Raw genomic sequence first — 288,358 nt, forward strand, 5'->3', positions numbered from 1 at the left:
CATTTGCATAAAGTGGCATTCATTACAGTGCTATTGATGAAAAAAGTTGTTTCATAGTTGATGTCACTGACCTTGCTGAAACTTTGGTGAGAAACTAAGGATCTTACAGTCATTTGAATTACAGAGCTCCATATCCCTGCATAGACAGTTTTCTAGCTAATCTCTGAATTCAGTACCTCAATGAAATTCAGCTCAGTGCCAGCACAAAGGAAACAGCAGTAATGGATTTGTGCAATTATGCACTGGAGCTGATAGTGCAATTAGAAAGAACTACGTAAAATTCCTGGGAAAATGCAGGATACATTTATGTGGAATACAGAGCCCACGCTCTGGCAATGACATTAGCTGCAAATATACTGCTTTTTATTTTCCTTTTGCATAATTGTTCCCAGGCCCTGAGTCCCATTTTCTAAATTATGCCATTTACTCGAGACGACGTTTGCGCTTGAGCTGCTGCAATGTTCAGTTTCTCTTACTGTAATACATAGATGACGAACTCACAAACGGCGAATTTTGAAACAAAGTTGCCATTAACTTCCTAAACACCGATCATTAATTACAATATTCCACGTGTATATGTTACAGTAAAGGTAATGTAACAATGCAGCACCTCACAACGAAAACAAAGAAAAAACTGCATAATACATAAAAAAACTCACTTAAAAATTGGAATCAGATCGCGGAAAGCGACATATAAAATTTATTAAAATGAAATCTTAACTGGCAGCAGAAAAAAAGTTATTTTCTAAGGCGCATATTTTTGCCAGCCAATTCTAACATAAAATTATTATTACCTCCTCCAACGAATTACAATAGCCTGAAATCAGGCAATCCTCCGAAATTCTGAAATCTTTCACAGCGTCACGAAAGATGTTTTCATACACCTGAGACATTTTGCTCGATAGCGAAAACACAACCACTCAAGATACACCGTCAGTATGACAATGCAGAACAAAGCATACGCTTTTCCCGCTAACTCGATTCGACCACAGATCTCGATCAGTCGACAAGTGTGCAGCGCGTTTGCGTATACGTCATTTTGACGTCACTTCCGAGTGGTTTTGGACCACAATGATGTGTCTGTTAGGCTTCCCGTCTGTTAGGCTTCCCTGAGATAACACACACACTGAACCCTAGTGCCACCAAAGATGACCAAAGTCAGAGCTATCGATAATGAGACTACAAACTCGCAGGTGAGGTAGCATTGACTCTGTCCTTCTGTTTTTTTGACAAGGGAGAAAGCCGGATTCCAGACATAGTTTAAACAAAAACCACCATCCCCGTTAACGAGGTTGCTCGCTAATTTATTGAGATTAAATTAGCGAGCAACCTAGTTAACAGGGGAAAAAAGTTGTTATTTTCACCAGCAACTATAACATGAAATGTGCCATTAGACCTAAGTACAGTGGAAAATCTTAGCAAGAGCATCTGCAGAAAGGACCTGGGACAGCTACGATCATCATTTCAATCTTTCGATAGGGTACCGAATAAGTACTGTAAACCTGGAGCTATTTCACCAGAAAAAACTTGCAGATCTTCACTCAATTCTTCTGTATATTTCCGTTAATCGTCATGCATAGTTCACAAGAATACTTACTGATCAAGAAAACACGTATCACACACCAGAGAGACAAGAAGAGGTAGCAGTGGATGATAACACTCCACATTAGTGTTATTCTCTTGGTTCCTCACAGCAAGACCCAACCTCGACCAGCACTTAGTCGTCTTCAGTGCACTACACTTTATACTTTATGGTTACGTATTTCTTTATATTCATTAGTTTATTCATTGTGTGTTCCTCATATTTTGTATTAGTGATTAATATTAGATCAATCGTTTCAAAATGTTAACATTATAGGAGAACAGTTTCCGCTATCTCACACATGAATGCATATCTTATGTAAATGACATTATCCCTGAAATTAGTGTTCAGGAACCTTGAACATCTGTCAAATAACATTTTGCAATCATATTTTACGGGAGGTTGGGGTAAACTTAACATGTCGGTTAACTGGAAAATCGATTAATTAACAATTGAAGAGGAAAAACTATTTTTGTCAAACAACAAAGTTGTTTCCTTAGGTTGGAAATACTATGTGATCTTATATGACTGCTGTATGTTAGCTAAATTCGCAGATATTGGGTACCCCTATTTTTATTACATGTTCATATATTATGTAAATAAATATGAATGATTTGGAGCATTTATTTCGCTTTGTGATGGACATTGCTGTAATTATTTCACAAATGTAGCAATGCACCCAATAGCACTGTATGCAAATCATTATTTAAATTAGTTATGATAATATGCTTGTCCACTCATAATAATTACGCAGAAGACATAATCTTGTTAAAATGGAACGTTTAACAATCGCAGAAAAGGTAGATTGGTGTTTATTTATGGCTATTGTGATCAAAATCCCCAGCAAGCTTGTGGTATGTATGTTGGTCGTTATCCTGACAGACAGCATCCTAGTGTCCAGACCTTTTGTCGGTTAGTTAAAGTATTTAAGGAAAGTGGAGGTGTTCAGACAAAGAAGAAGATGCAACCAAGAACTGCAACAAATGACGATGCCCAAATCAGTGTTTTAGCTGCAGTTGAGGCTAATCCGCACATCAGTAGCAGACAAATTGCGCAAGAGGCGGGAATTTAAAAAATGTCGATTTTGAGAATTCTATATCATCATACATTACCCCTAGCACATTTCTGTGCAACATGAATTGCACGGCGATGATTATGAATGTCGTTTACATTTTTGTTACTGCGCACGAAATAAATTACGAGACGATCACAGGTTTTTTTTCAAGAGTTCTATTAAGTGATGAAGTGTCATTCACAAACAGAGCTAACATAAACTGGCATAATATGCACTATAGGAGAACAGAAAATCCACAATGGCTGCGACAGCTGGAACATCAGTGACCCTGGCTGGTGAATGTAGAGTATGGAATGATGGGAGGACATCTAATTAGCCCTTATTTCATCGATGGCACTCTAAATAGTGCAATGTATGCCGATTTCTTAATAAATGTTTTACCTATTCTACTACAAGATGTTTCTCTTCATGACAGAATGGCAATGTAATTTCAACATGATGGATGTCTGGCACATAGCACGAATGCAGTTGAAGCAGTATTAAATAGAATATTTAATGACAGGTGGATTGGTCTTAGAAACACTATACCATGGCATGCACTTTCACCTGACCTTACATCTCCGGACTTCTTTCTTTGGGGAAAACTGAAAGATATTTGTTATCGTGATCCACCGACAACACCTGCGTCAGCGCATTTTCAATGCATGTGCGACAAATACTGAAGCCGATCTACTGGCTATTGAGAGGAATTTTGTTAATCATATTGCCAAATGCATTGAAGTTGAAGGACATCATTTTGAGCAGTTACTACATTAATGAGGTTATTATGGTTGCTCATGCATCATGCTCATGCATCCCCATAATTTATGATAAAGTCACGAAAGTAAATCTATCACGTTGGAACAACAGAAACAAAGTATAATTGTAACTACATTTTGTGATTTAATTTTAAAAATCGCATTGTTAACAACTTTTGATCTAAATGGGTGATGCATATTTTAAGTGTTGGAATATTACAACACCTTCCATCACAAAGTGAAACAAATGTTCCAGTTCAAACATCCATATTTATTTACTTAATATACGAATATGAAATAAAAAATGAGGTAACTACTTTTTAAAAATGCAGTTTCTATCAATTTGACCTATAGCAGTGCCATCTAATGGGCCATCCATAGCACTATGTGTTTTTTCCCATCACACTCGAACAGATTCGTTCGTCTTATTTTCTTGTTTGATAATAATTTTGTGAGCTATTTGGCCAGTCACTATCAATGGACCACCCTATATATATATATATATATATATATATATATATATATATATATATATATATACACATATACACACACACATGTATATATATATATATATATATATATATATATATATATATATATATATATATATATATATATATATATATATCACGAAATAAGCATCAGACGAAAAAACTACAAAGAACGAAACTCGTCTAGCTTGAAGGCGGAAACCAGATGGCGCTATGGTTGGCCTGCTAGATGGCACTGCCATAGGTCAAACGAATATCAACTGCGTTTCTTTGAAATGGGAACCCTCATTTTTTATTACATATTCGTGTAGTATGTAAAGAAATATGAATGTTTTAGTTGGACCACTTTTTTTGCTTTCTGATTGATGGGGCTGTATAATCACAAACGTAGGAGTACATGATATCACGTAACATTCCGCCAGTGCAGACGGTATTTGCTTCGTGATACATTACCCGTGTTAAAATGGACCATTTACCAATTGCAGAAAAGGTCGATGTCGTGTTGATGTATGGCTATTGCCCAACGGGCGTGTGCTATGTATGTTGCTCAGTATCCTGGACGACATCACCAAGTGTCCGGACCGTTCTCCGGATAGTTACGTTATTTAAGGAAACAGGAAGTGTTCAGCCACATGTGAAAAGTCAACCACGACCTTCAACAAATGATGATGCCCAAGTAGGTATTTTAGCTGCTGTCGCGGCTAATCCGCACATCAGTAGCAGACAAATTGCGCGAGTTACGGGAATCTCAAAAACGTCGGTGTTGAGAAAGCTACATCAACGTCGATTGCACCCGTACCATATTTCTATGCAGCAGGAATTGCATGGCGACGATTTTGAACGTCGTGTGCAGCTCTGCCACTGGGCACAAGAGAAATTACTGGACGATGACAGATTTTTTGCACGCGTTCTATTTAGCGACGAAGCGTCATTCACCAACAGCGGTAACGTAAACCGGCATAATATGCACTATTGGGCAACGGAAACTCCAACATGGCTGCGACAAGTGGAACATCAGCGACCTTGGCGGGTTAATGTGTGGTGCAGCATTATGGGAGGAAGGATAATTGGCCCCCATTTTATCGATGGCAATCTAAATGGTGCAATGTATGCTGATTTCCTATGTAATGTTCTACCGATGTTAATACAAGATATTTCACTGTATGACAGAATTGCGATTTACTTCCAACATGATGGATGTCCGGCACATAGCTCGCGTGCGGTTGAAGCGGTATTGAATAGCATATTTCATGAGAGGTGGATTGGTCGTCGAAGCACCATACCATGGCCCGCACATTAACCAGATCTGATGTCCCCAGATTTCTTTCTGTAGGGAAAGTTGAAGGATATTTGCTATTGTGATCCACCGACAATGCCTGACAACATGCGTCAGCTCATTGTCAATGCATGTGCGAACGTTAAAGAAGGCGAACTACTCGCTGTTGAGAGGAATGTCTTTACACATATTGCCAAATGCATTGAGGTTGACGGACATCACTTAGAGCATTTATTGCATGAATGTGGTATTTACAGGTTATCACGCTGTAACAGCATGAGTTCTCAGAAATGATAAGTTCACAAAGGTACATGTATTACATTGGAACAACCGAAATAAAATGTTCAAACGTACCTATGTTCTGTATTTTAATTTAAAAAACCTACCTGTTACCAATTGTTCGTCTAAAATTGTGAGCCATATGCTTGTGACTATTACAGCGCCATCTATCACAAAGTGAAAAAAGTGGTCCAACTAAAACAGTCATATTTCTTTACGTTCTACTCGAATATGTAATAAAAAATGGGGGTTCCTATTTAAAAAAACACAGTTGATATCCGTTTGACCTATGGTAGCGCCATCTAGTGGGCCAACCATAGCGTCATCTGGTTTGCCCCTTCAAGCTAGACAGGTTTCGTTCTTTGCAGTTTTTTCGTTTGACGCTTATTTCGTGAGATATTTGGCCTGGTCCCATCAGTGGGCCACCCTGTAACCTATATGTGTGTGTGTGTGTGTCTGTGTGTGTGTTTGTGTGTGTGTGAAATCCAGTGGTAAGCGTAATTTTTTCTTGGATCTGACAAATTCTCCTAAATATTTAATTATCAGTAGTACACAATTTTGTTTCTGTGAGTTCATTTCAGAGTTTATGGATTTGGATACTCATGAAAAACAAGCTGTGCATGGAACCATTTTCCCACTATTTTCAAGATTTTTGATAAAGTAAAGGTGGGATAAACTGGGCCAATGAGGTTTGGAGTTAGATGTACCTGTCCCGTTAGTCAGAGAAAGTAGCTAATGAATGAATATAATGAGTAAAATCGTAGGAACATGTACTAGCGGTTCCAGAATTACCAAATGAGACATTGCAGTTTTGTAGGGGCAGCATATCCTTTGGCATTAACTATCTCCAACATCTTGAAAGGCTTTAGTTCAGTGGTATTGAAACTTTCAGTTCAAACATATTTGTTAATCAAAATTTTTTGTCATCAATTGCAATGGACACACCTCTACCAATTCAGCAACAAGCAGCAAATTACTCAATATCAGAAGACACTAGCAAACCTTCAGATGACAGTATGGAGAATACTGGACATCATACTAGAAGAGAAAACGGAAATTACACATCCTGTCCAAGTCCGGTCATATTCTAAGATTGGTGCAAAGAAAACAACAAGAGGTAGAATGAAACGAAAATCAACTATTCTTACCAGTGCATCACTTAAACAAAAATTAGATGCAGCAGCAAAGGACAGAAGAGCAAAGCAGTTGCCAAATAAACTTACATTCAACAAAGCAAAGCCTTCAGTCAAACGCCAAATATTGGAAGAGATCATCATCAATGCTCTAGATGCTCTTAATGTCCAGTACATTGATCGCTATGATACTGATTTATACAGAGGGTATGATGAAAATGTGGAAACAATGAAAAAGGCGACTTCATTGTAGTCAAAGTAGAAGGGAAAAAGTGCCACAAGTGTTATTATTATGTTACTCAAATCTTTAAAATTAAACGATGCACAATGCAGTGACTATGCTGTCGTTTATTTAAGTGTGCTTTCTTTAAGGAGTACAAATTCCTACATATTTCATTTTATTCTGGAAAACATTTAGCTGTATTAGCTCCTGGCAGTGTAGCTTTATACAGCTGTGTTTTTATGTAAAATAAAGACATCAGAATATTGCGTTGTGTCCGGTTGCGGCTGCAGAATTAATCCGATCTACAAGTTTAAATTTCAGAATGAAATCCATTTCTCATTGGCCCGTTCTGTTTCTGGCCGTAACGGATTTAACGTATTGCCAACATTGTTTCCGCTTGTCGTGCGTTACTTTTTAAAAGCGAGTTCGATGACGTTTTGTATTTTCACAGACTTCACGGGTTTGATAATAATAAGTTTACTTGCTACGGTATCAAAAATAGCCCGTAAATCCCTTACAATGCTGTTTAGTTCTGTTTTGAAAAAATGTTTTCTTTGCATACGTCAACCAACACTTGGTATCTCTTTTAAAATCCTTTGGTAATTGCGTTTGTCAGATTGTAGTACGTGGGAGGAGCCGTGATTGGCTGTAAATGTCCATGTGACTTTTGAAATACATTCAAAACAAACATGGCAGTTGTTTAGTAAGTGTTACAAATGTGTAGCAGCGTATGTTGTAACTATGAGTGCTGTAATTGTGACGGAAAAGTGCAGAATGTATATGAGCTGCACACAAATTTTTGAACGTGCTAATGTAAATGTTACTATATAAGGTGCTCGAGGTGGTTTTACAGACGATTGTGACACAGTGGTGAAGATGCGACGGTGTTTATTCCCGGCTTTTTTCGGCATTTGTTCACAAAATATGAAAGTAAAAGAAATTAAGCGATCCATTGGAGTGTTACAGTCACAGACGTGGGTGCTGTAAATGTATATTATGCATAGTGCTAAGAGGCAGGCTAAATATATTGCGAAGTATTTGCTGTGGAAACATTTTAGTCTAAAGCTTTTGACACGTTGTATGGCATAAATGAGTGCCATTACGTCGGAAAACACTAAAAAAACATTGTGGAACTTTTTTTTCCATCCAGTGACTGTGTGTTTTTAATTGACGAGTTCTCATCCCACGCACAGGTGTGAGAAGTAAAGGTAATTGTTTACGGTGTGATTATATTATTTGTGCCCGTTGTTTAAAGTGAAGTGACCCTTTTTTTGTGTAGGATCAAAGTTTCAGATGTCGTATATGAAAATGTAAATGTTTGTGTACTCTGTGTACACAACGCGCACTAACATCGACAATGCCAGTCATGCTTTAGAGACGTTTGTTTTTTGTTAAAGAATCATTAAAGTGTTGCGAATTATTTTACGGTTTGAGTGATCATAAACATAGCTGACTGTTAGGATAAGTGATACTTTTTATTTTGAAGAAGGGGGGAAAATTCTACTTGTTGAGATGATTTACCCATAATAAGTTATTCAGATTAAAGTCAGATCTTTTTTCTAGTACTTAACTGATTGTAATAACGGTGGACTTTTATGTTATTGTCAAACGTCTTCAGAGAGTCGTCAGTTTCGATCAAATAATTCGATATAAATTTGAAAGCAGAACTCATCATTGTAGACTTCAGAAGGGGCATTAAAATTTCTTTTTGATTTGTGGCCTAGAATTCTTTATTGCCTTCTAGCTTTGCTACAGATTGTTGATCGGAGCTTGGTGTGGGTGTAAGGAAGGACTTTTTTTGTTGGAGATAAGTTTACTACTCAAGAATTCCTTTAGGGTATAGAATTAGCTGTTAAGGAGAAAGTTCTTTAATCTGCATTTGAAAACATTTATGCTATCTGTCAGGAATTTTTGTCCGTGGGTAGATTGTCATAGGCTAGTTTTATAGCAGCCTGTTGCACCTATTTCTGTGTTAAACTTAGATTCATTAAAGGATAATGCAGAAAATTTTTCCTCCTAGTGCTATTTCTGAATATCCCTTCTACTCTCGAACTTATATGAATTGTTGATAGCAAATTTCGTAAGCGAATATTATCCCATAAGACATCAGTCAATGAAAATATGCAGTATGTGTTAACTTCCTGTGTCCATATCTGTAAAGTTACCAATTATCCTTATATAGCAAAAGTAGCTGAATCTAAAATTTTTAGGAAATCTGCTATGATTTTTCCAGTTCAAGTTTTTATCAGGATGTGCACCCAAGAACTTACAATTTTCTACCACATTTATTATTTGCTGTTGGTATACTAATTTAGGAGTTCTTCAACCAGCTTCACAACAATGCTTGTATCATCTTCAAGTAGGACTATGTCTACCTCCTGATTCAAATAAAATAGCAGATCATTAATGTAGAGCAAGAACAGTAGTGGGCCAGTGATCGAACACTTTGGCACTCCCACTGTAATTTGTCAGCGTGCAGGTGATACGGCATGGCAGTATTACGTGTTACTTTTTTTGATTGGTTCAGCTATGTCTAATTTCTGTTTGTTTGTGTTGTAACCAAGATTTGCACTGCGTGTAGTGTATTTCTCTTTATGAGTGACCGAAACTTTAAAGTAAATTCAGAAATGCTGTATTAAGTTGCATAATTGAGTAGTGTCAGATTATAGATGACGTATGTACATCATTTGCTCTGCATCAGTTACGAAGCATGAAAGAGAAGTTGGCGCTACATAATTTAATGCTGTTTTGTTACAAGGTGAGGAAATAGTTTTCAGGATATCTGAGTATCACTTGCGAACTGAACTAGCGCCCTGCCCCCCACCAGCCTGACTGACAGTAACAGTTTCGTTTCACTGACAGTTTGAAGAAAGGTAGGGTAATTCCATGTTAGTTCAATGCAGAAAAGGAACATTTTCTACTTGATCATGTCAGGTTTCTTTCAGATTTAGTACATCTAATGATTCAGATAAGACATGGAAAACTACCAGTATGCAGAGGTATATGAAAAAGTTAGTCTGCAAAGTTTGGAAATTGTGTGAAATTTACATGTATCTGTCTCAACATAAAAGAATGTAATTTTCGTTATAATCCAGATACAGCAGTGAAACTTGCAAAATTGAAAAGCTGATAAGTAGAGCTCTACACTGATATGCAATATCAGAATTGAGAATTTTCACATTCAAGGTCATTGCCCTTAATTTTTGACCTTGAATAACTCATAAATAATGTTGTATAAAAATGTGGTTTATCTACAGCTATGCAAATCGCATGTAAGTGCCTGGGAGAGGGTTCTTCAAACTACCATCACAATAATTCTCCATTATTTCAGTCTCAAACAGCACATGGAAAAATCGAAAACCTATATCTTTCCATGTGAGCTCTGATTTCCCTTATTTTATTATAATGACCATTTCTCCCTATGTAGGTCGACATCAACAAAATATTTTTGCATCCGGAGGAAAAGTTGATGATTGAAATTTCGTCAGAGGATTCCGCTGCAACGAAAAACGCCTTCATTTTAATGATGTCCCCCCCCCCCCCTCCCCCAAATTCTATACTATGTCAGTGACAGTCTCTCCTTTATTTCGCAGTTATACAAATTGTGCTGATCTTCTTTGATATACTCCATTAATCCTATCCGGTAAATATCCCAGACCGCGTAGCAGTACTCCAAAACAGGATGGACCAGCATAGTGTAGGTAATCTCTTTACTTGATCTGTTATATTATTGTAGTGGTGTTATGAACCATTTACAGTGAAGCTGTAATGAAAAGGCAATAAAAATTGGTTGCATCTTATTTCACAAGTCTCCAATTAAATTCTTTATGTTCAGTAGATCTGATGCAGGGAGAGTGTATGTCTGATAATGCAAGTGTCAGGTATGACAGAAAGCACAAATGATGGAGACGATCCTTGAGGACGCAAGAAGCTGGTGTGTTCTTCATCTGTTTCTCCAAAAGTTTGTCAGACACAACCACCCAACCAGTGATTGTCATACATACAGGCAATATTTTCATATACACTCCTGGAAATGGAAAAAAGAACACATTGACACCGGTGTGTCAGACCCACCATACTTGCTCCGGATACTGCGAGAGGGCTGTACAAGCAATGATCACACGCACGGCACAGCGGACACACCAGGAACCGCGGTGTTGGCCGTCGAATGGCGCTAGCTGCGCAGCATTTGTGCACCGCCGCCGTCAGTGTCAGCCAGTTTGCCGTGGCATACGGAGCTCCATCGCAGTCTTTAACACTGGTAGCATGCCGCGATAGCGTGGACGTGAACCGTATGTGCAGTTGACGGACTTTGAGCGAGGCCATATAGTGGGCATGCGGGAGGCCGGGTGGACGTACCGCCGAATTGCTCAACACGTGGGGCGTGAGGACTCCACAGTACATCGATGTTGTCGCCAGTGGTCGGCGGAAGGTGCACGTGCCCGTCGACCTGGGACCGGACCGCAGCGACGCACGGATGCACGCCAAGACCGTAGGATCCTACGCAGTGCCGTAGGGGACCGCACCGCCACTTCCCAGCAAATTAGGGACACTGTTGCTCCTGGGGTATCGGCGAGGACCATTCGCAACCGTCTCCATGAAGCTGGGCTACGGTCCCGCACACCGTTAGGCCGTCTTCCGCTCACGCCCCAACATCGTGCAGCCCGCCTCCAGTGGTGTCGCGACAGGCGTGAATGGAGGGACGAATGGAGACGTGTCGTCTTCAGCGATGAGAGTTGCTCCTGCCTTGGTGCCAATGATGGTCGTATGCGTGTTTGGCGCCGTGCAGGTGAGCGCCACAATCAGGACTGCATACGACCAAGGCACACAGGGCCAACACCCGGCATCATGGTGTGGGGAGCGATCTCCTACACTGGCCGTACACCACTGGTGATCGTCGAGCGGACACTGAATAGTGCACGGTTCATCCAAGCTGTCATCGAACCCATCGTTCTACCATTCTTAGACCGGCAAGGGAACTTGCTGTTCCAACAGGACAATGCACGTCCGCATGTATCCCGTGCCACCCAACGTGCTCTAGAAGGTGTAAGTCAACTACCCTGGCCAGCAAGATCTCCGGATCTGTCCCCCATTGAGCATGTTTGGGACTGGATGAAGCGTCGTCTCACGCGGTCTGCACGTCCAGCACGAACGCTGGTCCAACTGAGGCGCCAGGTGGAAATGGCATGGCAAGCCGTTCCACAGGACTACATCCAGCATCTCTATGATCGTCTCCATGGGAGAATAGCAGCCTGCATTGCTGCGAAAGGTGGATATACACTGTACTAGTGCCGACATTGTGCATGCTCTGTTGCCTGTGTCTATGTGCCTGTGGTTCTGTCAGTGTGATCATGTGATGTATCTGACCCCAGGAATGTGTCAATAAAGTTTCCCCTTCCTGGGACAATGAATTCACGGTGTTCTTATTTCAATTTCCAGGAGTGTATGTCTTTTAACATCATTTATTTCCACATAGCAATAGAGTCAGCTTTTCTGTACACTGAAGAAGGAGAATAAGTCTTTGTTTCTACTAAACCTTTGTCGTTATGTATTACACAGTGAAGCTTATGGGTAGCCTACCTGGAATTGTATTCTTGGAATGTTACTTCCTTGCAAACATCTTAATCATGATGGGAAATTGATGTGTAATTGAAGACACATGGAGGAATATTTTCTTTGCACCATTGAAACAACTGTCGTGATGTCAAAATACAGTTTTTGTGAGGTTACTTGTGGCTGGCAGATGTGGCTAATCTCGTTACAGCCCCTACAACCTCATCATGAGGTCCTTTACCATGTGCTGCAGCACATCCATCTGAAAAGTAGTAAATGTGCTTTGGAGCTGGAAAGAGATATTTTAAGAAATTCATGAGATTGTGCTGGAAAGAATACATACACACTGTATCATGCTGTAGGCACTGATATATTTCTGCATATGACATGTGGTATACTTTATAAGCATTTGTGCCTGGTAGTGAGTTACAAATGGGTGAATTGTTACTTGTGAATTATTCCAGTGAAATCCCTGTACTTCATCCTGGATGGTCAAGGAGTAATTCTCTACAAAAATCACAAACAGCAAGCTATTCATTTACTTTCATTTCTTCTTTAGTTTTATTAAAGATGTGTAACTGCTGCTGGGTGGTAAATGAGTGTGGTAGGGGTTGTTATAAACTCAATGCAAACACCTCAGTGACATTGACCTTTTTTTTATGTAGAAATTTCTGCCTGTGGTTAATGAATATGTGTACATAATTTTGTCATTGCAGTTTGTACCAAACAGTACAAACAGGTTATATGTCACTCTTGTCAATTTTGGGCAGTAGGGACATGCACCTAAAAAAACATGCTGAAAATGTAGAATTGCGTGTAACAAATGCTACACATTGATTTATTGATGGCAGTACATGTTCTTCATACTTTGTTAGTGCTTTCAGTTTACACTCTTCAACCATTAACTTAAAATTCTGATATGGTACATAAAAAGCCAGCATGGGTCCCACTGGCATAGGCAAGAGCACAGTGCTTTGGCTACAACTCACTAAATTTTTAGAATAAAATATTTACATCTGCATATGTATCTTTGAAATATGCATACAATTGCTAAAAATTGTGCAACCCTAGCTGCTGCTGCTGCTGCTGCTGCTGCTTATGTACCCTACTTCCATTTTCTTTCACAGGCAAATAATTATTTTTCCCTGGTGTCGCACAGCTCACATTATAATCACAGTAAGAATCAAGTACATGTTGAATGGCGTTTTCACAACATGTCTTACCTGGCTTTGTAATATACGATGTTCTGTTACGGACTGTTTTGCTCATTGTATCATATCAAAATTTGTCACACATACATTCTGTGTTGTGAAACTTACCTTTCAGCTGGGCTACAATGTCTCTTTTTCCCTTTTTTCTTTTTTCATGTTCTTTTTTTTTTCAGGTGTACCACATAATTATGCTTCAACACTGAGGCTACCTTTTTCAATTTTTGCTTTCCATAATTTTTCTAACACTGGAGTCTCTTTTTCTTCATGGGAGATTTGTCTAGAAACTGAAGGCTAGTATTTAATCAATCCATGCCAGATCCACTGCAATTTCATCTTCACTTAAGGTCTTCTCTGGAAGTAGCTAGCACAGCTGAGGCAACACCTGCTACGGTTAATGTGTTTTGTGATATTTGCTTTCTACATTTTCTGCAAGTGTTTCCACCTGGCAATACTCTAGAACGCTCCTGAATGTTCCTCAAGTTCTTCTGTTCTCTTCCATGACCTTCTGCTTTAAATAGATTGCAACAGTACAATTTTGACTAAAATCCAATTTTTTTTTTCCACAAACTCCTACTAAATACTACTCGCAGAATATAAACACTGCAGTTTGAGTAAACAAGCCACACCCATGAAACAAGGCAATGATTAATTGAAATAAAAGTATCTGTGATTGGCTATTCAAAGGCCAAATAAATAAATGTTCACCAATTTGTCAGAATAGCAGTGACTGCTGTTGTCTGCTGTTCTGGAAAAAACCTGGATACATAACTGCTCACTGCATTTTGCTAGTGCAGTGATGTAGACAAAATAAATTTTTGGCCATGATGCCTTTGGTGTGCCATCTTGATATTTTACCATGTGTATAGTAGCATATTGGGGCACTGCAATATATTAAAAAAAAAAAAAAAATTGAAGGTGAGGTGTTTTGAGGTAATTAAGGACACAGGTTAAGGTCAGTGACATCATGTATGTGAAAATTCGTAGAAACCCACCATGTTGCATATCAGTGTAAAGCTCTAGTCATTAGTCATTCATTGCTGTATCTGGATTAGAATGAGAATTCTAGGCGTTTGTGATAGAGGCAGATGCATGCAAGTTTCACAGAGTTTCCAAACTTTGCAGTCCTGTAATTTTCTTCACATTTGTCATATACCTCTGCAAATTGGTAGTTTTCCATCTGGATCACTGAATGTACCTACGCTGAAAGAAATCTAAGTGGATTGAGATGAGTGCTGCATTGAATTGACATGGAATTATCCCTAGAACATGTAATAGATGCTGATTAGTGGCAAATGTATTCAGAGCAATTTATCATGAAGTCTCAAAGATATTTTTCCAAGCAGTGCAAAGTTTTAAAGTTGTTGTTTTTATCATTTTGTAATACCTAACATTAAAACTATGACAACAGCTGCCCTTGGCTGCCAGGACCTGTGTCTTATGAAATAGAAACTTCTGGTTTTCTGACCGCACAGCGTGTTCATCTGCAGGTGATTTATTCATGTACTCTTTTGCCACTTGCCTTTATGTTCTTGTATTTGTTACTCTGCTCATGCGTGTGTAGCACCTATGTACACCTATCAGTTATTTGGTATATTATATGTTCTTAATTTTGCCAACAGTTGATGAGCATCCTTGTCCAACTCTGTATATTTTTATTTTCTGGGCTTTCCTATGCATTCTGTAAAATCTTTAGTAAAGAGGGGAAAAAACCTTGCATTTTGCAGACATATAATAGTCACAGACATCACTGTGATCATTGTAACACTTTCTTATGCGGACAGAGATGGAGTGTATCAACATGTTAATGAGCTACTACATTTCTTCTCAAAGCAATTCCTTTTCCAAATTCTCCTCTAATATGGACTTTTAAATTTCGTGTGAACAGTTATACTTGATTAGACTCCATCACACTTCGGCGGTATTCTGGTGTAGACCATTCATGTGTTTGGTAAGCTGTGTACCATTAAAATTCTCATTGGAAAACATACAGAGGTGAATCTGTTGTAGTCATATGCTGGTCTTATTCCTAAGAGAGATGCTGCTACTGGTCTCTTCTATAAAGTCCGCAGCTCGTTGTCTAGTGGCTAGCGTTGCTGTCTCTGGATCACGGGGTCCCGGGTTCGATTACATGGCTGGTTAGGGATTTTTGCTGCCCAGGGACTGGGTGTTTGTGTTGCCCTCATCATTTCATCATCATCATCATCATCATCATCATCATCATCATCATCATTCATGACAGTGGCTAGATTGGACTGTGTAAAAAATTTGATTGTGAAACAATTGGGATTTTGTACGGGTGCTGATGGCCGCACAGTTTAGCGCCCCACAAAGCAACCATCATCTCTGGTCTCTTCTGTCAGGCACCATGCCGTAAAAGAATCCTGTGTACTATCACTAAAGGGTGTGAATGTTTTTGAGGGCTGATATTGTAGAGGGCTGATTCCATTTTTTGTGTGACTGGAGAATGTCGTAATCTCTGGTTACGTGAAGATTCTCAAACCAAATGCAGTTCTGGGTTACAATACTGCAGTTTCTTGAGTTTGTAGAAAGTGGATTCTCACTCATGGGCAGGATGGGGTGATGACTAGACTGCATGGAAGTTTGTTTGTAAATAAAAGTCTGTGGTGTTATGTGACAAAAAAGTGGGTGGACGGTTATGTGCTCTGGTGGTGTCACAGTTCATGAATTTACTACACCTAGCTATCTATAGGGATGAGAGAATTTGTACTGTGCGTGTCCTTGTATGGGTTATAGCAGAGTGTACATAGTAGGCTCAACCCAAGTTTGCAGTTACACCTGTCTACTTTGACTTGTGACTTAACTGTATTGTGTTGTGCGACATCATGGTGGCCAGATGTATTTGAAATGTTTGCAGTGAAGCTCCCTAGTGTGGGATTTTATGTCTCTAAATTGTTGGTGAGTGATTTTAATGATTCATTGGACTCCGTGAGTGCTGTTAGTGAGAGTAATATTGAAAGAGTTTATGGTAATTTGTTCATGAGTCATTTTGATGTTGGCAGGTATGGGAAGGTTTCAGGACTGGAATTATTATCTCTCTCTCTCTCTCTCTCTCTCTCTCTCTCTCTCTGTGTGTGTGTGTGTGTGTGTGTGTGTGTGTGTGTGTGTGTGTGTGTGTGTGTGTGTGTTTTGAGTAAGTCCCTACATGTCTCAGTGGAGGACAACATGTTGACCACAATGAAATTTCTACAGTTATTGGATTTAAATGCCAAGTATGTGGTGCGTTGTGTTTGTGTAGGAGGTATGGGATTGACCAAATTTGCTGCACCTGGAACCAGGGACCAATATATGTATGTGGTGTCATCGGAGGAACAATGTATTGCGTTGTATCTGGAGGGGTTTGTGGTTTGAGAAATGTAGGCTGGACACAGGATAGATTTTATTGATGATATATTATTTCTGCTCCCACTAGATTGCTAGATTTGTGTGTCAGCTGGCTTTGGTTGGTGAGTATGTTTTATGGTTTATATTTATGTTTGTTATAGTATGTGTGTTTCTTGTATATTGAAGTTGGTGTTAATATAATATTTTGTTAATTTTTGGGTTATGTTGTTAGTTGATGGTAACTGGATTGTGATTGATAGGTATTGTGAAGTTTCTTTTATCTACATTGGTGAGGTTAGGCTTTTGATATTAAATATATGGATGTGTTTGTGGTCCCATGAACTTTGTTTTAGCTATATAGTTCAAGGGAAGTGTTAAATTTTGAATTTGTTGTGTTGTGTGTGTTTTTGTAGTACCATAGATTTAGTTTGAGCTATTTAATTTATTTATTCATTCTCAGACCATTAAGTACAATAGCATCTGTCATGTCAGAAAAATTACAGAAATAATGTATACAGAGATAAAATATTAACAAAGTGGAGTAAGATTAGATTGGGATAAGTCAGGAAGTAGGCGATGGCCTAACTGAAGGAAACATCCCCCATTCACCTTGGCAGTTGGGGGAAACCATGGAAAAACTAAGTCAGGGTGGCTGGGCAAGGAATAAACCCTGGTCCTTTTATTTATTTAGCCATCTGATGTATTTCAGATGACACTGTGGCAATAACAGTTTCCTACAACTTCATGTATAGCACAGATTACACCATGATCCATTTATGACTATTTCTCTTAGATTTAAATTTACATATATTTAGGCTATTATTTTTTTTTTCAGAATGAATGATGATTACTTCTGTTTCTGAGTTTTCCTTGCAATAGTCAGTAAATTCATTTACAGAATCAAATGGATGTTTCTCCAGTATTTCTCTAACTGTGTGCTTAAAGGTATTAATGTTCTTTATTTTGCTGATACTGTTTGGAAGGCAATTGAATAGGTACATCCCCATGTGTGTTATGTGTCTCTCATAGTGACTCGTCCTGTGTTGGCTTGCTTTTAGTTTCCAACAGTTTCTTGTTTTATGTTGATAAACATCTTCATTTTTCTTAAAAGTACTAATGTTTTTCTTAGTGTGTAATAGTATTTTATGTATATAAATATTTGCTACTGTTAAAGTGTGTTGCAGTTTCAATTTTGATCTGCAGCTTGTTCTTTGTCTCTCTTTAGTCATTATGTGTATAGCCCTTTTCTGTACATTGAGTATCTTCCTCATGTGTACTGAGCTTCCCAGTAGTTCCATTCCAAATGACGTTATTGATTCAAAATGCACAAAGTAATTTGAAGACTTTAATACTCTCAGTTTTGGCTAACTTCCATAGTGCATAGCAGCCTGAATTTAATTTACTGTTTATAGTGTTGTTGCGCTCTTTCCATGGTAATTTATCATTAAGGTGAAGATCCAGAAATTGTATTCGTACTTGTTCAAGTTTGTATTCCTCGATTTTTTAATACTAACTCATTGCCTTTTGGTTGATTGTTTTTAAAGCTCATGATCTTGTAATTTAACATCAGTTTATTATTTCTAAACAAATTTTCTATTCTGCATAATATCCTTCCACCTCCATGCATAGTTTCTAGATCCATTCCATTTATTAAAATGTTTGTGTCATCCATAAATAGTACTGACCTTTGTTGAATATCCCTGATAGGTCCTTAATATATGTCAAGAACGGCAGTGACCCAAGGACACTTCCATGTGGCACACCATTCTGGATCATCCCCATGTGTGAGTAGTATTTATTTCTCTCCTTGTCTGTTATTTTTACTTTTTGTTATCAGTTCATTAAGTAGGATTTAATAGATTCAATGCATTGCCTCTCACAACATAGAATTTTACTTTTTCAGGGAGAATGTTGTAATTAACTTGGTCTAAAGCTTTTGATAGATTACATAATACTCCAATTATTGATTCCTCACTGTGAAGTGTTTGTTTTGCTGAGGTAGTAGACTTTTTTTGAAATCCTTGTTGGCTTCTGTCGGTGATGCACTGTGATGTGAAAAAGCTTAGTAATCTATTATACAGAATGCGTTCAAAGATTTTAGATATTACTGGTGTAATACTAACAGGTCTGTAGTTTACAGATTCTGTAATGTCACCTTTTTCGTACTGTGGTAGCACCCCAGCAGTTTTTAAACTATCTTTATACAGTCCTTCTGTGAGTGCTTCCTTAATCATTTGCTCAAGTGTCTGATGATGAATTTGGATGAAAATTCAGTAATCTTATTTGAGGTACTGCAGATGTCCTGAGTCTTTGCTATACAGAGTTTCATAGTGGATGTCTTTTCTCTATTAAAGAATTCAGAACACTTGTTGTTGTTTGAGGTTGATGTATCCTGTGCTGGGTTTTTGCACACATTTATGTAGTAGTCATAAAATGCTTTGGCTATAGTTTCTAGGTTTCTCTGTAGTTAATTTTCCCATCTGATTGCCTTGGGGCTATGATTTTTATATGTTGCTTTTCCTGTTTCTGAATTTATGATCATCTACACTGTTTTTGTGCTGTTGTCAGAGTTTGTAATGTCCTGTTCAACATCAATTTTCTTTGCATATTTTGTTACTTTGTTAGATTTTTTTACATTCTTTATAGTACCATTTTAGATTTAAGTCGTTAGTTTATATTTAATTGTTCTGTGAAGTGCTTTAAGCCTTCTGCTTGAAACAATGATACCCTTTGTAATCCATTTGCTCTTTCTGTATTATGCATCCATTTTTGATAGGAAATTCCTATTTAATATGTTCGCAATATTTGGTTATGAAGAACCCAAAACTGTATGCACTCCCATTGTCACCTTGAATTTCATTCCAGAGTTCTTTAGCCAGATTATGACTGAAGGTACTTGTATTGTTCCCTCTCTAATTAAAGACCACTACATTAAGACTGGAGTAGCCACCTCACTCAGTGGTGTACAGGTCAAGTAAAATTTTCAGTACCGGGTTTTGGAACTACGTGTGGGTGCATGGTATCATGGACTTTGTTTGAGCTATGATTATGAAGGATATTGTTTCCTTTGTTTTTGCATTATTATTTGTTTTGGTAACCCTACATTATTAGAATTGTCATACGTATAGTTTGCCCCACTCAAAACCCCATAATTTCTGTGGTTGTCACATTAGTTTCATTGTATTTCTGCAATTAAATATTTTTTTGTATTGTTTGTGCCTGTAATAAGTGAAATCATGGTACATTAATCCAAATTGATGAGAGTTCTCGACCATCGACCAGTACTCAAAAGCAGTCAAATGAGTATTTTGTTAGCAGCCTTTTTCATGTATGAATTACAATTCCTTGTAAAGCTTAGTTTGGTACTAGGCTTCCCCACTGCTAGATTGACTTGATTGTTCCACTTTCAATTTCCCAGGACAGATACTCATAGAGTCTTGACAGTTGTGACTGATTCCAGTGTCCAACTGCCAATTTCGTAGTAAAGTGATGTGGGATATTTTTGTCTATTTATGTGCAGTTCATTACATTTATGTATGTTGATGGTTGTCTGGAAATCTTTGCATAATATGCTAATTACCTGTAAGTCTTTATGAATTTATAGTAATTTACAGATTCAGGCAATGAAAGTGTGTGGTGCCACCCATGTGCTGTAACCCTTGATGTAACTGTGTTGTGTTGTATGATGTCATGGTAGTGTGGCATATTTGAAATGGATCACATTTTCAGAGGGCTTGTTGGTGTATGCAGTGGCACTCTATAGTGTGCGATGTTTATGTTTCTAAATTGTTTGTGAGTCCTGGTAGTGATTCATTGTACATCTTGAGTACTGTTTGTGAGAATAGTATTGGAAGAGTTGGTGGTGGTTTATTAGTGAACTGTTTTGATGCTGGTACTTAACAGGTGATAGATTCATTTGAGAGTGTTTAAGTTATTAGCACAGTGTGTTGTTTATGGTTGGAGATTTAATTTTGTATTTCAGTTTTTGTTGGCTTTAGTTTTTTTTTTAAATTGTGTTTTTGTTGATATTTGAGGATGTTGTTGGCCTTATATTTGCATTAATATCTGCTTTGATATATCTTCATTATTAGGATAGTTGTATATTAAGTTTGTCCCTGCCCTAAACCCAGTAATTGTCATGGTTGTCCCATTAGTTTCATGTTATTTCTTTGGTTAAATATGTTCTATATTGTTCATGTGTTTTCACATGTGTAGTGAATGACATGATTGCCATATTGTATAAACTTGAAACAGGGAAGTTTACCATCCTGATGATGTCATGGGTCAAAGCTAACAGGTGGTACTACAATCTTTGCATCTCCCTGTAAACAAATGTATTGTCTGCAAATAGCCCCGTACACTTATAGATGTTATTGATGAGGTCATTTACATACATTGTGAACAGTATTGTTTCTATGAAACCTCATTGAATTTTGCTCTACAGTGCTTTCACTTATAACAGTTTTCTTCCATCTCAAGTAATTGTTTTGGAAGTATGTTTACATTTCAGTGCCATAATGAGCAAGTAGTGCCTGGATAGACAACGTTGATCAGTTACCTTCCATCTCTTAAAGCTATCTAGCATATGACTTACAATCCACTTGGGTTTTCATTATAAATCCTTTACAGTGTCATTTTCCTCAGGGCTGAATGTTTTTAATCATATTGTTATTGCACAATTAAGCAGAAGTATCTTTCTATGTTTCTTAAAATTTTATTCAAAGCAGGTTAACTGGTGCTATAATACAGTGTTTTCCAAAGTGAGGCCTGCAACACCTAAAAATTGAAATGTTTTGTAATAAAATGGAACTCGCAGATGTTATGCAAGAAGTATCTTCTCAGTTACTAAAAAGAATGCAGTTAGAAATTATATCTATGTTTGTAAATTTATCTGTTTTCCTACTTTACTAAGTTTCTGCCCTGAAGCTGGTCAACCATTATAGAGGACTACTTCAACTGTGTGTGTGTGTGTGTGTGTGTGTGTGTGTGTGTGTGTGTGTAAGAGAGAGAGAGAGAGAGAGAGAGAGATTCCTTCTTTGTAACTGCACTTTTTCAAAAGCAGTGGTACATTAACTGCACACCACCTCAGAATTTCATGGATATCATCTTCAAGTGGTGGAAAGCTCCCACCAATTTTTTAAAATGTTAGTTATTCCTTTGTAGGCCTTCCCCCACTCCCAGTTTCTTAAAAAGTAAGAAACCTGTCTCAAAATATGTCTCTAGACCTGTCACTGTGAGTAACTCTGGACTCAAATTTTGTGTGGTTAGTGTAAAACTGTCTTGGAAGATAGATTCCAACAGAGAAATAAGTGTTGCATTGATTTAATCAGTTCTTGAAAAAAATTAAAAATAGAAAAATGATACACACACAACATTGATTTTTAACCGCTTCCTTTCAGCAAAGGTAAGAACGACTCTGAAGTAATAATATTGCTCTGCAGTCTTATTATTGTCGAAGCAAAAAATTTCTAGGTCTTTAATTTTCCGCCGGCCAGAGTGGCCGAGCGGCTCTAGGCGCTTCAGTCTGGAACCGCGCGACTGCTACGGTCGCAGGTTCGAATCCTACCTCGGGCATGGATGTGTGTGATGTCCTTAGGTTAGTTAGGTTGAAGTAGTTCTAAGGGACTGATGACCTCAGATGTTAAGTCCCATAGTGCTCAGAGCCATTTTTTTTATAAATTTTCCATTAGTGCTCAGTTAAAAATAAAAATAAAGTAAAATAAAATACAATAAAATTTGGGACTTACTTTATTGTTCAGCAATGAAGAGAAACTACACTCAATGTTCTTTTTTCCTCAGCAACAAAATCATGTGATTAGATGAGTAAACCCTGGTTTAACTGCTCCTCAGCTTCAAGTTTTCATTGCCACTATACGTATTATCATGCACATTTTCTTTGTCAATTTTTTAAGTTGAGTGGGATTTAAGTATGACTGATCACACACACCTCCAGCCTCAACAAATGGTGTTAGGCATGTTTTTCCCCTTCGTGGAAAAATGTTTTCAAAGAAATTGAAGTTTGTAGCTCTTGGTTGCGTTTGCCCTGTGAGTATGAAGAGTTGTCTAAAAAGGCATTGCAACATTTGATGCCTTTCCCTACCACTTATATGAACAGAACTTTTTCTTCCTTGTAGTGTTAAAACTTCAAAACTAAACTTCCTTAATGTGGAACTGGACCTAAAATGGATGTTTTCAGTGGAATTTGGAAAAACACAAAGAATTTCATTCCTCACATTAGTGACCCCACATTTGGGAACATTGTTTATCAAGTGAATTTCCTTAAAAGAAAGACATTGATTTTCAGTTACTATATTTACTGTACTGTATTATTCCATTGAAATTTCGTTCGCTATGCAACACTCGTGTGCCTTTAGAATAAATTACTTGTTGCATTAATTTTCATGATTATTTGGTCATTCTAATTATTACATGTTTTTATACCACGAAACATTTAATATAGTATTGCAAGGGGGTCTGCAGATCACTTTCCAAATAAACAGGGGGTCCGTGTTACCGGAAAGTGTGAGAACCACTGCTATAGTAGCATTGCAGTCTCTGAATCCTGTCACTATCTTTAATAAATTAAGTGCTTTGAATGTTTTTGTTGCCTGCAACTGTAATATGTCGACAGCTTAGTAACAGTTTTTTAAAAAAAAATACCTGTAGTTCAATTTCGTAGTGCTGTGTGTCCTTATCTTTGTCTCCCATTCATGTATGCATATGTCAGTCCATAGGCAATATTTGAAATTTCCCTCTATTATATTATACCAGATTCTGTAATTGTTTCGAATTTGTCAGTGAAACATAGTCCAATAATTTTAAGTCTTAGTCGTGAGTCTGACATTTCGCAACAAATGTCATAGTCATATTTTCAGATTCAGGACCCTTATTACACATCTGTTATCTTTACAAAGTATGTTATGAATAAAACTCAGTGACAGTTAACAAAATCTTTATTTCTTAAAAAAAAATAATTGTGGTGGTCATAATAGTTCCATTTCTCTCTGTGTACACATTACGGAAAATATGCTGGTATTGCTGAGATTGTACTAAAATATATTTTCAGGTTCTGGACCCTTCTTATATACCTATTTAAAAAGGATGCTGTTAATAAAAGTTAACAACAGTTAATGAAATTTGTTTATTTTTAGTTTTTTTGTGTGGTGGGCATAAATTACACCCCCACCCCCCACCTTCTCCCCTTGGTAGTATGCATTACAGAAAATGCGGTGGTATTGCTAGGGTTAAAATGAGTCGGTCATATGAATATCCGGTAATCATTTTTAGCCCACCTTTGACTCTTTATCTTCATCCAGATTATCTTTATTTGAGTAACTGTTACTGAGTCTTTAATTGCAATACATGTGTTTTATTGATGGTGGCAATCAAAGCAAAAATAATGTTGTTGACCAGAGGCTTTTGTTTTGACCGTAATGGAGGTGCAGACCTCACCAAGGTGCATCTCAGCATCTTGGAGAGTGGCTTGGAATTTGGAGGAGGAGCATGTGAATTTCTACATTTACATATATACTGTGCAGTTCAATATTGGTATGTAGCAGAAGGTGTTCTTCATTGTACCAAATATTAAGGTTTTTTCATGTTTCATTATCAGATAGAACAAGATAGGACATGGGAAAAGAAGATTACTTGAATGTATCTGTGTGAGCTGCTATTACTTGAATATTTATCTCCATTATCTGTTCAGAATACACTCCTGGAAATGGAAAAAAGAACACATTGACACCGGTGTGTCAGACCCACCATACTTGCTCCGGACACTGCGAGAGGGCTGTACAAGCAATGATCACACGCACGGCACAGCGGACACACCAGGAACCGCGGTGTTGGCCGTCGAATGGCGCTAGCTGCGCAGCATTTGTGCACCGCCGCCGTCAGTGTCAGCCAGTTTGCCGTGGCATACGGAGCTCCATCGCAGTCTTTAACACTGGTAGCATGCCGCGACAGCGTGGACGTGAACCGTATGTGCAGTTGACGGACTTTGAGCGAGGGCGTATAGTGGGCATGCGGGAGGCCGGGTGGACGTACCGCCGAATTGCTCAACACGTGGGGCGTGAGGTCTCCACAGTACATCGATGTTGTCGCCAGTGGTCGGCGGAAGGTGCACGTGCCCGTCGACCTGGGACCGGACCGCAGCGACGCACGGATGCACGCCAAGACCGTAGGATCCTACGCAGTGCCGTAGGGGACCGCACCGCCACTTCCCAGCAAATTAGGGACACTGTTGCTCCTGGGGTATCGGCGAGGACCATTCGCAACCGTCTCCATGAAGCTGGGCTACGGTCCCGCACACCGTTAGGCCGTCTTCCGCTCACGCCCCAACATCGTGCAGCCCGCCTCCAGTGGTGTCGCGACAGGCGTGAATGGAGGGACGAATGGAGACGTGTCGTCTTCAGCGATGAGAGTCGCTTCTGCCTTGGTGCCAATGATGGTCGTATGCGTGTTTGGCGCCGTGCAGGTGAGCGCCACAATCAGGACTGCATACGACCGAGGCACACAGGGCCAACACCCGGCATCATGGTGTGGGGAGCGATCTCCTACACTGGCCGTACACCACTGGTGATCGTCGAGGGGACACTGAATAGAGCACGGTACATCCAAACCGTCATCGAACCCATCGTTCTACCATTCCTAGACCGGCAAGGGAACTTGCTGTTCCAACAGGACAATGCACGTGCGCATGTATCCCGTGCCACCCAACGTGCTCTAGAAGGTGTAAGTCAACTACCCTGGCCAGCAAGATCTCCGGATCTGTCCCCCATTGAGCATGTTTGGGACTGGATGAAGCGTCGTCTCACGCGGTCTGCACGTCCAGCACGAACGCTGGTCCAACTGAGGCGCCAGGTGGAAATGGCATGGCAAGCCGTTCCACAGGACTACATCCAGCATCTCTACGATCGTCTCCATGGGAGAATAGCAGCCTGCATTGCTGCGAAAGGTGGATATACACTGTACTAGTGCCGACATTGTGCATGCTCTGTTGCCTGTGTCTATGTGCCTGTGGTTCTGTCAGTGTGATCATGTGATGTATCTGACCCCAGGAATGTGTCAATAAAGTTTCCCCTTCCTGGGACAATGAATTCACGGTGTTCTTATTTCAATTTCCAGGAGTGTATAAAAAGCTGAAGAACATTCATAGTTTCCAGTCAGAAAGGTGGTTCTAGAATTTGTTTGGGCAGGTGACTGTGAGGCATGTTGTGTCTTTCTTAAAGAGCCTGTAATGATTTTCAGCATTTTTATTACACTCTGCCTCCAGTGAAAAAAGTGTGAGCTAATTACTTTCCTCATTGTGATAGCATTGAGTCTACACTTGCATATTTATTGGAGGTGAAATTTATTCTTTCCACAGCTACCATGTTCAAATCCCTTCTCATGGAATGATTGTGGAATTGAAAAAAGAAGTCCATCAGTTGAAGGAAGTGGTGAAAATTCTGATTTTGCATATCATAAAGATTCTATCATAGATTCTGTACCAGGATGTGCAGCTTCCAAGAGTTAAGAATATCATCTTCCATTTGGCCCATTAATGGTTGCAGGGGAATTGGCCTTCTAGCTACCTTCAGACTTGAGTTGTTAGAAGTAAATTGTGTGGCATTGGGAGGGGGGGGGGATATGCCTTGGGAGTCTTTATTTGGGAGGGGGGGGAGGGGAGTGATGCACTTGTGACTGTCCGATTGAGCACTAACACCAACAGCAGCTGTCTAGTTACAAGATGATGTAAAATTGAAAGTAATTAGGGTAGAGACAAAACATAATGTAAAGTGTGCAATGCAGTACAATATAAAGTGAATATAAAGACCTTCGAATCAAATAGAAATAAACACATTTTGCACTGGAAAGACGTACATATTAAATCACTTAAGTTTACAGGAAAAAAAAAAATCAATGATGTTGCATAAGACAAATTATGTTTTCAGTACCACAATTTGGCAAATCAGAATTGATTTATACAGACATTATTTGTGAACGAATTGCTCATGCACTTGTTTTCATACCTAGAAACCTTTAATGACCACCGAGCGAGGTGGCGCAGTGGTTAGCACACTGGACTTGCATTCAGGAGGACGACGGTTCAGTCCCACGTCCGCCATCTGTGATTTCCCTAAATCGCTCTAGGCAAATGCCCCGGGATGGTTCCATTGAAAGGGCATGGCTGACTTCCTTCGCCGTCCTTCTCTAATCTGATGAGACCAATGACCTGTCAATTTGCCCCCCCCCCCCCCCCCCCCCCGCCAAACAGCCCAACCCTTTAAGGACCAAGAAACGTGTTTGAGTCATAAAAGTAGCAGCAGATTCAGATCTGAGGGAACCATTATAATCTTCAAAATTCCACGGCTTCTTTTGCTTCTCTTCCTTCTGTGAATTAATAACTTCTGTCTTTGTTACATGAACTAAAGTAGCTTTACCTGTTAAGTAAAAGAAGGAATTGGTTGATGGGACCTATACCAAGGCAGCAAGCAGTCAGCTTGGCAATGATCTGGGTAGGGGAGAACTTAATGCTGCGAGGTGTGCTGCATGCAGTGTGGAGTAGTGATTAGTGTTGCTGACTGGTGTGCTGAAGGAGAAGTTACTTGAAGTTCCCTATGTTTGTAATGTTTGCATATTCTGGAATATTTGATATCTGTATAAATAGCAGCTCCCTCCATCCAAGAGGCAGTTCTGTAGTCTGTACATTGGTATCTGTGATAAATGTGCTTTCAGTGCTTAATGTTGTAATTCATTGATGACCGTGCTTTCAGATTTTGACTTGATTGTGGTTACGACTTGACAATGTTTGGTGGAGTAACCGTGTACTTCAAAACATCTACATCACTGTGGCTCCAATTAAGCACCATAAGAGCTATCATTTACTCGAATACAGGCTGTACATCAATCCTAACGTCTGTGTATTCAGGAGATAAATAGATTCTGAAACAGCAGGTGGTCAGCTACACTTCAGGCATCCATAATTATTGTCAGTAGAGGTCAGTCAGAACTCAATGAAATGGCTCAAAGGATTTGATGGAGTCACCAGATACAACAGGTGTGATGACATAAAGTGTTTCGCAATTGTGTGCTCTTACTTGCATGGCACAGCTCAGCAGTGATCTGAGAACAATGAAGAGAAACTCGATAAATACCAGGCCAAACTAAAGAAAACATTTGGTGACAATTGAGATCAAGTCCACTTTGTGGAAGAATGAGTGAAGAGCAGAGCAGAGCGAGGAAATGGGCCGGGCGGACTAGCTGCATTGTTCGAGGTGCCATGTCACGGATTGTGCGGCCCCTCCCACCATCGGTTTGAGTCCTCCCTTGGGCATGGGTGTGTGACTTGTTCTTAGCATACGTTATTTTAAGTAGTGTGTAAGTCTAGGGACTGATGAGCTTAGCAGTTTGGTCCCTGAGGAATTCACACACATTTGTGAGAAAATGGCACAGTCATATGTGGTCTGTTCAAAAAATTCTGGAACATTCATTATTTCGTGCGATTTGTGTGTTGGGGTGAAATGTGGTTAACATCCCTGCACACACCTGTGTTTAATATGTAACTGTCAGAAGTTTCAGTGTTGTGTATCTGTTAGTTATTGTTCAGTGCTGTATTGAGTAGAATGTTGTGTTGCACAGTTTGCAATTTTCAAGAGGGCAGAGTTAGAAGAGCAACATGTTTGCATTCAACTGTGTGTGAAACTCAAGAAAATTTTTACAGAGAGACACCAGATGATGCAGAAAGCCTACGGTGATCAGTGTTTAAACCGTACTTGGTGCTACAAATGGTTCAGATAGTTTAAAAGTGGTCAGACGGAAGTTAAAGATGATCCTCATTCAGGGCACCCTTTGATGTCTACCGATGACTCTCCTGTCAGGAATGTTAATCAGATTGTACCTGCCAATCAGAGACTGACTGTCCGAGAGATTACGTAAGAATGTAACATTTCAGTTGGATCATGTCATGAAATTGTGACGCAGCATCTTGGAATGCTTTGTATTGCTGCAAGTTCATCCCATGGCTCATGAGTGAAGATCAGAAAGACCTTCGCCTCATAATCTGTGAAGAGCTTTTGGACCAAACAAATGAGAATGAGATGTTTCTTAAGAGAATCATAGCTTGTGATGAAACGTGGGTCTGTTTTTATGATGTTGAGACCAAGGTTCAATCTTCACAATGGATTGGGAATGGTTCTCAAATACCAAAGAAAGCTTGTCAGGTCAGGTCAGCTGTCAGAGCCATGCTGATAGTTTTCTGTGACTTTGAAGGATTAATTCATCATGAATTCGTACCACAGGGACAAACTGTTAATGGATGGTGCTATCGGGACGTGTTGCGATGCATGCAGGAAAATGTGATAAGAAAATGGCTGAAATGTGAAGAGACAATGCATGGCTCTTGCATCGTGATAACACATGCGCACATTCATCCCTGTTGGTGTGTGACTATTGGGGGGGGGGGGGGGATGGCACTGTGCTACCTCATGTTTTGTACACTCTGGATCTGGCCCTTGCAGACCTCCTTTTTTTATTTCCAAAGTTGAAAATCCTGTTGAAAGGATGAAGATTTGCAATGGTAGATGAGATAAAAGAAAACTTGCAGACAGTGCTTCACGTGATCAAGCAAGAGGTGTACCAAGACTGCTTCTGGAAGTGGAAACTGCATTGGGAGCAGTGTATCAATTGTGGAGGAGAGTATTTTGAAGGAGACCATGCATAATAGGTAAAAAGTAACAACAGAGGAGTTCAAGTGGTGCCAGCACCTTGAGGCAACGCAACAGAAAAGAGTTGTATGAAAGAGGTATGACTGACTGCCAAATGTGGTTTCTGTGGCAATTATGGAAGACCATCAGTGACCTTGCCTCTCTCAGATGCCAGGCAGTAACAGCAGAGGTACAGCAGTTTGTGACAGCCAGAAATGTTGAACCAAGTACATCTACATCTCTATCCATATTCTGCAAGCCACTGTATGGTGCATGGCAGAGGGTGTCATGTACCACTACTGGTTATTTTCTTTCACGTACCATTTGCAAATAGGCAAATTGAGTGAGGAAAAAAATGGCTATCTATAATCCTCCATACAAGCTCTAATTTCTGGTATCTTATCTTTGTGGTTCTTACGCAAATGTATGTTGGTGGCAGTAGAATTGTTCTGCAGTTGGCCTAAATTTCCACATTAGTGCTTTGCTAAAATAGCATTGTCTTCTCTCCAGGGATTCCCATCTGGGTTTGCAAACCACCTCAGTAATACTTGCATGCTACCAGTAATAAGTTTAGCTGAATTGTCTTCCTTTAATCCAACCTAGTGGGAATCCTAAACACTCAAACAGCACTACGGAATGGGTCACACTAGTGTTCTATACACCATCTCCTTTATGAATTAGCTACACTTTCCCAAAAATTCTCCCAATATAATGAAGTTGAGCATATGCCTTCCCATCTACCAACCTGATGTGCTTGTTCCATTTCATATTGCTTTGCTATGTTACACCTAGATATTTAATCCATGTGACTGTCAGGTAGCACCCTATTATTGCTATATCTGAACATTACAGGATTGTTTTTCCTACTCATCTGCATTAACTTATATTTTTCTACATTTAGTGCAATCTGCCATTCACACACATGAGATAGCAGCTATGAATGGTGGCCTCATCCATCAGGAGGTAATAGAGAATGTCGAACAACAGGTGTATCAATCTTTAGCATGAATCTTCACCACTAGTCAGATGTGCCATGAAGAATAAACTTGACTGACACGGAGTTATGCAGCAGCTGGCAAGTGATAACGCAGCATCCAACCAATGCAGGTACAACCAACTCCTCCACCAAATGTAATGCCCTGCAAGTGAACAGACATTTGGAGGGCAGAGTACAACATGCTGGTATGTTTATACTGAGAGTGCCCAGGATCTGTTGTATGGTGCTGCAGATAAAGAAGACACATGCTCAATGGCTATTACCCTACCAGACGACCGTCACAACAGTTCCATTCAAGCCAGTCAACAGCAGGCAGTTATACTTGATGTGTCTGAAGATGCCCATCGCTGTAACCTGGACAAGGTCACTCTTCAACATGTCGTATCTGTTTCCTGTCACTGTACAGAGGTACCAGCCTTCCTTCTAGCTGCTAAATTCAGGAAAACTAAGCAAGTTGGCCACCAATGGAGGTGATGCTGCCATAGATGCAAATCCTCTGAGGACAATAGTTAGCAAGATGTCAGTAAATCTATTAACGTTGTTATTGACGACCAACCTGTCAGAGTGCAAGAAGCTTCCTTTTCTACAATATCAAATGCTTATTGTCAATAACTAAAGTATACATGTTCTGGGATATGGAAACGATTGTGCTGAAAATCGCAAATGGGATGTACATTCAGCAGACAGGAAGATGTATTGCAAGAGTAACGATCAATGACAGAACGCAGCCCTTAGAATTTGTCATTTTACAGGAATGTAATCATAATGTTATTCTTGGGTGGGACCTCTTACTGGAAAACCAGAGCTCCATTGACAAAGTTATTGAACTAACACATGTAACAAAGATTGCTCTTTGTGGTAGCTGTTGAAGACATTATTGTCCTGCCGACATCAATGAGACAAGTTCTACTCATTAACGTAGTTTAGCTATCAAGCTTTTGAAACTTCCTGGCAGACTAAAGCTGTGCGAGACTGAGACTCGAACATAAGACTTTTGCCTTTTGCAGGCAAGTGCTCTATTAACTGAGCTTCTGAAGCCATTATCACTACTTTACTCTGCTGGTACATCATCTCTTACATTCCAGACTTCACAGAATTCCTTCTGCATAACTTGCAGGACTAGCACTCCAAATTATACACAAGAACTTCTGTGAAGTTTGGAATGTACAAGATGAGGCACTGGTGGAAGGGAAACGAACAGTGATGATGAGTTGCGAGTTGTACTCGTGTAGTTCAGATGGTAGAGCACTAGGTTCCAAATTCGAGTCTGTGTCTGGCACGCAGTTGTAATCTGCCAGTAAGTTTCGCATTAGCTCTCACTCTGATGCAGAGTGAAAAATTCATTCTGTGTATTTTCACTAATTGTAAAAAGCTACTTGGGCTCAAAAAATAATTCTACATAGCAGCAATGATCTTTAACATTACATTCAAGGAGAACTTTGGATCACTGATTGTCACAAGCAGCCACAACTCATCCTTAGAAGAATGTGTAGCAACAGACAAACCAATCTGTAATTGGCAAATCAGTGCCATCGTCAGAGACTCACGCTCTGCTGCTGCTACTACTACAGACAATGCAGTGGAGGATGCTGCTACCAGACTGCCAATAGGATCTGGCCTAACTGAGAAACAATATTGCCACATGTTAGCTGTTCTGCACCAATTGTCGGGTGCCTTCATATTAGGAGTGAAGAAGAGACAGATCGAACGGCCCTTGGTAAAACATGGTACAACACTGGAGAACGTATACCAATTAGCCAGTGAATGTAGATGGTGTCCCCAGCTGAATAGCTCTTACTTCAGGAGGAAGAGGAGAAGATTCTGCAAGATGACATTGAATCATCACAGTCTTTAGTCCTCTCCTGTGGTCCTTGTGGTGAAAGACAATGGCATGTTATGTTACTACGTCAACTGTACAAAATCACAAAAAAAAGATGTCTACCCATTGCTGCACATAGAGTGATTAGAGGCTTGAAAGTTGCTAAAATGTTGATAAGTTTATCTTAGGGTTTCTTTTCTATGCTGTTTCTGTGAACCTACGATGATCCATAATCCCCCAACTTACTGTTATTACAAACATGAAATAATCTTACTGAGGTGTATCATGACATGCAGTCAAAACTATCTTGTTCCCATAGCAAAACAGATTTAAAATTCATCATAAAGTTTCTCTCTTGCAATGCAAGTGTCCTTAAAGTTGAATGGACAACATACATTCAGAAATACTGTACCACTCGCTAATTTGATTCTAAGGTAATGGAGGCTCCTGAGAGTGTATTGAGCATATTAATAGGAGAAACGTTCTGTCTGTGTTACGCAGCTGGAATGAATGAGAACACTGGGTTTGTGTAACATCTGATTAATTTTTGAAGTTTGTATGTTAATAAAATACTATTGCCTAATACATAAAACAGCGACAGATATCATAAAGGTAAATTTGTCTTTTTTTTCAGTCATTTGGTCAAATTTCACAAAATGAATAATGTTGATGGAGTAAAAAAAGCCTAGAGTATTTACGGTATTTGTTATTCAGTAAATTGTTTATTTTGGCTGAGATTCCAAAAAAACAAGCTGCCACAATGGATGAATCGAATGATATTTTGGTTTGTGCATCTGAGTACATTAAAGGTGAGTTCAACATTATTTCTTTTGAGTGCCCATTGCTTAATTTATGCTTGACAATCTGCTGTTTTAGAAGGATCACAGAAAATGTTCTATTAAAAATTAACATCACATATTGAAATGTATTATTGACTGACATTTGGATTTTCTGATTTAAAGAAAAGTCAGTGCGAACTGCATAAAACCTCTGCAATACATGTGATTGGTCAAATTATTCTATACACTGGTCAGCCAGAAATCATGACCACCTACCAAATAGCCAGTATGTCCCTCTATGGCACAGATAACAGTGGCAAGGCATCGTGACATGGAAACAGTTAGGCCTTGGTAGGTCACTGGAGGGAGTTGGCACCACATCTGCAAACACAAGTTACCTAATTCTTGTAAATTTTGGGGAGGAGGGCAATGAGCTCTGACGCCACATGCAGTCGCATCCCAGATGTGTTTTATCAGGTTCAGATCTGGTGTTCTGGGGGGCCAGCACATCTATTGGAACTCGTCACTTTGTTCCTCAAACCTGTCCCATCACACTCATGGCCTTGTGACATGGCACATTATCTTGTTGAAAATACCATTGCCGTTGGGAAACATGATCGTCGTGAAGGAGTGTACGTATTCTGGAACCAGTGTATGATGCTTCTTGGCCATCATGGTGCCTTGCTTAAGCTTTGCTGGACTCATGGATGCCCATGCGAATGTTTCTCAGAGCATAATGGAGCCACCGTCAGTTTCTCTCTGTCCCGCAGTACAGGTGTCAAGGAGCCGTACCCCTGCAAGACGATGGATTCGTGCCCTCCCATCGACATGATGAAGAAGGTATTAGGATTCATCAGACCTTGCAACCCTCTACCACTACGCCAACACCCTGTGCCAATGGTCATGTAACCATTTGAGGCATAGTTGCCGATGTGGTGTTAACATTGGCACATGCGTGGGTTGTGGCTGAGGAGGGCCATTGTTGGGAGTGCTCGGTGCACTTTGTGTTCAGACGTGCTTGTATTTTGCTCAGCATTAAAGTCTGATGTTAGTTCTACCACAGTTCGCCACCTGTCCAGTTTTTCCAGTCTGCACAGCCTCAACATCTGTAATGAGGGGTGGCCGCCCAGAGCGCTCGTGTGTGTGTGTGTGTGTGTGAGAGAGAGAGAGAGAGAGAGAGAGAGAGAGAGAGAGCGTGTGTGTGTGTGTGTGTGTGTGTGTGTGTGTGTGTGTGTGTGTGTGTGTGTGTGTGTGGGCCAGTTGATGCTGCTATTGCCTGGACGGGTTTATATCGATAGCAGGTTGGTGGTCATAATGTTTTGGCTGATCAATGTACATTAAGTAAATGTGAAAACAAGGATACAACAGACTACTAATTGGCCTGTACTATTGTAAAGCTTGATAAGGTAGGTACTTTCTATGTGAGAACTGACAGTGTAATATTGTGAATTGTAAGATACTCCTTATGTGGTTCAAATGTGGCAATACCTACATCCAAAGGTGTGGTATGCCAAAAAGTGATTCACACTGTGAAAGTTGAGATTTTGCACTGAGGTGATAGGTTTTATAAGATTCCACAGTTGGGTTGTTTCTGGGAGTTATTGACAATTTTAAAATGTTTTCATTCTACTTAGTCGTTTTGTGACATTAGAAATACACACCAAGTAGTTTATTAAAAATTTTGGTTAATAGGGTGTCTTGTAATATTTCTAAAAGTTATTAAGAAGTTTTCTGATCATGGCTGTAACTATAGTGCGATACACGTCATTAATAAATGGTAAATACACTACATTAGAGAATACGAATGAAGAATGTTTTTTTAAAGAGTATGTACAGTTAGACCTGGGGAAAGGGTTTTATCTGGTAGACACTTTAGATGTATTCAATTCCTTAGATATATTTTACACCATGAAATTTTTATGTGGATTCACTGTGTCAAGTTTCATGTAGAGAAGGCAAGCTGTAATAGGAAATCAAAACTAGACTAAAACATTGCAATAAGATCCCGAGCTGTTGTCAAGAATGAAATATGCATGTGATGCCAAAATTATAAAAAACTCATTACACTAAAGCTGAATATATTTGCAGTATCTTTAAATGACAAAGATATTGGCATTAGTGCAGCACTAGCTATAGTGCTGTAAAAATAGAAGACAGTTGTTATGTAAGGTGTTTGAGAAATTTTTCTTAACTGTAGCAGAAAGCATGGAGGGGGGCCCCAAAAATGAAAAATTAAATCAAATATATTGTCAGAAATTCCGTAATTGGAACTGGAGGTGTCCACATGTGGCAAATGAGAAAGTGTTGATGGAAATGGACTATTAAAGACTTACAGAATTTCTTCATAATTCACTTGCTAATAATTCAGTGATTCAACAGTTCTTGAATTAAGTGGATTTTTATTCTCACTGTTAGGGAAATGCAATTTGACAGTGACAAGTAAACACAGACTTGAGTAGAAAATTCAGCTAGGTCTTGAAGTGAGATACAGCAGGCCACGATTTGCATGAAGTTCAAAATTCCTTACGGTAACAATTAAATAATGGAAACTGGGGATGGAATAATGACAATATTATGAAAATGATAGATTACTACTCACCTTATATGACCACTGGCTCTGGCTGCTGAGGCTTTGTGTGTGTGTGTGTGTGTGTGTGTGTGTGTGTGTGTGTGTGTTTTTTGAAAGCTTACTTGTTTGACAGTGTTTTTGTTGTGCTTATGTGAGTCAACATCTTTGCTATATGGTGAGTAGTAATCTATCATTTTCATAATATTGCCAGTCCCTTAAAAATTTTTTGCTAGTTATTTCTTCTGTGCACAACTGGCCACTAGCCCTCATGTCTTGTTTCTTCTGGTTTACTTTCCCACTTAAAAAACTTTCTAAAACTCACCCACTGCTTTTAGTGCCTCATTTACTCATGTAATTCCCTCAACTTCACCTGATTTACTGTGACTGTGTTCCATTACCCTTGTTGAGCTTTTCATGATGGTTGTCTTGTAAATTATAATGCCGCTGGCAAATATCCAAGTTTTTTCTTCTTCTTCCCCATGATCTTCAGTTCCCTTTCCAAATTTCCCCTTGATTTCCTTTATTGCTTGTTCATTGTACATATTGAATAAAGGAGGGAATAGGCTGTAATTGCTGTCTCATTTCTGTACAAGCTGTTAGTAACCTTTCGACTTTGCTATCTTCAAAAGATTGAAGAGTGTAACCTGTCAATATTGCCAAAAGCTTTTTCTAAATCTACAAATCATGTAAATGTGTTTGCCTTTCTTCAACTGATCTTCTAAGAGACATCATAGGGTCAGTATTGCCTCATGGAACCCGAACCGATCTTCCTCAGGGTTGGCTTCTACCCCTTTTTCCATTCTTCTATAAATAATTCTTGTTAGTAATTTGCAACCATTAATTACTAAACTGATGGTTTGGTAATATTTACATCCATCAGCACCTGCCTTCCTTCAGATTCGAATTTTTACGTTCTTCTTGAAGTTTGAGAATATTTCACCTTTTTCATAAGTCTTGCATACTATGTGGAACTGTTTTATCTGGTACAGTCTCTCAAGGATCTTAATAATTCAGAGAAAATGTTGTCTACTCTACGTTCTTTGTATCAACTATGGTTTTTTAGTGCTCTTTCAAATTCTCCTTGTAGTATCAGATCCCCATCCCATCTTCATCTACTTCCTCTTCTCTTTCTATAATATTGTATTCATTTCCCTTATACAGCCCTGCTGCAACTTCCTTCCACCTTCCAGCTTTCTCTTCATTGCTTACTACTGGCTTGCCATCTGAGCTGCAATTATTTACACAGCTGTTTCTCTTTCCTTGAAAGATGTATTTAATTTTCCTATAGGTGGCATTTATCTTGTCTGTACTCCTTTCATCAGTTAAATTTAGTATCCAAAGAATTCTATGTATCCTTGTGTTCTTGCTCATTCAACCTTCTGCTGCTTTAACTACTGTTATGTCCCCTCTAAAAGCTACCTATTTGTCTTATGCTGTACAGATTTCGCTTGTTGAAATCTGTAATTGCCTACTGCCAGCTTTGAAACTTCAAAAACCTCTTGATTCTTTCAGTTTATCGAAGTCCAGTCTCCTAAATTTTCTACCACTCTACAAATTCTGCAGTTTTTATCTGCACTTCATAATCAGTAAATTGTGCTCAAAGTCCTTGGAAATGTTTTTTAGCTTAAAATCTGGCTTGAAAATATGTCTTACCGTTATATAATCTGTTTGAAACATTCCAGTGTCTCCAGGTATCTCCAACATATACAAGCTTCTCTCATGATACTTAAAACAAATGTTAGCAATTATTAATTAGTGCTGAGTGTGAAATTCTACTAGGTGCCTTTCCCTAGCATTTGTCTCTCCCAGTTCTTTTCCTATTGTCCATTTCCAGTCCCTCTTCACAATGAAATTTTAGTCTCTCTTAACTACCTGAATAGTTTCTTTTATTTCATCATACATTCTTTCAAGCTTTTCATTGTCTTGGAGGTAATAGACATATACACTACCATGGTGGGTGTTGACTTCATGTCTGTCTTGGATACTACAATGTTTTCACTGTGCCTTTTGTAGTAGCAACTGCAGCCTTCCTATTTTGTTATTAATTATTATGCCTAATCTTGCATTTGATTTTGTATTGACAACTCTGTATTGATCTGGCCAGCAGTCTTCTTTCAGTCACTGTGCGTCATTAATTCCCACTATGTCTAACTTTGACCTACCTTTTTCCCTTTTTATATTCTTTACTCTCTCTGCCTGATTAATGAATCTTGAAATTCCTCCCTTTCAGCTGTGTCTTCATGAGTAGTCCACACCAGATCTGAATGGGAACTGTGTTACCTTTGGAGTGTTTTACCCAACAGGATGCCGTCATCATTAAGCAATACAGTAAAACTGCAGGCCCTTGGAAAATATAATGACTTTTGTTCCACATGTTTTCAGCCGTTCAGAGTATGAACATAGCAAAACCATTCTGGCTAATTTTACAAGGCCTTATCAGTCAATCATCCAGACTACCTCTTTCCACAGATAGCTCCCCATTGTGGTTGCAACTGCGGTATGGCAGTCTCTATTGTTGAGGCACACAAACCATCCCACCTTGTCTAGATCCATGATTCACAGGAGTGCTACATACTAAGAACACTTTAAAGTAGCGGATAAAAAGAAAACCAGATAAATGGAGACAAGTTAGGTGTTAGGAAGATGTCACATACTAGAAAAGTCTGTGAAACGTGAGCATCTTCCAGCATGTTGAAGGTTGAAATAACTTCTATGAGAATGCAGCTGGATGACATCCTCAATAATAGTGGTTGTTGAGGACATTATCTGGCTGCATTGTCATAAGTTATTTGTACAATAAAAGTTTCTTTAGGTAACTACCAGAAGGAGTTTTAAGATTTTTTTTACCTGAGATATGTTTTCATTATAGGGGATCACAGTCATTCTCCCCCTTTTGTCAGTCACAATTTTTTGCTCTCTGCATAGCTAATGAAAATGTTTATGTTTAGTTGTGATTATATTTGTTCACAGATCGGTTATATTTTGTTACACTGCGTACTAATGTGAAGCCGAGGTCAACTGCGAACACTCATTATTTCAGTATAGATGAGGAGCTTGTATATGAAAACTTTTATGCTGATTTTGGGCCTCTGAATTTGGCTATGCTGTATAGATACTGCCAGAAAGTCAACAAGAAACTGAAAGTAAGTAGCCTGCAGCGGTACTAATTAAACATTTTATTTATATTTATTGAACTGAAGTTCAGTATACCCATCTCAAAATGTACTGTGTGTCGTCATGTGTTTTGATATTATGTAACAGTGTGCAATTTGGAATTACTTTTGAGAATGTAACCGTTACAGACATATTCACATTAACCCCATGAAAGTCTTTGAGGAATGAGGGAACAGTCACTGTAAAGAGACAGGGACAGAATTTGTAAACATTCCATTAATGTTCAATCAGAAACGAGTTCTCCACAAACCCATGCTCTGTATTTCAGATACACAGAGGCCTTATTCACAGTCTTGGTCATTATGTGACAAGTTAGTGGTAAAAGACTGTTTTGTGACAGTTTCTTTGGTGACACCAAAGGTTGAAATTTCTCTCATTTAGATACTGTGTCTAATGGTGTGTGTGTGTGTGTGTGTGTGTGTGTGTGTGTGTGTGTGTGTGTGTGTGTGTGCGCGCGTGTGTGCGCGTGCGCGTGCGCGATAATACCACTCATCAGAATTCAATGAGCTTGCGAGACTGAAGCTAATTCCAATTGACAAGACAGTTCTGCCCTACCTAATTAGCTACTTGCATGTACCATTACAATCACTTTGCTGCTCTGTCACATGGAGGCTTAACACAAATTGCCAGAATAGTTTTGGAACTCTTGGCAATAAGTCGCACGATTTCTCCAAGACACAAAATATACTAACCGCATGTTGCTACCAGACAGCCATGAGCGACAGTCTGTAACAACACTGAGCTAGTACACAACTTGATAATCAGCATCGTCCAGCTTGATGACATTTGGTTGAATGACAATATGTGATGTCCCATGAGTTTAGTGCCATCAAACTATCTGTCTTAAGTCTGCATATATTGTCACCAGCAAAAATATATTCCGAAGCACCAGTTAAAAGCACTACCTTTACGACTATACATATTCAGTCATAAGCAGTGTCAAATGAAACAATACAAAGTGTATGGTGTAATCAAGGTAAGTTGCCATCTGACAAAAGTCCTACCTCAGCCAAGCCCTGACAAGTTTTCTTACACATAATGATCTGTCACTCCTAATTATGAACAGGGGGACCTGAGTGACACCAGACAAGCCACCTTACCAATAATTTTCCTATCAAAATTTTAGTATCCTACATTGGTTCTTCCAGTGAAAAATCTTCTGAAACACTATCTGAAATAATTCTCCCGTAACTCTTATTGTTATAGGATGTGTTTTTTGGATGGACTATTTTCTTTCCTTGGTTGTCCATTCCTTGCACTCGTCTACCTGCATGTTGCCAAGGGGTGTCTGCTCTCGGAAATTGCATCTAAATTTTAGTTTGTGCCTTTCATATTCTTAGGCCAACTTCCTGAAAACTTTTTCTTGCCACACTGGAAAAACTATCGTGATGATGTGGCGCCAGTGGGTCCTCTGTCACCCCAACGTGTAACAGTGGATGCCTCCAGCCCCTGCATGCTACCACAAATTATGATTCCTAAACTGGATTAAAATTGAAATAGCTTGTGATCCATAACTCCTGTCATCTCGGAGTTTCTCTTAAATAAATGAGCACATCCATACACCTTTTGTTCCAACCTCTTTTTACTGTTACTCAATTCTTATGCATACCTAAACAAGTAGATCGAGTTCCAAACTTACTACAGAAGAACATGAAGAGAAACATTGTTATATGTGAAGGCTATAATTTTGACAAGTGAAAAGAAATAAAAACAAGACAAGATTTGGAAGAATTGTTGATTCAGCATAACATGGAGGTGAACATGTCTGGGCTTACAAGAATGACATCGCAAAGTTGGTTATGGTGTGTGTGTGTGTGTGTGTGTGTGTGTGTGTGTGTGTGTGTGTGTGTTAGTAGAGCTGATTGTGTGTCACATGTAGTTCCAAAAGAAATCTCTTACGTGACATCAGGACTGAAGCACACAACCAAAAAAGTCAGGTTCCTCAGTGAGCAAAGTATAAATGTCTTTAGAACAATATTAAGTAGGGAGCTATTGACTGAAATTCTGTAGGCTCAAGAACAGTGGATTACAACTGAAATATTGGATTACTTTAAGAAACTACAATAACTGAGATGGATTGGCAAAGCTGAAAATTATAAAAAAAATTACATGAAAACTAGAGGGAAAATAATGAGGGGGGGCAAAGGCAAGCACAGTTACCACCACCAACAACAACAACAACAACATCAACAACAACAACAGCAACCAAAAAGTAAGATACTGGCTACTTGGAATGTAATCCATGCTGAAATAAAGGAAAAAAGTTGGATGAAACAGAGATCAGGTCAGTGAATGTAAACAACACAATGGTTATAAGTGGTAGAAAATAGCAGCAAACTCAATGATAATTACGTAAATCTGATTTAACTTAAAACAGGATGTAAACAGTCCAAACAAGGATGGTCTAAAGATATCAATAAAATCACACAGCACCATGTTTTTGAAACCAAGCACAAAAAGAAACTGAGAAAAACTATATGAAAACTAAAGACCAAGAAACCACTTGGTGCTGAAATTTTGAGTAACATAATACTGGTAGTTAGTGAGTGTAGAATGACACCATTGCTGGACATAACAAACAGCTATTTCAGAGATGAAATTTTTCCAGAAAAAATGAAGTTAATCAGTGTGCTACAAGTGTACGAGAAAAGGAACAAAGATAAACAAAGATGATCACACAGCTGCAGATCAGTTTCACTGATAACAGATTCCTCAGAAATCCTAGGAATTCTTAGATATAATAGAATACTTGTTTATCTAAACAGACACAATCTTGTTCTGCCACAGCATGGTTTCAGAAAGGGTAACTTTACAGAACCAGCAATTACTGCTCTGATAACATAATATGCAACTGTGCGATAAAAAAAGGTCATATATCCAATGTTTATAGCTCTTTTGAAAGCCTTTCCTATCTTTGTCTGTGAAAAACCAATATGAAAGGTGAAAACTACGGTATTTATAGGGAAGCAGGAGCATGGGTGCAGTCACACTTAAGCAACAGGAAAAGTATGTTTTAGCTGAGAACACACATCAATCAGAAACCAGGGACTTCAAATCTGGAGTGCTGCATTGTTTAGTAGTGGGACCGTTGCTGTTAATCTGTTTATAAGTGATCAAGGTGTAAGGGGGGGGAGAGAGAGAGAGAGAGAGAGAGAGAGAGAGAGAGAGAGAGAGAGAAATCTCCCGTCAGAGGACATGAAAATGTTGAATGAAGACAGAAATGAGGAATAGCTTCAGAGAAGTGCATATATCTCTGCACATGTCACAGGGCAGTTGCTTATGGAATCCACCTGGTTATAAACTTCAGAAAGACTATGTACACAGTGTTTATTAATAGATAAGTCTGAGCGTATTTAGAGGTGGATGAAACAATCTGGAAGGACATAGAATCTACAAGATTGTTAACTGTTACTTTGAATAATAAGCTGAAACACAATATTTATACTGTCTGTGAGAAACTCCGCCGTTCATTATGAAGCTTCTAGCACAGTATGCAGACAAACAGCTTCTGTGCAATTTATAGCAGAAACCCTTTGAACTATATATGTGGTATGGAGTGACAGTGTGGGGAAACTCAATTCAGAATGGATAACAGGTGCAAGTGGCCAAGCCCCCAATACATGGAAGAAGAACCTAATACAAAGCATACCCTAGCAACTGAGAATCTTTGAAAACTGGCCTTAGTGTTCATGTATCAAGTTAATAAGAAGTCTATCCGAGATCCCACAGGATGGTGTACATGACAATAACTTTCCAAGTACACTCAAAAACAATCTAGCGGAAAAGGAATACTACATTGTTACAAGATTACCTATTAAATTTGTAAATATTGATCTTTGTAATTAGTGTTAGAAAGTCTAATAAAATTGTTGCGTTTTGGGAAATATGTGATACTGGTTAATTCTGCATGCATGGAAACCCCCCCCCCCCCTCCACACACACACACACACACACACACACACACACACACACACACTCTCTTGCCTATCTGTATGCTATCTGTGTTCTGTGAATAATGAAATTTCTTTTTATTCTTCAGTAGTTCAGCAGCGTTGCTTAATAACTCGCTGTGAGATAGTACCTAGTGTTTATCGGTGTGATGTTTATGGTACAGGCAGACACTTGTTAGCACAACCAGTGTCACTACATTGTGACAAACATTCATGCTCCGGTGATAAAATCCTGATTTGGTGTATATTCTTAGAGACAGCAATGTAATTAGATTGCTCTTCTCTCGTCGATTATGGCCTGGGGGACCTCGGCTGGTACATATTTCTGGATTCAAAAAACTTTACCAACAGCCATATGTTTTGGTTTATTTTATTTTATATCTCAAATGCTACCAGTTTCGGCAACTCAATATTTCCATCTTCAGGCCCCATGTACTATTATCATATTAACAATCTTATTGAATGGTGCCATAAAACTGGAATTGTAAATCCTGTCATTATGCAACAGTTGAGGACTGTATGTAAGCTCAGTCAGTGTCACCCGTTCACAGGAATCAGTTGCATAATGATCGGGTTTACGATTCCAGTTTTATGGCACCATTCAATAAGATTGTTAATATGATGATAGTACATGGGGCCTGAAGATGGAAATATTGAGTTGCCGAAACTGGTAGCATTTAAGATATAAAATAAAATAAACCAAAACATACGGCTGTCGGTAAAATTTTTTGAATCAAGAAATTTTATGTATCCTTGTTGTTTGAAAGTAGTAGTAGTAGTAGTAGTAGTAGTAGTCGTCAGCATTTCGTGTTCATTCTGTTGACTTTCTACTATATTATAACATCAGACTAAATTTACAGCTTTTAGAGGTGAAAATTTCTTCACAGAGTAATCATACCTGTGTGTGTGTGTGTGTGTGTGTGTGTGTGTATGTGTGTGTGTGTGTGTGTGTTTTGGGAGGGGGGGAGGGGGGGGGTCGAGGGGCATGTGGTGTGTACCACTCTCCAGGCCGTTTCCAGTTTTCGTGACCGGTGTTGCTACTTCTCAGTCAAGTAGCTCTTCAATTGGCCTCACAAGGGCTGAGTGCATCCCACTCGGCACTTGGCAGACATGGTTGGTGATCCATCCAAATGCTAGCCAAGCCCGATAATGCTTTGGTGATCTGATGGGAATCAGTTTTACCACTGTGGCAAGGCCGTTGGCCACTTGGGGCACCCAGCCATATGGAAATCCTTTGCACTTAGCAAAATAGTCCATTCTTCTATCTTGTAGTACACCTACTTGGGATTGTGATGTTTCAGTGGCCATCCAGCTGTATGGAAATCCTGTGCACTCAGCAAAATAATCCATTCTTCTATCTTGTACTACATCTACTTGGGATTGTGAGAGTTCTAGATTGCAGAGTGTTTCGAAAAAATAGCATTTTTGGTGTGGGTTGGGTAAGGCATGAGCCACTTATGTGTGAGGGTAGTTTCTACGTTGTAATTGGCACAGTGGGAAGAGTACAGTCACAGGGTAAGTTACCTCTGCAGTTCCTTTTTACTTCTTTATTTTCACTTTGTGTTATTAAACACTGCAATTGATCATAAATAATGCTCAATATATTGTATTTATTAATATTGTCATAAATTTTTGATTGCCAGTAAATTTCCAAGAAAGAATTCTACTTAAAGTGATTTTGTGTGTGTGTGTGTGTGTGTGTGTGTGTGTGTGGGTGGGTGGGTGGGTGGGTGGGTGGGTGTGTGTGTGTGTGTGGGTGTGTGGGTGGGTGGGTGGGTGGGTGTGTGCGCGCGCGCGTGCATGTCGTGACATGCGTGTTTGTGTTTTTCTAAGAGAGGAAGACAGATATTAAACACAGTTGAGTATACATCGATAAGCCAAAACATTATGACCACTGCCCTCCCTGACATTGGATGCCACCTTGTGGTGTTGTGGGCACGTGACACAGTAAAAAAAGGTTGTAAGCATAACAGACACAGTATCACTGTGATTAGTGACTTTGACAAAAGGCAGATTATTATTACACAGAGCTTATGAATGAGTATCTCGAAAACAGTGAAGCTGGTCGAACGTTCACACCTACTCTTGTGACCACTACAGAAAGGGGTATAAAGGCAGTGAAACTACCAACAGGCACTAAATGATCGAGCATACATGACTCTTCCTGGAATGTGGGGTTTGGACACTTGTCTGCTCTGTAAAGTAGATAGAGGGTGATTTGTGGCATCTCCATCAAAAGAGCACAATGCTGATGCGCGCACAAGTGTTTCGGAGCACACTGTTCATTGTAAATTTTTGAACATAGAGTTTCTCAGCAGACCGCCTCTCTGTGTTCTTATGTCGACCCAACAACATCATCAGTAAAGATAATAGTGGACCAGGGACCATCGTGATTTGACTGTTGATCAATGGCAACATGTCGACTCTTTGGGTGAATTACATTTTTGCTACACTAGGTCGCTGGTCGTCTCCACAAATGCTGTCGTTGAGGTGAACCATTCAAAACGTGCAGCGTGTCATGGATGCAGGCTGGTGAGAGCAGTATTGTGCTATGGAAGGCATTCTCTTGTGTTTGCATGGGACTTGTGGTAGTAGTCGAAGACACACTAATAGCTAGAAACTGCCTGCACCCCTTCATGCTTGACATCTTCCTCAATGTGACGTCACATTGTCCATGTCTTGGAACCAGAACCATGCTACAGTGGTTTGAAGAGAATTGCAGTCAACTTAGGTTTCATCTGGTGTAAATGATGTAAATCGTATGGAACCCATCTGGGTCACTATCGGGTGCCATCACTGCGTACACAAGTCAACGTCTCCTTATTTATGTGAATTACATAACCTGTGAGTAGACATCTAATGCCACATTTTTCCACAAACCTACCAACAAACTGTCGGAATCTTATATGCAGAATCAGTGATGTATTTTGTTCCAAAGGTGGACAAACTAGCTATTAAGTAGGTGGTCATAATGTAATGGCTGATCATTATAAGCCCCAGTAGCAAAGCACACAATTCCCATTCTTTGTAGCCAAAATGTTGAGCAGTGTTATTTATTGTTTTTTTCCTGAATAGTGATTGTTTATCATGTGAGTAGAGGCAGCCATGGCTATTGTCAGTTCAGATTAGTCTTCTGGGTGTGGGAGTGTCATGCTATGACATTCTGACATTTAAGGCACCATGTCAAAGCTGACCTATGTACAATGTGAATGGGCACAGAATGTTGGTTAAAACTCAATCCATATAAAGTCCAAGTAGTACTGGTTTGTCATTCTAGGCTCATTCGTGTGATGTTTTGTGAATCCCACTCATCTAATGTGTAAATGAGATGAAGATATATTTCACTCCTTTGATAAAGAATCTAGATGTAATATAAGAAAAAAATCTAAACTGGAATGAAGACATAGAAAGTTAGAACTTGGAGGAAGACAGTGTCCTCATTGAATTAAAGGAATGTAGAAAGCTCTTCAATCTGCTCCTGAAAAGCAAACTTGTATAAAACTTCCAGTTTTTTACTGCAGTTATGTTACTTTCAAAGACTTTTTAAGAATGTCTTGGGTCTGCAGCCATAGGTGGCAGATATAAGGTAGGTATTGTGATGTTGTAACCACAATGGAGTCCAAATCCAGAAGAAGGGTCATCAGTGAAGTACAACACTTAGAACTGAAATGATGTTTATTTTAAACACCAATGTACAGCCAGAACAGAACTGAATACATAGTGTGCTGTTATTTATATAAATAATGAATATTCCATAATATACAACCATTAGGAACATAAGAAATTTCGAGACCCATCTAGAAGTGATAAATACTAAATAACCAGTAATTGCTGTTGGTTGGTTTTGAACTGGTGACCTGCAGCACACCAGCTAGCAACATTAATCGCTACGTCACACTTACGCAGCACAGCTTGTGCCGTTGTTCCCTCTCCTGACCAGTGACCTGCTGTTTCAGAAATTCTCATTGGAGCTGACAACAGCACCAAGGCTCTATATCTTGTCAGTTGTTCTCTGTATGATGGTGCTGGTGGATCCTCACATTCCGGTCATGTTGTCACATCCTGTTGACTATGATGATGAACTTTGAAGGCAGCCCCTCGCATTGAAGCTTCATGATCGTTGAGTGGATCTTCAGTTTACTAGAAAGAGAAGCCTGCCCTCTTCGATCTGTGTCACAGGACTGTATTAGAGCTTTGAATGGAGGACATGGGTGGTTTCTCTGTGCTTTTGTCTTTCTGTTACATACAACAAGCGATGAAGGATGTGATAGGGCCCCAAGTAGCACTGTGCTGTTACCTCTGATACCAGTCTTTTAGTGAGTTAGTTAGTTACATGTTTGGTGGATCATTTTTACGATAGATTTTAATGAAGTGTATTGAGTCATTTTACATTCACATCACAAATTAATTTGTACATATGGCCACATTCTAAACATTTCTAAGGTGATTTTCTTCCAAAAGGAAAAACAGATACACAGATGTGAGGTAGTAAGGTCCTACCTTTCATCTCTTACTCATTACCATAATACAAATTATTCTACAGAATAGGAGGAGTTGTTAAGGAGAAACTTTCTCAGCCTCACCTAGAAAATGTTTTCGTGATCAGAGATCATCACATGGGATGCTACATGCTTCAAAATGATGTCTTCTGCAAGGAACCATGCGAATTCCGGAGCTTCAGCAGTTGGCACAGCTTCAGTAGTTGGCACAACTTTCATGATAGTGCTGTGAGTAAAGTAGTCAGACCAGAGTATTGTTCACCCATTCCCATTTTTTGACTTTGGAAAATTCTCCAAGAGGTTCATTCAAGTCCTGCTGAATGCTGCAGCTGCTGGTGGAGTTGCTGCCATATGGATTGGAAGTAGTTGTGACATGTGCTTCTGTTGCTGGCATTTCTTACAATGGCTCACATAGTGTCTAATGGATTGGAGCAGACCTGGTCAGTGATACCTGTATCTTATTCAGGTTAGAGGTGACCAGATGTTAGGGTGTTGTGGGAAAACTTGAAGATAGGTGGCTGTAGATGATGGAGGATGAAGTCATGGGGAAGATAATAGGATATTTGCTGAAAGCATAAATGATGATTCGCCATCATGTGTTTCGAAAGGGTTCAGCAAAGTCCATATGAAGGTATTGACAACAACTATCGTGTAGTGTCCAAGTGAATAATTATTGGCACTTTGCTGCCTGGGTTTTCGTGCAAGCATGGCAGTGAGAAGTCATCAGTTTGATTTGTTTTTCTATCACTCGCCAATTGCAATGTTGTTGCACTGGCTGTTTTGTTTTGTCAAGACTCCAGTTTCTTCTACATAAAAGATGTAAAATATTATATTCTAATGCTGTGGAAACCAGCAATTTAATTTGTTCTTTTGGCTTATGTAATAAAACTTACATCATTTTTGGTAGAAAAACTGTTACATTTTGCGTGGTATTGTTGAACTAATGAATCTGAGATTCTTGTTATAGGGCCAACCTGTCTGAATGTAATTTTTGAGCAAACATAGTGAATGATCATTTTCTTACGGTTGAGAAGTTTACTGTTGATCAATAGGAAAACTTGTAGAGATTCCGATTCAGACTGGTCTGTTTGAAGACAAAATGCTTCTGAGGCATGAAATTCTGAATCATTGCCATATGGTAAGCAAAACAGGGTGTCTGTGCACTGAGGTGACAAAAGTCATTGGATACCTCCTTTTGCCTGGTGTAGGGCAGCAACTAGACATCGTATGGACTCTACAAGTCGTTGGAAGTCCACTGCAGAAATATTGTATTGTACTGCCCCTATTAGCCATCAAAACTGTGAAAATATTGCCAGTGCAGGATTTTGTCCACGAACTGATCTCTCGATTTTGTCCCATAAATGTCCAGTGGGATTCATGTCGAGTGGTCTGGGCGGCCAAATCATTCGCTCAAATTGTCCAGAATTTTCATCAAACTAGTCTTGAACAGTTATTGCTCGATGACCTGGGGAATTGTCACCCATAAGAGTTCTGTTGTTGAATGACTGCAGATGGTCTCCAAATAGCTGAGCATAACCATTTCCTTTCGGTGATCGGTTCAGTTGGACCAGAAGACCCAGTCCATTCCATGTAAACACAACCCAAATCATTATGGAGCAACTACCAGCCTGCACAGTGTTTTGTTCACAACCTAGTTCCATGGTTTCATGTGGTCTGCACCACATTCAAACCCTACCATCAGCTCTTATTAACTGAAATTGGGATTCATCTGGCCATACCACAGTTTTCTAGTTATCTAGGGTCCAGTCAATGTGATGATGAGCCCAGGAGAGGTGCTGTAGGCGATGTTGTACTATTAGCAAAAGCACTCACGTTAGTCATCTGCTGTCATAGCCCATTAATGCCAAGTTTTGCTGCACTGTCCTAATGGATACATTCGTTGTATGTCCGACATTAATTTCTTTGAGTATTTCATGCAGTGTTGCTTGTCTGTTAGCACTGACAGCTCTTCATGAATGCCACTGCTCTTAGTCGTCAAGTGAAGGTCATCGGCCACTGCATTGTCGGTGGTGAGAGGCAATGCCTGAAATTTGGTATTCTTGGCATGGTCTTGACACTGTGGATTTCTGAAGTGGAATGTCCCATCCATCTAGCTCCAACGACCATTCCCTGTTCAGAGTCTGTAAATTCCTGTCGTGCAGCCATAATTACACTGGAAACCTTTTCGCATGAATCACTTCAGTAGAGATAACAGCTCTGCCAGTATACTGCCTTTTGGGTATACGATTCTACTGCCATCTGTGAATATGCATATCATTGTCGCATTACTTTTGTCACCTTGGTGTATTTGCATACTTTGAAGTGAGGAAAGAGAGGACCAGGCTCCACTGACTGTGTGTCTTTGTAAACATTTGTCTAGTGGTGGCACTGTCAGTGAGCACAGCAGGTGCTCTGGTCACCTTCTTACCGGTGGCACAATGTACAAATTCTGTGGTCGTGGCAACGGTGTATGTGGGCGTGCTGCCACATCACTTCCCTCCTATGAGGAGCAAGTGCCACAGGTGTCACTGGACAAGGGTGGAGGGCCAACTGCTTGGGAGACTGCTGGAGACGGGCTGGCTTGGCCAAGGAGGTTACGAGGTCCATCCAAGTGACCCAATAGTGGCGGCGTGACGGCAGCTGTTGGAAGATGACATTTGCCTCCATCACCTTGTCCGCATCCGAAGAGATGTCACTGTTGCAGGACTGACCATCAGCTGTCTCTGACCAGGAGGGGTACACAGCTTTACATACGACATCAGGCCGGCCGTGGTGGCCGAGCGGTTCTAGGCGCTACAGTCTGGAACCGCGCGACCGCTACGGTCGCAGGTTCGAATCCTGCCTCGGGCATGAATGTGTGTGATGTCCTTAGGTTAGTTAGGTTTAAGTAGTTCTAAGTTCTAAGGGACTGATGACCTTAGAAGTTAAGTCCCATAGTGCTCAGAGCCATTTGAACCATTTTTTAACATACGACATCATCTTATGCCGCCGCTACAACAGTTCTGGCACCATCAGCTGTACCAACCCCAGTCACCTCTCGGAGCTGGAAGGATGATGGGAGGCACTTCCCTCCCTGTTGCTCTCGCACCACCTACTTCGGGAGCAACCCCCCCTCCCCCCCCAACCATCGGGGACGTCCATCCCAACTTCTAAGCAAGAGAAGCATAAGTCTTCTTCAGCATCTCTCGCTAGGAAGGGGTCCCTTGGGTCACTCCCTTCCCAGGTTTCTGCTAGTGGGAACTTCACACTCATCCACAGTCCCAGAGACTGAGCCAGTGAAGTCCTCCCAGCCAGGGAAACCCAAGGAGCAGCGAGAGAAATCCAAAAGAAGGCCCCTAAGACCAAGGAAATTGCGGTGGCACCCACACCACCGCTACCTACAAGCTCTGTGTCTGATGATGGGGTGGAGATTCTGGCGTCCGCTGAGGACTTAGATCTCGCCAGACCCTCAGACACAATGGATATAGGCTGCTCAGGCAAAAAGTCGGTGGCAACAGGTGACGCTGAGGCATAAATTACCTCATTGAATGTTCCATGCCTTCCCAGTCTCATGATGATGTCATCCTCCAGTGGAATTGTGGCAGTTTTTTCCACCGTCTGGCTGAGCTATGGCAACTGTTAAGCTGTACATCTGCTATCTGCATTGCCCTCCAGGAAACCTGGTTCCCGGCAATGCAGATCCCTGCCCTCCATGGCTATAAGGGATATTACAAGAACCATAGTTACTAAATCGAGTGTCAGGTGGAGTTTGCGTTTATGTCCTAAACTCAGTCTGTAGTGACACTGTGCCCCTTCAAACCCCTCATGAAACTGTGGCTGTCAGAATAAGGATGACACAGGAAATAACTCTGCAATGTGTATCTTCCTTCAGATGGTGCTGTACCCCTGAATGTATTAGCTGCACTGATTGATCAACTCCCTAAACCTTTCCTACTTTTGGGAGATTTTAACGCACATAACCCCTTGTGGGGTGGCATCGTTCTTATTGGCCGAGGCAGAGATGTCGAAACTTTACTGTCTCAGTTTGACCTCTGCCTCTAAAATACGGGGGCTGCCACACATTTCAGTGCTGCTTATGGTAGTTCCTCGGCCATTGATTTATCAGTTTGCAGCCCAGGACTTCTCCCATCTATCCACTGGAGAGCACATGACGATCTGTTTGGTAGTGACCACTTCCCCATCTTCCCGTCACTGCCCCAGCATCAGGCCCATGGACGCCTGCCCAGATGGGCTTTAAACAAGGCGGACTGGGAAACTTTCACCTCTGCTGTCACCGTTGAATCTCCTCCACACAGTAACATCTGTGTGATGGTTGAGCAGGTGACTACAACAATTGCTTCTGCGGCAGAAAATGCGATCCCTCACTCTTTAGGGTGCCCCAGGCATAAGGCAATCCCTTGGTGGTTGCTGGAAGTCTCTGGAGCAATTAAGGAGTGTCAGCGAGCTCTACAGCGGCATAAGTGGCACCCTTCCCTGGCGCACCTCAGAGCCTTTAAATGGCTCTGTGCCTGCATTCGCCAACTTATCAGACGACAGAAGCAGCAGTGTTGGGAGAGATACGTCTTGTCCATTGGATGCCATACATCACCTTCCCAAGTCTGGGCAAAGATCAAACGTATTTTTGGGTACCAGACCCCAGCAGGTGTTCCTGGTGTTACCATAAGTGGCGTGTTATCTACCGACGCAAACGCGATTGCCGAGCACTTTGCTGAGAACTTTGCTCGAGCCTCTGCGTCAGAAAATTACCCCCCAGTCTTTTGTGCTCTCAAATGGCGACTGGAAGGGAAAGTCCTCTCATTCACAACACACCACAGTGAATCCTATAACGCCCCATTTTCAGAGTGAGAGGTCCTCGGTGCCCTTGCACATTGTCCCAACACAGTTCGTGGGCATGATCGGAGCCACAGCCAGATGATTAAACATCTCTCATCTGACTGCAAGTGACATATCCTCATCATCTTCAACCGGATCTGGTGCAATGGCGTCTTTCCTTTGCAATGGCGGGAGAGCACCATCATTCCGGTGCTCAAACCCGGTAAAAACCAGCTTGATGTGGATAGCTATTGGCCCATCAGCCTCACCAATGTTTTTTGTAAGCTGCTGGAACACATGGTGTGTCTGCAGTTGGGTTGGGTCCTAGTCACGTGGCCTACTGGCTCCATGTCAGGGCAGCTTCCTCCTGGATCGCTCTACCACTGATAATCTTGTGTCCCTAGAGTCTGCTATCTGAACAGCCTTTTCCAGATGCCAACACCTGGTTGCCATCTTTTTTAACTTACGTAAAGCATCTGACACGATCTGGCAACATCATATCCTTGCCACATTGTATGAGTGGGGTCTCCAGGGCCCACTCCCGATTGTTATCCGAAAGTTCCTGTCGCTTCATACTTTCGATGTCCAAGTTCATGCCTCCCATAGTTCCATCCATATCCAGGAGAATGGAGACCGCAGGGCTCTGTATTGAGTGTGTGTCTATTTTTTGTGGCCATTAATGGTCTATCAGCAGCTGTTGGGCCCTCTGTCTCACCTTCTCTGTATGCAGATGACGTCTGCATTTCGTACAGCTGCTCCAGTACTGGTGTTGCTGAGCGTCGCCTACAGGGAGCCATCCACAAGGCGCAATTGTGGGCTCTAGCCCATGGCTTCCAGTTTTCCACCATGAAGACGTGTGTCATGCATTTCTGTCAGCATTGTACCGTTCATCCCGAACTGGCACTTAACGTTAATGACGATCCACTCACTGTGGTGGAGACATATTGATTCTTAGGTCTGGTTTTGGACACTAGTTTGACTTGGCTTCCTCACCTTTGTCAGCTTAAATGGAAGTGTAGGCAGCATCTGAAAGCCCTCCACTGCCTGAGCAACACCAACTGGGGTGCAGATTGCTCCACGCTGCTGCAGCTCTACAGAGTCCTTGTTCAGTCCGCCTTGACTATGGGAGTGTTATTTATGGTTGGGCGGCGCCCTCAGCATTGCGTTTGCTCAACCCATTGCACCATTGCAGAGTTCGACTAGTGACAGCTTTTAAGACGAGTCCGGTGACAAGCGTACTGGTGGAGGATGGAGTCCCTCCATTGAAGATCAGACGTGCACAACTGCTTGCCAGTTACACTGCACACATTTATAGCTCTCCTGAACATTGTAATTATCGTCTTCTTTTCCCAACCATGGCGGTTCACCTCCCGCATAAGTGGCCCAGGTCAGGACCAACAATTGCGGTTCTCGTGCGATCGCTTCTTTCTGAACTGGAATCCTTGCCTTCACCACCTCCCCTCGAGGTCCATTCATGTACACCTTCGTGGTGTAGCTATAGGCCAAAGCTTCGCCTGGACCTTTTGCATGGCCCTAAGGACTCCATTAACCCTGCGGCTCTCCGCTATCACTTCCTCTCGATTCTTGAAGTGTTCTGGGGCTCCGAAGTGGTTCACACCGACGGCTTGGTGGCTGATGGTAATGTTGGCTATGCCTTTGACCACAGAGGCCATATTGAACAACATTCCTTGCCTGATGGCTGAGTGTATACACGGCAGAGCTGGTGGTCATATCGCGTGCATTTCAGTATATCTGTTCATGCCCCGAGGATTCGTTTCTTCTGTGTACTGACTCCTTGAGCAGCATCCAAGCTATTAACCAGTGCTATCCTTGCCATCCTTTGATGGCGTCCATCCAGGAGTCCATCTATGCCCTGGACCGGTCCCGTCAGTCAGTGGTGTTTGTGTGGACCCCAGCACACGTCGGCATCCCAGGCAACGAACTTGCCGACAGGCTGGCCAAACAGGCTACGCGGAAACCACTTCTGGAGATGGGCATCTCTGTACCTGACATGTGTTCTCACTTATGCTGCAGGGTTTTTCGGATTTGGGAGATGGAATGTCATAACAGTACGCACAACAACCTGCGTGTCATTAAGGAGACTATGAATGTGTGGAAGTCTTCCACGCGGGCCTCTTGCAGGGAATCAGTTGTCCTCTGCCGGCTCCGCATTGGCCACGCTTGGGCGACCCACTGTTACCTCCTGCGCCGTGAAGACCCACCTCAGTGTCGGTGCGGGGCCTGGTTGTCAGTGGCCTATATTCTGGTGCACTGACCCACTTAGACTGCCCAGCAATGAAATCTTGGGTTACCGGACTCGTTGCCGCTCATTTTATCTGACAACGCCTCATTGGCTGATTTAGTTTTACATTTTATTCGTGAGAGTGGGTTTTATCATTTGATCGAAGTTTTAGCACATGTCCTTTGTCCTTCTGTGTCCTCTACCCTAGTGCTTTTAGGGTATAGGTTTCAGTGTGTTGCAGAGTTGTTGGCTTTTCCTTTTTATTCTTGTGGTCGGCCAGCCACTGTTATCTGCTTTCTTGTTTCACTCTCTTCTGTTTCTAGTGTGTCTGTGTTGTTTTCTTGTCCTCTTTTGTTCTGTTTAATGTTCATTCTGTTTAATTCTCACACTTGTGGCATTGTTTTATTAGGAACAAGGGACCGATGACCTCGTAGTTTGGTCTCTTCTTCCCTCTTCTAAACCAACCAACCAACCATCGTCAGGGTCATCCCTTCAATTGCAGAAACCTGGGCGAGAGTCCACACAATAACTTGTGTAGTGGTGGAGTGCATGCAGATGATACATGGATAATTGGGCAATGCATCGACCACCACCAACCACACAGAATTATGGAAGGGACCCAAAAAGTCAATGTGAATGCAGTCCCACAGATAATTTGACGTGGATTATGGAGCGGAAGTTCATGGTGCAGTCGCCTGTTGCTTTGCAAACTGTTGACGCTTGCGATCTTCTCAGTAGCTGAATCACTGTTGGGCAAGTAGACAAAACACCATACTGGGACTTTCAAGCAGGCTATACCCCAGTGACCATGGTGTAAGAGTGCAAAGATGTAAGCCCACAGGACCGGAAGGATGATGACGCAGGGATCATGAAAGACAGTGCTGAGGAGTGAGGCACCATTGACTACTGCCAGCCGATGACAGAAGGAGTAAATATTTATGGGGCAGACTAGACTCTTTATTGAGCAGCTGCTCTGGCCAACCATTGCACACTAAATGAACTTCCCGGGTGGCCTTCGCCATGCAATAGGCTGTTATCATAAATCCATCTACTACAAGCTGCAGGTGGTCATTGGACTGGAAACGGACAACTTTGGCTTTGTTGAAGACCAGTTCAGTTCCCATGGGCAAGTGGGACAAAGCATCCACATTAGCTTGCTGTGTGGGTGATCTGTAATGAATCTCATAGTGATATCCGTGCCGTCCTGTTGAGAAGCTGTGACCAGAGGCCAGAAAGTGCCACAAATGGCTTATGGTTGATGATGAGATGGAATGTGTTGCCTTAGAGGAAAACATGAAACTAATGGACAGTGTACGTGGTGGCCAAGGTTTCCTTTTCTGTCTGAGAATAATTGCGTTGAGCAGCTGTCAACATCTTGGAGGCATATGTGATAGGCTGTTCAGAGCTATCAGCATTTCTTTAACACGAAAAAGCCCCAGCCCTTTATTGGGAGGCATCTGTGGCCAAAACAAACTGTTTACCTGTTGTGAAGGTACCAAGGCACATTGATAACTTGAGCAGCAACTTGATGTGAGTGAACACACTGTCACAATCCACTGGCCAAACGAAAGTAACACCTTTTTCGTGTAAGTTGTGTAATGGGGTGAATGATACTCGCTGTGTTTGGGAGAAACTTTACCAAGAAACAATTGACTTTCCTTCAGGTTCTGCAATTTAAGTAGGTTGTCAGTAGCAGCTACTTGGTGCTACATGGATTTGATGCTGTCCTTTGCAACAAAGTGGCTGAAATATTCTATTGCCGTCTGAAAAAAATTTGACTTCTGAAAATTGTACTTAAAGTCTATCTCTTGCAATTCAGTGAACAGAATCCGAGATGCAATTCAGTGAACAGAATCCGAGAGTTAACAAGATGTTCCTGCTGTGTTGAACCTGTGATGATATCATTGATATAATTTGCACAGCACAGAGCACTTTGTGTTAACTGTACTATAAATCTGTGGAAAATGGCAGGAGCACTTGATGTTGAAACAGCAGGCTTGTATAATGGTACAACCTGAAGATAGTGTTGATGACCATAGTGTACTGGTAAGTGAAATCCAGGTAAAGCTGCAGGTACGCTTCTGCTAAATTGATGTTGCTGAATTTGCTGCATAACATGGAATGTTCTGGGAATGCTGACCTCATGGATGTGCAGAGATTTAACACTAGGAATCTCTGTAAACTCTATGTCCACGACAGGGGATTGGTTGTGTGGGCACCCGTGGCAAACATTTGCCACATGACCATGTTCATGGCAAGCCACGCAGTGTGCGTACCAGTGCGGACAGTGACAATGGGCGTGAACATGGCAACAGTCAGGGCACAAGGGAAACCTGCGTCAAATGGGGACAAATACAACAACACAATGTCCAAGATTTTCTCAAACTTCAGATGCAGCGTGTGACACTTCGAATGCCTGAGCGATATCCTGTACCATTGTGACTGTAGGATCTTCTAGATGCAAAGCATCATGACGTACCTCTCTGTCTGGAGCAGAATGTATAATGTCGTTGCATTTCAGAGTGTCGACATAGGACTGTTTGCAGTAATCACAAATAAGTTGGCACTTCTTACTTAAACCTCAGAGGTTGGCTACCCATGCTTGATAGGACTGGCCTGTTTCTTTTGATGAAACTCCATACAGAAGCCACAATGTGGGTTGCTTAAGATAATAAGCACTGAGCAACTCTTACATTTCAGAAAATGACAGTACTGCTGGATCCTTGAACGGAACAAGCTTTCAAAGCAAATAAAATACTTTGGGCTCAGTCCAAGACAGTAAATAAGATTTTTGCAAAGACAGAGTTTCTACTTGAAATTCTGCAAAATATTGCTGCAAACACTGCACGTACAAGTCCCAGTCTTCCATTGCTTCTTGGAACAGAGGAAAAGCAGGGTGTGTGGTTGGGCGAACACTGGGTAGTTGCGGACATCTTGTGGTACTTTGCAAATATGTAACCAACTGATGAAGCAAAATTTAACTGCTGTTGAAATAACTCAACTAATGCTGTATCTGCTGCACTTTTTGAACACGTGTAGAAACAAACAACCTCATCATCAAAAACTGTGGTATCTACAGTTCCTTATTGTAACAATCAATACACAAAATACAACAATGGTGAGCAGAGCACCAGAATCGCACAAGCGCATGAAATCATTAACAGAAGAATTGCAGACCAGGCTGAGTTTGTAACATGCATTATTCATCATTGAATATCACAGAACTGTCGTAGTCTGTGAATTGAACATTCTGTAAGCATGGCAAGGCCGCACTGGTGGCGTGACACTTGGGCCACTTAGCCAGCAGTGGCCTGTCAGCAAGTGAAGCAGGTGCTCTTGGTTCGCCTTCTTGCCAACGGTGCTAAATGCTAATTCTGCAGTCATGACAGCAGAGTACGTGGCTGCACTGCCATATCATTTCTGACTGACTGTAATTCACTTGAGCTTTGTTCAAAATTTTTGCCATAATCTTGTGTGATGCTGGGTGTTGCCAACTTTGTTTGATGAATCTTCTCCAATGCCATATGAGGAAGTGTCGACTGCCAGTACTATGGGTTTCTTCAGATTGAACTGTATAAGAGAATTTTGACTAAGCAAAGGCATCCTTTAACAGCTGAAAAGATTGTTTGCATTTAAGAAGAATATTTTTAGACCTGAGGCAATGCACTCTTGCCACAATTTGAGCTGGGTACAGGATAAATCTTACCTAGTAATTAATTTTCCTAATAACTGCTTGTAATTCCAGAATATTTTCTTAAGAGAAGGTTATCTTCGGATGGCCTCTAAATATTCAGAAGTGCGGCATGAGCCCTGAGCATCAGTAATATGCCCCAAATATTCAGTTTCTGTGTTAAAGAAAGAGCATTTTGGCAGATTACATTTCAACCCTGCACCTGTGAAAAAGGCATTCAAAATTACCAAGATGTCCTTCTGGTGTTTTTCCGAACACTATTATATTTTCCTAATAATTATAACACGGTGAGACCTTGTCAGTTGTTTTAAAAATGTTGAAACAGAGTAGGAGCTGAGGCTATTCTAAAGGGAAGGCACTGATACTAAAACAACTCTTCTTGCGTATTAATTACCATAAATTTCTTTGTTTTATTCTTAAGAGAAAGTTGCAGGTAAGCATCTGCTAAACCTGTTTTTGAGAAAAATCTTCCTCCTGCTAATCTGTCCATTAATTCATTGGTACATGGTAGTGGGAATGAATCTATCACTGTTTAAGCATTTACAGGGCTTTGAAATTTGCACAGAGTCCAGTTTCGTGTTTACTGTCCTTGTGATTACTACAGGAGATGCCCATTTTCTTGCTGAAATGCTTTCAAGGCACCAGTTTCTTCCAGTCATTTCAGTTCAGTGGGTGCCTCATTTCAAATAGTGCAGGGTACTGCTTGTACTCTGTAAAATTTAGGTTTTCCATTACTTTTAAACATAATATACACTTTGAAATCCTTTGCGTACCCCAGTGTACTGTCATGCGAAAACTGAGTACTGACTGCATATACATTATCTAGAATATGCAGACTGAACATATTGAATCCTTTGATTCCAAATAAATTTGGACTAGGGCTCAATTGCACTATAATGAATATCACTGCATTGGCTATATTTTTGTTTTTTTCTTATAGTGTACATGTCCCGAGAACAGAAATTCTTTTGCCATTGTAAGTCATGAAATGGGCATCCTAACTGTTCATAAGTTTGCTGATTGAGTAAAGTAACTGAAGCCACAGTATCTAGCCAAAATTTCACATTTTGGTTGAGTATTTGTAATGTAAAGAACAATTTGCGGCTGTTCCTTTGAATCTGAAGGGCTGTATTCTGCCCTGAGATGTTTACACTTTGAATCTTGATGGAGGCTGTCTAGGGAAAGCTGATGTGACCTTTCAGCAACGAGGTTTTGCTGTGTGCTTTTAAGCTTGCGCTTCATGTGATTTCACTTAGGTTTGGAGTGAGCCCTGCTAGAAGGAGCACCTTTGAATTCCATTTGTGAAACAGTATTAATTCCCGTTTTCTGCTGGTGAGGTCTGTGTGGAATGGAATACGCTTTACAGTTTTCCTGTAAGCACATTCGCTGTGTGTGTCTCATTTTATGTCAGTGTCAGCATTCAGCTTGGCAGAAAAAGCTATGTTCAAATGTTTACTGCTGTATGTGATGAGGTGCTGTGCACATGACTTTGGATTGTGAGGGTGGTTGTGCTGGCTCAGTCATGCTGTGAATTACTTATACTTGCTGCACTGGGCAACTTGAACAGTTCGTGACTTGCAATCCCATATAGAATGCTTGGCGTTCACAGCTGGAACTATGGGTACATGAAGATCTAACTCTACGAAGTCTTGTACTTCCAGAGTTTGTCACTTGAAGGACGTCGCTCAGACAGGGATTTTGACAATTTAAGATTTCCACTTGAATTCTATTGTGTGCTATATTCTGGGCACTATCATTATGAATATTTCACCCAGAAATGAAGCTCCACAAATATTGTAATTACTTCATGTACACTGTTCAGGTGTTTGATTATTTCCCTCTCTGAAGTTATGAGAGATGTTTACGAAATAGCTTGTTTTACCAATTAACCTCCAGATGGTGGTATTGTCTTGAAGTTGCCGTGGCCCACGATTCGCATGATGTTTCAGTTTTGTGTTGACTGTAGCAGAGGACACATGGCAGCCCCTTGTGACTTGCACCTCTGTTGCATTTTATTTTAATTCCGACTATCTGACACTGTCAGGTATGACCGCAGCTTTCATATTTTTTGGTACGTTATGCTGTAACAATTAGTTTTAATTTTGTCCGAAGAAGGTGTCCCTCGTGACACCGAAACCTAGGTCACAAATTAATTGTGTTCGCGACTGAGGGCTGTGTTTTTCAAATTTTGTATTATACAACAGTCGCTGATTGACAGCCATGTTAAAAACCTCCACAAATACAGTTAAATTTGCAATTTCTTGTCATGCCAGTAAGTTCTGCTATCCATTCTCTGTAGGACTGGTTAGATTGTTCACCCTTTCTGAAACATGTATCTGAAATTCACAAGATTCATTTAATTTTCTCACTAGAGTGTCTGAGTGGGCTACTACTTGAGGAAACAGTTTTCTGCATAGTCTAAAGATTCCTACACTGGCCCAAATAAGAAAAATGAACAGCGAGATTTGGCGTGAGTGTTATGTACTGAGAATTGCTGCTCAAGCTGCTTCTAATATTTGGACCATTTTCCCACTTTGGCATTGAATGGATGAAATAGTGGAGGCAGCACTGAATCTTTGTAATTCTGAGCTTCATTTGTTGTTTTCTGAGCTGCATGCTGATTTTGTTGTTCTTGTAACAAATGTTTACTCTTTCAAATATGATGCTCCATTCTGAAAGGAAAAGGATAAGAAAAACCTTTTTCCTCCTCCTGAAAGAGAAGAAAATTGACAGTTTCTGTGAGTAATTTCTGATAAAAAAATCTGTATTAGTGCAGGCCTTGTGTTCTGTTAAGCCAGCTTGTAGTAATTTAGTTACCTCCAGGTATCTCTCAACCCCAATGATGTCTCAATCCAATCTTCATCACCAGAGATATCTGTTGTGTTTGCATTTGTAGGTGGCAGATGAGGTAGATATTTCAGTGTTTGCGGTGCTGCCATCGATGGCAGTCCTCCGAGGCTTGACGTGTCTTCTCTGTGACTTCTGCCAGATCTCTGCATTCGCCAACTCATAAAGGGGCACAGAAGGATACAATATGCTCTATTGTGAGTGTGGCCATTTATGGTGACATTTGTCTTCATATGTAATGCTGTCCATTGGTCTTGTGGCAAGTGATGGAGAATATGGAGCGTGCAGTGTGAAGTACGGTCAGTGTGAATGCTGCAAAGCTCACACTGCTTGGTGCTGACACTGAATGCTCGTGTTCTATATATCCATGATGTTAATCATTTATGCACACTTACCCTAGCTAAACACAGACTAGTACTGAGACTTTCATACACTCTTGTCTGCTTTACCATCGGAACAACATGTGCAATCCCTTCTCTCTTACAGTAACACTTTAGTCTGAACAACACAGCAGAAACAAGTGTTACCGTTGGAGCAAAAGCCTTTCTGTCTTACTCAATCACACAACCACATTTTATAATTATTTTTCATAACTTTAGAGAGGTAGTACAGTGGTATGACGAGGTAGTACAGCGGTATGACACTGGTCTATTATTCAGGAGAACAGTAGTTCTAACGCCTGTTCGGCCATCCAGTTCTAGGTGTAGAATAATTTCCTTAAATGCCGGGATGGATCATTTGAAAGGGCAGAACTGATATCCTTCCCAATCTGATGATGTGTATCACCCCTAAAGGCCTCATTGCCAACTGGATGTACTCCGTAATTTCCTTTTTTTCTGTTTCATAATGAGGACCCAACTTTGGAATGATTTCATTCACAATACCAGAGAACTAAGTCACATCTTTCGCTTTATGAGGCAGTAAATGACTTGTCTCCTAAAACAACAATAATGTCTGCCCCTGCTTTTGCGTGCACACTGTATGCTATTGTAAGTGATAGCCCTCCTTTCAGTATAGGTCCTTCTCATACCTCAAAGTCCCTAACTGGGAGAGCCTAACTTCATTTCTGTTTCATACAACTGACCATGTCATAATGTCTTACTTTTATACCTATACTCATGTTTGTATTAACATTTATGACTACTGTTATTATTATTATTATTATTATTGTTATTATTATTATTATTATTATTCACAACGGAGATTACATTGTTGGGCACAGTCAAATCCATTCCAGGTTACTTCCAGCTTCCTCAGGAGTTGACCTGGTCACTTGAGTGACTGTACAGTTCTTTACTTAAAATTCGGTTGGACACAAAAAGTACTCTCTCTTTTTTTTCCGCTTTGTTAACTATGCCCTGGGATTCCTGATAGAATGTGCTTAAGGTTAGATGGTGTTGATCCTAGGGCAACAATGATAACTGACATGACATCAGTTTTTACGTTGCCAACCTTGTTGCTCAGATTCTTCTATTTCAATTTTTTCTGAGCAACCTTGTCATTAATGTTGCTATCACATGAGACTGATACTTCGAATAAGAGTCCTAATCTTTTATCTGCCTGACATACAACGATGTCAAGTGTGTTAGCTGTAACTGGTTGGTTGGTATGTATTGGTCATACCGGACAGTGTTACATACAGCTGTCGTGTCTGTGTTTGGTGTGTGGTCATACTACTTATTGGAGAGACGTGCTACTCCTAGACTTCTGCATATTTTCTGCTGAGGCTATGGGCATACCTTTTTCCTGTTCTTAGGGTTTTCATTCTTCTCCGATATAGGACTGTCTGATATTAAGTGGTGATATTATTATTATTATTATTATTATTATGTAAGTGTATTGTTGTACCAAACATCATAAATTATTTTGTTGGCAGTGAAAGTTCTTGAATTGTTTCTGCCTTTGATATAAGCATAACATTATCCAGTTAAACACAAATGCAAAAAGAGTACTGTATGTGTAAAAATTTGGCCCAATTTAAGAGCATGCCTGAAGAGCCTAATTTGAACAGGTTAACCGTCTCAGCGCCAAGCCCGTAGATTCTATGGCTCGCGCTTCTTTCCAAAAGCACCAAGCCCATAGGTTCTATGGGCCAGCATCTTTTGTTGATTAAAAATCACTGCGTTTCTTTTTTTTTCCACCTCTGACTATCGATATACAATGTTTATATAGTTTTTTTATTTGTTGCACTGATAGATTGCGTGAATATGTGTCTTGATTTCGTTGGTTACAAGTCATTGTTGTCACCTGTGTTTTGAGCACATTATTGGTATTCTGTGAAAGAGAAGTGGCATGCCATGATTTATCTGATGAAGAAATTGCCGATTTGCTGAATTTTGGAAACGTTTCAATGCTGTAGGTAGCGAAGATAATTCGGATTACACAGGTTGAAGGCGACCGCAGTACGATGAGTTCAGGCACAGAACTGTAAAATGGTGGCAGAAACTTCCTCCCCCCCCTCCTCCCTTCTCTGGGAGTACTGAATGCATTTTGGTTACACACTTCATTTCAGACCAAGATAATGGCAATAACCGATTTCATTACCAGTCGTGCCATCTGCTCCAAATAAACAAAACAGATTTGTAGGCTGACTTACACAGACTTTTCCTTCCACATTTACCACCCACAAGCAAAAAATATTCCTCCCACATGTTATGTTTGTTCTTCAGAATCAAAGAAAGGAAGTGGGAAAGCATCTTGCAAGGAGACATGTTATCCATGCGAACAGTGCTGTGTGGCGTTCTGTATAGAAAGCTGTTTTCAAATATTTCATACGAAAATGCAGTATAGATCTATGTAGAAAGTGCTATTGTATTTAAATACAATATTAAACACTGAACATAATTTATTCATGAACTCATTGACTCTACCTACATGAATGATGACTCTTTTAATTTTACAAAAACAATGTCGTGCATAATAATATAATGTGCCAATGTTAACCATGCAGGATTCTGTTCATCATTGCATATTAAAGAAGACCAACTGAGCTGAAAAGTGTGTTAATTTTGTATTTGTAGGTTTGATATTTTCCAAGATATAAATTTTTGAACACAGCTAACACTGCCTGGATTCTGCTGACATGCACAAGTATTGGGTCAGTACTGAGAATGTTAAGTAAATGTAGTAGTGGGAAGTGTTCAGTCACAATGTTGTCCTGAAAGAGACCACTTGCCATAGTATTAAAAATATATGAATTTTTTTATAACACATTGGTACACCCAGGGAACTGTTTTTGGGACTCTCCTTGTATCAGTGTTATATAATATACAAAAGGGCCACTCGGCTGTTATGTCTACCTGTTATGAATTGTGTTTTCATGTTAAGTTCATCTTATTGATTGTACAGATCTAAATACCACTATAAATGTTTTAGAAAATGTATGTAAGCCTCAAGCTTCCTGTAATTTGGCATATAGAGGGATGTGTTCATTATCATAATTATTTTCAAGATAAATTTTCATTGTAAAACATGTTTCCAGAGGAAAACTGTTTTTTGTATTCCAACAATAGCTTGTGAAAACTGAATCATGTTTTGATAGTAATATGTACTATGTTTGGTTGTATAAAAAATGTGTTGATCCTTTACCTGTGTCACTGAAACACTGATACTAATGGAAACTCATAAAACTCTTAATACAGTTGATAATTTTAATTTTTTTTCCCTCAGTCATTTTCTCTGGCAAAGAAGAAGATTGTTCATTACACAACAATGGATGTCCAAAAGCGTGTCAATGCTGCCTTCTTAATTGCATCATATGCGGTATGTATAATGTCTTCCATACTTTCACATTTCCTGACAATAAAAGTAAAAAATTATGATAGTTTAAAATTGAATTTTCTCTAATAATGAGTGAGACAAAAATAAGTCTCTGCTTCAGTTGTGTGTTAACTGACCAGCTGTTGGCATCAATTTTACAAAAATTTGTAACTAAATATGCCATGCTTGTATAATATATTATGGTATTATTGGCTCTTCTCTTGTCCTTTGATTTTTTCTAAATGTAAGACAATAGTTGTTGCAGACAGCAGCATAATTGTGGTGGTTCTGTAATGTTTGTTAGTGAACATGTTACTTAAAAGAAATCTCTTATTTAATTAACTGTACATCAGAGAAGGAACAATTGAAATGGTGGTTTGTTGTGCTCCATGGTAATGGAAAAAAATGAGACAAATAACACACAATTATTAACCTGAAATCTAAATATCACAAACATTAACAAAACACTGCTTTAAGATGAGTGTACCTTTTTATATTATTAAAATTTCCCTAAAATAAATTGCTGTGCTGCAACACAAACAACAGACCACATCAAGCATGGCTGACTTAGAAGTCGTATCCCATGCTGACAGTAGCTTCTGTTATCTGGCAATGTCTTGAACAACGATGCAGAGATTGTTTGTTACTCATTCTCCTAATATTTTTTTATGTTTCTTGCTCACCAGAGTAACTAATGACCGATTTTGCAAGTCGGCAAAAAATATTAAGAATTACGTCCATTATAGTAACTTAGATTTTCATTATGCTGAACACTTTCGGCATTTGTTGAGGTTTTATGATTGTTACTGCTCTGCCACAAAAATTCAGATGTCTTTAAAAGATTGCCACTAATAATGCTAGACAAACTTCCAGTCTGATTAGGGTTAGAGAGAGTTGACATGATCTGAAACTCCTTTATAAAGCAACACTAGAGTTTTCAAGGAAAATACTGCCAAGTTAACGACACATTTAACACACAAACTATAGATTTTAGGAATCAAGTTAACAGAAAATCGTAGAGTGGTCTGACATTGTTTTAAACATCTTTGGAAAACTGACTAGTATCGTAAAGTTGCTGGTAGATGAAGAATGGACCATTAAGCACTAGTCATGAAGGTAAAATATAGATGTATGGAAACTGCAGAGTCACAGTGTATGTCCTATAATGAGTGGTCTCTCAGATCATAATGTTCAAATGCTGATGTTAAATATCATAGTGCTTGACATTGAATGGCCGCTGGACCTGATGGGATACCAGTTCGATTTTACACAGAGTATGCGAAGGAACTTGCCCCCCTTCTTGCAGCGGTGTACGGTAGGTCTCTAGAAGAGCGTAGCGTTCCAAAGGATTGGAAAAGGGCACAGGTCATCCCCGTTTTCAAGAAGGGACATCGAACAGATGTGCAGAACTATAGACCTATATCTCTCACGTCGATCAGTTGTAGAATTTTGGAACACGTATTATGTTCAATGACTTTTCTGGAGACTAGAAATCTACTCTGTAGAAATCAGCATGGGTTTCGAAAAAGACGGTCGTGTGAAACCCAGCTCGCGCTATTCGTCCACGAGACTCAGAGGGCCATAGACACAGGTTCACAGGTAGATGCCGTGTTTCTTGACTTCTGCAAGGCGTTCGATACAGTTCCCCACAGTCGTTTAATGAAAAAAGTAAGAGCATATGGCCTATCAGACCAATTGTTTGATTGGATTGAAGAGTTCCTAGATAACAGAACGCAACATGTCATTCTCAATGGAGAGAAGTCTTCCGAAGTAAGAGTGATTTCAGGTGTGCCGCAGGGGAGTGTCATAGGACCGTTGCTGTTCACAATATACATAAATGACCTTGTGGATGACATCGGAAGTTCACTGAGGCTTTTTGCAGATGATGCTGTGGTGTATCGAGAGGTTGTAACAATGGAAAATTGTGCTGAAATGCAGGAGGATCTGCACCGAATTGACGCATGGTGCAGGGAATGGCAATTGAATCTCAATGTAGACAAGTGTAATGTGCTGCGAATACATAGAAAGATAGTTCCCTTATCATTTAGCTACAAAATAGCAGGTCAGCAACTGGAAGCAGTTAATTCCATAAATTATCTGGGAGTACGCATTAGGAGTGATTTAAAATGGAATGATCATATAAAGTTGATCGTCGGTAAAGCAGATGCCAGACTGAGATTCATTGGAAGAATCCTAAGGAAATGCAATCCGAAAACAAAGGAAGTAGGTTACAGTACACTTGTTCGCCCACTGCTTGAATACTGCTCAGCAGTGTGGGATCCGTACCAGATAGGGTTAATAGAAGAGATAGAGAAGGTCCAACGGAGAGCAGCGCACTTCGTTACAGGATCATTTAGTAATCGCGAAAGTGATAGATAAACTCCAGTTGAAGACTCTGCAGGAGAGACGCTCGGTAGCTCGGTACGGGCTTTTGTTGAAGTTTCGAGAACATGCCTTCACCGAGGAGTCAAGCAGTATATTGCTCCCTCCTACGTATATCTCGCGAAGAGACCATGAGGATAAAATCAGAGAGATTAGAGCCCACACAGAAGCATACCGACAATCCTTTTTTCCACGAACAACACAAGACTGGAATAGAAGGGAGAACCGATAGAGGTACTCAGGGTACCCTCCGCCACACGCCGTCAGGTGGCTTGCTGAGTATGGATGTAGATGTAGAATGGAAAACTACAATGGTAATAAATGAAAAATGAATTGAGGAATTCAAGAAGTATTGTGGAGATGACTTGGGAACTGAAATGGGAATCCCTGGAGGGAAGGTGACATTCTTTTCGAGGAACACTATTGAGTAAATTTAGAGATCCAGAATTTGAAGCTGATTTTAGAATGATTGTACTGCCACCAACATTTGTTTTTTGTAAGGACCATGAAAATGATATGAGAAATTAGGGCTCATAACACACACACACACACACACACACACACACACACACACACACACAGTCTCTGGTTGCCAAGGGCAAGTCTGGCATTGACAGCCAGAGACTGTGTGTGTGTGTGTGTGTGTGTGTGTGTGTGTGTGTGTGTGTGTGTGTGTACATTATCCAAATCTGATGAAGGCCTGTTTGGCCGAAAGCTTTGTTTGACGGTCTTTTTGTTGTGCCTGCCTGCAACTCAGCATCTGTGCTATATGGTGAGTAGCAATTGTTCTTGTCGTAATAGTGTCATTATAATTTATCCTGTATCATAGTCAGAGGCTGCATGGAAAAAACGTTGTCCTACCCAATTAACCTGTGAAATAATAAAAATCATTTGACTCAGAACTAACTGATAGCTCCAAAACTACAGATTCGTTAAATAACTTTTCTCTGCAGATTCTTTTGGTCTGAGCATTTATCATAATATGACACTGAAGTTTAACGATATAAATGATAACAAAGCTGCACTGAAGCGCGAAAGAAACTGGTATGGGCACGCATATTCAAATACAGTGATATGTAAACGGACAGAATACAGCGCTGCTCGGCAATCCCTATATAAGACAACAAGTGTCTGGCGCAGTTGTCAGATCAGTTGCTGCTGCTGCTGCAATGGCAGGTTATCAAGATTTAAGTGAGTTTGAACATGGTGCTATAGTTGATGCACAAGCGATGGGATGCAGCATCTCAGAGGTAGCGATGAAGTGGGGATTTTCCCATATGACCATTTCACGAGTGTACTGTGAATATCAGGAATCCGGTAAAATGTCAAATCTCTGACATTGATGCAGCTAGAAAAAGATTCCAGCGATGACTGAAGAGAATCACTCAATGCGACAGAAGTGCAACCCTTCCACAAATTGCTGCAGATTTCAATGCTGGGCCATCAACAAGTGTCAGCGTGCAAACCATTCAACAAAGCATCATCGATATTAACTTTCAGAGCTGAAGGCCCACTCGTGTACCCTTGCTGACTCGACAACACGAAGCTTTACTCCTCACCTGGGCCCTTCAACCCCGACATTGGTCTTTTGATGACTGCAAACATGTTGCCTGCTTGGACGAGTCTCATTTGAAATTGTATCGAGCAGACGGACATGTACAGGTATGGAGACAACCTCATGAATCCATGGACCCTGCATGTCAGCAGGGGAAGTTGGTGGCGGCTCTGTAATGGTGTGGAGCGTGTTGTCGCGTCCCAAGCATGGGTATTGCAAGGGATTGAGCAACATGGTTTGTGAAAGGGATTTAGCCAGTTGACCTTAGTGAGAGGGAGACTTTTTGATCTGGCTAAGATGTGTAAATCCCCAGTGTGAAGGTACAAGGCTAGGAAGCGGGTAGAATTAAAGTCTTGCTAACTTTAACAAATTGCAGTTTATTCCGAATAATTACAGCTCACCCTAACTGCATGGTGATTGCATTCTCAGGAAGGCCAAGTCTAATACAGAGCTTCGTTTGTATCTGTTGGCTGTTTGCTTTCTTATCAAGTGCCGCTGCCCAACAGTTTGACTTCCGCCTTGGCTGACCCTTCGGCCATGCCAGGCATCCAGCGCTACAGTTTTCACTCCTTCCTACATACTATTCTCGGTGTACTGCCTGAAAACGACTGTAATTAGACTTGGATTGTTTCTACGGTTACAACACCTCCCCCGACAGGGAAATTGCCGTTACTCCTCGGAGTAGCGTCAATTGTGACACTCGCGTTTTATTTGTGTCACTTGCTTACATTTTCTTTGTTACATCAACACTTGAGATGTTATTTTCTTTCATATACATTCAGTACACTTAATTCCATTAAGTTCTTTGTTAGGCACAATTATTTTATAACATTTATCAAACATACATTTATCAAGGTACTTTTTTTTTTTTTTTTACAAAGCATTGATACAAACTACTATTTATCAAACATACATTTGTCAAGGTACTTTTCTAAAAGCATTGATACAAAATACCATTTTCATTCAACGTTAGTAATTACAATTACATAGTAGGTACAGTTTCATAAAACATGGACAAAACACTAAACGTTGATTTCACCTTTTTTTAAGACACTTTTAATATATTTTATCTTTTGATTTTACCTAACGCCTGTTTCTGAACAGAACTGACTCTTCTTGGTTTTGCCCACATCTTTCATATATTACCACATCTTCAGTTTCTTTATTAGCTAGTCTCTGGGTACTGATTTACAATGGTGTTTCTTATACATACTTTACCACAACAGTCACTATCGTCATAGTATTTCCATACGCTTTTGAAGCATTCTTTACATCATCTACAGTTTTTACAGCAATATGTTATTATAATAAAAATGACTATTGCTATAGCTACATATGTAGTTACTGAGTAATGTGTAAAATATCTGGAATATTTGAGTTCTTCTTCCTGCCTTTCTGCCATTCGCTGGACATCATCCAGTCTTTTCCCAGCGACTTTCAAATCGTCTAATTGTGTTACTACCTGATCCAATGGTAATTTTAATGTTAGCATTGAGACATTTTTCTTTTCTTCGTTTACAACACAACAGTCAAATTCTAAATTAATCTGAGGTATTACATCTTTCTTCGTTACGTTCCTATGAATTACTATATCTGTTTGTATGAACACTCTCGTTCCATACCCCTTACATTTACTATAAAAACTTATTTTTCCTACCCCTTTCATTAATAAGTCCTTTGGGGTTCCTTTCCACATAAAACTGTTAGTCCTTATTCCTTAGGAGCTGCATATAGCCATTCGTTACTGTTTAGATAGGTCCAAAGGCTCTGGTTCAGTGCGACTATTTTTCGCACACAATCTTCCGGAATTTCTCTTACCGGTTGTGTAACAATTTGGCTTCGCACTCCTCATGGTCGAATGTCGATAGCAATGCGAATGACTGTCTCCACAGTCGCCTATTCTTACTCAGTTCTTTACATTTTAGCTCATCCGCAGAAAGTTTTGCGTATTGCCTTTTGGATTCATCTATCAGTAGAAATTCTTTCTCTGGCTGTATGTATACGTATCTTCCCTTCATATCTGGGATCTCTTTTGGTAATGGGAGAACTCTGTACAGATTAAAATTGTTACTATCTATTAAAGGAATGTTAATTATGTACCCTAGTATGCTACCGGAGATGAAAACATCTAAATCAATTATTCTTAACAAGAGGTAGCCTGAAGAATCCGCGAGAGGAACAGGAAAATTCACGTCTTTTAGTTCGTCCCGTATTAAACTTAGATATTTCACAATTTGGACTGGGTTAATGATGTGAGGCTGCAGTATTCCCTTTTGAGCATTTAGAATGGCATTTATCATCTGCTCGTATTCCTCTTCGATTTGGCCAAACACTGCCGCTAGTTGTAATACTTGTTCCGTTACCATGGCAAAAGATGCTACTCTTTTAAAACCCATATCTGTTTCCTTCATGTATTCCTTCATGAACCTTTCTAATCTTTGCATGCCTGTCTTTAGAATGTGTTCATTTGAATCTAGTGTATATACTGTCCTGTTTACTCCTGCCAATGTGGCCCTTACCACTGCCACCTGTTCCTTAGTTAACCTCAGCAACCCTTCAGAGTTCCTCTGCATAGCGTCTATCCTTTCTTTACAGTATGCTGCGTCCGCTTCATCCAACATTCCGTACAGTATCTTACTTACCTGTCCGACAAAGTTGAATACTCCTCTCTTTCTTTTGGTTTCGTGTTTTGTGAGTTGTTGTACTAGTTGCTGCAGACCTGTTTTCTTTTCCACGCGATGTGTAACTTGCTGATCTAGTACTCTACATTCTATTAATCTTACGTTTAGTTGCTTCAGTATTTCTCGGCACCTCTGTACCACTGCCTTACCGTATCTCTCTGGTTTCGGAAATCTTTCTGTTATTACATCTAGATTTACATATATGACTATTCTCCATGTGGTACTGTATATTTCTACTTGTCCTATGTTATCGTAATATAGTCCTGATGAGCTTGGAATTGGGGTCACTTTGAAATCGTTTGTTTCATACCCTGATGCAGCGAAGCTCTATGTTGTTACCACTACGATGAGTTGCACAACTTGCCACTTAAGAGCCATACCGCTTCTCCTGTGGTGCACCGTCTGTTCTGTTGATCCGCGTTGTCCCGCGCTGTCTCTGTGCCTGCGCTGTTCCACGCTGCTGCGATGCGTCGGCCGCCGCTCTGCTGGGCTGTGCCGACCCCGTCGCTCTCCTTGGCTGCCGCTGCTACAGTTGCTGCTGCTTCTGCTGCTGCTCGGCCCGGACGCTCGGTCTCGAACGCTGGCTACTTAGGCACCTCTGTGCCTCGTCGCTCCGCGTCGCGCTGCCGCTGTCCTGCATTGCCCTGCACCTGCGAGGACTACCTTTCTGGAATCTGCCATAGTGGGGCTACTAATGCTGAGAGTTGCGAGTCGCCACAACTTCCTGCCAATTGCCACAGTCGCTGTAGCAAAAGCTACTGGCTCCTACCTCCTATTTGCCTATGCGCCTTTGTGGTACCCCACACCTGGCACCAAATGTTTTATTTATGTTGCGTCCCAAGCGTGGGTATTGCGAGGGATTGAGGGACACGGTTCGTGAAAGGGATTTAGCCGGTTGACCTTAGTGAGAGGGAGACATTTTGATCTGGCTAAGATGTGTAAATCCCCAGTGTGAAGGTACTAGGCTAGGAAGCGGGTAGAATTAAAGTCTTGCCAACTTTAACAAATTGCAGTTTATTCCGAATAATTACAGCTCACCCTAACTGCGTGGTGATTGCATTCCCAGGAAGGCCAAGTCTAATACAGAGACGGTGACTGATTCCACCGTTCCGACTGCCTACTAGAAGCTCTGCAATATTTCCTAGCACCCTACATCAGAGTCCCGCGGCTACGCCCTAACCCTCTTCGGTGGCTATCTCCGGCTGCCTGCCTACAGCCTGTTCCTCAGCCCAAGTCGGCTGCTGCTATCATGCTGACTACCGTCGCTACGTAGAGCCTGACATCGAGAGACCAAGAACTACCCAACAAGAAGAAGGCAGAGCGGCGTGCTCTCGAGTTTTGTTAGCGTTCCCCCTTCGACCCCGCCAGCGCTTGGCATGACGTAGCGTCGAAGGCAACTTGTCCTTATTTGGCATCGTTAAAGTATTATTGTTGTTATTGTTCTTCAGAGGCTGGGTGGAGGGATAGAGGCGCCTCTCCCTATATGGTCACGCACTGTGTCCTGAGCCCTTCATTGGTTCCTCATGACATAGTGCTGTCCCCACCAAGGGCCCTCTTTCTTTCTCTCTGCACTCCCAGACCTCTCTCTCTAGCCAGGAATGCTTTCTGTTGATACTCTTAATTGATTGCTTATCATGAGTCCTTACACAGAGCTTCGTTTGTATCTGTTGGCTGTTTGCTTTCTTATCAAGTGCCGCTGCCCAACAGTTTGACTTCCGCCTCAGCTGACCCTTCGGCCATGCCAGGCGTCCAGCACTACAATTTTAACTCCTTCCTACATACTATTCTTGGGGTACTTCTTGAAAACGACTGTAATTAGACTTGGCTTGTTCCTGCGGTTACAGCAGTGTGCAATTGGAGTGATACGGGACCCCCTGATATGTCTAGATAGGACTCTGACAGGTGACACGTACATAAGCCTCCTGTCGATCACCGGCATCCATTCATGTCCATTCTGACGGACTTGGGCAATTCCAGTAGGACAATGTGACACCCCACACATCCAGAATTGCTACAGAGTGTTTCCATGAACACTCTTCTGAGTGTTTGCAACGTGCTGTTCAGGAGAGATATCCACCCCCGCATACTCTTGCAGATTTATGGACAGTCCTACACGATTCGTGGTGTCAGTCCCCTCCAGCACTACTTTAGACATTGGTAGAGCCCATGCCTCATCGTGTTGTGTCACTTCTGCATGACTGCGGTGTCCCTATGAGATGTTAGTCAGGTGTACCAGTTTCCAGAATGATATTTTCACTCTGCAGCGGAGTGTGTGCTGATATGAAACTTCCTGGCAGATTAAAACTGTGTGCCCGACCGAGACTCGAACTCGGGACCCTTGCCTTTCGCGGGCAAGTGCTCTACCAACTGAGCTACCGAAGCACGACTCACGACCGGTCCTCACAGCTTTACTTCTGCCAGTACCTCGTCTCCTACCTTCCAAACTTTACAGAAGCTCTCCTGTGAACCTTGCAGAACTAGCACTCCTGAAAGAAAGGATATTGCGGAGACATGGCTTAGCTCAGTCGTTTTGAAAGATGCAATCGCCATCCTCGAATTGCTCTTTAACAGTGGGAAGCAAGAAGGTGCTTAAAACATCAATGTAGGCCTGTGCTGTGACAGTGCCATGCAAAACAACGGGTGCAAGTCCCCTCCATGAAAAACACGACCACACCATAACACCACCACCTCCGAATTTTACTGTTGGCACTACACATGCTGGCAAATGACATTCACCGGGCATTCGCCATACCACACCCTGCCATCGGATCTCCACATTGTCTACTGTGATTTGTCACTCCACACGTTTTTCCACTGTTCAATCATCCAATGTTTACACACCTTACACCAAACGTGGTGTCGTTTGGCGTTTACCGGCATAATGTGTGGCTATGAGCAGCCACTTGACCATGAAATCCAAATTTTCTCACCCCCACCTAACTGTCATAGTACTTTCAGTGGATCCTGATGCAGTTTGGAATTCCTGTGTGATGGACTAGGTAGATGTCTGCCTATTACACATAATGACCCTCTTCAACTGTTGGTGGTCTCTGTCAGTCATCAGATGAGGTTGGCTTTTAAGCTTTTGTGCTGTACATGTCCCTTCACGTTTCCAGTTCACTATCACATCAGAAACAGTGGACCTAGGGATGTTTACGAGTGTGGAAATCTTGCGTACAGACGTATGAAACAAGTGACACCCAATCACCTGACCACATTCGAAGTCCACGAGTTCCGCAGAGCTCCCCTTTCTGCTCTCTCACAATGTCTAATGACTACTGAGGTTACTGATATGGAGTAGGTGGCAGCCCAATGCACCTAATATGAAAAATGCATGTTTTTGGGATCTCTGGGATACTTTATATCACATGGTGTAGGTGCACACTGCTGTGGCAACAGAGTGAGCACGTGCACGTGTCGACTGTCCGCTTCTCTATGTCATGGTGGAAACAGAGGAATGGGGGGTTGAAAAGGAGTGCAAAGTTGTTTAGTTTGTTTCCTGACAGCGGAAGATGTCAGGGGAATGGAAATTTCTCACATAATGTTACAAGTGTATGGGAAGTACTGCAAGTCCATTGCAAGGGTCAGGGCGTGACAAAAGTGATTTGAGAAAGGATCTGGAATGCCACACTGCATCACCAGTATCATTATCCAACAAGTGGATGCCCCCATTATTGAAGACTGGGGAGTTATGGTGGCAGCTATTGTCCCAGAGGTTGGATTGGGTGTCAGAATTGTGATGGACAGTGAGTTCCCTCTGTATATTGTTGTCATTCTGTGACAATTTTCTGTTTCCCACACTCGTCTCACTTTCCACTGTAAGAAAATGCATTATGCCCCATTGCTCTTCTTTTGAAGCCTCTATTACTGTGTTTTCAGCACGAATGAGTGCTGTGGGTGGTCAACGTGTGGACCTGCTCGCTCTGTCATCATGTGGATATGCAGCCATGACCTGTAGTGGCAAGTTTGGGACCTCAGTGGTTGTATATAATTTTATGTTATCAATATTACTATTACCAAAGAAATAGTAACAACCTCTACAAAGTGTTATCAGGCTTCACATTCGCCCAGACAGGAGTGAGATACATGGGTTTACATTTCTCCATTAGTCTGTCTGAATGTATTAAACGTCTTATGGGTAATGTAGTGGAGTTTAACACTGAGTTAAAGAACTTTCTGTTGGACAGGTCCACCCACTTTACAATAAAGTACCTTTGCAGGAAATTTTGAAATTAATGTTTTGTGTTGTATAATAAGTAATATTAATTCTGTAAAACAACAGTGTGTGCTGGTGGCTCAGTAGTGAAGTGTCAGACTACACATCCAAAGCTTTGAGATTTGGTTTGTTGTCAGGCATAATTTTTATCTTTCAGTGAATGTTATATGTGAAAAATTCCAATTTGCACACTGGTTTAGGATCCATGTGAACAGAGGGCACCCCTAAAACTGGGTGAATAAGCCAATTCAAGCGTCATAGGACAAGGGCATAGCACACCGCATTGTTCAAACCAGGCCTGGCCAACATTTGCACTCCTATAGTGCACTCAAGTTCAGTGAGTGCAGTTGAGTTGCTGAGTGCTCTGGCTTTGTCCACCACTGCGCCAGTCTGAGCAGGTGTGTGAGTAAGAAGGCTGTATGCTGAAGGCTACACACACAGGAAACATAGGAAGAAGTGTTTGCAACACTGTGCAGCTACTTTGAAGAGTTGGATATTGTAGCTTACTATTATAAGCAGCAACTTATCATGTGTGTCTATTTTCAATTTTTTATTTTTCTGCCAAAGCAATTACTTTCATTACAGAATTAAATAAATACATTACCTAGTGCTAATACGATGATCAGAACTGCAGTAAGCATTACATATAGGTATTTAACATTGTGTTGTCATGTTTAGAAACGTACACACATTTCAATTTTAGAATGTGCAATAAGTCTGGCACTATGGTTTGTGATACCGTCAACATATGGAGTTACACAGATTATGATCTGTTAAACTGGTACGTTGGTGATCAAAAGAGAAGAAAAAATGTTCGCACACATTGTCGGACCAGAAAGTGAAATAACTTCAGCGGCGTGTCTCTGCAGTCAAGGATGTAGCTTTTGGGGTAACATTTTATAAAAGTCTGCTAAATTTCTGGATTGGACACACTGACCATTGAACTGGGTGCTCCAGTCAGTGCTCTGTCAGCCTTAGTCAGAAGTAATGAGGTACATTAGCAGCAATAAGCAAAAACGCTCTGACAAATAAATCAAAATCCATCTTCAGTTGTGCAATGTCTTGCAATTTCTTTGAGAACTCGTGATGAAATATTTCAATTTATGAAATGTATCCAGTCATGTCTGGTCCACAAATGACTGCCGTGAGCTGAGGGAAATGTTTCGTGTTACGAACTCAAAGCTGATTTTTCCACAGGATCAGTGAAGTATTGTGACTCATTCAACTTAGTCTCCTAGTACCTAAGTTGAACGAGTCTCGATACTTCGAGCGGCATTTTTCTTTAGCATCTTACACAACATGAAAAAGTCGTATTATTTTTTTGATTTTGCGTGGATGATGGTTGCGGACCGAAACTGACGAGAACAAATGTGTAAAATTTAATACAGAAAAGTTAACATGCATTTTCCAAAATATATTCTTTCCATACTTTCAAAAACTACTTCTTCATCCCACACAGGTTTTCATTCTTTGTTGATGATTTTTAAGTCCCCCCCCCCCTCCCCTCCATTACCTGATATGCAATATAAAGTCCTCTTGTCATCCTTAAAATTCTCTTCTATTTCTTTTGTGAATTTTTCTCAAGAAATCGTCTTAGCCAATGCTATCATTTTTCTTACTGCTCTGATTAGTCATTTCTATTTGTCTCTGTTATGTTCTGTTCTGTTTTTGAATCATCCTCACCATGTGTCATTCTTCTTCTGGTCAGCTTTTGCAGTTCTTCCATTCCACCATGGAGTTTCTTCATGTGTGACTTTTGTTGATTCCCTACATGTTTCTCCCGCTGCCTTGACTAAAGCTTGTTTTAACCTTCTCCATTCTTCTTCTACATCTTTCCTTTCATCTTTTGGAAACTGTCTTAATCTTCTCCCTGTATATCTCTTGGGTTTCTCAATCTTTTATCTTCCAGCACTTGATTTTAGCCTGTCTTTTTTCCTCCTATGTGCCTTTTCTGAATTTCTTCACTGTCCTTACCAATAACCTATGGTTTCCATCAAGAACAGTACTTGGCGTCACCTTCACTTCTGTCACGCATCTTCTAATTTCTTCAGTTATTATTATATAGTCTGTTTTGACTTCTGTTCCAAATTCCAACTGTATATGGTAAACTTGTAATTCTCTTTTCTTATACCGTCCATTACCAGTTATCCATTTGTTTTTTAGACGTGGCCTAGTAATACTCACATTCTTCATTTCTGTGATGATCTCTGTGACTTTCCATTACTGTTTCATATCCACTTCTATCATTCCAATCTCTTAGCATTAGTCGCCTATAAGCGCAGTATTATTAGATGTTACAGCATCTTCCAGTTCAGTGATAAACTCTTCTTTCTTGTCTGTTTACTATCCTGTTTGCGGAGCATAAACCTGGATTACATCAAGAATATTTCCTTTCGTCATTATCTTAATTCTGTCTCTAACATTTTCCACATTCAGTGCTTTGTTCACCAGTTCTTTAGCCACTGTCACTGTGTCACCATTTCTTCTTTTGTCTCTTCCTGACCACAAAACCTACATCCTTTTTCCAGCACCTTACCACCAGTCCCTTCCTTTCTCACCTCGCTTGGTCCCATTATTGGTTTGTTTCTTTCTGTCATTATCCATGTGGTTCCTGGTGTCTTAAATCATTGTTTTAAATGATACAACATTAATAGTACCAATTCTTATATATTTCTTCAGACAAATCTGTCTTTTGTTGGGGCCATGTTGGAAGAAATGTGTGGTGGATCTGCTCAAAGGCTTTGTCACTGTCGGTATTGGTTTCGATCCAAGGCTCATTTGATTGTTGAAAACAAATGGGTTACCCCCTACTGGCTAGCTGGACCTATTGTAGCTTCACCAGAGTCCTGTTGACCACCAGTTTTCAGAGTTACAGTAGTGCCTTCACAGCTCCCATAATGGCTGCAGGGCCTACACAGTCCCCACTGTACTTCATCCCAACAGGCAATCCCCTAGCTCATGCATTTGATTTAAGTAGGGACAAAGAAGATACTGTCAAGTATTTACGCCCCACTAACACTTCACAGCACAACTGCCTATGACCTGCTCTGTGCAAAGTCTTGTCCTTTCCTGTAACAACAATATTCTCTTAAAGTGTATGTCCTCTGCAGCAGATGGTTTAAAGTGTATTTCCCTGACTGGAAACATATGGTGTCAATAGGAAAGAGTGTTTTACAGAGTTGTCAGTCATCATCCAACTGGAAACTAATTACATGTTGTATCACACAATGTTCCATCTTAGGCCCATTACTTTTTCACTTTTTCATGTCCATATTAATGACCTTTAATCAGTAGTAACATTACCAAATGACCAATATACCAGGTGATTCCAATTGTTTATTACAGACGAACTATAAAAGATAGAAACACATTGCGCCTATCACTGGCTAGAGGAAGGTCCAAAATTTTGTTGAAGCTGCACTGTCGATGATGATGATGATGATGATGATTATTATTATTATTATTATTATTATTATTATTATTATTGGTTTGTGGGGCACTCAACTGCACAGTTATCAATGCCCATACAAATGCCCAATCTTTACTCACTCCCATCTCGCCACTTTCATGAATGATGATGAAATGATGAGGACAACACAAATACCCAGTCACTGGGCAGAAGAAATCCCCAACACGGAATCGAACCCGGGAGCCCGTGATCCAGAGGCAGCAATGCTGGCCACTAGACTACAAGCTGCGGACAGGCTGCACTGTTGTTTGCTTGTAGGAAGATGGCAACTACACCACACAAGAAATCATTTTGTGTATTGAAATTTGTGTGAAGTTAATCCACTGTTCAAATGCAACATGCATTCTGCTGCCAATTGAGCAAGAAGCTGCCCCTGCACAAGCAGATTTACAACTGTCATACAAAATTCTTGGAAGCTGGTTGTATATGCAAAGGGAAGAGCACTTGTCAGCTATGCACGTTTAATCAAAATGTCGAGCATATCCGAGATGTAATCACACTTCCTCAAACAATGACCCATGTTGAGTGTCTGTGCGAACATAAAACTTCGAACCCTCCTGTATCCAGTGACATGCTCAATGTGTCTTTCATGGTTTGTCTGAAATAAACAACTGGAATCTGTTCTTTCTTTTTGAATCGTCCTGTATAGCAAATCAAGTATGTTTTAAGAATTTTGAATACCATATTTTATGGACTATAAGTCACACCTTAATTTTTAAGCTGTTTTTAAAAATACGTTTTTACCATTTTTGTTATTAGACTGTAAAATGATCGGAATAAATATGTAAAATTCAACACACAAGAGTTAACATGCATTTTCTAAAATATATTCTTGCTGTAGACTGTCATCAAAAAATTTGTGGAAAGAATACTACCAAAATTATATGAAGGACAGGATGAAACAAATAACGTGAGGGATAGAGGGAGTTGAAAGAAATATTACCATCACAGAGGAGATAGAAAGAGATCATCTGCAGGTGTTGGATTTAGAGAAAGCTGTATCAGAAATGAAAAATGGCAAAGCTCCTGGAGTAGATGACATCACAGTGGAAATGATTATAGTCACGGGACCTATCGAAATTCAGTGGCTGTGTGGAATAATAATAATAATACTAATAATAATAGTATGGATGTATGGAAAGATACCTGATGATTGGATAAAGGCAGTTATTGTAACTGTCTTTAAGAAGGATAACAAGGCACTCTGTGAGAATTACTGAGGAATAGCACTACTGTCCCACTGCATGAAAATTTATAAAAAGACAATTTTACAGAAAATCAGAAATAAGATAGAATCACAATTAAGAGAACAACAAGAAGTATTTCAGCATGGAAGATCAATATAGATGCCATATTTACAGCCAGACAGTTTGTAGAAAAGAAACTGGGATTTGGGGAAGACATTGTAGTCACATTAATAGATAAAAGGCTTATGACACTTAGAAGCGAAGAAATATGGCAAGGTCTGAATAGAGTGAAGTTGTCAAAAGAAATGCTACTGCGAATCAGAAACATGTACAAAAAATGCCTGAATTGTGCTGCAATGAACGGCAAAACATCAAAACGATTTATAATCAGGGTGTATACGACCCGGGACAGCCGGGAGATCCGGGAAAAACCCGGGATTTTTTTTAGAATTCTGGGAATTTTTCATTGTTTTAGTTTTCAGTTAATTTTTTGTAATTTTGACTGGTAAGAACCGATACTCTAACAATGTCTATTTCTGTATCCCGCTACTGCAGAATAATACTGCAGCAACGAAACATGAATGAGAGAATAAAACTTAATTTGCAAAGGAAGTGCTCCACATAAATACACATAGAGCTCGTATAAGCGTCTACCAACAGCAGAATGTGTGAAAGGCTTTAGGAAGACTATGTGATGCTCTTTAACAACAAATTACCTGTGATGAGTGTGACATCACAATTGTTTACATTAGATTCATTTAAGCAGTTACGAGTGAGCTTATGTGCATGTACAGTTGAGTCGTGTATGAGTAGTACTTTCTCCCGCTTCTGGCCACAGAAATGTCACTGTTGGCTGTGTAAGCAGCAAACCGGGGTATCTGAACCACCAACAATTTTTGGGGGGTGGAGGTCAAATTCATATTCTAGAGAGGAAAAAAAAACCTTGTTTCATGAAGCGCCTAGCTTCTAGCACACGTTGGTCTATCGATTATTTAGATGATTTCGAAACGCTTCCCTATTGGGTTTTGAACACATTCCAGGTTGATTTCTAAATGAATTATAAGTTGATATTTGAATGCGTGCATAGTGTACGTGGTGATTCTGAGGGGAATCCATCTAGAAATAAAAACTATCCTGCAGACAAAAGGGGACAGGGCTATACGAGCTGAGCGGCATAAAGCCGAACGGGTGAATGGCAACTGCTGTTTGTTTATGTGATTGATTGGGTATGCGAATGACCAGAATTGTTATAATTACTAGCGAAGTGCATAGATTCAGACTACCATCTAGTATTGCCCCAGTTCGAAATATCGTAGATCAGGGGCTGTTGCGCAGAGCAGTCTGAGTTACAGCGGTGGGGTGGGGGGGGAGGGAGTGAGTGAGTTGGGGGTAGTCTCCACGTGATCCATGTTTATATTTAGTGACTTTGCTATTTCCTCTTCGTTTACTGCTCTCATGTCAAATGAAAAAAAAAGCTATTTCTGTGACTGGGAGCTATCAAGTGAATTAAAATACATTCACGTAATTACGCAGGGCTAAAATATGTTATTAGTTTCAGATTTTACTTTTTCTGCCTTTCTGACAGTCAAGCATTAATTGTCTTGCAGAACAATGAAGTTATTTTTGTCGCTTTGCTAAAGAAATTCGACTTTTATGTATCTTTTTCGCTGAGGCAGCCAATTTATTTGAAATGAAGTGTTTAATTCCACACTATTGGCTAATTTCAACTGTTCGCTGCATTTCAAGTGCATGTTTTCATCTTCTAGCACGTACAGCATTGTGCCATAATAAAGAACCAAACATGAGTTAATACAGTACTGGTACACCAAGAAAATTTACATTCCGAAAACCACATTGAAAAGCTTAATATCAGGTCGAGGCCTACTTCGTTAGGAATCTGGATATATGAAAGTGCACTTTAAGGCGAATTATTCATTTCAGTAAGGTTCACGAAATTCCGACGCTCTTGGAGTATCCTCTGATGTCTTGTTTCTTTTATGACATAATTTTAGATCTTTTAATGTTTGCACATAGGAACATACGGACTTCCTACGTCATCGTAGCTGCGCAAGCGCGGTGAGACCTCTTATCTTGGACTCTCTGGCAACTGCTGGAACAAACTATGTGCGAGAATGTACGGTGAATCACAGCCGTGTTTGACTCTCATTTAAAAATCAACTCTTTGATGAGAAGTCATTCAGAAGAATTTCGAGCCCAGAAGATCGGAGATTTATGTCGGAATTAAACATTTTCTGGCACATTTATGTGATGTTTCTTAAAGTGTAAAACACACAAAAAAGATCAACATCATGTGTGAAATCTTAGCTTCTCTTGTAGCTTATTAATCTTAGAGACAGATATTATATATGAAATCTTTGCTTTTCGTGTAGCAACACTATGTACATTAATTTAAACCGTTAGCTTTTCCTGTTTATGTGTTTGCGCTACTTAACAGTGATGTTGCTATTGACTGACTACATCACGTGTCTTATGCTCTGGATATCCGCTGTTATCGGCTGGTGAGATCACATAACATGAGCTATGACTGGCTTACAAAAGCACATCGCAATCTTGATTTCATATTTATACTTTCGTAATATGAAAATATGCAGCGTACATGTTGCTGCACTTCAAAGAACATTCCAAAACAAGTTTTTTCCCCTGTGTTTCGTTTTCTAAAGTGCCGGGAAATTATAAACCGCTGTACAAAACCATAACCATTCTAATGATTGACAAATTTTGCAGTTCCAAGGAAAAGTATACTGTCACTTAACACGGAAAAAATGTATTTTCACCCAGGAGAAAGTGTATTTTTAACTGGGAGATCCGGGAAAAATCTGGGAATTTCTTTTCCTTGTCCACGTATACACCCTGATAATGGGCGGAAGGTTTGGCAAAGAAGAGTACTATCACAGTACTTTTTAGTGCAGTAATGGACAACATCATAAGGAAAATGGGAGATGCTAAATGGTAGTTTGTGGGAGAAAAGAGAAGATGGGGAGTGGTTCTGTGAATGACCTGCATAAGCAGAAGCATTTCAGGAAGAAGAAGACTGAATTTTTTCTAAATCTATGAATTGAAGAAAATAAGTGAAGTGATTTACACAGTTCCAACAGCAGGGCAAATATAAATTCTCTTGAGAAAGTAAATTGATTAAAAAGTAGCAGATCATACCCCATATGTCAGTCATTTTATGTGGTTTAGTTACCAGGCAAACTCATTACAATATACAAGACTTGCTTTTTAAAATATGATTATTGTAATTCTATTATTTGATGTTTGAAAACTCAATAAAAGATGAATAAAATATCAGTGACTAATTAAATTAGACATGCGTACAAAAGAGCTTGTAGCACCATCTTGCTCCCTAATTACAATGATAACTTCATAAGACACCAAGGGCTTTGGTGTGCCATAATATCACTTTAGCACACACAGCTCATTTCAGGACAAGTGACCAGGGAGGTGAGACAAGTTACTTCATGGCTGTGGAGTATTTGTAGAACCATTCTGAGGCAGTCAGGCATGATGATGAACTGCAATGTGAATGAATGTGCAGCTCTCAGGGAAGATGGTGCATGTGAACACTTGATCATGAACAGTTGATCGTACAGTAGTTTCCTGTATAATCTGCTGGTGAGAGATGTTGCCTTAGGCCTGTAAAAGTAACAACTTAAACTGTATGTATTTGGTACTGTCGAGCAATCCACCAGCTACAAAATATCCATCAACTGCTATTTTCATTACTAATCACACCTTTACTGGTGTGATGATTGGCTGATGGATAACAGAGTGAGATTTCATATTTGATCATTTTTATTTTAAAGCTTGTTTCAACAACAAAAAAAGCTATTTGTAGCACTGACACAGTCGAGACCCATCAATGACAAATCATTTTTATATGATTAGTTATAATAAAGTAACATTACATAAAATATATATCATTATGGTAAGATATTATGCACTATACTATGGGTACAGTTGAAATGCTCTACCCTTCCACTGCTGAGTGCACGTCCATGTGTGATCAGACTGCTCTACATGGCAGTTCCTGCCATGCTGGACATGATATGGCACTGAGCCCTGCAGTGCATGCCGCACCAAGTTCTTACCACATACAAGCGGAGGCCATGACATTGGGATCACAGACTTACTTCAAACTTTGTACATCTTTAGTAGGTCATTACAAATACATAATGTGCAAGTAGTAAGGTGCACTATGGCAGTTCCGAGAAAATCGCAAGAGAAGTTTTACATGTCTGTGCATAGATGCCGGACGTTTGAGTTCATGGTGGTCAAGTTATTAGCGTTTAAGCTTCGTAAGACGAATGTGTATGAGGTGACAGTTTGACTCCCTCTCAGACTTAATATTTATCTACATTTTTTCATGACTGGTCATATTATTTAATTTATATAACATTTGAGAGGTAATATAATAAAAAAAACATGTATTTGTGTGAAGTTTCAATTTATGTTTTCCATGTCTGTATAACAAATCCATCCTGCAACGTGTGATATCGAGAGGACATCTGACAAGTAATTGTAAATTACTCTCGTGGTCTGGCACATTATGACCTACTATATTGCTGATTGTGAATAACATCATTCACATAATTATTTATTGAGGTTTGACTGGGGCTTTCCAAGTCTGCCCCCACCCGTGTGTGTGTGTGTGTGTGTGTGTGTGTGTGTGTGTGTGTGTGTGTGTGTGCGCGCGCGCGCATGCGCGCGCACTTGGTAATTCTCAGTCAGAACTTTCCATATATTATTATACATGGAGAAATAGTTTTAGCACTATTAAGTTTAGCACCCACTCTCCAGCCAAAGAAATTTTTCAGAAATGGAACTGTTTTAAAATCTCACCTCAAAGTTGACAGTCATATTCAAGTGTTTTTCTCCATTGTGGTTTGAACAAGCCTAAATGAATTAACTATCATATCACCTCAATTACTTGTTTTGTATGGTATTCCACTGTGGCGCATCACTTTTTGAAAGTTAACTGCAGCAGAAAAAGATATTGCTACACACCATGTATGAAAACCATTAACATTTGGAACATTAGCAACTGAAGTTACTGGAAAGCTGAATTCACAGTATAGTTCAACATATATTACTGCCATTTATTAATATTTGCAGGAGTAACTATATTAATATATTGAATCCAGAAGGATGACCCACCCAAACGCCTGTGTGTGTAAGCATGCCACTTCCAGGATTCTCAAAGGTGCACCAACCCCATATTGAATCCACCTGGCAGATTAACAACGAAGGCCGATGTTTCGTCCAGTCTGGATGTGGTTTCTAAGTGATATCCCACATCTGACTACATGAATACCAGGCTGGTACTCACATCTGCATCTGTTACGTGATTCACAAACATTTTGAGAAAATGTACTCATACTTGAACATGGGTAAGACTAAACACAAAGAGATGGGATTAATATTTTCTGTCCTGGGAGGGATGGAGTGGTGACAGGAAGCATATCTGCCCACCCAGTACCATCAATCTTGCAAAATCCAGATTAACATGCAGACTCTGTGAAGAGGCTGGATAAGTTAGGAGACCAACAACTTCTTGCCAAGATCACAAAAAAAAAAAAAAAAAAAACCAGCTCTATTGTAGATAACTGGTTTCGGTAAAACTACATTACCACCTTCAGATCTCCATAAAGATTATTACAAACATCTTGTGTCATCTACACACAAAGTCTTTCCATTGAATTTCCATGTACATAAAACATGAAATCAGCAATGTGTTGGCACATTAAAATTAAAATTACTATGTAAATCAGAATTCACCAAAACATCATTCCCACAGCATAAGACGTCATGCTTACTACGGTGCAATAAGACCAACAAGAGGAGGCCATGACATTGGGATCATGGATTTACTCTAAACTCTGTACACCTTTATTAGGCCATTAAAACAACATAGGAAGGTGCTCTACTCTGGCAATTCCAGACTTTTGCGCATCTGTTATGTCACTGATGTATCTGTGCAAAGGTGCCGGCTGTAAGAACTCATTGTGATCAAGGGGTTAGTGTTTGCACTGTGTAAGAAGGTTAGGGACAAGGCGATTGTTTGAATCCCGCCTACACTTATTTTTTAATCTCAATTTTTTTCATCACTGGTCACATTATTTAATTTATGACATTTGAGAGATAATATACCAAAAAAAAGTGCATTTTCATGAAGATATAGTGAATTTCGTATGTTATTTTACTGTTTACTGTTTGTAAATAAATTTTCAAGGACGAGAGACAGGCTTGAAATTCCAAGTCAAATCTCGATAAATATTTATGCAAATGATGTTATTCACAATCAGTAATATAGTAAGTCACAGTGTGCCAGATCGCGAGAGTAATGTACATTTACTTGTCGGATGTGCTCCTGACATTGCACGCTGCAGGATGGTAGTTGTCGTACAGACGTGAAAAACATAAATTGAAACTTCGTGCAAATATTTCATGCAAATACACGTGTTTTTTTTTCATTATATTACATCTCAAATGTCATATAAATTAAATAATATGATCACTGATAAAAAAAAAAAAATTAAGTCTGAGAGGGAGTCGAACTGTTGCCTCATCCACATTCGTCTTACAAATCTTAAGCGCTATCACTTGACCACCATGAACTCAAACATCCGGCATCTACACACAGATGCATAAGCATCATAATAGATGTACAAAACTTCTCTTGTGATTTTCTCGGAATTGCCACAGTAGTGCACCTTACTACTTGCACATTATGTTGTTTCAATTGTCTGCTAAAGATATACAAAGTTTGAAATAAATCTGTCACCTCCCCTCTCTACCTGCACCCCCAACTAGCTCACAGACGGCTCTCCACTCGCCCACAAGCTGCTAGGCGCTTCTCCCAACACCCTCCCTGCCTCCCACCTGTCTCTGCACCCCACCCCACCCTACACTACCCTGCACCCCCCTCTCACCCCTATACACTCACTGTTGGCCAGGAAAGAGCTGGCAGTCAACTGTGCACAATTTAGGGAGACAGGCATTTGTGTGTGTGTGTGTGTGTGTGTGTGTGTGTGTGTGTGTGTGTGTGTGTGTGTAAGCTTGGAAAAGGAAGTTCATTCTGAAAGCTAGCAAAACTCTGTAACTTTTGTTTGTGTACCTATTGATGTCATGGTGCTTCTGCCTTCCTCTCTGTATTCCTGAATAATTCGTATTTCTCCATGTATTACATTTTTCAATGTCTTCAAATTATTTCTTGCCATCGGAGGTCTGGTGATTTCTTGTCACTGGTCCAAATCTACGCGTTGAATTTTTTTCCTTTTTTTTCCCCTTAAGATGCAAAGATCAGCTCGTAAACTAGTATTGTTAAGGAAGCACACAAGTGACACCGAACAAATTTGATTTTTGTATTCATTGCATAAATGTCTATCACTTCCATCCAAGATATGTATGCTGCATATGTTATTTGTTGAATCAAACAAGTACCTCAAGTTCCATAAAAATATTATGAACACTGTGTCAGTACTCTGTTTGTGAGAACAAAAAAAAAAATAAATGAGGCTAGTCACTTCTTTGCCATATCAAATGCTCATGCTAACTTACATTATGCCCCCTGTTTGTGGTGCCGCCAATAGCAATTCACAAGAGGAAAGAAACACATCAAGCGTAGCAAAATGGAATAAGTATTGGTTACTCCAAGTTGCTACAAATTCGGCTTGAACAGTGTGCTTGCCATATCATTACCTGTTATAATGAACCTGGTGTAACAAGAAATGTGATTAATGTGACCACGTGACACTTTTGCATTATTTAGTGGTTCAGTCTGTATGAGCCTATGCCTACCGCTGTTGTAATTGACAGTGCCTTGTGTTCAACAATGTGCAGTGACTGATGTGGTCCAAAACACTTATTGCCTGCACCAGCATTGTACTCCATTGTCAGATCTGGCACAGATTGCCACCTGTCCTGCATTACTTAGCAGACATGCCTCCGACCTCCAGGTCCTGTGTTTATACACAAACATCCAACACCTTGCCAGCTACATGTGGTTACACCACCCTTCATCCACTTTCCATAAATGTTCACAACAGTAGCACATGAACAGCCATCCAGCTTCACTGTTTCAGAGATTCTCTGGGCCCAGATGCACCGGGCTATAATACTCTGTCTTTAGATACAGTCGCTTATGTCAGTGGATTTCCACTTCTATGGCCTGTATCGTTACTAGAATGATTCCCAATTGGCCTATGGTCCACTTTATACGAGGTGTGGCTAGAAAAAAACCGGACTAGTACTGGTGAAACAATAAAACGAATGCAATAAGGCTGAAAGTCGCGTGGCCTGTCACGTGACTCTCGCTCCGCCTACTGCTCGAGTTTCATCTGCCTCCTGCACTCAGTCTGCCCGTGGCGTCTGTTTTAAGTAGTTGACGTTTTGTCTGTGCGTCGGAAAATGTTGAGTGTACAGAAAGAACAGCGTGTTAACATCAAATTTTGTTTCAAACTAGGAAAATCTGCAAGTGAAACGTTTGTAATGTTACAACAAGTGTACGGCGATGATTGTTTATCGCGAACACAAGTGTTTGAGTGGTTTAAACGATTTAAAGATGGCCGCGAAGACACCAGTGATGACACTCGCACTGGCAGACCATTGTCAGCAAAAACTGATGCAAACATTGAAAAAATCGGTAAACTTGTTCGACAAGATCGCCGTTTAACAATCAGAGCAGTGTCTGAGTTAACAGGAGTTGACAAGGAAAGTGTTAGGCAGATTCTTCATGAAAGTTTCAACATGAACAAAGTGTGTTCAAAAATGGTTCCAAAGTGTCTCACAATTGAACAGAAGGAACGCCGAAGAATGATTTGTTCTGACATCCTGGAAAACATTGAAAGTGATCCCATCTTCTTACAAAATGTTATTACTTGCGATGAATCGTGGTTTTTTACTTACGATCCCAAAACTAAACGCCAATCGATGCATTGGAAAACTCCTGGTTCTCCACGACAAAAAAAAGCACGAATGTCAAAATCGAAATTCAAGGCAATGATGATTGTTTTTTTTGACATCAAAGGGATTGTGCACATTGATTGGGTACCAGAGGGACAAACAGTGAATCAGCATTACTACATTAGCGTCCTGGCTACCCTACGTGAGCGAGTACGGAGAAAACGGAACAATTTGTGGAGAAAAAAGTCATGGATTCTACACCAAGACAATGCCCCAGCTCACAGTGCGTTGTCAGTGAAGACGTTTTTGGCAAAACACAACATTCCCATCTTAGATCATCCACCCTACTCACGTGATTTGGCCCCCTGTGACTTTTTTCTTTTCCCTAAAGTCAAGTCAGCTTTGAAAGGAACTAGATTTGAGACTGTTGAAGCAGTAAAAGAAAAAGCGACGGAAATAATGTATGGACTTACTGAAAATGATCTGCAGCATTGCTATGAACAGTGGAAAATTCGTATGGAGCGGTGTAGAGACTGAGGAGGAGAGTACATTGAAGGAGATAACATGAAATTGTAAATAATTGAAAATAAATGTTTTTTCCAGCATCAGTCCGGTTTTTTTCTAGCCGCACCTCGTATACTTAGCGTACCACATCATGTAACTGCAATGCCACAAGGTGGCTTTCAAATTTGAGATGGATAGTGGTCCTAAAGTTTTGGCTCATCAGTGTATATTTTCTCTATACAGCAGTACTTGATTGGAGATGTGTGGGAAGACTTGCAGGATGAAGATTTCATCCTTAGCTCAAAAGTACAAGCAGTCCTTGCATACCTTAAAATCTACTACATGGCCATATTGTTTACAAGAAGCTACATGTATAACTTAAGCGTTTGGTGTCTCCTTAAGCTGCAGTTTCTTCAAATGGGATCAGCAAAATGATTGTAACCATCAGTACCCCCTTATTTTATTTCTTGAGTTTATGTCTCCACAATTTAAGTTCCAGTTTCCAATTTAACTGGGACTGTTGGCTGCTTCGTGATCACCCAATGTATGTTGATGCTTTTAATTTTATATGTATTATTCTTCATGTTCATTATAATTACAAATTGTGTCCATGTATGTTACTAATGTTTTTTGTTACAGATAATTTATTTGAAGAAGAAGCCTGACGAGGCCTATCGACCATTGGTTGGTGGGAATAATCCTCCATTCTTACCTTTCAGGTATGATACATGTTGACTATAATCTTTACTGAAGTTTCAAACAGACATATTTTGTTATTCCTTTTTCACTTGCAGTAATTATAACACTGATGGTACAAATACAAGAATAGTATTATCGGAGGGTTAAGGGGGGAAGGGGGTGGGTACCTCCTTCAGATTCTTGCTTTTACTACTACTACTACTGCTACTGTGAAGAAGAATGACGACGATGATGATGATTATGATGATAAAATCAGGATCAATGACAACAGCTACAGTTCATGACAAAACATGTGACTTCCGAATGAAACATAAAATATGTATGCCTAATCACCAGCTACCAGAAGGAGAACAGCTAGGGGCAGGGCTGATTCACAAATCTGTAGCTTTTGGAATGTTTCATAATTTCTTCATCTGGATAAAGATAAGAACAGGTAAGGGGAAGTGTGTGTCCTCAGAATGCTCAAGGAAAAGAAAAATCGCTACAAGCCGATAGAAGGAGATTAAAAGAAGCAACAGCAGATCAAATACTTAGTTTTTTGAGTACTCATAATCATTAACCATCAATGGCCATTAAGTCAAATGTCAGGACTCAGTTTGCGCAAAGTGGGAAAAATAAGGCAAACCTTATTAGTAGCTTGGGATTAGCCTTACAGTGAATATTGGAGTGAGCAGAGAAAATTTGTTTGCACAAAATTTATGCAATTTTTGTAGTTTAATAAAGCTTTGTTCTAAATAGTTGATGATGCCAGTGACATAGGTAGTTACAATGCTTATAACATCAACAGAGAGACTGATGAGTGAGTGATGAATACCGGAGAAGCTGGAAAAGCTAGTTAGTACAGTGGTGTTTAGTGAGGGTAAAAAAATTATTCAGTCATTGACTCAAGAGTTGATTGGCCACCGTAGTGCCTTATTAGGCATGGTTCCAATGGAGGTTCTTGTTTCTGTCCATCCTGTGTACAACCTGTCTAGTTAATTTAATACACAATCCAAAATAGAGTAGGATAACACAGTGTGTTGGTGAGTTGAAAGTTACATTAAATTCCTGGAATAATCTTGGGGAGAGCTTGGAACTGAACACTGAATATTTGAATCTGAATCTGTAATTTACTATCTGGGCTGCGAGCTTGCACTAATTATTGAATTTGTGAGTCACTGTCTGGCCATCCTGATTTAAGTTTGCCACTATTTCCTTAAGCCAGTTGTAGCGAATTTTGGGATGATTTTTTAGACAATGGCATGGTTGATTTTGTGTCCCCATCCTTTTCCAGTTTGAACTTGTGCTATATGTCTGATAATCTCGACATTTCTGAGAAGTTATTGTCTAACCTCCATCCTTTACATTTGTTATTATGAGGTGAAATAGAAGTAACAGGTTTTATGTAAAACCAATTTAGATCAGTTAATTGTCTTGAAAGAAAGAAAAAATGCAAAAATGATGGATAAAGAAGTAAATTTGTTTTTGCAAAAGAAAAGTTTTTATGAACAAAAGTTAAGTAAGTCAACGGCAAGTAACTTATGGAAGGAGAGACATGATGCCAAGTAGAGTGGAATTCAGGTATCTGTCCCAAAGCAGAATAAGTAAAATGCCTGCAATAAATAGTTCATTGATGGAGATAAATGTGTTACTATACAGCAATTTCTGCAATATAATGAACAATACAAGTGAGTGCTGTGTTTGCATAAAATTCACAGCTTTTGTCACACAGAAATGGACTTCAAGGCTAACAAAGAAACTTTGAGAAAAACTGTTCCATGATTTTAAAAGGTGTGAGAAAGAAATTTAGACGAACTGTGGATTCATACACAGTACACTGTGAATAAATGTTGCAAAATGACTGTACAAAAAATATTGTTCAACAGCAGTACCAGGCAATGTTTCATTGCGGAAGATGTAGAGATTCATTTCGTGTTCCGTTCTCCTCTGTTGCTGTAACAGGAAAATTTTGAACTACCATGTAGGAAGGGACAGAATAAAAATAAAAAATAAGTAGGTACAAGGAAAGCTGAACTTCAGTTATGGAATACCAATTTTCTCCAGTTTATTCCATTGACAAAATTTTGCACGAAAATGGTTCTCCTCCTACTCTCACCATATCATCTGGACCTAAATTTTATAGAACTGGCCTGAAATCACGCAGAGAATAAGATCTGTAATTGTACAAGTAGTTTGTCAAGTATATGGCTCAGTAACCTGTAAAGTTAACAGCTGGTGCTTTTGCTAATAAAACCTGGTGTCATGTAGCCTGGTGCAAGCCTTTCAGTGTTACGCTACTTCAGTGTTTGTGTAAACTTGGTGTCAGTTTTGCTGCTTTTATATTCAAGCAACTTTTCAGTTGACCTCACAAGTCTGAGGGGAACTGCTATCGGACCTTTCCAGCAGAGAAAAGTTTGAGATGGTCACCAGAGATATGGAACCTTGGTGTTACTAGCGAAAACTCTAACTGCTACAGCATGCAGTCAGTTTGGTTTTGCTGCTGTAAAATTAACTTTTACCATTCTGACATTAGGAAACTGGAAAGATTGTGTATCACGCAAAGTGCATGATGAGTGCTGGACGAGAGATAATGTGACAGGTGGAGGAAAATCCATTAACATGAAGTCAGTCAACATTGTGATTGAAACAGCAGATGAATAATCAACACACAGTTAAGGAAAACTGCAACGTAATCAAGAAAGGTAGTTTTATGGATATTGTCAGCAAACCATTGCAAGGAGCCAAGATCAGATATACTGTACATACTGTTACTGCTGGTCTAAATAGACACTACATTTAGTGTCAGGTACAGGTATGTAGCATGTGACAGTGGCCCACTTATAGGAGTACTGAAGTGTGCACTATTACTACCTTCCATCTCTGCTTCTCAGGTGTAAACACATGGTGCTGCCGTCCCTGGCCAGGAACCAGTTTGCTTTGCCTGATAATATAATGTGGTCTGTTTGTATTTTGTACTGCTGTGTCGTCCGAACAAGACACAGTCATGGCAAAAGCACCACAGGTGCAAAGATGCAAGCTGGTGCCAGAGCCTCAGAGACTCGGCACTTGTGCGAGTTCCACCAGCACCATGGGAAGCGCTGAGGATGAGGATAAGGATATCGACTACGCCTTGGCCAATTGTTGGCCAAGTTCAATCCGCTGATGACTGGAAGACAACGGACAGAAGCCTGCTTGGAAGATAGAAGTGTAGCTCTCGTGCACTTGGTTCTAGATCATCGTCCAGGACTGACTTAGATCGGAAACATTGTATAGTGAACGCTTAGAAGTGAACAGACATTAGTTGTGAATTGCATTTGCTATGTACTGTGAAGTTTACCTATGATTATTTGTACTTAGCCAAATCATTTTTGTGACTTTGTCACTAATTTGTTGGAGTGTTGTAGAACCTTCATTCTTCTGTCCTGTTACATGACCGTGAGGCATAGCTGTGTAATTGAGGCAGTGAGAAATATTCTTAGTAGTCTACTGCAACAGAAGCTGTTTCACAAACTCGGCCTACCGTAGCAGCAGTGGCAACTTGGTCTCCACAGCAGTAGCAACGAGACCTTTGCAAAACTGGTGACGAGGGTTTACAAAATGAACTAAAACCAAAACTTTTATGTTATACATATTTGCCCTGCCCTTACATATTTATGTAATGGTAACAGCAGTAGTGACTAATTATTGTTGCTGTGGATGAAAACTGAAATATATGGAAAGAGGTAAGGACCACAGTGTTGTATCTTGGCGTGTACTGCTCAGTAGAATGTATCTTTTAATTTTTTATTTTATTTTTTTGCCAGACTAGTACTGGACACATACCCATCTTTAGTGGCATTTTAGGTAAAATGTTATTTAGCACATGCCCAAGACATTAGCTTATAACATCCATGTAATTTCTCAGTTATATGACCATAGTAATCAGAATATGAACTTTTGAAGTTCACTTGGTAGGGGAAGAATAGGTTATTGACAGTGGCTTCTAAAATGGCTTGAGCTCCATCCTAGTAGTTGCTTGAAACCTTCTTGTTTTTTAGCACATTCAAAGACCGTCGGCCTTCTCTCAATTTTCTTATTCACATTTTCACAGTTAGATCTGTGGTGCTAATTGATTCTGCTACATGAGTGATTATACAGGGTGGAGCAGAGGAAATGCATGTTTTTCCGCTATTGAATGACTGGGACATGGTTTGATAAAAATAATAAAAACAAGCGTTAAGTGATAGATTTTTAATGCAGTTTTGAAATATACATACTTTAATTAGGTTAAAAAAATAATGTCTTGGAGATGACATCCTTCTTGCTGGATATAAATTTGGATCCTCTCCCGAAAGTTATGCATGGCTCTCTCCAACATTTCGTTCAGCATGGCTTCAATTTCCTGACGAGTGGAATTCTTCAGTTCATGATTGTGCAAGGTTTGTTCATGTAGACTTTTGATTTTTAATGTCCCCACAAAAATACGCCACATATCGACAAATTGGGTGAGTGAGGGAGCGAGTAAACATCACCATATCTCAAAATAACATGTCCTGGGAACATTTGTTGAACTACTTCCATGGATGCTCTCACTGTGTGAGCTGTAGCACCGTCCTACTGAAACCATATTTCTCTCATGTTCACTTGACGCCTTTCAAGTTCTGGATGAAGAAAGTTGTTTAACATTTTAATGTAGCATGCTGATGTCACAGTAACTGCAGTTCCTTACTCTTCAAAAGAATAGGGTCCAACAATCCTTATCTTTGAAATTCGGCACCGCACTGTTACTTTTAAACTGTGGAGAGGTCTTTGGTGTAATTCATGTGAGTTCTCCGGCACCTAATACTGACGATTGACGTAACCATCTACATGAAAATGTGTTTCATCACTCGTGAAGACTGTGGCATCTGCATCTTCCATAAAAATTTCATCCATTACGCAACAAAACTCTCTGCCCTTCACAGAATCCCCTTCACTAAGGTTTCGGATAGCAAGAACTACCGTTCTCACTCGGTCTACTTTTTCCAGACTATGAACTGAACGGGGAAGACCAGGTGGTTTCTTTTTCATCACAGATCCACTGCAACACATTGGAATACAGTATTTTGATCAGGCACTGCACCTCGACATCCAACTCTCAAATTTTGACTGAAAAGACATTGCACTGTGACTACGTAATCATTGTTTCTAAAGTACTGCTTGACAACGAACACATGATGCTCTACGCTCCAACGTTCCATAGCGACTGAAATTGCATTGTATGGGCACTCTGCCAACATTAATTCAAGGTCATACCTGTTGTGACTTGGCAAGACAGCCAAGTCACTATGAGAGGAAGCCGAAAGGCACGCGCTTAAGCTCACGCAGGCTGGCGCGAGGTCTGGAACATTACAAGGGAATTAATAGTAGCAAATAAAGTACGTAGTTGATATAATACTTAACTTTAATCCACAGTTGGTGTACATCTCTCGTTACAGTACATGCTTCACAATATTAATTATCAAATGCTATGGCGCCTTGCTAGGTCGTAGCAAATGACGTAGCTGAAGGCTATGCTAACTATCGTCTCGGCAAATGAGAGCGTAATTGTCAGTAATCCATCTCTGGCAAAGTCGGCTGTACAACTGGGGTGAGTGCCAGGACGTCTCTCTAGACCTGCCGTGTGGTGGCGCTCGGTCTGCAATCCTGACAGTGGCGACACGCGGGTCCGACGTATACTAATGGACCGCGGCCGATTTAAAGGCTACCACCTAGCAAGTGTGGTGTCTGGCGGTGACACCACAATACCCCCCCTCATCACCGCGTACTAGCTGTTCAAAAAATATGCATTTTCTCAGTTCCACCTGTACCAGAAACAGTATAACAAAGTGATGGATGCTGTAGCACAGTTTAGCATGGAAGGAGATGGTGCTGATTTGCCAGTACGTGTGCACATGGTATGTGCTGTGCCGTACTGATTATCTTCTCATAATCACTGTTAATGTGCAGTACTGAGTTTGCTTTACAGGATCGCAATATCCTTTTTGCTTAACGAATGCACTTCTGCATATAAAATGATACACTTTTCCTATCATGTGTACGTCTTGACAAAAGAAATAGGACATGCACTGTCTTTTATAATAATCATTTATGACTCACGTTGAGTTTGCGTATTTGATGCAAAAGGGGTGCTCAAATGTATCCGGACCCTTCATATGGTTGCAATAACAAATAACATTAAAGTAATATAAGCTGCCTAAATACTTACCAATCACTGTAGTATGTATGTGGTATGTCACACCATGTCCACAAACACTAAAGAAAGATGAGTTATGGCAAAGGATAAATGCCACTTAGCTCAGAGTCACTCCCTTCCCCAACAGTGTCATTATCTATGCTACAGTCTGTGGAAGAATTGCCAGAATGTTCTAAGGATATTATTATATTTTCTGTATTACTCTTTACACTCATGTGACTTCCAGACTGTTTTTAAAGAGCCTTTTCTGTGTAATGTGTGACATTGTTTCACATCGCTGGCATTATTTCTGTCAATGCTTCCTCTGAAAGTTTCTGTATTTCTGCCATGATGAAGCTTTTATGATTTGTTGCTATGTAATGTTTGATCTGCACCAAAATCATTATGATGGCATAAAAGCAGCAGTGTTATGGTGGAAGCATAAGAACCCTGTAAATGTGTTGTTTAGCCACCTTTTCACAACATACTGTTGAAACTGTGGCTTATTTTGTTTCACTAGTTCCATGAGCGCCATCTTATACAAATCATCCTGAACTTGCACATGGTTACAGTTTAATCATTCAGCAATGTTGGCTTCTTTTGTTGTCATTGTTGGAGCTGTATCTTTAATAACTGAATAGGTTGGGGCATTGTTCATTACAATGACCGACTGCCAATTCAAGGTTTCCAGTAGCTGCCCCCCTTTAACCACTACAGATTAATGTTGTGATTAATCTTGTCATTGTTGTTGCCAGTTTTCCTCAATTTTGAAACCAGTTGACAGTTCGGTATGAAACCAGGTAATGTTCTAGCATGCAAGACAATAATTCTTGTGCCCTTTCCCATGGCAACAAGTGATACTTCCACATACACTGCCATCCAGTCTATTCTGACAGAACAACTGGTGTTTATCAATATTTCATTTAGCCTTCATTCTTACCAAATGAACCTGTAATGAAATGTGCTGTTCTTTTTTGGATCTTTTCTATTACTTCTATCAATCCTACCTGGGGTGAATCCCAAACTGACAAGCAGTATATTAAAGTATTGGTGAAACAAGGGTTTTGTAAGGTACCTCCTTTGTTGGTGGACTACATTTCCTGAGGATTATTCCAGTGAATCTCAGTCCGGCATCTGTCTTACCTGTGATTAGTTGTATGGTGTCATTACACTTCAGTTTGCTATGTACATATACTTCTAGATATTTAAGGGATGTCAATGTTTCCAGTGATTTTTCTGCAATCATGTAACCCTACAACAATGGGTCTTTCACTCTATTTATGAGCAGTATGTTACCTTTGTTTATGTTGAGTGTCAGTTGCCACTCCCTGCACCAATTGTCAATCCTGTGCAGGTCTTCCTGCTTTTTGCCACAATTTTCTAGCATTGAAACTTTTCTGTATACAACAGCATCGTCCACAAAAAGCCTCATGGAGTTTCTGATGTTATTCACTGGGTAATTTATATATTTTATGAAAAGTAATGGTCCAGTAACACTGCCTTGGTGATATGCCTGAAGTTACTTTTAAGTCTGAAGATTTCTCTGTGTTGAGAAAGACACATGTTCTGTTTGCTAGAAACTCTTCAATCCAGTCACACAGCTGGTCTGATATTCCGTACACTCATATTTACTTCACTAGACAGTAATGCGGAACTGTATCGAATGCCTTCTGGAAGTCAAGGAACATGGCGTCAACCTGAGCAACAGTATGTACTGCTTTCTGGGTTTCGTGGATGATATGAATACACTGGTTTCACATGATTGTTGTTTTCAGAACCCATTTCATTTCCTACAGAGATTTTTCAGTGTTCAGAATTATCATAATATGCAAGCATAAAACATGATCCAAAAGTCTATAACAGACTGACGTCAGGGATGGGTGCATGTAGTTTTGTGTGCCTGTTCAATGATCCTTGTTGAAAATTGAAATGACGTGCACTTTTTTCCAACCATTATGAATGTTTTGCTCTTTCAGTACACTGCTGTTAGAAGAGGAGCAAGTTCGTTTGCACACTATGTACAGAATCGTGTTGTTATCCCATCAGGTTCAGTAGCCTTTCGTCTGTTGAGCAAGTTCAGTTCCTTTTCTATTCCATGGTCACTTATTTAGTATCTGTCATTTTGACATTGGTATGACTATTTAAAAGAGGAACTACAATGTGATCTTTCTCAGTGAAACAGTTTTCAAAAAGACAGCTAGTATTTTTTCCTTCTCTTTGTCAACCTCTGTTTCGAAGCCATTATGGTCACAGAGTGCCCGAACATGTGGCTTCAATCAGTTTGTGATTGGTTGGATTGGATGTAATCTAGTAGACAAACCAACAGTGGTCCTAGGATCCTGGTCGCATGGAGTAGCTGCGTGGTGTGAGGCGCCTTGTCGCGGTCCATGTGGCTCCCCCTGTCAGAGGTTCGATGCCTCCCTCAGGCATGGATGTGTGTGTGTGTTGTCCTTAGTGTAAGTTAGATTAAGTAGTGCGTAAGCTTAGGGACCGATGACCTCAGCAGTTTGATCCCATAAGACCTTACCACAAAGTTCCAAAGTTCTTAGGCTCCTGTAGCTCACACTGACACTATGTTTATTGTGCGGTATTTCTCCCAGTCGTTCTAGTAAAGCCAGCCAGTACCCTTGAAGAGTGGTAGGAGACCCTTTATTAGGTCTTTGTTAGACACAATCTCTTCATAAATTGGTGACCCAAATATTTTGTGTACTTTTCAAACTGTTTATAAATTTGACGTAAGACTAAATCACAGGATTTTCTGTCAAGTCAGTTGATAAAATTTTACTTTAAAGTGCATTGAACACTTCATGTGTGGGTCTCTGTATGCTAATTTTGTTTGTCTGTGAGGCTTTTGCTACATTTGAATTTGCTGTGAAGCTATCTTTGCTTTTGTAACGGCTTTCAGATACAGCTGGTGAACTATGACCAGTCTGTCCCATCTCTTAGCTCATATCTGTATAAAGTGTATTGCACAATAATCTTGAACCTTTTCCATTGATGCTCAACATTGTCAGTGCCGGAGATGGAATTTTTATGTTGATCGTTCCGGTAATCTGAAATCCGTTTCTTGTTGCTCTTCAGGATTATCTTCCTGTGTTTCTTTATACAAGGACATGCTTGGAAAACTAATGCCTCTGAATTTTTTATGGGAAAAGCTTTTTCCATAAAACAAATGCTATTAACATTCTACATCTTTATTCTTCATGTCTACATATTTGCAATGCACTGCCTCTAGAGGGCTATTAGTTGTAGCTTGTAGTATGGCAGTGTGTAATGTAACTGTGTTAGTGTGTGAGAAAGAGCCTGCTGTAATCGAGTTTCAAATTGGAAGAGTACATCCAGACAGGGAGCACCTGCTCCTTCAGCATGGCAATGCCAGACCACACAAGAACGCTGTGACATTTGCAATAATCTGATGGCTTGGGTTCATTGTCATCAGTCATCTTCCATGCAGTCCTGACTTGGCCCCATCTGGTTTTATTCTGTTTCCAAAACTTGAAGAAAACTTTCAAGGACTTAACCGTAATCAGTACTGGGAACAGTGCTGCAAAATGCCAGCTCTCTTCCACACTGCGAGTGAGGCTAGCTTTCTTTGCCAAAGCAGCCAGCTGCTTGTTGTTGGAACTGAGGATGGCCTCTGAAGCCAAGTGGCAGGCGTCATTTGTGCCAAAATTAGCCACAATTTGCAGATGAGTTCATCAGTGTGCTCAGTCACTGCCGCAGTTTCCTCCACATCTCAGCCATGGTTCCCCTGGGAAGCAAACAGAGATGATGCAGGTCGTCTTTCCTGACCTGCACACTATTTCCCTAAGGGGCTAAATATGCGCTTAAATTTGAAGCTCCTAATGTCAAGCAATTGCACCCTCTGCTCTTGCTTGGATCTTTCTGGAAGATCGTCCCCAGTTCCAACATCAAGACATTCTATGCTGGCTCAGGTGTACTTTCAGCAGTGGACAGTACCTCAAATGTAATTTTAAGCTGTTGGGGGAACAGCCGTGTGGCCAATACCCACTTTTGCCTTCCATTCAGAGGTATGTGACTCTTTCACTGTTCATCACTGTTACCATCAGGGATGCATTAACTGATCAGAACATGTAAAACAGAAGGTGGTAAAACATCAGGGATTGTCCGAGGTGACGCTATAGGCTCCAGTGGTACAAAATCATTTGTTTCTGACACCCCACTGCCACCACAGCATGGGGCAGCAACCTGTAGCCTGTCGACTGTGGCAAATGTGGCTTCCATCTGTCTAGGGACAGTGGCCAAATACCTCTGCATTTGTTCACAACAGGCGTATTCTCTGACCATCTCTAATTATTGTTAGTCTTTACCACAAGGAATATAATACTAACCCAAGGAGTTGCTGGGTGCAATCTAAGTTCTGCTACTACGCTATGCGCTAAAATTTATGCAAAAACTTATAATTAGTTAGTATAAACTACTCAGGTGAGTAAAATACACAGATTCAGTTCACTTCTTCACAGAAGCCTGTGAGACAAAAATACTAGACTAAATCTTGCGTATAATCAGAAACTACTGCTTCTGGTATGTACGCTCATCTGCAGCTGTGGCTAAAATTAATTGTGACGACAGGGTCTTCAACTGTTTGGTGGTGGTGAATACACATTTGCACTGCTTGTTTTGCTCCTTTATCTCAGGATTGCAGTGCCACACCCAGCTTACATCCATGGCTGTTTGGTGGCTGGAAAAGTAAACTTGGTTGGCTTGACATACACTACTGGTCAAAGGTTTTCGGTCACCCATGTTAAAAACTATGTCCTTCATTTCAATGTACAGTTGCATTGTATAAACTAAATAGGTAACAAAATAAATATTTAAACTATCATTAAATGCAGTGCAATATGGTTTACATTTTAGACTCTTCAAAGTATCCACCCTTTGCCCTCAGAGCAGCTGCACAAACTCCTGGCATTCTGGAGGTAATATTTTGTAATGTTTTTGTATCTATTGCAGTCCAATACGTCTTTAAATTATTTCATAAATCAACAAACTTAGATGACCTCAGTTTTATGACCTCCCTGTCAAGTTTACCTCATAAATGCTCAATGGTATTTAAGTCAGGTGACTGATGTGGCCATATGATATTCTTCAGTTCCCCTTATTTCTCTTTTGTATCGAAATAATCTCTGCACAATGTAGGAGCATATTTCAGGTTATCGTTCTACTGCGGAACAAACCCACGACTAATAATTCTTTTGCCAGATGGAACTGATGTTCATCAGTATCCAGTGATATCCTTCCGTCTTTAATATTCCATTAATTCTCATTAGATCACTGAAGTTATCACCCACAAACCGTCCTCACACCATGACCGGCCCTCCACCATACTTCACTATTGGAGTCACACACTGACTCTTTGTATGTTCTCCACAAAGTCAAGAAACTGACATTCGACGGTGGCTTCCAAATACTTCAAACTTAGGTTTGTCTGTGAATAACACCTTGGACCAATGCTACATGCTCCAGTTTTATGTTGCCGTACCCTTTGCAATCATTTCACTATATTTTATTCATTTAATGAAAGGTTTGTTGGTTGCTATGCACCCAGTTAAACCTTGTTCACAGAGACTGTTGAGACAGATTGTATCTGCTCGCATACTAATTACTTCCTCACAAATTTTAGGTGCAATATGTGTCCTCTGTACACATATGAACTAATCTTACCTGTATGATGTTACTAGAGCTCTTCCAAGAAATATTGCACCGATTATTCCGTGACTGGACTTTGCACAGTCACCGGTTGAGGATGAAGAGACTTCTCGATTGTGAAATGTGGATTCTCAGTCCCAAAAATGCGCCAGTTTTACCTATTGGCGAATCCATCAGTATGAAAGTGGGCTTTGTCGCTAAAACATACATGTGAATACTTATACCCATCATGCCCTGTGGCCAACTGTGCAGTTTGAACATCCTCACATAGACTGTTCAGAAGTTATGACGACTTTATTTCATATAGTTCAATAATTGTCATTCTGTATCTAAATTAGACCAAATGTTAACCACCAGGAAGTTTGATGAATAAGTTAGTTTTTCAATATGGACATGGTGAGCAATACAAGCTAGAGATAGAATACCATATGTGGTACTGGATCCATGAGAACTTCTGTTACACTGATTGGCAGATTATGATCAGAAGTTTCAGAGAGAACAGCATGGTGCTGTGAAATAATCCAAAATGCAAATGTGGAAAATATTAAGAAACACAAAACTAATGGACGAGTACTCATATGCCAGTATCACGAATAAAGTGAAACAGGGGGACTAAATTGAACAGGACATGTAGTGATGTCAGAAGGCAGAATGGCACTAGATGCATCCCGAAGAGCTGTGAATGGCAGCAGGTGACTAGGCAGGCATGATGAAATTGTTGGAGATACTGAAGAGTAGTACTGGGGGGGGGGGGGGGGGGGGTTAAATAGACTGAAGTGATGAATGAGTAAGTCGGTTAGTTTGTCACTGTGAAAATGGTGTACAATATAAGGTGGAAATACACCGTATGTTGCTGGGTCAGTGAGAAAGTTGGTTGTAGAGTGGGTGATTCACTTTCTGAGAGTTTTCACTATCAGGATGGTGTCCTTCAGTGATGAGAGTATTGCGTCATTTACTGTGTCCATAGTAAGGAGACCATGAAAACTGGTTATTTGTGGATGATGTTTCCATATACTGCAGCTGGTCATCAAATGTACATGACAGTTAACATCTTGAAGAGCCAGAGCGTATTGTTTACCTCGCTGCCTGAAGTACTCGGTTATTTCCATGTAAGCTATAAGGAACACCACTTTCACAGAAAGATGTCGTGCTTTAACCAAAGCATTTAAATGATTCCTGAACATGGGAGTTCTGATAACAAATCCATAGGTGGCTCTACATATATAATGTAAGTGGACTTCCTTTATGTATCCCTTCCTCCCCAAATTGTGCTAACAATCTCATATGATGTTGTTCATTGCACTCTTCCAATTAACCCTGTTCTGCAATTTACACTGCAATGGATAACCTTTAATGTCACTTCTTTTATGTTTTAACCAGTCCTGAGGGTACAAACGCACTCAGGGCACAGCATCATTAGAGCATTCCACCGGAGTGGACTGCAGATATTTGCAGCCTCAGGACTGATTAAAAACAGCAAAGAAGTTACCTTAACTGCCGTCCACTGCAGTGAAAAACTACATCACAGGGTTAGTAATGGCTCGTAATGCAATCCCGTGTGCAGCCAGTATTGCATCATTGTGCTGTTTCGTGCATATAAGGAGAAATTACTACAGGTAATCATCTCCACCCATATGTGACTCTGCTATTGATTAGATCCAGCAATCGTGTACTACAGATAAATCCACAGAGTTGTCACATACTGTCAGAAGTGGGAAATTGTGGAGGCTAATGTGTAGTGTTGTTACAAGAAAATAATAAATCGGTAGTAATAAAAGTGAAGGTCATTGTAAATCCTGAACCATCGTTAAATAATGACCATTTTGATTCTGCTCTGAAAATATAGCCAGCAACAGAAACAGTATTGAGAATGCAATGGAAATAGTTTCCACATCTGTTGCACAGACTTGCTTCTGCCCACTAGTCATTTCCAGTGGGTGTATTGCTCAATACTGCTCTCACTCTGTCTCACCACTCCTCAGCCAAGAGTTTTATGCTCATCTTCCATCATGGATGTTTACTATATTTAGCTGAAGTGTGCATAAGCTTTGATACACTCCGTATGACTTCATTTGTTGTGTAGAGTGACAGTTTTTTATATGATGAGGCGGTTTCCGTATTGGCATGCCACTCAATGCTCATATCATCTTATCTTCTGCCATTGCACTGATTTTTGTGGCCCTTAGGTCTTGGTCTGACAATGTGTACATCTCTTAAGACCTTGCCACCAAGGTGCACAATACTAACCGTATGCAGAGGCACCTATATTGATTGACATACTGTTGCCCATACTATCATCTGCCTTTTGATCCGTAGCTCATACAGATGAAGAAGTTGATGAGAATATTGCTAGAGCAGTGTATGCAAAAGGTGTACCACTGTTGAATCTAAATACTGACAAAATACCTTCCAGGAGATACAAGCTAATTATGACCCACGTACATGCCATGTGCTTGGAAGTGGTCCTCTATATTCATTGCTTTTATAAGGAGGCAGTGCTTGAAATATGCAGGGTGGAGGCAACATTTTACATAAACAATTTCCACATATTGTAGGCATAGATTGCATAACACACAGCATCAGGCTACATATAAAAGGCATTATGGTTCTAGAATTAGTTCATGAACTTACCTGTGTAGCCCAAAAGATAATTAAAGCTGTGAAGTAAAGCTATGCATTTATCCATTGCAGTACTGCAGGAAAGAGAAATACAGTAAATCATGTGTCACACTCAAACTGCCATCTTAAATATGCAGCCATATGTTTTGATTGCTTATTAAAGAACAGGGAAGCTATACTGCAATCAGTTGTTTGTCTCAATGTGCAATTCGGGAAGACCATGAACACTGCTGTGCTACAGGGTGAGACATAGCGTAAGCTGGAAGAGGCTTTGTGGTTACTGAAACCTACGCACAATGCTATAAAATAAGATAGTAGCAGACAGTACTGTTTTCTTGGAAGTATAAGAGGATTTTGCTGCCGTTGTAGCTAACATGGAGGCAGTGCTGAAGGAGAGTAAAATATTTTCTGGTAAAGACCAATCAATTGTAAAAGCTGCCATGAAATGTAGGAAAGAGTTTTATGTGCAAAACAATCCATCCAGTAGCAAACCTTCTGGATCCACGGTGTAAGGGATGAGCTCTTACTGCAAATGAGGAGAGTTGCCAAGGGACTATGTTGCAAATAATTCCTTTAGTTAGATTCCGGAATTGTTATGGCAAATCTGGTGGGATTTTGAGTTGGTGCTGCTTTCTTTTTGAAAGTTTGTCGAACTCCATTGAGCTTGTGGCGAGGACTGTGCACTGAACAACTATGGTACACTTTGACATCCAGGATTTTAAATATACCACAACCACCAGGTGTGACTGAATGCAACTGTCAGCTGCAGTTACATCTTCTAATGCAAGTGTAAAACTGTTGTGTGAAATAAAGGAAACAAACCATTTAAATAAAACTTTTGGATTCAAAATAGTTACTTTACACAATAACTGCTAATTCAGTGCCTGAAATATAGAATATAAACTCCAAAGACATTTTTTTCTTATTATGTTACACTTTCTTCAGTTCATCCAATTGTAACATTTAAACCCACTGTTAAATTGTATTAAACCAGTGTTTTGTTTTCAAAACATCTTACTGAACCGTTTTAAACCAGCTGGTTGGATACCAGTGCCTCACAGTCTCCATATTCTGTAAGGTTTTGTTTTGTGTTTGTCAATTTATGTACCAGAGACTGAACATTCTGGTTGCAGTTTTTCAGTAATATTATATCCTTAATTATATCAAAAGAGAAGTTCTCTCAAGAAAATGATAAAATTATGAGACAGAGTAATAGGCTAGTAGTTTGGTTACGGAAAAAATTCAGTACTTCTGATACACACAAATAAAAGTATATGCACTATCCTAGCTTTTGAGGCAGAGGGTTCGTTCCTCTGAGCATAGAGAGGGATGAATTGGGGAAGAATAAAAGAGACAATAAAGTCACTCAAACCTCAGGATGAGAGGAACCCTCCTGATGGTCATGTATGTACTTTTGTGTGTGTCAGTTGGCAGTACTGACATTTCTCCTGAATTTAGGAATGGACCAGCCATTCTATCTCACAATTTTATATTATAACCTTATATTCTTAGTTTTGCAACTATAGTAAAGCAATTTGTTTGGTACAGAGTGTGTGTCCAACATAGACTTCCACTATGAAGAAGAAGAAGAATCAGAATCAGCTTTCTGATAATAGGTTTCATCCATTAATTACTATAGTCAAGATGAAACTTCAGTAAAGCCAATTTTGGGAATTATCCTTCTGACCTTTAGCATCATGGTTTGCAATTCATGCATCAGATAAATGTGCTTGCTGTGGTGAACAAGGTGACTGGTCTCTGCTCAAGACCAGTTGTACTCCTAATTTCAGTTTACTCTCTATGCCCTTAAGATGCTACTTAATGCCTCAGATGATTTTTCTTATCATGGAAAGAGAAGACTCCTTTTGGAAAATTGTCACCATCTGAGGAAATTCGCAGGTAGATACAGCAGCCAAGGTTGCTTGCAGGTAACAATTACTTTCATTTTATGTGGTCACCCTTGCTTGTGTCTTATGTGTGCATTGGACACTGTTCTTTTACACACACATTAATATTGTGAATGTGGCAGTTCCACTAGTTGAGTGGTGCTAGTAATAATAATAATGTCGTCTGACGAGGGCCTCCTGTCGGGTAGGCCGTTCGCCTGGTGCAAGTCTTTCAACTTGACGCTACTTCGGCGATTTGCGCATCGATGGGGATGAAATGATGATGATTAGGACAACACAACACCCAGTCCCTGAGCGGGGAAAATCTCCGACCCAGCCGGGAATCTAACACGGGCCCTTAGGATTGACAGTCCGTCGCGCTGAGCACTCAGCTACCGGAGGCAGACAGTGGTGCTAGTGATGTATAATTTTTTATATTTTAAAAATGGGTATTGTATTCTGAGAAAAGGAACAGCTGTCAGTTTGTATTGGCAGTTGTACTTTATTTTAAATATGGTGAGATGTTTCAGTTACATGCCTTTCAAATTGTGTTTGGTTTCCAGGTACCAACATAATGTCTCAGATTTGTCAAATATTAGCTGGCTGATTCAAAGCAACATGAAATGTTTCTTTTGTGGATTCATTTTAATAAAACTTTTAATAAGACATCTCCCCAAGCAGCCATGAGACATGTTATTTAATCGAGGGGGGGGGGGGGGAAGAGAGAGAGAGAGAGAGAGAGAGAGAGAGAGAGAGAGAGAGAGAGAGTCTAATTACAAGCTAGGGTGGTATTAAAAAATATCCAGGATGCACATAATTTTCAAAATTCTATAGTAAGTGAACCACTGCTTAGGATGACATCACATTTGAACAGCATGTTATTGACACGGGGGGAAATGTCATGGAAGAAAAATTAACAAAAATTTGACCAGCACGTGTAGCTTTTTCTCAGTTTGTATCTGAGACACCCAATGTGGCTGTATCCGTGGATTGCCCAGTGCTGGTAAAGCTCTTTTAAAATAATGGTGACTGTTAACAGGATTCCAAACATGCAAGGTTATGAAGAAGGGCATTGGTCTGATGCCTGTGAAGGACCTGGAGAAAATGATTACAAAATGAGGAAAGACAGATTCTTTTGAATTGCAATGTGGCAGAGGAAGGAAAACCGTTGATCCAGCACTTGTCAAAGATGGGGCCACAGCATTGCAGGAGGAGTCGAGAGGTTGTGTGCAAACATGCAGTGCATGGGGAATTGCCTGAACATTGGCTGCGAGCATGATGCATCAAATCCTACATAACATCCTGCATTGCTTTTCATACAAAATCACCCATGTTCATAAGCTCATGAATTCGTACTGACCTGCCAGCAAGGCAAGCGCTCAGTCTGGAATTTCTTGCTCTCAGGAGCTGGGCTATGAATGGCTATGGAACATTTTGTGGACAGGCAAAGCCCATTTCCATCTCAAAAGGACATACAAATATGCAGAATTGCAGAATTTAGGCAATGGAAAATCCGCATGCACATCAACCTGTACCAGTTCATTCTGCAAAGGCAGCTGTATGGTGTGGGTTGATGGCACCGTTTGTCATAGGACTGTAATTTTTTTTTTCCTCCAGGGGAAGAGTACTGCGGGTTCTGTTACCTGTACTGTCACTGGTGAACACAGTGAGATTTCTTCTGTGCACCAACGTCGTTCCAGCCCTTCAGCAGTGCTGATGTGTGTTATCATTTTTGTGCAAGATGGTGCTCCTCACCACATTGCACAGTCAGTGAAGCATTTGCTGCAGAGGTATTTCGAAAATGTTAGAATTATCAGCTGTCACTTCCCTACAACCTGGCCATCTGGGGCACCTGATCTTAATCTGTGTGACTTCTGGCTGTGGCATTATCTAAAAGATGTTGTGTTCAGTGCTCCAGTTACAAGCGTAGCTGAATTGAAGGCGTGCATTGTACAGCACGCTCTGAATGTGATCCCTGAGACACTCTGATCTGTTGTGAAAAATGCTGTTTCTCGATTTCAACTTGTGACAGGAAACAGTGAGCAGCAAAGTGAACATGTCTTGCTCCATTCTCATGACAATTAGAAACTGATGTCATTTTGCTTTTTATGCAGTTTTTGTCTCAAGCCAATTAAAAACTGGTGTCATTTTGCCTTTTACACATTTATTTGCCCTAGGGCAATTAAAAACCTATTTATCCTACCCAACGTGGTATGGTCTTGAAATTGTGGATGGGCTTACCTAACTAACAGTGCCACAACTGTTGGCTGTCAAACTTGTACAGTCATGCACATTGAACAGTATGTGTGGCTTAATGTGCTACTTGAAACCATAGTCATCGCATTGTGATTCATCTGTCATTTGTAGTTGATCCCATTTACATTTAGATGCTTACAATGTCTGTTAATTTTTTTTTTGTTCCATTAAGTTTCCAACTGTCAATAATATGCTGTTCAAATTTGACATCTTTCTGAGCATTGGTTCTCTCTCTATACTGTTTTGAAATTGGAACTTTAATTATGGGCATCACATACTTGTCTTTTTGAGTCAATAAAGCTGTATAGTTTCCAACTTTTAACATTAGTGGTCATGTGTTGTATGTGTTTTTTTCCCCTGACTGTTGCCATGGATTATTACTTTTGTGTGTGGTATCTGTTGTATTGACTTCCAAAATCATCTGTTTACATTTGATATTTCAACTCACTGTTCAATAAATGAATTCAATCTTTGTTTCAGGGATGCTTCATTCGGGATAGCAGTGTATAATATCAGCCTTATTGAGTGCTTGTGGGCAGTGTACAAAGCTTTTAGCATGGGATTTTTCAATTTCGAAGATTTTAATGTGGATGAATATGAGTACTATGAGGTTAGTAGCACACATCTGAAATATTTATTTGTAACTGAATATGGGAATTGCTTAATTTGTGTGTGTTTTTTCATTACATGTTGTGTGCCTGTTTGTATATTTACAAGCCAGTATTTAGTTATTAACTTCAACTGATGGTGATATAGGGCAAGTTAACAGTCTCTACCATAAGAGATGAACTGCACATAAATGACTATTGACTTCAGGTTTCTACTGGTGCATTATCAGCATGTGAACTGGACAGATTGAGCCCAAGCTGCAAGAGTCAGAAGAACTTTGGTGTGGGCTGAGACAGCTTTGAGTATAGCTTTGCCAATGCTTATCACTCTTTGCACTTCTCCTAAAACTATTGTGGCTGTGACAGGCTAGTTTACCGTAGCTGGGATGTGAATGCTCTTCTGGCATGTGTAACATCCCTGGAAGTTTGTATTTTGGCCTGGGTGTGATGATATTGGTTGCAGTGGATTGCGAATAAATCAGCCAGTGGCTTCAGGCCATGGAGCATGCTCATTTACCTCCATGCCTGCATCTTACTACACAAGTTTGTTTAACAAAGCAATAAAATAGGCCTTACAAACAAAATGTTCAATTTAGAAACAGTAAGTACCAGAACTTTAGGATTAAATTTTGGTGAAAAGTTGAGTGTAAATACTTCTGGATCAAAGGAGACCGACCACCCACTGAAATGCAGAAACATTGAGTTGTCGATAGGCACACATGTAAGAAAGAAAACTTGCTAGCTTTCAGAGTTAGCCTTTGATGAGCTATAGTAAAACTAACTATCTCTCTCTCTTTCTCGCACGCACGCCTGTGCCTACGGTTCCGGTTGGATTAACAGTGCCAATGCTGTATTTCGGCAGGGGGACTTGTTGTGGTGGGGGTAGTGTCGGGTGGGATGGATGGGTAGCACGAGAGGGAGGCGGGGAGGGAGACTGGGGTTGGGTGACTAGGAGCTCAGAGGTAGGCGTAAGTTTCTTGGCTGGAAATGCGGGATGGAGTGGTGACAGCTATATGGGCTAGGTATGTGATGCATGATTGTTGGTGCCAGTTGGGACTGGTGCACGCTGAAGGTGATGTGGGGCTGTGATTTGGGAGGGGGTGACAAGACGGAGGAAGGGGAACTGTGGGTTTGAGGGTGTGGGACAGTGGGTTAGTAAGGCTAACTCCCGTCTGCTTGGTTTGGAGAAGATGGTGATGGAGGGAAGGACCCAGATGGCTCGGATTGTGAAGCAGCCATTGAAATTGAGCATGTGGTGTTCATCTGCATGTTGAGCCACCAGGTGGTCAACTTTATTCCTGGCAACAGTTTGACAGTGGTCTTTCATTTTTGGTAGTCCAAAAGATGTAAAAACCTGCAGCAGAATTGGTATAGGATGTGGCTGCTTTCGCAGGGAGCCTGGCCTCTGATGGGGTAGGTTAAGCCTTTGATAGGACTAGAGTAGGAGGTGCTGCAGGGGTGGATTGGGAAGATCTCACCCATGATCTGCCACAGGACATGGTCCCTGTGGCAAGGGATTGAGAGTCGGAGTAGCAGAAGGATGAAATCGGTTTTTTTGTAGGTTGGTTGGGTGATGGAACACCCGTTGAGCAGGTGGGGAAGATCTTGGATAAGATGTATCTCATTTCAGGGCAGGATGAGAGATATTCAAAGCCCGGGCAAACAGTATGTTTCAGTTGTTCCAATCCAGGGTGATATTGGGTGACGAGAGGGGTGCTGCTGTGTAGCTGATTCTTGAGGATGTTGGGAGAATTGGGGGTGTGAGGATATAGCACAGGGGTTCTGTTTGTGAATTAGGTTTAGGGGGTATAACTTGTCTGTGAAGACCTTCGTGAGGCATTCAACATACTGTGCAGTGGAGTGCTTGTTAATGCAGATATGTCATCCAAGGGTGGCTAGACTGAATGGGAGGGATTTTCTGGTGTGGAAACGATAGCAGCTGTCGAAATGCTGGTACTGTTGATGGGAGTTATCCACACAACACATCCTCTGCTCCTGTAGTCATCTTGGTCTGAATCTCAGGTAACCCACTGTCCTCACTCTCTCGTACATTACATGCTTGTCACATATAACTGCCACTCCCCACCCGCTCCAGTATTCCGCTGGGAAACTGACTATCTTCTTTTGAGCCATTAGCAGCCCCTCTTCCTGATTCCCTCTCCCACTGTGTGTGTGTGTGTGTGTGTGTGTGTGTGTGTGTGTGTGTGTGTGTGTGTGTGTTACTTTAGCTCTTCAAAGGATTAATCTGCAATCTAGCAAGCTTTCTTTCTTTTGTGTACCTATGAACAACTCAATGCTTCAGCTTTTCAGTGAGTGGTCTCATTTAATCCAAGAGTGAGAACTTTAGGATTTGAGGGTAGATTGGTGGAGTTGGAAGAGGAATTAAATAATTAAAAACTGAATCACAGTATTGATATTCCAAAATAATGTTTATTTTGCAGTTCACATTGAACAAGATTTCAGCTGTTCAAGCTATTCTCAGACAATTTAACACCAAACAGGTACTCCACACAACATCAATGCCAGTTTCTAGCTCTCTTATTACTACATATCTATATGGAAAACACCAGCATAATGAAATGCATAAAGAAGCTACGAACAAAGTAACTTGATATTACAGTATGCTCAAAGATTAAAACCATAAGATTGCGCAGGCCAAAACAGTACACAATGAGTACTGGCACACATTGTTACATGGACAAAGTACTGGTGAATGTGATGAACAATCAAAAGGGAAGGGGGGGGGGGGGAGCAAAGGGGAGAAAAGAGTCAACAGAATGTGTGTGGGGAAGAGCTACACTATTTACCACAAGCATTTTATTTTATGATGAGAAAAATGTTAATTGACTGCTGCTACTGTTTTAGCAAGGTTGAACAATGGAACTTTTTTGATCATTAAGGATTAAGTCAGAGTTCTGTGATTGTTGTTTATTGATAGACAGAATTTCAAGTAGTTTGCTGCGTGAAATATGTCAAGTGAAATTTAGTGGGTTTATCAGAAGTGCAGCAACAAATTCTGACCAAATGGAATTAATCAGATCATATGTTTTACTACATAGGAAAAGAATAGGGAGGAAATTCAGGAGTTTATTGTAAACAAGATAATTAAATAAAATATTACGGAAACTGAAGAAATATCAGTCAAAATAGTAAGATTTATTTTAAAAAGAAAGATATTCCAGGATAAACTTTTAAGCCTACGCTCCAATGTGGTCACATTCCCATGAGGATGTAAGAGACTTACACGACAGTTTACAGAAGCTGATAAGTGACAACAAATCCAACTATAGGATAATGTGAGTGTGTCTTTATGTAAGACAAAACTAAAGAACAATTCTTCAGCGTGGAATTTTGGATATGATACCAAAAAAGACGTAGGTCATATGTTAGTAGAATTTTTAATTTCAAAGGTCACAGAGTACTCATATGCAGAGTAAAATTAGGTACAAAAACAGAAGGAAACACTCATGAAGTATGAAATTGTAAACATAGAGTATGAGAATTTGTTTAAGAATAGGTGAGTGTGCTAGATGAAACTAAGTAACAAATTCAGCATCGTGGAATATGACGATTACACAGACATAGAAAAGGCAGTTATTTCACAAAGTACTTGCACAAACAACAAAAGGTGTTGCAGGTATGAAAAAAGCAAACGGCAATAAAATCTCATGTACGAGGGGTGTTGTAAAGTAATGCCACCAAATTTTAAATGTGAAAATTCATAAAGCTCTTCTATGTTATTAACATTCTACATCTGTACACATGAGTGTACATATTTGTGGCCCTCTGCTGCCAGAGGGCTCTGAATTTTAGTGTATATCATGGTGGTGTATGATGTAAGTGTGTCAGTGCATAAGAAACAGTGTGCTATAATTGAGTTTTGAATTCCTCACATGGAGCACCCTCTCCTTCAGCGTAGCAGTGCCAGACCACACATGAGAGCTGCAACATATGCAACAATTCAGTACCTTGGGTTCATCTTCTGTAAGTCCTGACTTGGCCCCATCTGATTTTAATTTGCTTACATGCTGCAGGTCTATCCTCTTGCTATTTTTTTACCCTCCCTTGGGGAACTAGTCTGGGATGTTTTTGGGAATGTGTTATACATTTTCAGTAGCGTGACATTAGAAAACTCTCTCCACTGTTTTTCCGTTCCTTTTCTTCTTTCTTCGTTCCCCTTGTCCTATCCTTCCTCTGCTTTGGCGTTTGAGGTTCCTCGTGTTCTTCTTCCTCCCTGTGTGCTCGCAAACCCTGGCTCACACATCTGATTTGTAACAGGTGACTGGGTAACGCGTGATTCCCAGCTCTGGGTCGAAAAGTAGGGTTCGCACATACCTCCTGGTACAGGCCAGGGCCAGGGAAGGGTAATTGCCTGAGCTGTTACCCAAATTGCCAATTGGTCTCTCTGTCACATGTTCGGGAGGTGTGACCTGAGGTGCAGACAATCACCTAAGTCAGGAGAGCCCCCCACTGGGGGTGGGGGCAGCAGGTAGAAGGAGCGTGTTGTCTGAGACACTGGCAATTGTGGGCTATTTTCTCACAATCACACAATCATCATCTTCACAGTCTGCGTCTGTGTCTACTAAATGTAAACAGAATGAGGCTAATGATTCAAAGCTGCACCATGGTTCCTCATGGTTTCACGTACTGAAGACTATCAGTCCTTGGCTACAGTAAATCCGTTTATTATTCAGAAAGGTGTTGATGCAGTTGCCAGTCCTGTGAATTCCTGCTCTTGTTTATGAATGACAATTTGCTTTTGGAGACTACTTTTGATTCTCAAGTGCAACAACTACTTGCAGCTTCACTCCTCCATGGCTACCCTGTTGTTGAGGCCCATCAAATACTGAATTCTTTGTGTGGTTTTATTTACACTAGGCTGCTCCATGGTCTGACCGAGGCAGAAATCCAAACTTACCTCTCTTATCAGGGCATCATTGCAGTCCATCGGGTGATGAAAAATGTAGATGCATACTTAGTGCCCACACATGCCCTTTTTCTTATGTTTTGATAGAGTAGTGCTTCTATCAAAGATCAAAGTAGACTATAAAGTTATCACAGTTCGACTGCACATTCTGAACCAGTGTCATCTTTACAACCACACTCGAATGTGTAACCTTTGGTAGGGATGCTCGCAAGGGCGATTGTCCGCCTCCTTCACCCCGCTGTATCAATTGCAGTGGTGACCTTGCAGTCTCCTCCCAAGATTGCTCTGTGTATCTCGATAAGCAGGCCGTCCAGGAGATCTGGGTGAAGAAAAAAGTGCCTTACCATGTAGCTCACAACTTGTTGGGTAGTCGGAAACTCTGTGTTTTACCATCCGGCACTTAACAGTGCTGGTTTTGCTACATCTAGTGCTGGAAAGAACTGGCCACGCAGACATGCAACCTGAAATTCAGCACTACGGCTGTAAAATCACCCACTGTCACAGTAGCATCCTTGTCTCCGTCTCCTCCTCCTCCTCCTCCAGCTCTGCAACAAGGCACCAGACTTTCACCTCATGGGGCGAAGTCACCTGTTACATAAACGGCAGGCCGAAAAGGACAGAAGGAATACTCCCGCAAAGACTTTTTACGATCCTCCAGCCAACAAATATTGAATCGTCATATGCCAACTGCAAAGGCTCCAAGAAATCAAATAAAGGCAAACAGTCTTCTCCTTTGCTGACTTGGAGCTCCTCTTTAATGGTGTCACCATGTGATAGCTTCCTTGGCTGACCCCTGTGTCAGTGGTGCACTCCACCAACTGTTTTTCGGCAAGTGATGTCACTTTGTCACTACCACTGGTCTTCCCTTCGTGGGAGCAAGTTCCAGGGAATTGAACCTCTCCCAGCGGCTTGGCTGACCTCCTCTCGGCATCCCGCTGCAAGGAGCTCACTTTAGCTAGGTCGTGTATTGGGCACTGTCTTTTTGGCCATTGCCATCTATCAAATGGTAATTCCCCACCACTTTATGCTCATTGTCCCCAACCTTTGACAGTTTGCCATTTCCTGACGGTTTGCCATTTCCTGATGGAATGACATTTTTTTAGCCACTTACGTTGTCATTTATGTTTGCTATCTGGGTTATCAGCTGTTTTAGCAAACAATGTGTCGTCTGTTGACCCCATTTTACTTTTTATCTGCCATAACAGTGTGACAAAGGACATTTAATCTTTAGTTCAGGACCTCCATTGTCTCTGTGGCATACTTTATGGACATTTCTCCAAGTCCCTGTTTTTAGCTGTTGTTCCTTCCACTGATTAAGCGTAACGTGTAGTCACATTTAACCCCTTTTTCATCTTCGTGTTGTGTGATTCTGACATGGGTGCGTATGATCTTAGTTGTGTTTGCACCCTAAAATAAAATGAACAAACCATCTTGACTGACACGATTTGTCTTATTACTTTTATTCTGATATAGTTTGGAGTCAGGGTTTCATAGAGACACATTTTGTTAAATTCTATTGCGAGGATGGTAGAACATAAAACACCAGATGCCATTAAGTATCTTGACTTAAAAATCTCCAATAATAATCAAAAGCAGAAATTTCAGCTTAATAACTAACCATCCCACTGTGAGGGAAAAAAACGCTCTTGAACATATCATGTTAGTTGCAAATCTGTATCTACCATAAGCCAATAATTCCAGAAAATGTTAACATGCGAATAGAAACAAGCCAGCAACTGACTTTAGAATTTTTAATTTAATATAATGTAACTGAAAGTCTCTGTAACTATTGTAACGTTATCTTTCAGCATTCCTGTTTAACATTGCTTTAGATCAAAGTAGTTGCCCACACATCAATTGCGTTATACGCACACAAAACTGAGTAATTGACTGTGAGTGAAGTATGCCATATCTTTGAGTGAAGATCTTTCGCTGAGGAGTCGGTCACCTTTCTCACCTTTGACTGCATTCCTCGTCTTCGGCCATGTTTCGCACCTTCATCCACATTCTGCACCTTTGACCACCTTTTTAAACATTTTGGTCACCTTTTTAAACATTTTGGTCACCTTTTTAAACATTTTGGTCACCTTTTTAAACATTTTGGTCACCTTTTTAAACATTTTGGTCACCTTTTTTAAACATTTTGGTCCCCTTTTTTTAAACATTTTGGTCCCCTTTTTTTAAACATTTTGGTCCCCTTTTTTTAAACATTTTGGTCCCCTTTTTTAAAACATTTTGGTCCCCTTTTTTAAAACATTTTGGTCCCCTTTTTTAAAACATTTTGGTCCCCTTTTTTTAAACATTTTGGTCACCTTTTTTTAAACATTTTGGTCACCTTTTTTTAAACATTTTGGTCACCTTTTTTTAAACATTTTGGTCACCTTTTTTTAAACATTTTGACCACCTTTTTTTAAACATTTTGGCCACCTTTTATTAAACATTTTGGCCACCTTTTTTTTAAACATTTTGGCCACCTTTTTTTAAACATTTTGGTCACCTTTTTTTTAAACATTTTGGTCACCTTGTTTTTAAACATTTTGGTCACCTTGTTTTTAAACATTTTGGTCACCTTTTTTTAAACATTTTGGTCACCTTTTTTTTAAACATTTTGGTCACCTTGTTTTTAAACATTTTGGTCACCTTGTTTTTAAACATTTTGGTCACCTTGTTTTTAAACATTTTGGTCACCTTGTTTTTAAACATTTTGGTCACCTTGTTTTTAAACATTTTGGTCACCTTGTTTTTAAACATTTTGGTCACCTTGTTTTTAAACATTTTGGTCACCTTTTTTTTAAACATTTTGGTCACCTTTTTTTTAAAACATTTTGGCCACCTTTTTTTAAACATTTTGGCCACCTTTTTTTTAAACATTTTGGCCACCTTTTTTTTAAACATTTTGGTCACCTTTTTTTTAAACATTTTGGTCACCTTTTTTTTAAACATTTTGGTCACCTTTTTTTTAAACATTTTGGTCACCTTTTTTTTAAACATTTTGGTCACCTTTTTTTAAACATTTTGGTCACCTTTTTTTAAACATTTTGGTCGGTCACCTTTTTTTAAACATTTTGGTCACCTTTTTTTAACATTTTGGTCACTTTTTAACATTTTTGTCACCTTTTTTTTTAACATTTTTCTCACCTTTTTTAACATTTTTGTCACCTTTTTTAACATTTTTGTCACCTTTTTTAACATTTTTGTCACCTTTTTTAACATTTTTGTCACCTTTTTTAACATTTTTGTCACCTTTTAGGAAGAAAATAAGTTATTTTCTTTTGTTTCCAAGTTTCTATATTCTTGTTCATTCATTTAACTATTTGGAATATTCCAGTGATGAAATTAATAAAATATAACCTGAGGGGCTTCTGAAAATTACGAAAGATTATTTCTTTTTGATTTTTTGAGTGGTTTTTATGTTTCACGGGACTGTTAGTAGTGTCAAATATTCCTCTATTAAAACTGCTTCTATTTTGCTCCAGTACCTAATTTTGCTGTATAGTAACAAAATTGTTGCAGCTGTGATACTGTGTTCAATTTTGAAAATAAACTTTTCGAGAGGGGAAAATGCAAATTCCATAGTGACTATCTTGAAAAGACCGTTCGAAAAGTAAAATCTCTGCATAGGGAAAAAGTTGGTGAAAGTGAACTGTTTTACATGGGGGTTCTTGCTCTGTTAATTTTAAGACAAAAGGTTTTTAGACAGTTTTAACCACTCACTTTCAACAAAGCGTAAGGGCAAATTTGAAACTAAATGTGGAGCACATAATTTACATTTAGAACTTTAAGATCAGACACTATCTTCGAGTTTGGTACGTGCATCAACAATACAGATGTTATGTTTGTTGTTTTTTTGGGGAAGGAGACCAGACAGCGAGGTCATCGGTCTCATCGGATTAGGGAAGGACGGGGAAGGAAGTCGGCCGTGCCCTTTGAAAGGAACCATCCCGGTATTTGCCTGGAGCGATTTAGGGAAATCACGGAAAACCTAAATCAGGATGGCCGGACGCGGGATTGAACCGTCGTCCTCCCGAATGCGAGTCCAGTGTCTAACCACTGCGCCACCTCGTTCGGTACAGATGTTATGTACCAAGGATAGTTCCATTACTGCTGATTTGATTTAGACAGTGAAATCAGTGATTTCCAATTACTCTGTGGATTTGTCAAACAATATTTGTAACGTTTTTTAGATGATGTTCCCTGGTAGTGTTTCCAAACATTTTTCACTTTTGGCTAATAAAATGTGATACCTAGTAACTGATGGACGGGCACCACATTTCCAAGGACATAAGTTAAAAGAAGCATGTTCATCATATTACACATTGAGTTTTGATGAAACTACCAATCTTGAACATAAATAAGATTGACAAACAACCATTATATTTTGGTCAGACAGTAAGTTTTGCATAACAAAGCGTCACCTAAGAACTTTCTTTACTGCCAAATCAGATGGGGACACATTCAATCAGAAATTACGTGAAGCACTATCTGAAGCCAACTTGTCTTTTGCTGGGATCAGACAGACCTATCCCCCGTAAAAGAGTGTTTGGTGTTTTGTATAGTTATGTCCAGGAGACCTGAGGCAGACAACTTACAAACACTGAAACTTGTAACAATCATACAATTTGTGGTGTCACCGCCAGACACCACACTTCCTAGGTGGTAGCCTTTAAATCGGCCGCGGTCCATTAGTATATGTCGGACCCGCGTGTCGCCACTGTCAGTAATTGCAGACCGAGCGCCACCACACGGCAGGTATAGAGAGACGTCCTGGCACTCGCCCCAGTTGTACAGCCGACTTTGCTAGCGAAGCTACACTGACCAATACACTCTCATTTGCCGAGACGATAGTTAGCATAGCCTTCAGCTAAGTCATTGGCTACGACCTAGCAAGGCGCCATTACCAGTGTATAGTGAAATGGAGATTATATCTGTACAAGAGCGATGTACAACGATTATGGATTAAAGTTAAGTATTCCAGAAGCTATGTACTATTTTTGGCTACTATAATTCCCGTCATTGTTCCAGACCTCAGACCGGTCTGCGTGTATTTAAACGCGTGCATTTCGGCCTCCTCTAACAACACAGTGTTGGCTCTTCTGCCAACACTACACAATTTATAATGGCTAGAGATTTAGAACTACTGCAGTCCGCTGTAGGCTATGATAAGTAAGCATATACTACGATAGTGTTCCTAGTAGCCTTGGTCAGTTTAGATTGTAATGGCGTTACATGCACATTAGATACATTGCATACTTATCAGACATTATCTCATTTCAACCCATTTGTTTGTGCTTGCGACCAGGGTCTTGTTAGACTTCCCTAGAAACCAGAAGTGGTGAACTGCATAGAAACTGAGTGAGGTTCTATAAAGGGCCACATAACCTACGGAATATTTTTATTCTAGGTAGTTATCCTCCTGTCTGTTATTTTAAAAGTAAACAGAATTTGTAGCAAAATTGAAACTGTCAATGTTTAGTTCAGGTTTTATTAGAAAATTGTTGATTCGTAACCTGAAACAAAGGAATTTTTTTTTTAAGTACAAAGTCATAATATAGCGTTAGAAAATGCAGTTTCCTCAAAACCCATGAGTAAAACACCACTTCACTGCTTTGTTGAGTTTATATAAAACATGTAGAAGTTATTGCTGAACAACTTATGCATTTATCAATTATAACAGGAAACTCTCATTCTGTTGAGTACAAAATAACAACAGTAATTATGCTTGCATGAAAAGCAATTGTTTTGGTTAAATAAAAGTCCACAGTTTATGCGAGCAGCTAATTTTTATTTCTTATAAAATGTGATTTACATTTTGTAAGAATATAAAATACACAATGGACAGACACACAACAATGTGTGGTTCTAATTATGTCCAAAACAAACAAACAGACAAAAAACAAAGAGAAGTCGTCAGCTCCCAGCTTCTCTCACGAATTCATTTATGTTTCTTTCCTTACCAATCCTACTGGTAATCCTAACATTTACTACCTCATTATGTACTGTACCAAAACTGTCGAATCCTGGGATTGATTGAGCTCAATTCTAATAATGGTGTGGTTCAGTGAAGAAGCATCCAAATTTCTTGTCAATATTTACCATTATTTTGATGCTTGTCCTATTTATTGAGAACAATTTGTTGGACTTCATACTAAGTTTAACATTCCACATCACAAGTTCTTTAGCCATATGACCACAAGGTGGCTTGATTTAGAACCTTCGGCCAACAGGATTTTGGAACAGTGGGATTACATTCAGTAATACTTTTCTAAGCATGTACCTCATTCTGCAATTTTTCAGTCCAGATCATACAATGTAATTGTTAAAGCTTTAAAAAAATCTTCAGTGAAAGCAAACTTAGTTCATAATTTCATCTGCAGAACTATTCAATAAGTTCACACAACATTTTCAAAGACAGACACGTGTGATTGACAAATTGCATATAGAAACAGAAAATATACTTCAAACCTTTTTGGCTTGTGTTTTGAAGATTTATGCTTTGAGAAAAATTCAGACTATTTCTGAAGTTCTTCATAATGAACCTTTACATTGGGTAATCTGCTTTCTCACTAAGAACCTACCATGCGATGCGGCACAGAGGTTAGGATACTGGACTCACATTCAGGAGGACAGCAGTTCAGATCAGCGTATGGCCCTCCAGGTTTAGGTTTTCCATTACTTCCCTAAATCACTCCAGGCAAATATTGAGACGGTTTCTTTGCAAGTGTACAGCTGATTTCCTTCCCCATCCTTGAAACAATCTGAGCTTGTGCTTCATTTCTTGTGACCTCGATGTCGATGGGACATGAAACCCCTAATCTTCCTTCCATTGTTCTTTAACAACTAGTAGTTAGTGGACAAATAACCAAGTAAACTGGAAGACTATGAGATGATGTGGTTTCTAAAGAATGCCCAAAAGCATTGCATTGCAGCTTGGATGTAATGGAAAAGACTTGCTTATCGAGTGCACCATTGAAAGTTTTTGGTTTTTAGACTCAAAGAAAGAATAAAGAGTAGAAGCTGTAGTGACATGTTAAAGTCTGCAAAAATGGTGCTGTTCAATATCTGGCAGGATTATTTATTAGATGAGCGGAAGGTTCTACAGTTTGAAAAGGATGACCTAGCTTTAGATAAAGGTATTGACAATTGCTGGCGAAGCAGCAGATCTCAAAAAGATACTCATCATCAGTAGAGCTAAAGTATCCAAATGTTCCAAAGCTTGTTAAATCTTTTGCCGGTCGAAGTGGCCGTGCGGTTAAAGGCGCTGCAGTCTGGAACCGCAAGACCGCTACGGTCGCAGGTTCGAATCCTGCCTCGGGCATGGATGTTTGTGATGTCCTTAGGTTAGTTAGGTTTAACTAGTTCTAAGTTCTAGGGGACTAATGACCTCAGCAGTTGAGTCCCATAGTGCTCAGAGCCATTTTTTTGTTAAATCTTTTCTTGTATTGTCCCATGGAAATGTGGACGTAGAGGAAGATATTCCATTTTGAAACACACATTAGAACAACACAAGGCAACAATGACTAAAAGATTTTCAAACAGTGTTTTGACTGTAAGAGATGCTTTTGGACAATACCCTCATTTTCTTTCTGTGTCCATTGAGTCGCAGCTCATTAGGTATGGACAGCAAGCACAAACATATTATTCTGTATGTAAGGAAGAATGTGAAAGGAAAAGAAAAATTAGAAGAAAACCAAAAAGAAGCACAAAACCAGAGGCCTGCTGAAGAGGAGATTAGAAAGATGAATCACATGAAAAATTAATTGACTATGAAACAGCTTCTCTGAAAGGAAAGAAAAAAGAATACCAAGTATTAGAATTTAAGAGACGTGTGAAGAACTCTCAAATTTCAGCTAAACTGAAGAAAGCACTTATATCTTATTTTGCAAAAATTCTTAAGAAGCAGTACTGCAAAAATATTTCAGTGAACTTTTCCTCCAATATTGAAGTATAGAACATCATTGTATTAACACGATTCACGCTGTCCATCGCACTTCACATAGTGTAGACCAGGAACTCTGCTAGGCATGCCCGATGTGAGAACTGACTGGACACAGCCCGTGCTGCCTGAGTTGTTGTTCCGTCGGCAGAGGGCGTGGCCGAATTCTCACGTGCCATCTGGTGGACGGGACTTTACTTGCGGCAACTACTGTCCATGACGGGCCGTGCCGATGTGCGCCTCTCGCGATCTTTCTGGTGGCTACTGCAATCATTAGTTGTAAAAATGTGATGTAGATTTTGTTTGAGAATTACAGTTACCAATACACCTGCATATGTCACTGAATTTGTATGAAGGGGAAAAAATGTCCATACTCCATCCAGAATCATATTAGAAAAATTTATATTGGTCTTAACTGGCCTTTTTTGGTGTGGTATTATCAAAAATGAAAACAATTCATTTGTGCCATATCTGTTTGTTGAAATAATTTATCTCCTTTTTAAAATGATTTATTACCTCATAATTATCTTTTTTCAAATATTTTGTAACCTTTTGTACATTCTTAAAGTGTCACTATGGCTTCTCACCCTGAGATCTTTGTATAGAACATGCTGTATGCTGGCAGATATATTGTGACAGTTGGTACATATTTATATTCATAGTGAAAAGTGAGTTATCTGTGGCCAGTTGTCAATCACAGTGGAGGCTGCCTGGTGGATGCCAATTATGAAGTTGCCCTTATTGTCGCAGGAAGTAACAGAATTCATTTTTTGATACAACTTGCTGTAAAAACATTAATTGAGGTAATACATTAAAGTCCTTTTATCTATCTACTTTTTACAGAACCAGTACCCAGCATTACACTATTGAAATAAACATAAAACATCAGAAAATGCGCCTGAAAAGGTTTAAAGACTAGTTAATGGAATAACTGAATATTCAAAAAAGTGACTGGTAGGAGTTTTGTGTGTTTATATTCAATAGACATTTCTAAAATATCTGTAATGGATAAGCTTAATAGCAGATGATAGTTTAAAGAAAACAATTGGAGCAGCTTTATAGAAAATTCTGAACTGAATAGCACTATTTGAAGAAAAGCAGTCAAGGCTTTCCTTGCATATTTGTATAGTACAAGTGATTAATTAGAAACAGATTAGCTGTAGAAATCCATTGGAGCTATGGACAAAGAAAGGCACTAGAAGATGATGTTGGAAATTACTAAACCAGGAGGAAAAGTTTTATAAAGAAATTCACAAAAGTATTTACAAAATGTGTACAAGGAAAGAAAATTCTGTCAAAACTGGAACGATGCTGTCATTTTTCACAGTAAAGGAGAAAATGAAGACATAAAACACTGTAAACCAATGAGTGTTCGCTCTGTAATGTAAAAGATACAAAAATTATCACCAACTTTATAGAAAAATATTTTATCAGGGAATGTGGTGGTGGTGGTAAGGTTTTGGGGGCACATAACAGAAAGGTCTTTAGTGCATGTTACCAGGTAAAAGAGCAATTTTGATTTGGAAGTGGATATAGCACAGTGAACAATTTACATGTTGTGAATGAAAAAATGCAACTGTTCAGTGAGTGTGAATTACCACTTGGCCAGGGTTTCATGGATTTTGAGAAAGCATTGGCTGGGTTTTAACAAAATCTATGCTAATAGGCCATGGGAAACAAGGCACCAAAATCAAAACACATTTATGTTCACATCACATTGAAGGGTGGCCCAAGTTTTGAATTGTTCTGTATAATTACTTCTACCAATGGCTTCCACTCAATGAGATTTAGTCTTGTTTTGGACTCCTTACCTTGAGTAACATTGGAATCACTCTCTATACCTCTGTGGGGCATATTCTGATGTAATGCGAATTATAATATATTGGAAAATACACATCAATATTACAGCTTTCATAAGACTTTTTAATGATAGTCAGAAATTTAGACTGGGAACGGGAGCCAGGAAAGTAGATACCATATCACCACAACTATTCTCAGCAGTTGTAAAGGAAGTTTTCGGGCCCTTCAGCTGAGAAACAAAAAATGTATGTATGTTAATTGATCTTATCTAAACAACCTTTGTTTTGAAATTTCCTGGTGGGTCAAACCTGTATGTCAGATTGAGACTTGAACCTGGACCTTTGCCTTCGATAAGCAATTAATTGACTGACTAAGCTATCCAAGCATGATTCATAACCTGATCTAACAGCTTTACCTCCACCATTGCCTATCTCTTGTTCCCCAAACTTTGCATAAGTTCTCCAGCATACTTTGCAGCACTAGTACTTCTGGAAGATAGGATCGTCTTGGCAGATACTCCATCGAAGAGTGAAAATTCATTCTGAAAATCTTTGTTTTGGGAAACATTTTGTATTGTTTGCCTCTGGTGCAGTTGAATAAGTAGTTAAGAGAGCAAGTTTGAAACTAGGCCTGAAAATTATTTCCTTGGTCTATGTTTTATGGTGCACCAGACTGAATTTCATACCAGAGGAGAGGACCACCACTTTAAATTTCCAAACAAACTTCATGTGTGCTGTGGTCAGTGCACATCCAAGTTGTGAGTGTAATATAGTATGTCATAAATGGTTTATACAGGTGTGCACCTAATCAAAGCATTCACCATGTAGAAATGCCTCAAAATAATGAAGTCACAGAAGAAAGTGATCAGTCTTTTATTTAGTGCAGTTTTTAGAGGACAGCTGGATGTGAAGTTCAAGAAATAAATGGAAGAATAAAAACTTTTTAAGTGCTTTTATTAAAGTAAACCATTCTTAAAACTAAGTGTCTTTCATATCTGAAACAGAAAATTTATAATTAGTGTTGTGGGGAGGGGAAGTACGGGGAGAAAGTAGGCAAAAAGAGTACATAGCTCAGAGAATAATGGTAGTGGAAAATGTAATTATGGCTGTAATGAAAATAAAATGGAAATGAGCAGGACACAAAGCCAGATGAATGGATAATGGTTGGACCAGTGCAGTGCTTTGTTAGATTCAAAGAAATGTAGGTTTTCAGGACGACTCGAACCTCCAGCGGTAGAGGCCGCGCAATCCGATTCATTTGTGAATGTCACATGCCTCGTAATGTATATCCCTATTAACTTTTGCAATTTGCTGTGTCTCTTTTTTTTTCCCTTGCACTGACTGATTCCTTTTTGCATTACTCTTTGTTTTTCTATATATTTTCAAAAACAATGAGTTGTGTGTGCTTATTATTAAAAAAAAGAATTAAATGCTTTCTTCATGTCTGTATTTGGTTGAGACAATTTGATTTTTCAACATTTTTCTAAATCATTCCAGGTGAATTCTATGATAAAACGAAGCCCAAGAAAAAAGGGTAAGATCTTCTGACATAGAGCAGAAGTAGTGTATATCGTGTACACAAGTATGTGTCTTTATTTCAGTACAGGGACAAATTTTAGAAGACTCCATGTAAAATACTAACCATGAAATGTACTTGTTGCTATTTCCTTTCAACTTATTTTCCTGTTTTTTTCTTTTCTTTTTCTTTTCCAGCGTGTTGAAAATGGTGATTTGAACTGGATTGTGCCTCAAAAATTTATCGCTTTCTGTGGTCCTCATGCAAAAACAAAAATAGAAAACGGTATGTGTATTTCAAAGATTTTTACCTAGTACAATGAAGGAGTATATTTCCATAAAAAACTACCTGTCTAGACCACTGTGGTAATCTTGCTACCTCACATATCTCGTATTTCACTCTGTGCTTATATAGTCAAGGATACACATGCTGTCTTCATAGCGTTTCTTATAATTTCGCAGAAAAATGCTGAAAGGGTGAAGTGTACATGCCATATAACCTTTCATGTATGCAAAATTTCAGAGTTTGACATAAGACAAATGTTCATTAAGCAACTTATCCCATCAAAATACTACTGGTTCTCTAACAATACGTACACCATTTGCATGAATACTATGTTAGTAGTAGTGGAAATAGTAGGAAAAAAATAAATGTCCTGTGTGTCAACCCTGCACGTCCTGTTATATTCTATCTTATCAGACATAAGGCCAGTGGTGGGAACATTCATACCAATTCTAACTTTGTTGCAACCACTGTGTAGCTTTTGATAGGTACGTGACCACTAACCAATTGTCTGCTGATATGAATGTCTACGGGGAAAAATCCTGGAAAAGGAGGGTGGGGGGGTAGGAAGTGTTGAGACCAACCTCACAGTTGCAGAGCATTGCCAATGCTTTATAAAGCTTTGGACAGTCTCCACTGACCATTTTGGGTGTGGATGTTGGATGTTTTGTGTTGCAGTGAGCAGATACCGTAATTTAGCTACCTGGATCAGAAAGTTGATAGAACCTGAAAAGAAATCGTCAATCTCCATTCAGCTGTGCTGGAATGACATAATTGAGTATTGTGACTACCTACTCAGTTGTATTAGATTTTTTTAATTATGGTGGTCTCTGTCTGAGTGAATGATTGTTTCTTCGGTGTTTCATGGGATATCGGTTGAACCGATAGTCCCACTAGTTGAGTACACTGACAAGAAGCACCAACACTCGACCTAATTTCGTAAAGGATCCAGTATGATAGTAGGATCCCTCAAATCAAACAACTACCTAACAATAGCCTTCTCATACACAATACCATGGAACCCAGAAAATAAAAATGATATTAGAAACAGATACAAAATGCCTGAAGAAGAAGAAGAAGAAGAAGAAGAAGAAGAAGCCTGTAGGGCTGAGGAAATGAAATAAAACTTAAAGGGCTGAGAGTGTATGTAATGTTATTTCAGTGATTACAAAATTGAGCCAAATTTACAAAAGAGCATGTCGGTATGAGCCCATTTATAAGTATGATGTTGCACCCTCCCTGATCTGGTTGCATGCATTGATTTGGTTGGGAAGTGTGGCATAAAGCTTTTGTATCCTCTCCTGAAGCAAACTGATCCATGAATTCTGCAACTGGTCTTGGTATCTTGGATAATGGAACTGGGACAGAGTTGACATCCAGGCTGGACTTGCATGTTCTATCGGGGACAGATCTGCGTAGCTTTGTGGCCATGGCAGAACCTCAGCATCATGCAGATGGTTATAGAAACACATGCCCTGTGTGGATGGGTGTTGTCCTGTTGAAAAATGGCACCACAGTACAGTCGCAAGAGAGGTAACACATGAGGATATAGGATGTCCATATCACCTACTAGTCGTGATCTGAAGTCATATCCAATTACCATTACACCAGGAATAACACTACTGTACCTCTCCAGAAAATTGCAAGAATAGGACCTCTCCACAGGTCGCCACTAGACTTGCTGAAAGAGGTCATCCAGGTTAGCTCAAAACTGCAGTTCAGTGCTGAAGAAAATATGATACAATTCATCAGCAGTCCATGCTTCTAATTCATAATGTGACCCGCACAGCTGTTAGTGTTGCGGTGTTAATGGCAGCCTACGCATGGAATGGTATTTCCCTAGTCTGGTTGCTGTAGGTCTCCAACAAATGGTGTGGAGTGACTTAGAATGTTGCAGGGAAACCACTACTTGCTCTTGGATGGCAGGTGAAGAGATGGAGGTGTTACAGTACGCTTGGGCCACAGTAGGGTGATCTTTCCTTCTGATGGTCAGAATTGGTCAAATGGGACTTTGACAACAAGTGTACCTGCTGTCATGTGCCCTTCCTGACAAACATTGGGCCTCTGTCACATCCAAATACCCCATAAATCTGGATATTGCAGGATTCAAGCAGCTAGTAAATGGAGACGCACAGTGAGGCCCCTTTCAGATTATATCAGGTACTGATAACACTGTCTTATGTGTGTGCATGGCACATCCTTGTCCTTCATGGCAATCACTCATCTGATGCTGTCCATGTGCCTTATATATCCTAGCTGGTAACAACACTAAACACAAATGACACTAATGCACTCTGATGTCTGTTCTACTTGTCACAGAGAATTGCAACTCTCATCATGTGCAGTCTTACACACAAAATCTGATCGCCGGGTGGCCGCCACAGAGACTAAGTCCAAGTCGTTCACTTAAGATGGCCAATAAAACCGAGCGCCTCTGACAACGCAAAGTCCAGCCATCTGCACAATCTGGCAACACTGTAAGATGCGGAAGTGTCAGGAGGAAGTGTTGTCTACTTTCGGGATGCTGTTGTGTTTTGTCTTCCCGTGTTCTAGTGGTAATAGTTGTACATTCTAAACTTACAGTTACATGCTCACGTCCAACTGTGTGTCATTTTTTTTATTATTAATAATTTTTTTCTTTTTTTCTTTTTTTTTTTTTTTCCTTCGACATTTCGGCCCTTCTCTAAAGTTATGAGTCTGATTGACCATTGAAGATAATTCATTTCACATTCTACCCACTAGTAATAACAAATACTTCCAGAAACAACTCCGCTGGACAGTCATGGCTGTGTCGCAATCAGAAGAGCTTACGCTCAAGCATTTCTTCGCTCTGCAGCGGCCACCGGCCAGACGCCACCCGCTACCTGAGATTGGCTGCTGCCCAGGTGAAAGTGGCGCAGTGCTGTCAGTGTATGTGTCAACTGTCATTTTCGAATTTGAAGTTCTAGTTATCATCTTGCAGTTAAGCATTGGATTTTGCATACTTGAAAATCATGAACTACAGTTAAGCATTGTAAAATTGGGTTGCAAGTGGAAAAAGGTGTAACATCTGCAACACAGTATTTACTTTCGGTATAATAGAGCTGTGAATGCAGAGGAGGCAGCTCGAAAGATTTGAACTGTGTGTGGAGCGAGTGCTTTTGGGAAAAATACGCCAGAAAAAGATATTCATATTTCAAAAAAGATCATTCTGGCATGAATGATTTTCCACATTAAGGAAGTCTTGACTACTGATATAAATGATGGCTTACCTTTTAACCATCATGCGATATTTGCATTCAACAGGCAAGGCTCAGACGTCTGCTGTAGGAGTACTGCATGCTCTAATTCGAAACAACAAAAATCAACGGAGTGACTATTATTGCAGTTCTGCTTGAACGTCATCAGGTCGCTCATCGAGCATTCCTATGCAATACTGTTACTGGTGATGTGTTATGATGCTTTCATCGTTAACTTCCTAAGAAATGAATGGCTGAGCCCTATCAAAAGATGTAAACTGGAACAAAGAGTAGTGTGAACATAATATTTTCCATCTGATAGCTCCAAAAGCGTGTTTTGCGCTACGGATTCTTCCCCAAGGGTGTGTCCATCACAGCTGGAATTTGTTGGCAACAACTGAGACACCTTTCGGTCGCAGTGTATCTGCATAATTGATTGGCATATCTGCTGTTCAACAGGCAGCAGTTATCACTCTCACTGGAATCGATGACTGTGTGTGTTTTTTTCGTGTTTACGCACAATCTGAGAGACAAGCAACAATAAATATTGCATCAAATATAAATGTAAAGTATTTTAATGCAATGGCTAGTTACTACAAACTGAATTTTTATCCAAGCCATGTCCTGCATATTATGTTAAGTAAGTAAGATGTATTAACTCCAGTGCGCTCTTGTTGCGGCTCGCGACAAATGCAGTGATTAGCTGTGCCCAACACCGCCGCGATTTGTTTATGTTGCCTGAGTGTGGACACTGCAGCAAACGCTTCCCCCTTAAACAGAAAGAAATGCCTTGGCTCTGACTGCAGTGAGTGGACATCACTGCCTGTATGTTCTTATAGTAGCCAACGTGAGACTCTAATCACAGGTGCCCCGGAGCAATTGGAACGATCATCATGTTATTAGTCATCAGAATATTAACCAGTGATGAAATGTCCACTCAATTTGAATCCCGAGAAAATAGGAACCTTCTCACAAAATACTGTTAGGTGATTTCAAAATTTATCCAACACACAAAAATTAACAGCAGAGCTTTCATGCATGTTGTAGTAGCACACAAGGTAATATTATGTCTTTGAAGTGTATACTCAGTTTCTTCCTCTCACATCAACGCCCTTGTTTTAGTATGAAGTGAGAAACTAAACACAAAAGCTAAAGTTTCTGAGAAGCATGTAAGTCATTTCCTCTTCTTATGTCATAGTTTTTGTTTCAGTATGTGGTCAAAAATAAATAGTTTAGGGTTCTGGAGTATAATATCACACCAGATTCTTATTGTAGGCCCCACTGGAAATGCAAAAAGTAGAGAAGTCTTCATTCTTTTGTCCAACAGTCTGTTTCCTTTCATGCATTACTACTGCTCACAAATTCTTATTCAAGGACTTGCGGGCATCGAGTTCGTCAGCAGAATGAGCCTTGTGTTATTGTGCTAATTATGATATGGAAAAAATTCAACAAAGACGAGTTCCCCTAGAGCAATTAAGACATTTGCACATGTCTGTCTGCATTCAGCAATGATTTCCAGCTGCCATAACACTGTACAGAATTTATGCGGCAGGCAACACAACTGTGAGTGCACTTCAGACTTCATTCAGTAAGTCATCAGGAGACGGATGGAAACATCAAATTAACATCACTTTCCAAGTCACATTCAATCCAAAATGAGGTGTTATTAAGGTAGCTGAGTGTTCTAGCAATTACACTTTGATAATTCCCATATGAGTATTCCGATAGCCAAAAGAATCCGTTAGTGTGACACTATAGGGAACTACATTAATATCAAACTGCAAGAACTCGAGACAAAATGTAGACTCTTCCCTTCTCTGTGTAACCTTTTACAGGTGTTGAGGATGCTCTCTGTCCTAGGTGTAATGCGAATGGAACTTCACATTCACAAGGCGCTTTCCGCTACTCTCGACAAACATCAGCAACTTGTAATCACTGCGAGTAACAACTGTGTGGTGATAATGGTACAGGTAGTCTGTGGATGTGGTGGTGTTATGCTGTCAAACTGCTTACAGTAACGTTAATGGTGGTGCACATAATCTAGCACTGACTACTTAAGTAAAGATAGTGTGGTGGCATCGAGTTCGTCAGCAGAATGAGCCTTGTGTTATTGTGCTAATTATGATATGGAAAAAATTCAACAAAGACGAGTTCCCCTAGAGCAATTAAGACATTTGCACATGTCTGTCTGCATTCAGCAATGATTTCCAGCTGCCATAACACTGTACAGAATTTATGCGGCAGGCAACACAACTGTGAGTGCACTTCAGACTTCATTCAGTAAGTCATCAGGAGACGGATGGAAACATCAAATTAACATCACTTTCCAAGTCACATTCAATCCAAAATGAGGTGTTATTAAGGTAGCTGAGTGTTCTAGCAATTACACTTTGATAATTCCCATATGAGTATTCCGATAGCCAAAAGAATCCGTTAGTGTGACACTATAGGGAACTACATTAATATCAAACTGCAAGAACTCGAGACAAAATGTAGACTCTTCCCTTCTCTGTGTAACCTTTTACAGGTGTTGAGGATGCTCTCTGTCCTAGGTGTAATGCGAATGGAACTTCACATTCACAAGGCGCTTTCCGCTACTCTCGACAAACATCAGCAACTTGTAATCACTGCAAGTAACAACTGTGTGGTGATAATGGTACAGGTAGTCTGTGGATGTGGTGGTGTTATGCTGTCAAACTGCTTACAGTAACGTTAATGGTGGTGCACATAATCTAGCACTGACTACTTAAGTAAAGATAGTGTGGTGGCATCGTCGCTTCTCTTTATTTGGCATCAGCTTGAGTAATCTGATTTAACAAACATAGTACTCAATTCACGAGCTGCTAACGACACAGTATGACTGCATAGATCATCGTGCAGGTATTACATTAATTACGCAGTGAACTGCTTGATAAATATTAGTTTCAGCTATGCAGCTGAAATGGCTCACTACACAGGTACTCTGTGTCGCACCTGGTTAAGTGATCAGGTCGCTGCAATCCTGCTTCTACTGTTCATAAATACTTATATACTGACCATTCATTATTTGACTAAACATTCACTACAATCTAATTTGCTTGTATACGATATGGATAAGCGCCATCACAAAGCAATGACTAATGAATGGATGCTGTTACAGTCCCCCTTACATTGATGCAAGACAAATGTTCGCAAAACACCTGCATTGCCTCAAAAAACAATTGCATCTTAAATATCAAAGGACAGACGTCCACACCGTCACAGGGTGTTGGAATACAGCAACGGCAGCAAATGAAAATTTGTGCCTGGCCGGGGTTCGAACCTGGACCTCCTGCTTATATACAATTTTTTATGCAGTTTTCTATACCACCAGATACTAAAATGTCGACTATTCATCCTGAAACACCGTATATGTGCTTATACAGGCTGTTACAAAAAGGTACGGCCAAACTTCCAGGAAACATTCCTCACACACAAATAAAGAAAAGATGTTATGTGGACATGTGTCCGGAAATGCTTAATTTCCATGTTAGAGCTCATTTTAGTTTCGTCCACCTACGCTCAATGGAGCACGTTATCATGATGTCATACGAGATACTCTACCTGTGCTGCTAGAACATGCGCCTTTACAAGTACGACACAACATGTGGTTCATGCGTGATGGAGCTCCTGCACATTTCAGTCGAAGTGTTCGTACGCTTCTCAACAACAGATTCGGTGACCGATGAATTGGTAGAGGCCGACCAATTCCATGGCCTCCACGCTCTCCTAACCTCAACCCTCTTGACTTTCATTTACAGGGGCATTTGAAAGCTCTTGTCTACGCAACCCCGGTACCAAATGTAGAGACTCTTCGTGCTCGTATTGTGGACGGCTGTGATACAATACGCCATTCTCCAGGGCTGCATCAGCGCATCAGGGATTCCATGCGACGGAGGGTGGATGCATGTATCCTCGCTAACGGAGGACATTTTGAACATTTCCTGTAACAAAGTGTTTGAAGTCACGCTGGTACATTCTGTTGCTGTGTGTTTCCATTCCATGATTAATGTGATTTGAAGAGAAATAATAAAATGAGCTCTAACATGGAAAGTAAGCATTGCTGTTTGGAAAATGTTTGTCAACTCAGTGATAGTGACAGACTGGAACTGTTTAACCAACTCATTTCACTGATATGGCCTCAGAAGTTAAGTCCCATAGTGCTCAGAGCCATTTGAACCATTTTAATGGCTTCGGCAGTGGCGCTGCATTCCTTCAGCTTTTGTTGAAAGCGCCAGCTACTGCTCATTGCTCTCGATGGTATGAAATGCTTTACTGTTATTGAGTGACGCTCCACAAATAAGTCTACGATTTGCATTTCATGCTTGGTAGCAATGGAGGCAGATGACATGTTTTCATATTGTGGTTATTGTATTACACTATAATCCAATCAGATTACCTGACAGCATTGTTTAATGTTGTTATCAATGTTGTATGCTTCTTTTCTTTTCCGTTTAGAAGTGATCCTTCATGCAATTTTGTCGTCAGTAAGTCAAATGTTTTCATGAAAACACAGTAACTATGATGTAATGTGTTTTACTGGCTTTGTTTGATTTCTTACGGTAAATGTGTGCAATAAACTTTGTGAATACCTTGCTGTGCACATTCTATAACAACGCAGGCGCACTGCACATTTTGAAGTCCATGTATGGATTCATGGAAGACTTAACAGTGTTAAAAAGTGATATTTGAAGTATTCAGTTAAATTTAAACAGACAGAATTGCTGTGATGTGCATCTACCCAGAAGGAATGGAAGTTGTTAATGCCAGTGTCAGGAACTGTATTCATCCATGTGTTCACTTCGTAAGTATTCCCCTGACATATGGGCTCTTATGATGAAAAATAATTCAAATTTGTGTTGTTGATGGTCAGGTTAAAGTTCTTCAGAGAAGTTTGTATTGTGATGCAGATTGGTATTCGTAAAGTGGAAGTCTATGACAATTAACACAACTTACCGAGTTGAGCTTGTGAGAAGATTTACTGTGTAAAGGCTTTCTTCAGTTTTTGTTACAGAATTTCTTTTATCCATTTGCAGTTTCATTGAATGAAACCGAAAATAACAACATTGAGTTCACTTGTTCGCACTGCGATTAGAACTGACAGTTCACACAGCCCTTGCATCACATGACATGTGCAGAACCATTGAGTAAATGAGATGCTGCTTGGATCAGTCTGTCTCATCACAGTATTGGTTGCTGAGTGTCATAATGCAACATTAAAGATAAGAACACCTGTTTGTGAATTACAATTTTCCTGGGTTCCAAAAATTACATTTTTGTGTCTCGGTATCCCATCTCACATGAGGATTAAGTCACATAAGTCATCAAAATGAAAAGAGAATCTAAATGAATTTAGCTGAACAATTGCTGTATTACAGGGTTGCCCAATATTTGCGCCGACGTTGTCAATCCCCAGCTGTGCTATGGGCAGCTATGTGGTGAAATGCTTGTCATGCTCATCTTACACAGACTTTCAGAGGGGAGGCACAAGTGTGTTTGATCTTTATGTAGCATTATTTTTGGATACTCTATAATGTTGCTGTCTATGTTATTTATATTTAAGGTATTCAATTCGATTTACTCTAGAATTGGTCATCTTTGAAGTTTTCCGTTGTGGAAGAGGGCTGTTAACACTGATGTTACTTAATTTCAGTGCGGGGACAACAAAGGTTGTGGTATTAGTTTCTGCTCACGCAGAATATGGCGTGTGAAATACTGAAATATATAATTTTCCAACATGATTAAAATTTTCCCAAAATACATTGACAGTTTGAAACGAAGGCATATTTCAGGGAAATAAAAAGTAATTGAAAATCAACCTAACCCCACACATCACAAAACAGTAATGTATCAAACACTTTGAACCTCAAAATCCGTGTGCAGTCTTTAGCCACATAAAAATAGATTTTCGTGACTACCACAAGAATGCAGAAGTATAATGGTGGGGATGGAAGCAACCAGAAATACAGTTACCTAATTGTTCAGTGCCACCCTGTAATCAGTTAATTTGAGGATTCAGAAAAGAAGAAACTAAAAATTATGTGCCTTATCTGGACCAAAAAAATTAAACTGTTGTGGGCAATGTGCAATTCAGCACCCTCATATGTTTTTCACCTTGTGATTTATACACATAATGCGAACTAACTAGCGTACTCATTGCTTTCATAATTTTCTCCTCTTGTTTGGTTCCTAAGTGATGAAAAGAATCCAAATCCATGTTACTGATGGTTCATTTGAGGTACTGGGTACTGCCAGAAGGCTTACAAATTGTATTAGAAATCAAAAGTCACAAGGGAAAAACACACTTAATACAGGCAGTTCCCATATTAGTTTACATAACCGTACAAATAAAAGCAAGTGAAAACTATGATTTATCCATTGTCATAACTCATTCGAGAAGCAGCAGAACAAAATGATCGAACATAGTCTTCCGTTTGCGGTTGTAACACTATAACCAGCAGTTGAGCCAGTGATAAACCATGGTCAGGGTTGCAAATTTGTAGCTATCTGTAGATGTGGAGTAATATACAGCGACACAAATTTATTTGTTATCAGTGTGTTAAATCAGAAATTATTGCAGAGTTCTGATGCATCATAGACCTCCTGTTGTCATCTTCTCTTATTGGTCGTTTCCTTTTGCGCTGAGACACAGATAAATGTGTGTGTTATGTGTGGTGAAATATCCAACATTCCATTCTTCCAGATTCACTGGTCATGTTCATTGGTACCAAATAGTGACTGGAAAGCTCTTGTGAGTGAACAAATCACGGCAATCGTAGTAACAATAATAAATTAATAATGAATGAAGTTTATTGCATTACAAAAGAAGGCTGATAATTAAAAAGAAAAACAGGCTGATTGCTCAGTTGATGCTGTGATTTTCTTAACATTTTCTTAATGAATTCCATTGTGGCTATTTGCAGAGTAAAATGAGAAGACTGAAGCAGTACACAATGGTAGACCGACGAGATCTGAGCCCCCAACTACACTTGCTGTAGGTTGCAAGGCAAGCATGGTGCCACAAAGCAGAGAGACACTGTTTTGTTGCTGTTGCTGGAGGTTCAGAATAGCAAATTAAGGCTTGTGAAATTGACTAACCAGGCTGTGAGAAAAGAGCACTCCCCTGTAGCATGTGGTTACCTTCCATGGTGAGAGGAACTACAAGTGGGGAATGCTTTTAGCATACCAGTTTGTGTGCTGCGTTTTAACTAATGACTAAGTACTGAGTAGAGCTTATTTCTTGATTTGACAGAAAGCTTGCTGTCAGTTTTAGGTGCTGATGGTACTAGTGTGGTGTTAATTTTAAATTTCTATGTGCCAGCGTCATCCACATATATACACTGATGAGCCAAAACATTATGACCACTCCCATCCCCCAGCCCTTCCCCCATCCTACGAGATTTAATGCTGCCTGATGGTGTTGAGGGAATGTGATGTGGTAAGGAAGTAAAATAAGCATATCAGAGATGAATGGTAAATCAATCTAGTGATGATATTGGCAGCAAATGGGGAAATCCACTGATATAAATGATACTGACAAAGAGCATATGGCTGTGGCTTGATGCCTGGGGGTGAGGATCTGGGAAACAGCAAAGCTGGTCAACCATTTGTGTCCTATTGTTGGTAGCATCAATGGAAAGTGGGTGACACCTGTGTGTTCCCTTCAAAAATGATTGCAATGAGCTCGCGATAATTGAGATTGTACTGTGAATCAGTGGAAATGTATCACCTGCTCAATGGGAACAGTACTATGCTATGGGGGACATTCATCTGGGCATCCAGGTGATCTGTGGTAACAATTGAAGGCGGCATGGCAGTGGTGGACTAGGTGAACATTAGTGGGGACCACACCTGCACCCCCTTCATGCTTAATATCTTCCCCAAATGCTGTCGGCATCTTCCGACAGGATAACTGCCCATGCTATAAGGGAAATAGTGCTACGTTGGTTTAAGGATCATAATATGATTTTGAAGAAAATGTCAGCAGCAATTGCTCTTTTTTTTTAAAAAAAAAGAAAAAGAAAGAAAGAAAGAAAAAAAGGAAAAAACCATGACTGGTTTCAACCCCCAGGGCCATTACCTAGTGGCATGTGTCAGGTGTGTTCTCTCAGGACAAGTTGTCCCCTATCCACTCAAGATGCCTGGCATATACTGCTAAATAATCATCTTGGGGGCTGAAACCAGCTGTGGTTTAAAATGAAAAGAAAAGTGCAGCTGGTGCAAGTATTTTCTTCAAAACTATTACCACAGTTGCGCAGAATCATCACCGACATGTTCCATGTGCTAGGCAAGAAATTATTAATTAGTGAACTCATGTTGATATCTTTACCGCCAAATTCATCTAATCTGAACTTGATGGAATACATCTGGTATGCAGTCTGGTGCCAGCTCCATACCCATAAACCACTTCCTCATAATTTGTGGGAATTATGTGCCTTGTGTGTAGACATCTGATGCCACATACTTCAGTTACCTGCCAAGGATTTTTAAAATCTATGCCATGCAAAACTGCTGCTATATTGTGTTCCAGTGGTGGACCAACATGGTATTAAGCACGTGGTCATATTGGTTTGGCTCATTAGTATCTATTTTTTCTTTGTGTTAGGACACTGCAAATCAAGTTATAAAATACCCAGAAATAAGAAATCAACTAACCTTAACTGTAATGTTGACATTCTTGTGTAGTCCAAAAATAAAACTTTATTAAGGTGTCTCTTTACCAAAACAGTATTGACCATTGTTTGTGTGTGTTTTGCAAAAATGACTGTGCTTTGGTTTTCCATTGACTAACATACTGCATTATTATTTTGTTCATATTTTTCAGGGTATCCTCTCCATTCACCAGAGACATATTTTGCATACTTTCGTCAAAACAATGTGAGCACAGTTGTGAGATTGAATAAGAAAATTTATGATGCCTCTAGATTTACTGATGCCGGGTTTGAACACAAAGACCTATTTTTCATTGATGGAAGCACACCAAGTGATCAAATATTAAGGCAGTTTCTACACATCTCAGAGAATGCTTCAGGTGCTGTTGCTGTTCATTGCAAAGGTGTGTGCTGTGGAATGTTAGCGTAAATACTGTGTGGTTTGTGCAACAATGTTTGTCATTGCAGTTCAAAAGCACTTTTCAAAGATTTTGAAAAAGATAATTTTATTATTATTATTATTATTATTATTATTATTATTATTATTATTATTATTGTGTGGTGGTGTTTGTTGTAAGTCTTCTCAGTTTTAAATGTCATTGTATTTCTGATGTGACTTACTTTCAGTGGCAGGTGCTTAGAGGAACTAGGCATTTTACTCAGTTTATTCTGTTTGTAAATTATATTGCGACAAACATTAAATGGTACGCAACTAAATGTTCCATGTCATAGTACAGAATTAAAAAATGAAATACAAGAGTTAATTTCAAAGTAACTCTGTGGTATTTAAATTAAAAATGAGTTTACCATTCCATTTGCTGAAATGTTTGCCATTGAGTGCATATAATCATGAGATTACAATGAGAAATTCGATAAGTGTCTGTTGAACACAGATCAAATTTACACAACTTCTTTAACATGTTCAGAGGCTCCGGTGCTGCCATAAAGCATGGTCCTTGTCACTGCAATATCATTGCGTATTTGCTCAGTGCCACTACCATAACTATCCTACATGATGATTGTGTGTCAATATATATAGACAAGAAACAAATGTGCAACATATTGATATATGGTTTTATGTGTTTACCGTATAGTTTAATAAGGTTGAAATGATAAATTCTCAATTACTATTCTTTGTGTTGTAATATAATGCCTCTCTAAATAATTTATAATTCAAATCGATGCTGCCGGCCAGTGTGGCCGAGCAGTTCTAGGCGCTTCAGTCTGGCACTATGCGACCGCTACAGTCGCAGGTTCAAATCCTGCCTCGGGCATGGTTGTGTGTGATGTCCTTAGGTTATTTAGTTTTAAGTAGTTCTAAGTTCTAGGAGACTGATGACCTCAGATGTTAAGTCCCATAGTGCTCAGAGCCATTTGAACCAAATTGACGCTATAAACAACTCACATGTCAAGAGTGTATCCTCAGTTTCTTTTAATGTTGTTACTGCTTCGTGCATGAAATACACACACTGAATGAATGCTTTAGCAATGGTTATGAGTAAGTGTAACATTCAATGCTTACTTTAAAAAAAATTTAAGGATAGCTACATATGACAGTAACAAGCTAGAGTGTTATCTGAAAATGTTTGTGTGATTCTGAGAACTTGAACTGAGTGAGGAGGTATGTTTAGAAAGCACAATGGTAAGGTTAGTGCTTACAAAAAATAGAAATTCAGGTTTGAATCCTGGTCTCTTTACAAATTTTCAGTTGTCACTGCAGACTGATTAGTACCATGTTCTAAATAGTATTTTCTGAAACAACATAACGTGTTGAACAGCGGTAAAATGAAGTTTGTTGATATTTCTCCTCTTCATATTTAAGTTGTGAATATAACATTAAAAAAAACGTGAATTTTGAAGGAAAAGACTGTGCCTGTATGAAAGAGAGTTTATAATACACTGTTAGATTACAATTTTTATGTGCTTGTATTTATTATGAACGTTATGTTTCAAGAATGATGTTTAGTGATTGAAATCAGTGCAGCAGTATTTCCATCATACACTGCCTGACAAAAAAAGTGAAGCATCCAGAAGAAATTATCAGATGTCAGTGTAACTGCATTCACATACATACCATCAGCTGGCATCTAAATGATCAGAGCTGGAATTCTATGTGACCGGTAGAACAGCCAACAGAGTACAACAGGTGTTGTTTGTGTTTTGCGTGTTACCAGGCATGGTAAGGTACCTAATGGGCATGAACAGCATGGGATATCGATTGATCACTTTGAAGGACACAGAGATGCCACATACTTTTGTGAGACAGCATTATCAGCACCTGACAGAGTTTGAAAAGGGTCTTATTGTGGGTCTCCATTTGGCTGGCTGGTAGAGTGGCACAATATCCAGATTTGTGGAACATTTGATATGACAATGGCCCATTGGTCAAGGTTTCTGTCGATCACATCTGACCACAACAATGGAGGATTGCTATATTGAGCATCAAGCATCCTTTAGCCCCTTCGCCGCTGCACCTATCGTCTGAGAACAAGTAGAGGACTCCCCGCATCATTTTGTGTCATCCTGCACTGTTGGTGAGAGAGACTAACAGCAGCTGGTCTAAGGAATTATTGTCCCACGTGTAGACAGCTGTTAACACAACACGAATGGCTGCATTGGGAGTGGTGTTGTGAGTGGGAAGCTGGACTGCTGGTGAATGGTGTCATATTGTGTTCAGTGATGAATCACAGTTCTGCACTACCCTAGGTGACCATTGTTGGCAAGTATGGCAGTGGCTTGGGGAGAAGTGCCATTCTTCCAGTGTTTTGGAGAGATGCAGTGGTATTACTCCTGGTATCATGGTGGGACTCCTGGGGCCAACGAGATCCTCAGATCTGTTGCTGATAGAACATGGATTGGACCAGCTTGTACATCAATTGTGTGCCAGAACCAGTAATATCCAAATATCAAGGATCGGAATGATGTCTAGCTTGCCTAAGGAAATAATAAAACTGCTTTATGACATCCTTCTCAACTGAATCAGGCCATGCATCCAGGGGGTACACTGTCGCACTGAAAAGTGAGCTCATACTGCCAATTTCTTTGAAAATTTGTCTCAATATTGCAATCACTGAATTAACATCACATACCATCTGAACCCCTGGAGTTTCATTCGTCTCCTCCTCTACTTATGGGTGCTTCTCTTTGTTTATCAGGCAGTGTACATTTTGTGTGCTTTCTTCTTCCTCCTCTTCTCCTTCTTTCTTATTTCTTCTTTCTTCTGTATATTCTTTGTCCAATGATAAAAGTACAGCACTTTTCTCATGCTTATTTCTCAGCTGGATTAGGTCGAACAGGATCCCTTATAGGCTGTTACATCATGAAACACTACAGATTCACTGCCCACGAAACAATTGCTTGGATTAGAATGTGTCGCCCAGGCTCTATTATTGGACACCAACAACAGTGGCTAGTGGAGTACGTATTATTAGAAATCTGATATCTTAAGTGAAAGTGCTATTTTGATGGTTAAATTTTTACACAAAATCTGTTTTCTGTAAAGAAGACTATTAATTGGTGTTCATGTGTGTGTGTGTGTGTGTAGGAAGCAGACACAAATGTGGATGCAAGGAGATACATACCGACAACAAAAAATGGAAAACAGTTTTCCTAAACATGCATATGGCATATACAGTATGAAAGGTGTAGCTGCTCATTTACAGTGCACTCACAGTCCAGAAGTAATTAAGAACAACATAAAGCCACCTGATAATGTGTCCCGTATTTTACAAAAGGTTGATACAATGAAACTGGATGATAAAGAAGATGAAAATAAAAATGAAAGGTGTTGCAGACGGAGAACAAAAGTAATGGAGGTGATGTATACACATTTACCATATTTTGCTATTAGTTTTCATTGTGACCTATGGTGAACTCAGTGTGCTACAGATTTGGTCTGTCATAGTCTCTTATAAGTAGGATAAAGATTTCTATGCTGATACATATTTTTGCTTGTACTGTAGTATGCTTTTTTGGATACATGAAGAAATTGCTTCATTTCATAGATGTCTGGCTGTTTTGTAGTGAATATAATAGCAAATTTTGCGTGTTTTGAGCATAAACATGATATTTTCAAAATCCTTCAAATATACTGCATTTTGTGTGTAACGTGTCTGCAGTCTCCGTGACAACTATCTCCACATGTCGCATGTCTCCACATAAGGTTGGCAGCACATTCATGCCACTATATAAGCTGGGGGCTGGGATTCGCTGCTAGTGGCTGCAATGATGTTGGGATATGGTATTCAACATTATTGCAATCAAAGCAATGAAATTAATTAATTACAATAAAATACACTGAACTCACAAATATCACAGTAGGTTCTGGAAATGTTGTCCTCTTTCTTGAAAGGATAGTTCAACCCATTGACATTCGTTTGCGAACACCTTTACCAATGTTTCGTGTGTAATCGAATGCAGATAGTAAATTATCACTGTCTTCTGTTCGTCTGCTGTCTTTGGTTCATTTTGATACACAAATGTTTTGGCCACACCCCAAACGAAATAGTCAGGTGGAGATGGATCCGGTGAATGTGGGGGCCAGAGACCAGTCGTAATTACTCTGTCTCCAAAGATTTCATCTCAAAGTCATGGGAGATGATGTGCCATATTATCAGTAACTTTGCCTTGTTGTAAAAATGAATACTTGATATCATTTTCATTCAGCAGGGCAGTAAATTGATAAATTATGTGGGAACAGTAGCTATCGGAAATAATGGTATATCTAAAAACATTGGCCCTTTAATTCGTGCTCGCATTATGGCAACCCACACTCCGATCTACTCTGCACACTGTAGTGTTTCTCTTAAGACATATGGGTTTTCTGATGGCCAAATTCATTAATTTTGGGAATTAATGTAGCCAGATAGGTGAAACCAAGCCTCATCAGTGAAAAAAGTTCGCTTTAAAACACCGACTCTGTGTCGGTTAACAAATCGCTGAGACCATTCGCAATACACTATTAATTTTGCATGGTCCATACTGTGGAATAGTTGGCACAGCAGTAATTTTATATGGATACACCCCTAGTTTTTTGGTTATGGCTTTATGTGCTGTTGTACGAGAGACTTAAGTCTCTTGCAGTAAACTCTTCACAGATTTTGTTGAACTCCACAACATGATGTCCCAGATGTCTTCAAGCTTCTGTTATGTTAAAATTGTGGATCTACCAGTTCATGGTGCACCATGAACTCAACATGTTGTCCAGAATTTGTGAATTGAATCATGTGCAGTGTCATGATGTGGACACCTCGGAGCAGGAAAATGCCATGTAAATTGCTGCGTCACAAGCTCTGTAAAGTTCTCTCCTACACAGGAAACCTCTTGCACAAGAAAAACTCTCTCTGCAGTAGTAAGTATTTCCACTATACTCGGACAATTACACAACTAACAGCTGCAGCATTATTACCCCCACCCTACTACTGCAGGTCCTCAGAACATGTGCAGGTGAGACTTGAATGTGCTGCAAACCTTACTCTCCCCACACATTTGAAGCTTGCCATTGCGAAGAGACTTTGCAGATGCACGGTATTAAAATCTTACCATATAAAACACTAGCCAAACATTTACATACTGTATGTATTTATCCCCAGATTTCGTATTTCCCGACAGTGTAGCAGTTTTGAGAGACCTTTAATGCAGTACATGTTAGCTTTTGCTGCACTCGTAATCCTTTTGGTGTTTTTGTTTCCAAACTTCGGACATTTAATGTTTTGTCTCCTCAGACTGGGGCATTTGAGTTCACATGACGAAATAGTGATGTTTCCGTGACATCACGGGTCTTGTGCTGTGACTGGCTGACATGAGCAACTGCCATGTTATTTTACATACCATATTTCTTTGTCATATTTATATATGTGTTTTATGAATTTATGCATTTTGAGGGATTAAGTGCATGAAAGATCTCTCCCAAATGTATAGTTTTTAGTGTGGTTTCTTGTGCTAAAGTGTCAGCAAATTTGGCACTTAGCACAAAAAGCTGTGTTATGAATTAGGATGTGTTTTGGAAAATGTAACATCAGTGGTTAAACTTTGTCACTACCCTTTTTATGCACTTATTTTTGTAAGCTAAACTGGTAGTTATGACAAAAGGCATTGCTTGTTATCATCTATTAATGCAATTTTACTTACCATAAGTCATTTGCTTGTAGATGAAATCTGCTCATCACTTTTTCTATAACCTTTTCATAGAAATTTGGCTGATTCTGTAGTTGTTTTTTGAGAAAACACATCAGAAGTGCACAAAGTCTGTTCTCATTCATAGTATTATGCATAAATGTTTTCACTCATTTTAATGCAGGGAAGCAGCGTTCTGCCTCTCCTGTTGTAGTTTGGACAGATTACTGCTCTCTGCAGAAGTTTAACACTTTCAGGAAATGCTTTTGCCAAATAGTTTTCATAAAGAAAGTTCAACAAAGTCAAAGCACCTGATGCTTTCATAAAATTATTTTGACTGTACAGCACATTCAGTTCATGATGTAAGTCTGAACAATGTGATTTAAGCAAATTGACAGATATAATCAGTTCTTTTTCTCAGAAAACAATTTCATGTTTGAAAAACAATGATGGTTCAAAGAGTTGTGTAATTTACAAGTGATAATTTAAACTGACTCAATCATTGATCTGAGTTGGTGTGGTCAGAGATGTCTCGTGCACGATCATTCTTGATTCAGTGAAACATCCTAGTTTTGCAGGTGGTTCTTCCTGTTCCTAGTGATCATCATTGTCTAGCGAGGCCGTAACATGCTGGACAGAAGCTGCAAACTGAGATACATATTCAACCATTTTTACTGCATCAATTTTCCTTTGCTGGAGTTCGTTGAACAGAATGACACTATAAGGCATGACTAGTAAAACTATGAAAATATGTAGCCAGAAGAGGAATTCATGGTTTTGCAGTAAACCTTTGAGTTCCATAGCCTTGTTTATTGTCTTGTAATCATTACTATCATCATCGGTGATTTTTTTCCCATGCACTCAACAATTTCTTTCTTCTTCTTCCCTTTTTTTTTTTTTTACACTCCATGATCATGATTGGAAATTCCATCTATCTCATCAAGAATGGCTGTGTGTTTAGGAGTCTGGGAAAAAAGATACAAATTCCTTCCAAGTTGCTGAACTGATGTGCATAACAGTGAATGAAATGTGCATTTTTATACACCTCTTTAATTCTGATTTGAACTCCACTTTTGTGACCACTCATAACAGGAGCTCTGTTGTAACACTGAGCTATCAGTTTCTCGGGTGTTTCATTTATGTTCATTTTCTCTAGCTCTCTGAGAACAGCTGCAGTTACATCTTCTGCAGTGTGAACTTTTGGTCGTACAAAGGAAATAAATCTTTCGTTAATTTTCCCCAGCAGCACATAGCAACTTATTATGACCAGTTGTGACAAATTTGCAGTCAGCGGTTTTGTCTATTTTGATACGAAGGAAATTTGTCTTTGAGAGTTCATTTGTGATCAGATTTGGGCATATCTCATAAGTTGATTCATTTTGAATTGTCTTGGAAAGGCTTAAGAAAACCCGTTTCTCCGATTTTTTGGTGTGGTGCTTCAAGATGCCATGAACTTCTTGCTTCAAGATGCCATCAACTTCTTCCATCAGATCAACTAGACCTTGAAAAATTCGTGGGTTCTTGGAATTTGCTGTTTCGTCATGGCCCCTTGAGGGCAGCTTGAATTTGCTGCAAAATTTAATGCAATCTGTCATTTACACAAGATGTACCAGTTTTTTTTTTAGACATTTTCAGTGTATGTCTTTATGTTAAGGTGGCAAGCACTGTCTAGTTGGCACATAACATCCAATTTCCCTAACATTGAAAATTCAATAAAACTATTCAAATATTTTTCACTGGAATCGTGTTTCTTCACCTTTGTGTGAAATTTTTTTGAGACTATGATAGCACCAAAAATGGGTTTTTCACTTCACAACCACTCAGCTAAATTGTACATTGTTCTGTTAAAATTGCATGTATACCCTAGCCTTGATTTACACTGTTTTTGTTTTTGATTGAATTTCAGGTCTACTCTGGCCGCCCCAAGTTCCTTCACTTTCGTCCTACCAACATGTTCCAAATTTTTACCTGATATGTTGCAGACCGAACTCGTGCTATGCTGTTTTTGAACTCTACATATGCTGCAGTTATTTGGAACATAGTATAGCGCACTTCACTCGGGCGCAATACCCTTGCAAAACGAAACACAATCACACAAATAATGCATGTTGCCCGCGAACACAGTCAGCAAGCAAGGAAACTAAAGTAACAGAACATATTTCGCACACTTGGTTCTACTAATTGTTGGCTGAACTCTCGCTAGGTGGTGATGCCTACGTTACCGTGTCCTAGTGCACTCTGATGAGGAATTTTCAAACTAATTTTGACAGTGGATAGAATAACCATTGGAAGAACCAAAACAACTATCTAAACCACTTTCAAAATAAGGAGAGGATTGTGAAAACTGTGTGGAGGTTGGTAGGACACTCTTAGGCTGACTGATCAGAGCCTACGGGTCGGCCATAAGAGCAGTAATCAATAGAAGCCACGTCCCCATACCTGTGATACATAGAGCTAAATGGCATTTCAAAACGCAGCTTTAAGACTAGCTGCTACCCGTTCGAAAAATATCACTAGATATTACATATCAATAGCTACAAAAAAATTGCCAGCATTATTTAAATCCATGTGAGAAATATAGGAAATGATTCCTGATGATGTAAATCTGTAACACATTGTTCAGAAATTTATTTTAATATATATTTTGTTGTGACTCCGCCTCAGAGCCTTTAATTACGAGTTGCAGCTGGACCTATCCCAACTTCAATTCACTCTGAACTACGTTTTGGCATCTTTCAAAAATCTGTTTATAGAGATGCCTATTCCCACCAGTTGAAGGTATATGGGGTCACAAAAATGAAGTATAAATATGTACTTCATAGTAGAATTAAACTGCCTTATGGTTAGCATTATTATAATTTACACTACTGGCCATTAAAATTGCTACACCACAAAGATGACGTGCTACAGAAGTGAAATTTAATTGACAGGAAGAAGATGCTGTGATATGCAAATGATTAGCTTTTCAGAGCATTCACACAAGGTTGGCGCCGGTGGTGACACCTACAACGTGCTGATATGAGAAAAGTTTCCAACTGATTTCTCATACACAACCAGCAGTTGACCGGTGTTGCCTGGTGAAACATTGTTGTGATGCCTCATGTAAGGAGAAGAAATGCGTACCATCACGTTTTCGACTTTGGTAAAGGTAGGATTGTAGCCTATTGCGATTGCGGTTTATTGTATCGCGACATTGCTGCTTGCGTTGGTCGAGATCCAATGACTGTTAGCAGAATATGGAATTGATGGGCTCAGGAGGGTAATATGGAATGCCGTACTTTATCCCAATGGCCTCGTATCACTAGCAGTTGAGATGACAGGCATCTTATGTGCATGGCTGTAAAGGATCGTGCAGCCACATCTCGATCCCTGAGTCAGCTGATGGGGACATTTGCAAGACAACAACCATCTGCACGAACAGTTCGACGTCGTTTGCAGCAGCATGGACTATCAGCTCGGAGACCATGGCTGCAGTTACCCTTGACACTGCATCTCTGACAGGAGCGCCTGCGATGGTGTACTCAACGACAAACCTGGGTGCATGAATGGCAAAACGTCATTTTTTCGGATGAATCCAGGTTCTGTTTACAGTGTCATGATGGTCGCATCCGTGTTTGGCGACATCACGGTGAAAGCACATTGGAAGTGTGTATTCTTCATCGCCATACTGGCATATCACCTGGCGTGATGGTACGGGGTGCCAGTGGTTACACGTCTCGGTCACCTCTTGTTTGCATTGACGGTACTTTGAACATTAGACGTTACATTTCAGATGTGTTGCGACCCGTGGCTCTACCCTTCATTTGATCCCTGCGAAACCCTACATTTCAGCAGGATACTGCATGACCGCATGTTGTAAGTCCTGTACGGACCTTTCTGGATACAGAAAATGTTTGACTGCTGCCATGGCCAGCACATTCTCCAGATCTCTCACCAATTGAAAACGTCTGGTCAATGGTGGCTGAGCAACTGGCTCGTCACAGTACGCCAGTCACTACTCCTGATGAACTGTGGTATCGTGTTGAAGCTGCATGGGCAGCTGTACCTGTACACGCCATGCAAGCTCTGTTTGACTCAATGCCCAGGCGCATCAAGGCCATTATTACGGCCAGAGGTGGTGGTTCTGGGTACTGATTTCTCAGGATCTATGCACCCAAATTGCGTGAAAATGGAATCGCAAGTCAGTTATAGTATAATATATTTGTCCAATGAATACCCATTTATCATCTGCATTTCTTCTTGGTGTAGCAATTGTAATGGCCAGTAGTGTATATTAGTTTTGATTCAAAAGAGTTTTTCCTTTATATATTAAATTGGCCAGAATGTATATTAATGTGGTTCAAACATACATGATTCCACTATTCTTTCCACAACTAATTATATGATCTTAAAATAAATTGAATGTAATTTTTATGAAATTAGAAAGAATGAATGAAAATTGATGTGTAAAACATCTCATCTTAGAGATTTTTGTACTGATTCCAAAAATAGTCATAGGTTTTATGAGTCTGTAATACTTCTAAAGTTATGCAGAACTTAATATTATGGCTAATATTAATTTTCTTGGTGAATTTGTGTTAGTTATGTTTGTAAAACATGAACAGTTTCTTTTGTTAACACATGATACAATTTTGGAATTAGCCAAATGAAACCTTTCACCCTATTATAACACCAATGTGGAAAGGATAGAGTGCTACTCACCACTCAGAGGAGGCACTAAGTAGCAGACAGGCACGTTGAATTGTGACTGCGTACGATGTGGAATGAGTGGTGGGAGTGGGAGTAAGGAGGCATGGGGCGGGATGGGGGAGGGATAGCAGGACAGGGTTGGGGGAAGATGCTGTGGGACTGTGTAAGGACTTGATGGGGACAGAACAGGCCTACTAGGTGCAGTGTCAGGAGGCTGTGCTGGGGGAGGGAAAAGGGAGGTGGGAGAGTAAAGAAATAGACAAGGGGAAAAACTAGCACCTTTGTTGGTGGAGTAGAAGGTGTGTAGTGCTGAAATGGGAGCAGGGAGGGGATAGGTAGGTGGAGGACAGGGACTAGCAAAGGTTGTGGCCGGGGGGGAAAGGGGTGGGGTACGGTAATGAAGGATATGTTATAGAGTTCCTACTTGCAAAATTCATAAAACTGGTGTTTGTAAGAAGATTCCAGATTATGCAGTCTGTGAAGCAGTCATTAAAGTGAAGTGTGTTATCGTGTTCAGCAACTGGGTTGCCCACGGTAGATCACACGGCTGCTTTCAGGGGTAGTCCTGCCTTTGATGGGTCGGAGATGCCTGTGACGAGATTGAAGTTGTTGGTAGTAGCAGGATGTATGGCACAGGCCTTGCATCAAGTCTATTGTAGGGATATGAGCTGTGAGGCAACAGATGGAGAGCGGGGGTGGAGTGAGGATGGACAAGGATATTGCCTACATTCAGTGGGCAGCAGAATACCACTGTGAGAAGTTTGGGTAGGATATTACTCATTTTGTGGCACAGTGAGAGTAGTTGAAACCCTGGCAGATGATGTGACTTGGTTGCTAATGTGGCACCAACCAGAACTCAAGCATCTGAATCGCATTCTCCAGCAGGGTTTTGACTACCTCTTGTTGTGACTTGGAATGAATATCCTACCAACTATATCCTGGTCACCCATGCCCCAGTCCCCCGGTGATATTCCACCACCCACTGAAGCGATGCAATATCATTGTCTAATCCTACTCCATCCCTGATCCCAACCCTTTGCCTCATGACTCATATACCTGATATAGACCTGGATGCAAGACCTCCCACTACTTTCTACTTCAGTCTTGTCACAGGCATCTCCTACAACATCAAAGGCAGGGCTACTTGTGAAAGCAGCCATGTGAGCTTCCAACTAAACTGCAACAACTGTGCTGCTTTCTGCATGGGCATGAGAACTAACAAGCTGTCTGTATGAGTGGCCACCGCCAAACTGTGGCTGGGGGCAGCTGAACCATCCAGTTCCTGAACACGCTGTCCAACATGAAGTGCTTTATTTTAGTGACTGTTTCACAGCTCATACCATCTGATTTCTTCCTACCAACACCAACTTCACCAGTGTGTGCAGGTGGGAACTCTCCCTGCAATATATCCTTTGTGTCTGTGGAAAATCAAACAATAGTAAATAGTTTTATCCTCACCAAAGTGAGAAGCAGAAGCAGGTGCTGAGGATCAGGGTTGATGGCTGCAATGCAAAGGAAATGCACATTTTGGTGAATGTCCTGGAGTGCTCTCGAAAATGAGTTTTCAGAGGGTGACAGCCACCAAGGCCTCTTTTTTGTAAACACTTTTTGATGGAACTGTTAAGTGATAAAAAAATTATGACTGTGCATCAGTTGCATTACTTTCAGCAAACAGGTGAAATTATTAGAGAAGTAATTGTCTTAAATACTGGGCTTGTGCACATAATACTGCATACTATTTACTAATAAACTAAAGGCATATACAACAACCTACCACTCAAAGAGGTGGAGAATGCCCTCACTGACTATATTGTTAGCAACTTGTGAGGCAGCTGGACTTAAGAATTTTGACAATGTATTGCTGGATTAGTGATTGGCTAATTTTGACAGTTTATTGCTCAGTTGGTGGTTAGCTCTGATTGCCAAATGTACTGGTCAGCCAGTGGACAAGTTTTTGAGTAAAAAACTGCAGATGGTTTTTGTGGGAGATGTGATGATGAGTTTGAAATCAATCAAAGAGAGTCACACCTGATGATCAGGGTGATGAAACTGACATTGACCTCAGTTGGCAACCCTGCCTCTGTGTGTTTCTGTGGTCTCATAAAGATATGTTATATAACTAGTAAAAGATAGAAGTCTATGGCACTCAACCCATGATTGGGCTTGTGGCCTAACTGCACTTATTGTGCAGTGATGGCACTAGGAGGGGGAATGTAGTAGCCCCATTGCACCAGCTGCCTTTTACCCCCAGGAAAGTTCATTGGTCCTCAGTATGACAGCAGGCTGTGAGTGGACCTAGGGCAGTCCTGGAGGAACAGGAATGAGGAATAATCCTGTCCACTATTGGGGGGTGAAGTCAAGGCCTCCAGAGCTGGATTCTAGTGCTCTACCTGCTAGATCACTGCAGCCACTATTTGACTAGTAATAACCAATATTTTAGTGAGTTTATGTAGTAAATGTTTGCTAGTGTCTATTTTAACCCTCCTAGGGAAAGCACCATTTTTTCCAAGTATTTAGTATTTGTAAAAATGCAAAAAAGTTTGTAAAGAACTTTTATCTTCCTTCTTCCCATCTTTGTTTTGCCAATAATTGTATTAGTTTTTTAGTTTCCATTTCCATAGTGAAAGGTATGTTCTTTTGTGTCATGTTTATTCATGCATGAAATTGGTCTGTTTTCTCCAGTAATTAATCTATTAGACATATTCTTATCCTCATATCTGTACCAGTAGATCGTTTTGCAGCTTTTGTTTGTGAACATTTTATCAAAGTTTTCAATTTATATATGATTACATAGATAAAAGAACGTGTAAATTTCTTATGCCAGCCTTGCTGTAATTGTTTCAGTGGCTGCTATGTAAATGTCCCCTTTCAACGCTGAATATTATTTGTGTTCATTGTTATATGAGTTTGAATAGCAGTTAAAGCTGTGACTTATTCGTAAGAATTTTGTTGAATTTGATGTTACATGTATTAGCTTCCTTTCAGTGGAAATAGTATTTGTGTCTTGTGTTTGTAATAAATGATTTGTTTTTATGTTTTAGGATGCAACAAATCAAAATAATGAGGAACCAGCATCTGATATCCCTCTAACACAAGGTGATAAACTAAATCAGATAAAGGCATTTCGGAGGCATCCCAGATCTGTAACTACTGGTGCTGTACAGTAAGTGTATAGATTCAAGATAATCAGTAATTTAGATAGTGAGCATTTGTTGCCACAGTGTTAATAGGAACCTGTCACCAAGTAAAATAAGAGAATAAAATAACACTATATGAAACTAGTATGATAACAAATGTTGTAGGTGGAATGAGAAAAGACAATCTGCTTAACATACAAAAGATGCACTGAGCAGCAGAAAGATACCAAGACAAGGTCTCTCTCTCTCTCTCTCTCTCTCTCTCTCTCTCTCTCTCTCTCTGTGTGTGTGTGTGTGTGTGTGTGTGTGTGTGTGTGTGTGTGTGTGTGTGTGTGTGTGTGTGTGTGTTTTTTTTTTTTTTTTTAAATCTGCATTCTAGTGTGTAACGCATTGCTCGAGATTTTGCCTGTTGGTTAACACTAATTTTGTTTGGGGAGTGGTTATATTCTCTTGTATCAGTAATCCATTATGCTAATTAATAAGGAATCATTTTTACTGCAGTGTGGCACACAGGAAGCAGTGAACATGAAATACAAAAGCGTTTTAGTTCTAAATGACCTTGTGTGTGTGTTTTCTTCTCTAGTTTTTTACTGTAAGTGAGAACAGTAAAGCAAGAAGAATTAAGCAGTTATAGTATAAATGTATATGGTATAACAATATACCCTTTCTCTGTCTTTCAAACATAACTTGTCAATTAAAAAAAACACACACAAATTTTAACAATAGAAGCCTCGAAGTAATTGTTGAAATTTATTTACAGCTTAGAAGATGGAAGGCCACACACGAGAGCGAAATCTCAGCCTTTGAGAAGTGGGCAGCCAGCCCAGTCTCAGGCAATACTTTCGCCCTTAAAAGCAACTAAAGTCAGCACAGCTATAGTGGTCTCTCACAACAAAGACAAAGATGTTGTACCATCAAAAAGGCCGTCAAGGACTCCTTCGTCAGTTACAAAAAGGTATGTAATGCTTAACAATTAAAGTCTCAAAGAAAATGTCAGAAAGAAAATTCCTGATGTTCAGTCAGACAACTCATGATAAGAATATTACATTCTTTGCAAACATATAATTACTGAGATGTTCCTTTTATATATATTGCACTTAAGATGTGGAACTGTTTGTGTCCATCTCCCCATATAAATATATCTAAAAACAAAGATGTATTCTCCCCATATAAATAATTTCATAAGTAACACCATGTGTGCACACGCTCTCTCTCTCTCTCTCTCTCTCTCTCTCTCTCTCACACACACACACACACACACACACACTCACACTCACACTCACACTCACTTCTCACTTTGTTCGGTTATAGTGTCTCGCTCGACTACTTTGTGCCAGTATTGCAGATCAGCTAGGGGGAGTTATTTTGTAGTGTGGAGTGGGTGAGAGGGGAAAGGAGCTGTGAGGAACTGGAGAGAGGATTGGGGGAAGCTGCCCAGTGGCTGAAGGAAGAGACGGCAGATGGGATGGGAGTGTGGCACTGGTGAGCTGGCTCTGGCCTCGGGCAGGAGACTTGTACACATCTCTCACTGATTTACAGGAATGGATTTGGGAGGTGCAGATAGAACTGAGGAGGGGAAAGGATGTGGAGAAGAGGGTGGAAGTGCAGGATGGGTGAGACTAGGGTCATGGGGCAGGAGTGGAGGTGGGACTAGTAGGAGGGATCAGATTTGTAATCTTTCTCAACAGTCCAGCCATTTTGCGAGTTTTTACCTTTACTCCATAAATTATTTATATTAAGCCGAGGACTTTCCTTCCATATTCATTTCCCCATACAACTGCTTATAGAAGAAATACTGCAAGTTGCCGGGGAAAGGCAAAAAAATTACTAGGTGAAATAAGTGTTATACAGTGAGTAGAAACTTAAAGGAGGTATTGGAGAAAATGCAACTTATTTTTCAAATTTAATGTGTTTTCTCTTAAGTGTTAATTATGATCCCATTATACTCACATGTGCTTTGTTTTAGAGATTGAGACTCGAACTTGGGACCTTTGCCTTTTGCACGCAAGTGCTCTATCAACTGTGCTACTTGTCCTCACAGCCTTACTTCCACCAGTACCTCATCTCCTACCTTCTCCATCTGCTACTGTGTCGGTCCATCACACAGTTTCAATCTGCAAAGAAGTTTCATGTCAGCGCACACTCCACTGCAGAATGAATATTTCATTCTGGGAACTAAATATGAGTTTGCAGAACGTTATATCCAGTAAATCAGCTAGTATGTAATTACTGATAGCTCTGAAGATCATCACCAACAACCCAGTTATATATATGAGGACAAGAAGAAAGTCTCTCAACCTTGCAGGGATGTGACATTGATATCAGTGATTTTTGTTTTTATTATGACATACTTTGTTGTTGTTGTTCTAGTTGTTGTACAATAATGTAAGTCAAGTCAAGATGACCTACAGAATAGTTTTCTGTGTCAGATACAGTCTACTTATGACTCAAAATTTCCATGAAATAGTCTAGTTCCGAGGATGTTGTTTTCATAGCAGTTTGTAAACTGAAGGCAGAGGTTTTAATATCTTTCTGTTGTGAATGTCAAAGGAAGGTGGGAATATCATTACCATATGCTACTTTTAGATTTTTGATGCAAAATAAAAACTATCACTACTTTCTAAAATCTCACTTGTTATATGGAAAGGTATTGTAGCATTTGCAAATAGGAAGTTTCTTGAACATTTTTGAGTTTGATGATAACCTAAAAAATAGTATGGCGAGTGTAAATTTGCTGGTTTCATAGAGTGGATTCATTTTCGAATTATATGGTGTCGGTGAAGAGAGTGCATCTAACAGTGAAATTTTATATTTCAAAACCAGTCGTACTCTAAGAAAAGAGTAAATAAACTAGCTGTAGCAGTGAACCAAAATACATTTTCTAATGACCTTGTCATTGATGGGATGTTAAACCCTAGTACTCCTTCCATTAGTTAATTCATAAATAATGTTTTTATTTTTATATAACCTGAATTAATTATGTAAGATATGGTTGCCATTTAAGTGGTCAGTAGTTAGGAGTGTGATGAAATTGTTATTTTGAAGCCTTCTGTGCCTGGGGAAGGACCATTAAGTGTGTCAAATGTTGCCACTGAACTGCTGGAAATGGACAGCAGTAGATCAGGTCTCCAGATAATGATCTTTTCCCATTTGTAGCATAAGCGTAACACAGTTGTTAAGTGGGTGCCATGAGGATTTCGGTGGTTCATCTACTACACCAGAGGTCACCAAACATTTTCACAGCAGGCCAGATAAGTGGCAAAATGATGAGCATGGGCCACATCTTCCTTCTGTACAACACCTAGACACAGTAATTTAAAACTGAACGTAGCAAATTTAAGGTACATAGCAGCCAGGTGTCCACAAATGTTTAGACCTTCTAGTATTTTAAATGTAATATTTAAATTTAATCAAACAATGGAAAATCCAGGATGGAATGTAACAATATTATGAGAAGGAAAGTTGCTACTCACCATATAGCCGAGATGCTGAGTCGCAGATAAGCACAACAAAAAGATTGCCTGAGACTACAGTCGTGCGTGTGGTTTGCACGCGTTCGCGCGTGCGTGTGTGTGTGTTGCTGACAGAGGCCATAGGCCGACAGCTTTAAGTGTGAAAATCTTTTTTTTGTGCCTATCTGTGGCTCAGCATCTCTGCTATATGGTGAGAAGCAACTTTCGTTCTCATATTTAAATTTAAATTGTTTCACAATGTCTTGTGTGCCATATGTTTTATCAGTCATATTCAAGTACCGTAGGGGGCTGTATAAACTGACTTTGCAGGTTGGATTCGTCCCATGGGCCGTAGTTTGGTGCCCCTGTACTACACTAATGCGCTTCAGACACTAACTATAAAGAAAGAGTAATGTGGCTACTACATTTTGCTTCTCCACCTCACAGCTCTCTTGAATGTGGAACTAAAATACTAGTAGAGGCAGAACATTCTAACTTGCCTAATGTATTCTCGTGTGTACTTTAAACCATTGAAACCTACACTGTCAAAGACCTTTGATATCCAACTTCAAATGCGTGTACCTCCCTTGGAACACATTTCTGGCCATATGTCCGTATGATTTTCTTTGTTCCTTACCCCCTGAGAGAGTGTTTCCTACAATTTGATCCCATGTAGCAAAATCACTCTTGAGAGGATTGTTACCTGCATTTCGACCCCGTGTAGCAAAATCACCCTTGTAGTCTTATAGCACTTTGTAGTCCTCTACAACATATTTCCATAAATAAATAATTTTTTAGTTAGATGGTGCATTTTTTAAGGAATATGTATTGTAGACTTCTAATAAGGTGCTAACTTCCGAAATTCCATAGAAAATGAACTGATGTTGCCTGAGGTAAACATTTTAAGCTTCTAGATGTATGCTTATATACCCCACTTGACTTGCACACAGCATTTGAATTGTAGTCTGAACTGATTCATAAGGTGTGCCCCGTTTCATTGTACAGGCATTGTGCTCAAATAATATGTTTTTGTATTTCTTTGATTGAAATGCTTCACTTTTTCTTTATAGAGATGCAATCAAAACATTTTGCATGTTGCCATAAGTAAATCAGAAGTTCCCTTTGCTGGGGTCTTTGGCAAGATACGCTGATGAGCAAAAACAGTATTGCCACCTGCTTAATAGTGTGTTGTTTCACCCTTGGAATGAAATGTTGCTGAAATTCTTCATGACATGGGTTTGATGGGTCATTTGTAGGTTTCCAGATGTATGTGGCACCAGATATCTATGCGCAGCTCACACAAATCCTGTAAATTACACACTGGTGGTTTGTGGGCAGGTAGCTGGTGCCATATAGTATTCCAGATGTGTTCCATCATCTTCACATCAGGCTAAGGCATCAATGTGACTCTGTAGCATGCTCCTCACACCACTGTACCATGACTCTATCCTTATGACATGGACAGTTATCCTGCTGGAAGTTGCCATTACTGTCGGAGAAGGCATAAGGCATAAAGTATGAAGGGTTTCAAGTAGTCAGCAGTAATGATTGCATACTTCGTATCTGGCTTAGTGCCTCTTGATTACTACCACAGGTCACATGTAAGTGCAGGTGAAACATATGAGACAGTGTCATTAGGTCGACATGGGAACATGTAGGGTTCGGTGCTGTGAAGCCCCATGTTGAACAATTTGTGCTGAACTGCGTGCTCTGAAACTTATGCCTATGTCAGCATTGTACTCTGTCACCAGATCTGCCACAGATTGCCACCTAACCTGCTTTACATAGCAGAGAGGCGCCACATTCTGTGATGAGTCATGGATGACGAACACCATGTTGTCTACTTGTGGCTTCACCATCCTTTAGCCACTTTATGTGGATGCTCATGTCAGCAACCCACAAACAACTGTCTGCTTTGCTGTTTCTGAGCTACTGTTCGCCAGATGCTAGGCCTTAACAATTAAGTGCAGTGTGTTTCTTTCATCAGAATATCAGAGGGCTGAAAATCAAAGTAAATGAGCTTCTTGTGTGTCCATTTGATGATGAAAATTCTGAAGTGATAGGTGGGTTGTGCTTCTCTGAATACCATGAAACCTGAGGGATTGAGGAGTTAACTATCTAGAATTATAGACTAGCATTATTTTCGTTTGGAGTTAGCATGTGAAATGGAGGAGTTACAACATAGTAGTCCATCTAGGAAAGTTTCGGCTATTTATGAGAAATGTAGTCTCATTGTTGGGGTACCTGTAAAACTTAAAGAAACAGTTAATTATGTGGAGATTTCAATGTAGATTTCTTAAAATATTAACTGAAAAAATGAACTGGAATTATTATTTGGCTAGTAAAATTTGATAACAATGGTGAATTTTCCATCTTGCATCCATCAAGATAACAGCACTGTGGTTGATGACATTTTTGTTGATAGTGCTCATGCGGAGGATTAGGTATATTGTACATAGAAAAAGATACTAACGTGAAATTCAATATATTTCATAATAAAATTGTGCTAATATTTGAAAGTAGCTTTCTTAAAAACTTACACGAAAAGTCTGTTGAAAAAGAAAAAAAAAGGAAGCTATGGATAACTCATGGGATTAAAATATCATGTAAGGGGGAAGGGAAATTTAGGTATAGGCCTGGGAAGTCAAAATTGCTTGGATTCTGTACAAAAAAAATGTAATGTTTTAAGGAAACCAATTAAAATGTCAAAAAATACGCGCATCGTGATAGAAACTAATAATGTAGGTAATAAGATGAAAACCGTGTTGGATATTGTGAAATGCGGGACAGGACAAGCAATCAGTGCACAAGATACTATCACAATTAAACTGACTGACGATGTTGTGGCAGATGATTCACAAGTTCTGAGTATTTTTAAAGTCACATACGAAATGTGGCAGCAAAGATAGAATTAAATGGTTCAGTTGAAGGAGCAAGAGAAAGTATCAAAAAATGTTATTTCACCCAACTGGAAGTAGCACTAACATACGTCAGTGAAATTAATAGAATTAAAAGAAGTTCTCAAAAAACGAAAGGTCAAGTAGTGTTGCTGGAATTTCAAACAGAAGTCTGAAAAATTGTTCTACCTTAATATGTAATGTCCGTAGTGACATATGTAATGGATCACTGGCACAGAGAATCTTTCCAGACAGATTGAAATGTGCTGTTAGTAAACACATTTGTCAGAAAGGTAACAAGAAATACTTAAATAATCATCATCGATTTTCATTATTGCTGTCTTTTACCAAAATATTCGAAAAAGTATTGTACTCATGAGTAGTCTGACATTTGTGTAGAAACAATTTACGTAGCACGTCAGAGTTTGGATTTCAGAAGTGTTGCTCTTTATACCTTCACACACTAAATATAACAAGCCTTAAACAATAAAGTATTGCCAATTATTATTGTTTGTGATCTTTGCAAGGCATTTGATTGCATAAGTAATGTTATTCCCTTAGAAAAACTTAAAATTTTATGGAATTGATGGCTTCACAATCAATTTATTTGAATTATACTTAACAGAGCTCAAAAAAGTGTGTTGATTAATTCAAACAATATTGGAAGGAAGGGAGATTTTCATGACTGAGGAGACATCTTGAAGGAGCCCCACATGTTTCAATTTTGGTTACGCTACAGCTCCTTATGCACGTCAGTGACATTTCACTTAACATTCATTAAGAAGAATTGGCTCTTTTTACAGATATACTAGTTTTAAAATTGTCCTATTAGAGAAAAAGCAACAGAAGAAATTGTTAATTGTGTTTTTCAAAAAAATACTTACACCAACAGTTAAAGTAGCAAATTAACAGAAGTCAATAAACAGAGTAGAATGCTCCAAATATTTGTGTGTACATATTGATGAAAACTTGAACTGGAAGGAGCATATTACTGAGCTGCTCAAGCAGTTTCAGCTGCTTTTACACTTCATGTAATTGCTAATCCTGAAAACAAATGAGTCGGCCTCCTAACATATGTTGGCATACTTGCATAATGTCTTGTGGGATAATTTTATGGAGTAATGCATAATGTAGGAAGAAAGTATTGGCACAAAAGCAAGCAAAAGATCAGTCAGATGATCTATGAAATTTGATAATGAAGCATTTAACTAACTGCCATTTGTCAAAGTCACTTGTGGCCCATATTGTCACTAGAATGATTCCCCAGTCAGCTGTATTCCTTACTGTGTCACATGCCCACAACACTACCAGGCAGTGTTCTCTCTTGTGATAGGTAGTAGTTATAATGTTTTGGCTCATCAAGATATAGCTGTAGAAACTGCCCTTAATGTATGTTGAAACAATTTCAGGAATTGTAATTCTGTATGAAACTTAGTTCACACTGTAGCCATGGTAGTTTACTAATTATTTCTTTTTATATTGAGAAATTCATTAATTTTAAACAGTGTGTCTGTGGAACTAAAGTAGCTGATTGCTAAAAAATTATCTTAAAACGCTCCAAGTTGCTTGTTATTTATGCTTGGTAATCAGTTCTTGTTAACTCATCTTCAGATCTTAAATAGAAGAATAAAATAGGTCATATATAAAGTTATAAACAATGAGAAATGAATGTGCATAGATAAGCCTTACTGTGTGCATGGTGAGTTAGCAGTGTCAGCAATATTGATAAAGTAATGCTTTGTACTTTGGATGAGTCAGCTGTGTATAGTAAACAATTTTTGACTAACCAAGTTATTACCTGCCTCAGAAAGTGATTCCCTCTATGCCTTATTTATGCTTGTAGTGAATGCATGGTAAATGATAAACTGCAATTGAGGACAGTTTTTGCAAAACTTGCTTTATGCAAAACATAAAATTTTACGGGAGACATATTTATTTAATTAACAAGCAAGTTGAGAGGGGAAAAAATTTTAGTTAGCATATTTTGCACAGTTCTGAAAATGTTTTAAGATAACCTTTGCACATACATAAAATTTTTGATAATTTATGAACTGCTGGAAGTAGAAAAAAAATTTTCTTTTTCAAAACTTGCTTTATGCTCAAACTAGATCATTGATACCTGGATATTAAATGTCTGTATTTTTACATTAAAGTTTTAAAATCTTCTACACGATTTCAGGGGACTCTTCATCCTCATAAATTCTCAGTGAGCTGTCATGATCTTCATACTTCTCACCACTTGCAGAGCGTATGTCGTTGTAGAAACTTGCTGCATCCTTAGGAATGGTAACGAAATGCATTAGCTTCATTACACCCTTCTTCTTTTCCGCACTCACATGGTTTATCTTGGGAATAATTGTAGCATGTTTCATGGCTGTGAATGAAGGAACGTACTTCGAAACATCATAACATACTTTTGATCCAGAAAAAATATGTCAGTTTAACAGCACAATGATTCTTACCATTGGTTTGTCTGTAAGTTATTCCTCATACATGCATGATTTTGAAAGGCAAGGTAGACTTCAGTATTTCCTTAGAAATCCATTTGAAGTCATAGGAAAACTAGTCTTCTCCCCACGTCAGCACCTTTCCAACCTTCACTAGCATATTCCTGTATTCACAAGCTCATATGATTTCTTCTTGCTTCTGATAATCCTTCTCAGCTCTACCAAATATATGATCCGGTGGCATGAAACTATGTCCGTGAATAAGAAAATAGTGGGTAAGTTCAGAGAACACCTTAGTCTGTTCCATAAAATGTGCCAGCATTATAGAATTCTTGTTCTGGCTGATGCACAAGTCTGAAAAAAACTCAAGTTTCAATCATCTCTTGTCAATCGCCCTTGTCCTCTCTTGCAAATAACGTAGGAGAAAATGTTGTAGCCCAGATGCGATCTCATTTGCATCTCTTTCAGCTTCCAGTTTTCACCAAGTATATTGAAAAATGCACCTTGTTTTGGGCCATGTATCATCACAGTTAGGATATAGAGCCACATTCGTCATGTGTAAAAGACTTCTCCAATAGAGAGCTTTGGTAGAGGTTGATTTTGTTGCATGTCAAAGACAACTTTTACAGTATCTTCAGCATATCTGTTCATGATGCTGTGGAACTTATTTGCACGGGCTTTATGGAAGCACAGGCTTGTTTTATACACTTCCTGGCATTCTTCGGTTTCTGCGACCTTTATTTTCAGTTCAAGCTCCTTGCTTGTTGAACAGGTGTGAGGATTACCAAAGCCAAGATTAAAATTCTTATAGCACACTGTCCTAAGTTTTGACACAGAACAGCTTTTATTACCTGCTTGTCTTCATTCTTTGCAAAAATTTTCCCTCATTATATTTAGATTTAATGTTGGTGGCATATACGACCTACTCATATTCCCTCTGCTATAATGACTCTCTCTACATGTATACTTCAGAATGTGCCCTTTCACTTGTTGGGTCATAACTGTCTTAGCTTGAATTGCTCTTGAACCACCTCTTTGTTCCTTTAGTGCAGTCCCATGTTTGTGACAGTGGTGAGCAATCAGAGCTATCCGTCTTAAGTGATCTTATGATACACTTGTACTTTTTTGAAATATAGCAGCACAAACTGGTACTTGGTATCGATTTTGAAGTTTTGTCTTTAGAAGCATTAGCTTCAGTGGGCTCTACAACTTATCTAGCTGGTGCTGAGGTGTCCATGTGTGACAAAAGGAATGCATCTTGCTTGCTTTTATCTCTTGAAGAATGTACTAGATTACTGAAGTATGGTAAGTCAGCATAAGAGAGTTTGCCTGCATGACATTCTTTCCCTTCATGGTTGCTTACCTCATGTCTTTCAACTTGTCAGCAGTCAACATCAGGTGCAGTATTTTACTTTGAATATTGAAATGATTTTACTTTGGAGATGTTTGACTGCTTCACTTCTCTTCTTTTACGCCTGCCATGTGTTTCACTCACAGGAATATTATATTCACCATCACTTTCCATATTCACTGTTTAACACAGGTCCAGTCTTCTACACTCAAATTTTACAAAATGGCAGTAACTGGCAGCTAACTCTCATAACAGCTATTGTGAACAAACATTGTTAAAAACTGACCGTGTGAACTAGATGCTTGGCATGGAGGCTAACGGAAGCTCCCGTCAGCCATTATGCCAATTGTCAGCTTAGTTGGTGCACATAGTAATAGGCAGTCCAATCTACTGCCTAGAAAAACAGTTATTCTAAGAGTCTCGTAACACAGTCAGAAAAGTGCTTTTTTTGACTGCCACATATTAAACAAATTGTGAGAAAACCCAGCACTACCTCTAACATGTTTCGCGAACTAAGTAGCATTAAGTGAGTTTTGAAAGGACTCTCACATACACATGAGGTGAGTTTTGCAAAAACAGGCTGTTTCGTCAGTGCTACAAATGCAGAATAAAGAAAAGTTTTGCTAAAGCCGGCTGCATAGGCTTGTAGGAAAAGCTTAACAGTAGATGTTAAGGGAAAAAACTGTTTTTTTAAAAAATGCATAAAGCGAGTTCTCAAAACTGAATTCTGTGCTTGAATACTGGCTATCAGTGTAATGCAAAATAATGACATAGTCTTGTGGCATTTTCTATGATAATAGTGGTCTCTCTTATGTTCATGAGTAGATTCTGCATGATGAACAGTCGTGCTACATAGCTTTTGTTGAGTCAATATTTTACAGCAATAAGATAGGGGGTAGTTTTGTCAAAGTGGGCTTGCATGGCAATGTTCCTGCAGGCTATGAGAAGATAGACTTCAGTACCTTCAAATAAAGAAGTAGTTAAATCAGAAATTACAAAATAGAAATCAATGGCTAATGATAACTATATTCAGCAATCGCAAAACAAATGTGAGGCTGCTTGGATGTATATTGGATTGAAACTGCTTAATAGTAATAGAATTACTTCTGGTATTACAATATCACACTCAATGAAATGAATAACTTCTTTATTAATTATGGTAACAAAGGACACACAACTCAACAAGATGACAACTATAAATCAGGCATAAATAAATATCTAAAAAGATCTATTCATATCCCACAATAAACCAGCAACATCTGCATTCAACTGGGTACAAATTTCCGTTACTGACATTTCAGTAGCATATCAAAATTCAGCAACTCAAAATCAGAAGACTTGTATGGTCTGTCAAATTTTATATCGAAAAGACAGTGGACATTATGCTACACCTACTTGGTGCACTAATAAATTCGATTTTGATGAGTTGTTCTTTCCAGCTTGCTTAAAGAGAACCCATCTACATAAACAAGGAGACAAGTTATGTTGATAACTACCATCCTATTTATCTTGTAGCAATATTCTTAGAAATAGTATAACATTGCATGCACCAACAAATTTACAAACATTTCACCTGCACTGGAGCACTGAAAAACACTCAGTATGATTTGAGAAAAAAAAAATCATCTACACTGAAAGCTGTTGAAAATGTTGTTTTGACAATACTCAGTGCCTTTGACACAAAATCGTCTGTATTGATGCCTTACTCAGTGACCTGAGCAAAGCATTTGACTCTGTGTGTCATCAGATTGCAATAGATAAACTGAGGTGTTATGGCATTTGAGATACAGACCTCTTACTAGAATAGTATTTGACAATAGAAAGCAGAAGGTACACTTTAATGGTATGAGTTCTGGATTCTTAAATGTTTCAACAGGCATGCCTCAAGGCTTTGTACTGGGACCCTTTTCGTTTATAATCTCCAGCAAGCTCATGATTTTGTTGATGCGGGTTATCTGGTTTGCCAGTTATTCTTGCATAATTTGGCGATTTGTGAAAACAAAACTAGCCCGAAGTATTTTATTATAAACCATCTGTAATAAGAGGTGACCTGTCGACTGTGATATTCTATTTGCTTAACTCGCTAGTCAATTTTTTTATTTGAGTGCTAGACAGTGATTCTACTCGTGCCTTATGTCCTGCCAACAGCGTGTAATGATTATAAAGGAAGGATGTAGTATCAGGAATCTCACAAGGATGAGTATTGGATCCATTGCTTTCCACATTATATGGTACTGATGTGTTGACTATTCTGTCCCATTGCAAATATCACTTATACACTGAAGACCTTCAGGTATACCTAAATGAAAACTCAAAAAACCTGTAAACAGCCATCTATCATCTAAATTCTAATTTATTTGCCTTATGAGACTGAGACTGTACGCAAAGCATATGTTGTTAACTTAACCCATCTAAATGTAAGCAGTCTTAGTTTCTCACAAATGGCTTATAACTTCTCAATTCAAAGAATCTCTTCTGCCCTTAATGATAAATGGCAGGAAAATAAACTTTTCTCCTTCTGCAAATAACTTGAGGAGGGTTCAGGACCATCACTTACACCAGACTGAACACACATGCATCATGTCGTTGACTGCAGAAATAAGAAAAAAGTAGTTCCTCTCGATCTTAAAACTAAACTTGTAGATTCACTAATAAAGCATGTACTTATTAAGGTGATGCTTCTCTTGAAGGACTTTCATATGAGAGCTCGCACTGACTGGAACTGATATTGAATGCTTGTATGCAATAAATTTGTGACATTCACTATTTCAACTATATCACTGCTGCCTATAAATAATTATTGTGTCTAAGTGCCAATAAGCAGAGAGTCTATGACACCCAGTGTTTGGTGTCTTCTCAATCATTGCACTCACTCTTATTTACCTTCAACTCTCATACTGTTATCAGAGTGGTCTATCTTAGGTGTGACGTCATGTGCTGGGCTGCTGTTCAAATCGCTCGTCAATATTTTATAAAGTTTTAGACTTCAGATACTTATTTTAAAGAATATTGGTGTTAATATTTGCCTGTAAAAGTAACTTATTAGTGGATTTTCATTCATCTCAATCTTTCTTTTAAGTTGTTGAATTGAGTGGTCTGTTATTTGTGAATGTGTTTACGTCGTTCGTCGAAGTCTCAACAGTGTGTTTACATTTCGCGGCATTCAGTTGCGGCTGTATCGGTTCTAAAGTTAAGTACTGACAAAGTTGTTTGTGCACTTTTATTCAGTTATTAAATTTAATAGTTTCCAACGATGTCTCGTGCTGATTCTGGGGATATAGTGGTTTAATAAACTTTCGGAAACTTTTTCCCACTCTGTTTTATAGAGTTGCTTGTGCATCGAAGTCATTTATTAAATTTAGTACGGTAGTTTTCAGCAGACGTTTCTTATTGTTTGTAGTGAAATGTTCCAGTAAATCTTTCATTCACTGTGTTTAATTTTGTTGAGTGTTCCAGTGGTTGCTTGAATTTTTGGTTTTAGATAAAAATTATGTGAAGTTTTGTGGTATTGGTATTGGTTGTGGTTTAGTAGTTGCTTTCTTAGTAGAGGGTGAAATTTGAGCTCACTATTGTTAGTTCTTTAAATAGTTCTGCTGTAGTAATTGAACTTGCATAACATAGACTTCTAGTTTTTCCAGAAACTGTTAACATTTTACCATCAGTAAGAAGTGTGGGCTTTTTTGTAGGTTTGTGAATAGCGGCTTATGGTATGTGATTTGTTCAAAGTATTTTCATTGGAGGGAATGCAGTGGGGAAGCTGGTGGGCATTATAGTGAGAGCATCTCCTGGAAATTGAGAATTTGTAACAGAAAGAGGAGCAGCAGCGTAATATCTGTACTCTTCAGGTGCAGTTACAAAACACAAAGGAAGAACTAGATAGGTTGAGTAGTGGGAATGGGAATTGGCAGTTGGTAAGAAGGCAGCTAAGCTGAGGAAATATTTAGACAATTGCACTTTGCGTATAACCAACAGATTTGACCAACTGTCAGAGTTTAGTGGAGAGGAGCCTCTTGTAGCTGTAGATGTAGGAAACAAGCAGCAGTCCTCAGTAGTTAGGGACCCTAAGTTAGTTGCAAATTCTAACAGAAAGAAGGTGGTTTTGCTGCTAGGTAGTTCGCAAGGCAGAGGTGTGGGCCAGTAGTTGCAGGAAGTGGTGGGGAGCAAGTACCAGGTCACCAGCATTGTAAAGCCTAGTGCAGTGTTGGCTAGGTGATTGTTAACATAGGGGAGTTACATAGGAATTTTATGAAAGAGGGTCAGGTGCTGATTGTGGGTGGACCTGTGAATAGTCTTGACAGGGACGGGGAGATGGTAGATATGGTGACATGGTAAAGATAGCTACTGAAACTGGTGGCACTAACATGCACTTCATGCAACTGTTTCAGCATCATGATCGGCCTCATTTTAATGATGCTGTTAGGTGTGTTAACATGGAGCTGGAGAAGACATTGATGGTAGATGGTATGGCTCACATTGCAGTGGTGCTAGCTGAGTCTGTCAACAGATCTGGTTTCACAAGGCGTGTCCTGCAACTCAATAGGTATGAGAAGGGGAGACTGACAAAGTTTGTAAGTGACAGTGTAATGGGCAGTGGTGGGATGACTTGTGGGAAAATTCCTGTAGTAGTTGGTGTTAGAGCTGCACCTTTCTCAGATTGAAGTCAGCTGATAGGTATACCTGCTTAAAGGAAGTCCCTCTAACAAAGGAATCAGCTTCAGAGGAGGTCAGGTATCCCAGTAATGAAGGAATTAGCATATTTTATGAAAATATATGACTCATTAGAGGTAAAATTAATGAACTGCATATAGATGTTGACTCTGATGTTATTGGTATACGAGAGCACCATTTAAATATTTTGACAATTTGGAGGCTTTCTTTGCCAGGGTACAGACTAGCTCACTGTTTTTTAAGAGTTCTTTGGGGAGAGGCTGTGTACATAAAAGACCAGTATTCCATTTGAGTCCTTAGACGTATCACAACAGTGCACTAAAGAGGTATTTGAATGAAACTTCCTGGCAGATTAAAACTGTGTGCTGGACCGAGACGCGAACTCGGGACCTTTGCCTAGTTCTGCAAAATTCACAGGAGAGTGTCTGTGAAGTTTGGAATGTAGGAGACGAAGTACTGGTGGAAGTAAAGCTGTGGGGACGGGTTGCGAGTAATGCTTGGGTAGCTCAGATGGTAGAGCACTTGCCCGCGAAAGGCAAAGGTCCCAAGTTCAATTCTCGGTCCGGCACACAGTTTTAATCTGCCATGAAGTTTTATATCAGTGCACACTCCACTGCAGAGTAAAAATTTCATTCTGTAGGTATTTGAATGTTGTGCAAGGGCAGTTGAATTTAGTGGAACTAAACTTCTAGTTGCCCCCAGGGGCTCAGCATTCATTTGCTGGGTACGGGCTTGGCGACCCCGGGGTTCCTGAGCTGGGGACTGGTAAGCGCCGCCAGTCCCCCGTCACCGTAAGCTCTGAGCATACTTCAGCGACAACCGTGCGGCGCGGCGGTGGAACGTTGTGTGTCTCAGGGAATGGGGATCTTGGCTTGACTGCCCGGATCGCGAGGATGGAATAAACCTCTATAAAAAAAACCTCAATCTCAAGGTGTGCTGCGCACTGATGAGATGAATGGCTGTTGAGGTGGAACAGTCGATAGCGGGCAACCTCTGGGGAACCTGCCGCACCTCAGTTGTATAAGGCTTACATAGGCACGCGGGGCTCTGTCTAGGTGGACTTCTAGTTCCCTAGCTGCTCGTGGGACCGCGATGGATCCTTTGAAATCCTCTTTTCTTCCTCCCAGGGGAAAGGGTGGGCCGCTGGAAGGTTCTAACACCCAGTCTCTTAAGAGGGCCCATGCAGTCAGTCCTCCTGACACCGGCGCTTCTTTAAAAAGTCCAGTCTTAGGTAACAGAATGAATTCTGGTAATCCAAATGTGTTTCTCATTGTGAAACGGAAGGAGGGTAGTTTTGAGAAGGTTTCGCCCTTCTATATACAAAAGGGATTGGAGGGAATCTGTGGCTCCTTAAAATCGGTGAAGCGCTTACGTAATGGGACCTTGCTAGTGGAAACTTCCACTTCCCGGCAAGCAACTAACCTCCAATCTGCTAAATGCCTTGGAGAGTATGCCATAGACACTGAACTGCACAGCACCTTGAACTACAGCAAAGGTGTTGTGACATGCCAGGATCTAGTTGATATTCCCAAGGAAGAACTGCAACATGAGTGGGCTCCAGAAGGTATCGTTGATGTCCAACACATCATGAAGAGGGTTGATGGCACTCTTGTCAAATCAGACTCCTTTATTCTAACCTTCAGTAGCACAAAACTTCCTGAACATGTTAAAGCTGGCTTCCTTCGCCTTAGTGTGAGGCCTTATTTCCCGACCCCAATGCGCTGTTTTAAATGCCAGCGTTTTGGGCATACCATCTTAGGCTGTAAAGGCGAAGCGACTTGTGGAAACTGTGGTCAGGCTGCTCATGAAGGAGTTGGTTGCTCGTCTCCGGCTAAATGTATTAATTGCTCTGGGAACCACCCTGTTTGGAGTAGGGACTGCCGAATATTTTTAGAGGAATGCAAGGTCCAGGAAATAAAAACAACCAAGCGTATCCCCTATGGTGAGGCCAAGAAGATTTATAAGTCGATGCAACCTCCCACATTTGCTACATCTTTTGCATCCCTGGTACAGAAGCCTACTCCAAAAGTCGATGCCTCAACGCAGACTGAGGTGGTGAGTGTTGGCACTAACACCTGCAGCTGTCAGTGCACTTGCAACGCAGCCAGTGTTTCAGAGCCAGTAGCCCCTACTCGAACGGCAGACAAAGGTACAGTGGCGCACGTGGTCCAGCCCCTCGCGCCTCCCACAGCTGAGGTTGTTCCCAAGCCCAGTGCGCCAATTACCACTCCCACATCAGTTCCCCCAAAGTCCACCAAACCATAGAAAGCTACTGTACAGCAGCAACAGCGGGTCAAATCCCGTGGTAAACCATCTGACCATGCAGATATTGTTTTACGTGAGCCTTCATCTGACTCTTCCCCAGAGTTGATGGAGTATGATGTATGTGTGGGGCAATCATCTCGTCCCACACCTGCCCCTCCACCTGCTGTGGTCTCCCCGCCCCGTCGGAGAGACAGGATGAAGGTGCTACCCCCAACATAGATGGCTCCCATACTCCAGTGGAACTTACAAGGGTTCAGGACGCATCTGGAGGAACTTTGTCTACTCTCTCAGGGTAGACCACTGTGTCTCTGTCTCCAGGAGACGTATTTCCATCCATCATACTCCCCTGAGATACGAGGCTATTCACTCCACAAAAAGGACGACCTGCGTGGAGAGAGAGCTAGAGGCGGCGTAGGTATTTTCGTCAGGACGGACTACCACTCCTCGCCTCTCTCACTTACGACGACTTTACAGGCCGTCGCTGTGTCCGTGCACGTGCGTCATCCATTGACTGTATGTTCACTTTACTTGCCCCCACATGATGCTCTTGATGAAGCGGCCCTCACCGACCTTCTTATACAGCTCCCCCAGCCATTCATTATTTGTGGTGATTTTAATGCCCACAATGTGCTTTGGGGCTCTGCAATTACCTGCCCCAGGAGTAGAGCAATTGAGAGGCTTCTCCTGTCATCCTGTGCCTACTTGCTCAATGGAGGACAGAGTACGCATTTCTGCACGGCGACTGGGTCGTTCTCTGCCACTGATCTCACGCTTTGCTCTCCAGCTCTTGCCGCCAGTGCTCACTGGGAAGTGGTTGCTGACTTGCACGGCAGTGATCATTTCCGAATCTGGATTCACCTGCCAGATGGCGTGGGCCCCGATAGGAGACCACCACAATGGGTGCTCAGTGGAGCCGACTGGACACTTTATATCCAGTTGGCCCAATTCGAACACTGTGCGAATGTTGAGGTGTGGGTGGATCATATTACTAAAACGGTCCACCATGCCGCTGCCGCATCCATTCCACAGGCCACAGGAAGAGGCCACCTGTGCCTTGGTGGAGTGCCGAATGCCGCTCTGCAATCAGGACCAGGCGTGCGGCTCTCTGTCGGTTCAGGTGTCGGCCGACTGCTGAGAATCTTGCGGCCTTTCGGGTGGCGAGGGCAAGATGTCACCGCATTATTCGTGAGAGCAAGAAGAGGTCGTGGCAAACGTTCCTGAACACTATTAATCGTTCCACCAAAAGTTCCATTGTGTGGGAGACCATCAGGAGAATTTCTGGCAGAGGAGGGAGGTGCCCCATAGCTGCTGTAATGACTAACGGCACTCTCCACACGGATCCGTGGGACATTGCCCAGACTATGGCAGCGTATTTTGCCATGGTTACTGCAACAACCAGTCAGGATCCAGGTTTCCAGCGCCATAGAGCGGTTGCTGAGAGATGTAGTCTGAACTTCCAGTCCACCTCTCATGAAGTTTACAACTGCCCATTTTCTATGTGGGAGCTGGATTCTGCATTGTCTGGAGCTCGTGACACATCCCCTGGTCACGACAGGATCCATTACAGTATGCAATGGCACCTCACAATGCGCAACAGAGAAATACTCCTCGGACTTTTTAATGCCATTTGGGCGTCGGGTCACTTTCCTGACGCGTGGCGTGAGGCAGTTTTAATCCCTTTTTTAAAACCTGGGAAAGACTGCATGAGCCCAAGTAGCTACCGTAGTATTGCCCTCACTAGTTGCATAGGGAAGACCTTGGAGCGGATGGTCAACGGCCGCCTTGTCTGGATGTTAGAATCCTGGCAACTCCTTAGTCGCTTTCAGTGTGGGTTCAGGGGGTTTCGTTCCACCTTCGATAACCTTGCCCTCCTGGAGGCGGCTATACAACAAGCTTTCCTACGCCGTCATCACCTTCTAGGTGTATATTTCGACATGGAGAAGGCCTACGATACCACTTGGAGGCGTCTCATCCTGGAGCAGCTTCACGAATGGGGTTTTCGTGGTTGTCTTCCTCTTTTTATTCAGTCTTTCCTCTCGCCACGATATTTTAGATACCGAATTGGTGATGTCCTGTCTGATCGCTTTGCACAGGAGAACGGTGTCCCTCAGGGTAGCGTTTTAAGTGTGACTCTCTTTGCCATCGCTATTAATAGCATTACGTCCATAGTGAAAAGTCCTGTCCAGTGTTCTTTGTTTGTGGATGATTTCTCTTTGTTTTGCTCTTCTTCAAGCCTTGCAACGACAACTCGTCAGTTGCAACTTACGATTAGGCGTTTGGATGACTGGGCACTGAAGAGTGGTTTTAAGTTTTCCACCGAGAAGTCTGTATGTGTTCTTTTTAACCGTTCTCGTTCGATTTTAACCTTTCGTGAGTTGAGGATGAGGGACACTATTCTTACTTTTAAAGACACGGTGAGATTTCTGGGGCTCATTTTTGACTCGAAGCTCACGTGGTTACCTCATCTTAAAGACCTGAAACGGCGGTCACTTAAGGCTTTAAGTATTTTAAAATGTCTTAGCCACAGTACATGGGGAGCTGACAGAACTTGTCTGCTCCAGGGCGTTTGTGCGATCTCGGCTCGATTATGGGTGCACGGTGTATGGGTCTGCGAGGCCTTCTTACTTAAAGTTGTTGGACGTTGTGCACCATGAAGGGCTTTGGTTGGCCACTGGGGCATTCCGAACTAGCCCCATACCAAGCCTCTATGCAGAGGCTGGTGAACCGCCACTTCATATGCGGCAACGGCTACTTACAGTGCGCCAGGTGTATACAACTTTGTCCACACCATACACCCCTGCATACCATACCGTTGCTCAGCCTCCTCTGGCACGATTGTTTCATAACCGGCAACGTGCGACACAGCCCTATGGGATTCGCGCACAGGATTGCCTCGGTGCGATGTCTATGGCTGGTCTTCGTGTTTTACGCCGCGGTTGGAGCAGATCTCCACCTTGGCTCCTCCGGAGACCCAAACTTATTTTAGATTTGACTAATTTTAAGAAAGATGGCACACCTGATTTTACGTTTCAATCTCTGTTCTGTAACATTTTAGATGTGCATCACGGTTTCACTGTCGTTTATACTGATGGCTCCAAACAGGAGACTTTCCTTGGCTGTTCTGTGGTGTTCCCTGATCATGTTACCCGGATTCGCCTCCCTGCTGAATATACCGTTCCCGCAGTGGAGCTCCACGCGATCCTGAAGGCACTGGAGCAGATGAATCGTGTTCGGGGCGATCGATTTCTTCTCTGCTCCGATTCTCTTAGTGCCTTACAATCACTGCAGAACCTATACCCGACTGAGGAGATAGTCCAGCTGATACATGACCAACTGTACTTGCTCCAACAGCGGGGTAAAGAGGTATCCTTCTGCTGGGTGCCTGGTCATGTCGGCATGTGGGGCAATGAACAGGCTGATCGGGCTGCCAAGGAAGCCTGCAGAGAGCAGGATGTGGTCCAGTGTCCTATCCCCTTGCAGTCAGTCATCGCTGCACTCCACAGGAAGTGCATGGATTTGTGGGAGGACGAATGGCTGGCGGTGACGGCCAATAAACTGTGGTCGGTAAAGTCAACCACTCGGCCGTGGCGTTCCTCCTGCCGGTTGCTCAGGCGGGAAGAGGTGGCCCTCACACGTCTTCGGATCGGGCACTGTCCTCTGACGCATAGCTATTTATTACGGCGGGAGGATCCTCCATTTTGTGATGCTTGTGGTGTGCACATCTCTGTCCAGCACATTTTAACAGACTGCATTTTATACCGTGCTGCAAGGGCAGAAGCACAAGTTGATGGGGATCTGCCTTGTGTTTTAGCTAACGATGAGATGTGTGTGTCTAGGGTTTTTAAGTTTTGTGATGTGTCTGGACTCTGGCCTAAACTTTTAGGCTGGAGGTTTTAGTGTATTGCAGAGTGGCTGACTCCTCCCTTTTTTCCTTGCGGTCAGCCAGCCACTTCCATCTGCTACATTGTTTTAGCTCCCTCTCCCATTTTCTTCCTGTGTTGTCCATGTTTTACTGCTGACGCCCTGCTTCATCCCACGCTTCGGTGTGGGTGAGCACCTATTTTTCAATGATTGTTCCCCGTGTTTTATGTTCCGTTTTATGTAAATGTTCTGAGGGTTTTTTTTTATTTTTTTTATCACCCGTCTCACTATGATACTGAACGGGCGCTGAAGACCTTGCTGTCGTGCGCCCACAAAACCCCTCTACTACTACTACAAACTTCTAGTTGTTGTTATTTATAGGTACCCTAACTCTGACTTCAGAGCATGTCTCCTCAAGCTAGAGAGGATTCTTGGTTCACTTTATAGGAAGTACCATGAATCAGTTATATGTGGTGACATCACTATTAATTTTGTATGTGATAGTGCAAGTAAAAGGATGTTGGAAGATCTCCTAAATTCATATGATGTTATGTAGACTGTGTTTTTTCCAACCAGGGTGCAGGGGAACAGTAGCACAGCCATAGACAGTATTTTTATTCATTCTTCATTACTAGATGTGCATTGTGTTAGTAAAAGGGGGAATGGTCTTTCAGACCATGAGCCACAAATTTTAACACTATAAGTTTTGTTTACTCAAACAAATGTTATATATAATTACAAATTATGTAGGAAATCTAATCCAACACCAAAAGACAGTTTCTTAAACCTTATTAAGGGACAAGAGTGGCAGGATGTTTATAGTGCTGATACCATAAATAACAAATATAATGCGTTCCTTAACCCATTCCTCATGCTCTTTGAAAGTTGATTTCCATTAGAATGTTCTAAACAGGATACTAACAGTAAAAGGCAACTTGGTTGGATGACTGGTGGGATAAGGATATCGTGTAGAACAAAGTGGAAATTATATCAAAAAGTTGGAAGTAGTCGCAATCAAGCTGCAGTAGCCAATTACAAACAGTATTGTAAATACAAACAGTATTGTAAGGTGCCTAAAATGGTTATTAGAAAGGCAAAGAGTATGTGGTATGCAAGTAGAATTGCTAATTCATAGGATAAAATTAAAACTATAGGATCAGTTGTGAAGGAGGTGTCTGATCAGCAGCACAAGTTCAAAGATATAAAGTCATTTCATAGAAAAAATATTTCTTTTACTGGTAAGTCAGGTATATGTACAGCACTTAACAATCACTTTCTGAGCATTGCTGGTGAATTAAATAAAAACTTAGTTTCTACAGGGAATCCTATAACTCACTCAGAAAATGCCTTCCTGAGACTGATGTCTGAAATACTCTTCTCTGATTCTGTCGGGGGGGATTGAGTCAATAATTAAATCGCTGAAGACTAAGGACTCTCATGGATATGATGGAGTACTTAGCAGAATATTAAAGTACCGTGCTGCATATGTTAGCCTTGTACTTAGCCATATTTGTAATTTTTCCTTTAAGAATGGTCAGTTTCCTGAATGATTAAAATACTCAGTAGTAAAACCACTTTATAAAAATTAAGGAAGGGATAATGTAGATAATTTTAGACCCATTTCTATGTCATCAGTGTTTGCTAAAGTTATTGAAAAGGCTGTGTGTGTAAGGATAATTGATCATTTTATTTCTCATAATTTGCTGTAAAATATACAGTTCGGTTTTAGAAGTCATTTAACAACTGAAAATGCTATATTGTCTTTTCTCTGTGAGGTACTGGATGGATTAAACGAAAGGTTTTGAACACTAGGCATCGTTTTTGATTTAACTAAGGCATTTGATTGTGTTGATCACAAAATATTGTTCCAGAAGTTGGTCTATTATGAAATATGGGGGTTGCTCACAATTGGTTCACATTCTACATTAGCAACAGACAGCAAAAGGTCATTATTCACAGTGTTGAGAATGGCTATGATGTGAGGTCTGAGCTGGGCGTGGTTAAATGGGGGGGGGGGGGGTGCCCCAGGGATCAGTGTTGGGGCCACTCCTGTTCTTTGTTTATGTAAATGTTAAGCCTTTTAGTATTACAGGTGATTCTAAAATATTTCTGTTTGCTGATGACACTAGCTTGGTAGTAAAGGATGTTGTGTGCAATGTTGGCATGGTTTCAAATAATGCAGTTCATGGCTTCTAGAAAATAAACTAATGCTAAATCACTGTAAGACTCAGTTTTTATAGTTCCTAACATAAAATTCAACGAAACCTGACATTTTAATTTCACAGAATGGGCATATGATTAGTGAAACTGAACAGTTCAAATTTCTAGGTGTTCAGATAGCGAGTAAACTGTTGTGGAAGCCCACATTCAGGCTCTTGTTCAAAGACTTGAGGCTGCCATTTTAACTTTTCGAAGATATCTGGAGGAAGTGATAATTTTAACTCGAAAAGTAGTATGCTTTGCTTATTTTCATTTGCTTATGACATATGGTATTATATTTTGGGATAACCCGTCCCATTCTCAAAGGATATTTTTGTCTCAGAAACGGGCGGTTCAGGCAATAAGTAGTGTAAGTTTGCGCACCGCTTGTCAACCCCTGTTTATTAAGAAAGGTGTGCAATATACTGCTGCATCCGTTTTCAATAAGCCACCACAAGAATTAAAAAATCTTATCAGTAATCTATGTGCTTTCGAATTGAAACTGAGGAGTTTCCTCGTGGGTTACTCCTTCTATTCTGTCAAGGAGTTCTTTAAGATATTAAGCTGATTCCTGTGTTATATTGTTGATTGCATTGATGTAAACTTATGGCTTGCCTTTTTTGGGGTTCATAAACATTTTATTTTATCTGTTATTACCTTTATGTTATAATTTTATGTACTGACATGTTCTGTGACCTTGGAGATCTGCTCCTCAATTTGGTCCTACAGAACTAGACATGTAAAATAAGAAAATAAAAAACAACTTGTTCTTAACAAAGTAAATCGCCCTATACTACTACATAACACAGACATGTCAAAATCATGTTCTGTATAAGGAATCTGACTTTGAAATGGTCTTCCTCAAAATATCAAAGAAATTAAATTCCTTTTTTCAAACTTCAGGAGACAGCTAATGGTTCATTTTTTATCTCAATAGCAATATCTTCCTCATACTTGCTGCAGCTCACTCTTGTCAACACTCCCTCACCATCCACCTTTCTGGTCCCCTCATCTCACAGTCCTCTATTGAAAGTCCGTTCTTTCATTGCAGCTACTGTTGCTATCATTTTCAATTTTTTCGTCTTTCGTTATCCCTTCTGTTTTTGATGACTCTAAACATAGCTTCAAATGTGGTAAAACATTAAATATTATTGTTATTATTCTTGATGCCTTTTATTATTATTATTATTATTATTAGTAGTAGTAGTAGTAGTAGTAGTAGTAGTAGTACCAGCTATTGTTATTGAGAAGGGCTTAAACAGGGCCAACCATGGTGTGTCAAACTTCATGCGTTCAGGTTGTGTGGGCTGCAGCCGAGCCAAAGCCCATCCTGTCTCGGATTTTCTCAGTCCTTCTTGGAAGTAACTGGAACAGTGCGACGTGTCATTGAGTATTGTGCTGTGGCATTTTTCGGTGTGCACAACTCTCCTTCAGTTTGGCAGAATTGTGGTGTCAGTGCTGTTTACCCTTTGCTGTTTGTTCGTGTTATGGAGGACGTTCTCAGGTTCAGTAGCTGTTAGCATTATAACAAGCAGTGTAGTGATCTATCGTCATGGGAGTGACACAATAGAGGGATGACAATTCTCAGTATATATTATGCTGTCCTATAAGCTACGGGTACTACAAATATGGTATGAAATCACTTCAAAATACCACGCAGAAAGAATTTAAAGATTAAGTTGGCAATGAAAGAGCCAAAAATTATAACAATAGACAGACTGGATTTATTGTTCTGTACATCAAGAAACATTTCATGCTAAATTTGCAGACTTGCAGCGTATGAAGAAATTGGTGGTACAAATAGTAAAATTTCTGAAGTCACATGTATTGCTCTCTGTTGCAACAGTTTTCGATGGAACTCAACAGTGAGGAAGGAGACTTTGTACATTACTGCATAGTATGTTGGTTAAGTCAAGGGGCACATGTGGAACGATCGTTTATTTAATACTCGCTATTGTTGAATTTGTGAAGGGAAAATGAGTGCACTAACGAAAATAAGAACATCCAGAATGGATTACAGGGGTTGCATTTTAAGTGGACTTGATTGCATGCTGCCCGCACTAGGACACTGCAAGGAGAGAAACGGTTTATTTGTTATTTGATGGGGATGAGTTTAAAAAGAAAACCACATTGTAGAAGGGACATATGCTGACACACACAGTTCAATTCCCTAAGGTCACTACATTAAAATAAAAATTGAGGTTTGAAGAAGTCATTGTGGCCTTGAAAGAACTAAAAGGATAGTTTCCTAAACATTTTGAGGACGCTGCCAATCTTACATGTGTTTTCGAGACTGTTTGCCGTTTCAGTTGAAAGCACCTATATGCATATGCAGATGTAACTCATTGCTCTGTAAGGTAATTCCCATTTTAAAGACATATCCTTTTAACATTAAATCTGCCCAGTTGTCTACATTCCTTTCGTCATATAGAGTTTCCATGTCTACATAAAACAGCAAAAGTGCTGCAATATTACAACCAAATACTTGTGTGGAAGATCTTTCCTTCAATTATCAAACCAAGTCAGTCATGATTACATAATAACCTGAGTGCAAGAATCTGTGAAATTATCTGCATGTGTCCATATGCTGACAGGTTGTACAAAAAAAAAGGAAAACTTACTCAGGGCGAACATTAATAAAAGTGACAAACTGCAGGAATGGATTTCTGATTGGAAATAGAGGAAAAAAAGGTCCTATGAACATATGTCCGGAAATGGAGCTTGTACTAGGTTTTGTCTCAGTATACTGTAGAACCCGGTCCTCCAAATGTGGTTTAGGCACAGTCCCCTGCCATCCCTGCAGTTTGTCGGTTTTATTAATGTTCACCTTGTATGTCTTCAGTGGACCAAAAATAAAACAATACTGAAAGTTTGTTTTGTTTTTATATATGTTGTCGGGAAATGTTAAATATAAAACAAAGTCATATGCAGTGCAACTGCATTGCTATTTAAATGTTTACCATTTCTCCCTCCTCATGCTCAGACAGTGTGGTATGGTCGTGGGGGAAATGTCTCACCCAGGCAGAACTTTATGGCTCTTCTGCCATGGCTCAGACTGTGAGCCAGATTCTTGGCCACCCCTGCCTTAAGGCTTTAATCTTGTCAGGCTAAATAAACTATTATCCTTGTGGCTCATGTTATACCGCTAAAAGGTGATGAGGGCCCCAATTCCACATTCAGCCATTATTCCACTGTTCCCCACTTGAGTCGCAGGTAAATTTTGGGACTCTACTCCTGTAACAAGACCCTGGCTGATTTCTTCTCTGTCAGAGACAAAGAGAGAGAGAAACATGTTATCACACACACCAAGAAACAGAAATGCGTTAACCATATCGAAGTTCTGGCTCTCTGGAAAATGAGAACCATTATGAGGAAAAAGTTAATGAGAAACAGAAACAGGAAAAATTGGGCGATCATTTTCCAAAAGTGAAGTTAAAGGTTGTAGTATGAAATATGTATTTGATTTAATCATAATTTTGTACATAAGTGTTCAGTTTCTAGTGAATATCATGTAAATAATGCAGTGAACTGTCTAAATCAACATAATGCAGTATGCTTTCAAATGTGGCATGTGGCATATTTTGTAAATATACCAAATGGCAGTGTATGGTAGAGACATACTACACATATAGCATCTTTGGTTGATGAGTGGTGTACATTCAGACGTCTAGTAAAGATAAGCATTTAATTGAGTAATAACAATTAATTAATGCAATATTACATCATAAATAAGTAAATTAATACCTATTGTAAGCAATGAATTGAAGGTTTCACATTTTGTTGCATATTTTCCAGTAAAAGAAAAATTTCATAGGCAACGAATTTTCTACTAGGATTTGTTTATGTTATCGTATACTGTAAGTTACTTGATTACTTCAGTAAAGCACAGTTTATGTTGTTAGTGTGTTCTTGCACACTATCCATTTACATAGTGTAGGCTCAGTTGTTTGTTTACTTTTTGTTTCGTCATGTAAACAATACAGGTTTAATCGTTCTGTTGCTCCAGAAGTTTTGAATCAGTATCTGAACTTTAGGCGTAAGCTTCCTAAGAAATTTAATATATTAATTGAGTAGTCTAGGAAGTTATTCTTGTTTAACTCAGACTAAAGCTAAAATTTGTTTGCCAAGGGTGAGAAATGTACGACTTGCCATAGGTTTGTTAGTTCCGGTGTGTGGTGTTAGGGTTGTTGCAGTTTCTTTCATGCGGGTAACTGGGGGAATTGGGGAAATAAACAGTGCTTATTGGTTGTGTAGGATTTGCTGCAGAGATAGGAAGATAGTGGAACAAGAGGAGAAGATTGTTGTCCTCCTGTCGGAACTAGATAAAGCAAAACAAGATATGAAAAGGTTAAGTTGGGAGAAGAAAAAAGAGTGATGGTAGGTTATAGAAGGAACAGGAATAGGACTTTCTCATACGATGTTGTTATGAATGTGGAAAACAGGTTTGATCTGTTGCCACAGTTGGAAATGGATGAGTCACAAGTAGATGTAGTAGTAGACAAGACACAACAAACTTTAAAGAAGTGTTTGAAATGTAAGAAGTTTGAAAAGGCACTGAAGAAGAAGAAAGTTTTGTCGTTATGTAGTTCACATGGTAGAGGTGTTGGCCAACAGTTGCAGTATGAATTAGGGTCAGGTTACCAGGTCACAAATTTTTTTTAAACCTAGTGCGAGTCTGGCTTAGGTGAGAGAGGATGTAGGTTCACTCTGCAGAGACTTCAAAAAGGAAGACACCGTTGTAATAGTGGGTGGGGCAGGCAACACCATAGAAAGGAACTATAATTGTTCAGTTGAGAGTGACCTGGTAAAAATAGCTTCAGCAACGAGATATGCGGGTGTTGGCTTGTATTTGTTCTGAGGTGCCATGACCAGCCTTGTTTAAACGTTTCTCTTAGGAGAGTTAATTCAGTGGCGGAACAGCTGCTTGGATGAGGTATGGTGTCTCATTTTGGTGTAGTTCCTGTTAACTCTTATCAGCAGGTGGGCAGGTGGGACTATACTAAGCATGGCCTTCACCTCAACAGGATAGTGAAGGGAAAACTGTCTGGGCTAACAGCAAATAACTTGGAGGGGGGCGAGGGGGGGGGCACTATCACAAATGGTAAAACACCAGGGGTTACAAGTGACAGAACAGCAGTTTTTAGGGGAGGGGGGGCAGAAACAAAAGATGTTCAGAGACAGGCTGAAAATGACATTTGAAGTGATAAAACAGGCAGCCAGAAAGCAAATTTTAATGTACACAATTCATGCAGACAGCCTCTGATTGAAACTAGAACTATTCAAAAACTGACAGGTAAATTAGGTTCATCCAGTTGTAATTCAGCCAGTGCACAAAATCATTTATCCTTATTGCATCAGAATACCTGAGGACTAAGGGGTAAGCTTAATGAGTTGCTTATTTGTGTTGAAGAATTAGAGTTGAGCAAACTAGTTGATAATACTCTCCCTCTCTGAACATCATGTGACCATTGCTATAGATACGTTAAATGTTACAGGATTAAAGTTAGCTTCTTACTTCTGTAGAGAAAATATGGAGAAAGGATGAGTTGCCACATTTGTCAGAAACTATTTTGATTTCAAGAACATTGATATTAAAAGATTTTGCTCAGAACAGCACTTAGAAGCTTGTGCAAAAGAAGTAGTATTATGACTCAAATGGAAAATACAAATCATTCATTAATAAAGTTACTTTCACTTTTGAAAATTGTTTTCCCCTAAAGGTAACCCAAATAAAACAGAACTAAAAAAATAAACCACAGATTACACAAGGACATGTGGGACAAAAAGAAGACTGTATCTACTATCTAGGAACAACTCTGATGTTAGCGTTGTAATGCATTACAAAGAATACTGCGAAATACAGAAGCAAGTAATCCAGAAATCAAAACTGTATAGGATATAGTGAAGACAGAGGCAGGTGGGGCCAAAAAGGAAGACGAACAGATAGCTCGAAAAATAAATGAGACATTGATAACAAATGCATGTAGTGTTGCAAACCTTTTAAGCAAGTACTTTGTTTCAGTTACTGACAGCATGGGGTTATCAGGTTTGTTGAACAGTGCAATGGAGTATCTGAGACCAGTCTTTAAAAATTAATTCAGTGAAATGGAAATGACACTCATGTCTCCCAAAGAAGTAGCATCCATCATAACATCCTTAAAATCTAAGTATTCTAGTGGGTATGATAACATATCAATGAAGCTAATCAAAGAGTGCTCATGCAAGTTGAGTTCTGTCTTAAATTATTTGTGTAATTAGTCTCTTATCAGTGGAACATTTCCGGACTGGCTATAATATGCTGAAGTTAAACCTCTTTAGAAGAAGGGAGATAAAGAGATACCAAATAGTATCAAAATTCTGACAGATAACCAACAAGTATTTAAGAAGAAATTAAAAGACTTTCTGAATGACAACTCCTTCTACTCAATAGAGGAATTTTTAGATATAAAGTAAGAAAAAAAGAAAAAAAAAACAAAAAATATTAAAAAAATTAAAAAAACACAAAAAATAAAAAAGTTGTTATATTAACTTAAGTATGTTCTTAAATTAACTTAATTATGTCATGTATTGGAAAATTTGACTCGTTCCACATCATTACGAAATATCGTATTCATGATCCATGGAACTAGTATTAATCTAATCTAATCTAATCAAAATATTGACCAATTTCACTTTTGCTGGATTTTTCAAAAATATTTGAAAAGGTTGTGTTCAAGCGTCTCCTTAAGCATCTAACTGCAACTAATATACTGTCCATGTCACAGTTTGAGTTTTTTAAGGGTTCTGATATAGAGAAAGCTATTTAACCTACAGCGAGAATATACTTAATTAATTAGATAATAAATTAAGAGGCTACTGGCATTTTCTGTGACCTGTCAAAAGCCTTTGACATTGCTGTGATTCACATTCTCTTAAGTAAATTGGAATATTATGGTGTCACCGGCAATGCTAGAAATGGTTTTTTGAGTCATATATATCTGACAGGAAACAAAGGGTTTCATCATGAAATATCTGTGCAGTAATCAGTAAGTCGTCATCTGACGGGGAATTAATTACATGTTGCGTTCCTCAAGGTTATATTTTGGGTCCATTTCTTTTTCTTCTGTACATTAATGACCTCTCAACTGTTACATTGCCAGATGCCAAGTATGTTTTGTGTGCAGATGATACAAACATTGCAATAAATAGCAAGTCAAGTAAAGATTTAGAAATAGCTGCTAATCAAATTTTCATTGATATTAATAAGTGGTTTAAAGCTAATTCACTGTCATTAAACTTTGAAAAGACCCACTATATGCAGTTCAGAACCTGTAAGAGATTTCCTTCCAGCATGTATATAATGTGTAAAGACATGTAGATCAAAGAGGTTGATGGTGTTAAATTTCTGGGGTTACAACTCGATAATAAATTCAGTTGGGAAGGGCATACCACAGAATTGCTGAAGCACCTAAATAAGTCTGTATTTGCAGTGAGAATGATATCAGATGTAGAAGATATAAATATGAAAAAACTTTGGATACTTTGCTTACATTCATTCTATTAGGTCGTATGGGATCAATTCTGGGGTAACTCATCAAACCGAGCAAAAGTTTTTAGTGTGCAAAAGTGTGTAATAAGAATCATATGTGGTGGAAATTCAAGAACATCATGTAGAAACGTGTTCAAGGAAATTTTTGTTCCAACCACTGCTTCTCAGCATATTTATTCCTTAATGAGATTTGTCTGTCTGTTATATTTCAATTTTGACAGCACTTGATCACAAAAGTCAAGAATAGGTATTTTGTGCATGATAAATTTATTAATAGTGCATAACAGTGTTTCATTCTGACAGCGTGTTAATTCTGTAAATATTAGCTGTTCCAGTTTACCACATTGTATTCACATATTTCGACAATCTCCTGACAAATGATCAGGGTAATAAGTATTATATTGAAATGTTTTATGTTTTTATGTTATACTTTCTGACATGTTCCACACCCACAACACTCATCTCATTTTTTGGGTCTATCGAATGAAAACTGGATCTAATCTAATCTAAACATTTGTATTTTGGGTTATTTGTGCTGTTTGGTCATGTGTGCAGGCTTGGGTCTGCATTAACCTGGATAATTGTGAGCTTGCTGCATATTAATGTAATGTAATTTCCAGTTTATGTAATACCAACCATGACTGCATGTTGGTTAAACTTTTGGATATACACTTGGATTCCAAATTAATTTAGAACCTCACATAGATTCTATATGCAAGACATTGTCAAGAGTCATATACCTATTACATAAAATTAGAGCATGGGTGAGTGAAAACACAATTCTCAGCTCCTACTATGCATTTCTTGATAGCCACATTACATACTGCATACTGCTTTGGGCAGCTCCACTGTCCAAAACAGAGTTTTTATGTTGCAGGAAAAGGCTATCAGATGTGTAGCGGGTATTTTCAAAAACAATGTATCTGGTAGGTTGCTTTCAAGAAACTGGGTGCTATGACATACCCATTGTTATTTATACATGATTGCTTAGTCTATTTAGAAAAAAAAAAAGGAAAACCAAGAGAGCTACAAAGTAAGGCAGTTGTCTCACTGTCATAGTACACATTACAAAGAAAAGATTGACGAACCATTTACGAGACTAAATGAGACTCACAGTAGCTATACGTGCCTTGGAGTAAAACTGTTCAGTGCACTACCATCAGAAGCATTCACTACTTCATTAAAAACCTTCAGAAATGTTCTACATAACTGGCTTGAAAAGAAGGCTAAGAAGGCTTTCCTTGCCATAGAGGAATTTTTTGATTGTGCAAAAGATGATCTAAAATTTTAACTTATACTCATTTTATGTTTGTATACAAGTAGACATGATTTAACTGTTTTGTTTATTATTAATATTATTATTATTATTATTATTATTATTATTATTATTATTATTATTATTACTCAGTTTGTACAAACTATTAACATCAATAGCATGCAGAATGCTCAAAAATGAAATAAACAAAAATGAGGAAATTGAGCAATTAAAAAGACTGTCAGTTAATGCATGGCTGTCTGTGTACCTATTAATGAATCAGTGGATTAAAAGGTGGCAGAATTACTGGGAAGAATTTTGTTGATAACATGACATGTATTCACAGTTGTGAATGTGGATCAGCTGCATCATGGAATGAAGAGAATGAAACTTTAAGCCCTGCATACATGTCCGAAGGAACATTGCATCGTAATTCGGAATATCACGGGCACTGCAATATTGTATTTCGTGGATAAATTTGTTAACATTTAATGCTAGTGATTGTAGCACTAAAATGGCCCATTCATGTAATCATCTTGCGAACTGACTTTTCAAGTCACTTGACCACAGAATAAAAATTTGAAAGAAACAAAAAGAGACCACTAGTGGAGTAGACAAGAAATTAGTCACTGTCAAGTACAGTAAAATCCCTTTTTAATGAATCACCAGTGGCCCATATATATTTCCTTAAATAGGGGTTTTCCTTAAGTGGGTGTTTTGCCTAGGTACATGGCAGGTGTGACCCAGAATCATAATTCAAGCATGTTTAGGTGGTGTAAGAGCTATTTATTTGCAAACTTATCAATAATCTGCTACAAATTTAAATACAGCATACACCTATATCCCAATTTTCGTAGGACATATTCTTTATCTTTTAAAAAAATCAAGAAGAGTTATTTATTTTTCTCCTCTCTGTGTACTGTAATGACAGAAGTTGTTGTTTCAGTTGGCTGATGTTTGTTTTAATTAACTCGTCTGCATAAAAAGACGAAAAATAGCTTCTGACAGTATCAAGTCCTTGCACAGCAGCTGCAAAACTTGGTGCAGTGGCCACCTCCTCCTCCCTGTTCTGCTTATTCTTCTTCTTCTTCTTCATCTTCATCATCATCATCATTGCCACCACCACTTCCTATCTCACAGGGTACCTTCACTGGGATTTCACATGTCTCACTCACAGTCATCTTGGGTGTGGACGTCAAAACATCGTCATCACAAGAAATAGAGTCCTGGAATGTCACATGTACAGGAACATCTGTGACTGTACTCCATTATTCATGTAGAACAATATCATTCTCATCAGCAACACAATTGCCAACCCAAGCCTTTGCAAAACAATTTAACACAGTCTATTGTGTTACACAGTTCCATGCAGCAGCAGACATGTGCATGGCCAGTAAAATGTTAGCCTCATCACTTCTTTCCTCATAAGGAATGTAACTGATTTCTGTGCTACTTGACACTGTATATGGCTTTAGTGGATTGCAATATGCCCAGGTCCAAAGGTTGCAAGATGTGCAGTTCGGTGGAAGAAGCACTACATTAATATTTTCCAGAAATGATCTTTCCTTTTGATGTACAGAGCATCGGTAAATCATAAGTACTATTGTCCTATCTGTTGCACTCATTTTGACATCCAAACACCAGAGAAATTTTGTAATGATTTCCAATGTCATCCAGGAATTGCTGTTTTACATGTAAGTACGAGGTTGAGTGTTAATGTTTTTAAAACAACTTGGGAGTTTTAAAATACATATTATCACTGATGGCAACGTCTCCCTCCCATTACTATTCACACCCAGTAGCACAGTCATTCTTTCTTTACTTGTTTTTAATCTCTGTGGCATTTTTCTCCCTTAACAGAATAAGTTTCGCAGGAAGTAAATTGTAAAATAACAATAGTTTCATCAGCAGTAAAAATGTCTCTGGGCTCGTAATGCTGTGTTAATCGTAGCAATATAGAGTTCTTCCAGTGGTTTACATTTTCCATGTCCACATCCTCACTCTCTCTGAAATGAGAGATTATGATGTACCACAAAACAATGTAACCATCTATTTGATGTACTGAAATTTTCAACACCCATCTTCAAGATGATTTGCTGAGTTTTCTCTTGTAGAATTGTTCTTCTTATAAGAATGCTGCGACTTCTGATTCCTTGAAACTATTTTAAAAGAATAGTTTCCACATCACTGAATGTTGACATGCATATGTTCTTCGTTTTTCAGCCAGAGAAACCATTGGCTTTGGCATTTAACGACACTTACTTGTTTTTGAGAATGACGCACTGTGAAGACAATGTCAAATAGTACTTTTCTGACATGTCCAAAAGTTTTATGCTGCGATTGTCTTCAGTGTCATGGATGATCATCGACTTTTGTTCAATTGTAAGATTCTTAGATTTGCAGGCTATAATTCCAAAAAAGTATAAAATGTATAAAGTCAACTATAACTACACGGTAGGCAGTGCGAAACTCTCTTTCCAATTTGTTCAATGCTTTTTCTACTATTGCTACAATGGAATTTGATGTAGAAACACGTCAACTCAAAGAATTGATTACCATATATTGCCCAACCCCTCTTCATGCTGCCTATTGCTCTCCCCAACCTACTCGACATATCACCCCGCCATCGCCAGACACACACTCCCATCCCACCCTACGTATCTAAATGCCATTCCAGCATTGTCTGCCCAGCTAGCACAATTCTACCAGACCTTTCCATTATATTTATACTGCCTAGTAGCTCCCTTTTATCATAAACCTCATGTAGCCTGTCCTTTGTTACTGCCTCGTAATTTACATCTACTTTGTCTCTACTGTATTGTCTGTTCACATCTTTCCCTACCATTCATGGGAGTGTCAGATCCATTCCTGCTGTTTGACCGTTAACCAAACACTAATGTAATTCACAAAGGGCTGTCTGTCGCAGATCTCATGACAGAGTACAGTGGTGATCCAGGCACAAGTGTTTCAGAGCATACTATTCAGCATGCATTGTTGAAAATGGGGCTTCACAGTAGACAACATCTACATTTTGCGTGTTGGTGTAAATGATATCATCTATTGCACATGCAGTGAGCACCTGGTTGTGAGATCAGACCATGGATCAATGGAAACGTTTCATCTGCTCTGATGAATCACATTTCTTGTTACACCTGATCTATGGTGAAATCCAGATATGCCATCATCCAGGCAGATGGCTGTTAAGACCATGCAGTGCATCGCATGCCAGTGGGGGCGGTAATGTGTTGTTCAAAGTTATACCAAAGACTCGTATTTGATGAAATGCACAGCATGATTATAAACTTCAAAAAAATACCCAAGTTGTTTTGCATGTACTAGAGATCTCTACCAATGCTGTGTTCCAGTATTGATCATTTTCAAGCAATCCATCTTTCAGACATTACTATATGTTTTTTATCATTTGTCTGCATTTTATCAACTGTATTTTGTAAAGACGTATACTTGGGTAGTGCCATTTATGCTTTGACTTCATGTAATGAAACATGGCAGTTTTATAGCAAATTTTGTAATATCAGATAATGGCAGCATAAGACTGTTTAAACCAGTCATCTTGGAAGAATAAAAGTGTCCACACTGCAGTCGTGGCATCAAAGTGTCTTTATTTACAACCATACTGATTGCTCCACAGCACAGCATGTGTCCCTTACAACAAAATTTTTGAGAATATTTGTTTACTATTTGCTGAATTCGAGGGCCAAATTCACTAGTTGCTTCTTACAAACAAACACTTTGCATTGGAATTTCCCAGACAGTTAGAGAATACTGTGCTGTGTATGTATGTATGTAATGTATGTATGTATGTATGTATGCATGCATGCATGTGTAACTTTATTCATGTCATGCCTTTGTATAAAGATCACTTTCATTCCTTTTTTTCACAAGAGCTCTATTGTAATTTGTGGTAATTTATCTGTCTGGTCAGTGTTAATAACAAAATCTTTATTGAAAGTAGGTGTTAATGTTGATGTTTGCATTTGAAAGATCTGTGCAGATGCCAAGGTGTGTTCTGCAGTTGTGGTTTCTTTTTTTTTTTTTTCTTTTCTTTTTTCTTTTTTTTAAATAAATGTTGTCTCACTTTCAATTGACAAGTCTCATCATTATATTTGAACTTCTTGACCTATCTTTCAGAGGCTTTAAATTCAAAATGTGCCCACTGACCTGCTGCTGCCAAGTCCTGCTGTTATTTCTGGGTAGTAGCTTGTTGATAACTTTCTCTAGCTTCCACAAAACAAACATATGTCCAAGAATCGATGACTGTGTTGGTACATTCCATGTAGGCTGAGCTTTTGCAATATATACAACTTTTGTTTTATAATTCAGAGAGAGAGAGAGAGAGAGAGAGAGAGAGAGAGAGAGAGAGAGAGAGATGCTGCCTCTTAATTTTTTTCCCTTCTGGTTCATATTCATCTAATGTATTATTATGTCGAATTTCTTCAAAAGGTTCCTCAGCACAGTTTTCATTTTCATGGATGAGTTCATGAGAAATAAATATTTTTTTCAACCAGTATGTCCATAGTACATGCTTAAATTTCCTCACCTATCAACATTACTTCATGAGAAATTCAAGTTGAAGGTTGTGGTACAATCAGATTATGATGTTTATGCTTCTTACACCAATTGAGGTGTCATTTGGCATTTACTAGCGTGATGTGTGGCTTATGAACAGGTGCTCGACCATGAAACCCAAGTTCTCTCAACTCCCACCTAACTGTCACAGTACTTGCAGTGGATCCTGATGCAGTTTGGAATTCCTGTGTGATTGTCTGGATAACTGTACTGTAGCCTTTAAGTACTTTTATTTGAATAGTTCCCACAGCATTTTGGATATTCTGAAACATATGCCTGTTAACAAAACGTCAACAGTTAAACTCTTCCATGGAATAAACATGCTAAAAAGTGTTCGGATGAACAATTTGCACCTGTTTGCTATAGCAAGAACGAACATAATTTATGGAATATAGTATTTTATAGAGCTACATGTAAGATACAATGAAGTAATGATTGTGCATTGCACTGAACACATTGACTGGACAACAGTAATACAGGTTACAGAATAGGCCAAGCACTCATTTGCAATCGTTTAAATAATACTGTTTCTTTGGTGGCACACCAGGAGGCCAACCCAGGTGGTCTCTAAAAGTGGGCCTTTGAAATCATGAGTGAAGGTACCTCTTTCCTTCATTCTAGGTGGTCGAAAAACCACATGCATACATAAAACACTAGACTTGGAAAAAGTGCACAGTACAGAAAAAAAAGAGGCCAGTTACCGAAAAAGCACATGTACCATGGAAAAAATAAAAATAAAAAGTTATAAAAAAGCACAGATTCTACAAGCCACTGAAATTAAGAGTCACGGAAAATACCCATGACTTCACTCATGCCCAATGATGGCAGCTGCTGCAGCTTGTAGCAGGTAGTCACCAGCAAGTAAGTGCAGCTTGATGAGGGGGTGGGTTCCCCCTGTCATGACAGACAATAGGGCAGGACCGGGCACAGCGTCTCCATAGCGACATTGTCATCAAGGCCGGCTGTTGGCATCAGAGGCGTCAGCGGTGGCGTCGGAGATGATGGCCGCACAGAACCCTGCAACGGAGGTGACGGCGGCGGCGGCGATGTCAAGTGCAGCAGGGGCTGCAGTGGCGATGGCAGTCGAGGAATCGGGATGTTGGCAGGAACCCCAGACAGCGATCTGCCAGGCACCAACCCTCACTGGACTGTCTGTGACAGGCAGTGGCAATGGCAGTGGTTGTGGGGGAGGCAGCGGACCCTCCGAAACAGACCACACGGGTGTGGCCGCAGCTGGTCAAAGTGATGGGATGTCCACCCGTCAGGAGTGCAGACGACACACAGGCACCAGCCCTGGTGACACTTGATGACAACAGGAACCCAATTTGGCTGGTGGCCAAAACCACGAGCCCAGATGGGTGCACCTGGTTGGAACAGTTGTGGAATCAGCAATGCTGGCGGATGCGGTATCGGATGCAGCAGGTGGAGGAGGGTCCGTGGTAGGTGTCCATGTAGCAGCTCTGCCGGGCTCTTGTCCCCCACCAGAGTGAAATGGTACAAACACAAAGCAGCAAAGTGTAAAGCAGCTTCAGGGGACCTACCAAATACGTACTTCCGCATCTGAGTTTTAAATGTTCAAACCATGTGTTCAACCTCACCTTTAGATTGAGGACGAAATGGGGGAGCTGTGAGATGGTGAACACCACTAGCCTGACAGAAAGATGCAAATTCTCAAGAAACAAACTGTTATCAGTAACTACGGTACACGGAAGTCCCTGAATTGCATGAATCTTAGACAGGGCCGAAATAGCGGCCGCTGTGGATGTGGACGGACAACACGACATGTAGGGAAACTTGGAATAGGCGTCCACTATGATGAATCAGTACTGATTTAGGAAGGGCCCAGCTGTGGCGTCAGCCAAGGGGGAGAATGATGCCCCCGGGGCCACCTGTTGGTGAACACAGCGAGTGCAAGTGGTGATAAACTGCATAATGTCCCCAATGACCAACGTGCATAACACCCAGTACATTACGGCGTAAGGAAGCAGGAATCGCAACCCAGGGAGCAACGTCATCTGTGTAACTAACAAAAGAACAAAGATAGGCGGTGCTGGGGGAAGAAGTAATTACACAAGGGATCTGAAGCACGGCCCAGGTGTTTCTCCATCCAATCGTGTTGTACAAAAGAGAGGACCTAGCTGACAAGGGGAGGCCATGACGTTGGGGTCACGAATTTACTTCAAACTTTGTACGCCTTTAGTAGGCCATTAAGATATAATGTGCAAGTAGTAAGGTGCACTACACTGGAAATTCCAAGAAAATTGTAAGAGAAGTTTTACACATCTGTTATGTGACTAATGTATCTGTGTGTAGGTTGGGCGTTAGAGTTGATGGTGGTCAGGTGGTTAGCATTCAGGTTTCGTAAGATGAATGTGTAGCAGGCGATGGTTCAACTCCTGCTCAAAACTTTATTTTTATAGTGCAAGTGTAAATTTTGTGATATTCAAAAAATTTTCACCTACACTATTCGTTCTAGCTACATTAGCAACGTCTCACCCCTATGCAGGTTAACAGCCAAATGGGGCCTGTCTGTGTCTGCAGCTTGAAGCGTAGAGGTGCAAAGTAGTTCCATGTAACTTCTTGGCAGATTAAAACTGTGTGCCGGACTGAGACTCTAACTCGGGACCTTTGCCTTTCGCGGGCAAGTGCTCTACCGACTGAGATACCCAAGCACGACTCGCGCCCCATTCTCACAACTTTACTTCCGCCAGTAAAGCTGTGAGGACGGGGCGTGAGTCGTGCTTGGGTAGCTCAGTCGGTAGAGCACTTGCCTGTGAAAGGCAAAGGTCCCGAGTTCGAGTCTCGGTCCAGCACACAGTTTTAATCTGCCAGGAAGTTTCATATCAGCGCAAGGAAAACTCTATGTGTTTCTTCATTTACTGGTCGATAGTTATAAATATGTTTGTTGTAATAATCAAATTTAATTAAAAATAGTAAGTAGTCAAATGAAATTCATAAAAACTTGTCACAGAAAATGCCAGTAGCCTCTTAATTTATTATCTAATTAATTAAGTATATTCTCGCTGTAGGTTAAATAGCTTTCTCTATATCAGAACCCTTAAAAAACTCAAACTGTGACATGGACAGTATATTAGTTGCAGTTAGATGCTTAAGGAGACGCTTGAACACAACCTTTTCAAATATTTTTGAAAAATCCAGCAAAAGTGAAATTGGTCAATATTTTGATTAGATTAGATTAGATTAATACTAGTTCCATGGATCATGAATACGATATTTCGTAATGATGTGGAACGAGTCAAATTTTCCAATACATGACATAATTAAGTTAATTTAAGAACATACTTAAGTTAATATAACAACTTTTTTATTTTTTGTGTTTTTTTAATTTTTTTAATATTTTTTGTTTTTTTTTCTTTTTTTCTTACTTTATATCTAAAAATTCCTCTATTGAGTAGAAGGAGTTGTCATTCAGAAAGTCTTTTAATTCCTTCTTAAATACTTGTTGGTTATCTGTCAGAATTTTGATACTATTTGGTATCTCTTTATCTCCCTTCTTCTAAAGAGGTTTAACTTCAGCATATTATAGCCAGTCCGGAAATGTTCCACTGATAAGAGACTAATTACACAAATAATTTAAGACAGAACTCAACTTGCATGAGCACTCTTTGATTAGCTTCATTGATATGTTATCATACAAGTGGTTTTTTTTATTATATTACCCCTTAAATGTCATGCAAACTAAAGAATATGACCAGTGATGGAAAAAAATATAGATTAAAAATTAAGTTTGATCGGGGGTTGAACCATCACACCATCCTCGTTTGTCTTCAGACACTTGAACGCTAACCACTTGACCACCCTGAACTGTAACGTCCGGTACCTATGCACAGATATATCTTGTACATAATAGGTGCGTAAAACTTCTCTTGTGATTTTCTTGGAAATGCCAGAGTGCACTTTACTATTTGTACATTATTTTGTTTTAATGACATAATAAGGTGTACAAAATTTGAAGTAAATCTGCGATCCCAACGTCGTGGGCTCCCCTTGTAAGTATAGGATGCGCTGCGACAGCCAATGTTGTCGTGGCACTAGTGATGGGAAAACCATCGACTGCGTTCTGGTTCTCAGTATCTAAATTGAAACAAAGCAACTCATCCTGATCGAATGTCGAGTCTGACCTGTTCAGAAGGCAAGATAAGGCATCAGTGTTGGCACGTTGCGCCATCAGCCGGTAATCGATCTGATAATGATAACGTGAGAGGAAGACAGCTCACTGCTGCAAACTATGCACTGCCTTGCCCGGCATGGAAGCCAAAGCTTTAGGAAGAGTGATCTAAAATTAATTGCAACTTAGAACCACACAAGAAGACGTGAAATTTCTTGAGGGCAAACACAATCACTAAAGCCTCCATTTCAAACTAAGAATACCACTGCTGAGCAGGACTTAAAGTCTTAGAAACATAAACAATGGGTCGTTCCGACTCGTAAGCGTATTTGTATGCCAATACTACAGCTGGCTGAAAAGGGGCCATACACGGGGCAGATTGAACTTGAGATTTAAGGAAAATGAACACTCAGTCACGAGGTGGGTACCAGAAAAAGGACACATTTTTATGAAAAAGCATGTACAAGGGCTGAGCAACAGTGAATGCGTCAGGTAAAAACTTATGACAGTACGCAACTTTACCTGGAAATGCCTGCATTTTCTTAGTGGACATTGGCTCTGGCAAATCCACAATTGCAACATAGTGACACAGTGACATGATCCCTGTGTGAGAAACCTCAAAACCTAGGTAATCAGTTGATGACCAAACAAGTTGAGACTTGGCAAGATTGCATTTGAGACCCACAGACTGCAAAACAGGATACAGCAATCGAAGATTTCTAAGGTGGTCTTCCGTGGAACAACCCAAAACAATGCTATTGTCAAGGTAATTGAACAGCCAAACACAAAGGCTGTCAGCTGTTTTAAGCACTGAAAAATTGCAGTAACACTAATGATGCCAAAAAACTAGGGTGGGCGGATTCTTTCATGGAAATGTGAGTCTTAAAACTGAGCCAGCGGGAAAACAAGAGATGAAAACTCAGAGAAGAATGTCCCCAGTTGCTGATACGGAACTTGATCTGACACTAAATGTAATTCATCGACAATGGAGAAACCAAAAGCGTTAAATGCATGTAACCCAAACAGGTCTGCAGTACGGGAATAATCCACAACAGGGAAGGTGAGAGGGCGAACAGAAGTTTTGTTAGAGATAGAACGGAGAACTGGCGTAGGATCGGAATCTGCTGTTCATTGTAGCTAGCCAGCTTGTGTGAAACCTGTGTAAGGTGAGGGGTGCCCAAGACCACATGTGTTTGTGCATTTACTAAAGTTCCTGGAGCTCCTGTGTCCACTTGCATTTTCAGTGGTTTATTAAACACACACAAGTCAATAAACAATTTGTTCAGGGAAATAGTCATTGTAAAGACACAGTTTACCTCTATTGGTACTACTGTGTCTGCCACGTTTGAAGAGGAGCTACACACCGATGCAATGTGGTCTTTCTTTTGTCACTTGTTGCAAACAGCCTAATGCTTAGGGCACGCAGTGCACTCACGTTGGGCGAAGCAGTATGGGCAAGATGGAAGCGGGACACACGGCTGCTGTTGTGACGTGGCCTGTTGCTCCTGTGGCCATAACCGATGCTGCCCCATGTGATGCTGCAGTGGCTTCATCACCCTGAACACTTGCAGCGTGCCAAACAGGGGTTGACAAGCAACTTTCGAAAGTTCTGCCCACACAGCAATCTGATTTGCTGCGGACCCTCGACACTTAAAAGACTGTGCTATATTGAATGCATCCATAAGCGTTGGATTCGTACATTGAAGTGCTTTTTTGCAGACCTCGCTATAGGGGGCCAGACACATATCATCGCGTACCATGTGATCAGCGTAGGATTCATGATGGATGCTAGTGACAAATTTACGCTGATGGCTAAATGCCTTTAATTCTGCAGCCCAGGCTTTGTAAAATTGGTTTGGGTGTTTCTGACAATAGTAAAATTCTACACATGCTGCAGTGACGTATTCTGTCACAGTAATAGTTTGAGAGAAGCTTGATCAAATGATAAGGCGGCCATTTCTTGTAAAGTCCCAAGTCGGCAAAACAACTGATAAATGAATGGTGACAGCCAGGTAAGAGAGAGAGCTCTACACAGATTTGCTTCACCCACACAAAAAACCTACAAATGTTTGTGTAACTGTGTCTCGTGGAAGTCACACTCTTAAGCTGATTCATTATATGCCAAGAAGGGTGACAGTTGTATTGATGGGACAGTAAACTGCCACAAATACCCAGATGACACTTGATTGAGAGCAGTGGCAAGAGCTTGCTCCTGTTGCCGAAAGCTTGCTGCTCAGCAATTATACGTTGGAGTATTTCTTCCATTGAGATGTTTGTCGGGTGACTTAGCTCCGACACTAACATGCAGAGAAAACCTAACACTCTCTCATCACCATCAGACCCACTATCAAATTTTTGCCCCAGTTCGGAAATATTGTAGATCTGGGACTGTGCAGGATAACACTCTTAAGGTAAACTAAAAGCCAACCAAGCCTCATTCCAGTGTGAATATTTCAAGTCGTGCCTTCACCTTGTTAGTGGAAGATATGGGGTGGAGGCGGCGATCCTGTTTGCTGCTGCCCTTAGATTTAGATCTAAATTTCAAATCATCATTCTTGATTTGTCTGTTTTTCAGTTGATCTTGTTGTGTCTGCAGTCCGCCTCCCCTCCCATAGAGACCCTTGCCCTAGATGCAGAAGCTCTCTTTCCTCCAAAGTTTCCCATACTCTAAATGTAGAAGCTCTCCTGCACATCTGTTGTAAATGATGCTTGTATTTTTCAGTTGTTGTCAACACCCAGATAACTTTTCATGTTTTAGCTGCAGAGTTTTCCTGGCTAATATTTATTCTTCTCTTCTGAGGCATGTCAAATTAACTGATAATGAAATAATTCCTTTCTTTGAAGCAGTGAAATATTCTGTTGTATTCATGTTTGGAAAATATTAGTTACATATGATATTATCATCTCAGAAACCCTACAGAATGAAGATTCGATATTGACATAAAATTTTGTGTTCCATGGAAGGCAACTGCCCAGTTGCACATTTTCGCACCATGACTAGTGGTAATTATGAGGTTGTATGCCATAGAATGAGAGACTTCATTATTCTTGTTTATAGATGTATTTCACATTTTCTTATCTTAATTCTGTATTGGGTTGAAAAAAATTAATATTCTTGAATGGGTTTCTTTATTGTAATCCATTCCTTTTTGTGCAGTAACCAAATTGATAAGGGTTGTGTTAATTACAGAGTTGATTCCCAGTAATTTGGAACTCAGGGGATCAGGCAAAAAAATTCAACTTACTGAGAGTTCATAATAATAGGAGTGGAAATAACTGATACGGGTGGAGGAAAAAAATCCAAATAAATGAGTTTAATTGAAAGTAAATTGTAGTACATACATATGCACATTCATCCTTATTTAAGTAATGTGCAAAATAATACATACGTGTATACATGACATGCGCTACATTAAAAACATTCCAATAAAATTGTTACATGTCATTTTGAAAAATAGATGGTGATTTTCTTTTGTGTGAGTGACTTCCATCTAACATTGTCAATCAAATTTTTGAGTGGTGAGAGTAAGAAGAAATCATCATTCATTTCCGTTTTGAGGGTGTAGCAGCATAGGGTATGGACAGATGACCTTGCATTGCTCACTGTGACTAGAGTTGGTGGTTGTTCTTCATTATCTTCCTTGTCCTCATCATCACAGTTCAGCATCAGCTAGAACACATTGGATATTGATATATTGTGAATCTGAATGAAATCAAAGATCAACTTACCGCAGTTGGGTAGGACTCACTACCCTGAGTTTGGCAGCACTGGATTTCTTAATTCTCATGACCCAGATGGATATTCAGCATTTTGTCTTTGCATTATAAACCTGCAATTTCTGAAGCACTTGTGAAGGGTGGTAGGGCTGACATTTTTTCAGGCTCAATCAGTCATAGTTATAGCAGTCAGAACTGTTTGAGCTGGTTAACCTCGTTAATCTCTCTCTCTCTCTCTCTCTCTCTCTGTGTGTGTGTGTGTGTGTGTGTGTGTGTGTGTGTGTGTGTGTGTGTGTGTACTTTTTCCTAAGGTTCAATGACTTTAAATATAATAAAAAAAAACAGTGAAATAAGTTAATGAGGAGTAGTCATAATTCTATTATCTATTAGGTTGAACTTAGGTGCCACAACAAAGTGACGCACCCAACTACTGGTGATTAAGTTGTAATAAAACAGTTTATTGTTCCATTAATCCATCACCAAACTGTTGGCTCATGGTCAACATAAGCTATTATGATGAACTGATAAAACAGCTCAAGCCCCAGTACAGTGAATAGCAATTCACTATATAACTTAAATAAATTAATCAGTTTACTGGAAAACATCAACCGAGTCCACAGCTAAAAAAATTACTTAACTATCCTCACCAGTAAACTCATTAATCAACACAAGAATTCACTGTCCTAAACGCCAGTTAGTTAATAAATTTAAATGAAGTCCCAACAACTCTTTCTGAGACCAAGTCCAACTCTCTACAAAATATCAAAGTCCAAACAATACTTGAATATTTCTAAGGCCTCCGGATTGCAAAATATTTCAAACAACTAACACATATGGCTACACTGCTCATACCTAAGTACATGCTACCTCCTTCAATTCATCCCCAACTTTGTCTGACGCCTTTTTGTACTGAGTGACCATGAGGAATGTGGTCACCAACCTTATGACTCAGTCATCCGCTCCAGAAAACTGTTATCCTTCTCCAACTCTCAGCACACCTACCCAAAAAAAGTGTGCACATTGATGTCACATAAGGCCTCATGTGATCACCAGTCCTTTTCTACAACTCTTGATATGTAAGTTTGATTAAAATTGTGTGTGCTAATGTTCTGCACTGTAAACATACATGATTGTAATTTTTATGGTGCCATAGTGTCTCCTCAAATCAAAGTTTAAATACACTTTCTTTTTAAAGTGACACACCATGAAGGAATTGTCAGAATGGGATGGAAATCGGTAGATGTGATGTACATGTACAGAGAAACAAATGCTTAAAATTTCAGAAAAATTGGGGTATTTATTCGGGAGAAAAAGCTTCACAAATTTAGCAAGTCAAAAACGCGTTGGTCCACCTCTGCCCTATGCAAGCTGCTATTTTGCTTGGTATTGGTTGCTAGAGTTGTTGGATGTCTTTCTGATGGATATCGTGATAAATTTTGTCCAACTGGCACATTAAATGGTCAAAATCCTGAGCTGGTTGGTGGGCCCTACCCATAATGCTTCAAAAATTCTAAATTGGGGGGAGAGCCAAGATAGAGTTTGACAAGCACAAAGACAAGCAGTAAAAATGAAACTCTCCTCATGTGTTGTCAGGCATTATCCTGCTGAAATGTAAACACAGTATGGCTTCCCATGAAGAGCAACAAAACAGGCTATAGGACATAGTCAACGTACTGCTATGCTATAGGAGTGCTGTGGATGACAACCAAAGTGGTCCTGCTATGAAATGAAATGGCACTTCAGACTGTAACTCCTGGTGGTTGGGCTGTATGGTAGGTGACAGTCAGATTGGTATCCCACCGCTGTCCAGGATATCTTCAGACAAGTCTTCACTGGTCTCAAGACTCACTTCAAAGTGAGATTAATCACTGAAGAGAATTCCACTCCATTCAGTGAGATTCCAGACCAGAGATGTGTTTGGAGACATCCCGGAAAGCTATGGGACACCAACCTGGTTGTCACCCACCATATGGCCCGATAACCAGGAGTTATGCTCTGGGATGCAATTTAATTTTATAGTAGAACCCCTTTGGTTGTCATTGACGGCATTCGTACAGCACTGCAATACATTTGCGATATTCTACATCTCATTTTGTTGCCCATCATGGCAAGCCATCCTCGGCCTACATTTCAGTAAGATAATGCCCGCCCGCACACAGCGAGAGTTTCTACTGCTTGTCTTCGTGCTTACCAAACCCTACCTAGGCCAGAAAGGTAGCCGGACCTCTCCCCCCATTGAGAACGTCTGGAGCACTATGGGCAGTGCCCCCCAACCGTCTTGGGATTTTGACAATCTAATGCACCAATTGGACAGAATTTGGCATGATATTGCTCAGAAGGACATTCAGCGACTCTACCAATAAATGGTAAGCCAGACAACTGATTTCGTAAGTGCCAGAGATAAACCAAAGCATTATTGATGTGCTCAATTTGTGACATCCTTTACCTAGAATAAATAATGCAGTTATTCTAGAACTGTAATTAGCTATTTGTCTTTTCATCTACATAACATCTACCAATTTTCATCCCATTCTAATGACTACTTTGTGGTGCAACTTTCTTTCCTCCCCCACCCCGTAATCCTCCCCCCTCTCCCTCCCTACCGCTCAGTCGTCGTCGGCCCCTCTGCCCCGCTCAGTCATCGTCGGCCCCTCTGCCCCGCTCAGTCATCGTCGGCCCCTCTTCCCCCCCCCCTCTGGTCCCCTCACCAACCTCGCTCCCCCTCGCCAACCTCTCTCCCCTCCCCCCCCCCCCCCACCGCAACCCCCCCTCTCTCCCTGTGCCCCCCCCCCCACCCAAATGCCAGATTTGGAACTGCCTGGGTTTTAATGGCAGACCAAAGCTTACTGTTAGTTTGAGCGATGCGCTCTTCATAGGAAGTTATGTGTTTGAGTTTGAATCTGTTGCCAGTTGTACAAATGTGTGGCATGTTGCAAATTAATGTTTTAAAAAACCGTATGGTAATAGTTATGCAGCATCTGTGAATTATGAAAGTATCATGATTTGTCTATTGCTTTGTGATGGACCTGCGAATTACAGTTTTTAAAACAGGGTAGCCTAATTGAAAACAAATGGGAGCAGCTAAAAATTTAATATGCATTACATTGTCTCTTGTGATGCTATAAATACTCTATCTTTTGCTGTTAACTTGAATGTCCAGATGTGACTTGTTCGATTCAATCTTTGAAGAGTTCATTACTTAACATCTTCACGGTAGTGTGATAACAGACAGTATGTCGAGGGTGGGCTAGGATCACTTTTGTTCATGGACTCAAGTTTAATTTAGGGTATCTACAAGATAATGTTTTAGTAATATCATGTGTTTGATATTTTAGAAAGGATAATTATATTTTTTTTCTTTTGACATTTACTGCATTATGCTGCCTGCTTAATGTGAAATGAAGTTATATATACTTAATTTGTATGTACCCTCTGTGATAAACAAATTGTAGATTTTAGATTTAAAAATGTTATTGAAGGTAAACCTTGAAGACATTTTAGTTGTTAGAACAAAAGGTTTTGGGTTTTGTATGGTTGTAATTTCTTTGATGTGTGTTTTTTTTTTTTTACTGTAGTACATTTATTCTCATATTTGTTTGAAAAGTTGTGCATGTATTACTGTGTGTGATGGGTTTGCAGTAGCTGTCAACTGATCCTTTATGTCATTCCTTCCACTACATGTTTCCTTTAGCTAAATTGATATATTTTGGTTGTGTCATTATTTCTGATAATAAGGTGATTGTGTCAAATTTTACAGTATTAGGATTTCAGTTGCAGTAGAAGACTGTTCACGTGTTTGAATGATTGCAAAACTGGTGACTGAAGGTTTATCGAAATTATTAGGATTTCTTTAAACTGCTTACGTGTTTATGACAAGTCACATCAAATCACATGTTTGTAAATGAAAAATCATTGTTTGCTGATGTAGTTGCCATAAGCAAAATAAGCTGATATAACTATATTTGAACATTGTATGGGATGCCAGTTTCATCACCACCTTCTTTGTTTCTTAGAAATACCTGGCTTCTTAATTCAATGTACGGATCCAATCGATCATTGAATATAAGCAAGGTAAATCTTGCTTCCCACCCCATAAGACCAGTTACCCGTGCTGCTGCAAAGTCTACACCTGCAACAACCTCTAACCCTTCCTCCCCAGCATCGAGCCTCGATATGACCGTACGCAGCGCGGACCGAGTTAGCAGATTTCATACTGTTCGTCAGTAAGTGCACAATATTCTTGTAGGCTGTGCTTCTGCATGATTGACTGTTAGGCATGTTTGCCATCCAGTTTGACCTTCCTAATGCTGGCAACATTCAGTGCTTGTAGAGTGTATGACATCGTGTAGTTTAGTATCATCTGCTGTTATTAGTTCAGATGCTATATCTTCAACACATCTAACTGGCAATTAATCTTAGCTTTATAGCAATGTTGTTTCTGCTATAAAAAAGAGTCATAGGTTGTGGTTGTGTGGTGGCTTTAACACCTCTGAAATTATAAGCTTTTCATTGTGTGGAGCAATTACTTTTTATATTGCAGTGAAAGCTGCTAATTTTGTTATGCCAGCTGTACTTCACATATGCTCAGTTTGTTCTTAACACCAGTGTACTGCTGTGTTGGTATATTTCGTTGGCATTAAAAAATGAAATTTATAATAAACCAATTTTACGATTAGTTTTGTTGCTTCTACGAGGTTTAATTTGTGATTCCATTCTTTTGAATGGAATTATAGTACATGACATTCGTATAATGTTTTTAAGGTTTCACTAAGAACAATTGTAATATTCTGTGGTGGTGGTTGAGTGATTACTGTGAGGTCTGCAGGATGATTGTGTGTAGTATATTTTTGTGTTCATGAGTGTATTTACCTATGAGACTTATACTAGATTTTACAAAAAGAATGATAGCAGTAACTGCTCAAACATATGCAAGTTACAAGATCCCATAAGTTAACTGAAAATGTCATCAAACAAAATAACTGAGTGTGAGGTTCATATGACAAATAAATAAATCACAAACTCATTGCCAAAAGTTTTGACCTTTTTCTCATTTGTCCATTGCATTTGGTTTTTGACTTGGAGAGGAATTCTGATAAGCTCATCGATGTAAGTTTCACATTTGTGTAGTGCGCATTCACAGTGCATCACTAACACATTACCCGGTAATTATCTTCCTCTTCATTTATTATGTTACTCACATTTTCAGTTTAATGTTTTTTTTTAATTCTTTTTTTTAACACTTTATAAGAATTACATGAGTTTTGACTGGTGTGGTCTAACTTCTACACAATATCATCACTGCATTCATAGACATATTTTTGTTTATAAGATTGATGTAGTGACTGTGATCCCATGTACCAGTACTTACAAAAAGACAGAAAATTTTTCTGATGTGATGTGCTTTTTTTGTATAGAATTTTTGGCATCAATAGGAAGGGCCAACAATCCCAGTTAAACACCACTGCTAAGTTTCTGTAATTATTAGTAAAAGAACTGGACATCATTTTGTTCTTGCATAAATAATAAAGTAATAGGTCAGTTATGCAAACACAGAGGATATAATGAAAAGTAATTTTTATTCAGTATACTCATTATGACTGTGGTGCCAATGTAGTAATGAATAAGTGTACTTGCACCGGAAAAACATGTTGCGTACTGAGCTGACAGGTAATGGTGGTAATATGTGCTCCGAGAAAGCAAAATTCTCTGAAAGCCTAGTTTTGTTCTTGCGTCTTGCTGAGTGAGGCCTTTTTGTAGTGTTGCAGATGTAGAGCAGTGCTTACGTTGTGGAAAGGAAGGGAGACTCTGACGTGCTTTTCTAAGTTTTTCCACCATGTACGCCATCCAATCAATGTAGATAGCCGTTGCCAGATGCTGTCTTCATTATCCTTTTAAAATTTTAGCTTTTGCGAAGAAGAGATTTTCTGTTTGCTTATGCAGCTTTCAACACACAGATCACTTGCCACTGTCTTAAAATGTAATCCCAGTAGTAATGTTAAAAATATTTTTTCAGCTGTGTATGGAGAGTGCTTAAAATAGTGGTAAATCTGTGTACTCGGCTTTAAAATAATTTATCTCTCATATATTTGCTTAAAATAGCTTGTATAGATTTTTTCTGAAAATAATACTTTAATCTGTTATGTTAAACCATCTCGATGGTGAGGGAAGAAATTTTCATTTACTTTTTCCTTGATTGTTACAATGTTGCATTACAAGCTGTCTTATATTATAGCTGTTTGTACTATTGAAAGGCCTATCTCAGCCTTTCACACAGTTGTATTCAGGACTTAATAATTACATTTTGTGAACTGATATGTGGCAGATATTACAAAATATTTAATCCATTTTCAGATTAAATAAATAAAGTGTGCTGTCCCCGATTTGAGTGGCAAGGTAATTAAAGAGCAGTTCTTCTTTATACATGATATATTCTGAAACTAAAAATGCTCAACTAAAGTAACAATAAATCACCTGTTCATGCATAAAATATACTATATAATTCATATGTATAGCATTAACAGGCTAACCTCATGAGTATGTTGGAATTCTGACTAGGACTTGATTCATTTCTCGAGGAAAAGATAAAACCACATTAAGTCCATGGTAAGGGCTTCTTCTGACTCCTGCAGTGACTATTGAGATTGGATGTAATGTTATGTTTTCGTCGGCAAAAAATAAAAAAAAAAAAATGTGGGGAGCTCTATTTTAGTTTTTATAGCATAAATAGTAGCTGTTTTTACCATGTTGGTTCTTTAAAGAGCTTTGTAAAGTGTTGACTAGTTATGGTGAAAGCCAGATATCTGATCTGTCCTAACGTTGCACGCCTTAGATGGTTCATTTCTTTCTCCTACATTGGTCAAAACAATTAGGTAGTATTATTAGAAGCGAACAGCAAACATAACATTCAGCTCACTCACTGATCACATTAACATGAGACTTATTAGTAGGCACCTGAAAAATTCACATTTGCGATAGATATTAATTCTGCCTTAAAATGCAAGAATGCAAAATTACCTAATACATGGTATTTCATAGCAAATTGTATCCAGATGAATTATTTTATCAGAGATAGTTTGAAATGTCTTTATTTTCTGCACAGGAATATCAAAAGTGTAGCCAATTTTTGGTTTGAAAGACTTTATTTTCTGCATGTAAATAGAAAAAAAGGTAACCAATTTTCAGTTACTGGTACTGGACATTCTCAGGCGAAGCCCATGCCACAGCAACTGTGAGTGGTTGAATGGTCTGTCTCCTTTATGATACTGCCAGTCTTAGCAAGCAGTTGCGCAAGAGCTGATACTGAGTGCTAGGTGCCGTGTGTTGCTTGTTGTTGTATTTTCTTGTTTTGAAATGAGTGAAGAGATTAAGCCTGGTCCATCACAGAGTTAGATTACGACCCTCACAACACCAGGTTGGATCAGTGACCCTATGACTGTGTGTAGTTCTGCTGCCATGGAATCACAGAACATGGGTGTAGGCTGGCTGCCCTGCAAGAGGAAGGTGGAGCTTATTTGTTCCCACCATTCCTCACTTTTCTAGTGGACATGTTCTAGCTTGTTTATGCTCACGGCCGACTGCCAGTTTATAGTGTCTGCTCTCTACAATGTAGCGATCAGAAAACGAAATTGCTCAATGTATTTCAACCAAACTGAAAGTCTAACCTAACTTGCACATGGTTTTTTTTTTGTCCTACATCTACACTAAGTAACTTGTCTGTTCCATCTGCAGTGCTGTCAGGTGTGGGTCACATGACTTTGAAGGCCCATGAAAGGTTGAAATCAATCCTCTTCAGATTTTGTAATCATTGAATTGGGGGGAAATGGAAAAATAATATTGAGAAACACCTTAGATCAGAGGAGGACCCCATCACAGGCAAGAAAATGTTGCTGCTTCTCATCAGAAGCAGTCATTTGTTGAAACCTTTTAATAAATCTAAAAGAAGAAAACAAACAAATACCACTGTGAAAAAAGAAAAACAAAAGTAAAAGTTTCAGTTATAAAGCTCCCCAATCACCACTCTTTTTTAAACAGCCAGTGTCAAAGCACTAAGGTTTGGTCTTCAGGTACATACGTAACAACAACCTTTTAAATTTGTACACCTAATCATTTACAAACAAAGGAAATTGGACGTGAATTTTGCCAAAATAGGTGCTACATTTTCAGGCCCCTACACATTAGTGGGAGGTATTCTAGTGTTGGAAGTTTAGGAATTATCAGTGCTGTTGTTGACTGCAATACATATAAAAGTGGTTTAGAATAGCAGTGAATTGACTATTGAATCACTGCCTTTATGAACCGTAGATAGGATAGACTTTTGAAGGTGCAGAGGCAATCTATGGCATACCTTCATGATCATAATGGAAGGTATGTATGAAGATCAGGCTGAAGCCATGTGTAAGCAGTTACATCCAGAGACAGTCATCATCACCTGTCTGCAACTTATTACAATAGACAGAAGAGTGCAACTTTTCATGATCCTCTGAAACACCAACGTGACAACGCAATAAATCCAGCCTGTTTGCTACTGTTTTCGCAATGGCAATCTTTGTGCACGAAGGCACAGGGAGTGTGTTCCATCAGTGAAACAGCCCTTCAGTGGTGGCAAACATCGGGTAAAGAAGAGGAGCACTCAAATGGGGCGTATGTTTTATTTTCTTAAGGGTTACTATTTAGTGCTGAATCTGACAACTGACACATTTGCTTTAGGGGAGGACACGAGACACAGCAATGAAACAGCTCAAATTTGCTGTGGCGGCTGTCAGCATTCACAGACATACCGCCTTCCACATTACCCAGTGCAGTTTTTCTGTCACTTGAAAATATGAAGACTAGACCCTTCAACCTTTAGCTGTGCCATATGCTATTGCCATAGGTGCATTGTCCTTTTAATGGGTTGCATTGTTTATTCCCAAAGTGTTATTGGATGATATGATACATTGTGTGCAGGTATTATGGAATACCTTGCCCAGCATGAACATTTATCATCTTATAACCATGATGATAGGCCAACACTTCCCACACTTTTATCGATTCAGTAATAGTTTTGACCAATGTATATACTGGATTCATCATTAATGAGGAGGAAATGTACGCTCTGCCTTACAGTGTATTTTTATGGCTCCCACCAACACCGGCTCCAAGAAAATAAGGGAATTTTTGTGGTAGACATGGTTTCTGTTGGAGTGTAACACATTTCACACTTCAGTTTTAATTAAAACAGGTTTAATGGGGGCAAATACTGTCTTTCTTTCTGTTTGTATGTGGTAAAGACAATAGGGTTTATGAAACTTCGCTTTTTGCGTTAGTCGTTCTTTCTACTTCCATTTTCATAAGACAGTTACAGACCTCAACTAATTCCATTGTAATACAGATAAATTTAACCCTTGTATAGACTATATTAAAAAACATTGCTTCATTGTGTAAAGCAGCATGGTGTCTTTGTAATTTATTTTTCATTCATGACTTACATTATGTGGTGTGGTTGCACCAGTATTATCTAATATTTTTTCACACTGAACATCATATTTCTTGTAATTTTTATAAGTAATTCCTTTTAAAGGTTTCACCCATATAAAACAATTAAATTTTACATAAACATGCCTTAAACTTAACGCAGCTAAACATAATTGTCATGTCTCAAATTATGCAAAATTATCACATAGAGAAATAGTGGTTCCAATTTAATTCAGAATTTGAGTAATACTATTAAATATTTGAAACATTTCTAATGCACACTGTGTGTGTGTGTGTGTGTGTGTGTGTGTGTGTGTGTGTGTGTGTGTGTGTGTGTACACGCACACACAGGGGCCATCCAACTGCCCATCCATGCCCATACACCTTTGTTTCACAAGCTAAATTTAAGTGTGGATGATAAACAATTCTGTCTTTGTATTCTACTCAGGAATGCATGTGAAGTCTGTATGGAAATTTAAAAAGATCTTGTATGGATGTTATGTATGTCACACTTCCTTTTAATATTTAGATCACTGAAGAATTATTAATGCTCACCTTTATTGAACAAATATTTCATTGGCTTCAGCTGCATTGCCGCAGAAGGTTATCTTATTATGTTACCAATGGGGAAAAACAGGCATCGGCAGTTTGACCTAAGTATTTTTGACCAGTTTATCACCATGTTTCATTAGTTTTCCTTTGCATCCATGTGAACATGAAGGAATTTTACATATTATAATATGTCTAGTAAGTACCAGGGACCTTCATTTGAAATTGAATAAAATGGATGTTGTTAGATTGATAGTTAATATGTTAACCATTTGTAAGACTGGTTAGCCATGGAAAGATTAGGTAAAATGCTAAAAAAGACAGGGTTTAATGTTCAGGTTTTTTTTTTTTTTTTTTTTTTTTTTTTTTTTTTTTTTTTTAAGTGAAATAATTTAAATGATGCAAAAGTATGTAGTTAGAGATTATTTAGTTACACTCCAATTCTTTTCCCACGCATTTATCCTGCATAGTGTGGGGTCTGATTTTTTGATGATTTCATAGTTTTTTATATTATTATTATTATTATTCCAGAATGAAATTTTCACTCTGCAGCAGTGTGTGCGCTGATTTGAAACTTCCTGGCAGAGTAAAACTATATGCCAGACCGAGACTCGAACTCGGGCAAAGGTTCGAGTCTCGGTCCGGCATGTAGTTATAATTTGCCAAGAAGTTTCATCATCATCATATCATTATTATTATTATTATTATTATTATTATTATTATTATTAAACTTCGTGGTCAGATGCCCTTACTGACACCATGGTCATCAAGGTAACCAAGGTTACAGATGTGCCATCTGTCTGTGGACCATGTAAACATTGTTCTGTGTGTTATCATATTTTAACTGCTTGTGTACCATATTCTCTGAGGTGGAATTTGAGAACCAGACCAGCATTTACCTAAACAGGTGTGGGAAACTGCCTAAAAACAACATTAAAGCTGGTTGGTGTACCAGCCCATTTTTGTCAATCCACTGCGCGGATTTGATCTGGGTCTGGCTCACCTCCCTGTCTTGCATGGTAGCCTGCTGCACTACACAAGCAGGTTGGATTACTTACATAGACATGGGCAGTTCTTCAGTTCTTTTGTTGAAGGCACCATCACTCTCGAGGGTGTGTGTGTGTGTGTGTGTGTGTGTGTGTGTGTGTGTGTGTGTGTGTCATGACGCGTGAAGGGGTGCAGGTAGTCTGCAGTAAAGTTCACATAGTCCACAGCACGTTTGATAGGAAGCCCAGGTAAATGTATTCCATAGCATAACACTGCCTCCACCTGCAACACTGTGCATGTTTTGAGCAGCTGTTTGTCTGAATGGTGGCTAACCCAGATACGACCATCGACCTGGTGTAACAAGAAATGTGATTTGTGTGACTGGATGACAAGTTTCTGTTGATCAACGATCCAATGTTGATGATCCTGTGCCCACTGCTAGCATAATTGACAGTGTTTTTGGGTCAACACGAGAATGTGTGGGGATCATCTGTTGCAGGTCCCCATGTTCGACAGTGTGTCCTGAATCAGGTGCTGTGAAACACTTGGCTTGCACTGACAGTGAATCATGTCAAGAGATTTGCCACAGATTGACACCTAACCTGCTGTATAGATCGTGCAAGTGTCCGACCTCCATGTTTTGTGATGAGGTGCGGATGTGCAAATACTTGTTGCTTACTTGTGGTTTCTCTGGCCTTCAAACACTTTCCACAGATGTTCACAACAGTTCCATGCAAACAGCCACCAAGGTTCACTGTTTTCAAGATGCTCGTTCTCAGGCACTCAGCCACAACACTCAGCCCTTATGCAAGTGGATTTCCCCATGTCATTGCTAGAATGAGTCTCCAACTGTATCTGTTCCACCTGTGTACTTTCCTTACCGCATCATGTGCCTGCATCCGCACCACGTGGCATACAGTCTTGTAGTGGGCAGTGATCTTAATGTTTTGTCTCATCAGTGTATGTCCACTTATATAAATAGACACTACCAGAGCATTTTTCAATCTTACAGGAAAGTAAGTGGGTTGTTGACAGATTACAGAGGGAGCCCAATTTGGCAAAGTAGTTCAGTAGTGTGGTAGACTTGCTCTTGTAATAAGGGGTCTAGTAAGGAATCATAGTTCTCCAAAATAGATGCAGACTTATTAGAGATATATACGAGAACTTGCTCCACTGCATGCAAAGTAATAGACCATTTTATCTCAAAAAATGAGCAGAAATAAAGTTTTTATGAGCTTAGAAAGAAATATATGGAGACCATTAGCAAATTTCCCCATGCCTTGAAAGGAGGAGGAGTTGTGAATTAATTTAGCAACTGAAGCTGAGCAGTTGTTCATCACTAAGTATTGACATCTTGAAGAAGAATTGTGGAAACTGGTTGTTTTGAGTAATTAAAGTCAATTTATCTTTATAACTGTCAAAAGCAGATGGACTGTACAAGGATAATGTAGAGCTATAAGCCCAAACACAGTGAGATGTAATAAGAGTTGTTGACCGCAGTGCTATTGCAATCAATGATCTGTAGTGTTAGATGAAAAATTGAGAATGCCAAGGAAATATGCTTGCACAACAACTCCGTAAAATATTTATATACTGAGGTGACAGAAGTCATGGGGTAGCAGTATACATATACAGATAGCAGTAGTATCACTTACACAAGGTATAAAAGGGCAGTACATAGGTAGAGATGTCATTTGTACTCAGGTGATTCATTTGGAAAGGTTTCCAGTGAGATTATGGCTGCATGGCTGTAATTAACAGACTTTGAATGCGGAATGGTAGTTGGAGACAGATGCGTGGGACATTCCATTTCAGAAATTGTTAGGGAATTCAAATTCCGAGATCCACAGTGTCAATGTGTACCTAGAATACCAAATTTCAGGCATTAAATGTCACCACAGACAACACAGTGGCAGTCAGCCTTCACTAAACGACCAAGAGAAGCGGTGTTTGTGTAGAGTTGTCAGTGCTAACAGGCAAACAACACTGCATGAAATAACCACAGAAATCAATGCGGGACATATGGGAAACATATCCGTTAGGACAGTGTGGCAAAATTTGGCATAAATGGGCTATGGTGGCAGAACCAATGCAAGTGCCTTTGCTAACAGCACGACATCGCCTGCAGCGCCTCTCCTGGGCTTGTGACTGTATTTATTGGGCCCTGGATGACTGGAAAACAGTGGCCTGGTCAGATGAGTCCCAATTTTAGTTGGTGGGAGCTGGAGGTAGGAATTGTGTGTGGCACAAACCCCACAAAGCCGTGGATTCAAGTTGTCAACAAGGCACTGTGCAAGCTGATGGCGTCTCCATGATGGTGTGGGCTGTGTTTACATGGAATAGGTCCTCTGATCATTGCCTAGAAATGGTTGTATTCGGATACTTAGAGACCATTTGCAGCCATTCATGTTCCCAAATGATGACGTCGTGTCTTTGGGCCACAGTTGTTTGCAATTGATTTCAAGAACATTCTGGACATTTCAAATAAATGATTTGGTCACCTAGATCGCCTGACATGAATCCATAATTGAGATGTCAGTTCGTGCACAAAATCCTGCACAGGCAACACTTTCACAATTACGGATGTCTATAGATGTGGCTTGGCACAATATTTCTGCAGAGGTCATTCCACTGAATGACATGTTGGGTCCATGCCATCTCGACTTGGTGCACTACACCTACACAATATTCGGATGTATCTCATGACTTTTTTCACTTCAGTGTATGAATGGCCTGGCGAGCAACATTTCAGCTCTCTGAGGCCATTCACAGTTGTATTTAGTAAGACATGCAGATGACCAGCAGCTAATACGAAGATTGACACCTGGCACTTAACTTCATAAATGTAATATAATGCCTGCACTTTGGTTACAGTTGAAACCTTCAATGTATACTATTTGCTGTGGAAGCTTATTTTATATTGATGCTGTGAAATTTCTGATCCGCTGCAACTCCCAGAGTGCCTTGAAGCTATACAATGCATGCACACAGCTAATAAACAAGTTGTGATAATTCATGATTTTCTTCTCCAGGTATAAAGATCAGGGAAGGTTGCAAAGACACATTGCTGTCAAAGGAAATGAAGTAACGGATGTGACAGCTAAGCAAGCCTGCATGGATAATACTGTAGCACATTGTGTTACTTTCATGCGGGTGTCATGCTGTTGAGACACGGTCATTTCTCAATGCAAAAAAGAATGTAAGAAAGTGACAGACATTAAGTTGAGGGCAGTCAAGCCAAAACAGTAGCCATGATACCTCCTCCTTTCAGCAACTAAGAATATGGGAAAGTTTCTTTACCATCCCTACAAACTTGGCAGGATCAGCTTAGAAGAGAATCCATCAACGAGCAGTGCTTGTGGGCTACAAATTTTGCATGAGAGCAGATGTTAATTTATCCATTAATCTTCCATGACAGGCTTAGGGAGTTTTGCCAAGTGGTCAGACTACTAAATTTTCCCAAGGCTTGTAGCCTTGATTACATTAAACTGTCTATATCTGGCTGTTCCAAAGCTTGCCCTTCAGGCACTAGTTCCCAGGTAGTCCTATTGCATACATTTTGTGTGAGCTACTTGACCGTTACTGACTTACACTCTCACCCAGGGCAGTACAATTACGTAGGCTGTGTCCAGCAGACTGACTCTCAGTGTGTCAGCTGTTTGTCTGCTCCTGCTCACCCTTGCCCATGGGCGAGCACTCAAGTTGGAACAACCTTGTCTAAATTTTAACAATGTATATTAAGATCGAGACGGTGTTCAACATTTTACAATCGGTGTTGTCGAAGGCTGAATGTGAATGGGTGAAAGTGAATCTCACTTTAATGGAGTTTATAATTTTAGACATTTCAGCCATATTTGTCCTACATTATTTTAGAAAACTGTAAATAACTGCACTGTTGAGCACCCTTCATTGTGAAAAGGAAAACTCATGTTTGTGTGAACACACGTTTGTTTTACAGCCAGTACACACACATCAAGATATGCATTCCACATCAGTATTGGTTGTCCATATATCACCTTGACATTTGTCATTTAAAGTGTTAGAACCAATAATTGGGAACCTTCTGTGGGTGCCAGGACTACATCATGCCATGTTTCAGCACATCTGTTGTTATGTGAAAGTTTTCTTGTGTCTTTAATGGTACAAAGTAAGATCTGACTTTCTACCACTGTTCCATAGTACTGGTTTTATGGCTCCAGCACCACTTTTTCCCATTGTAGGCATTTGAATCACTGATATATGGTTGTGGAATTCCAGCTTACCCTGCAATTCCCTGATTGTGGCACTCCCTTATTGTTGTTTTGGTGCTGACAGGGTTCACGAGTGCAACATTCAGGTCTACAGTGATATTTGCAGCTGTCATCCTCTTATTTTTAATCACAATCTTCTTCAGGTGTTTCCATATTTTTTTCCAACCCTTGTTCAAAAAAACTGAGAACACTATAACATATATTCACCATTATAGCTAAACTGTAGGAAAGGATGGGTGGGGGACCACATGTGAGGCAGTATTTGTTAAACAAAAATCCTTTCATTCCTCCAGGATATTTTTACACCAAACATTGACTAGTTTTGCTGAGTTTTAATTTTTTAAAGTGTGTAACACTCGTATATCATTTTTATTGAGTCCCGAAGTACTCCACATCACATTTTGGTTTTCGTGAAAAAGTTAACAAATGGCCCTGTTAGAGAATAATTTTTTGGTGGCTCAGAGTAAATTTGGATTGGCTGAACTATATGTGCAAGATAAATGTCTGCTTCGTTTGCAGGTGACCTAGAAATTTAAGATCACATTTTATTTAAGACACTTGGTTCTTTTGGGTGCTAGGGTGAGGGGTCAGATTTTCATCTCAGCATAACAGATTTTTAAGTTTTTCATTGGTTTGCATGAATCCTGTTCTGAAAATATCACAATGGTTTCTTCAGTGAAGCGCAAGTTAACATTTGAATACCTTCTCCCATCATTGTGTAATTGAGTTCCATGTCTAAGAACAACATTGTTTTGAAAACATAAATCCACTGTCAGTAGTCCATTGTGAAGTATAACTGTTGAAAGAGACAAACTGCAGAAGAGTTTTTGTAGCTCCTAGTAGTGTGCTGATTCTGAAATAGGCAACCATGTGCTTTCATTAATTTAAGAGATTGTAGATCAGTATACAGTTGGGTCACTTAAAATTTCAGTTGTTTATTTTGTGTTTCTGTAGTTGAGATAGCAGAGTCAAATTACTTATCATTTCTAAGCTTCTAAGCATTGTTTTAATTCATGACACATTAAGTTTTAACACCAATTATTGTTTTGACACCGAGCCTGAGTTATTGTTTACGTGAATAGCTAAGAACATTAAAGTCATCAAAATGAATACAATTAGAGTCAATAATAATAATAATAATAATAATAATAATGTGTGGTAATGGTATAGACGTATTCACATTGAGTGATCTGGAAGTTGCAGGTAAATTGTACAAAATTTTTGACTAATAAGAAGCCTAATTCTTTGTCTAAATATTTCAGTGCTCGCATCTCTTCTCCTCGAGCTTGTAAAACATCCTTCATGAGATGACTAACCAGCATATCCAGGAAGAAGAGCCAGATACCTAATCACGTTCCAAGTAAAAGTAAGCAGACTGTAAAGATTAGAGAAGACAGCACTTGGCACGAACGTGCCAAACGCGCCTTGAGTTCCTCTGGAGAAAAACAGTCATCACGTTCAATGAAATCCGTTTGTCGTCCACCTGTTAATACTGAGAAATGTGGTTCCTTTGCACATATTGTGGTTCAGGTTCCTCAAAGTGAAAATGTAGGTGATACGTTATTGGATTGTAATGTAGTATGTGGTCTGAGTGTTTGTGAAGGACCATTAAAAGCAGAATGTGAATCAGATACTAAAATTTTGATGTATTCTGTCAAAAAATGAGCAGCTGCTTTTAATTAAGCAAAAAACCTGATCATTTAGATGTGCACTGGTCTGTACTTATAGAGATAATTCGGTGTACACATAATTTTAAAATATTTTAGATATAATGTAATTTGTTTGTGCTCCAACCACCACACACGTGGAATTTTATTGAAGTTTTAAGGAATCACAGTATTTTTTTATATTTGACCTGTTTTATGTTATTGACCCTCCCCCCATTCTCTCTCTCTCTCTCTCTCTCTCTCTCTCTCTCTCTCTCTGTCTGTCTGTCTGTCTGTGTGTGTGTGTGTGTGTGTGTGAGAGAGAGAGAGAGAGAGAGAGAGAGAGAGAGAGAGAGAGAGAGAACACATGTGCTTGCTGTTCTGGCAAAAACATGGGGGGTTGGAGTTATTTTTTTAAAGGGAAAAATGTGGGAGGGAGCAAGTTCTGTGGTGTTGATCTCACCATCTGTGACATCCCATGAAAGTTCAGTATTTTGGTACATGTCCCTCCACCCATTGCAACTATACATCTTCAGGTTTCTTATCATACTCTAGCCTTTTAATTTCCTGTATCCTTCTTAGACCCCTCTTCATATCTCCCTGCATAGACGTTCCTGGATGTATTTGTTATGTACAGGTTTGGTGTAAACATATTCTGATACATTTCATTACTTTTATTGTTGATTTATCAGTGTTCTGCTACTTGCAGGGAATTTTTATATCCTTGTAAGTATTCTGTAAAGCTTTTACCAGCCGCACTTTTGTTGCTTACATAAGTTCCACGAGTTACTCTTCCACAAGGCCTACTTATATGTCTTCTTAATATGTACATGACTGCAGCCATTGTGGTTGTACTCAACTATAAATTTTCTTTTAACTGTTGTGATGTAATACTGTAAACTAAATGAAACATTTCAGCCACTGTTGACCTTCACTAGACATGGTAAAGTGAAGTACTCTTACAAGTGATATCGATTTTCATTTGTTACTCCAGTAGTAGCATGGATTTTCAACTTTGTGTATCTTTTTACTGTTCCTTCCCGTGTTTTTGCAAAGTTACTTTAAAACTTTTTTTAAAGTCTTTTGTATTTTTGTGGTGCTCTACTGATTCATTCCGAAAAAATTTTATGACCTCAACTTGTGGTGGCTTTATTTGTACTGTTTTTTTTTTAAATATATATCTGCTTATTTTGATTTATTAGTTACTAAACACACTTAGTAATTTTGTTATTATTTCATCTACAATTAGATTAAGTCTTTTATTTACATGATTCCTTTGTTTTTTCATTATTACTCTAACTATACTGTGTGTCCGTGCATGTAATGTTTCAGTTCTTTCTCCCATTTATTTTACATCTGTGCTTTTCACTTCAATTGGGGTTCCATTTTATCATGCTACAATTCAGCTACAACTACTTGTCTCAATTTTTGCTTTATTACTTTGCTGCAAAGAACAAAAATGTAATTTTTTATAATCTTTGAGTTTAGTGCTTCAGTGTGATGTTCTCCATGCCACAATTGATCCCTTCTAATAATGTGATCATGTCAGTACCAGTTTAACGAAATTCATTCTCCTGCGGTGATCAATTTAGCCTTCATATTTGTTCAACTAGACAAAAATTTAGCCCCAATGCATAGTTTAAATGATTTGGTTATCACTTTGTGTTTCTGTATTGTGGTCTTCTACTCCACTCACGGAACCCCATCCCTCTTTCTCATACAACCTTTGAGCAATATCATTTACCCCAATTTCTGCCATCTTTTTCATTTCTTCAGTAGCTCATTCATATATAATATTATATATTTTGTTGCATAATGTATACGACAGTCATATCTTACGTATCTTCTTCATCATCATTTTAATGTCAATTGATGTATTATGTAAATTGAAGGGAAAGGGGGAGAAAGGAAAGAATCTCTCCTGAGTTTTTCCACTTTTTCCTGGTTTGAGTGTACAGTTCTGTTGGTACATCCTTGTGTTTCATGTTCATTTCTCATTTTTCTTTCCCCAAATAAAGCATACTCCCCATTTCATCAATTTATGCTTTTTTATATATTTCCCAACCCATACCAATTTTGCCTTTCATATATGTTTCATTCACAGTTGACATTATTTCTGTCTGTTCATGTGTAACCTGACAGAGATAAAAAGTTGTACATCGAGCATCTTCACAGGTTATTTTGTAGTTCACATATCTTCCATGCAACCTGTTTCTGGCTTGTAAGTGGACTAGATTATACACTATTATTTGTAGACATTCTATCTGTGTTTTGCTTGCAAGTACCTTAAAGCTTCTGTACAATGAAGAAGTGCCACAGTTTGTGTCGATCTCATTTACATGCATCCTCCCGTGCTGCCCTTGACAGCCTCCTGTGACTTTCGGGAGATGTATTAGGTCAAGAGGGGCACTGTATATTTTATGTGGTTTCAGTTAGAAAATATGTTGGATGCTACCTTCAGTAGTAAAAATATTCTACTCTTGTTATTGCTTTAATCAAATTATTAATAATTTTACTTCCTGTTTATTACCATGTGGGTATTTGACAGAATATATTAATCACTGTCAGGGTGACACAATATAAAACTCATCATGGTCTTTGTTTTTGTTTTGGGTAAACAGTTTAGAAAAAAAAAAAAAAAGAAAAAAAAAGAGGTCACTGAACATCTTAAACTCACTAATTAAACTCTCTATTGAATATGTTTCACTTCAGTGGTGTTATTAATTCTTGCCAGAACCCTTTTTAGAAGCCTGAGTCAGAGGTCTGTTGATTTATTGTTATATTTCAGTACACTCATTTTATTATTGATGATTCAGAAAAAAGGTAATAAGTTGACTGATATTATATTGGTAAAAGTAAGTAGGCAGCTATTTTAAGTAGAATGAAAAGTATTAAAGTATATTTTTTTGAGTTTGAAAAAGAACACACTGTGTGGAAAAACTGCAGAGCTTTGTGAGAGTATTATGCAGTACATACTGTACTTAATTTTTTTCGCGGTGAGTTGTACAGGATGAACCAAAATTTGTGCCCTCGGACTGCATACTAACAACAAATATGTGTGTAACAAAATTTCATCCCTTGCACTTTAGCAGCAGAAAATGGATCTCAGAGGAGGCAGTTTAAATGGAAAAATATGCGTGGGCCGAAATTTTGTTACAGACATTTCTGTACTGTTAGTGTCCAAGTAATCACACTAGTGCATCAGGGTGCACATATTTTGGTTCACCATGTATATCAGCTTATTAACTTAATTGTGTTTAGCCAAAGAAACTCTGGAAATGTTGAGAGCAGTACTGCTGAGGAGTAATGGATTCTGTATGTAGCTGAACTTGATATTAGATTGCATCACAATTAAATGAAGAGAAAAAAAAGGTTATTTGTCTGGTGACTTCCATGCTTCAGCCTGAAAATTTCAGTTCCCTTCAGTCTCCTCTCCCAGATGAAGGATTTTTATGTACTATTTGGTGGGCTGCAGCCTTTTATGATTTTTAACTTTATTTAGGTGAAATTTTATTTTGATTTATTCTCTTTATGTATACAAAATGTATTGTTATAAATGGAGATCTCTGTGTTTATATTTTTCATTATTGTTTTTCTGACAAGATTTTTATAACTTTTTTGTTATTGGGTCCTAATACACTAAGTATGTATTTTTTTTTTACTTTATCCCTTTTTTATCATTAGCTATAAAATAATAAATCACACTCATTTGGGGCAAACTGTTATACACCTAATTTGACACTTTAGTATTATAAGCAAGTTGTTTTTCCTGTGGTATATATTTGTATTGTGTATTCTAAACCACAATACAAGAAAAGAAAAAGAGTGTAGATTTTAAAACATCTTAGAAAGATCAGTAAAAATCAGCTCTAGTTATAGGTCATGATGGCAGTATCTTATTGCAGTGAGGAGAACATAAGTTTTAAATTCTGTGAATCTTGGCAGTGATGACAGCTCTTAGATATAATTTTATGTGCCAAAAACAGAAGCAATGATTAAGTCATGACTAATATGACTTATAAGTTTGTAATTTTATGCAGTTGTGGTCAGTGCTTGATTTGTGACGGTACCCACTGGTACGTCGTACCAGTACCAGTGACGAAATGAGATGTGGTACGATAGAATTTTTGCTCTGTGATTGAAGCAGTAAAAAACAAATGTTGTATTCATTCACACTTTTAAAATGCTCATAAAAGCATTAAAATAATGTTTTAAAATGTCTAAATTAAAAAAAAGCCTCCTGGGAGGTCACAGTACTGGAATCTCTCTTCTTTTTTTTACAAATTAAGCATTGGATGTGGTAATACGGTTACAAAAGCAGATCTGCTCAGTTTGAATGAAACTGCTGAAGTGAAACATCTTATTTTCCCCAGAAATAATTCTGAAATACTAAGGTACTATTATGTTAGTGGAGTCTTTTTGTAACTTCTCATGTATGAATTTTATGTTTAACCATTGCAATACCGAGGGGGTGGGGGTGTACTTTGTGCCCACCTTTTGAAAATATCAGAATCTAGACACGTATTATATATATTAAAATTTTGAAAAAAAAGTAATAATTTCTCATACTAGATTTTGTAAATGTTTTAATTCTGTTGGTAAAATTTAAGTCTGGGTAGTGACTTCACAACAAATGTCACGTTCATATTTTAAGGTTCAGGACCCTTCTTACACATCAGTATATATTTGAAAAGTGTGTTATGAATAAAAGTTAATGACATTCTTATTTTTTCAAAAATTCTTTATTCTTTTTGTAAAGTTCGCTTCCCCTTTGTGCACACATTATTGAAAATGCCTCGGTGTTTCTAAGACCGGGTTAAATGATATTTTCAGGTCCTGGGCCCTGTTTATGTTGTCAATACCTATTTAAAAAGTATGTTGTCAATAATAGCTAACAATTTTTTTGCATAAAGTACCCCCCTGCTCTCCTCTTGGTAGTTGTGTTATGGAAAATGTGTTGGTATTGCTGGGGTTATGGGGAAAAGTGACAAAACTATGAATGCTCTTCTGGTGTTTATTCCCTTTACAAACTGATTTTTCACATAATACCATTGTAAACTAGAAACTTGTTTCTGTAGTAAATAAATGCCAGTAAAAGATTCAAAATGTTGTCAGCCATTCTTAAATTATTAATTGTTTGGAATATGATGATGTTTTATAGCATCCCTGTTATGTGACATTTGTTATATTTTGCAAATTTAACATTTATTACCTGGCACTACAGTTAACAGCTTAGTTAAACTGTATTGTAACCACCTAACTGTCTTAATTTTGGTAATAGTCTACCTGGCAAATTACTTGCCTTGTTGTGAAGGTAATAAAAATGAAAGACAAATATACTACTATATGTTAACAAGTGTTTTGATGTTTTTTTAATCACAATTATTCCATGTATTTGTTGAAATCCATCATGCTTTTAACTGTTATTTTGTAATTGTTAACATGAAACAATTACAAATTTACTATTAAAAGAAGTGCTGCTGAGCGGGCAGTTGAGGACATTGTACTTACTAAGTTTTCATAATACACACATATTTGTGAAATATGCAACACCAGGGAGGAAGTGTATTATTGAAATGATCTTTATACGACAGACTGACAGAGTTCTTTTTTTTTTTATGCCACATGATTCAGCCAAATTTTCTACTTTTTAATACACAGAGTTGGCAGATGTGAATCAATGAATTTTCCTGGGTCACTGTAGTATCAATATGTGGATAGGGGTTAAGGCTGACGCAAGTGCAGTTACCAACAATTTCTGCACAACAAATTAACCCCACTATTGGAGAATGTTGCCCATGCAGAAAGACAACAGTTTTTATGTACGAGAGGGCACTACCTCATTTCCTACATCTTGTAGGGCAGTACCTTACATAAACATATAATGAACAGTGGGTTATTTAAGGAGATGCAGTAGCAAGGCCTTCCTGTTCACCTGACCGTAATCCCTTAGATTTCTGGCTGATGGGACATTTAAAGGCATTGGTGCATTCCAAACCCATTCACAGTGTGCAGTTGTTACAGGAGCATGTGTCACATAAATGTGACCAAACAAGCAGGCAGCCAGGTGTGTTCACACAAGTTTGGCCCTTTGGAATGTTGGTAGCAATGTACATCCAAATAAAACAATAACTCCAGATTTAAGAACAAATGAGTGAATTACTTGATTAGTGTAGTGGACTGTTAAGGCAGCCAGTCCACAGTGAAGTAGCCGAAAGGGCACACGTAAACTCACGCCGTCTTGCGTTAAGTCTGGAACAGGATTCGTAATGAATGTGATAAAGAAAAGAACGTAGCTACTAGAACACTTAACTTTTATATCGTCCTTTGGTATACAGCATTCTTGATGATACAAGTGATACTATCTTGAGATACGTGCAATGGTACAAATGGCGCCTTGCTAGGTCGTAGCCATGGACTTAGCTGAAGGCTATTCTAACTGTCTCTCGGCAAATGAGAGAAAGGCTTCGTCAGTCTAGTCGCTAGCAACGTCGTCGTACAACTGGGGCGAGTGCTAGTACGTCTCTCGAGACCTGCCTTGTGGTGGTGCTCGGTCTGCGATCCTGACAGTGGCGACACGCGGGTCCGACATGTACTAATGGACCGCGGCCGATTTAAGCTACCACCTAGCAAGTGTGGTGTCTGGCGGTGACACCACAATTAGCACCTTTCAAATATAGGTTACACACTCTTATTAGAAAGCACTGTGGGGACAAAGACATCATTTACACCAGAGAGACTGCTTTCTTTGAACTTAGTAATTATGCACACTGTATGGTTTTCTTGACCACAGATTGTTTCTATGGAAACTATCACTCTTCTTTGTGATATTTAACAACTTAAGAAGCAGAGGATGCTTCTCTGAAGTGACGGAACACCTCATGTTAAAAAACTATTACCCTTCTTCTACTCTTTCAGCAAAGTATTACGTATCAGTCTCCCCCCCCCCCCCCCCCCTCCTGCCTGCCTAAACTTCCAAATGCCTCACTTGTGTTATTCTCAAACGATGCATATTTGCTCTTGCATTCTACTTCATTATGAGTGACCAAATTTCTGACTCAACCAGTAGGTTCTTGCCTTAGTTCTCTGAAGTAAACTGTTGAATGCAAGCAGGATTGTTGACACATATATGACTTGCATTTCTTGGACTTTTGTGAGATTGTTTGAGTAAGATTCTGCTACGATAGTTATTGAAGGCTTCACACATTTCTCTGTTGGCAGTCAAAGGTGTTTCTTTAGTGTCTCTCTATGCTTTGTTTTACAACTACTGTGCTGCAGAAGTTCCTGTTTCTTCAGACGTTTCCTTACAGAGATCAGTGAGGGCTCCTCCCATCATGATCTGTTCTACTAGTTACATATCTGGTATTTGGTCAGTTATTTTTCTAAACCTGAGCTACAGTTTCTCTACATGCTTCTGGCCAGAGCTAAATGGTTTTCAGGTTCCTCCTTGATATAACACTGCTACCTTCTTATTTACTTTAGTGATCACATTAATCTTTCTTCATGTTTTAGTTACCATTGCTACCACCACCACCCTATGGTCACTGATACCATTTCAGTGTGGACATCCTTGTGTAGGTCTATTTATTCCCATTAGATCTATTGCATTTCCATCAAGAGTATGCTTGTGAACTATGTGTTCTACGTAGTTTTCAGAGAAATGCTGTACTACCATTCCGCATGTTGTACACTCCTGGAAATTGAAATAAGAACACCGTGAATTCATTGTCCCAGGAAGGGGAAACTTTATTGACACATTCCTGGGGTCAGATACATCACATGATCACACTGACAGAACCACAGGCACATAGACACAGGCAACAGAGCATGCACAATGTCGGCACTAGTACAGTGTATATCCACCTTTCGCAGCAATGCAGGCTGCTATTCTCCCATGGAGACGATCGTAGAGATGCTGGATGTAGTCCTGTGGAACGACTTGCCATGCCATTTCCACCTGGCGCCTCAGTTTGACCAGCGTTCGTGCTAGACGAGCAGACCGCGTGAGACGACGCTTCATCCAGTCCCAAACATGCTCAATGGGGGACAGATCCGGAGATCTTGCTGGCCAGGGTAGTTGACTTACACATTCTAGAGCACGTTGGGTGGCACGGGATACATGCGGACGTGCATTGTCCTGTTGGAACAGCAAGTTCCCTTGCCGGTCTAGGAATGGTAGAACGATGGGTTCGATGACGGTTTGGATGTACCGTGCACTATTCAGTGTCCCTTCAACGATCACCAGTGGTGTACGGCCAGTGTAGGAGATCGCTCCCCACACCATGATGCCGGGTGTTGGCCCTGTGTGCCTCGGTCGTATGCAGTCCTTATTGTGGTGCTCACCTGCACGGCGCCAAACACGCATACGACCATCATTGGCACCAAGGCAGAAGCGACTCTCATCGCTGAAGACGACACGTCTCCATTCGTCCCTCCATTCATGCCTGTCGCGACACCACTGGAGGCGGGCTGCACGATGTTGGGGCGTGAGCGGAAGACGGCCTAACGGTGTGCGGGACCGTAGCCCAGCTTCATGGAGACGGTTGCAAATGGTCCTCGCCGATACCCCAGGAGCAACAGTGTCTCTAATTTGCTGGGAAGTGGCGGTGTGGTCCCCTACGGCACTGTGTAGGATCCTACGGTCTTGGCGTGCGTCGCTGCGGTCCGGTCCCAGGTCGACGGGCACGTGCACCTTCCGCCGACCACTGGCGACAACATCGATGTACTGTGGAGACCTCACGCCCCACGTGTTGAGCAATTCGGCGGTACGTCCACCCGGCCTCCCGCATGCCCACTATACGCCCTCGCTCAAAGTCCGTCAACTGCACATACGGTTCACGTCCACGCTGTCGCGGCATGCTACCAGTGTTAAAGACTGCGATGGAGCTCCGTATGCCACGGCAAACTGGCTGACACTGACGGCGGCGGTGCACAAATGCTGCGCAGCTAGCGCCATTCGACGGCCAACACCGCGGTTCTTGGTGTGTCCGCTGTGCCGTGCGTGTGATCATTGCTTGTACAGCCCTCTCGCAGTGTCCGGAGCAAGTATGGTGGGTCTGACACACCGGTGTCAATGTGTTCTTTTTTCCATTTCCAGGAGTGTATTTCGAGGCTCACCACTCACAAAACTTCAAATCATCGAAAAATGGAGTTGAATAATTAAAGCCTCTTACGATGTCAGTATGATTTGGGAATGTATGAACTGAAAAGTTTTTGGTTACGTATTGGGATGAGTGTGGTGGTGGTCGATAGTAGGATCTAATTATAAGTTCATGCCCACCTTTGATACTGAGTCTTGCTGAAACAATCTCAGCTGCAGCTTTAGTTTCTATCTCAGTCTATTTTAGTTTATTGTCTGCCACTACATTTACACCACCCCCATTCCCCATTAGCCTATGCTTTCAATACCCACTTACCCTGAAAAGCTCACTGCTATCAATTTCGGGTTTTAGTTCATTTTATGTATCTAGTATTGAGCTGCTCTGCTGTTTAAGAGCACTTCAAACCCCACCACTACGTTGAAAATGCTTTGCCACTTGATCAAAAGAATTTTAATAGACCCATTCGTGGGGGATTTTTATTGGATTTTACTCTAATTCTTTGGGGTCTTCTACACATGTCATTGGCTAAAATGGATGGAGGGTCACTTTTCTAAAAAAAATTCGCTGTGGACACCCCACACACAGTCCGCTACCTGGGTAGCAGTCACTTATGTGTAGTGCAACCAAAACCCATTTAGGGGGACCTTTCCAGGGGCCATAATCAGTTCTGAGGACAGTGCTGCAGATAACTGAAATTCTGAGTGTGAGGCTGATTTCCTCAAACTTCTGAAGCTGGTTGCTGGAGTGGTACAATAATGATCTTGGAGCCCAGCCGACCGGCACTTTTTTCATACATGCACCACAATCTGCAGTTGATTTTACACTGTTTCCACTATGGTTGCTGTAACAGCCTCTTCAACTTATTGATATAGACCTCCAGACATATACACTGAGTGTACGAGGTTGGTCCTCCTCATAACTGATTTAATTCCGTACAGTTTTTCCATGCATAACCAGAATATGGTTCATACACATGTCAAGAGCTTCAATAATAAAGACATTTGATTAATGGTTGAATAGGGATCAAGTTTGACAAACATATTTTATCAGCTTGCTTGAGATTATAATCAATTTTTTTTTTTAAATTTCATCCTTCTGCACATATTTAGATAGAAAATTTACTTAGTAAAGTATACCAAGTTTAACATCATTCTGATTCGATAGGCACACGTTCTGGGAAGTGACTAAGTTGGAAGAGGAAATCAGTGTTGGTGTTTTTTAAAAAAAATATCTTGAGACAGGTTTTATGTGATTTAGTGAATCTTACTGATAATTGTGTCACTGTTTTTTGTAGGTTTGCAGGTGGTTGTTCAATGACTAAAAACCAGTTATGTAACTGCTTATTTATATTACAACAAAAAATAATCAGTTATTGATTGTATTATACATTATATAAATTACATTATATTTGTCTAAAAACAAAGATGATGTGACTTACCGAACGAAAGCGCTGGCAGGTCGATAGACACACAAACAAACGCAAACACACACACAAAATTCAAGCTTTCCCAACAAACTGTTGCCTCATCAGGAAAGAGGGAAGGAGAGGGAAAGACTAAAGGATGTGGGTTTTAAGGGAGAGGGTAAGGAGTCATTCCAATCCCGGGAGCGGAAAGACTTACCTTAGGGGGAAAAAAAGGACTGGTATACACTCGCGCACACACACACACATATCCATCCACACATATACAGACACAAGCAGACATCTCACGACTCCTTACCCTCTCCCTTAAAACCCACATCCTTTAGTCTTTCCCTCTTTCCTGATAAGGCAACATTTTGTTGCAAAAGCTTGAATTTTGTGTGTGTGTTTGCGTTTGTTTGTGTGTCTATCGACCTGCCAGCGCTTTCGTTCGGTAAGTCACATCATCTTTGTTTTTAGACGTATTTTTCCCACGTGGAATGTTTCCCTCTATTATATTTACATTATATTTGCGTATTTATATTGCTAAATAGACATAAATTTATAATGAACTGTTAAGGATTGCGTGTCTTTTTAACTGATTAAGTCAGGTCTTACAGTACTTTGAAAATTAGAGACAAAATTGCCTAAAACATACTAAAATTATCTTCTACAAAAAAATACATAGCTAGGGTAAGAGCAAACTGAAAATGTAAATATGCAAATCATAGTCTGCATGAATACAATCAGAATTTTGTAGTGTTCTGACCCAGTATCAACTTAATCATTTCCTACAAGACATTCATTTATATGTAACTGAATGTTCTGCAACTATTTACCAATGACATACGGAAAAAGATTTGTGATCTCTACAGGTAATGTAGGAGGATGGAAGAGAGAGAGAGAGAGAGAGAGAGGGGGGGGGGGAGGCAGGCTTAGAAAGAAGGTATTCGGGTGAGTTAGTGATCCTCACCCGGATCTCATTGACTAGGTTATATTAAATAAACGGTTACAGTATAATGTGTGTCCTCAACTGAGTCCAAAAACTTAAAGAAATTATCTCTGAATCAAAAGTACACATTGAGGTAGCTAAAATGAATAAATGCAATGTAACTAAGACTATTGCCAGCTTATTCATAGAGATTCCGTAACTGTGTTGAAATTAAAAATAAATTTGCAACTCAGGTGGTGACATAAAGGATAAATTTAAATAAGTAAGGAAGAAGAAAGAAAAGAATATTAATATAACTTCCATTGACATCGAGACTGTTAAAGAAATAGCACAAGCTTGGATTAGAGAAGGTTAGGGTAGAAAATCAGCCATGCCTTTTCAAAGGAGCTGTCTCAGTATTTGCATTAACCGATTTAGGAAATCGCAGAGAATCTAAATCTTGTTGGTCAGATGAGGATTTGAACCATCATCCTGCTGAATATGAGTACAGTGTGCTAACCACTGCGCACTTCGCTCGGCAAACAAATATGATTGTTGTTAAAGTTAAAAAGATATTAACAGAACAGCAGTATACAAATGTATCAAATAATATTGACTTACATAAATTAAATCAGAGAAAGACATCATTACTAATGCCAACAGCAGAATCTCATCGTATATGATAACAGCAATATTAATAAAACATAGGTTAAGGACTATTAAATTAGATCCCATCAATGTTTTCATAATGACATAAAGAGTAAGATCATTGACAAATGGCGTGTGCAGAAGCAAAATGCAGTGAGAGCACTAGAACATTATTTTCAAAAAACTTTTCTTCCTTTGCATAGCAGATATTCAAAATCCTTTTTTATCACAGATTTGTTTTTACCCAAAGAGTACATTTTTGACAATCCCTGAAATATTAGGCTTAAGTCCTACTTGGTATAACATTAAATAATTCGTATTCACCAAGTTTTGCCATCTGTTCCCACAGATCTACACAGTTTTTCTTCTACAGAGACAGATGTGCATATATTATCAGTAAATACTGGAAAAAAATCATAATATTTATAACAAAGCAGAAAAGAAAACTAACTAACGACTACATTGACTGTGATTACGAAGTTGACATTAAACAAATGTCTGAAAGTAGTTAAAAAATCACATGCTTACATGTTCTGTCCTGACCCATACCATATAAATTACACTGACAACTCATTATCCTCTGGATTAATTTCAAAGTCTGAGTCATCTGCAGTGTCCACAGCTGTGTAACAATTGATTATATTAGTAGTATAGTAAGAAGAGAATGAGATGACAACCTTGAGTATCAAGTTACACTGATAAGGACACCCACTGTCAGGCTGCCCACTTGGGACTTCTTGGTGCCCCCTCTCACACTCTCCTGTGGCCCCACCAGGAGTTGGTCATCCAGTGGATCTCCCCCCCTCAGGCTATTGTGCTAGTTATATTCAAGGTCATGATGTACCTTGATAGTGGTCACTTGGTCCCACCTGTACATCTTATGCAAGTGGACCCAATACTGTTCACATGATATAAAATTGGCAGGAAACCCCAATCATCCAGTGAGACCAATTAGGATCAAGTAGCCCATTCTCCTCCCACTTATCATACTTTATAACTAGCTTAATTGTGTGTCGGCCTCTTCATTCGATGTCAGCACCATGGGAGAGGGGTGCAGGTTTGTTATAAATACTAGCACATTATCAACAATAATTTTCTCTCTGTATAGTTCAGTTATTGCATGAGCAGGTAGTCAGTTGTACTTTGCAGTGAAAGGGTTTGTAAATAATAACAATGATATAAAAAATAACTTATTGTTTATTATGAAAAATTACATTTTTAAGTACATTTTTTACACTTTTTGTTGTTTATTAACATTTTTAAAATTTTTATGTACAAGGCAATTTGTTTCTTGGAGATACACACATTGTATTTTTATTTACAATCATTTGTTGTTATAGTTTAGTAACAATCTTTACCAAGCAATTTTTTTCTTATATATAATAATTTTCAATTTTTTGTTGTTGTATTTGCAGATACACACACTGGCTCTATTTACAAAGTATTATTTTCTAATTGCTTATGACTACCAGGTACATTAAAGCTGGAACTGAAGTACTGTTTCCCATATGGTCATTCAGTGCATCCAGTATTTCTTACAGTATATTTACATTTCAGTCAATCAGCTCTTTCTGTTTACAGTATACACAGTTCTTTCAATATATCCAATATTTGAGCAATGATTTTTGTTCTGTTTAAAATGAATACATGGGAAATGGGAAACTAGCACCAGCGAGGGAAGAAAAAGCACCCCCCCCCCACGCCCACACAAATGTATATACACTTCTTGCAAGCACACACAGTGTTCAGACACTGTATATGTGCACATAGCGTGCAATGAGACATTCATGCTCTCTCTCCCACATGACAAACGGCTCATCAAATTGTTATGCACAGACTCAGACACACCAGGTATTTGCAAATAAATACACAGCCACGCACTCAATCACTCCAGTGAACAGTGTGAGTACAAGATGGTACCAATACCATTCCCATAGATGAACCATTTGTCATCATGACATGACAGGCCTACTTTCAGCTGCAGTGCATTATGCATTTCATGGCTTCTTGATACAAACACTATGTGTGGAGCTGCACCAACACGCTCGAGGAGGCATTTCTTGTACTCTTTGATCATGAGATCCTTTGAGGCCACATGATGCAGACCCTTAGCTCAGCTCTGGGTGGAAACTGCGTCTATATGGTAGCCGTACATCTTAGATCTGAACCCCCTAAACCCCACAATCTTTGAACCATTTACCTCGTCTTTCATCAGGCTGATAACCACTTTGTTTCGAGCTGTTATCTTAAAGCGGTTATCGTCTCATATACAGACGTGTCGAATTCTTCACAATTGTACAGTCGTGGACAAAACGAGCGAGACCCCTTGCCTTTTCGTTATGCTGACCCGCACAGCTTTACAGTCTGCTACACAGCATAACAGGCAAGGTGACGAAGTGCTACCAACACACTATGCTCAGGGGTGAAATTGAAAAACTATCCGAACTTTGTCAGACTGTTTTCAATCATCTGTAATAATAGAGGGCTGCTTGGTTCAAATGGCTCTGATCACTATGGGACTTAACATCTGAGGTCATCAGTCCCCTAGAACTTAGAACTACTTAAACCTAACTAACCTAAGGACATCACAGACATCCACGCCCAAGGCAGGATTCGAAACTGCGACTAGTGGTCACGCGGTTCCAGACTGAAGCGCCTAGAACCGCTCGGCCACACTGGCCGGCAGAGGGCTGTTTGCCTCGGTTGTCTGCTAGTGTAGTGAAAGGTGTTTGTTACTACAAGTAAAGCAATTTTAACACATTCTCGCTCCCCCAATACGTTTTATTGCTACCTTTATTCTGTACCGGCTCCCTGTGGATGTCAGTATGAAACACTTGTAGAATTTCGTTCTTGTTACTGCCTACTTTTTCCGCTTCTGTCAATAGTTGAATTGACTTAAGTGTGGCTCTGAAATATTTTTAACTGAATTTCGTTATGAATCTTCACACATTGCTAAATTTGCACACTTTTATGGGGTGAGATACAGTAATCTACTATGACCAGTCTGAACGTTGACACAGACCATTCCGCCGCCGAATGCGCATATTATTTTGCTAACTCATAACGATCTGGGGTACTTTGTTTTTCTAAAACAGTTGGGTTATCTCGATAACCTGAAATTTATTTTTATTAATACAGTTCATATTAATTAGCGTTTCTTCTTTCAATTATATCTTATATTTACGTGTTGTGCTTAACACACTAATCAGCATTGCCGGCCACTGTAACCGAGCGGTTCTAGTCGCTTCAGCCTGGAACCGCGCGTCTGCTACGGTCACAGGTTTGAATCCTGCGTGGGCATGGATCTGCATGATGTCCTTAGGTAAGTTAGATTTAAGTTGTTCTAAGTTCTAGGGGACCGATGACCTCAGATGTTAAGTCGCTTAGTGCTCAGAGCCATAACCATTTGAACTAATCAGCATTAATGTAGTCTTACACATGATTGAAAACAGTCTGACAAAGTTCGAATAGTTTTTCAATTTCACGCCTCCTGTGCATAGTATATTGGTAGCACTTCGTCGCCTTGCCTGGAATACTGTGTAGCAGACTTTAAAGCTGTGCGGATCAGCATAACGAAAAGGTGAGGGGTCTCGCTCGTTTTGTCCACGACTGTACCTAATAGCAATGTAATGGTCGACGCATCATGTCTTACAGTATACATTTACTGCCCTCACTTAAGTTGACGAGCACAATCAGAAATGGTCATTCCCTTGTTCATTCTGGCTATAAACTGAGCATAGTCATTTATACACTTTTTTTTTTTCAAAGTTGCTCACACTGATTGTGAGTTCTGTCCAGTAGCCGTATTTGGAAATTCAAAAATTTTTGATGCTAAAATGATATTATCCATGGATGAATGGTATCGACTATGTGATACACTATGTGATCGAAAGTATCTGAACAACTGGCTAAAAATGACTTACAAGTTCGTGGTGCCCTCCATCGGTAATGCTGGAATTCAATATGGTGTTGGCCCACCCTTAGCCTTGATTACAGCTTCCACTGTCGCAGGCATATGTTCAGTCAGGTGCTGGAAGGTTTCTTGGGGAATGGCAGTCCATTCTTTACGGAATGCTGTACTGAGGAGAGGTATCAATGTCAGCCGGTGAGGCCTGGCACGAAGTCGGCGTTCCAAAACATCCCAAAGGTGGCCGATAGGATTCAGATCAGGGCTCTGTGCAGGCCAGTTCATTACAGGGATGCTGTCGTGTAACCACTCCGTCACAGGCCGTGCATTATGAACAGGTGTTCAATTGTGTTGAAAGATGCAAACGCCATCCCCGGATTGCTCTCCAACAGTGGGAAGCAAGAAGGTGCTTAAAACATCAATGTAGGCCTGTGCTGTGATAGTGCCACGCAAAACAACATGAAAAACAGGACCACTCCATAACACCACCGCCTCCGAAATTTACTGTTGGCACTACACACGCTGGCAGATGACGTTCACCAGGCATTCGCCATATCCACACCCTGCCATCGGATCGCCACACTGTGTACTATGATCCGTCACTCCACACAACGTTTTTCCACTGTTCAATCGTCCAATATTTACACTCCTTACAACAAACGAGGAGTCATTTGGAATTTACCAGTGTGATGTGTGGCTTATGAGCAACCGCTCGACTATGAAATCCAAGTTTTCTCACCTCCCGCCTAACTGTCATAGGACTTGCAGTGGATCCTGATGCAGTTTGGAATTCCTGTGTGATGGTCTGGATAGATGTCTGCCTATTACACATTACGACCTCCTCCAACTGTCGGCAGTCTCTGTCAGTCAACAGACGAGGTCGGCCTGTACGCTTTTGTGCTGTACGTGTCCCTTCGCGTTTCCACTTCACTATCACATCGGATCAGTGGACCTAGGGATGTTTAGGAGTGTGGAAATGTCGCGTACAATGGCTCTGAGCACTATGGGACTCAACATCTATGGTCATCAGTCCCCTAGAACTTAGAACTGCTTAAACCTAACTAACCTAAGGACATCACGCAACACCCAGTCATCACGAGGCAGAGAAAATCCCTGACCCCGCCGGTAATCGAACCCGGGCGCGGGAAGCGAGAACGCTGCCACACGACCACGAGATGAGGACAGTGGCGTACAGACGTATGGCACAAGTGACACCCAATCACCTGATCACATTCGAAATCCGTGAGTTCCGCGGAGCACCCCATTCTGCTCTCTTACGATGTTAATGACTACTGAAGTCTCTGATATGGAGTACCTAGCAGTAGGTGGCAGCACTACGCACCTAATATGAAAATCGTATGTTTTTGGTGGTATCTGGATACTTTTGATCAAATAGTGTATGTCAGTGGATATTTCTGCACTGTTCGATGGCAACATTCATTCGTTATCAGTAATACTGTCAGATCATACTGTCACAGTAGGAGATTTCCATGGAAAAACAAAAATATTTAACAGCAAAGAGTGCCTACATCTGCAGGAACAGTCATTTAAGAATCTAATGCACTCAAGTCATATTATAATGTATGCTGTAGATGGTCGACTAAGGTGGCAATTGTATATCCACCTATTCTATGCGACATTGTGGAGATAGGCTTTTGGAGTCTGCTCACCAAACTCTGCACCCATTAGAAGAAATCGTTACTCATGTGTGCTATTCATGTTGTGCTGGAATGAAGGTGGAAATGTGAGCCAATTTTGCCAGATACAGGCACACAGCTGCACTCTTACTGAAGCCTGTTCTTATACCTTGCAATATGTAAGTGTGTATAAAAAAATTAGTGTATGGTTCCTATGAAATGCCCTGTATGCCAATGTGACATCTAGTTGTCGTTGTGGAAGAGTGGACAAAACATCCCCTTCAAAAAGCTTTGTGGTAACCGACTAGTCCTGCAGTGATGATGGTGAACACCAGAGAAGGGAGAGGAACGGCTCACTACTTCCTGATAACACACACTCTTAAACGTTGGATTCCTCAAGACGTGGGAAAACTAATTTAGTTGTAACTCTGCAAACACATCCTGAGGTGGGTGCACATTTTTCAAAAACCTGTTTCAGCCAAAACATCAGCTATTGCAGGTAATATTGTACAGCACTGAGGGCAACGTACCAAACTTTCAACGAAAGCAGCCATATTCCACCACCTGAAAAAGTGAAGCCAAACAGTGTATTCATATTTGACGACGCCACGTTGGAAAACTGGGAAGAAATCAGAAAATATTTCTACTTTGGTGATTCTCTGAAAGCTGATATGTTTTATTTGAGTCAGCCATACTCACGTATCCAAAAGCAGTTGGTCCGAGATAATGAAGACCTCATTATAATTATCAAGGAAGATAATCTAAATTCAAAGCATATTTACCAGTCTCATGTAGGAACCGACATGTCATTTGATGAATCTGTAACCATATGCAGGGAATACTGGAACAACTCCCAATATTGTTTTCTGGTTACTGATAAAACGAAGAAACTGAAGAAGGGGCGATATAGACGAAACTTGTATGAGATTCTGTACAAAAGGCAGTGTACCAAAAAGTAACTCAGTTTGTATATTGTAGGTTACGGATAAATTGGCGAGGATGCAGTGCGCTCATCCTAAAGTGATGAAACATAAGTCAAACATACGTTCATACGTCGACAGAAAAATCGACACCATCAACGCAAAATTAACGGAATTGGATAGCTGTATCAAGACAGTGCCTGCAAAAGGCGTATCTCAGCTGAATGATAGAATGCAGTGAAGTGAGCAAGCAAGTAGCACGACATTAACGGAATTGGAAAGCATTATCATTGCACCAGCTACGAAAGGTGTGCCTCAGGTACAGCAGTTGAATGACAGAATACAGTCATATATCGAGGTGACAATCGCTAAGATCATCGAGGCTCTTAAAGCAACTATAAATGTTCATAAAAATTAGAAGAGAGCAAAAAATCACCTCCTGTATACATCGCGGAAAGAAACTCGAGAAGAGGCCGATGAAACTCTTCTGAGATTGCTCAATGTAATAAGTGGAAAGCTGGCGAGCTTGACAAACCTGTGTACAAGACAATACCTATGTAATATGTATACCGTCTCGAAGTGTGATCAGTAACATCAATAAAACACAAGGTCACAGAGGCATTGAAAGCTATTCGTCGCAAACTCTGACTTAAAACTGGGACTGTTGGATCGTGAACGGTCTTTCTCTGAAACGTGGGGGGCTTTGTATGCCAGTAGACTAGGAAGAAGAGATGACACTGAAGAAGAAGGATCTTTGTCTTCAGTTTCATCACATGTCGCAGCGTTAGCGAATTAGATACGACATATGGGGTCAGTAAGAGATTCTATGATGAAATATTACATATGACTAATGTACACAGGCGAGTCAACACTTGAAAAGGAAGATTAAATAGCACAAACAGTAAGAAATACATTAAGATCATAAGACCGGTGTTAAGCAGTGAACTTAGCAAAAGCCATGAAATAATACCAATCTCAGTGCTTCGAGAAAGACGGATTGTTGAATAATAAAAATAGTAATAATGATAATGGAGATTGTAGTCCGTGAACTTCACAGTCTCGCCTGCTCAAACAATACTTCATTGCAGACGAGCCATAATACATAGTTTTGATGATTTATGGCAGGTCGATCTCATGGATATGAGAGATTATGCTCGATCGAATAAAGGGTTCAAATATATCTTAATGATCATAGATCCAAATTCGCCTGGGTCCTTCCTGTGAAGGCAACAACTGACAGGGATGTGGATCAGGCGTTTAACAGTTGCTTCAGATTGGTACGCCCGTCGTTGTGACCGAGCGGTTCTAGGCGCTTCAGTCCGGAACCGCGCTGCTGCTACGGTCGCAGGTTCGAATCCTGCCTCGGGCATGGATGTGTGTGATGTCCTTACGGTTAGTTAGGTTTAAGCAGTTGTAAGCCTAGGGGACTGATGACCTCAGATGTTGTCCCGTAGTGCTTTGAACCATTTTGAGACTGGTACGAGTCAGTGTGCTGATAATAGAACCATTAAGAACCGTATGTAAATGCAGTGTAATCTTACGTGGCTCATACAAATGGCTAGGCATTCTCCCACAAATTATTGGGGAGTGTAATCGAACTGAACGCACAATTAGGAAGAGACCTGTGAGGTACATGACAATGGACTTCTGAACAGAGCATGCAATCGTATTAAGATGCTGGATCCATATGGATGGCGATGGTGAAGAAATTGCAGGGAGTTTTTACACAGAGGAATTACAGAATAGTCCCGAACTGAAGGTGTTTCTCGTGGAGCGTGTCGTAAGGAGTCGCAGGAACAGAGTGTTAATGAAATATCTTGTCTTACCATCATCATAGAAGAATTGTGTCAACAGTCTCAATGTGGTATATAACAGGATGTGCAAACTTCAGACAGCGCAGTAGCATAACATGATTGCTATGGCAGTGGTATTCTTAATAAGCTACGACCTGAATTGCATATCCCTGGATACCATTTCTGTGGACCTAGTACGAAACTAAAAAAGCTACTGGCTCATGGTGATAACGAGATCGGAAATTTGTAAATTTGTGGTAAGGTCTTATGGGACGAAACTGCTGAGGTCCTCGATCCCTAAGCTTACACACTACTTAATCTAACTTAAACTAACGTACGCTAAGGACGACACACACGCCCATGCCCGAGGGAGGACTGGACCGTGACCATACACCTTTAGACCGCGCGGCGATGACGATATTAATGTACTTGATGAGATCAGCCAGGAGCATGATTTAGCGTGTGTTGCAAATCAAGGTTTTGGCAGAACGTTATGCTGCAGATCGATTTTTAGCTGATGAGACGATGCAAGTACATCTCAAAAGGGATATAGGCATAGGACACTGCTATGCGGCATTCGCAATTGATAAAGCAATGCGTACGAAACTTACATTTGGTGCAGGAATAAATTTTAAACAAATAATTAACACGGCTTGTCGCACACTGAAGAAGAAGAAACCTAGTGGATGTTTGAAAAAATTGCATCCAATCAGCGGTGGTAGCGGTAAAATGCGTCATGAATAAGAAGCAGAAAGGAGTAAGAAAAGTCATGGTAAAACGCAAAGGGTCCTGTCAATACCTACGCTATCTGGTAAAATGATTCCATTTCTAATTCCAGTTTTAGCAGGGCTATCGGCAGGTGGCGCTGTCGCCATAGCCCGAAAAGTGAAGAATGTGCAAAATGATCAGTAGCAGCTACAGGAATCTAAAAGGCATAATAGGCTAATGGAGGCCAAAGAGTCCTCTAACTATACCACTTGACAGACCACTTACCACCGGCCGGAGTGGCCGTGCGGTTCTAGGCGCTACTGTCTGGAACCGAGCGACCGCTACGGTCGCAGGTTCGAATCCTGCCTCGGGCATGGATGTGTGTGATGTCCTTAGGTTAGTTAGGTTTAATTAGTCTTAAGTTCTAGGCGACTGATGACCTCAGAAGTTAAGTCCCATAGTGCTCAGAGCCATTTGAAGACCACTTACCAATTTGTGTAAACTTGTCAAGAAACACAAAATCCCAATATTTTGTGGGGTATTTATGTGGAATAACTTTCCAAAGAAGATTTCGAAATGCTAGGAGTGTGGGATCGTAAATTTAGACATCACAAGAGGATCTGGGATGCACTGTGTTTGTTGCTTATGTTAAGATGAAACAGAATATAGTGTCGTACTTTTACTCGTATGGAGATTTACGTCTGCCAGAAGAATTGCGCCAATATTTCGCCAACAGTTGCGTGTTCTACAATTTTTGACACTGCCAAGACTTTGATTCACACCTCTGTGGGCACTTTTGTCTACAGTTTCTCCTGACGAATGCATAAAAACAAGGAGATGCATATCATCTCATCAGCTGAACCTGAGATGTCATGTAGTACACTGCTATTATAAAAGAGCACTCTCTAGAAGGTTGTATTAAGTGTAAATCACTTCCCCCCAATACATCTAAGAAAAGGTGAGTGGAGTATTGCACTGATTGGTCTGGAAACCTTTAACACCATTCCAAACATCACCAAGGTAGACAATAAACTTCGCTTTGGAGGTGGCAAGGTTGTGGAGATTCCTCCTGGTGTTTATGACATTGACAATCTAAATGTAATTATAAAACGATCTGTAAAAGGCTTTGACTTATGTGCAAACATTAATACATTTACACCAGAGATAAAAACGACAAAGCATGGTCTTCAGTCAGTTAGACTGTATAGGCTCAACACTTGGTTTCTCAAGGTGTCAATTTACGAGCCGGATCAACCAATGAATATTCTTTCTCTTAGTACGATCTGTGTCAAGTGTAATATCGCTACGAATTCATACATCAGTGACCAATTAATACAGAATGTGTAACCTACATGTTCTGTTCTACAGTGGGGCCAGGATACAAACTCGTCGAGGTTCCCAGTAGTCCAATATATCTCCCAATTAGTATTCAGACATTAGACCATCTTGAGTTGAACGTCATTGACGAGAACGGGAAACTGGTTGATTTTCGAGTAAAGGAAATCGTGGTGCTTCATCAAAGTAGCACCTTGGGATTAAGTTATAAAAACAACACACACAGTAGTCAGTACGTCACTTTGCAGTGGAAGGACATGGCTTTAACAAGTCAGAATTACGAGTTGCTCAACTCGATTAGAATGAAACTTCACAGTGACGTCATTCAAAGTAACAACTCTAGTTCAATATGATGCACGAATCACTCATCAGGAATACGTATCTCACAAACCATTTGCTTCGATAGCATTAAGTAATAACGATGAAACACAAATGCTGATTTCAGCATCAAGATGAGTTAACAATTCCAAGCACCAATTTCCTATATTTGGAAGGCACATTTTTGAAGAATGATGGAAGTGCACCAGCAGAAACATCGAGAACGCGTTCACCATCCTTTTTCAAGAGATACGATACGAACGTAATGACATCGAGGTCAACCAAACAAGAGATATTGCAAACACATCAAAATTCAAAAATACGTATCTGCATCAAACCTGGACCTGAATTTCTACAAAACACAGGATGATCAATTGAAGGACCGATAGGTAATCACTTCAGTATGCGCATCGCTTTCAAAATGCTTATGGGATTCTTTGAGACCATAAGTGAGACATTTTGAATGCTAAACAGGAACTGATTCTCGTTTGGAGGGCAGCAGATAATAAGGCGTACGTTCAAGGAGCGCAAATTGTTTGGGATAAATTAGAATGGAAAGTACGTCATATTTCTGTATCAGATGAGACCCACCTGCAACTTTTACATGTGCTGAACTTTCGAGTTCAGCTACCACTAAGTTTCCGTTCGTGGGAACTCTTTGAGTATCCAGCTCTACAAATGACTTCAAAACGTAACTGGTTAATTAATACCGCTGTTCAAATAGAAACTTATAGCTGCATAACTATGGGGCTGCAGACAGACAGGAGATAGTATGTGACTAAGGATTCCAGCGTATTCGACAGTTGTAGGCAGATTAATGCGAAAGTGTTCCTGAATTCGGTATATTACCCATACAATAAAGTGCACCTTGACTGGAACAATGACAATATCGATCTACTGTACGATATGTTGGATGACTGTATTGTTACTCACCTCTCACAGGAATTGTGCAGCAAATAGTACAAATGTGGTGGTATTGCTTCACACCAGAGACGGTTCACGATGGCGCCTCAAATAGTGAGCATATTGCGGATGTGCAGGGCTTTCATGACGAGTGTGGACAATTTGTGTTGAAAGATGTTGCATACCCTGCATTTGAAAACACTGGTCGACTACTGACAACATTCTCAAGAATCATCGCATCGCTCAAACTACTGAGAACAGCGCAGAGTGCCAAGATTCGTTGGACAGTAGCATGGTTATCCCTCAATCATCACAGAAAGCTGTGAGACGATGACAGTCATCCACTATCATAGAGAAAACATTGTTTACATCAAAGGTCGTGAAAATTTTGTGTGGCTTCATGACATTTTCAGAAGTGCATCAATAAGGAACCTTGAAGATCATAAATGCCCAGCTCTTCAGAGATCGAGGAGAGAGTATGGACACATAAGTGATTATATTTGTGCTTCAGAAATTGTACAAATACTTTTAAGTTCGATGATCAATAAATGATATTGTCGTCTTTGAAAACATTATTCTGTTTATTAATATCCTCCTCCTCGACCTTGCCTCTTACAGGGTTCAGGTAACTATTCATTATATGCTGTCTGCGCATTTCACTGAGAACTGGAGTTATAATCCTTCAGACCTTATCGTAGGCGCGGGATTACCCGAGAGGTGCCGGCACGGTAGCTCAGCGTGTTCGGTCAGAGGGTAATGCGCCCTCTGTAATAAAAAAAAAAAAACTGAGTTAACAGATCAACAACGAACGTAAATGGATGTCATACGACGTCCGCCCCGAGCAGATGCAACGAACTACAGTGGGGAAAAAAAAAAAAAAAAAACACGTCTAAAGCGCTGCAGTCATAGACTGTGCGGCTTGTCCCGGCGGAGGTTCGAGTCCTCCCTCGGGCATGGGTGTGTGTGTTTGTCCTTAGGATAATTTAGGTTAAGTAGCGTAAGCTTACGGACTGATGACCTTAGCAGTTAAGTCCCATAAGATTTCACACACATTTGAACATTTTTTTGAGACCTTATCAATATGTCTCTGGAAGCGCCACCTGTCAACAGCCGCCTACTTTCAAGGACCCACACGAGCTTCTCAGTATATAGTAAGTCGCAGTCAGCTAATATTTGAACTGAGATGCACAATTCTTCTGAAAAATCTACATTCTTCCTATACATCATTCCTATGTCTCAGGCGGGCGCTCGGCGCCACAGATGGTCCAGGGCAGTGCCAGTAGGAGCGCGATGGCCGCCAGCGGTGTCAGGGCAGTATGTGGGCAGTACTTTTCAGATAGTGGCTGGACAAATCGGTACTAGTTGACGTTACCTACTCATGTGGGTGGAACTCTCCAGGTAGTGGTGACAGCTCAGCCGTTGCCGGCTCATGACCACTGCCCATAGGTTGTAACATTAATGTAGAAGTCCTGCAACAGTTGGAAGTATTACATTCGTCATGAGATGCGTGGCACCCCACGTACATCCTCGAATATGATATACCATGCACTTGCACAGAAACATGATAACACCGGCACTGTGCCACAATATAGTGGTGAAACATACAATTCTTTTCACTGCAGGGTGTGCAGTGGCTATGTGTACAGCATCTGCAAGATGTAAAATTAGAGAGATTTGAGCGCGCACGGAGGCTTTCCGGCAGTCGTTCTTCCCGCGAACCATACGCGACTGGAACAGGAAAGGGAGGTAATGACAGTGGCACGTAAAGTGCCCTCCGCCACACACCGTTGGGTGGCTTGCGGAGTATAGATGTAGATGTAGATAGTGTTGCTGCAATGTCGCGGTCGAATAAACTATTCTTTTGATCACAGGATGCTGTGGACAACTGATTCGCCTGCAAGAATAAACTTGGTTATACAGTGATCAGCGTTCCTGGGATGGGTGACGCTCACGTACAAAAAGGTGGCGCTTCAGCACACTTGGTCATTTGAGTCTGATCCCTGACAGGTATCATATTCTTGCGCTAGTTCAACTGTACCAGTTGTTGGGGTTTTTTCACGTTCCATTTACGTATGGACCGCGGGAAAAATGATTATTTAAATGCCTCCTGCATGCTGTAATTGGCTCTGACACTATGGAACTTAACTTCTGAGGTCATCAGTCACCTAGACCTTACAACTACTTAAACCTAACTAACCTCAGGACTTCACACACATCCATGCCCGAGGCAGGATTCGAACCTGCGACCGTAGCGGTCGCGCGGTTCCAGATGTAGCGCCTAGAACCGCTTGGCCACTACGGTCGGCCATTGTTTAATAACTATCTTTTATTTGTGATTATACACTCTAAGAAAAATAAAAACACGCGCCACAATGAGTTATCGAAACTGGTTACAGAAATGACATTCATACAGGTATCAACTTACAATGCAAAACTGTAAACATTGGTGGCCTATTGATGAATGTATGACGCTGCAGCGTGATTTCACTGCTCAGCTGGCAAGGATAGCAAAGAGGGGACACGACAATACCAGAGCATAAAGTCTTTGCGAATTTCATTCTGTATACTCAATTGGACAGTAGCTATGCCTCGCAGACAGACGCGTGAGCCGGCCGCGGTGGCCGAGCGGTTATAGGCGCTTCAGTCCGGAACCGCGCGACTGCCCCGGTCGCAGGTTCGAATCCTGCCTCGGGCATGGGTGTGCGTGATGTGTGCATGGTCATGCACAAGCTACTTTTACACAAACACAAAACTTTTTCTGTACTCGTTAATACTTCTCTGTGGACCACACATTTACAGTATTCTGACCACTATGCAGACACATACATGATTAATATACACTCCTGGAAATGGAAAAAAGAACACATTGACACCGGTGTGTCAGACCCACCATACTTGCTCCGGACACTGCGAGAGGGCTGTACAAGCAATGATCACACGCACGGCACAGCGGACACACCAGGAACCGCGGTGTTGGCCGTCGAATGGCGCTAGCTGCGCAGCATTTGTGCACCGCCGCCGTCAGTGTCAGCCAGTTTGCCGTGGCATACGGAGCTCCATCGCAGTCTTTAACACTGGTAGCATGCCGCGACAGCGTGGACGTGAACCGTATGTGCAGTTGACGGACTTTGAGCGAGGGCGTATAGTGGGCATGCGGGAGGCCGGGTGGACGTACCGCCGAATTGCTCAACACGTGGGGCGTGAGGTCTCCACAGTACATCGATGTTGTCGCCAGTGGTCGGCGGAAGGTGCACGTGCCCGTCGACCTGCGACCGGACCGCAGCGACGCACGGATGCACGCCAAGACCGTAGGATCCTACGCAGTGCCGTAGGGGACCGCACCGCCACTTCCCAGCAAATTAGGGACACTGTTGCTCCTGGGGTATCGGCGAGGACCATTCGCAACCGTCTCCATGAAGCTGGGCTACGGTCCCGCACACCGTTAGGCCGTCTTCCGCTCACGCCCCAACATCGTGCAGCCCGCCTCCAGTGGTGTCGCGACAGGCGTGAATGGAGGGACGAATGGAGACGTGTCGTCTTCAGCGATGAGAGTCGCTTCTGCCTTGGTGCCAATGATGGTCGTATGCGTGTTTGGCGCCGTGCAGGTGAGCGCCACAATCAGGACTGCATACGACCGAGGCACACAGGACCAACACCCGGCATCATGGTGTGGGGAGCGATCTCCTACACTGGCCGTACACCACTGGTGATCGTCGAGGGGACACTGAATAGTGCACGGTACATCCAAACCGTCATCGAACCCATCGTTCTACCATTCCTAGACCGGCAAGGGAACTTGCTGTTCCAACAGGACAATGCACGTCCGCATGTATCCCGTGCCACCCAACGTGCTCTAGAAGGTGTAAGTCAACTACCCTGGCCAGCAAGATCTCCGGATCTGTCCCCCATTGAGCATGTTTGGGACTGGATGAAGCGTCGTCTCACGCGGTCTGCACGTCCAGCACGAACGCTGGTCCAACTGAGGCGCCAGGTGGAAATGGCATGGCAAGCCGTTCCACAGGACTACATCCAGCATCTCTACGATCGTCTCCATGGGAGAATAGCAGCCTGCATTGCTGCGAAAGGTGGATATACACTTTACTAGTGCCGACATTGTGCATGCTCTGTTGCCTGTATCTATGTGCCTGTGGTTCTGTCAGTGTGATCATGTGATGTATCTGACCCCAGGAATGTGTCAATAAAGTTTCCCCTTCCTGGGACAATGAATTCACGGTGTTCTTATTTCAGTTTCCAGGAGTGTATATCTTGATACAAAAATAATTTTTTTAATACCTAATTTTAATTACTCTTTCTAATTTGACTAACTGCCATCCTGGTAGACCAATTGGCATCCTGGTAGGTTCGCCATTGTTTGACACTCCATTCCTTTTCTCTCTTGTCAGACATCAGCAAAAATACCCTGAGAGTGCGTTAGTGTCTATAGAATAAATGACTGGGATGAGGAGTGGACCCTTATTCTAAGACCGAGCGCAAATTGTTTTTAATTCAAGATTATTATCAAAGAAGTACACGAATTTACATAGGTTGTAATGGCTCAAATGGCTCTGAGCACTATGGGACTTAACTACTGGGGTCATCAGTCCCCTAGAACTTAGTACTACTTAAACCTAACTAACCTAAGGACATCACACACATCCATGCCCGAGGCAGGATTCGAACCTGCGACCGTAGCGGTCACGCGGTTCCAGACTGTAGCGCCCAGAACCGCACGGCCACGTCGGCCGGCTAGGTTGTAATATGACAATGTTAGGACAGTTGTCAAGATAACGCATTTCGTTCTGTTTAAAAGAAAATGCTCTAAACAAGACCATAACAAATTTTAACTAGAAGATTCTCCACTAAATAATTCTTACTATTACATCGTGAATTTGCCCAATATTACGATAAATCATCCGAATCCGGTTATAAGTTCGGTACTATTTAGGATGACAATCGAGTCTACAGAGGATGGTTAGTTTTTGTGACAAGCTGAGCAAAAGATTACTCAAGGTTGATCGAGTTCACAGTGGACGCAAGCTGGTGAACCAAGTTTATGCCTCTGCAGAAGTAGGAGGCCGGCCGGTGTGGCCGAGCGGTTCTAAGCGCTTCAGTCCGGAACCGCGCGACCGCTACGGTCGCAGGTTCGAATCCTGCCTCGGGCATGGATGTGTGTGATGTCCTTAGGTTAGTTAGGTTTAAGTAGTTCTAAGTTCTAGGGGACTGATGACCTCAGATGTTAAGTCCCATAGTGCTCAGAGTCATTTGAACCAGACGCGTGAACAACACACTCAGATGTCAGCATTTTGAGAGTGGATATATAGTTGAGCTCAAAGAAGTTGGTTGGAGTAATCGGCAAATCACTCGACACCTGAATAAGATTGAGGCCACTATTCAAGTATGTTGGTAGGAATGGATGGATCATGGCCGCACACAGCGTCAAGAAAGAGGTGGTCGACCAAGAGAACAACAGAATGAGAGGAGTAAGGGGAGTGTACCAGTTTTACAAGACCATCATTATTAATCTTGACCTCACCGGAGGAGCAGCAGCAGCATTAGGAAACTCAGGTGACATTGCAAATTTCAAGTGTAGCAAAGCACGCAGCAGTACTGGCATAGTTTTTGTGAATGTTTCGCACCCAGTGCTATTTTCTGCAACATACGACGCTGTTTACAATTTCGTTGCTGGTATCAATTTGTAATAGGATGCATATTTAATTGCTATTTTACTGATTCCTCTGCACTTTTTTAAGAATATACATGTAAATATGGGCTTCCTTGTTATATTCCCCTTACGTTTTAGGAAGATACGTGTAAAATACTGGTTTCGTGACTAATTTGGCACATTCATAAAGAAAATCCACGAAAATACTAGTTTTGTGGATTTCTTACGAAACACATGTAAATATGGGTTTGTAAATGTGCCTACCATACACGCCTGCAAGCAACTCAATGTTTGACACTGTTTACAGTTTTGGAGCAATTTTACCGATTTTCAAGAAGACACGCATGAATACTTGACTCTTTATGCATAAAAAATTCCTGGAATATATCTTCTATATGCACAAAGCTGCTATGTACAGCTTTAAATAATTTTTTCCTAGTATTCCACAAACGGCTACTTTTTTTCGAGAAGACACACATAAAATATCACTCCAACAATACCACGTCATGGTAATCTAATAAATTACATGGATATTCAGTGTTAAACAATATCTTTTTAACTACAAAATATGCACCCGTCATACATTTCATTTAAAACGAACTTATCACCTGCAGTTTTAGTGTATGACGTGGCTATCAGCTCTGCTAACATCATATGAGTGTAGTGCACTTGTAAAACGAAGAAACAGCTAGAACTTTTCTACAGAGAAATTTATATGCTCCACTAATATGCTCCAAGCACTTTCGCCGTTACCACCAGGGTCAGAATAGGAGAGCTATGTACTGTACTAAAAAAAACAACAATTTTCTGCACTTCATCCAGTGTTTCCTACCGCACTGCACCACACGCTCCAAAGTACTTGTCTTGATATCTCAAAAGCTGTGGAAGGAGGGGGGGGGGTGTAGTATTCGAATAATTACGATGTCTATATTTAAAAAAAATATTGCACAGTGCAGTGGCTCCTTAAAAAACATGTAAAAAGAATCCCGTACGCCATGTAGCGACCCCTATCTTACTGTGGTAGACATTGTGCCTTCACTGCACCACACACCGCATGTCACAGAGCGTGTGCATGTTACGAGATGCCTTGCGGTCTCACAGGAGCAATACCCTCCTCCACCCTCCGCATGCAGTGGACCTAAGGACAGAAACGCTTTGTGTGAGCTGTTGAGACTGGTCGCTTACCGATGCTGTCCTCCTTAGCCTCCGCTCCGCGTGCGAGGCGGTACACATCTGTCCGACTCTATGAAAGCCTCCTGCACTTGTCACGATTAATAAATATGTTTTCACCACTTCCTTTCACCCTACATATTGAAGCAGACCGTATGCGCGAATCTGTGATGTGCAATCTATATTCTACAGACTATCTGGTCGGATGTACCTGGACACTTACTAGTGGACGTTAATACGAAATCGATCTACTGGTAAAATCGCACGCTGTATTCGAAAAGAGAGAGAAAAAAAAAGAAAAAAATCGTGGCAGACAAGTCTGAGACGTGTGTGCGGGATTTGTGATGCGCTGTAATAGTTTCTTTTTTGTCAAGGAGTTGTAGCATAGTACAACAATAACATTTCGTCACTGCTTAACACGTTTCGTCTCCTAAATACTCAGAGACGGAGGCAAAATAATATGTTCATAGCACGTGGAAGGACAGGGCGAAGACTGTTTTTTTCTCACAACACTTTGAAGATATGGCAAACCAGTATAAAAGATGACTGCCATACACCACACTTGTTCAACCATTCTCTCGACTATTTCTTCATTGTACAGAATCATTACCAAATAAGACTGACAGATGACATTTTAAAAAAAATTCAAAGAAGGGTGAGTCATTTATGCATTTTCACGAAACGGATGAGAGAATACCAGGGATGACGATCTTTCCTCACATAAGTCCGCACACCATTCAGTGAACGATTTGCTTGATTGCACTGATTAATTTTAGCGAATAAAAAAATACAAGCTACAGGTCATATTTATGAATGGCTTTAGCAACCTCCGAGTAGATGGAACTCCAATATGCTGACGAAATCGATGCATGTACCTGTAACACTATGCTATCAAAAGTATCCGAACGCCTATTATTGGAAATTAATATGGGTTCCAAAATATACATTCCTAACTTACTCGAAAGCTATAGTTTTTAGTGAATCTTCGGCAACGATCAATGAAATCGAATTTATAATCACTATCATAATGCTGTTCGCACAACTGTGATAGATACTCGAGAGATACTTATGTGTAAACGTAATTTGTCCCACATTATCGAAATCTGGTCGCCATGGATCTTCAATTTTCTCTTTCCATTCTACTGTATAGCAATCTTGTCAAAAGTTTGGATGCATGATTGATTAACCTTATTGTGCGATAGTTTTCGCACCTGGCTGCCATTCCTATCTTCGGAAAGGTGTGGCTGATATTTTTCCAAAAGTCTGATGGTATGCCATCAGTCTCATAGATTCTATACACCAACTTAAATAGTCGTTTGGTCACATTTCGTCTAATGATTTTAGAAATTCTGGTGGAATGTTATCTGTCCATTCAGCTTAATTTGGGTCTTACTCCTTCTAGAGACATTTTATGCTCTGATTTTGATACGGCATCCCTTATTATGTCTTCCTTAACGACTCCAATTTCTTCATCGGTCTCATCACCAGACAGTTTCTCCTCCCCCTCACAGTTCTTAAACGTACTCTTTCCACCTATTGCCGCACGGGGTAGCTGCGCGGTCTAGGGGGTCGTGTCACGGTCCGCGCGGCTTCCCCCGTCGGAGGCTCGAGTTCTCCCTCGGGCATGGGTGTGTGTGTTGTCCTTAGCGTAAGTTAGATTAAGTTAGATTAAGTAGTGTGTAAGCTTAGGGACCGATGACCTCAACAACATGGTCCCATAAGATCTTACCACAAATTTCACAAAAAAAAAAAAAAAAAAAATCCACCTATTCACTCTTTCCTCTGAGTTTAACAGTGGGATTCCCATTGCACTATTTGTGTTCCCACCCTTGCTTTTAGTTTTATCGAAGGTTGTTTTGACTTTTCTGTAAGTTAAAAAGTCCTTCCGACGATCACTTCTTTTTATGTTTCTTCAGATATTTCCTGCAACCATATTTTCTTAGCTGCCCTGACCTTCCTATTTAATTCATTGCTAAGGTATTCATATAGCCGTATTCCTTTCTTTCCTTGAACATTTTTACACTTCCTCGATAAATGCGTCAGACAGTTGAGGTATAGCCACTAATTTTCTCATTGCAGTCACTTCGTGAGACGTGTGTGGGAGGGAGTAATATGTATGTTGACGACTCTTAGAAGAAGCGATAAAGAGATCACCTATCAACCTCCATTTTGTCACGAATCTTCCAGTCTTCGACGTGTGGTATTTTTATCTACCTCATTTTGACGAGTAAATCCTCTTCCTATAAAACAAACTGTACACATATATTAACTTGGTTCTTTATTCATAAGAATAGAAAATTACTTGACTCAAGATAGTCGTTGTGGTACAAGCTCTCTGTAATAGTCCACATTAGCCTCACTGTTGGCGAAGTCCGAAGTCCGCTATGTACACTCTTCTGGTCGCTATGGGCTGCCTGTCTCTGAGCTAGCGGCCGAGCTAACTCCTACTGCGACTCCCACTGGGCTGCGACTGATGACAGACTGGAACCCATTCAGTGTGACGTACTACGACAGACTGGTCCTCCGGTCTGCGCCGGCGATCTAAATACTGGCGGCCGAGAGGGCGTTGGCAGCGCGTTTCCTGCAGGTCTGTCGTTGCCTTCTATCGATCTTCTCGCAACCTTTTTGCCGCCTGGAGTACTAGCGCCAGCTTATACCAGTACACCCCACTTATTCCCTCGAAATTCCATCACTTTGCGACAGCACCGTTCCATTAGTTAGAAGGCTGTCCAGCCCTCTACCCATAACTGGCTGTTTAGAATGCTGCCACAACAAGAAAATAGCACACCAACATTCAGAGAGAAATTCATCACCATGTGGATGCTTACATCAGATATTTTTTATGATTGGTGCTACTTTTAGTGATCGATAGTCAATTGCATAATAAAACAGTAGCAGATCGCTTAGGTTATTTTAGATTCAGGAGTTACATTTATCTTCATGCAGCTTCAACCCCCACTAGTGATATGCAAATTGGTATCGCCTACTGGCGCATATGGAGAGGAGCCCACATCTCAATTCATATTCTGAAAACCACTGCACAGTGTGGACTAAGTCATAACAGTATTATCGATTTTTCGTGCCTATTCTATCGATACACATAATCAGCGCCGGCTTTAGGGTGGGGCGACTCGGGCGGTCGCCCAGGGCGCCGGGGCCCAAGGGGCGCCACGTACTAAACGCATGTAAAAAAAAAATTACAATTTACAATCACCCATTTCGCGAAACTAAAATATTATTCAGTCTCATTCAACATAAGTCGCTAATCTCATGAATGCGCGATGAATTCGGGGTAGCAGAAGAGAAATCATGCTGAATGCAATTTTCGTATTGTCTGTAACCATCCATGTTTGACGCGGGCTAGCACGGGCTCTACCAAAGCGCCTCTCTTATTTGTTTCAAGAACTGCAACAAGGAAGAGCCCATGCAGCCGCACCATCTCTCGTTTACAACAGAAACTACCGGTCGCTCCAAATAAAAGAAAATACAGACTGTGAAATATACATTACATTATGATTTAATTAATACGAATGTATTTATATCGAATATTTGTGACTTAATGACTCATGTACATTAATTAATAGATCATGCAATGCGTGCACTGCATTCATAGAGAATTCTCCCCTAACTTACTGAAATAATACAGCGCCACACAATGTTTGTTAGACTGCATATGTTGGCAGCGCTACGATTTGCACCCGCATGTCAGTAATTGTGAGTAAGAGTCGGAGGCAGCGGTCATGTTTTCGTGGCTGAATAATTGTGAGTGAAACGAGTGTCATGACTGTGTCAACATTTTAATTTTCTGGTAGGTGCGAAAAACATTTCTATCTTTCAGTTCAGGTTTTTTCCTAGTTACGTCTACTGATAGGTGAATTTCTTTATTTGTTATAGATCGAATATTGTGGTCGCGAAATAGAGCAGTGTCCAAGCAATAATTTGTCAAATTATTAAATCATGCCAGAAGAGAAGGAAATGATTAAAAAAAAGCTTTCTGGTTCAGAAAATCGGAAAAGAAAAGCTGAAAAAGAAAAAGTTCTTGAAGAAACTAAAAAGCACATGAATATTTATAAGTACCTTAAAGGAAATTCTAAGGCAAATACTTCAGATATTGAATCAAAAGTCCATGTATCAGCAAATATTTCTTCAGACTGTGAACAATTATACACAAAAAATATACAATCACCTATTGAAGGTGATCAAATTGACCAGCGCAGTACATCTTTGCATGAATCCTCTGATATTTCTCCAAGTCAAAATCAACACATGACATCTGTGGTCGATGAAAGTATCAACGTTCTTGCAATAAAAGAATACAATGTTTCTGATGTAAGTACGTGGCCAAAAGTACTTAATGCTAGAGATATAGATCGCATTATAATATGTGGACCCTCACAAGTATGTCTAAATAACTTTCCAAAAGATGAAAATGGGCGTCATTTCTCTTCAACTCATTACACAAGAAAACTATCAAACGAAGAAACTATCAGACGACGGTGGCTAGTTTATTCTGTATCAAACGACAGTGTCTTTTGCTTTTGTTGTCGACTGTTTGATTTAAAGTCAACTACTAATTTGACTACCACTGTGGGTTTCAGAAATTGGAAACATTTAAGTGAAGCTCTGAAACTGCATGAAAATAGTCCTAACCACAAAAAAGCATTTACTCAATGGACTGAAGCTGAAATCAGGTTTAAAGCTGGATTAACTATTGACAAGGAAGAACAAAAGCTAATTTCTAAAGAAAGTTTACGATGGAGCAATGTGCTTCAAAGATTGATGCACATTACTTTGTATTTGGCTGAAAATAATATGGCATTCAGAGGGTTATCAGATAAATTATTTACCCCAAATAATGGAAAATTCTTAGGTCTTGTACAGTTATTGGCAAAGTTTGATCCAATCATGGAAGAGCACGTCAGACTGGCATTGAATGGTGATTTGGTTGACCATTATTGCGGCAAAAATATACAAAATGAATTAATAGAACTCATGGCATCACACGTTATGTCTACACTCGTATCCCGCATAAAGGGTTCAAAGTATTATGCAATCATAGCTGACTGTACTCCAGATATAAGCCACAAAGAACAACTTTCGATAACTTTAGGATGCGCCGACATAACAGAGGATGGCGTAAGTGTAAAAGAACATTTCATCTCATTTCTGCAAATAGATGATACAACCGGTGAAGGCCTCACAGAAAGCATTTTAAAAACATTGAGTGATCTTGACCTTAACATTAATGACTGCAGAGGACAGGGCTACGATAACGGCGCGAACATGAAGGGGAAAAATAAAGGCGCCCAGAACAGAATTAAGAAGTTAAATCCACTAGCTTTTTTTGTGCCATGTGGATGCCATAGTTATAATTTGGTATTGTGTGATGCGGCAAAATCATCAGTAAAATCCGTGACACTGTTCGGAATGTTACAAAAAATGTTTAATCTATTTGCTGGATCGGTAAATAGATGGAAAATTTTGACCGACCATTTGAAGATATACACCCTGAAAAATGTAAGTGACACACGCTGGGAAGCTCGAATTGATAGCGTCAAAGCGGTTCGTTATCAATTATGCGAAATGCATGACGCTTTGGTTTTCTTGGCCGATGCTACTGAACAAAGCGATGCTGCGGTGTCACACGAAGCGACAACACTAGGAGGACAATTAAAAGACTTCAGCTTCATTGTTTCTCTCGTGACATGGTATGATGTTCTGTTTCAAATTAACGTTGTGAGTAAAGCAAGTCAGTCACCCACAATCAACTTTGTCGAGTTTATGGGAATCCTTGACAAATGTTGCTCTTATTTGGAAACATATAGACAAACAGGTTTCGAACAAGCTATTGTAACAGCAACTGAACTGGCTTCGGATCTTGATACGCAGCCATTATTTAAACCACAAATGCGATTAAGACGTATTAAACGCAGGCCGGGTGAAGAGGCTGTTGATGATCAAATAACTGACCCAAAAAAGAAGTTTAAAGTAGAGTTTTTCAATGCACTGTTGGACACCGTGCACATATCCATGAAAGAAAGATTTGAACAGATGCAAGAATTTTCTGCGACGTGGAGTTTCTTGTTTGACGTTAAAAAAAAATCAAGATAAAGAAGAACTAATACAATACTGTTCTAAATTACAAGAAAAGTTAACTGTCAACATGAAGTCAGATATTGATGGAAATTTGCTGTGCGACGAAATTTTAGGCCTGCAACACTATCTCGAAGACAGCCAGGCAACGCCTATTGAAGCCTCAAACTTCATAAAAAAGCATAATCTTCAAGAGTTATATCCCAACATCTGGATAACGTTACGTATTTTGCTAACAATACCAGTGACTGTCGCAAGCGGCGAACGCAGTTTTTCCAAACTGAAGTTGATAAAAACGTACTTGCGGTCTACAATGTCTCAAACAAGACTAACCAGTTTGGCCTCACTGTCCATTGAAAATGAAGTTGCAGAAAACCTGGACTTTGCTAACCTGATCAGAGACTTTGCCGACAGAAAAGCGAGAAAAGTAAAATTTTAGTCGTTTATAATTGTTTTTCATTAGGCGTAATATGTTTTGTGTTCAGATGACTGACAGAAAATATAGGTTTATGGCTTACAGTTATATTAAATTCAATAAAAATATGGTACCCAATTCAAAATTAGTGTTTTTTCGTTATACATATTACTTCCTATATATAAAAATCAATTGTTGTGTGTTAGTCTCACCAAAACAAAGAAATGGCTTGACCAATTTGAATAATTTTTGTTTTGTTTTGTTCGCTTTAGTACAGGGGTGCTTCAGAAAAGAAAAGAAATATTTGGGATATACGAGCCTGTTTCAACCACATTTTACGCATCTTTTCTTTGTTTGGAACACGCAAAAACAATTTTCTGGAGTTGTTGTAGATGTACAGTGCAGTACTACGCAATATTTTTAGACAATTTCCCAAAACGTGAATGCCCAAACAATATATCACTGCTATACTGACTGTTACGGCAGCGACAGCAGCATGCTGGACTGACGTCACAGGCTACACAAGACTCACATGGAGCGTCTTAGCGGGCTTTCAGATTATTTGGATTTCATTTCCATTTAAAAAATAAAATACTCAAATTTACGATGGAAAAAACCATGTTATGATCATAAGATGACGCCATTAACCACTTAAGACGATTTCTAGAAAACAGTCAAATACCGTGTTGCAAAGCACTGCCAGGTTCGCTATTTATACAATAAAGGGCGCCAACTGGACGACTCGCCCGGGGCACCTGGATGGCTAAAGGCCGGCCCTGCACATAATAATCCAGTAAAAATGATTTTCTGTATACCTCTGTACACACTCTAATCTGTGCTATGATTGCTGCTCCACATATAGTTTCCTTTACTGACCAAGGAAATCTTACAACTCTACCTTTACTATACGAGGACTGCACCAAGAAAATCTTATACATAAGACCTGCATATCATCGACATCGAATGAATGCCTATAAATATGTCCCTGTACATGCCCCAATCACCTTTATCATATTCCTATGATCATTACACTACAAGTACTACAGTGTAATGGTGTCAGATTCTTCGTTGACAGCATAGTGTCTCATGGGAAATACATCATCCTTTTTCAAATGAAGCATACCTTCATAATACGAATCTAACAGTATCACAGAGCTTCCAATTCACTAACCACTGAATCATTTACATTGGTCAACAGCCTTGCACCTTCATGCACAATTCACAGCTACCGCAAGAGTAGGGGAAGACTTGGGACTGACCATGATACTGTATTTCGTCTAGAGCAGGTATATCCACTGGTAATACCCATATGTGTAGTGGTAGTTATTTACTTAGAAGCAAACCCAGTACTCACACCCTTATCTGAGTATATGAGTATAGTATATCAAGAGTCAGTTAACCAATAAGTACAACACAAACCAAATCAATGTCACTGTTTCCTCCAACAACAGTAGTTATCTTACTGCCTCATACACCTCGATCCGATTTGTAGTGCTACAGTCACTAGGTGACAAACTGACTAGATTTGCGGCCACTTGCCTCCTACACTGTCACTTCTTAATAGGTGTATTACACCCCTTTAAAAATCCATGCAAATAAAATTGAGCCTGACGTATTTTTCTGCTTTAGTTAATTGAGCTGTAGGGTCTTTGCGTTTGGGCTGCTTCCCTTAAGGTTCCAACAAATGAATCTGAGTCTGACATATGCATTTTTCTTCAGCTCGTTCCAGATGCTTGCTGCTAGGCATTTTATTTCAGTTAACGTCGTCGACGACAATGTACAAGATTTCTAGTCCTGTAGTACCTTCTCCTTAGAAAACACAGAAAATCAACAGCTAAAAAGAAATTCTAATTCTAAATGCATTTGAACGCTTGCCAGGCCCATTAGTACTGCTATGTTGTGTCGAAGCTGTATAGCTAGGCTACGCAGCCTTTGCCTGTTACTCCATGAGCGAGCGCCGCGTGGTACCGAATGAGTGAACTACGAGTCACGTGCTTCTCCGTGCGCGTGCATAGCGAGTGAAGCGCTACTCACACGGATTCGCCTTCGTATGCAGTCCTGTAGGGCACACGACCAGTCTCAAGAGTTCACACAAAGCACCTCTGTTTTTACGCCCGCTGCGTGAGGTGGGTGGGGGGGGGGGGGCATTGCTCCTGTTAGGTGGTGTGGTGTCTCATTACATGCACATGCTGCGCAGTGCAATGAAGACACAGTGTGATCCGCAATAAGATACGGTATACTACTCAGCGTATGGAAAGTTTATTGTTTTTTACATGTTATTCTAAGGGGCCACTGCATATTGTGGTATTTGTTTAAATACAGACGTAATTATTCGAATACTATTCACCCCCTTTCCAAGGCTTTTGGGATATCAATACAAGCACTATGAAAAACGCGGTGTGGTGCGATAGGAAACACTGGCCGAAATACGGAATATTATTTTTTTTATAGTACAGTGCATAGATCTATTCGTACCCTGGTGTTAGCAGTGCAAGTGTGCAGAGCATATTAGCGAATATATACCTTTCTTTGTAGAAATGTTCCAGCCATATATTTTTTTCATATCCACTATAATCATATAGTGTTAGGAGACCTGCTAGTTCCGTTACAGATCATAAGTTCGTATTTTGTTGTTAGATAATTTATTTATTTGATTACCATGATGTGGTGATCGTTTGACCAATATTTTCCTGAAAAAAAAAGGTAACTATTTGTGAAATACAAGGGAAAAATAATTGAAAGCTGCTCATAGCAGCGGTATGGATACAGAAGATATATTGCAGAAATTTTTTAGACATTCATGGTAAAGTACTTACATGTGTCTTCTTGGCTAATCGGTAAAATTACCCCAAAACTGTTGGGGTTGGGTTGGGTTGTTTGGGGAAAGAGACCAGACAGCGAGGTCATCGGTCTCATCGGATTAGGGAAGGACGGGGAAGGAAGTCGGCCGTGCCCTTTGAAAGGAACCATCCCGGCATTTGCCTGGAGCGGTTTAGGGAAATCACGGAAAACCTAAATCAGGATGGCCGGACGCGGGATGGAACCGTCGGCCTCCCGAATACGAGCCCAAAACTGTAAATAGCATCCAACACCGAGTTTCCCGCAGGGCATGTTTGGTGGCCATGTTTACAAACCCATGCTTATGTGAAATAGGTAAGATATCCGGAAAATCAGTATTTACATGCGTTACGAAACCAGCATTTACGTGTATGTTCCTAAAAAGTGGGGGGAGGGGGGGGGGTTCGAAATCGCAACAAAGCTCGTATTTACGTGTATCTTCTTAAAAAAAAGTGCAGGGACAGCAGTAAAATAGCAATTGAATTACATATTCTTAAAGAGTTGACATAAATTAGCCATGAATCTGTAAATACCGTCGTAAAATGTTTCAAATGGCTCTGAGCACTATGGGACTTAACATCTGAGGTCATCAGTCCCCTAGAACTTAGAACTACTTAAACCTAACTACATCACACACATCCATGCCCGAGGCAGGATTCGAACCTGCGGCCGTAGCGGTAGAATGAAGCGCCTAGAACCGCTCGGCCACTGCGGCCAATACCGTCGTATGTTGCAAGAATAGCATTGGGTACCGAACATTTACGAAAACTATTGAAAACTAGGTCACTACAGCTGGTTGCTATGCTATGCTGGAAATTTGCAATATCACCTGAATTTTCTGATGCGGATGCTCTGGTAAGGTCCAGAATAAAAATGACAGTCTTGGGATACTGTGCAGTAGGGGCATCTTTTTTCTTGGGTCATAAATTACCACAATTAAAAATGACAGTATCATTTTAAGCTAAAAGCATTGAACACCGGTTTAAACACGAACCCAATAGGCCAACATCTTTTGTACAAAAATTATGGTAATAATCTTGACAGTTATTGCTCATTAATTACGGCCTAAATAAACAAAACATGTGCCCAAGTGAACAGTTTGTTTACATAAGAGTCATTAAATTAGGCTAGTGCAAGTGGCTGGTTTGTTTACTTAAGTAGAACAACGTTTGCCACTGTAGTGAAACCAGTACACTTCTCGTACTGAGAAGACCGAGCAATAGTCAGAGAAGCACTCAGAGCCTCAGATTCATCATTATAATAAATCCGACGTTCAACTGGTGCTTCAGAGACCACATGGACCATTAATAGAAGGCTCATAGAAGGGAAGCTGAGCTCACGGCGCCCCTTACTCTGACTACCACTGACCCCGTATGACAACAATTCCGTTTGCAGTTGTGTCGGGCACATTCGGGTTGGGAACCTATTGAGTGGAGTAGAATTGTTTTCAGTGATGAGTCTCACTTCGAACTGAGCTCCGATGACCAGTGAAGATGTGTCTGGAGAAACCCCAGACAGCAGTGTGATACCAACTTGACTGTCGCCCGCCATACGGCCCGACAACAACGAGCGATGGTCTCCTTTGGTTGTCATCCTACTTTGGGCAGCAACACTGTAGGATATCTCCCCAACAGAGAACGATTGGAGCTTTATAGCAGGGCCCTCCAACCAGCTCAGGATTTTGACCATCTAACGCGCCAGTTCGACGGAATTTGGCACTATATCCACAGCAGGACATACAACAGCTCCATTAATAAATGAAAAGCCAAATAACTGCTTGCATAATGGCCAGAAGTGATCCAACGCGTTATTGACTTGCTCAATTTGTGAAGCTCTTCCTCTTGAATAAATCATACAATTTTTCCGAAATTGTAATCATTAGTTTGTCTGTGCATGTACAACACATCTACCGTTTTCCGTCCCATTCTCATAATCCCTTTGTAGCGCTTTTTTTTTTTTTTTTGTCTGAGAATGTAGTAAGAATTGTCCTCGTTTTGGGTGTCTTCGCTAGGAATTGCTCGCTTTAAAACTCTTGAAACATATTACTCCGATGTTAATGAAATTTTAATAGATTATAAGCACATGTATTGGTAGAGCAAATCTGAATTTACAAAATGTTTCAATCACCCAAAAAAAATTATACGAGGGTCATTCAATGATTAAAGAGACAAATTCGTCTGGGGAAAAAACTGTTAGTAGGGCAAATTGGTACTTTTATGATTTAAAGTTGGCATCACTGGGATGAGCCCTGATCAGCTGATGTATCAACATTTTTTTTTTGTTTATAACCTCAAAAATACATTTGAAGATGGCGAGTCCGCTTGAAACGTCCACATTAGTTGAACAATGTTCTGTTGTTCGTGTTTTACTTGCTGAAGGCCAGAAACAAGTGAATATATACTGCAGAATGCCTAAAGTTTATGGTGAAGGTTATATGAATCGTGCAAATTTTTAAAAGTGGGTAGAGCAGTTCAAACATTGTCGCGACTCAGTGACTGACGAACACCATTCTGGCCGACTAGTTGCACCATCAACTCCCTCACTTGAAAGTCGAATTGATGACATTATTCGTGCCGACCGCGGTGTGACTGTCGAAATGATAGTTGATAAGGTTCAAGTTAGTACTGGTACAGTTCATAACATTATCTGTAACAAGCTCAAGTACCTCAAAACATGTGCCAGATGGGTCCCGAAGGAGTTGACGCGGCTACACAAGGAAACAAGGTTGAGAGTGTGCACAGAGTTAAAGGAACGTTATGAAAGAGAAGGTGAGCACTTCCTCAACAAAATTTTAACTTGTGATGGATCTTGGGTTCACTATTATGAGCCATAATCAAAAAGACAAAGCATGTAGTGGAAGCACACCAACTAACCAGTTAAGAAAAAAATTCAAAACCCAGATATCAGCAGGAAAAGTCATGTTGACGGTGTTTTGGGATGCTGAAGGTCTAGTTTTTGTGATTATCTCGAAGACCAGCGTACAATGGACAGTCAGTACTACTCAGATTTTCTTTTAAACAAGGTGAAGCCAGCCATGAGAGAGAGACGTCGTGGATCTCAGGGCAGAGGTGTGATTCTTCAGCAAGATGGCTCAAAATGGCTCTGAGCACTATGGGACTTAACATCTTAGGTCATCAGTCCCCTAGAACTTAGAACTAGTTAAACCTAACTAACCTAAGGACATCACACACATCCATGCCCGAGGCAGGATTCGAACCTGCGACCGTAGCAGTCGCGCGGTTCCGCACTGCGCGCCTAGACCCGCACTCCACCGCGGCCGGCTCTTCAGCAAGACAACGCACGTGTTCATATTACTCAAGTAACCCGTGAAACCATCGACAAAATGGGCTGGGAAGTACTGCCTCATCCCCCTTACAGTCCTGATGTAGCACCTAGTGATTTCCATTTGTTTGGTGCACTGAAGGAGGCATTGCATTGCATTAGAGGTTCCAGGACAGCAAGGACGTGAAAAAGTTTTTTTGGTAAATTGGTTGAAACATTAAGATAAAAGAGTTCTTTGCAAATGGAATAAAAAAGGTTTTAGCCAGTTGGAACATGTACATAAATGTTTAAGGAGATTATGTCGAAAAGTAGAAAAAGTATTGTTTTGTAAAAATAAAGGTTTTTTTTGCATATCAATTTGTCCCCCCCCCCCAAAATAACCATGGACCTTGCCGTTGGGGACGCTTGCGTGCCTCAGCGATACAGATAGCCGTACAATAGGTGCAACCACAACGGAGGGGTATCTGTTGAGAGGCCAGACAAACGTGTGGTTCCTGAAGAGGGGCAGCAACCTTTTCAGTAGTTGCAGGGGCAACAGTCTGGATGGTTCACTGATCTGGCCTTGCAACACTAACGAAAACGGCCTTGCTGGGCTGGTACTGCGAACGGCTGAAAGCAAGGGGAAACTACAGCCGTCATTTTCCCCGAGGGCATGCAGCTTTACTGTATGGTTAAATGATGATGGGAACCCCCTGGGGTAAAATATTCCGGAGGTAAAATAGTCCCCCATTCGGATCTCCGGGCGGAGACTACTCAGGAGGACGTCGTTATCAGGAGAAAGAAAACTGGCGTTCTACGGATCGGAGCGTGGAATGTCAGATCCCTTAATCCAGCAGGTAGGTTAGAAAATTTAAAAAGGGAAATGGATAAGTTAAAGTTAAATACAGTAGGAATTAGTGAAGTTCGCTGGCAGGAGGAACAAGACTTTTGGTCAGACGAATACAGGGTTATAAATACAAAATCAAATAGGGGTAACGCAGGAGTCGGTTTGATAATGAATAAGAAAATAGGAGTGCGGGTAAGCTACTACAAACAGCATAGTGAACGCATTATTGTGGCCAAGATAGACACGGAAGTCCACGCCTACTACTGTAGTACAAGTTTATATGCCAACTAGCTCTGCAGATGACGAAGAAATTGAAGAAAAGTATGATGAAATAAAAGAAATTATTCAGATAGTGAAGGGAGACGAAAATTTAATAGTCATGGGTGACTGGAATTCGGTAGTAGGAAAAGGGAGAGAACGAAAAGTAGTAGCTGAATATGGATTGGGACTAAGAAATGAAAGAGGAAGCCCCTGATAGAATTTTGCACAGAGCACAACTTAATCATAGCTAACACTTGGTTCAAGAATCATAAAAGAAGGTTATATACATGGAAGAAGCCTCGAGATACTGACAGGTTTCAGATAGATTATATAATGGTAAGACAGAGATTCAGGAACCAGATTTCAAATTGTAAGACATTTCCAGAAACAGATGTGGACTCTGACGACAATCTATTGGTTATGAACTGTAGATTAAAACTGAAGAAACTGCAAAAAGGTGGGAATTTAAGGAGATGGGACCTGGATAAACTGAGTAAACCAGAGGTTGTACAGAGTTTCAGGGAGAGCATAAGGGAACAATTGACAGGAATGGGGGAAAGAAATACACTAGAAGTAGGTTACAGTACGCATGTTCGCCCACTGCTTGAATACTGCTCAGCAGTGTGGGATCCGTACCAGATAGGGTTGATAGAAGAGATAGAGAAGATCCAACGGAGAGCAGCGCGCTTCGTTACAGGATCATTTAATAATCGCGAAAGCGTTACTAAGATGATAGATAAACTCCAGTGGAAGACTCTGCAGGAGAGACGTTCAGTAGCTCGGTACGGGCTTTTGATGAAGTTTCGAGAACATACCTTCACCGAGGAGTCAAGCAGTATATTGCTCCCTCCTACGTACATCTCGCGAAGAGACCATGAGGATAAAATCAGAGAGATTAGAGCCCACACAGAGGCATACCGACAATCCTTCTTTCCACGAACAATACGAGACTGGAATAGAAGGGAGAACCGAGAGAGGTACTCAAGGTACCCTCCGCCACACACCGTCAGGTGGCTTGCGGAGTATGGATGTAGATGTAGATGTAGAAGAAGAATGGGTAGCTTTGAGAGATGAAGTAGTGAAGGCAGCAGAGGATCTAGTAGGTAAAAAGACGAGGGCTAGTAGAAATCCTTGGGTAACAGAAGAAATATTGAATTTAATTGATGAAAGGAGAAAATATAAAAATGCAGTAAATGAAGCAGGCAAAAAGGAATACAAACGTCTCAAAGATGAGATCGAGAGGAAGTGCAAAATGGCTAAGCAGGGATGACCAGAGGACAAATATAAGGATGTAGAGGCTTATCTCACTAGGGGTAAGATAGATACTGCCTACAGGAAAATTAAAGAGAACTTTGGAGAAAGGAGAACCACTTGTATGAATATCAAGAGCTCAGAAGGAAACCCAGTTCTAAGCAAAGAAGGGAAAGCTGAAAGGTGGAGGGAGTATATAGAGGGTCCATACAAGGACAATGTACTTGAGGACAATATTATGGAAATGGAAGAGGATGTAGATGAAGATGAAATTTGAGATACGATACTGCGTGAAGAGTTTGACAGAGCACTGAAAGACCTGAGTCGAAACAAGGCCCCGGGAGTAGACAACATTCCATTAGAACTACTGACGGCCTTGGGAGAGCCAGTCCTGACAGAAATCTACCATCTGGTGAGCAAGATGTATGAGACAGGCGAAATACCCTCAGACTTCAAGAAGAATATAATAATTCCAATCCCAAAGAAAGCAGGTGCTGACAGATGTGAAAATTACCGAACAATCAGTTTAATAAGTCACGGCTGCAGAATACTAACGCGAATTCTTTACAGACGAATGGAAAAACTGATAGAAGCCGACCTCGGGGAAGATCAGTTTGGATTCCGTAGAAATATTGGAACACGTGAGGCAATACTGCCCCTACGACTTATCTTAGAAGCTAGGTTAAGGAAAGGCAAACCTACGTTTCTAGCATTTGTAGACTTGGAGAAAACTTTTGACAATGTTGACTGGAATACTCTCTTTCAAATTCTGAAGGTGGCAGGGGTAAAATACAGGGAGCGAAAGGCTATTTACAATTTGTACAGAAACCAGATGGCAGTTATAAGAGTAGAGGGGCATGAAAGGGAAGCAGTGGTTGGGAAGGGAGTGAGACAGGGTTGTAGCCTATCCCAGATGTTATTCAATCTGTATATTGAGCAAGCAGTGAAGGAAACAAAAGAAAAATTCGGAGTAGGTATTAAAATCAATGGAGAAGAAATAAAAACTTTGAGGTTCGCCGATGACATTGTAATTCTGTCAGAGACAGTAAAGGACTTGAAAGAGCAGTTGAACGGAATGGACAGTGTCATGAAAGGAGGGTATAAGATGAACATCAACAAAAGCAAAACGAGGATAATGGAATATAGTCGAGTTAAATCGGGTAATGCTGCCGGAATTAGATTAGGAAATGAGACACTTAAATTAGTAAAGGAGTATTGCTATTTGGGGAGCAAAATAACTGATGATGGTCGAAATAGAGAGGATATCAAATGTAGACTGGCAATGGCAAGGAAAGCGTTTCTGAAGAAGAGAAATTTGTTAACATCGAGTATAAATCTAAGTGGTAGGAAGTTTTTGAAAGTATTTTTATGGAGCGTAGCCATGTATGGAAGTGAAACATGGACGATAACTAGTTTGGACAAGAAGAGAATAGAAGCTTTCGAAATGTGGTGCTACAGAAGAATGCTGAAGATTAGATGTGTAGATCACATAACTAATGAGGAGGTATTGAATAGAATTGGGGAGAAGAGGAGCTTGTGGTACAACTTGACTAGAAGAAGGGATCATTTGGTAGGACATGTTCTGAGGCATCAAGGGATCACCAATTTAGTATTGGAGAGCAGCGTGGAGGGTAAAAATCGTAGAGGGAGACCAAGAGATGAATACCCTAAACAGATTCAGAAGGATGTAGGTTGCAGTAGGTACTGGGAGATGAAGAAGCTTGCACAAGTTAGAGTAGCATGGAGAGCTGCATCAAACCAGTCTCAGGACCGAAGACCACAACAACAACAACAATCAATTTGTCTCTTCAATTAGTGAATGACCCTCGTAATTTATCAACAGTAACATTTTCTCAACCCAGTATAAAAATATAGCAGAAAGCGTGGTTTTGTTTTGAAGCTCTGTTTCGTGGTCCTGCGACAAAGTTAAAGGCTAGTTGAGTTACAGTCAGTCAAACATTTCTTGTGACATGAGCTGCGCGGTATGCGGAGAGGAAAGAGATAAGCACAGTCATCTGTATACTACCCCAATGACGAAATCAGCTGTCAAGGTACGTGTCGACTGTGACGGCCACCATGTAGCAGTTAAGCCACAAAGTGGATGTGACATTTTAGTTGGAAAGGCAGCACTCGCTTTCGTTCGAAAGTATCTAAATTCTTTACAGTAATAAAAATGACTGTGTTAAATTTAGAGCAAACTAACAATTTCGTTTTACGCTCATGAACACTAAAGCCTAATGTAATGTCGTAAATATAATGTATCTACAAACACAACTATATTTTTCCTCATGGGTAAGGAATAGTTTTATTTACATATGTAAAGCACTTTACGATGGTGAACTCACTCTTTACATCAGAAAAAAAATGCAATAAGGTTTATTTAAACGTGAATATGCATATAGGCAACTGGATACGGATTATTTTGTGAAATTTTATATTTTTGTTATCAGATATGATATTAAACTCCCAAAATTACTTTTCGCAAACCATAAAAATTGTATTCTCTTTTTTCAGTGTAACTAATGCACATGCACCAAAACTGAATTGCGATGAAATCATAAAGTTATAATGGTTTTTTTAATGAATGTCGACAGATATTCACAGTAATGTTTCAAGAGACATCTTCAAACATCTTCCTACTTTTTTCTCATTCTTAAAGTGATGAAAACTGTAAAAGTTAATCATTAAAATGTTACAGCGACAGAACTAACATTAAACATTGTTGTTGTTGTGTTCTTCAGTCCGAAGACTGGTTTGATGCCGCTCTCCATGCCGCTGAACCCTGTGCAAGCCTCTTCATCTGTAAATTACAATTGTAGCCTATATCCATCGGAATCTGCTTACTGTATTCATCTCTTCGTCTCTGTCTACGATGAATACCATCCACACTTTCCTCGAATACTAAAGTAGTGATCCCTTGATGTCTAGCCGGCCGCGGTGGCCGTGCGGTTCTAGGCGCTTCAGTCCGGAACCGCGAGACTGCTATGGTCGCAGGTTCGAATCCTGCCTCGGGCATGGATGGGTGTGATGTCCTTAGGTTAGTTAGGTTTAAGTAGTTCTAAGTTCTAGGGGACTGATGACCTCAGATTTTAAGTCCCATAGTGCTCAGAGCCATTTGAATCATTCTCAGCCTTGATGTCTTAGAATGTGTCCTATCCACCGATCTCTTCTTTTGGTAGGGTTATTATATATATTTCTTATCTCCTCAATTCTATTCAGTACGTCCTCATTAGTTACGCTATCTACCTATCTAATATTCAGGATTCTTCTGTAACACCACATTTCAAAAGCCTCTATTCTCTTTTTTATCTAAACTGTTTATCGTCCATACCCGAGACAAACACCTCCAGAAAGGACTTTCTAACACTTTTGCCGGTCTGCATTTTACTTCCTCTCTACAACGCCCATCCTCAATTATTTTACTACTCAAACAACAAAACTCATCTATTACTTTATGTGTCTCGTTCCCTAATCTGATGTCCTTTCAAGACGCTGTCCATTCTGTTCAACTGCTCTTCCAAGTCCTTTGCTGTTTCTAACAGAACTGCAGTGTCATTTGCAAACCTCAAAGTTTTTATTTCATCTTCCCCAACTTTAACTCCTACGCCACATTTTCTTTGGTTTCCTTCACTGCTTGCGGAATGCACACATTGAATAGCGTCACTCCCTTCTCAACGACTGCTTCCTTTCATGCCTCTCGACTTCTATAATTGACGTCTGGTTTCTGTAAAAGCTGCAAATAGCCTTTCGTTCCGTGCATTGTACACCTGCTACCTTCAGAATTTCAAAGAGAATATTCCAGTCAGCATTGTTCAAACCTTTCTCGAAGTCTACTAATGCTGTAATATAGGTTTGCCATTCATTAACCTATCTTCTAAGAGAAGTGGTAGGGTCAGTATTGCCTCGTTTGTTCCTAAGTTTCTACGGAATCCAAACTGATCATTGCAGTGGACGTGCATCTCAATACTTCGCTCATTGTTGAATGTCAGCAGGTTGGAGCTGCAAACGTAATATTTAATTATAATTACTTTGATAAATGTGTGGCTGGCTCCTAGGACGATTCTGCCTGGCATGCAGGTATGTGGCACAGGTAGCCAGTGACTGGAACGAAATGACATATCCGGCTTAAGGTGGGAGCCGTTGCTGAGCCTCCAAACACGGCAGGTGGGGAACATGTGTGCCGTCCGCAGTGAAAATATTGAAAAAAAAATTGAATATGGACGAGAACTTTTATCTCGACGCGAAATATTACATTGAGTGCGATACTAGCCGCACAGGTGGCATAAATTTTTCTCATGCGTATTATTATTATGTAAAATGTTAACTACAATATTTGAGTGCAAAGATTACTAATTATGAACAATATAATCTATGTAAGTATAATGTGAAGAAGAATAGCGTTCAGTTGTTCGTCTACTATTTCTTCTTCTCCTGTCTGATGTGGTAGAGGCCGGACATGTTTTTTAATTGCTGACGAATGTAATCTCATTAGTGATACTAATTCAATATTATAATAGTTTAAAGTTATTTGTCACCATTATTTGTAGGAGGTAATCCCTGTGTCATGTCCGTTTACTTCTCAAATCAGTATTCTGAGTAATTTTCAGCTCAACAGTTGCAGCCGCTGCTGCAGCAACAGACGCCATTACGAGGCATTTTTAATTCACGAATTTAACGGAAGCGAAGAGGTCGCCCGCTCAAAACATAACAAATATTTTTTCCACAGCCGCCTGACGCAGCGGAAGAAAACATGGTTGTTAAGATTTTTATTTTCAGTTACTCGCCGAGGTCCAGAGCCACGACTTGGACTTTAATTGCTTGTTAATGGCGGTAAGAACAATTCTCTCGCGTATGTGGACAGTTTAAAAAACAAAAATGGTTCAAATGGCTCTGAGCACTATGGGACTTAACTTCTGAGGTCATCAGTCCCCTAGAACTTAGAACTACTTAAACCTAACTAACCTAAGGACATCACACACATCCATGCCCGAGGCAGGATTCGAACCTGCGACCGTAGCGGTGGCTCGGTTCCAGACTGAAGCTGGACAGTTGCAAATCATAATAAAGAACTCATGCTTGTTAAAAATATTAGCCGAGGAAAATACAAAAATATTATTTCGGTTTTCATTTTAAATGAAATGTGTTTCTAGACTGGCTCATATTACAGTAACTTTAACGTGAACGAAAAGTTTGCTCATCTTAATCTTTATTAATCAGCCAGTTATTAAAAGCATAAACTTAAATGTATAAATAAAATCTCAAAAATAATTTCAATTCAATTCAAAATCTAATCCAAATCACAAACATTAAAAAGTCTCGCGGCCACACATTTTATTTTAGCGGGAGACTGATGCCGCAACTCGGCGCCCGAATTATGTACTGTTATGACTGGTGTAATTATGTATATACATAACCATTGTAATGTATTAATGTTTGTGTAAATTTTCTTACATGTACACCAAACCATACCCTGAGGCTAACCGGAGAAGAGAAAGACAGTAAAAAGAAAACGAAATTGATTGAAAGAAAAAGGTATGGCTTATGTGCAAGAATCCTAAAGAACTGTCTGCGAAATATTCAAGCCATACGCACATGAGATGCCTTTGGTTCAAAACAGTAAGTAGCGAAAAGTGAAGTGTGTATTTGTGTATGTATTTGTATGTTTATTTTGGAAGGGATATATGTGCATTTGTGTTAGTGCTTGAACTTGTAATTGTGTCGAATTGAATCCACTATGGGTAAAGTAGCGCAGGCTAAAGCACCTGTACAGGACAAGCGAAATTTTCTCGACATGGAAAGTGAAAATCATACTCAGAATGTTAACGAATCCCATGCCACCGCCTCGGAAAACATTCCTTCCGAAGCGGAGGGCGGGGAGCTATGGACGTCAAATGATGCGCCATTGCAGAATGACAATGAAATATTAATGATTCCTCGGCATGTGCAGGGGGCCAACCAAGTATTAGACTAGCTGGGGCACCTGTGTGCTCGCCTACCGTAGACCCTTTCGCAGAATTTTTGCGGAGGTTGGGGAAAGAGACGGAGAAAAGGAAAGTCATTTAGAACAGAAAGAACGGGAGAAGGAGCGAATTTAGGAACAGAAAGAGCGAGAAAAGGAGCAAAAATTAACTCAAGTGCTCAGTGAGCGAGGGCAACGTTTAGAATCTAAACTAAGTGGTATACAAAATGAACTTGTAGAGATGCGGGATGTGTGTAAGGAGATAGCCGATCTTGTAGATAGTTTGTCTAGTGAGATGCAGAAATTGCAAATATCTCATACTAGTCTCAAAGACGAGGTTCAGAACCTATCAAATCGTGTAGACGATTTGGAGCTTGAGGCGCGTCAAAACATTGATAAGTGTTTAGAAGCCCAAGCACACAAAGTTGAGAAGGAACTTGACGAATGGCTAGATCTTAAAAATCGCGAAATCTCATCAAAGATAGAGAGCGATGCAAAGTCAGCTGTTGAACAAGCGACAGTGGCTATGAACGTAAACACTGGCGCCAGCGCTGCCGCAATACAAGTCGAACTAGTGCAGATGAAGTCACGTGTGCTGGCAGAGTTACCGATTTGGCAACGAGATGTCGCACGAAGGCTATCTAAGCCAGAGAACCAGGTTAACAGTGGGGGACTGGCAGTCAGACTCCGCGTACAGATCGTTACGACAACATAAACAGTGTGAAAAGCGCATACGCGCAGACACAACCAGCTGTCAATAACAGACATGAACAATATGCAGTACCACGTAGTTCACAACTCGAATTAAGAAACGAAACGGACAGTAGCAATCCACTGTACCGGAAGGAGGATAATGTTTCCAAACATCGAACGTTTCAGCCTTTCAATAGTGAGAAGCGAAGTGAGGACACGTTCTGTAATGGCAGTAACAATCTTTGTATGCTGAGGTATAAGGACGGGGTGAAAATAGATGAGGAATTAGCTATTTTTATCTAGAGCTTTCGTAATGTTTTTCCCAGGGGTTGGACAGAAAGGCAACGCATACAGTTCGTAGCCTCTTTTATACAAGGTGATGCGGCACTGTGGGCAACAGATGTATCTGTAAAATGTCACACTATGCAACAATTCGAGTGTGCATTTTTGCAGAAATTTTGGTCGAACAGTATACAAGAAAGACTGCGTAAAGAACTACACAGCCCTGAAATGTACAATCAGAAATTAGGAACTTTGCGCAAGCTCTTTGAAAAATACATAAATAAGACTAGGTATTGAAACGAACCCATGTCTGATCGTGATGTGATCAGACTGATAAAGATGAAATTACCAAGCGATATTAAGAAATATTTTATTAACGTACCCGAGTACGACATTGAACAGTTTATGTACACTCTTTGACATAAAACTTGACCGGCGGCCGGCCGCTTCAGAGGCTAAGTCCGCGCCGATCGCGACATGGGACAAAAAAACTGGCCAACTCGCTAATTCTCTAAGTCCGGTTATCTGCACAATCTGGCAACACTGTAGACTGCGGCACTTCCTGGAGGAAAACTTGTCCCATGATAGAGAAACTCTAGGCTGATTACGCCTGTGGTCTAGCGGTAGCGTGCGTTGTTTCTGTTCATAATGTCAGTGGATCGAGAGCAGCTGGCATAAAATATTTTTATAGCCTCTTCTGTCTGAATGCTGAAGACGTGAATGTAATGGTAGCGCAGATTCAATCTATTTCGCTTTGTGACACACCGATATCAAAATTTTATCCAGTAACGATTTTGCGGCAGATTTCCTGCAGACTGTCCTCCTCTGGACGCCGTATGCGGCAAAGCTCCGGGATCCATTTGCTGGCTACTGGCAGCGGCCGTGGCGACAGCAGCGGCGCTGCACTCTCCCGTTCTTTATCGGAAGCGCCTGCTACCGCTCATCGCTTTTGATGATTTAAAACGCTTTATTATTAAATGTTGCTCCACAGAAAATTTCTACAATTTCCATTCACGCTCAAAAGCAACGGAGACAGACGCCCTGATTAGTAGGCGGGTATTATATTACATTAATCGGCAAGAGCGGAGTATGGCCCGAAATTAATTTTATAGACTGGGACGAAATTAAACCACCTCACTACATTCGATGAATTTATAAATGCTTCATACCTTGTTTCTTTTCCTTTCAAACTCAATTATTTGTGCAACTTTTGGTCAATGTTTGGATGTTTTCGTCATGCCAGAGTGAGCGTCTGTGGTGTAAAGTGTATTACAGTTCTTGTTTCATTCCTTATGGTAAGTCTATGCGATAAACTGTGTGACTACCTTGCAATGCATGCTCTGTAGCAGTGCAGGAACACTGCACATTTGGAATTCCATGTATGGGTTCATGAAGTATTTATTGTTGATCGGAAGTGATAGTTAAGGTCATCAGATTTAAACCAGAAAAATTTGTCGTTTTGAAGGTTTCAGAGAACGGAAAGGAATTGCTAAGCCGGTGTTAGAAAACGTCTACAGTTAAATGCTATTGCAAAAATTTAGAAGAAGGGAACTATATTAATGAACATGTGCACTTCATAAACAACCTTCTGACATGTTAGACCTATATGACGAACAAAGCTCAAATTTATATCGTTGACAGTCGGTTTGAATCTTTTCAGGGTCTATTTTACAGTGAAGCACCTTTGAATTTGCAAAGCAGAAATCCATGATATTAACTTAATTTACTAAGTCGAAATCGGACGAAGATTGATGTTTAAAGGCATTCTTCAGATTTCGCATAAGAAATTTTTACTAGCAGTTTGCAACTCCATTAATTAAAATGGAAAATAAAAGGTTGTAGTCAGCGGCTTCTACCGTGATTCGAACTGCTATGTCTTATAGTACAAGCACTGCAACGCACAAGCTAACGACACACTGGCGGCCAGAGGCGGAATATAGTCACTGCGATGTTGCCTGAGCCTCAAAACGCAACCTTAAACACACGAACAGAGGAGGTGGAGATTACTGTTTTAACGTCCCGTCGACAACGATGTCATTAGAGACGGAGCACAAGCTCGGATTAGGGAAGGATGGGGAAGGAAATCGGCCGTGCCCTTCCTAAGGAACCATCCCGGCATTTGCCTGAAGCGATTTAGGGAAATCATTGAAAACCTAAATCAGGATGGCCGGGCGCGGAATTGCACCGTCGTCCTCCCGAATGCACACACAAATAGGTGTTACTTATGTGAAGAACGCCGTTCTTGGAGTCCAGAAATTAAATATACTTTCTAATTGTGTCATCTTGCAGTGGATTATATCGTACGAGTCTTCGATGTGGAAAACGAATGTCAAGTGAATTTAGCGAGGTAACGCCGACCTACACCCGGAAGTAAATGCACTATCAGAGTGTTGACAAATACTTGCTACGACGCTGCCATTTCTAGGCTCTCTGACGAGGCAGCTCTTCAGCGAAATGCTTGCCGTGATTCTCCGATACGGTTCTTCAGAGTGGAGACGCGCGCGCACGTTTGGTTTTTATGCGGCGTTCTCCCCTGATGGTTTCTGACGTCGCCTTATGGGCTATGTATACATATGAGACATTCAATTATCATTAATCCAGAATCATACAAGTTTCAGCTTCCGGCGTGGAAGAAGGCTGTTGACGCCGACATTATATCATTTCAACGTAGGGAAAGCAAAAGGGATCATTCAATGTTTCTCATTCAACATAAAGCATGTGAGATAATTTTCCGTAACGTTCATAATCATCTAAAAATACAAATGAAGTAAAAATACACCGGAAGCTTATTCGAATTGAATATAACGCTTTGCACCTCGATGTCGAATTTGTCCACTTGCAATCTTTTGCAGCATACACATAGAATGTCATGATTACCACGAGAATGAAGAAATATGTTGGTAAGGATGGAAGCAAGAAGAGACGCAGTCAACAAATATTCTATTCCTCATGGCATTCATTTCATTTGACACGTAAGAAGAGGTAAAGCGGGAATTTACTTTCGTTGACACGAAAGATATGCCGCACATATTGATAACGAGGAAGTCTGCGTCTTCATACGTGTCCTCCTTGCAATCTGTATGCTCTATTATATACTAAGTAGCCCGATCATTGTTTCAGTAATGTTACCCTCTTGTTTGACCCCGTAACGATGAACAGATTCCAAATGCATGTCTCCCTTCCTGGGTTGTTTTTTGTGTTTTATTGCTTGGAATTCCTGAAGCAGACCACTGTGCCTTCCCCCCTCGTGGGTTAGGTCTCAAAACTAAACCGCTTTCTATCCAATGGCATAATTTATTCAGACAGCATCAGCATAAGACTATCAAACAAAGCCTTCCATTTACAGTTGCAGCACTCTAACCAGCACTGACCAAAGTGTAATCCACGGTCATGGTCCTAAATTACCAGCTGTCTGCTACTGTGGCAAAGTCCGTACTACACTTTCGATTCCGCAGCACCATTTTATCTGGTAACACTGTGTAGTTGCACAGTTGTGCTACCAGGTCTGTCCTCACACTGTCAACTTTATGTATCTCACTTCTCCTGTAGCGTAGATCACGAGGAGCCGAAATAAATGAGTGTATTCTGCATGACATAACATTCAGTATTCCCTTCTTTCATAGCCACTCTTCATGTGCATCGATACCAAATAGGAATGCGAAAACTCTTGCGAGTGAGAGAATGACAATAACAATCGTAACAAGAACAAGCAAATAATGAATGATGTTTATTCCAACGCAGAACGAGAATGGCTTTAAATATAAAAATCTGTATCTATATCTATATCCATATCTATTGATCTTTGAGTTGGCACAATGCAAATATATTCTTAGCATTTAGTTACTGAATTTAGTTCTGGATGTTTGCAGAGAAAAGGAAAAGTCGGTACTTCTCGCTAGTGTAATATAATGTGAACCAGCAACTACCCTTTCCTTAGAACACGACTCAAGCAGGTCCTCAAGTAGGTAGCAAGGCACTGCTGCATTCTGTTCCCTGACATTGCTCTGATGACGGTTAATGCAGATAGTTCCGATTATGAAATACAAAACGTATTGCAGGTTAGTTCCTAGGATAGTAACATTAAATTTGCGTTGTAGACGGCACATGAACGTGACGACTATCCATATTACTCATCAATATAAAAAGACAATATTTTGGGAATTTAGCAGGATTACTCAAAATGAATTCTGAAATTGGGTGACTGACTGCACAGGTGCTAAACGTCGTCAAGAGTATACGATGTCCTAATCGCATTAGGAATATGCAGATCGTCTTCGACAGCTCGCAACTTTCACATTGCTATCTCCACCCTACTCCAGACAGCCCTCGGTGGAGTTGCACTACGTTGCCGATGTTATGGAAGGCCTTCAAACCGACAACAAACCACATATTGAAAAATACAAGCGAATTCCCTTGCAGCGTAAGCTTATTGTAACTAATCTAAAAATTATTGGAGAGGAACATTGTCCTATTCAAAAAAAGTAAAATGTTACACACTGTTGACGTCAAACGGACATTATCTATGTCCTGTCTTGTGTCCTACTCATCTATAATATCAAGTGTACTATGAAAATGATTATATATAATGGATGATAGGGTAATGCATTGATACCAGATGGTGGGGGCCAGCCGGTGTGGCCGTGCGGTTCTAGGCGCTTCAGTCTGGAACCGCGTGACCGCTACGGTCGCAGGTTCGAATCCTGCCTCGGGCATGGATGTGAGTGATGTCCTTAGGTTAGTTAGGTTTAAGTAGTTCTAAGTTCTAGGGGACTGATGACCTTAGAAGTTAAGTCCCATAGTGCTCAGAGCCATTTGAACCATTTGAACTATTTAACACAAAATGACATTAAAAATTAAAGTTATTCACGAGCAGCTAGTTGAGAATATGTATGAACATTAAATGACACGACGAACTGAAATAATATGACGAAGAGTTCAGCGCTCACTGGGAATAGAGCCCCACACATATCGTTGTTGACTACACACAAAGAGACGTCAGCTACCGAATTTTTATCCACCAGCTGCTCAGAATTCCATCTTGAACTTACAGTCATCTCGCAAATAGTTCTGTGTCTCACTGGGAGTTAAAAACGTCAGATATCGTTAGTGTTGACAACGAATGAAAATACATTAAAAATCAAAATTATTATCCACCAGCAGATAGGTGTTCTCATGATAGAGCTTGATAATACATAATTAAATCTTTAGTGCCGGGCCAGGATTCGATCCCATTCACGCGTAATATGTGAAGGTGTTGAGGAATCTGCAGTTTTGAACAAACAACAAATTGTAGCCTAGCTGTATTGCCACGAAGGGATCAAATTCCGCGTTAAGGGCGGTCTGAGTTGCATTCCCAGTTTAGAACCAATTTTATCGACATACAGAAGCTCAAATACAAGATGGAATAAGTGTCCTGTGACCATACATAGCGTTTGTGTCGTCACTTGAAATAAATAACTGGTATAAGAAAGGTTACGGGTGATAGAGTTTCTACATGTCGCCACTCCAGACTTTACTGTGGTTCAACCTACCGTCTACTTGGTAAAGAAGGAATATCATCTTGAATGTGAATTTTCAGACCACGCAGCCATTATATCTCCTTCACTTGGTGTCGCCAGGAGAGAATGGAATCTGTCTCTCCCTATCTAAAATCATTGACGGAAGTGGGAATCGAACCCAGACCATAGGGATAACAACCTACCATCCGTCCAACAGACCACGAAATCCTCTTCTCTGCGACTCATTTTTCTATCGTAACGCAGTTGCGCCACACTGGATGAGAATTCTGACACACAGGCTCCCTGTAGTAATTTGCAGCATGTTCAGTAAATTCATTTACTTGGTTGACCGAATCACCATGAACTAGCTGCCTCGGCTACCCAGTGCATACATTCGACTATTTTGTAATCACAGAAATAAAATCACGTAACTGCCACCTACACACAACTGCCAACAGTGTAGGATGCAGAAGTTTGAATAGGAAGTGTTCCTTTCCACTTGAGCTATTCTATTGCGCTATCTGTTACTAGAAAACGTCGTTCAGTCCAAAAGAAAAGCTGTAACTGTTTGTCTCTCAGAAGTCGAGACCTGGCCATATGCATAATCTCAGAGTGCTGTGGAATCCAAAAGTTCTGGAGGAATAGTTGCCGAGCTCTGGAGCTGCTGTAGCTACGTGTCAGCTTGTAGCATAGATAAGATGTCGCGAGTTCGAATACATTCAGTGCTACATTTTTTAAAAAGCAATTCTGCTCTCTGCTGAAGGTATCAATCTAATTGAACTTTGAACATAATTCCCTTCACTTCTCAACCCAAAGTAGTCGCATGTGGAAAAATGGCTAACTACTGTGACATTTTGTTCTATTCAGGTTGAATAGACAGCAGGCAGCAGATGCATCTCGAAGATGTGCAGGGAGAGCGCATCGTGCCATAATATGTCAAAAAAGTATTTTCTACATTAGCCGTCGTGTGGTAGTGATATTTTATTCTTCTTCAAACTTTGTTTGACAGCTTTAATTCAGAACAAGTTTTCTACATGCATGTAATCAATAAACTGCATGTGCATTGTCAGACTGTCATAGGTAACATCAGAGAATTCGCATATATCGTTGATGATTAATTTCTCTCTCATGTTTACTATTGTTTTAACAACACTAAAGGAAACCTTACGAAAATTGTGCACTGTATTATAAGAAATGAAATAAAACTAACCATGATAACCTTACGACGAAAGTATCTGTACACAAGCATGCCTCTATCGACACGAATTAGTAAAATACTACTCACTTAGATTTTGATTGGGTCTGTGTTTAATTGGTATGCTGTGTCATACTCAAGAGGTATGCAAATGTGGCATTTCATAGATATAGTTACGTATTCCTAGAAACCCAAAATTCGCTTGGCAGCAGCGGAAAGAGGCCTTACCTGTTGTGCAGCATTGTAAGTTTTTCAACATTGCACTATGAGCTGAAAGCATTTTCTTGCGATTTCCTTATTGATGTTTGATCTGACTGCTTGTAGCTCTTTCACAGAAGGGATAAAAACGTTACAGTCAGTGAGACTGGAGCTGCGAACCGTAACAGACGCTTTTTCACAGGTCAGCACGTTACCACAGAGCTGGCGAGGAGGTATGGGTCTTAGCTTCCTATTACGAGGGCAATAGTAACTAGAACTCGTAAACCGCTATTTGAAGGTCGAGATTAGTTGCGGTTTCCACCTGCAACGACTTTCCTGGGCTGAAAACCGTAAATTTTCAATCTTTTGTTACCCTTCAAGCGATAATAACTCAGATTATTCAATGGAAATGACAGGTAAAATCAAGTGAACTTTGAGGCTTAATTCCGTGCACACCAGGAAGTAACTCGACGATCACAGAGTTGCCAAACATACGTTGCCTTGTTGCCAAATCTCAGTTACAGTACCAGCAGGATGAAGACGAACCGATGTGATCCTACAGCGGTCTGGGAAGTGACCATAGCTGGTGTCTCCAAGTCGCGGCTGCTACGGCCTGGAATACGTAATGCGTCTGATTCGCTTTCTGTAACTAGGTTTAGGGACTGGAGCGTAGTTACTAATAATACTCAGAACTGACTGCAAACTGAGCATCATAAATCAGTAACTCTCTTTGTTGTTTTTATATTTCTTTCGTAAGTGTACTCTAAACTAAGAAAGTCATTCACAGGCGTTTTCGTGCCTCGCCGATAGTCGAGCACAACATACAAATAAAAATAAAAAAGAATGTGTGTGTGTGTGTGTGTGTGTGTGTTTGTGTGAGAGAGTGAGAGAGAGAGAGAGAGAGATAAAAAGCAATGAGAGAGAGTGTAAAAAATTGTTGTAAAGAAATTGAATCATGGTATTTAAAGAAATCTTTCATTAAAATGACACGTTCCACATCATTACGAAATGTCGTATTCATGATCTATGGAACAAGAGTTAATCTAATGTAATCTAATCACATCATTTTGATGATTAGCCATGAAGAGTCATGAATTACCGAAATTTTGGCCAATACCAGTAACCAAATCTAAACTTGAAAATAAAAGACGAGAATTTTTGTAATAAACCGTGACTCCTATCAAGACCCTTTCGTCCCTGTTATCTAACCACGAAAGATGTCTGATATACCTCCATTCTGAAGTAACAAAGTGTGCATGCATTTAAAGATGAAGTGCATGATGTGAAGTTCTGTGACGGAGATACGAACCCAACACGTAATCCGATTGTTAACTAAGAAAAATCAAATGTTACGTATCGGTTTTTCTTACGAGCCGCTAGGTGTCTGAATCTAAAATAAGGATACACACTTTTGTGCCTAAGCGACAATCGAACTGCACACCTACCGTGCATCCACGAATATAGCTTAAGTATCAGTTGCTTACTCATGAACAGTAAGATGTGTGCGTGTTTGACCAGAAATAACGACACCTGTTGCGATTGTTGGAAACACATGAATAGACATTGAAATTGCGCGTTAATTTTCACTAGCAGGTGGGTGTGCACTTGATAAAGCTAGAAATGAAATTATGAATATTTTTGTACTGGATCAGGTTTCAGACCCACATACTTACCTTTGGAGGAGACCTAGAGAAGATTGCAGTCTTGGGAAAAGGAACGAAATGACTGAACTATACTGTTCCGAGAGATTCAGATCCTCGAAAGAGGAGATACGAATTCGAATCACAGTCCAGCACCAAATTTTTAAACGTCTCTAGTTCAATCAAGTACAAGTAAAATAAGAGCCCTGTCCCTTTAAATGGCTATCGGTTCATCAAATAAAATAAAATTTCCTAATGTAAGTAAGCTTACTGGCGACTGTATTTCTGTTTACCATGACTTCCGCTGTGTCATTTCCCAACGTAAACCGGCTCTGCCCAGTTGGTAATGAAGGAACGTGATGTTTAATGCGGATTCTGGATTATAACGTCCTTCTCTTGAGGTTACCAGAGGTAAAATAAATCTGTTTGTGCCTCTTAAAAGTAAATGCCTGAACCCACGCATTGCACCCGTGATAGCTCGTTCCACCATACCATTGTGGCCACATTACCCAGCCCCAAGAGTGTGCTGTAACGGATGATGTGCTTAGCTTACAAAATTAGTCACGGTGGAAAAAATGCGAGTCTATTAAATGGTCAAGTAGAAGCAAGCTTCTGACGCAGAGATTATGCTATTCTCATGTCAGCAGGATGTAAAGACTCTTCTAGGCATCATAGGCTGGTTGTGAAGCCATTTTGATTTTTCACAAATTCAGCAAATTTCTTAGTTCGAGAAAATCCACTGTGAAGTGTGAAGTTGTCGGATAATTCGATATTCATACCGCTGCTGGAACACGACCGTAGTTTTCAGGTAAAACGCGAGACCAGCTAATATGACGTCTGGCGACCGAAATCACATATCGACAAAATTTTTATCACACCTTTCCTCTCGGTGCTGAAGCTATGAGTGTAATTCAAGCGAATCTACAATATCATATTAGCTGGTCTCGCGTTTTACCTCAAGACTACGGTCGTAGTCAAGAGTAATGTACTAAGACTGGAGTCAAGACTTCCTCTGGGAAGTGCCGCAGTCTACATGTTGCTAGATCGAGCATATTGCCAGACATAGAATTCTGAGAGGAGCACGACTGTATTGTCCACCTTACGTGAACGACTCGTCGGTCAATTTTTTGGTCTGAGACTCTATCTACAACACATATTGTACGCTGAAGACCCAGAAGAATTTAAAAAAAAAAAGTAGTTTATGAGAGCAACGTTAACCATAGCGTTCGAAGTATTCATAGTATTGTATACGTGTGTGTATACGCCTTCCAATGACCACTCAAGAAAGACAAGAATATACAGTCTAGCTCCAATATTATAAATACGCCTCAGTTTGTGGATGAACTCAGACTTAGGTTGATAATAATTGTGAAAATTTAGCAGCACTGTACCCATTGGTGTTAAACTCGTTTTCAACCAATGATTCCCACAGCTACAGGGATACTACTTGTGATGCCTCTTAGACAAAATACTTACGCAGTGTTATCAGACGAAAAGATCAACCTGACACAAACTGTGGGAAGTTTGTTTTACAACCTTCGTACCTGGATATTCAGCTTTTTCCTATTTGAGATATCTGTGAACGTTGCTGCTTAAGACGATTTAAGCAGAAACTAAATTCCCTCAGCTTCGACAATGTTTAAAGAAATCGTCTTATTGGCACTAAATCGTGGTTTGTGAATTGTTTACCGGCCGTACTCTGCCGTATTTTGCCGGTTGGAAGGCAAAAGCTTACTGACAAATTTTACACAGAAATTACTGTTACAGTGTACTTATGGAGCCAAATGAGTGAATTGCGTATTTTCCGGTGAGAAAGAGCACTGGCAAACAGTCTTCGCTACATTAGGTTATTGAAACTGGTGTCACTCTGAGCTAGAATGTATGGTCAGCGACTAAGTGTAAGGTCAACGTTTCGGATGCGAGTTTTGCGACTGTGAAATACTTTCCTACATTATAGAAGCGAATATTAAATTTGAACTAATATTGCGAAAATTTTGTACTTGGACAACTTAGAATGAAAATACTTATGTTTATTTCAAAGGGAAACAATAGATTTTCTAAAACACTGTCTGTCATACACAACTTGAAACAGGTCATGTCGACCAAATCATGTGGAAGAACTAACAGCAACGTATATCGGAAGGCAGTAAGATCTCTTGCCTTTTGGTTTGTCAGTACTCGATAGCCATTTCTAGGCGAAAGTAAATGAAGAAAGGCAGTGCGTTTTTGTTACCAAGTAACGTCTTCGTCAATTACTTTAGTTTTAAAGTAATCTACGAGTAATTGCTGGTGTTTGATATTAACATGAAAAGGATTCCGTAGACAGGGAAAGAAACTGTTCTTGGGAAACTACATCTATAGTGACCAAAAGGCATTAAATGATGATCAAGCACTTGTGTTACAGCAGCGGTATGAATAGAATGATAGTAATAATAACAGTAATAATCGAATTATCCGGCAACTTCACACTTCACAGTGGATTTTCTCGAACTAAGAAATTTGCTGAATTTGTGAAAAATCAAAATGGCTTCACATCCAGCCTATGATGCCTAGAAGAGTCTTTACATCCTGCTGACATGAGAATAGCATAATCTCTGCGTCAGAAGCTTGCTTCTACTTGACCATTTAATAGACTCGCATTTTTTCCACCGTGACTAATTTTGTAAGCTAAGCACATCATCCGTTACAGCACACTCTTGGGGCTGGGTAATGTGGCCACAATGGTATGGTGGAACGAGCTATCACGGGTGCAATGCGTGGGTTCAGGCATTTACTTTTAAGAGGCACAAACAGATTTATTTTACCTCTGGTAACCTCAAGAGAAGGACGTTATAATCCAGAATCCGCATTAAACATCACGTTCCTTCATTACCAACTGGGCAGAGCCGGTTTACGTTGGGAAATGACACAGCGGAAGTCATGGTAAACAGAAATACAGTCGCCAGTAAGCTTACTTACATTAGGAAATTTTATTTTATTTGATGAACCGATAGCCATTTAAAGGGACAGGGCTCTTATTTTACTTGTACTTGATTGAACTAGAGACGTTTAAAAATTTGGTGCTGGACTGTGATTCGAATTCGTATCTCCTCTTTCGAGGATCTGAATCTCTCGGAACAGTATAGTTCAGTCATTTCGTTCCTTTTCCCAAGACTGCAATCTTCTCTAGGTCTCCTCCAAAGGTAAGTATGTGGGTCTGAAACCTGATCCAGTACAAAAATATTCATAATTTCATTTCTAGCTTTATCAAGTGCACACCCACCTGCTAGTGAAAATTAACGCGCAATTTCAATGTCTATTCATGTGTTTCCAACAATCGCAACAGGTGTCGTTATTTCTGGTCAAACACGCACACATCTTACTGTTCATGAGTAAGCAACTGATACTTAAGCTATATTCGTGGATGCACGGTAGGTGTGCAGTTCGATTGTCGCTTAGGCACAAAAGTGTGTATCCTTATTTTAGATTCAGACACCTAGCGGCTCGTAAGAAAAACCGATACGTAACATTTGATTTTTCTTAGTTAACAATCGGATTACGTGTTGGGTTCGTATCTCCGTCACAGAACTTCACATCATGCACTTCATCTTTAAATGCATGCACACTTTGTTACTTCAGAATGGAGGTATATCAGACATCTTTCGTGGTTAGATAACAGGGACGAAAGGGTCTTGATAGGAGTCACGGTTTATTACAAAAATTCTCGTCTTTTATTTTCAAGTTTAGATTTGGTTACTGGTATTGGCCAAAATTTCGGTAATTCATGACTCTTCATGGCTAATCATCAAAATGATGTGATTAGATTACATTAGATTAACTCTTGTTCCATAGATCATGAATACGACATTTCGTAATGATGTGGAACGTGTCATTTTAATGAAAGATTTCTTTAAATACCATGATTCAATTTCTTTACAACAATTTTTTACACTCTCTCTCATTGCTTTTTATCTCTCTCTCTCTCTCTCTCACTCTCTCACACAAACACACACACACACACACACACACACATTCTTTTTTATTTTTATTTGTATGTTGTGCTCGACTATCGGCGAGGCACGAAAACGCCTGTGAATGACTTTCTTAGTTTAGAGTACACTTACGAAAGAAATATAAAAACAACAAAGAGAGTTACTGATTTATGATGCTCAGTTTGCAGTCAGTTCTGAGTATTATTAGTAACTACGCTCCAGTCCCTAAACCTAGTTACAGAAAGCGAATCAGACGCATTACGTATTCCAGGCCGTAGCAGCCGCGACTTGGAGACACCAGCTATGGTCACTTCCCAGACCGCTGTAGGATCACATCGGTTCGTCTTCTTCCTGCTGGTACTGTAACTGAGATTTGGCAACAAGGCAACGTATGTTTGGCAACTCTGTGATCGACGAGTTACTTCCTGGTGTGCACGGAATTAAGCCTCAAAGTTCACTTGATTTTACCTGTCATTTCCATTGAATAATCTGAGTTATTATCGCTTGAAGGGTAACAAAAGATTGAAAATTTACGGTTTTCAGCCCAGGAAAGTCGTTGCAGGTGGAAACCGCAACTAATCTCGACCTTCAAATAGCGGTTTACGAGTTCTAGTTACTATTGCCCTCGTAATAGGAAGCTAAGACCCATACCTCCTCGCCAGCTCTGTGGTAACGTGCTGACCTGTGAAAAAGCGTCTGTTACGGCTCGCAGCTCCAGTCTCACTGACTGTAACGTTTTTATCCCTTCTGTGAAAGAGCTACAAGCAGTCAGATCAAACATCAATAAGGAAATCGCAAGAAAATGCTTTCAGCTCATAGTGCAATGTTGAAAAACTTACAATGCTGCACAACAGGTAAGGCCTCTTTCCGCTGCTGCCAAGCGAATTTTGGGTTTCTAGGAATACGTAACTATATCTATGAAATGCCACATTTGCATACCTCTTGAGTATGACACAGCATACCAATTAAACACAGACCCAATCAAAATCTAAGTGAGTAGTATTTTACTAATTCGTGTCGATAGAGGCATGCTTGTGTACAGATACTTTCGTCGTAAGGTTATCATGGTTAGTTTTATTTCATTTCTTATAATACAGTGCACAATTTTCGTAAGGTTTCCTTTAGTGTTGTTAAAACAATAGTAAACATGAGAGAGAAATTAATCATCAACGATATATGCGAATTCTCTGATGTTACCTATGACAGTCTGACAATGCACATGCAGTTTATTGATTACATGCATGTAGAAAACTTGTTCTGAATTAAAGCTGTCAAACAAAGTTTGAAGAAGAATAAAATATCACTACCACACGACGGCTAATGTAGAAAATACTTTTCTGACATATTATGGCACGATGCGCTCTCCCTGCACATCTTCGAGATGCATCTGCTGCCTGCTGTCTATTCAACCTGAATAGAACAAAATGTCACAGTAGTTAGCCATTTTTCCACATGCGACTACTTTGGGTTGAGAAGTGAAGGGAATTATGTTCAAAGTTCAATTAGATTGATACCTTCAGCAGAGAGCAGAATTGCTTTTTAAAAAATGTAGCACTGAATGTATTCGAACTCGCGACATCTTATCTATGCTACAAGCTGACACGTAGCTACAGCAGCTCCAGAGCTCGGCAACTATTCCTCCAGAACTTTTGGATTCCACAGCACTCTGAGATTATGCATATGGCCAGGTCTCGACTTCTGAGAGACAAACAGTTACAGCTTTTCTTTTGGACTGAACGACGTTTTCTAGTAACAGATAGCGCAATAGAATAGCTCAAGTGGAAAGGAACACTTCCTATTCAAACTTCTGCATCCTACACTGTTGGCAGTTGTGTGTAGGTGGCAGTTACGTGATTTTATTTCTGTGATTACAAAATAGTCGAATGTATGCACTGGGTAGCCGAGGCAGCTAGTTCATGGTGATTCGGTCAACCAAGTAAATGAATTTACTGAACATGCTGCAAATTACTACAGGGAGCCTGTGTGTCAGAATTCTCATCCAGTGTGGCGCAACTGCGTTACGATAGAAAAATGAGTCGCAGAGAAGAGGATTTCGTGGTCTGTTGGACGGATGGTAGGTTGTTATCCCTATGGTCTGGGTTCGATTCCCACTTCCGTCAATGATTTTAGATAGGGAGAGACAGATTCCATTCTCTCCTGGCGACACCAAGTGAAGGAGATATAATGGCTGCGTGGTCTGAAAATTCACATTCAAGATGATATTCCTTCTTTACCAAGTAGACGGTAGGTTGAACCACAGTAAAGTCTGGAGTGGCGACATGTAGAAACTCTATCACCCGTAACCTTTCTTATACCAGTTATTTATTTCAAGTGACGACACAAACGCTATGTATGGTCACAGGACACTTATTCCATCTTGTATTTGAGCTTCTGTATGTCGATAAAATTGGTTCTAAACTGGGAATGCAACTCAGACCGCCCTTAACGCGGAATTTGATCCCTTCGTGGCAATACAGCTCGGCTACAATTTGTTGTTTGTTCAAAACTGCAGATTCCTCAACACCTTCACATATTACGCGTGAATGGGATCGAATCCTGGCCCGGCACTAAAGATTTAATTATGTATTATCAAGCTCTATCATGAGAACACCTATCTGCTGGTGGATAATAATTTTGATTTTTAATGTATTTTCATTCGTTGTCAACACTAACGATATCTGACGTTTTTAACTCCCAGTGAGACACAGAACTATTTGCGAGATGACTGTAAGTTCAAGATGGAATTCTGAGCAGCTGGTGGATAAAAATTCGGTAGCTGACGTCTCTTTGTGTGTAGTCAACAACGATATGTGTGGGGCTCTATTCCCAGTGAGCGCTGAACTCTTCGTCATATTATTTCAGTTCGTCGTGTCATTTAATGTTCATACATATTCTCAACTAGCTGCTCGTGAATAACTTTAATTTTTAATGTCATTTTGTGTTAAATAGTTCAAATGGTTCAAATGGCTCTGAGCACTATGGGACTTAACTTCTAAGGTCATCAGTCCCCTAGAACTTAGAACTACTTAAACCTAACTAACCTAAGGACATCACTCACATCCATGCCCGAGGCAGGATTCGAACCTGCGACCGTAGCGGTCACGCGGTTCCAGACTGAAGCGCCTAGAACCGCACGGCCACACCGGCTGGCCCCCACCATCTGGTATCAATGCATTACCCTATCATCCATTATATATAATCATTTTCATAGTACACTTGATATTATAGATGAGTAGGACACAAGACAGGACATAGATAATGTCCGTTTGACGTCAACAGTGTGTAACATTTTACTTTTTTTGAATAGGACAATGTTCCTCTCCAATAATTTTTAGATTAGTTACAATAAGCTTACGCTGCAAGGGAATTCGCTTGTATTTTTCAATATGTGGTTTGTTGTCGGTTTGAAGGCCTTCCATAACATCGGCAACGTAGTGCAACTCCACCGAGGGCTGTCTGGAGTAGGGTGGAGATAGCAATGTGAAAGTTGCGAGCTGTCGAAGACGATCTGCATATTCCTAATGCGATTAGGACATCGTATACTCTTGACGACGTTTAGCACCTGTGCAGTCAGTCACCCAATTTCAGAATTCATTTTGAGTAATCCTGCTAAATTCCCAAAATATTGTCTTTTTATATTGATGAGTAATATGGATAGTCGTCACGTTCATGTGCCGTCTACAACGCAAATTTAATGTTACTATCCTAGGAACTAACCTGCAATACGTTTTGTATTTCATAATCGGAACTATCTGCATTAACCGTCATCAGAGCAATGTCAGGGAACAGAATGCAGCAGTGCCTTGCTACCTACTTGAGGACCTGCTTGAGTCGTGTTCTAAGGAAAGGGTAGTTGCTGGTTCACATTATATTACACTAGCGAGAAGTACCGACTTTTCCTTTTCTCTGCAAACATCCAGAACTAAATTCAGTAACTAAATGCTAAGAATATATTTGCATTGTGCCAACTCAAAGATCAATAGATATGGATATAGATATAGATACAGATTTTTATATTTAAAGCCATTCTCGTTCTGCGTTGGAATAAACATCATTCATTATTTGCTTGTTCTTGTTACGATTGTTATTGTCATTCTCTCACTCGCAAGAGTTTTCGCATTCCTATTTGGTATCGATGCACATGAAGAGTGGCTATGAAAGAAGGGAATACTGAATGTTATGTCATGCAGAATACACTCATTTATTTCGGCTCCTCGTGATCTACGCTACAGGAGAAGTGAGATACATAAAGTTGACAGTGTGAGGACAGACCTGGTAGCACAACTGTGCAACTACACAGTGTTACCAGATAAAATGGTGCTGCGGAATCGAAAGTGTAGTACGGACTTTGCCACAGTAGCAGACAGCTGGTAATTTAGGACCATGACCGTGGATTACACTTTGGTCAGTGCTGGTTAGAGTGCTGCAACTGTAAATGGAAGGCTTTGTTTGATAGTCTTATGCTGATGCTGTCTGAATAAATTATGCCATTGGATAGAAAGCGGTTTAGTTTTGAGACCTAACCCACGAGGGGGGAAGGCACAGTGGTCTGCTTCAGGAATTCCAAGCAATAAAACACAAAAAACAACCCAGGAAGGGAGACATGCATTTGGAATCTGTTCATCGTTACGGGGTCAAACAAGAGGGTAACATTACTGAAACAATGATCGGGCTACTTAGTATATAATAGAGCATACAGATTGCAAGGAGGACACGTATGAAGACGCAGACTTCCTCGTTATCAATATGTGCGGCATATCTTTCGTGTCAACGAAAGTAAATTCCCGCTTTACCTCTTCTTACGTGTCAAATGAAATGAATGCCATGAGGAATAGAATATTTGTTGACTGCGTCTCTTCTTGCTTCCATCCTTACCAACATATTTCTTCATTCTCGTGGTAATCATGACATTCTATGTGTATGCTGCAAAAGATTGCAAGTGGACAAATTCGACATCGAGGTGCAAAGCGTTATATTCAATTCGAATAAGCTTCCGGTGTATTTTTACTTCATTTGTATTTTTAGATGATTATGAACGTTACGGAAAATTATCTCACATGCTTTATGTTGAATGAGAAACATTGAATGATCCCTTTTGCTTTCCCTACGTTGAAATGATATAATGTCGGCGTCAACAGCCTTCTTCCACGCCGGAAGCTGAAACTTGTATGATTCTGGATTAATGATAATTGAATGTCTCATATGTATACATAGCCCATAAGGCGACGTCAGAAACCATCAGGGGAGAACGCCGCATAAAAACCAAACGTGCGCGCGCGTCTCCACTCTGAAGAACCGTATCGGAGAATCACGGCAAGCATTTCGCTGAAGAGCTGCCTCGTCAGAGAGCCTAGAAATGGCAGCGTCGTAGCAAGTATTTGTCAACACTCTGATAGTGCATTTACTTCCGGGTGTAGGTCGGCGTTACCTCGCTAAATTCACTTGACATTCGTTTTCCACATCGAAGACTCGTACGATATAATCCACTGCAAGATGACACAATTAGAAAGTATATTTAATTTCTGGACTCCAAGAACGGCGTTCTTCACATAAGTAACACCTATTTGTGTGTGCATTCGGGAGGACGACGGTGCAATTCCGCGCCCGGCCATCCTGATTTAGGTTTTCAATGATTTCCCTAAATCGCTTCAGGCAAATGCCGGGATGGTTCCTTAGGAAGAGCACGGCCGATTTCCTTCCCCATCCTTCCCTAATCCGAGCTTGTGCTCCGTCTCTAATGACATCGTTGTCGACGGGACGTTAAAACAGTAATCTCCACCTCCTCTGTTCGTGTGTTTAAGGTTGCGTTTTGAGGCTCAGGCAACATCGCAGTGACTATATTCCGCCTCTGGCCGCCAGTGTGTCGTTAGCTCAGAGGTTCCCTTGTGCGTTGCAGTGCTTGTACTATAAGACATAGCAGTTCGAATCACGGTAGAAGCCGCTGACTACAACCTTTTATTTTCCATTTTAATTAATGGAGTTGCAAACTGCTAGTAAAAATTTCTTATGCGAAATCTGAAGAATGCCTTTAAACATCAATCTTCGTCCGATTTCGACTTAGTAAATTAAGTTAATATCATGGATTTCTGCTTTGCAAATTCAAAGGTGCTTCACTGTAAAATAGACCCTGAAAAGATTCAAACCGACTGTCAACGATATAAATTTGAGCTTTGTTCGTCATATAGGTCTAACATGTCAGAAGGTTGTTTATGAAGTGCACATGTTCATTAATATAGTTCCCTTCTTCTAAATTTTTGCAATAGCATTTAACTGTAGACGTTTTCTAACACCGGCTTAGCAATTCCTTTCCGTTCTCTGAAACCTTCAAAACGACAAATTTTTCTGGTTTAAATCTGATGACCTTAACTATCACTTCCGATCAACAATAAATACTTCATGAACCCATACATGGAATTCCAAATGTGCAGTGTTCCTGCACTGCTACAGAGCATGCATTGCAAGGTAGTCACACAGTTTATCGCATAGACTTACCATAAGGAATGAAACAAGAACTGTAATACACTTTACACCACAGACGCTCACTCTGGCATGACGAAAACATCCAAACATTGACCAAAAGTTGCACAAATAATTGAGTTTGAAAGGAAAAGAAACAAGGTATGAAGCATTTATAAATTCATCGAATGTAGTGAGGTGGTTTAATTTCGTCCCAGTCTATAAAATTAATTTCGGGCCATACTCCGCTCTTGCCGATTAATGTAATATAATACCCGCCTACTAATCAGGGCGTCTGTCTCCGTTGCTTTTGAGCGTGAATGGAAATTGTAGAAATTTTCTGTGGAGCAACATTTAATAATAAAGCGTTTTAAATCATCAAAAGCGATGAGCGGTAGCAGGCGCTTCCGATAAAGAACGGGGGAGTGCAGCGCCGCTGCTGTCGCCACGGCCGCTGCCAGTAGCCAGCAAATGGATCCCGGAGCTTTGCCGCATACGGCGTCCAGAGGAGGACAGTCTGCAGGAAATCTGCCGCAAAATCGTTACTGGATAAAATTTTGATATCGGTGTGTCACAAAGCGAAATAGATTGAATCTGCGCTACCATTACATTCACGTCTTCAGCATTCAGACAGAAGAGGCTATAAAAATATTTTATGCCAGCTGCTCTCGATCCACTGACATTATGAACAGAAACAACGCACGCTACCGCTAGACCACAGGCGTAATCAGCCTAGAGTTTCTCTATCATGGGACAAGTTTTCCTCCAGGAAGTGCCGCAGTCTACAGTGTTGCCAGATTGTGCAGATAACCGGACTTAGAGAATTAGCGAGTTGGCCAGTTTTTTTGTCCCATGTCGCGATCGGCGCGGACTTAGCCTCTGAAGCGGCCGGCCGCCGGTCAAGTTTTATGTCAAAGAGTGTACATAGTTGACTCGGTGGATCTGTTAATCGAGGATATGAAAAGTGAAAATAAGTGGAATCGTGCAGGTTGTAACCAGCAGAAAGCTGATTACAACTGCAGTAATAGTAACCCAATACCAAACGGTAATGGGGACAGACAAGAATATAGACTACCGAATCGGGGGCCAAACAATAGTAACGGTTATACTAATCAAAACAGAAAAAGGCGTCACGACGGGCGCATGAGTAATTGTTACAATGGTATGGTAATTCGCAGTGGCGGAATAACCGGAACCAGTGGCACGGATATAACGAACCACCAGCACAGTGGCAACAAAATGTAGCGCCACAGTGGAATTCAAATTCTGGTCCACAACAAAACATGGCTGGAGGCTTTAACCGCCCGCCACATTACAGTCGCAATCCGCTCTCCGTTGTTGGCTGTGAGATGGTGTAGTGAGGACACGTTCTGTAATGGCAGTAACAATCTTTGTATGCTGAGGTATAAGGACGGGGTGAAAATAGACGAGGAATTAGTAAATGCGCCTCAAAAATGTAAACAAACAGATGAAGATGTTGTGCAAGCGGTATTACAAGCCGAAATATACGGCGCACTGATTCAAATAATAGTAGACACAGGTGCGTCAACTAACGTCCTGGGTTTAGAACTTTACACGTACATAAGCCAAAACAATCACATACTTGTATTGCCCGTAAAAAATTGTCGAGTGACAGGTGCAATTGGTGCACAATCCCAAATCATAAAGCACCAGGTGTAAGTTGAATTTTGCTATAGGAAATGAAGCAATAGGAAGCTCGTTCCTTGTGGTTAAAGGATTGATGGTCGCTTGCACTCTGGGAATAGAATTTTTACGCCGGAGGGACGCAAAAATCGACCTCGTGTGCGGTGAATTGGACATTATCAACATAAATAACGGTTATACTAAACGTGTGACATTGCCAATGTTACGAACACGAGAAATGCACGGAAAATATTGCCGTAGCTTTCAGGTTAGATTTTAGGGCCTACAGGTTATGAACTTGTAGTCAGACTTATGTGGAAGGAAAGAATATTATAATGAATCTATTACCGAAGAAAGTGAAGAGAAAAGAAATATGACAAACATGAAGGTCATGGAATCAGAATATTTGTCAGTGGCACAACAGAATGAATTAACTCAGCTGCTCGTAAGTTATAAGAATGTGTTCTCAGAGAAACCAGGTACTATAAAAGGCTACACTTATAACATTGAGGTAGTGCCTCATGATACATTTTGCCATACCAAATACACCGTCCCATGGCCCAAAAAGGAAGCAGTAACGAGAGAGATACGAAAAATGATGCAATGGGGGATAATTGAACCATCCTTATCTAAGTATAACAGCCCGCTTGTTGCAGTAGCAAAGGCAGATGGTAGTATACGTCTCGTGCTTGATGCACGAGACATCAATAAAATAATCGTACCTGCCATTGCCGGCCGGTGTGGCCGTGCGGTTAAAGGCGCTTCAGTCTGGAACCGCGTGACCGCTACGGTCGCAGGTTCGAATCCTGCTTCGGGCATGGATGTGTGTGATGTCCTTAGGTTAGTTAGGTTTAATTAGTTCTAAGTTCTAGGTGACTGATGACCTCAGAAGTTAAGTCGCATAGTGCTCAGAGCCATTTGAACCATTTGTACCTGCCATTCGGGTTAAATGTCAGCGCAGGTGTTTTCATTACAGCGCTTGACACAGTGTTGGGACCAGATTTACTGGACCGTGTAACATTATATGGAGACGACCTGTTAATAGGTAATCCAGATTGGGAAAGCCACATTGATACGCTAACACGCGTACTCAAACGAGTTTCGGAAGTAGGCGTAACTGCAAACCTGGCGAAGTCCAAGATTGGCTGAGAGAGAATTAAATTTCTTGGACACATAATTTCACCCACAGGTATTATACCTAATAAAAAGAGAATGAAAGCTATTGAGAACTTTCCTCAACCAAGAACTGAGAAACAACTGAAGGCATTTTTAGGAGCAGTGTCTTTTTTTTTTCGACGGTTAATAACCGACCAGCTATTGAATAACAATGCACTTTTAAACTTGCTGAGGAAAAATGTACCATGGATATGGAATGACCAGTGTCAGCGGGCGTTCAAGCAAATACGACAAGCTCTTTTGAATGCTAACTTATTATCGCATCCCGCTGTCGGAGTAGGAGCTTGTTTGTTCCAAATTGAGGAAAAGGAAGGAAGAAAGGAAATAAAAATAATTGGTTTTGCAAGTCGAGTGTTATCGAGTTGTGAATGTTCCTACACTGGCAGTTGTGTGGGCTATAAAAAAGTTCCGATACTTGTGTATGGGAAGAATGTGAAAATCTGTTGCGATCGTCAGGTCCTGAGTTTCTTATTGACGTGTAAGCTGATGCATGATAGATTGAATAGGTGGGTACTTGCACTCCAGGAATACCAATTCCAAATAATGTATATTAATGGTAGTGACAATGTAATTCCCGATACTGTATCACGTTTGTCACAAGGTCTGCCTGAATTGACAGCAATTCTGGAACAGGCGTAAGAGTATAGAATCTTGCTCATGAAAGATCATACTTATAGAAAAAAGTTCCTGCAGGTATGCAGGCAACTACCTACGGTACAGGATAAAGATCCTGTGTTAAGAAGAATCAAACAAGAACTCTAGACCTCTGAAGGAAACGAAGTAGGAAGCAATTATTCTATACAAAATGATGTATTATAGTATAGAAAGGATATTAACAAGGATATGTGGTGTATCTGTGTACCCGAAATATGTATTACTGATTTGATATGGCACGTGCACCTCTCGTGTGGACACGTAGGAACTGAGAAGCGTAGAGCCCTTCTGGCAAGACATTGTCACTTCAGTAATATGAAAAGAGTAATTCAGAACCTAGTGAGGAATGTGTAGTTTGTCAGAAGGCGAAACATATCAATCTGCCCAGTGTAAGCGAACTACATCCTATTGTACGCAGCAAACCGTTACGACTGGTTTCAGTGGATATCCAAGGACCGCTACCCACTGGGAGAGGAGGTGTAAAATATATATTTGCAGCGTATGATGC

General features: G+C 40.1%; 1 protein-coding gene across 1 annotated transcript; it reads left to right on the top strand.

The window, feature by feature from the left end:
• Positions 1-7,498: 7,498 nt before the first annotated feature.
• Positions 7,499-214,225, top strand: LOC126248543 (dual specificity protein phosphatase CDC14C-like). The gene is made up of 14 exons (XM_049949604.1): positions 7,499-8,007; positions 33,042-33,216; positions 38,726-38,898; positions 64,640-64,732; positions 90,288-90,367; positions 109,431-109,560; positions 125,931-126,018; positions 138,076-138,306; positions 141,181-141,319; positions 141,447-141,717; positions 151,747-151,868; positions 152,603-152,797; positions 200,212-200,421; positions 212,700-214,225. Exons 2-14 carry the CDS (start codon positions 33,168-33,170, stop codon positions 212,746-212,748), a joined length of 1,830 nt encoding a protein of 609 aa, XP_049805561.1. The 5' UTR covers positions 7,499-8,007; positions 33,042-33,167; the 3' UTR covers positions 212,749-214,225.
• The last annotated feature ends 74,133 nt before the right edge of the window (positions 214,226-288,358 follow it).

The sequence above is a fragment of the Schistocerca nitens genome, chromosome 3, assembly GCF_023898315.1.
Source record: "Schistocerca nitens isolate TAMUIC-IGC-003100 chromosome 3, iqSchNite1.1, whole genome shotgun sequence".
Taxonomy (NCBI): domain Eukaryota; kingdom Metazoa; phylum Arthropoda; class Insecta; order Orthoptera; family Acrididae; genus Schistocerca; species Schistocerca nitens.

Excerpts from the sequence above, each read along its gene's own strand:
- LOC126248543 (XM_049949604.1), top strand. The coding sequence starts at position 33,168 with ATGGATGAATCGAATGATATTTTGGTTTGTGCATCTGAGTACATTAAA. Across the intron at positions 33,217-38,725 it reads TGCATCTGAGTACATTAAAG|ATCGGTTATATTTTGTTACA; the intron begins GTGAGTTCAACA and ends ATTTGTTCACAG. Across the intron at positions 109,561-125,930 it reads ATGAATATGAGTACTATGAG|CGTGTTGAAAATGGTGATTT; the intron begins GTTAGTAGCACA and ends TTTCTTTTCCAG.